Below are 288,358 nucleotides of genomic sequence, written 5' to 3'. Positions count from 1 at the left end.
AGTTACCAGTATAATGTCACAATGTGAACCCCAGTCCTGTGATACAGACGACAGTTACCAGTATAATGTCACAATGTGAACCCCAATCCTGTGATACAGACGACAGTTACCAGTATAATGTCACAATGTGAACCCCAGTCCTGTGATACAGACGACAGTTACCAGTATAATGTCACAATGTGAACCCCAGTCCTGTGATACAGACGTCAGTTACCAGTATAATGTCACAATGTGAACCCTAGTCCTGTGATACAGACGACAGTTACCAGTATAATGTCACAATGTGACCCCCAGTCCTGTGATACAGACGACAGTTACCAGTATAATGTCACAATGTGAAACCAAGTCCTGTGATACAGACGACAGTTACCAGTATAATGTCACAATGTGAACCCTAGTCCTGTGATACAGACGACAGTTACCAGTATAATGTCACAATGTGAACCCCAGTCCTGTGATACAGACGACAGTTACCAGTATAATGTCACAATGTGACCCCCAGTCCTGTGATACAGACGACAGTTTCCAGTATAATGTCACAATGTGAACCCCAGTCCTGTGATACAGACGACAGTTACCAGTATAATGTCACAATGTGAACCCCAGTCCTGTGATACAGACGACAGTTACCAGTATAATGTCACAATGTGAACCCCAGTCCTGTGATACAGACGACAGTTACCAGTATAATGTCACAATGTGAACCCCAGTCCTGTGATACAGACGACAGTTACCAGTATAATGTCACAATGTGAACCCCAGTCCTGTGATACAGACGACAGTTACCAGTATAATGTCACAATGTGAACCCTAGTCCTGTGATACAGACGACAGTTACCAGTATAATGTCACAATGTGAACCCCAGTCCTGTGATACAGACGACAGTTACCAGTATAATGTCACAATGTGAACCCCAGTCCTGTGATACAGATGACAGTTACCAGTATAATGTCACAATGTGAACCCCAGTCCTGTGATACAGACGACAGTTACCAATATAATGTCACAATGTGACCCCAGTCCTGTGATACAGACGACAGTTACCAGTATAATGTCACAATGTGAACCCCAGTCCTGTGATACAGATGACAGTTACCAGTATAATGTCACAATGTGAACCCCAGTCCTGTGATACAGACGACAGTTACCAGTATAATGTCACAATGTGAACCCCAGTCCTGTGATACAGACGACAGTTACCAGTATAATGTCACAATGTGAACCCCAGTCCTGTGATACAGACGACAGTTACCAGTATAATGTCACAATGTGAACCCCAGTCCTGTGATACAGACGTCAGTTACCAGTATAATGTCACAATGTGAACCCCAGTCCTGTGATACAGACGACAGTTACCAGTATAATGTCACAATGTGAACCCCAGTCCTGTGATACAGACGACAGTTACCAGTATAATGTCACAATGTGAACCCCAGTCCTGTGATACAGACGACAGTTACCAGTATAATGTCACAATGTGAACCCCAGTCCTGTGATACAGACGACAGTTACCAGTATAATGTCACAATGTGAACCCCAGTCCTGTGATACAGACGACAGTTACCAGTATAATGTCACAATGTGAACCCCAGTCCTGTGATACAGATGACAGTTACCAGTATAATGTCACAATGTGAACCCCAGTCCTGTGATACAGACGACAGTTACCAGTATAATGTCACAATGTGAACCCCAGTCCTGTGATACAGACGACAGTTACCAGTATAATGTCACAATGTGAACCCCAGTCCTGTGATACAGACGACAGTTACCAGTATAATGTCACAATGTGAACCCCAGTCCTGTGATACAGACGACAGTTACCAGTAATGTCACAATGTGACCCCCAGTCCTGTGATACAGACGACAGTTACCAGTATAATGTCACAATGTGAACCCCAGTCCTGTGATACAGACGACAGTTACCAGTATAATGTCACAATGTGAACCCCAGTCCTGTGATACAGACGACAGTTACCAGTATAATGTCACAATGTGAACCCCAGTCCTGTGATACAGACGACAGTTACCAGTATAATGTCACAATGTGACCCCCAGTCCTGTGATACAGACGACAGTTACCAGTATAATGTCACAATGTGAACCCCAGTCCTGTGATACAGACGACAGTTACCAGTATAATGTCACAATGTGACCCCCAGTCCTGTGATACAGACGTCAGTTACCAGTATAATGTCACAATGTGAACCCCAGTCCTGTGATACAGACGACAGTTACCAGTATAATGTCACAATGTGAACCCCAGTCCTGTGATACAGACGACAGTTACCAGTATAATGTCACAATGTGAACCCCAGTCCTGTGATACAGACGACAGTTACCAGTATAATGTCACAATGTGAACCCCAGTCCTGTGATACAGACGACAGTTACCAGTATAATGTCACAATGTGAACCCTAGTCCTGTGATACAGACGACAGTTACCAGTATAATGTCACAATGTGAACCCCAGTCCTGTGATACAGACGACAGTTACCAGTATAATGTCACAATGTGAACCCCAGTCCTGTGATACAGATGACAGTTACCGGTATAATGTCACAATGTGAACCCCAGTCCTGTGATACAGACGACAGTTACCAGTATAATGTCACAATGTGAACCCCAGTCCTGTGATACAGACGACAGTTACCAGTATAATGTCACAATGTGACCCCCAGTCCTGTGATACAGACGACAGTTACCAGTATAATGTCACAATGTGAACCCCAGTCCTGTGATACAGACGACAGTTACCAGTATAATGTCACAATGTGAACCCCAGTCCTGTGATACAGACGACAGTTACCAGTATAATGTCACAATGTGAACCCCAGTCCTGTGATACAGACGTCAGTTACCAGTATAATGTCACAATGTGACCCCCAGTCCTGTGATACAGACGACAGTTACCAGTATAATGTCACAATGTGAACCCTAGTCCTGTGATACAGACGACAGTTACCAGTATAATGTCACAATGTGAACCCCAGTCCTGTGATACAGACGACAGTTACCAGTATAATGTCACAATGTGAACCCCAGTCCTGTGATACAGACGACAGTTACCAGTATAATGTCACAATGTGAACCCCAGTCCTGTGATACAGACGACAGTTACCAGTATAATGTCACAATGTGAACCCCAGTCCTGTGATACAGATGACAGTTACCAGTATAATGTCACAATGTGAACCCCAGTCCTGTGATACAGATGACAGTTACCAGTATAATGTCACAATGTGAACCCCAGTCCTGTGATACAGACGACAGTTACCAGTATAATGTCACAATGTGAACCCCAGTCCTGTGATACAGACGACAGTTACCAGTATAATGTCACAATGTGACCCCAGTCCTGTGATACAGACGACAGTTACCAGTATAATGTCACAATGTGAACCCCAGTCCTGTGATACAGACGACAGTTACCAGTATAATGTCACAATGTGAACCCCAGTCCTGTGATACAGACGACAGTTACCAGTATAATGTCACAATGTGAACCCCAGTCCTGTGATACAGACGACAGTTACCAGTATAATGTCACAATGTGAACCCCAGTCCTGTGATACAGATGTCAGTTACCAGTATAATGTCACAATGTGAACCCCAGTCCTGTGATACAGACGACAGTTACCAGTATAATGTCACAATGTGAAACCCAGTCCTGTGATACAGACGACAGTTACCAGTATAATGTCACAATGTGAACCCCAGTCCTGTGATACAGACGACAGTTACCAGTATAATGTCACAATGTGAAACCCAGTCCTGTGATACAGACGACAGTTACCAGTATAATGTCACAATGTGAACCCCAGTCCTGTGATACAGACGACAGTTACCAGTATAATGTCACAATGTGAAACCCAGTCCTGTGATACAGACGACAGTTACCAGTATAATGTCACAATGTGAACCCCAGTCCTGTGATACAGACGACAGTTACCAGTATAATGTCACAATGTGAACCCCAGTCCTGTGATACAGATGTCAGTTACCAGTATAATGTCACAATGTGACCCCAGTCCTGTGATACAGACGACAGTTACCAGTATAATGTCACAATGTGAAACCCAGTCCTGTGATACAGACGACAGTTACCAGTATAATGTCACAATGTGAACCCCAGTCCTGTGATACAGACGACAGTTACCAGTATAATGTCACAATGTGACCCCCAGTCCTGTGATACAGACGACAGTTACCAGTATAATGTCACAATGTGAACCCCAGTCCTGTGATACAGACGACAGTTACCAGTATAATGTCACAATGTGAAACCAAGTCCTGTGATACAGACGACAGTTACCAGTATAATGTCACAATGTGAACCCTAGTCCTGTGATACAGACGACAGTTACCAGTATAATGTCACAATGTGAACCCCAGTCCTGTGATACAGACGACAGTTACCAGTATAATGTCACAATGTGAACCCCAGTCCTGTGATACAGACGACAGTTACCAGTATAATGTCACAATGTGAACCCCAGTCCTGTGATACAGACGACAGTTACCAGTATAATGTCACAATGTGAAACCCAGTCCTGTGATACAGACGACAGTTACCAGTATAATGTCACAATGTGAACCCCAGTCCTGTGATACAGATGTCAGTTACCAGTATAATGTCACAATGTGAACCCCAGTCCTGTGATACAGACGACAGTTACCAGTATAATGTCACAATGTGAAACCCAGTCCTGTGATACAGACGACAGTTACCAGTATAATGTCACAATGTGAAACCCAGTCCTGTGATACAGACGACAGTTACCAGTATAATGTCACAATGTGAACCCCAGTCCTGTGATACAGATGTCAGTTACCAGTATAATGTCACAATGTGAACCCCAGTCCTGTGATACAGACGACAGTTACCAGTATAATGTCACAATGTGAAACCCAGTCCTGTGATACAGACGACAGTTACCAGTATAATGTCACAATGTGAACCCCAGTCCTGTGATACAGACGACAGTTACCAGTATAATGTCACAATGTGAACCCCAGTCCTGTGATACAGACGACAGTTACCAGTATAATGTCACAATGTGAACCCCAGTCCTGTGATACAGACGACAGTTACCAGTATAATGTCACAATGTGAAACCCAGTCCTGTGATACAGACGACAGTTACCAGTATAATGTCACAATGTGAAACCCAGTCCTGTGATACAGACGACAGTTACCAGTATAATGTCACAATGTGAACCCCAGTCCTGTGATACAGACGACAGTTACCAGTATAATGTCACAATGTGAACCCCAGTCCTGTGATACAGACGACAGTTACCAGTATAATGTCACAATGTGAAACCCAGTCCTGTGATACAGACGACAGTTACCAGTATAATGTCACAATGTGAACCCCAGTCCTGTGATACAGACGACAGTTACCAGTATAATGTCACAATGTGAACCCCAGTCCTGTGATACAGACGACAGTTACCAGTATAATGTCACAATGTGAACCCCAGTCCTGTGATACAGACGACAGTTACCAGTATAATGTCACAATGTGAACCCCAGTTCTGTGATACAGACGTCAGTTACCAGTATAATGTCACAATGTGAACCCCAGTCCTGTGATACAGATGACAGTTACCAGTATAATGTCACAATGTGAACCCCAGTCCTGTGATACAGACGACAGTTACCAGTATAATGTCACAATGTGAACCCCAGTCCTGTGATACAGACGACAGTTACCAGTATAATGTCACAATGTGAACCCTAGTCCTGTGATACAGACGACAGTTACCAGTATAATGTCACAATGTGAACCCCAGTCCTGTGATACAGACGACAGTTACCAGTATAATGTCACAATGTGAACCCCAGTCCTGTGATACAGACGACAGTTACCAGTATAATGTCACAATGTGACCCCAGTCCTGTGATACAGACGACAGTTACCAGTATAATGTCACAATGTGAACCCCAGTCCTGTGATACAGACGACAGTTACCAGTATAATGTCACAATGTGAACCCTAGTCCTGTGATACAGACGACAGTTACCAGTATAATGTCACAATGTGAACCCCAGTCCTGTGATACAGACGACAGTTACCAGTATAATGTCACAATGTGAACCCCAATCCTGTGATACAGACGACAGTTACCAGTATAATGTCACAATGTGAACCCCAGTCCTGTGATACAGACGACAGTTACCAGTATAATGTCACAATGTGAACCCCAGTCCTGTGATACAGACGTCAGTTACCAGTATAATGTCACAATGTGAACCCTAGTCCTGTGATACAGACGACAGTTACCAGTATAATGTCACAATGTGAAACCAAGTCCTGTGATACAGACGACAGTTACCAGTATAATGTCACAATGTGAACCCCAGTCCTGTGATACGGACGACAGTTACCAGTATAATGTCACAATGTGAACCCTAGTCCTGTGATACAGACGACAGTTACCAGTATAATGTCACAATGTGAACCCCAGTCCTGTGATACAGACGACAGTTACCAGTATAATGTCACAATGTGACCCCCAGTCCTGTGATACAGACGACAGTTACCAGTATAATGTCACAATGTGAAACCAAGTCCTGTGATACAGACGACAGTTACCAGTATAATGTCACAATGTGAACCCTAGTCCTGTGATACAGACGACAGTTACCAGTATAATGTCACAATGTGAACCCCAGTCCTGTGATACAGACGACAGTTTCCAGTATAATGTCACAATGTGAACCCCAGTCCTGTGATACAGACGACAGTTACCAGTATAATGTCACAATGTGAACCCCAGTCCTGTGATACAGACGACAGTTACCAGTATAATGTCACAATGTGAACCCCAGTCCTGTGATACAGACGACAGTTACCAGTATAATGTCACAATGTGAACCCCAGTCCTGTGATACAGACGACAGTTACCAGTATAATGTCACAATGTGAACCCCAGTCCTGTGATACAGACGACAGTTACCAGTATAATGTCACAATGTGAACCCCAGTCCTGTGATACAGACGACAGTTACCAGTATAATGTCACAATGTGAACCCTAGTCCTGTGATACAGACGACAGTTACCAGTATAATGTCACAATGTGAACCCCAGTCCTGTGATACAGACGACAGTTACCAGTATAATGTCACAATGTGAACCCCAGTCCTGTGATACAGATGACAGTTACCAGTATAATGTCACAATGTGAACCCCAGTCCTGTGATACAGACGACAGTTACCAGTATAATGTCACAATGTGAACCCCAGTCCTGTGATACAGACGACAGTTACCAGTATAATGTCACAATGTGACCCCAGTCCTGTGATACAGACGACAGTTACCAGTATAATGTCACAATGTGAACCCCAGTCCTGTGATACAGATGACAGTTACCAGTATAATGTCACAATGTGAACCCCAGTCCTGTGATACAGACGACAGTTACCAGTATAATGTCACAATGTGAACCCCAGTCCTGTGATACAGACGACAGTTACCAGTATAATGTCACAATGTGAACCCCAGTCCTGTGATACAGACGACAGTTACCAGTATAATGTCACAATGTGAACCCCAGTCCTGTGATACAGACGACAGTTACCAGTATAATGTCACAATGTGAACCCCAGTCCTGTGATACAGATGACAGTTACCAGTATAATGTCACAATGTGAACCCCAGTCCTGTGATACAGACGACAGTTACCAGTATAATGTCACAATGTGAACCCCAGTCCTGTGATACAGACGACAGTTACCAGTATAATGTCACAATGTGAACCCCAGTCCTGTGATACAGACGACAGTTACCAGTATAATGTCACAATGTGAACCCCAGTCCTGTGATACAGACGACAGTTACCAGTATAATGTCACAATGTGAACCCCAGTCCTGTGATACAGACGACAGTTACCAGTATAATGTCACAATGTGAACCCCAGTCCTGTGATACAGACGACAGTTACCAGTATAATGTCACAATGTGACCCCCAGTCCTGTGATACAGACGACAGTTACCAGTATAATGTCACAATGTGAACCCCAGTCCTGTGATACAGATGACAGTTACCAGTATAATGTCACAATGTGAACCCCAGTCCTGTGATACAGACGACAGTTACCAGTATAATGTCACAATGTGAACCCCAGTCCTGTGATACAGACGACAGTTACCAGTATAATGTCACAATGTGAACCCCAGTCCTGTGATACAGACGACAGTTACCAGTATAATGTCACAATGTGAACCCCAGTCCTGTGATACAGACGACAGTTACCAGTATAATGTCACAATGTGACCCCCAGTCCTGTGATACAGACGACAGTTACCAGTATAATGTCACAATGTGAACCCCAGTCCTGTGATACAGACGACAGTTACCAGTATAATGTCACAATGTGAACCCCAGTCCTGTGATACAGACGACAGTTACCAGTATAATGTCACAATGTGAACCCCAGTCCTGTGATACAGACGTCAGTTACCAGTATAATGTCACAATGTGACCCCCAGTCCTGTGATACAGACGACAGTTACCAGTATAATGTCACAATGTGAACCCCAGTCCTGTGATACAGACGACAGTTACCAGTATAATGTCACAATGTGAACCCCAGTCCTGTGATACAGATGACAGTTACCAGTATAATGTCACAATGTGAACCCCAGTCCTGTGATACAGATGACAGTTACCAGTATAATGTCACAATGTGAACCCCAGTCCTGTGATACAGATGACAGTTACCAGTATAATGTCACAATGTGAACCCCAGTCCTGTGATACAGACGACAGTTACCAGTATAATGTCACAATGTGAACCCCAGTCCTGTGATACAGACGACAGTTACCAGTATAATGTCACAATGTGACCCCAGTCCTGTGATACAGACGACAGTTACCAGTATAATGTCACAATGTGAACCCCAGTCCTGTGATACAGACGACAGTTACCAGTATAATGTCACAATGTGAACCCCAGTCCTGTGATACAGACGACAGTTACCAGTATAATGTCACAATGTGAACCCCAGTCCTGTGATACAGACGACAGTTACCAGTATAATGTCACAATGTGAACCCCAGTCCTGTGATACAGACGACAGTTACCAGTATAATGTCACAATGTGAAACCCAGTCCTGTGATACAGACGACAGTTACCAGTATAATGTCACAATGTGAACCCCAGTCCTGTGATACAGACGACAGTTACCAGTATAATGTCACAATGTGAACCCCAGTCCTGTGATACAGACGACAGTTACCAGTATAATGTCACAATGTGAACCCCAGTCCTGTGATACAGACGACAGTTACCAGTATAATGTCACAATGTGAACCCCAGTCCTGTGATACAGACGACAGTTACCAGTATAATGTCACAATGTGAAACCCAGTCCTGTGATACAGACGACAGTTACCAGTATAATGTCACAATGTGACCCCCAGTCCTGTGATACAGACGACAGTTACCAGTATAATGTCACAATGTGAACCCCAGTCCTGTGATACAGACGACAGTTACCAGTATAATGTCACAATGTGAAACCCAGTCCTGTGATACAGACGACAGTTACCAGTATAATGTCACAATGTGAACCCCAGTCCTGTGATACAGATGTCAGTTACCAGTATAATGTCACAATGTGAACCCCAGTCCTGTGATACAGACGACAGTTACCAGTATAATGTCACAATGTGAACCCCAGTCCTGTGATACAGATGTCAGTTACCAGTATAATGTCACAATGTGAACCCCAGTCCTGTGATACAGACGACAGTTACCAGTATAATGTCACAATGTGAAACCCAGTCCTGTGATACAGACGACAGTTACCAGTATAATGTCACAATGTGAACCCCAGTCCTGTGATACAGACGACAGTTACCAGTATAATGTCACAATGTGAACCCCAGTCCTGTGATACAGACGACAGTTACCAGTATAATGTCACAATGTGAAACCCAGTCCTGTGATACAGACGACAGTTACCAGTATAATGTCACAATGTGAACCCCAGTCCTGTGATACAGATGTCAGTTACCAGTATAATGTCACAATGTGAACCCCAGTCCTGTGATACAGATGACAGTTACCAGTATAATGTCACAATGTGAACCCCAGTCCTGTGATACAGACGACAGTTACCAGTATAATGTCACAATGTGAAACCCAGTCCTGTGATACAGACGACAGTTACCAGTATAATGTCACAATGTGAACCCCAGTCCTGTGATACAGACGACAGTTACCAGTATAATGTCACAATGTGAAACCCAGTCCTGTGATACAGACGACAGTTACCAGTATAATGTCACAATGTGAACCCCAGTCCTGTGATACAGATGTCAGTTACCAGTATAATGTCACAATGTGAACCCCAGTCCTGTGATACAGACGACAGTTACCAGTATAATGTCACAATGTGAAACCCAGTCCTGTGATACAGACGACAGTTACCAGTATAATGTCACAATGTGAACCCCAGTCCTGTGATACAGACGACAGTTACCAGTATAATGTCACAATGTGAACCCCAGTCCTGTGATACAGACGACAGTTACCAGTATAATGTCACAATGTGAACCCCAGTCCTGTGATACAGACGACAGTTACCAGTATAATGTCACAATGTGAACCCCAGTCCTGTGATACAGACGACAGTTACCAGTATAATGTCACAATGTGAACCCCAGTCCTGTGATACAGACGACAGTTACCAGTATAATGTCACAATGTGACCCCCAGTCCTGTGATACAGACGACAGTTACCAGTATAATGTCACAATGTGAACCCCAGTCCTGTGATACAGACGACAGTTACCAGTATAATGTCACAATGTGAACCCCAGTCCTGTGATACAGACGACAGTTACCAGTATAATGTCACAATGTGAACCCCAGTCCTATGATACAGACGACAGTTACCAGTATAATGTCACAATGTGAACCCCAGTCCTGTGATACAGACGTCAGTTACCAGTATAATGTCACAATGTGAACCCCAGTCCTGTGATACAGACGACAGTTACCAGTATAATGTCACAATGTGAACCCCAGTCCTGTGATACAGACGACAGTTACCAGTATAATGTCACAATGTGAACCCCAGTCCTGTGATACAGACGTCAGTTACCAGTATAATGTCACAATGTGAACCCCAGTCCTGTGATACAGACGACAGTTACCAGTATAATGTCACAATGTGAACCCCAGTCCTGTGATACAGACGACAGTTACCAGTGTAATGTCACAATGTGAACCCCAATCCTGTGATACAGACGACAGTTACCAGTGTAATGTCACAATGTGAACCCCAGTCCTGTGATACAGACGACAGTTACCAGTATAATGTCACAATGTGATCCCCAGTCCTGTGATACAGACGACAGTTACCAGTATAATGTCACAATGTGACCCCCAGTCCTGTGATACAGACGACAGTTACCAGTATAATGTCACAATGTGATCCCCAGTCCTGTGATACAGACGACAGTTACCAGTATAATGTCACAATGTGAACCCTAGTCCTGTGATACAGACGACAGTTACCAGTATAATGTCACAATGTGAACCCCAGTCCTGTGATACAGACGACAGTTACCAGTATAATGTCACAATGTGAATATCCTCTGTGCCTTATAGAACAGGATCTGTATCCTCTGTGCCTTATAGAACAGGATCTGTATCCTCTGTGCCTTATAGAACAGGATCTATATCCTCTGTGCCTTATAGAACAGGATCAATATCCTCTGTGCCTTATAGAACAGGATCAATATCCTCTGTGCCTTATAGAACAGGATCAATATCCTCTGTGCCTTATAGAACAGGATCAATATCCTCTGTGCCTTATAGAACAGGATCAATATCCTCTGTGCCTTATAGAACAGGATCTATATCCTCTGTGCCTTATAGAACAGGATCTATATCCTCTGTGCCTTATAGAACAGGATCTATATCCTCTGTGCCTTATAGAACAGAATCTATATCCTCTGTGCCTTATAGAACAGGATCAATATCCTCTGTGCCTTATAGAACAGGATCTGTATCCTCTGTGCCTTATAGAACAGGATCAATATCCTCTGTGCCTTATAGAACAGGATCAATATCCTCTGTGCCTTATAGAACAGGATCTATATCCTCTGTGCCTTATAGAACAGGATCAATATCCTCTGTGCCTTATAGAACAGGATCTATATCCTCTGTGCCTTATAGAACAGGATCAGTATCCTCTGTGCCTTATAGAACAGGATCTGTATCCTCTGTGCCTTATAGAACAGAATCTATATCCTCTGTGCCTTATAGAACAGGATCAGTATCCTCTGTGCCTTATAGAACAGGATCAGTATCCTCTGTGCCTTATAGAACAGGATTTCTGATAAATGTCCTCTGTGCCTTTAATGAACTGGACTTGTGCATTGTTGTATTTTTGTGCACTGCAATAATTGCAATTGGCGCTGTGTGAGAACAGGACTTACAAACCCTGCCGGCCGATCGCTTCTTAAAGGGCCATACACCTGCAACGGTTGCCCATAGCAGCCCCATCTAAAAAAGTGCGCCAAGTCAATTTTCGCCTGCAGCATTTAAATAAACTGTCATTGCCATGTCTGTTCAGGATGAAGCCGTGTAGCCTGACCTCAGAATATCCCCTGCAGCACTCGCAGCTGGCCCCAGTACACCACCAGCCACTGCAGCAGCCAGCATGATGCCACTGACCATGCCCTACTTCTTTGGGGCCCCTTGGTTCCCATGATACTCTGGGGAAACTCACACCCTAAGAGACTTTAAAGAGAAAATGTGTGCCTTGTTCAGATTGTACCCTGTTTCCACAGAGCAAGAAAATGGAAATTCTTCTAGCCCAATTAGAAGGAGCCGCACTCCGGGAGGTGAAGTCCTGGCCTAGCTCTGAAATAAGAACCCTGGGACAGATCTTCGAGAGACTCTACACTACACCATCTTTGAACCCAAGACTGTGTCAGAAGTCAAAATGAGGTTCTTCAGCACAAAACAACAAACCGGTGAGTCACTCAGAGACTTTGCATTGTCATTACAAGAAGCCACTAGAGCTGTGGTTCAGGTAGACCCCCGTGAGGCAGAGAACCAAGACAAAACTTTAAAGGAACAATTCATTGAAGATGTTAACACTGACAATTTAAAAAGCCAGTTGAGAATGTTAGCTGCACAACACCCAAGTGTCACCTTCCTAGACTTCAAAGAGCTAGCCATTAGCATTCTGGGAAAGAGTCCGCAGCCAGAGCCTACTAAAATTGCTGAAACTCTTGTCCATACGCCTGCTACCCCTTCCAAATGTTGTCCGGTAACCAGTCAGGCAGCTCAAACTCCAGTCCCTGATGCCGTAGCAGCCTTGACAGAACAGGTTAACTTTTTGACAAAAAGCCTGGAGAAGGTGTGTAAGAAATTAGAACAGTGGGAGAAGCCTTTATTGGAGGATGAGAGACCTGTACGAGAATAACTTTTCCCTCCTGACTACAAAGATATATATCCCAGAAGTCCTGGCGGGCGCCCAAATGACCGCTCCAGCGCCCGCAGGCGACCTATTTGTACCTACTGTCATAAGATAGGGCATACAGAAACAATGTGCTGGCAGTAAAAAGAGAAACCCTCGAGGCTGAGGACCCTCGAGAGGTAAACAAATAGGTCCACAAGATCCCAACTGGATGCCCAGATACGTAGGATCCCGTCCAGAAGTAGCAATCCGAATTAATGGAATTCCCTTTGTAGCCCTACTGGACCCCGGATCTCAGGTCCCTACCATCCTACGGCCTGCATTTGACAAATACTGGGACCAGAGCCAACTTACACAACCACCAGAATCCTGGTTGGATCTTACAGCTAGAAACGGGAAACCCGTGCCAATACATGGTTATTGGGAACCAACTCTGCAAGTAGGAGAAACCCCCCTACCTAGACAAGGTGTTATTGTTGTACAAGACGGAGACAAAGGTGGCTCTGCAGTGACCTTAGGAATGAATGTCCTTAGGAATTGTTACAACGAAATTCTTGAGGCATTACATCAATCTATGCCTAATGCTTCACCTGCCTCCAAAAGGGGCATACAACAAACCATCCGTGTGCTAAGCGAACAACAGCAATTCGCCAATGAGAGGAGAAATATGCTGTGTCTCCATCCGAGGTAACCAGCCTGTCATCCTTAAACCAAATACAGAGACACTCTTATGGTGCAGTGCCGCCCTGGGAATTCAAGGTCAAGACTACCAAGCCATGGTAGAGCCCTTAGTGCTAGATGACCATCCTCTAGTCAGAGCCGCCAGGAGCTTAGTGACTGTTTCCCAAGGAAAAGTGTCTGTTCGTCTCATAAATTTGAATGATCACCATGTTGCCCTCTATAAACATTATCCTGTTGCTCAGTTATTACAAGTCTCTTTCCAGGATATTATCAGCGTGCCTACAACTAAAATAGGACAATCTGCGCAGAGCTCCAGTACTCCCGAACATGCTCCGCCTGCATCATGGTGGGAAGAACTCAATGTGGGAGACGACTCTACGCCCAAAAACCAAATTGAAGGAGTTTTGAACATCGTGAAGGAACATCATCAAGCGTTCAGTAAGCACTCTACGGATTATGGGGAAGTCCGTGGGATCAAACACACTATCCCTACCGGTTCTCACTCCCCAATAAAAGAAAGGTACCGGCCTATACCACCAACAATGTACCAATCTGTGAAACAAATGATCCGAGAGATGAAGGATTCCAATATTATCCAAGACAGCCATAGTCCATGGGCTGCACCTTTAGTTCTTGTCTGGAAAAGGGATGGCAACATCAGATTCTGTGTGGATTACAGAAAACTTAACCAAATCACCCACAAGGATGCCTAACCCTTACCCAGGATTGAAGAATCCCTGACAGCACTGGGATCATCAGCCTATTTCTCTACTCTTGATCTGACCAGTGGATACTGGCAAGTACCCATGGCTCCTGAAGACCGAGAGAAAGCAGCTTTTACCACCCCCATGGGCCTATTCGAATTCAATTCCATGCCCTTTGGACTTTGTAATGCACCAGGAACGTTTCAACGACTAATGGAACGCTGTTTAGGTAAGCAAGCATCATTCTCATGATGTACCATGACAAATCAGAACACTTTGGCGTGCAGAAGACAGAAGCTACCTTCCGTAGATGATTCTATTGGATTGGAATGTGAGAAGACATTGAGAAGTGGTGTCGAGAGTGTTCCGCCTGTGCTATTGGACAAGGTGAAAAGCATGACCAAAAAGCACCTTTACATTCTATTGTAAGCCAAAAACCATTGGAGATCGTTGCAATTGACCATGTGAAGCTGGAACCAAGTCGTTCAGGCTACACATACGCTATTACCATCATTGATCACTACACCAAATTCGTTGTAGCCGTACCTGTTAAGGATTTATCCGCTAAAACAACTGCAGATGCCTTCTGGAAACATTTCCTGTTACCATACGGATGTCCAGAGAAAATCCTTACAGATCAAGGATCTGCCTTTGAGTCACAACTCTTCAAAGAACTGTGTTCACTTCACCATTGCCAGAAAATCAGAACAACAGCTTACCATCCTCAAGGTAATGGACTTTGTCGAAAAATGAACCAGACCTTAATAGAAATGCTTAGAGCTGTGCCACCTGCTGCCAGAAATGATTGGCCTACTCTTCTACCTCAATTGATGTATACCTATAATAATACCATTCACTGTTCCACAGGGTATACACCTTACTATCTCATGTTTGGCCGACAAGGTAAACTTCCTGCTGACCATACTTTGGACGTACAAGTGCCTGATTCCCTCACTCCATTGCCAAAAACTGATTGGGTGAGCGAACACCAAAGACGTCTAGCTGATGCACAAGAAATTGTTCACCACCGCATGGAACATGCTCACAAAAAGCAGCAAAAAGATTATGACCAATCTGCCAAAGCAGAGCCTCTTGAAATTGGTGATTATGTATGGTTTAAGAACAATCATCCAAGTTGGACAGTAAGTGGGAAAGAGTTCCCTACATCATTTCAGCTATCCCAAATCGAGCAACTGACACCTATGAGATCACCAGAGAAAACTAATTACCTCAAATAGTTCATCGCAATCGCTTGAAACTGTGTTACAAGGAGAAAGATACTCCAGGAGGAATCCTTCCAGATGAGTGTTACAGAGGAACATCAACCTCCAATTCAAGTGTCTGAACTACCAGCTAAGTCTGTAGAGCCTATGCAAACTGTTGAAAGACTAATGAACGACAACTTCCTGTTGAGACTAGAGTTGCAGTTGAGCACAGCCTAGCAGTGTATGCAGTCTGTTATCTTCATCCCTCAGCTATATATCTCAGCCCAGAGCTGAAGTGCTTTATCTACTCAGAAAACACTAAAGAAAGGAGACCCCCAAAGGGTTATGGACACATCTTATTAGTGCCTTAGGACCTTTGGACTCCACCGTGAAGGATTTACCAGCCTTTGGCAACTTCACAAGCCTGAACCAGGATCACCAGGACCATTCCTGAAGTCTTTTATCAGTAAGGCTACAATTTCCTTATATTTAATATCTAGAGAGGGACATTTGCACCTGTCAGCAGAGGACCTGCAGCAGTGCTATCTCTGTACTGAGACTGTTTAAATACTTTGGATGTACTGTTATCAGAAGTCATCTTCAGTAAAGTTCCACTTTGAGTTTCATCCTGCTTGCCTCAGTCTCAAGTTCCTCTATTAACACTACAGTAAATGGTTGTACCTCCATACAAAAGGTACTGGCGTCACGACTACAAGGGACCTTGCCACTGGCACATTAATACAGACCACCAAGGGCACCTCGAACCACCATCTGGCCTGTGTCCCTTACACCAGAGTGTGCCCCAGAGAATTCCTGTGCCGCTCTCATCACTTGCGCGAGCCTGCCCAGGGATGACGTAACCGTGAGTAACCAGAACTGTACTTACCTCGGCCCACCTACTGCTCACACCGTGACCTCAAACATAATTCCCCTGCAAGGTTTGGCATACCGCAGAGGTGATGTTGGTCTTTTTTATGGGTGGAAGGCAGGAGATATAGGTGCTGTAGCCGGCGGATGGTGCTGGAGTCAGTAACCAGAGGAGATGTATAAAATAGATGAGTCTCTCTTTACTGAAGTATAGAATTGGAGTTGTAGTACATTCAATGGTATCAAACACAGTTCCAAACAATTCTCAGTGCACATCTCCCCAAATAGTAATGTATGGATTTAAGTAATGATAGGAGTTGTAGTACTCCTTCCATCTTTCTTTCCAAAGTCTTTCTCTGCAGAATCTAAGGCTAGCAATAAGGTTACTACAAGCGTGTCTGTAGTCCCCAGGCTGAAGGGTGCAGGATTGGGAAGCAGTGGGCCAAATCGTGTCCAAGAGTGAAAGATGTTCCGGCAATGTCCCTCTCACTGCAGTAAAGTCTCCATCTGCCTTAGGCTCCATTCAGACGTCCGTAGTGCATTGCGGATCCGCAATACACCCGGCCGACACCCCCATAGAAATGCCTATTCTAGCGGACAAGAATAGGACATGCTCTATTTTTTTCCGAAGCTGCGGATCGGAAGATAGGGGCCGCGTTCCTGAAATGCGGATGCCGACAGCGCACTGTGTGCTATCCGCATCTCTTCCGGCCCCATAGAGAATGAATGGGTCCACACCCGTTCCACATAATTGCGGAACGGATGCGGACCCATTCTACGGACGTCTGAATGGACCCTTAAACAGCGAATACTAGTGATGAGCGAGCACCAAAGTATTCGGGTGTTCGGCCCGAACACTTCGCGATATTCGTGCGCTCGGCCGAGCAACTAAGTAGAATCGAAGTCAATGGGAGACAACCAGGCACCCCCTGCTCTGAAGAGGGGAGGGTGCCTGGTCCATTGGAAAATGTCAGAAAGTGACAGAAACACCACTGAAATAGATCGGGAACACCATGGGGACGATGTCTGGATGCATCTTGGACTCCCAGGTCGCTGCGGGGAACCATTTTGTCCGCGTTGTACGCCACTTTTACAGACTCATCAAAATACGAACAATACCCCCCTAAAAAAATATTTTACAGTAAAAATTGTTAGGAAATATTCCTTCCTGTATATTAAATTGTATATAAAGTGCAAGTTCTGCCAAAAATTACACGGAAGAGGCACTCCGATACAACCTGTATATCACATAAACGAGGGCCTCATTCACATTGTGGTACAATTGTTCAGGTAGTGGGACTCCTACACTCATAAAGCCTATGCTCTAAGTGAAAGGGCTGCCAAAAATTACAAGGAACCGGCACTCCAATACACCCTTTATTACACATAAAGGAGGGCATCATACACAGCCTTGAATAATTATCATTATTGGCCTGCTGGTGACCCTCAAAAACATTAAGAAAAAAAGGGGGAATGCAGCAGCACCCTGCAAACCAGATAAAGTACAATATTGCCATAGTCACAAAAAACATTATGGTGCTAATGCTGCGCTTATTTATAAAGTGAGATGCTTGGCAAATGCATTTTGTACAAAATCATCTGAGCCCGTCTGCCAAACGTCAAGGCGATCTCTTTAAGACGGGTCCTAACACTAAATACTACCTGTTATTGGCCATAATTGCCGCCATAAAGTTCAGGAAGTTCAAAAACATTAGGCGCAAGGGCATGCTTATCTGACCATCTAAAATATCAGGGGTGAGGGCCTGCAGATGAGCAGATGCTCTCAAACATTATATGCAGACATCCCAACCTGCAGAAACCCATTTCAGGGAGGTTTTCTTTTTTTTTTCTTTCACAAACCTTTTATGACATTTTCCAGACATCTGCAGCATCTGCACCCTGTGCTCTATGGTGCGGAGGACGGGGCTCATTACCCTGCCCCAAATTATCCTATTTATGTGATTAAAGGGATTCTGTCCCCACCTATAAGCCCTGTGAGCTAAACATCTGCTCATGTCCAGGGCGGCAGCATTCTGATTTCTAAGGTGGCCTTATAACAGCTATTTGTGGCTTTATTCTGCGGAAAAACAGCTTTTACTAACCTGTCAATCACTGAATTAAGGTGCCCAAGCAGGGGAGGTCTGTGGATGCCCGGTGCCCGGCCGCACGCATCGCCGTTCGTGCCCAGCGCCGCCTTCTACTCCTCAGTGCCGCCTCTCCCTCCCCTCCTCCCGCTTTGAGATCCCGCGCGTGCGCACAGGCTCAGCCTGATGCGCCGTTGCGGACTGCTGGCATCAGCTTCTTCTTGCACTGTGCGCACGCGCCGAGAAGGGGACACTGCTACAGGTCGCCGGAAAGGTTTACTGCGAGTAAACTAGAGATGGGAAGTTCGGATCTTTCACATGAATCGGTTCATTCGCTGAGCTGACAAGAAGCAAGTGAACCGAAGCTTAGGTTGCGCAATGCGCATGCGCGGATGCTTCCATTCACTTGCTGACTCGCTGAGTCGGCTCTTGGTCCGAGTCAGGAAGTTTATTCTTTAAAACCCTGTGTGTAATTATCTACCCCACTGAAGGGAAAAAAATCAAGCAGCAGGGGGGGGGGGGGGAATTTAACACTGGGGTAAATAATATAATTAAAATGGAGGGTTAAATGTGTAAATGTATTTTAAAAAATACATCTCTCTCAATAGTTCTATAGCTACTGAATGAGACAGAAGGGATGCCTTTAACATATAGATCTCCTTGAGAAGCCAATTTGACCCTAAAGGGTTAATTCAACCTGTAATCTAAACTCTGTCCTGTCACTTCTCTTATCTCTCTGCTCTGCTATCAGTAAACCTTTCCAGGATTTTTTGTTTCACATGTGGGTGTCAGGGAGCCACTATCTAATACCTGGAAACTCCCTGAACCTCCGGGAGACTTGAGATCCCTGTTATATGCGAGGGCCTGCAGATGAGCAGACGCTCTAAAAAAATTAGAGTGGAGGAAATATACACAATCTGGATGAGGAGGAGGAAACAAGATTCAACCATATTCTCTTTTTTGTGTTGGAAAAGGCGCATGGGAATACACTACAGTAGATTGAGTTCATTATTTATGATAGATTGAAATTGCCTTTATGTTCATCATCAGCTCAGCTCTCCTCTGGTGGAGTTGAGAAGTCAGGGGCAATCCAGGCCTTGTTCATTTTGATAAGAGTCAACCTGTCAGCATTGCCAGTGGACAAGCGGATACGCTTATCTGTTATGATGCCACCAGCAGCACTGAATACCCGCTCAGACAAAACGCTGTCGGCGGGGCAGGCCAGCACCTCCAAGGCGTAGAGCGCAAGTTCGTGCCACGTGTCCAGCTTGGACACCCAGTAGTTGTAAGGCACAGAGAGATCATTGAGGACGCTGACACGGTCTGCTATGCACTCCTTCACCATCTTCCAAAAGTTTTCCCTCCTTGTACCACTAGGCCACGCTTCAGGGTGAGGTTGCTGGCGGGGTGTCATGAAAGTGTCCCATGCCTTGGAGAGTGTTGCCCTGCCTTTGTTGGAACTGCTGTGTGTTCCCATTGTCTCCCTTCCTCGGTTGCCTAAGGAAGTACGGACTCTGCCGCCAGCGTTGTCACATGGAAAATACCGGAGCAATCTCTCAACAAGTACCTTCTGGTATAGCACCATTTTACTCATCCTCTCCACCACAGGAATAAGAGATGAGAAGCTCTCTTAGTAGCGGGGGTCGAGAAGGGTCATCTAAATCTAAATCGTGTTATCTAAAATGCCTAACATGAATGCAGCCATGTGTGCCAGAGTACCAACAGGCAAGACGTCGATGTCGACATCAGGATGACTCTTCATCTCCTCCTCCTCCTCCTCTTTGGCCCATCCATGCTGAACAGATGGAATTAAAGTTCCATGGGTACTACCCTCTCTAGCAGAGGCAACTGTCTCCTCCTCCTCCTCCTCATGGTCCAATTCGTGCTGAGAAGACAAACTGTGGGTGGTCTAGGTATCACCCTGTGTGATGTCCTCCCCCATTTCCTCGTCTGCCACATTCAGAGCATCCTCCTTAATTGTGAGCAGCGATCGTTTGAGTAGACACAGCAGTGGGATGGTTACGCTGATAATAGCGTTATCGCCACTAACCATCTGAGTGGATTCTTCAAAGTTTCTTAACACCTCACAGAGGTCTGACAACAATGCCCACCCCTCGCTTGTGAATAGTGGCAGTTGACTCAAAAGGCGATGACCATGTTTCAGCTGGTATTCCACAACTGTCCTCTGCTGCTCACAAAGCCTGGCCAACATGTAGAACGTAGAGTTCCAGCGCGTGCTCACGTCGCACAACAGTCGGTGAGCTGGAAGCTGCAAGCGCTGCTGCAGCGTTGACAGACCGGCTGAAGCTGTGGACGACTTGCGGAAATGGGCACACACGAGGCGCGCCTTCACTAGTAGCTCTGGCAAGTTGGGGTAGGTTTTGATAAACTGCGGAACCACAAAGTTTAAGAAAAGGGCTAGGCATGGGATGTGTGTCAGGTTGCCGAGCTCCAAAGCCGCCACCAAGTTACGGCCATTGTCAGACACAACCATGCCTGGTCCTAGATTGAATGACGAGAGCCACAGCTTGGTCTGGTCCCTTATACCCTGCCAAAGCTCTGCGGCGGTGTGCTGTTTGTCCCCTAAGCAGATCAGCTTCAGCACGGCCTGTTGACGCTTACCCACAGCAGTGCTACACTGCTTCCAGCTACTGACTGATGGCTGACTGCTGCTGGAGGTGGAAGAGGAGGAGGATGAGATGGAGGAGGAGAAGTGGGGGTTGGAGCCAGTAACATAGCTGCTGGCGGAGACCCTGATGTACGTAGGGCCTGCAATCCTGGACATGGGTAGCACCTGTGCCATCCCATGCTACGACTCACTCCCGGCCTCCACCACATTCACCCAGTGTGCGGTCAGGGAAATGTAGCGTCCCTGGCCACCAGCACTTGTCCATGTGTCTGCGGTTAAGTGGACCTTCCCAGTAACTGCGTTGGTCAGGGCACGGGTGATGTTCTGGGACACATGCTGGTGTAAGGCAAGCATGGCACACCGTGAAAAATAGTGGCGGCTAGGGACTGCGTACCGAGGGTCGGTCGCCGACATCAGGCTGCGGAAGGCCTCAGTGTCCACAAGCCTATATGGCAACATTTCAAGGGCCAGTTATTTTGAAAGTTGCGCATTTAGTGCTATGGCCTGTGGGTGGATGGGTGGTTGGGTATTTGCGCTTGCGTTCAAATGACTGTGTTATGGACATTTGGACGCTGCGCTGGGACAGGGAAGTGGATGTTGTTGCTGATGGTTCATGTGAAGTTCCAGGTGCAGGGTGAGAGGCATCCAGGCCTGCATCTTGGACAGGGGATTGTACAGCACGTAACACAGGGGAAGAAGAGGCAGTGGTGTGACCTGCAGACCCAGATAGTGGAGCTAGGCGTTCGGCCCACTTATTAGGGTGCTTGGATGCCATGTGGCGGATCATGCTGGTGGTGGTGAGGTTGCTAGTGTTCACGCCCCGGCTCATTTTGGTACGGCAGAGGTTGAAAACTACCACTCTTTTGTTGTCTGCACTTTCCTCAAAAAAGCGCCATACTGCAGAACACCTACCCCTTGGCAAGGTAGATTTACGCATGGGGGTGCTCGGTGTAACGGTTGCTGGCCTGTTTGGTGTGGGCCGACTTCTCTCTTTTGCAACCCCACTGCCTCTTCCAGCCTGATGTGGTGCTGCGGATCCCTCCCCCTCTCTACTGCTGTCCTCGCTCGGCTTTTCACCTTCCCATGTTGGGTCAGTGACCTCATTGTCAACCACCTCCTCTTCCACTTCCTGACTCTGCTGTTCCTCCTGACTTGACCTAACCACAACCTCAGTGATTGGTAACTGTGTCTCATCATCATCCACCTCGTGAACGAATGATTGCCATTCACCACCGTCATCTTCTTGAGACTGTGAAGGCTCAAGAGGTTGAGAATCAGGGCACAATATCTCAGGTCCCTCTTCAAGCGTGCTGGCCGCGAGGTCCAAATGTAATAGTGGTGCTGGAAAGAGCTCCTCGGAATATCCGAGTGTGGGATCACTCCTTTGACAAGCCTCTCCATGGTGGGTGGAAGGATGATCAGAGAGTATTCGGTTGACCAGACTCTTGGCTACAGAGACTGGACTTGGTGAAAGAGAGGGTGGTGCTTAACCGACTGGAAGCATTATCTTCAGCAATCCAACCGACCAACTGTTCGCACTGGTCCGACTTGGACAGTGTTGTCCTGCGCCGCCCAGCTAAGTTGGACATGAAGCTAGGTACGGTTTTCTTAAAAAAAAATTGTGGTGCACTGGCAGCAGGCCCAGTTTCATTGCGCCCACTTCTCCGTCCCTTAGTGCTGGCCTTCTTCATATTTATGGATTTGTTACTGGTTGTGACGCTGTTTTTTTTTTACTGTCCACAAAAGACACCGTTTTCAGATGCAGTACAATATATGACACAGAACAGCACAGATTTTGGACACTATTTTAGCCACAGATTGGAATCTGCAGTACAGACACTGTTTTATGATGTTGTTTATATTTCTAACTATATTATTCCCAATATATGGCCCTAACAACCACAGACGGTGTTCAAATGCAGAGCACTGAGATTAACGGATTAATCCGCAGACAGCAAAAATGTGGTCAGATTCTGGGAAATATATGTAAATTATAAAAAAAAAAATATATAAAAAAAAAAGAACTTTGCACTTTCAAATTGCTGCCAACACACATAATAGTCCATAAAAGGACTTTTGGGTCTTTGAAACGTCTTTAAAATGAGTAATTTGCGATCAAATTCTCCCTACAGTCTCTGTCCCTTCCTAACAGCAGCTCTCCCTGATTTGCAATGAGCCGAACCCGCGTGACCGGGTGCTATATAGCACCCGATGACGCGTTCCGGCCAGTCAATCACTGTAATGCCAGTAGAAAACATGGCTACTGGCATTACAGTGATGGCAATACTTACCTGCACGTTTATTGACTGCTTAGCAGGCGCCAAATGTGCGGGGAGGAGACTTGAGCATGGCGCTAGAGCACATGTGGAACTCGACCGAGTACCGCCATGTCCCGAGCGTAGCGATGCTCGAGCCAAACAGGTATTCGGCCGAATATGCACGCTCATCACTAGCAAACACAGGAGGATCAAGTGCGGTGCTCACAGTCACGATGAGTGACAGACTGTCCCCTACAGGCACTGAGACAGAGCCACTGAGCAAAGGTAGCCCTAGTAGTACTTACTGAGACAAAGGTTACTGATTGTGAGTACAGCATGTTACCATCACTCTTGTGCCAGTAAGAGAAACCACGGGTCCAGGAGCACACCATGCCAGATGGTGCAACAGGAGGTCAGATGTTACAGAGGGAGAGACTGCAGAGACAGTAGAGTGTTGCCACGTACAGAGAGTGCCCCCAAAAAATGAGAATCAACCAAGTCAGCTGGTGTAAATCAAAGTACCAATTATATTGTTTATGGCCAGGTGAAATGGTAACCTTAAAGAGACTGCACGTGGTGGCGAGTTGCTATCACATCTGAGACTGAAATAGGCCAGGACCCACCTGGGAGACAAGCAAAGGTTGTGCCCATTCACAAGAAAGGTAGTAGGGAGGAATCGGGCAACTATAGGCCAGTAAGCCTGACATCAATAGTGGGGAAATTAATGGAAACCATACTTAAGGAGAGGATTGTGGAACATCTAAAATCCCATGAATTGAAAGATGAAAAACAGCATGGGTTTACTTCAGGGAGATCATGTCAAACTAATCTTATTGATTTTTTTGATTGGGTGACTAAAATATTAGATGGCGGAGGTGCAGTAGACATCGCTTATCTAGACTTTAGTAAGGCTTTTGATACTGTCCCACATAGAAGGCTTATCAATAAATTGCTTTGGGCTTGGACTCCCCATATTGTTTAATGGATTAGGCAGTGGCTGAGGGACAGACAGCAGAGGGTTGTAGTCAATGGAGTATATTCAGACCAAGGTCTTGTTACCAGTGGGGTACCTCAGGGATCTGTTCTGGGACCCATATTGTTTAATAGCTTTATCAGCGAAATTGCAGAAGGCCTCGATGGTAAGGTGGGTCTTTTTGCTGATGACACAAAGATTTGTAACAGGGTTGATGTTCCTGGAGGGATACACCAAATGGAAAAGGATTTAGGAAAACTAGAGGAATGGTCAAAAATCTGGCAACTAAAATGTAATGTTGTTAAGTGCAAGATAATGCACCTGGGGCGTAAAAACCCAAGAGCAGAATATAAAATCAGTGATACAGTCCTAACCTCAGTATCTGAGGAAAGGGATTTAGGGGTCATTATCTCAGAAGACTTAAAGGTAGGCAGACAATGTCATAGAGCAGCAGGAGATGCGAGCAGAATGCTGGGGTGTGTAGGGAGAGGCATTACCAGTAGACAGAGGGGGGCGCTCATGCCGTTCTACAGAGCACTAGTGAGACCTCATCTGGAGTATTGTGCTCAGTACTGGAGACCATATCTCCAGAAGGATAGTGATACTTTGGAGAGAGTTCAGAGAAGAGCTACTAAACTGGTACATGGATTGCGGGATAAAACTTACCAGGAAAGATTAAAGGACCTTAACATGTATAGCTTGGAAGAAAAACGAGACAGAGGGGAGATGAGAGAAACTGCTAAATACATAAAGGGAATCAACAAGGTAAAAGAGGAGAGAATATTTAAAAGAAGAAAAACTACCACAAGAGGACACAGTTTTAAATTAGAGGGGCAAAGGTTTAAAAGTAATATCAGGAAGTATTACTTTACTGAGAGAGTAGTGGATGCATGGAATAGCCTTCCTGCAGAAGTGGTAGCTGCAAATACAGTGGAGGAGTTTAAGCATGCATGGGATAGGCATAAGGCCATCCTTCATATAAGATAGGGCCGGGGGCTATTCATAGTATTCAGTATATTGGGCAGACTAGATGGGCCAAATGGTTCTTATCTGCCGACACATTCTAGGTTTCTATGTAAGCAGCATGAAGAAGTCCATCTGAGAAAGATGGACGAAATGTAGGAATGGAAAGATGACAAGGATGAGAGACAGACAGGGGGGAGAAGAGACAGCTAGGAACAATACAAAACAAGAGGAAGAACAGATAGGAAGGATGAGAGACAGACAAGAGGGAAAAGAGACAGAAGGGAAGGATGAGAGTCAAACAAAAGGAAGAAGAGACAGAACGGAAGGATAAGAGACAGACAAGTGGTAGAAGAGACAGAAGAAATGGATAAGAGACAGACAAGTGGGAGAAGAGACAGAAGGGAAGGATGAGAGACAGACAAGTGGTAGAAGAGACAGAAGAAATGGATAAGAGACAGACAAGTGGTAGAAGAGACAGAAGAAATGGAAAAGAGACAGACAAGAGGGAAAAGAGACAGAAGGGAAGGATAAGAGACAGACAAGAGGGAAAAGAGACAGAAGGAAAGGATAAGAGACAGACAAGTGGGAGAAGAGACAGAAGGGAAGGATGAGAGACGGACAAGAGGGAAAAGAGACACAGGGGAAGGATAAGAGACAGACAAGAGGGAGAAGAGACAGTAAGAAAAAGAGTCAGGGCTGCAGAAAGCAATAGACACAGGACTGAGGGTCCGCAGAGAGTGGAGCTTCTACTGGTGGTTCCCCACTTTCTCCTGGACCTTGTGCCCGGTGTCTCCTAAGCTGCTGGTTCTCTGGTTGACCTGGTAATAAAGACTGGTATGATGTAATCAGTGTTACAGCTGGGACACATTAGTCCTATACTGAGGACAGAAAAGACCAAGCAGCGGCCAGAGAAGATGAAAGACATCCACTACACAATGTGACACCACAGTCCTACACAAGACGGTGGTGGGGGCACCACACTGCAGGATCACCCATATGGCATCACCTCTTCACCCTGGCTTGGGGTCTACAGGTGTATACGTCCATAGTATACTGTGACTGTATGGAAGCCTACGTTTACAGGAAAAAGTAAGTGAACCCTTTGGTGTGACCTGGATTCCTGCATTCATTACTGATAAACCGTGAATGATTGTTATGTGATTCACACGATGTAAGTAATACCACACGGTTATACCACTAAACCTTCACAATCCAGGGAGAGAAAGTAAGTGAACCCTTTGGTGTGACCTGGATTCCTGCATTCATTACTGATAAACCGTGATGTGATTGTTATGTGATTCACACGATGTAAGTAATACCACACGGTTATACCACTAAACCTTCACAATCCAGGGAGAGAAAGTAAGTGAACCCTCAACATTAATAACATTTAGATCCGGTTTTAGCGGCAGGCACCGCTACCAAATATCCTGGAACTGTAGATGGGATTTTCACTATGTTGAGGAGGAATTTTGGACCATTATCCCCACATGTACACTCCAGTCATAGTGTGCCAGTTATGATGCCCCTTGGTGCCCTACACAGTAATAGTACCCCCATTTGGGCCCCACACACTATACTGCCCGCTTTGGTCTGACAATGCCTCCCTTTGTACCCCTCACAATACTAATGCCATCCTTTGGGCCCCCATACAATACTAACACCCCCTGTGGGCCCCCAAGCAGTAGCTATGTCCCCTTATACAATAGTAATGTCCCTTCTGGACTTGGTCGTGGTTGCACTTCATGTGACTGCAGTCATTGCTGTGGGCGCTAGACATCAGACATTAATTAAAATAGATCATCTGACAAATTATAAATTGCGTGACTGAAAATTTACTTGAAGAACACAGTACCCTGCGAAAAAATGTGATGTGTGAATACGCCCCTAAGGGCATGAATACATTTCCGCGTCTCCATACATTCAGTTGATCACATTGGAAACAAGCGGGGATATTGGTTGACATGTTCCTCAGATATCGATCAGCCTCTATAATCAAGTGTCCTTCAGATTAAAGTCCGTCATCATCCCCACGTGACCACTACTGACCACCACTCGTGATCTCACATCTTCCTACTGATGGTCAAGGTATCCCAACTGTGGCTTCATCTTGTAACTGAAAAGATTGCAGTACACATAGCAACCAGCAGGGGCCCAGTCACTGCTTCATAGAACTTCACCGTACTTGGAGCTGGAGGGTAAAGGAAGAAAAACATAAACCAAAAAGTTTCAGAATATAATTTTGGTCAGACAATCTGTCTACTGATATTTTTTTTGTAGTTTAGGGTATGAGTGAATTGAGTTCTTACAGCCCTTAGAGGGCATGTCCACTTCTGAACACAATTTGATTTAGTTTTTTAATATATTTCAGTCTAAAGTTTGTAATTATTGAAGGAGCTCTCTGTTTTGGACCACCCCTACCTGTTAGAAGGATCCCTTGATGATCAGATGACCACTAAGTTTTCCCTAGTGATCAGCTGTAGTCTGGGAGTAAGTATTAATTTTGCCTGCAGCACCCCCACAGGGGAGATGGAGTATTGCACAGTGTCCATTCCAATCAATGAGTTGACTGGGTAGTATAGGACAGGGCCAGTCCTCCAGAAAGATGCATCTCTGGTCAGGAGTTGATCCTGATGATCAGACCCTTCAATTAGCTCAGAATTCACTAATAGGGCGTATGGATGCGTTTTCTAGACTCTACGGCCACCATAACGTCATAATGCGTCTTTAGGGTCTGGAGCTCCGTTTTTCTGCTACAGAGCTCAATCCTCACCTGAGTTATAGACGCAGCTGCGCCTTTTGCTCCCTGAAAATACAAAAGAAACAAATGACATTCGTTCCTATTATTACAATATAAATGCAATAAAATACTTTAGTTTGTTTTATGTACATTCCATTTTCCTCTCTGGTAGCGCCCCCTGCTGTCTATTCTTCCGCCTTCTCCTGCATTCAGTGGTGGACAGACATGCTCAGTAGCTTCCCTGCTCCCCTCAGTGATGGCATAGTGATATCAAAGTGAAGCGATCCAGAGACCTTTCATTCATTCATCCCTACTTCTAAAATGTATAGAAATATATATGGCTACAACTACATCTCTCTCTAGACAGGGGAGAAGAGAGGTGTGGGGGCGTTATATACCATAGGTATCACTGGAGTCGTAGCTGAGGGACTATTTTCTAGGTGGGGCAGGAAGGGTTTGTAATGAATCTTGTGAGATGCAGTTGCTTGTCTGAATCTTATGAGTTGCTGCCCATCCACAGCAAGGGAAGAAAGTTCTGCAATAATCCACTACTAATTAATATCCTTTTTCTATTGGAAAGGAAACAATACGAAAAGTGAAGCACTGTCTATGACACATCAGGTCATATGTGGACCTTGGACAATGGTGGTAGTAGTTATGGTTTTCAAGGCTGAAGATTTACCCTTCTTATTTTTCCATCCATATAGACTCATAATTCTGTGCTGTTTATTCCACATCTTTACGGCAACTAGCTGTTTTTCTGATAAGGACCTCCAAATGCCCTGCATAGACATAAAACTGCCCCTTGCTGCCACCACTAGAGGGAGTTGTGGACCCCAATGCATACAGATATATACATCAAAAGGGTATTCGCATCCGGGACATTGATGCCATATCACTAAAATATTCCATCAATGTCAGATGGCTGCGGGTCTCAGATCTGGGACCCAGTCCTATCTACAGAACATGTTCCCAAAGTGGCTGTATTTATCTGTATGCAGTAAGCTTCTCAGCTCCCTCTAGTGGTGGCTGTATATATCTGTATGTAGTAATCTCCTGAGCTCCCCCTAGTGGTGTCTGTATATATCTGTATGTAGTAATCTCCTGAACTCCCTCTAGTGGTGTGTGTATATATCTGTATGTAGTAATCTCCTGAGCTCCCTCTAGTGGTGGCTGTATATATCTGTATGTAGTAATCTCCTGAGCTCCCTCTAGTGGTGTGTGTATATATCTGTATGTAGTAATCTCCTGCTCTCCCTCTAGTGGTGGCTGTATATATCTGTATGTAGTAATCTCCTGAGCTCCCTCTAGTGGTGGCTGTATATATTTGTATGTAGTAATCTCCTGAGCTCCCTCTAGTGGTGGCTGTATATATCTGTATGTAGTAATCTCCTGAGCTCCCTCTAGTGGTGTCTGTATATATCTGTATGTAGTAATCTCCTGAGCTCCCTCTAGTGGTGGCTGTGTATGTCTGTATGTAGTAATCTCCTTAGCTCCCTCTAGTGGTGGCTGTGTATATCTGTATGTAGTAATCTCCTGAGCTCCCTCTAGTGGTGGCTGTATATATCTGTATGTAGTAATCTCCTGAGCTCCCTCTAGTGGTGGCTGTACATATCTGTATGTAGTAATCTCCTGAGCTCCTTCTAGTGGTGGCTGTATATATCTGTATGTAGTAATCTCCTGAGCTCCTTCTAGTGGTGGCTGTATATATCTGTATGCAGTAATCTTCCTCTAGTGGTGGCTGTATATATCTGTATGTAGTAATCTCCGGAACTCCTTCTAGTAGTGGTTGTATATATCTGTATGCAGTAATCTTCCTCTAGTGTTGGCTGTATATATCTGTATGCAGTAGGCTTCTGACCTCCCCCTAGTGTTGGCTGTATATATCTGGATGTAGTAATCTCCTGATCTCCCTCTAGTGGTGACTGTAAATATCTGTATGCAGTAGGCTTCTGACCTCCCCCTAGTGTTGGCTGTATATATCTGTATGTAGTAATCTCCTGAGCTCCCTCTAGTGGTGGCTGTGTATATCTGTATGTAGTAATCTCATGAGCTCCCTCTAGTGGTGGCTGTATATATCTGTATGTAGTAATCTCCTGAGCTCCCTCTAGTGGTGACTGTAAATATCTGTATGCAGTAGGCTCCTGATCTCCTCCTAGTGTTGGCTGTATATATCTGTATCTAGTAATCTCCTGATCTCCCTCTAGTGGTGGCTGTATATATCTGTATGTAGTAGGCTGCTGAGCTCCCTCTAGTGGTGACTGTATATATCTGTATGCAGTAGGCTGCTGAGCTCCCTCTAGTGGTGACTGTATATATCTGTATGCAGTAGGCCCCTGATCTCCCCCTAGTGGTGGCTGTATATATCTGTATGCAGTAGGCTCCTGAGCTCCCTCTAGTGGTGACTGTATATATCTGTATGCGGTAGGCTCCTGATCTCCCCCTAGTGGTGACTGTATATATCTGTTTGCGGTAGGCTCCTGATCTCCCCCTAGTGGTGACTGTATATATCTGTATGCGGTAGGCTGGCTGCTGGTACCTATAATTTTATCATGTAACATACTGTATATTCAGGGAATTTGGTGCTCTGTATCAGAAAAAACAAACCTTAGACTGCTATCATTCATCAGCAAAGAGCTTTGGTCCTAAAGTGACAAGATGATTTAAGATGGAGATTTGCTTCAAAGCTAAACACTGTATATTGAAACCTCACTAATGGGCATAACTACAGTTATAGCAGCTTCTGTGTGATCCAGACGCTAATATGAACCAGGTGCCGAAATCTTGCCAGAACAGATATAGTAAACTGACTTATTTCTCAAGAGATCTCAGTATCGCATGAACATTATACTTCTTGCATCCTGCCTCCTCACCATAATCTGTCATGTTATCCTTACCCATGTTACAAGGCCTGTGTAATGGGTTGGGCATTGATTATAGGCTAGCTACCTCTACTTGGTAGCATTACCGTCAGCTTTCTTGGAAGAGAGCAAATCTGCATATCCCTTTTCCCAAGGAGCATTGAATGGCCTATAAGACCCCCAACACCTGTTCTGACACTCTCCACATGAAGAAATACCCTGAGACTTACCCCCCAAGTAGGCACAGTTGTAAAAACTGCACCTCCTATTAGTGGTCTGGAGGATGAGCCTGTTCCCCTCCTTAATGTACTTGGTGACATGAAACACTTCATCGACGGGTATGAGCACCTCCTTCTGGGATGGGTAGTGTGAGAATTTTTCTATATCTGCCCCAAAACACGTGGTAATATTGAAGAATGATGCTTGGCCAAATTGCTGGGCCTGCTTGATATCAGCAGAGCTGGAAGAAAACTGGCTAAGTCTTATAGTGGCTTGAGGGTCAGATGGCGGCTCAAACTGGACCGTACTGGTTCCTCTGTATGTAGACCATGGATTCCCATCACAGCCAGCTCGAAGCAAACTGAGAGCTCTGGTAAGATAGAAATGCCATGAGTGGAACATGAAGGAGTTGGGATGTTGTCCATATTCCCGGACAGCTCTGTTTAATTCCTTGTACAACTGTAAATCCATATAGGTATATAATAATAATGCTACCCCATATTCATCCTTAAAACCATCGGGAAGGTGTCCCACAGAAGATTTCTTTTCATTCCATGCTGCAGACGAGGTATTCCAAGCCACGTCCAGGTCTGGTCTCAACTCTCGTTCCTTCTTCATTAATTCTGGAGCTATGGACTCCATTTTGTCCAGACATCCAATGTATTGATCGTCCAATGAATCCTCATACATTTCCAGCTGCGCTCGCAGGCAGAAGACCTGAGAAGGCAGGAAAAGACATAAAGTGGGTCCATCAACAGCACATCATAAAGACCTTATCACAGAGTCATCCCCCCAGTGCTAGCCTGGTGTATAGCTATAGGGGGTACAGCAGTCACATTGGGGTCCTGGTAATTGATGGGGCTCAAAGACTCCTCTGCTGCATAAAAAGATAGACATTTGTGGCTGTTATAGATTTTGTACTAGGACCAAGTAGCTATCTCCATCTGTAGCCATGTAGTGCCAAACAGTGTCTCAGTAGTCCCATATAGTGCCATACCTGTTGTGCCTTAGCCCTTTGCTACCCTTTGTCTGGATGCTTTGACCATAATGCTCTTGAGGCCTGTGGCTTGTGCAGCCTGCATCAGACCATGTAGACCTCTTTAGGTCCATGTTCTGCCTACAGAAGACCTGCAGCTGGGATGGCAAATACTGGAGAGTGGAGCAAAGTGCTCCTTAGAACCCAGCAATGCAAACCAAATCACAAGCCCATGGCATGCATTTTTAGATCGAATCACAGGAAATCCAAGACCTTTTTTAATTTAAGATGATAGATTTAACTCCCCCTTCCCCCCCCCCGCCCCCCCAGTTTTTTTCCGTCTGCCACCTTGTAGGAATCTTTCAGAGAACACAGGCGATAATTTTTGTCTGATTCAAGGGGCGGTAATTACCGTTTTCTGGTCTGCTATTGCAAACAACAATGGGGGTTGGCTCCTGCTACAGCCAAGTGCCTAACAGTCAGACAGAGCTTTGTGGGAATGAGAAGAGAGGGGGCTGATCTCCTGGGACACAGCAGCTTCGACTGTAATCAGAGACTCTCATGACAATCAGATTTTCAGACGTTTTGCAGTAAACAATACAGAAATGTCACCAAACCCTGATACTGGCAAAGACAAAGGGATCTTTGAGATGGAGTCAGGCTGCCCCGATGGATATAAAGGCTCTTGTTGTCTGTAAGCCGATGCATGCAGATCATTCATATAAAGGGCATAGCTATGGACTGGGCACCAGACTCAGATGTCTGATGGGACCAAAGTCCACCAGAAACCAGTCTAGATGTAGTGAAAGGGCACATGTGTACCTGAGTATATGTGTTACATATGTTTGTGTGTGTAGTAAGTGTGTTTAACCATGACCAGACAATTTTGGGCCTTAAAGGGGTTTCTGAGATTTTCTTACTGATGACCTATCGTACTGATGACCTACAGTACAGACCAAAAGTTTGGACACACCTTCTCATTCAAAGAGTTTTCTTTATTTTCATGACTATGACAATTGTAGATTCACACTGAAGGCATCAAAACTATGAATTAACACGTGGAATTATATACATAACCAACAAGTGTGAAACAACTGAAAATATGTCATATTCTAGGTTCTTCAAAGTAGCCACCTTTTGCTTTGATTACTGCTTTGCACACTCTTGGCATTCTCTTGATGAGCTTCAAGAGGTAGTCCCCTGAAATGGTTTTCACTTCACAGGTGTGCCCTGTCAGGTTTAATAAGTGGGATTTCATGCCTTATAAATGGGGTTGGGACCATCAGTGGCGTTGAGGAGAAGTCAGGTGGATACACAGCTGATAGTCCTACTGAATAGACTGTTAGAATTTGTATTATGGCAAGAAAAAAGCAGCTAAGTAAAGAAAAACAAGTGGCCATCATTACTTTAAGAAATAAAGGTCAGTCAGTCAGCCAAAAAATTGGGAAAACTTTGAAAGTAAGGGCTATTTGACCATGAAAGAGAGTGATGGGGTGCTGCGCCAGATGACCTGGCCTCCACAGTCACCGGACCTGAACCCAATCAAGATGGTTTGGGGTGAGCTGGACCGCAGAGTGAAGGCAAAAGGGCCAACAAGTGCTAAGCATCTCTGGGAACTCCTTCAAGACTGTTGGAAGACCATTTCAGGGGACTACCTCTTGAAGCTCATCAAGAGAATGCCAAGAGTGTGCAAAGCAGTAATCAAAGCAAAAGGTGGCTACTTTGAAGAACCTAGAATATAACATATTTCAGTTGTTTCACATTTGTTTGTTATGTATATAATTCCACATGTGTTAATTCATAGATTTGATGCCTTCATAGTCATGAAAATAAAGAAAACTCTTTCAATGAGAAGGTGTGTCCAAACTTTTCGTCTGTACTGTATCTACCCATTTCCCCCACTGATCAGCTGCTTGAGAAGGCAGCAGCGCTCCTGTGAGTGTCGCAGCCTTCTCTCTCCTTTTTCTAGGGCGAGTGACGATACGTTCATCAGTCACATGGCCTGGGAGCAGCTGAGCCCCATTGAAGTGAACAATACCAAGCACGGCCGCTATACTATGTACTTGGTAAGCTGCAAGAAAGCAGCGGTGCTCACAGGAGCCTTCTGAAACAGCTGATTGGCGGGGATCCCGGGTGTCAGACCCCCACCGATCAGATACTGATGACCTATCAAGAGGATAGGTCATTTGTAAAAAAAAAAAAAAATGGAAAACCCTTTTAACCCTTTTCCAATATCTTCCGTATATGCATGGTGGATGTCGGGTCTTTAAAGACAGTGCCCACTCTGGAGCTGCAAGGGTGCTACAGCCAACGGGTGCCTGCTGATCTACATAGCAAACATCCACCATGCAACCATGGAATGTGGTCATTTACAATAACTGTGGTGGCGCATGCACAGTCACTCTCCAGTAGAAGAGGCTTTGCGCTTGCGCCTCTACCCAGAGCATCTGCACTGGTCAGGGATGGCCGATATATATTTGGCCCTGTCAATCAAGCAGCGGGGACAGCCCTTCATAGGTGTAGAACTCCGGTTGATGAGACGAATCGACTTGTATGAATCGATTTGCTCATTTCTAGAGGCAAAGAAGGCTTCAAAATAGGAAGAATATGAAGAAGATGGACACAAGGTAAAACAAAATCTCACTGTCGTGTAGCAAAGGTCTGTGTGAATCCACCACCTAATGCAACAAAGGAGTCCTGCCCAATATTACACAGAACAATAGGCTCCTTTCATGAAGACGACTCCATCATACTCATTAGTGATGAAAGAAGTCTGACAAATCCTATTACTATTATCATACCTGATCAGTTATGAGGAAAGCCAGCCAGAAGCAGAAGAGCAGCGGACGACAAGTCATGGCTGGATGAGAACCTACAAGAAACGCATGGAGTCACCAAAATCTAATCAAGAGAATGTACAGATATATGTATAATATACATGAGACAGAGAGACATGGGGACTATAGGTCTCATGAAATGTCACTACTACATTGTTCCTAATGACAGTAAATGTGACAACCTGCAAGTAGCAACATTTACTATGTTCATCTTGCAGGGCTACTTGTCACTGTGTAGTCCTAGACACTGGTTGTAGCTGGCCAGCTAAGACCTGTCCTAGGTTGCTAATATAGCTTATATGTTTATACACCTAGACCTGCCAATAACCATAATACAATTCCTATGTTTGTGTGTTAAAGACTAGCAGAGTTATTTACAGTGACTTCATGTTTGGATGTCATATAACTGTTATATATTGTGTTCACAGAAGCAGAAAAGATAAAATGCCTTTAAGATTCATTAAATAATGTAAGGTAAGCTCAGTGACACAGCAGAAACAACATAAAGCATACAGTTAAACTGTTGTTGCTGGGCAGGAGACCAATCACAGCCAGCCTCACACACAGCCTGGGTGGGAAATTCCCTAGCAGGAGCTGCTAGAAATTATTATTCACCAAAGAGAGAAGCTGAACAGACATTCACTCCACTAAGAGCTGTATTTTATGGAACAGAGAGGCCAAAATAGGTATTTAAAACAGTTATATAATGTTCCTACTGTTAATATAGTGATTAGAACTGTATACTGAACCAGTTATATGTGTGTTTACTTACAGTTCCACCAATTGCAAATTCAATTGCAAACTACAAAGTTCACAATCCAAATTCAAATTCCATATTGCAATCCAAATTGCATACAACCATACCAGATCATACTCAACCAATCTGCAAATAGTTACTGTTAACTGCATATTGCAAATTGCGACGAAATTCAGCAAGTGAACTATTAGTTAGACCTCAGATATACCTCTCAGAGAGATCATAAAGTGCTTAAATAACTTAAAGTGATAGTACAGATACTCAAGAGAGAAATATATCCACCATTTTATGTTGAATGACAAGATTGTACAGTTGAACCACCATCTTATGCGTACCGCCATTTTGTGATATCTTTTCAACACGTGTTTTGTACATGGACTATCTGCTGCGGAGGTGGCAGTGTTATATGAGGAAAAGTTGAAGTTAATAAAGAAGTTATTTCAAGCATTTGGTGCGCTCTTTAAGCCTACTGTTTCCATAGAACAGCACTAGAGGAATTACAGAGTAATAGACAGTCTGGTTAGACTAAAAGTCAAAGATATCAAAATTCTTCTACCTTCTGCCACAGCGCAAAAGGCTCTTCATAGTGCTGTGCCTTCCACAGTGGTGATATATATGACAGAGAAGTCTGAGAGACAGACTGATTCCAGGAAAATAAGAGACAGACAGGAGGAAGAAATGACAGACAAGAGCCAGGGCTGCAGACAGGACTGAGGCTCTGCTGGTGGTTTCACCACTTACCCCTAGATCTGGGGATGGGATCTCCTCAGCTTACTCTCCGTTGATCTTTGATTCTCTGTACGAGCTGGTAATAACAATGACTGGACTTTCCTCCTCGTCGCTGAGACGCTATAATTAGCCTCCATATAACAGCTGGCGTCAGAAAAACACGACATGTCAGAGTAAAGTTACATTGTGAAATCCAGGGTTTTTTCTACACATCAGAATGACCAAAAGAAAAGGAACTGACCATCAAAGAAGCAAAAAGTTACCAAATGTCAATCAACTATAATAAAAATACATTTCCATGTCATGCAGACGACAGCGACTGTGGGTTCGGGTGTAAGCAGCTGTCCAGCAGAAAGGGGACGTTACAGCTATAAATAGGGCTTTGTATGCCTCCCCTAGAAGAAATGTCACCTCCAGACTCCTGCGTTTTTTGTCTTTTTTTTCTGGGGATCGGGCAATGCCTGATCTTCTGATTTCATAAAAAATAAGTCATGAAAAGTTTTGTATTTAGTGTTAGCAGGAAGACGAGCCCAAGATCATGTATAGAAAGATGAAGGTCTGATTCATCCACTTCTACCCAAGTGACCCAATTTCTCAATCTGTCTCTGTTATGGTCCTCACCAGACAAGTAGATACTAGAGCTGGACTTGGTCTGTCTCTGGCTACACTGACGTCTAACTTGCTGTATTTTATATATATATAAAACAGGGAGGAACATGAAACAGATAATGTAGTGGAAAGAGAACAATTTGATATCAATTTCAGCTGCTCATATCTGAAGAGATCTGAGCAATGTGGTGTCTCAGTTGCAACTTTCAGAATCTGTGAGAATGGAGCCTCCATCAGGAATTAACACATAAGATTAGCAGCAAGATGGGAAGTTCAGGATCTTCTTGAGACAAATGAAAATGTTAAGATCAAGAGGTTCTGTTCCCTCAACAAAATGGATTGTCCTCTGGCAATAGCTGATCTTTCATAAACTTGGGAGAAAATCCTCCACTTCATCTTGTTCCTTTAGTCCTAAGGAAAAATGCAGACAAGGAAATAGAGGCCATCTTTGCAATGCAGCAGGTTTGGACCCTCTGTGCCGTTGAACAGCTTTGCCCTCAGGCTACGCTTGAGGAACCTAAAGGTACCATATATACCAAAGGAAGGCTGTCATAGGCTGAGGACAGACTAGCCTATTCACATGATGGCCCTTTAAAAGCCAGGGAAAGTGCACACACCCTATGGAGCCCAGCAGAAGAAGGAGGCAGGAGGGGTGTGTAATGCAGCAGGAGGGGTGAGTAATCAGGTGCTCACGTCTGCTGAAAGAGGAGAGATGAGTCCTCTTCTTAAGTCCACACTATAGATGGAATCTTTAGAGAAGATCTGGCATGTTGATGTTCTCAGCAGGCTTAGAAGAGCTTTCCTCCAGGCAAAATACCTTCCAATGCACCAAGCAAAACAATTTTCTTCCAACCTTCTTGACAAAGACTGGAAACCCGAAGTAGAAGTTGAGAAACAGTGGTTTGAGATATGAAATATGGAAGGAAATGAGTATACAAAGAGACAATGTAAGTAAGGCATAACTTACTGAAATAAAGGATTGATCTGCTTCAAAAGGACCCAAAAACTGAGGAGAAAACTTGTAGGTGTATTCTCAAATGGATGTTCTCTTTATACGAGAAGTCACTTGAATCAGGCAAAATTTAGTGTCCAGCCAGATCTGGAGGAAGTCCTTGAGAGTAGAATCAGCAGCTGGCACCTCAAAGGAAACAGAAAGAAGGAGTGGAATCTGCAGTTGTCTATATAAGATGTACAATAGAATGGAGAATTGCCAGTAGACTTGCCTATAAGAGATGGTGGTTAGAAGACAATTCAGGCCAGGGAAGCAAAAGCACCCATCCCAATCATTAAGAGGAAAACAGATGAAATGGCGCAGATATTTCTCCAGAACTTGATCAATAAATTCTACCAGTCCGTTGGACTGAGGATGATATGATTGATCTCCTTGATCAAAATTTGCTTAAAAAACAAGTTGGCAGTAAGAAGACAGTTTAGAGGGACAAAAGGAGTCATCTTGCAGACATGGTCTACAACCACCCAGATCATACTACAAATGGAGTATGGAGGCAAATCAGTGATGAAATCCATTGCAGTATGTTGACACAGAGAATCTGACAAGGACAAAGGAAAGAGAAACGCACAGGTTTTTGCTGCGAAGACTTGTTTTGTGTGCAATTGGTACAGGTGGCAAAGTGTAGGCCACCAAAACTGTTCAGAAATTGTATTTAATGTCATGCGATTGTCAGCCATTTATGGCCATAAGAGAGTTTCCTTTTCTCAGCAGATTTTCCTCCAATAGAATAATTTCTCTTGGCAGGGTAGAATGCCTTCGAGAAGACACCAGAACATGTCTGAGTGTTACCACAAGAGCTCTTCTTGGTCACCAGCTCCAGCTCCTATGGAAGATGCATCTACCACCAGAAAGAACTGTCAGGTGAAGTCAGGAAGATGCAAGATGGAAGCAGAGGAGAAAGATTTGTTTTAGGGCTGGAAAGCAGCCTCAGCTGGAGGAAACATCCACATGAAACGGGTCCATTGGTGACTTTCTGTGGAAAATCAGCAGCATATTTGTTGAATTCTGCAGCAGAAAAATGTGAAGCATAAAGTAAGGCCCCTGGTCTACTCCATCTACTGATGGCTTTTTTTTATTTACCCTAATGGAAAACTTATACATTTTGCTTAGCAATGAACATAAATCAAAAAGAGGTATTTAAATCACAAAAATAAATATATTTTTACAAAAATAGAAAAATAAATATGTATAAATGTCCCACCTTCCCAACTACCCCCGTTCCACTACTCCTAAACTCCACAACTTGCTCATTTTAGAAATATTGATAAAAAGTATTTACATCCCAAAATTACTCTTCCTCTGACCAAACTAAAAACTCATTAAAAAAAATTGCAAATGGGAGGAGGCGATAGATGAGTCAGGAGGCTGGCGTGATTGACTTGGGCCACTGCTGGTTTAGGGACTGTGCGAATCAGGAAAAAAAGAACTCTAAATTTGTAAACCAGCAGTGAGCAGGAGTTGAGGGATAGTAAAACTAGCAGGTTGGTCTAGGAGCAGATGGACATAACCCTGATCTTGGGGAAGGAAGGAAAAGGAGCATCCTGCAAACCAGAGACTGAACAGAGATTGCCTCCAAGTGCAGCATCTGGGTTTGGGGTGGCCCCAAAGCTACTCTGGGTGCCTAAGGGTACTTTCACATTAGCGACAGGTGACTCCGGCAGGCCGCTAGTTCACGTGTGCCCCCGGACTGCCGCTCCATCCCCATTTACCATAATGGGGGAGGGGGCAGAGTTCCGGCGGCAGCACGGCAGTGCACGGCGAGAGGCAGCAGCCACCAGTAGCATAGCAACAGTGCTACTATAATAGCCCAAATATACAGTTGCAAGAAAAAGTATGTGAACCCTTTGGAATGATATGGATTTCTGCACAAATTGGTCATAAAATGTGATCTGATCTTCATCTAAGTCACAACAATGTTGTGTTCAATAAAAACATGGTAACATGTAATTCTTTGTGTGTTATTAGTTTAAGCAGACTGTGATTGTCTATTGTTGTGACTTAGATGAAGATCAGATCACATGTTATGGCCAATTTGTGCAGAAATCCATATCATTCCAAAGGGTTCACATACTTTTTCTTGCAACTTTATATATAAGAAAATAAAGTGTTGGGGGGCCAAGGACTAGGATAATGTATATCAAATCTGTAAACAATCACACCACTAATATCTTAAGCCTTTACAGTGATACATAATATAATCACCCATTATGTTAGGGATATCCACCTCAGGAGAGCCACGTACCCCGACGTGCGTTTCGGCGATGCCTTCCCCAGAGGAAGGCATCGCCGAAAATAATACAGGCAAGGCACTGAGGTGGCTTCTCCAGTCTCCTCCTTGACAGAAGAAGGCTCTGTCCCAAGGAAAGGCCTTAGCTATCTGACCTTCTCTCTCTCAGAAGGCTGGCCCTCTGGTCAAAGGGCTGGTGACCCAGGGCCTGTGGCAGAGGATCTTGTCACAGCATCTACTTATGGTCACTCATGAAGTCTGGCATAGTCTCTTCTACTAAACACTGGTACCTATCTGCCAACAACTAGGGTCTCTGACTGCTCTCCTTATATACAGTTTCTAACAGAACTAGAACCTTCTACACTGCTCAAAAAAATAAAGGGAACACAAAAATAACACATCCTAGATCTGAATTGATTAAATATTCTTCTGAAATACTTTGTTCTTTACATAGTTGAATGTGCTGACAACAAAATCACACAAAAAAAAAAATGGAAATCAAATTTTTTAACCCATGGAGGTCTGGATTTGGAGTCACACTCAAAATTAAAGTGGAAAAACACACTACAGGCTGATCCAACTTTGATGTAAACAAGTCAAAATGAGGCTCAGTAGTGTGTGTGGCCTCCACGTGCCTGTATGACCTCCCTACAACGCCTGTGCATGCTCCTGATGAGGTGGCGGACGGTCTCCTGAGGGATCTCCTCCCAGACCTGGACTAAAGCTTCTGCCAACTCCTGGACATCTGGGACGTCACGTTGGTGGTTAGAGCGAGACATGACGTCCCAGATGTGCTCAATTGGATTCAGGTCTGGGGAACGGGCGGGCCAGTCCATAGCATCAATGCCTTCGTCTTGCAGGAACTGCTGACACACTCCAGCCACATGAGGTCTAGCATTGTCTTGCATTAGGAGGAACCCAGGGCCAACCGCACCAGCATATGGTCTCACAAGGGGTCTAAGGATCTCATCTCGGTACCTAATGGCAGTCAGGCTACCTCTGGCGAGCACATGGAGGGCTGTGCGGCCCTCCAAACAAATGCCACAACACACCATTACTGACCCAATGCCAAACCGGTCATGCTGGAGGATGTTGCAGGCAGCAGAACGTTCTCCACGGCGTCTCCAGACTCTGTCACGTCTGTCACATGTGCTCAGTGTGAACCTGCTTTCATCTGTGAAGAGCACAGGGCGCCAGTGGCGAATTTGCCAATCTTGGTGTTCTTTGGCAAATGCCAAACGTCCTGCACGGTGTTGGGCTGTAAGCACAACCCCCACCTGTGGACGTCGGGCCCTCATATCACCCTCATGGAGTCTGTTTCTGACCATTTGAGCAGACACATGCACATTTGTGGCCTGCTGGAGGTCATTTTGCAGGGCTCTGGCAGTGCTCCTCCTGTTCCTCCTTGCACAAAGGTGGAGGTAGCGGTCCTGCTGCTGGGTTGTTGCCCTCCTACGGCCTCCTCCACGTCTCCTGATGTACTGGCCTGTCTCCTGGTAGCGCCTCCATGCTCTGGACACTACGCTGACAGACACAGCAAACCTTCTTGCCACAGCTCGCATTGATGTGCCATCCTGGATAAGCTGCACTACTTGAGCCACTTGTGTGGGTTGTAGACTCCGTCTCATGCTACCACTAGAGTGAAAGCACCGCCAGCATTCAAAAGTGACCAAAACATCAGCCAGGAAGCATAGGAACTGAGAAGTGGTCTGTGGTTACCACCTGCAGAACCACTCCTTTATTGGGGGTGTCTTGCTAATTGCCTATAATTTCCACCTGTTGTCTATCCCATTTGCACAACAGCCTGTGAAATTGATTGTCACTCAGTGCTGCTTCCTAAGTGGACGGTTTGATTTCACAGAAGTGTGATTGACTTGGAGTTACATTGTGTTGTTTAAGTGTTCCCTTTATTCTTTTGAGCAGTGTAATAGGAGGGCTGGAGTGGAGACCTACAGCCTAAACAGAAACATTGTTACAATTTCAGTCTGTCATAGACTTGTACACAGTTTCAATGCAGGTTTGTGGGAATGACTAAGCAGTTTTTTTTAGAGCTAAACCAGACAGTCAAAAGGTCAGTGTGTCGTTTTTTTCCACCTCCAAAACATTGCATATTCCCATATAGTAACTGTGGAAGATTTCTAACTTCTCAGTGCATAGGCATAAAGTCCTAAAGTCTCTTGGTATTATATGTCTGTGCATTAACCCTTTCCACAGTCCACTGCTGATATAGTGCAAAAACAGTGCAAATGAACAGGATATATTACAATTAACATTTAAAATGTAGTTCAACAATATAAAACAGTTTATGTGCACACAACAGAGTACATCGAAGTGCAAGTAAAACCTTCCAAATGCAGTAAAGTAGTACCTTTATGGCTTTACACAGTAACAATAGGGGCAAATGTCTACAAAAGTCCATGGTCCAGAGTACCAATGTACAGGGCGCCCCACAAGTCCAGGCAGAGGGTTTGTAGAGAAGAAGACTGCCACCACAAGGGCTTTACTAGGGTGAGGGACATGCTGCTGGTGCTGTTATTTCTGTTTCTCATGCTGGTAATGTGGCCACTTTTGGCGGTCCTTCTAGTCTTGAGGGCCCTCCTCTGTATCCTTGCTAGGGATAAGAGTGGACTCCTCCTCTGCTGCTCTTCTTGTGCATCAGGGAACCCAGCCAGACTTTTTTTTTCACAATAATTTCCTTAAGATCTATAAAAAATCATTATTTGCAGAAAACAAAACAGTGAAAATAAAAATCTGTGCATGTAAAAACCTTTGGATGGAGAATAAAGCGCGGCTCATTGTGATGACGGGATTGGAGAGAAAGGACCCAATTGGTTTAGGAAACAATCTCTCATAGACTCTCCACCTCTCCTTAGGTCTTGTTCTAGAATGAAAACCAGAAACTTGTCAAAACTGTATTCGTCATTTTTATCATTGGGGTAAGTTATGCCAATGAAATGCAATTGCTACTAGAGAACAACCACCTGTCCCATAGACAGAGAACCCGTTAAGTGCAGACCTGTGCACATATGGAACGTTTGCATTGTCCTTTTCAGCCGTGCAAAACAGCAATGCCATCTGAACAAGGCGGTGTACCCATGCCACATTGATCCCTGTAGGTGAAGAGAATTATAGCTGAAAACAACATCTTGAACAGCAGGAGACTCACAGATAACCCCTTGCTCTGACTTTGAGAGCCTGCCTTGGTCCAGGTACAGTGCCTTGCTTTGCTACCGGTCCGTCATTGTACACAGCTCAACATCCATATAATTAAAAAGTCTCTAGATCTTTGCTGACCTCAAATGTTCATATCGATACTATGTGCATGGAGCCCGGGGCAGGGGCGGGGGAGTGCAGAGAAGATGGGAGTGGTGGTAGTGGCGAGGATGAGAGTAGTAGTACCAAAGGCGGTGGTCCTCACTCTGGCAGTCCCTGGGCCATGCAGAGATGGGAGGGGCACAGTCTTTCTTTCCCTCAGGCATACTCTGGTTTTGGGGCTCCTGTCTGGTGTCAGGTGGGGTGCCCTTGATGTCAGTGGAGTCTTATAGGGTGCGAGGAAGGGTTACCTTACAGTGGGATACAATACAGTGTTGTAGTAAGCAGATGTCGATGTGATGATGAAGCTGGTTTGTAGGTAACAGTTTAACAAGCAACAGATTACAAATACACGTGCTAGCAGAGGTGGGCACAATTCTTATCACACACAGTTAGCTTTCCCAAGGCGGAGTATAGGGGGTGCAAACAGTATAAAGTTCTCCTCTGAGGTCTCTCTCTCTAGATATCCTGCACAATTTTCACAAATTTGGCCAGGGGTGCAGTTCTCCAACAGATGGCCAGTCTGTTTCTTTGATATGGTAAGGGACCTGAGTTTTATCACCTTAACAACATGCAGGGAAATCTATAGCCACATGCATGTGTTACTGTTATGGATCATCGTAGTGTGGACCCACGGTGCCAAATAACTGGTTTAGCTTTGGTCTAAACCCTAAGGGTATTATTTTGGCTCTTCTCTGGTATTCACCCTTTAAACCCCTGTAGAAGGATCTGGACTTTTTTGAAGGGGAGCAACCAGACCAGCGCTGGCTCGGCTATTTCCGTCTGCCCCATAGAAATTAATAGGAACAGGGGCCGCGCATGCACGGTGCGCCCCCCTTCACTTCTATAGGACCAGTGCCACAGCTCTCCTCGCTCCTGTTCTCGTGGTAGGTGCGGATCCCAGAGATGGGACCCGCACCAATCAGACAATGGGGGCATATCCTAGCGATATCCCCCATTGTATGTGATGGGAATACCCCTTTAAAGAGAGACTTAAATTGAAAGCTGAACTGTGAGGTCAGGAGAACACAGGCAGGAAGGGGACATGGCAGGAATACAGATGCTAACAACAGTGCAAGGGAATCGCTGAAGCACAAGTCTTTTAAACACTTTGCTGGTCACAAAGAACCTTAAAGAGGTTATCCAACTCCTATAATGACCCCCCTAATGCCTGGGGCCCCTCATATAGGTTATTCTTACCCCATTCCCAGGCACCTGCGTCGCTCCTGCTCCCGGCAAGGCCGCCGCTGCATCTAGCGGGTGACGCTAGGGAGGCTCGTCCCCGTTGCGGCCTGCTATTGGCCGCGACAGGGAGATGCAGTGGCGGTCGTGCGAGGAGCAGGATAGTTCATCAAAATCAGATCGGTGAGGGTCCGACTGCTGGCACCCCCTCCAATCAGCTGTTTGAAGAGAAAGCAGGGCTCGTACGAGCACTGCCATCTCTGCTCTATTTTCCTACTCGCCACAGCAATTGCAGTGGTGAGCAGGTGTAATTACAAGTATGGCGCCCCCATTTGCAGTGGCCGGGTTTGGGGTGGCCCCAATGCTATGCTGGGTTCCCCCGGACACCGTCGAGGTTGGCTCTATGCACCCATGTCGAAAACATGGCGGAGGATAAGGGTCAGTTCACACGGCTGATTTCTAAAATACGTGTAAAAAATCTGTGCTGAATCCAAGCAGATTTCTCTGCCTTAAGATTAGGCGCGTTTTTTTCATGTGTATTTTTCTGCTTCCCATTAATTACAATGGGATAATCAGCGCTGATTCTGCCCCAAGATAGGGCATGCTGCTTTTTCACACGTGTAAGAAGGAAGCAACTGCTGGCTCCCACTGCAATAAATGAGAGGCAGTGTGAACTGACCCTTATAGGAAACGCAAACATCACAAACATAATTAATACAAAAACACCTACAGTATCTACACGTTCCTCTTCCCACTAGATGAAGGGAGAAGAGGCTTAGGGAGAAATGACTGCACTATTGTTTGATGCAAACAGTAGATAACCAGTCAACAATAGAGATGAGGATTACACGAGAGCGAGTCAAAAATTATCCGCACTCTGGCAGTAGAATTTACTTTAATCAGCTTTCAGAAAAGACAAATACCGTATTTTTCGCTTTATAAGACGCACCTGATGATAAGACGCACCTCGATTTTTGAGGAGGAAAATAAGAAAAAAAATATTTTGAACCAAAAGGTGTGCTTTTGGTGGGTTTTGAACTACTGGTGGTCTATGGATGACATTATTATGGGGGATCTGTGGATGACACTGTTAAGGAGTGGATCTGTGGATGACATACTGTTATGGGGATCTGTGGATGACACACTGTTATGGGGGCATCTGTGGATGACGCACTGTTATGGGGGCATCTGTGGATGACACTGTTTTGGGGGCATCTGTGGATGACACTGTTATGGGGATATCTGTGGATGACACTGTTATGGGGGCATCTGTGGATGACACTGTTATGGGGGCATCTGTGGATGACACTGTTATGGGGGGATCTGTGGATGACACTGTTATGGGGGATCTGTGGATGACACTGTTATGGGGGATCTGTGGATGACACTGTTATGGGGGTTCTGTGGATGACACTGTTATGGGGGGATCTGTGGATGACACTGTTATGGGGGGATCTGTGGAAGACACTGCTATGGGGGTATCTGTGGCTGACACTGTTATGGGGGGATATAGCATCTTATGCTATATATGTCTCATCCACAGATCCCCCCATAACAGTGTCGGTTCTGTCTTCATACACGTTCACACATTGTGCAGTCTGATATTCAGCATAAACCATTCCTGTCTTCCAAATAAGAGGACTGTTTTCTGTAGTCTAACTTGTTTATTGGTCAACAGGATTGTGAATTGATTGGTAAAACTACAAGAATACAAAAACTTGTATAAGTATAACGTAGTGTACGGGGACTGTAATACCCGTCACTACCAAAGTGTCATTTGGTGTGCTGTCGTCCCTCCTTAATTATGGGAAGTTGCTATATGTCAGTTTTATAGAATGTAATGTAATGTGTGTATTTCCCTGTTACTGAAACTTGCATGTACAGGCCTGCTAGGGGTGTCATTCCTACTTCTAGTCCATAGAGGGAGCTAGGGAGCCCTAGTTTATATAAGGCCCAGTCAGAGAAGTGCAAGGCAGACGGAGTCTAGTGTCTGTAATCTACAGTTGGAGATTAGACAATGTCTGAGACAAGTCCAGGCCTGAAGCCTGCTGTTCAGGAGAAGATTCCCTCCTGAATTCCCATGTGCAGAAGCAGGAATATGTTAGACCAAGAGCCTGAGGAACCTTCCAGAAGCTAAGAGAGACAGAGGCAAAGATCAGGAAAGCCAGAGGTACTGAGAGAGACAGAGGAGGTACTTATAAAAGCTATAGCCAAGGATATAAAGCCAGAAATGGGTTAATGGGCCTTGGTGAAGAATTGCTACATTCCAGGATCAGACAGAATTAGAGTGCAAGCTCCTGTGCTGCAAGTCCTGTGTTTAACACTCTGTAATTACCCTGCTGTACTGAATTGCCTGCATCGACCGAATTGCAAAATCGACTGTATGCTGAGGAACTGCATTTCCTTCATTGTCTCTGCTTGGAAAACCTACTAAAGTTTGAGTTCTGTTTTAAGACTACGTTTCCTCAATTTATTCCTGCATCCGCAAACGGCGTGCCACCGTTTCCTTGGCACTGGCGTCACGAACTATTTCTACCTATACCTGCCCTTGCAGAGAGTCAGCTGTACCAGGTTAGTGTATATTGCACTACATCACCCAGAAACACCTACTACACACAACTTGAGTACGCTGCACCTCTCTTTTGGCGTCACGAACAGGATACGCACGCTTTCTAGTGCAAGAAGCGTGAACTTTGTGCCTTATACCGTTGCCCTGTGACCAAAGTGACAATTTTCCTGTTTTATTCAAGTGGACTTTGTGGACTGAAAATCATACCCAAAGTGTACCAAAAACCTCCAAAAAGCGCTGTGCAGTGTTGCGCTATACAGAGGAAGAAAATCGCCGCATTGGAGTGTGGTTTTGTGGACTTTAAACATTCCTGCTTGCTGTCAGTGAATAGACAGCGTTTGTACCTAAAGATGGCCGCTGAGCTTGCTGAATTTACTGCTGCGTCACCTTCATCCCGAAAAGGCGGGAAAAATTGGCGCCTTTCTGAGGAAAAAGCGGGAAGAAGGTCAAGGGCAGGCGCCACGGCTTATCTGGACATTTGCATGTCTGCCAGCATGGACACCGCCCTCCATATACTGGAATACCTGGGGGGCGGCTCCCCAGTGCAATGGGAGGAGCTGGCTACTCTAATTGACGCGACCCTATCGCTCTCCTCAGAAGGATCGAGCATGTTGGATTGTGAGCAGAGTGTTGCTGCAGCGTCCGCACCTGAAATTGAAAAGATGACTGACATCGGTGTAGAGCCAGAGGAGGCTCCACCGGCCTACGCTCCGGGACCGGAGCAACCCGCCTGCCGCACAAGGGAGAAAGAACCCGAGTCCTACTATGGCTCGTGGAGGGACTTTTTCCAGCCATCTTTTAAATGGTCCTCCCTGATGGCGGAGATCCGAGAGGCCGCTATAAAGCGGAATACAAAGACTAAAATCGTCTATGAGGAACTAACCAAGACCATACATGAGAAACATACGCACACCCAACCCCGCCTGGAAAAGAGAAAGGGAGTGGTGCTTTCATTTGACAAGTCCCGTGGCTACGGGTTTATTCAGGACTATCTAACTGGCAGAGACCTCTATGTTAATCGAAGGTCTGTCAAAAGAGACTACCTCCCTTCGTACCAACACAGCCTCCGCGAGGGAGAGGAAGTGGAGTACACCCCTGCCGAGAGCCTACGAGGCCCTTATGCAACTGCCGTGACCCGTCCCAAGCGAGCGCCTGAGGATTGGGAGGCAGAAGAAGGAGAAGACTACTCTGGCTGCGAGCGAGAACCGGAACGCTCTCCAGAGCCGGCCCATCACGCCTTTCAGGAGCGGAGCTCCTTCATTGGGCCAAATGTCTTCTGGCAGCCAACCGTGTTGGAGAAATGGGTGAGCCCCTATCCTTCCCCCGAGCTGCCTCGTCGGGAGAAGACAATATCAGAGCTGGAGCAGTTAAAAGGACTTAGTGCTACCTTTCAGCACATCCGGATGGGACGGAGACCAGATGCATCGCCAGAACCTGCAGAGGCCGAGTCCGCGCCATCGGTGACTGTACCTGCGCCGGCGGCGTCAGCAGAGGACAGCGACTCCGACACAGACAGCATCGGTGAGCAGATCGTCCGGCTGGAGGAGAAGTTGCGGGAGTTGCGCAAGACATACACCGCCAGGATCCAGACACCGCCGAGGAAGGATGAGGTAAGGGTGCCTGTCACCACCCGTAAACCGCCTTCTGTTGCCACCGCTCCGTCAGTGCCCCAGACCGGACCCGCGATTGCCGTAAACTGCTGCACCCAGAGCACCGGACCGCTTGCTGCGGCGGTGCCAAGCACGTCACACCCTGCAGTGATCATGCCAGGACCGGCACGGTCCACCAGAGGGTTCACCCCTAGGCCTATGAGGCCAATACCTATTAGGGGCCCCTTTACCCTACAGCTGCCCCCTGATACTGTTATGTGGGCACATCCTCCTGTAGAGGAATACTACAGACGATACCTGCCAGCGGAGCCAAGTGGTTATGATATGCCACTGTGAATCAGCCTGCTAGGCCTTTGATTGATTTCATCAGAAGTTTGATGTTAACCCTTCCAGGACAGGAGTCCTATGTTTCTGGTCCTTTGTTGCGGCTGCCAGTTTGTCCACGGCTCAGTGGTAGGTGTTGACCACTGAAATAACAAAGCTATCAAGGCCACGTTTGTTTTCCAGGACCTCCTGCCTGCTTTTGCTATCCCACGCCAAGTTGTGCCTGTTCCTTTGTTGCACCTTTTACCCTTAACCCCCTTTTCAGGTTGATCAGGGGTATTACAGCACTTTTCTTGCTGTCCTTTTATTGTGCAACTTCATACTAAGGAACCGTGCCCGGAGACAGACTCAAAAGTACCTGAGCCTCTGAGATTCTTACTCTTTTAAAAGTAATGTGCCCAGAGATGGACTCCACCGCATGAGAGCCTCTGTGATTAATAAGAAATAACCTGGGTACGGACTCATGTTTGTTATTTGAGCCTCCAAGAACTTTTATACCGTTTTCTACTGTTTTATCATGGACTTATTCATTGTCATGGACTATCCTGGTTCTAATGTTACGCTGTGCCAGGTCAGCGCCCCCGTTCCATTCACTATCCTGAGAGAAGAGAACGACGCCCCTTGTCACTACCCTGCACCTTTATCAATTGGACCTGATGTAAATGTAAATGCAGATGAATTACATGTATGTATGCCTGCATGTCTCTATTTTCTATTTCAGGTAGAGATTCCAGTTGGGAGACCCATGATGGAGTACGAGGTCGTACTCAGCTTAAAGCAGTGGGGTATGTAGTGTACGGGGACTGTAATACCCGTCACTACCAAAGTGTCATTTGGTGTGCTGTCGTCCCTCCTTAATTATGGGAAGTTGCTATATGTCAGTTTTATAGAATGTAATGTAATGTGTGTATTTCCCTGTTACTGAAACTTGCATGTACAGGCCTGCTAGGGGTGTCATTCCTACTTCTAGTCCATAGAGGGAGCTAGGGAGCCCTAGTTTATATAAGGCCAGTCAGGGAAGTGCAAGGCAGACGGAGTCTAGTGTCTGTAAGCTACAGTTGGAGATTAGACAATGTCTGAGACAAGTCCAGGCCTGAAGCCTGTTGTTCAGGAGAAGATTCCCTCCTGAATTCCCATGTGCAGAAGCAGGAATATGTTAGACCAAGAGCCTGAGGAACCTTCCAGAAGCTAAGAGAGACAGAGGCAAAGATCAGGAAAGCCAGAGGTACTGAGAGAGACAGAGGAGGTACTTATTTAAGCTATAGCCAAGGATATAAAGCCAGAAATGGGTTAATGGGCCTTGGTGAAGAATTGCTGTATTCCAGGATCAGACAGAATTAGAGTGCAAGCTCCTGTGCTGCAAGTCCTGTGTTTAACACTCTGTAATTACCCTGCTGTACTGAATTGCCTGCATCGACCGAATTGCAAAATCGACTGTATGCTAAGGAACTGCATTTCCTTCATTGTCTCTGCTTGGAAAACCTACTAAAGTTTGAGTTCTGTTTTAATACTACGTTTCCTCAATTTATTCCTGCATCCGCAAACGGCGTGCCACCGTTTCCTTGGCACTGGCGTCACGAACTATTTCTACCTATACCTGCCCTTGCAGAGAGTCAGCTGTACCAGGTTAGTGTATATTGCACTACATCACCCAGAAACACCTACTACACACAACTTGAGTACGCTGCATAAGGCATAACATGTATCAGCAGAAAGCATAGAACAGCATATACCATCTGCATAATACTGGGCACATGTCCAAAAATGGCTGCCGTTACATAGATTGCATGGCTAGCTAACAGAAATAACTCCCTGAGTAACACTACAACTACTTGAACAGCTCTGCATAACATACTGTCCCTGAAACAAAGGTAGATGTCACTCACCAGATATACATGCACAAAGATGGTGGAGTTTAAGACGGAGGACTGCATGGAACAGCTCTGCTGATGTCCTGTAGTCTGTATGTAGACTGGACTTCTCATTCCCAGAATGCCTTGCACTACCCACAATGCCTAGCACCTCCCAAAAAACAGTAATCTTTAACGAGAAAACAAGGTGCAATACATTTTTACCACTGCTAGATTGTGCTGTTACCTAACTAATAACTACAGGAATACAGAAATTGCAGCAGAATGAATTAGAAATGAAATAGACGTGAACTGAAATGCATCCCCCTCTGCTGGAGGCAGAACAGTGTCCCTGTGTAAATAGTGCCCCACAACACAGGGGGTGGAGGCCGGCAACTGGTGTTGGAATCGCGGTGGGGCCCGATGCAGTCACTGTACTCTATGACACCGGACCCCGCTCACAGCAGTCTTTATATGTAAAGTGTAGTCATAGGAGCTTTATTAAAGTATCACAATCCTCTGCCGCAATCCTCTGTAGTACTCACTATCAAACTACCGTAGCAGGCAGGCCGGCCGGCAGAGTAACGTCACTCACCCCGTCACGCGCCTGCTCTGCCTGCTTCATTAATAAAATTGGAGGAGCTGGCGCGTGATGGGGTGAGTGACGTTACGCTGCCGGCCGGCCTGCCTGCCTGCTACGGGAGTTTGATAGTGAGTACTACAGAGGATTGCAGCAGAGGATTGCGATACTTTAATAAAGCTCCTATGACTACACTTTATATATAAAGACTGCTGTGAGCAGGGCCCGGTGTAACAGAGTACAGTGACTGCACCGGGTCCCGCCGCGATTCCAACACCAGTTGCCGGCCTCCAGCCCCTACTCCCTCCCCGCTGATACATCGCAGGCCACGCTGTGCAGCATAGCGGCCGGCGATGTATCAGCGTCATCAGAGTAAAAATGGCAGCTTTCGCTTTATAAGACGCACTGCAATTTCCCCCCAACTTTTGGTGGGAAAAAATGCGTCTTATAAAGTGAAAAATACTGTACATCTTGACATAATCCCTCTGCTTTTCACTGCACTTTATCCATCTGTCAACAAGCTTTCATTTTATCACAAACTTACCTGTCCGGGCTCCAGCGGCAAGATCTCCAGCTTCAGCGCGACCGCACCAGGAGAGACACACTGCTAAGCCACGCCCCCCTGGTGACGTAACAGCATCCTTTAGCAACAGGATGCAATGCTCTGTTTCTCCCCACAGCGGTCGTGTGCTGGAGGAGATAAGTAGTGGACTGATTGCTCAGCTGCTCTATTACTGTTTGCTAGTGCTTCGGACTAATGGAGGGCAGAGTCATGGACCTATCAGGTTCTGATCCTGGAACTCAGTGCTCTATTTAAACCCCTTCCTGTCCATACACCAGTACCAAGGATAGTCTTGTTTGTGCTCACTAGCTAGGTTTCTGGTACCTGGATTAATTTGGAATTGTTTGCTTTTGAATGTGGCTTGTGTTTTGACCACCCTCTGTCTCACGTGATTTGTACTGTTCATCCTGTCTGGTATTTGACCTCGGCTCGTCTTTTGACTACTGGTTCTGACCCATTTTTCACAACTTTCCCTTTGTGTTGTTTTTGTCTTCAAGATGTTTGTCTGTCTCTGCACCCTGTCGACCAATTGCGCTCTTGCTACGTATAGCTTGAACTGCAAGTAGGCAGAAAGTGGGCTGGGTTCTAGGTTAGGGCTCACTGCCCATGTCTGTCCCTGTCTACAAGAATTACATTATCACTGGCCATAAAATATTTTTCTGGTTGATCTGCTCAGTTATGGATGCCATGGCAGCATTGGCCAATCAGATGGAGGGTATTGCCCAACTAGTTCAGGATTTAGCAGCAAGAGTCCAGCCAGACCAGTCCGCCCGTTGTTACAGCTCAGTCACCGGTAGAACCTAAGGCTAAGCTCCCTGACCACTTCTTTGGTGACGGTAAAAAGTTAGTAACCTTCCGTGAGAGCTGTAAACTTTTTCGTCATCATTATGTCGCTGCATCAGGGGGACCCTCAGGAGTAGGTCTTTTCATTATCGCCCAACTCTCCTGAATTATCTTTTGCTGACCTGAGCCAGACATGGACAGTGATAATGTAATTCTTGTAGATAGGGACATGGACATGGACAGTGAGCCCTGACCTAGAACCCAGCCTACTTTCTACCTACTTGCAGTTCAAGCTATAGGTAGCAAGACCGCAACTGGTCGAAAGGGTGCAGAGACAGACAAACATCTTAAAGACAAAAGCAACACAAAGGGATAGTTGTGAAAAATGGGTCAGAACTTATTTCTTTACATCAGGGCAGACAACCTGTGGAAAATTACTGCTCTGAAATCCGTAAGTGGTGTACTGCCTTTGGCTGGAATGACCCGGCTCTCAGTCACAGTTCAGACTGGGTCTTTCTGATACTCTGAAATACCTTCTAGAGAGTCATCCCACTCCAGGTTCCCTAGGTATTCGACTAGGCAGACGTCTTAGGGAACGTAAGCGGGAAAGATCTGTCCTTGTCCGTACTTCTCTCTACTCGTCTGGCTTTCTACAAAAAATTTGCGTCTCAGATTATCATCTGGTAAACTTGCTCTTAAATTTATTGGAGCATATAAGGTCATGTCTGTTATAAACCCGGTATCTTTTCGCCTTCAGTTACCAACTTCATTCAAGATACATAACGTTATTCATAAATTATTGCTTAAGAAGTACATTCCTCCTGTGATTCCACCTAAATCTCCTAATCAGATTGTAATTCTAGACAAGGTTGAGTAAAATTAGCAGGTTGGACTAGGAGTAGATGGGCATAACACTGAGCTTGGGGATGTAAGGAAAAGGAGCATCCTGCAAACCAGAGACTGAACAGATATTGTTTGTATTACCAGACAGTACTCTGAGATGCAAATCTTTTGTAGAAAGCCAGACAAGTTCTCCCAAGAAAAAGTTCGGACCCAAAGAATGCTTTTTATTAGATTGTTTAAATTGGATGCTTTGAGTTTTTTGTGAGCCTGGGCCCAAACTGTGCTCAGATCATTCACTATAACATCCACTGCAGGATTCAAAGAGTTTGACCCAGAGACTGGATTAAAGCCATAATTACAAAAAAAGGTGAAATGCCACTAAAGGAGCTGACGTGGTTGTTAATAGCAAACTCTGCAAGGGCAAAAACCTCTTCCACTCATTGTGACAGTCAGAAATAAAGCATCTTAAAAAGTTGACCCTTTCAGTTTGTCCATTTGTATCAGGATGGAACACAAATAAGAAGGAGAGTTTGATCCCTAACCTGTCGCTAAAATCTCTCCAGAATCTTGAGACAAATTGGACACTCTATCGGAGACAATGGACTTGGGTATCCCATGTAATTTAAGAATATTGTCGACAAACAAAGCAGTCAATTCTTTGGCGTCAGGAAGTTTCTTCAATGGAATTAGATGACATATCTTAGAGAACCTATCAATGACCACCTAGACAACCATCTTTCCTCAGGAGGGTGGAAGGTATGTAATGAAATCCATTGAAATGTGGGTTCAAGGTCTCTCTGGAATGGGCGAGGGGCAAAGTAAACCCGCATGACATCTCCTGGGTACCTTGGCCCTAGCACACACATCACATGATGAGACAAAGGCAACTATATCCTGTGACCAAGTAGGCCACCAGTAGGCTCTGGAGACCAGATGTTTAGTCCCAGCAATATATGGATGACCTGCCAATACAGAGCAATCAGATTTCATGCTCATTAAGTTCTCATCAGCAAGTTATTTTGCCTGTTTTAATTTATTCTCACTGGGAAGGTCAGGTGGAGAAAATTCTTGATTGTTGGATAGCTCTGCAGTACCTAATTCATTTGAAGGGGTATGGTGCTGAGGAGAGAACATGGGTTCCGGCTTGAGATGTTCATGCTCCTCATTTAATAAGAAAGTTTCATCTCAAATTTCCATCGAAGCCTGCTCTCTATGTTGAGGGTCCAGTGGCCCCTCTTAAAATGATGGGGGGGGGGGGATGTCACGAACGTACCTATCTGGGCTCCAGCGGCGAGATCTCCAGGACAGATGCAATGCTAAGTCACACACCCTGGTGACGCGACAGCATCCTTACCAACAAGATGCGATGCTCGGTTTCTCCCCACAGCCTCTAGCCTGAATACAAGATGACATCCAGCCTCTAGCCTGGGTACAAGATGACATCCAGCCTCTAGCTTGGATACAAGATGAGATACAGCCTCTTGTTGAAGCCAGTGTCTCAGCCTGTCCCATAAATGCTCAATTGGTGATAAACCTGGTGACCAGGCAGCCCAGGAAATGTAATCTGGAGGACAGATTTCTGGGAAACCCTTACTGTTTACGGACAAGCATTATGCTGCTGAAAAATGCCAATTGGAAGCCCAGCCATGAGAGGAGCACATGTGGCTTCAGGATGTCCTGCACATATCACTGAGATGTTAGTGTCCCTCGTATCACTATTAGGGTTGACCGACTGACGTATGAGATGGCTTCCCAGATCATTACAACAGTAGTGGTGGCAGTGTGTCGCTCCACAGCAAAGATGGGATTAAAGAGCTCATCCCGAGGCCTCTGTACTCCAACACATCCGTCATTGGATCCTAAGCAGAACCTGGATTCAGAACCTGGATCACCTGGTACCTTCCTACATGCAATCTCTGTTCCTCACAAGACCACCTTCTCTACTCTGCTCTCATCTGCTCTTCCCACAGTCGCTTCCAAGATTTCTCTTGGGCATCCCCCATATTGTGGAACCTTCTACTCAACCTTCTACCTAGAGACACCTTGGTGCCATTTTGCCACCATATGACCAGCTTTAACCTCACCCACTGTATCCTTCCCCCATCCTTTTTAGATTGTAAGTACTCATGGCCAGGGTCCTCTATCGTTCCCCTTTTCATATGTACAGTGCCATGGAATTAATGACCCTTTAATAATAATTAATATATAGATAGATAAAGACAATGCAGTTCCAGTCTGTAGCAGTCCAATTTTATTGTTTGACACCAATGCAAGCAAAGGAGATGGCGACTGGCGGTCAATGGCAGGACACTTAAAAAGGTTTTCCAGGATTTATTTTAACTGATGACCTATCCCCAGGTTCCCCACCGATCAGTCGTTTTGAGAGGGCCGCACCCTTCTCAAAGCTTACCAAGCACAGCACCATACATTGTATAGCGGCTGTGCTTGGTATTGTACTCAGCCCTGTTCACTTGAATGGGGTTGAACTGCGTAATGTCAATGGCCTAGGAAAAGCTGCGAGAAGGTCGTCGTGCTCACAGGAGCACTGGTGCTTTTTCAAATATCTGATCAGTAGGGGTCCCAGGTGTCGGACCCCTACTGATCAGATACTGATGACCTATCCGCAGGAAATATTTGGGGCAGAGCCACGGGTGTGTAATGAAGGTGCCTCCTTATATGGATGGTGGACAACGAAACTGTAGGAGCTGCTTGTCGCGAATCAATTGATTTTCTCTACTGGTGGTCTGACTGGGCTGTATGTAACCTTTTCACCTTGTGTGCATTCCATCACATAATCAAGGCTCCCAACACCTCGACTGACTGGCCTAGATGTGGCCTAAATGCCTGTCAACTGGGCAATATCTCTTTGAGTGTGTTGTAGAGTTATATCTAGTAGTCAACAATCTCTCACTAAGAGGCACACTACCCAAAAGTAGCTTCTGAGAGCAGTGGGGTAAGCACTTCTATGCCCTCTTGTGGTAACACCCAGTGTCTAATCAGACCTCACCTGTAATCATTTAGATGTCTGCCCGAAACATAACATTTCTATCTGGGTGTATTATTTTTTTTGTCAACGAAGGTATATATCGCGATAATAGCCACAACTAGCTTTTTCAAAATGGTTTCCAAGCTGTACAATCGAAGTCTGAAGACTTGCAAGACTTTGGACTTAACGAATGTCACCTCCGTGCAGCCCATACATTTGAATGCTGTACGGAGACAGGTCTCCGTACAGCATTCAATGGAAGTCTTGCTCGACCTTAGCCACAAGACTAGATCGACTCTTTGGAAACCTCCAAATGGAGAAGGCCCGTCTGTATCTGATCGGACATGTATTTTATTGATTCATTTAGCACTGCAGCTATTATTGTGCTATTTGTATCTATGTATTGTTATGAGAGCTATTGTCTCTCGCCTCCCTAGTTGACATGTTCCTTGTCCGAGTCAGATTAATGTGCATATTAATACAATTCTCACATATGATGCTAGGATGAAGAAATCAAATCTGGAACTTCTGTAGCAATTTCCCTGCCAGGACTAAGAGCGGTGGTTTTCTGGTAGGACATTGTGTAAGTACATTGCATCTTCTGACATAAGAGAAATAGATATTGTTGGTTTTAACTTCCCTTTCTGGTTGCGTCTCGGACATATTTCGTCTGAGCAGTCGATTCACCTGCTGCCGATACCTGTCTTTCCTTTTCGTCGCCCAAGATTTGACCAGACATACTTTCCAAGGGTGTATCGAAATTCATCCATATTCCGACTCCGAAATATGCACAGATTCCAGATGATATACCTTCCGCATTGTCATCAGGTTTGCTTCAGTAATTCATCCGGAATCACATGCGTATTACTTCCCTCCTCCGTTTTTGATGCTCTCCTATAGACTATAGTGTCCGTATTTGGAAGCAAGACCAGGACATGCTGCAGATATCACTGTTACGACCACAGGATGTGGATCCTCTGTGTCAGCTGATAGAGGACTGGGAATTAGTCCAATATTGCTGACTCTCAGAGTCAGGACCCTGGTGTCTGCACCAGTTACCCAGAATGCAGCTACCTGCAGTAGTGTGAACAGAGTCCAACAAAGGCGGAGTAATACTGGCAGACAGTATTCACAAGTCACTTGACAGATACAGGCAACACAAAGTTCAGAGCAATATAGTGTCTCGTTGTCAGGCAGTGCAGGGTATGGATCCGGACTTACAGGAGGCGATGGGCAGACGCGTAGTCAGGCAGTGCAAAGGTCTATAATCCAGGTGATCCAATAAACAGACGGCAGGCAGATGCGTAGTCAAACGAAGCAGAGGTCAGAATCCAGGAAATCCAATAAACAGACACAGAGGAATGCTTCAGCGGGAGTCAAGAGGTACAACAACCACGCTTGGGCACTTCATGATGAGTGAAGCTGCCTTAAATACAAATAGTCCGGCCTCCGGATGGGGATGGGAATCAGGAACCAGCTGCCTACTCCTATAAGAAAGGGAGAGGTGCGCGTGCTATAGCGCATCAGATGGCACCTGGCAGTGAGGACGGATGCGGCGGTATGCTGGCGGGCGCCTGCGTCTCCTACAAGGTAAGCCAGTACTGGGACCCATGGTGCTGCGATGTGCAGACAGCGATCTGCCACCCCGCGGTGGGGACACAGACCCCATACTGACAATCTGAAACGCCCATGTGAACAGCCCTATTCGCGGAATCCAGTGCAGAAAATACGCTCCATATACTGACAGCAAGTACTGTGGTGTGAAAGATCCTTAAGGGTAAGAGGAAGATTTTTTTTTCTCTTTTTAAAGAGGACCTTTCACCGATTATTACACTATGAACTAACTATACAGACATGTAGAGAGGCGCCCGGGGATCTCACTGCACTTACTATTATCCCCGGGCGCCGCTCCGTTCTCCCGCTATGTCCTCCGGTATCTCCGCTCACTAAGTTATGGTAGGCGGAGTCTGCCCTTGTTCTGCTGTAGCGCTGGCCAATCGCATTGCAGAGCTCACAGCCTGGGAGAAAACAACCTCCCAGGCTGTGAGCTCTGCGCTGCGATTGGCCAGCGCTAGAGCAGAACAAGGGCAGACTCCGCCTACCATAACTTAGTGACTGGAATCTCCGCCTACTATAACTTAGTGACTGGAATCTCCGCCTACTATAACTTAGTGAGCGGAGATACCGGAGGGCATTTTGGGAGAGAACGGAGCGGCGCCCGGGGATAATAGTAAGGGCAGTGAGATCCCCGGGCGCCGCTCTCCATGGCTGTATACTTAGTTCACATTGTCATAATAGGTGAAAGGTCCTCTTTAAGTTTGTCATTTTTACCCTTTTTTGACCGGGCTCAAAAAAGGCCTAAATGTCCAGGCAAGTTTTTGTGATTTTGTGCACGTGGTGGTTTTGTGACCATAGCTTTTTTATTTGTTTGACTTTAATTTTAGTGGGTTTTTTTTGTTTGTTTTTTACTTGACTTTAGATGTTTTTACTTTTTTTAGATGTTTTTTTCCTTTATTTAGGTATAATTTGGAGGAAAAACGGCTAATTATTATTAAAAAGTATTTATTTTTTAATTATGGCTTTTTATTTCTTAAATATTAAAACCGACACAAAAATGTATTACTGCAATGGGTTTCCTATTTTGTGACGATCGTACATCATATGTAACATGTATAGGTTTGAGCAAACGGGGTGACTAAGGTGACCAGGGGCAGACTGGGAACTTAAAAAGGCCCTGGAAAAAAACCTAAAAGTGGCCCCATGTTGTAGGTGGGTCCAAAGGCGGGATAACAGAAGTAGGCAGGGCCAGCAATACCATGAGGCAGCACAAAATACTGCCACCCAAGCCACAGTATGAAACTGTATCATTGTCCTGAGGATGGCAATACATTAATTAATGCTGAGAACATCAGGTCTTTACGTACCTGGCTGGTGGCCAAAAGGACTTGGGTGGCCATCTGGGCATCGGCCCACCAGGAAATTTCCCTCTAGGGTCTATGGCCAATCCACCCATGATGGTGACGGTTTCTGTTAGCGACTGCATTTTTTATTTTTTTCATTTTTTTTTATTTGTATTTTATTTTATTTTTTTTACTTATATTTTAATTTATTTTTGGCACATAATATGTCCAACAGGAGGTCATTAAAAGACCTCTGGAGGACACTGACTTTTTTTTTAAACTTTTTTTTTTCACTGTTTCCACTGTAACTGGGGCATCCACAAGAGACCCAGTTACAGGCATTACACACAGTCAGAGCTGAGCAAGGTCTCCTTAGACCCTGCAGCTCTGCCCCTGACATCCCCGGTGGTCATGTGACCGCCGATACTAACAGAGACGGTGGCTCTACCGCTTCCTGCTGTCACGGAACAGCGGGTGTGGACCCACTGTGCCACTGACTGGCTATACTCTGGAGGGGGGTGTCTAAGCAACTACCTGGTTTTTACTAGAGCCTCTGATGGTGAGGATAGACTTGAGCCGTTAGAGTGGTTGCCAGGAGCTACTCCAGAGCAATCCCCGAGTCAGTGGCAGCTGGTCCAGGCAAACCAGGAGGTACCTGACTAGGTACCCGAAGTATAAACGTAGTCAGGCGAGCAGAGACGTTACCAGGAGCGATGGTGCAGGACCGAAGGATGAGGCAGAGACGTAGTCAGTGTCACACTGCCTGATGACCGTATTTAAGAGAAAATAATAAAGTGTTTATTAATATCTACTTAAAACGGGAAATAACTGTACATCACTTTCATGACTTTCAGGCTCCAGACTAAAGTAATGTAGTTCAGGAAATAAATACACCCACTACATAACATAAAGTCTGGACTAAATCCTTATCCTGCTGGCACGTTGGTGCCAATATATGCTGGAGAAGGAATCAGGACACGGGTCTTATATTTGAACCCGGCACAGGTGCGTTCAGTAGCAGTCCTATCTAGCGTGAATTGCAGAGCAGCTGATAGTGAATCAGAAGCTGGAGGCCCTGTTACGAGAGGAATCAGTAATATCTTCCAGTCTCATAATCTAATAGTCTGTGAAACACGTCACACACCGTATCAGGGCTTTCCAGCATAAAGCATCCACACAGTATTAATTAATTCTATGGACGCTCACTCAGCTGCCGACATCTGCCTACCCATTCATGCAGGACAGCACTGGGTCTCGGTATCGGACCGCGTTCACACTACCAGGCCAGCTGTAGCGCTGTCTGACACTTGGTCTGCACCCTGCCTATAGAGCCGTGTCCTAAGTGGAGATCACCGGCTCAACGCGTTTCAACATGACATGGTCTGCCACGTATCATCAGGAGCAAAAGTCTCTCAGTAGAGGTAAGCCTGTCGAGGAAAGAATGCCTCACACTTTTGCGTGTCAAGGCTCCGGCGCTATGATGGCCGTACGCGGCCGCACGGATATCAGACAAGCCCCGCCTGTAGAGGAGGTGTGTGCTAGTGCTCCGCGAATCATGGAAAGGCGCGTCATCTGATGTTCGCCCCCGGATCCACACGCCTCCTCATAATTGTGCAACATGCGCTACTGTATTGGGGGAACCGAAAGTTGCGGCTTAACATATATCATATAAACTCCTCGTTCCGATGTGGGTATAATAGAGGACCTTTACAGGTGACAGATCAGTATCCATCCACATCAATTCTAGAACCATTACATAACGGATACACAAACCAGACCTACAGCACTGTGTCACCTATCCTCCCTGCGGGTCAATCTCCATCCCTGTTCTCTGCAACTACATGCCAATCACAGTGACGAGGGTAAGGCTTCAAGGGAGACTATCAGGAGAGGACATCAACACTCTTCTGTATATGTCCGTACTTAGTAAACAGCAGTGGAGGAAACCACAGTTGTGTCATACAGTTGGATTAGATGAAGCAAGCATATGAAATAGCTTCATTCAGACCTCTCGGATGGATACTTTGTAGCTTGAAGATCCACATTGCTTCTTTCCGGAGTAGCAATGTGCAATGAGTAGCAACTGTATGACACAACTATGGTTTCCTCCACTGCTGTTTACTAAGTGCGGACATATACAGAAGTGTGTTGACATATTCAAATAACAAAAATATATGACATAAGGCACATGAATAGAGGAGGGAGGGAGACCTCAGGTAATGGGGTCATGTACAACCTCCCTCACAAAAACCCAACTAACAGGGAAAAGGGGTCGCAGCCCTGGGTATAAAGCAGCATAGATGTATGAGAATTGTAGGTTCCCTAGAATAACATATAATGATATGTATGCTGCATGCATATACAAGGTGAGTGTGATCACACGTAGCAGACTTGCCCGCCCCGGGTAACAGGAATGGCCGCATAGAAATGCAATAACCAGATAGCTATAGTGCAGGCAGGGCAAGTGTGCTAAGTGCAAGCAGTAACAACAAAGTAACGAAGTAACAGCAAAGTAACGAGCTAGCCGTGCATGACAACAAGACATCAATTACCCATGATATGCTGGACCCAGAGCCTGCGACCAGAGCTGCACCTCGACGCACGTTTCGCCTGGACAGGCTTCGTCAGGAGGTAAAATAACAGACTTCGTCCTTAAATGGTGTGGTCCACAGCCGGCACATAATTAGCGCATAAGCCCAGTGTTGCAGGGCGTGACATCATAGAGGCGCGCCACCCAGCCTCCAAGGCACGCCCACCGCGTCACATGACCAGACCGGGATCGTGCAGCCACACCCCCCACCAGTCCGATCACATGACACGCGGGCGCGCGTCAGCCGGCCCACAGAAAGCCCGGTATAGGAGCGCCTGCATGATGCCGCCCGAACAGCGCACCAGTGTGATGTGCATGTGCCAGGTGGAGATATTGCATGTAAAACATAAGGAACGCAAGGTAATAATAGTGTATGGTGTCTATTCAGGGGTACAGCATATCGGGGTAGTATTTGACGAGCAGTATAATGCCACTTCCGTCACTCTCCATTGAGAATACATACAGATCCCTACATATATGTGACCCTATATTAATATAGCCTAAGAAGTGGTATAGTGAAATATTATATAACTACATATACTACAGTATAGGGGCATATTAACAAAGAAGTAGACCCGTGCGGTCGTCCCTTAATAGATGTAAATCATAGTAATTACGCTGACCCATACCGTGCGTGGGGTAATGGCGTTAAGCTCAAACAACATAAACAAACTACAGTGACTGTATAATATAGTGCTAATGCGAAAATATTTGATAACATAAGTGAATAAGTCAATAATTATAGCTAAATAAAATAGGAGTATGGATGCATAGGCATCAAAAGAGAGAAATATACTCTCCCATACCCCTATTAGATGAATTCATGTGATCAATACAACAGTCATAGTAATATTACCATATTTCATAAACTGACATGTGCACAAAATTAATAATAAATAGATAAAAATGTAATAATAATCCATATAAGTGAAAAATTTATACTGGGCATAAAAATTATTATTATGAGACCATTTAGAGTGCATAGTGCAATTAGGCCCTGAGCGAAATAGCCACAGAGCCAAAAGGAAATAAACACGTACATAATAGAGCCATAAAGCCTCCCTCTAATATGACCACACGGATAAACCTATTAAAAGAGCAGAACATAAGAAACAACAGTTATTTCCCAAAGTATGGGATAGATATTATAATGTTGGTAAACAGTCGAGGTCCATTGCTCCATAAAGAATGTTCTGCTCTGGGTCAAAACGCAAAGATCTCCAAAAAGGACCACACCATCGCAGCAATCAGATATACTATGAAAATACAAATAACAACAATGAATACAAGGTAAAAACGAACACATAATAGGATAAAAAGCACGATTTATAGAAAAGACTTGAAGCTAACAGTCTCATTGAGACCTTTAGGGATCTCACTCTTAAGCAGAACAATCTATTTGGTCTCCATTTGCAGGAAGCACTTCTTGACATCCCCTCCACGGCAGCCCAAGGAGACCCTGTCAGTACCCATACATTGTAACCCACGAGGGTCCCCCCTGTGGTGGTCCCTAAAATGCAGGGCTATGGGTTGAAATTGGGTCAACTCATCCTGTGCAGTAGTCGCTGCCTGGCGAATTTTACTTGCGTGTTCGAGTATCCTAACACGCAGCTCCCTGGTGGTCATCCCAACATACAGGAGCTTGCAAGGGCAGGTGATCAGATATATCACAGATGCAGTCCAGCATGTGATGTGTTGCACAATGTGGTACTCACATCTGCCCTCGGAATCCCCAAATGTAGAGGACCGAACCATATGTCTACATGCAGTTATTGCACGGATAAGAGCCCCATTTTGGCCCCTTGCTGCCAAAGATGTACGATGGCGAGGGGGATATATAGTGACTACTGGCAAGCAAGTCACCAAGATTTTTTTGACCGTCGCCAAGTCACCTGAGGATAGTCACGAAGTGTCGCCCGCAAGTCACTGTCCGAAAGCAGTATAGGCCAATATTTAGTGAGTATTTTGCATATTTTTCGCCACAGCATGTTGAAAGGAGTAATAAATCGGCAGCTGGCATTGTCAATCTTAGGTCTATTGCTAGTCAAGAGAGAGTCCCTATTCACAGACTTGGCACATTTATAGCCCCTCCTGATATCAACCTGATTGTAGGCCCTCTTACAGAACCTCCTAGACAACTCCCCAGACTGCATCTCAAATTTCTGGTCGCTGGAGCAGACCCGTCGAAGGCGCAAAAATTTCCCCACCGGAATGGCCCTCACTGTTTGTGGATAGTGTGCAGATTTGGCGTGTAGCAAAGTGTTAGTGGAAGTGGGCTTTCTATAGAGATCCGTGGAGACCCGGCCGTCCCTCTCCCTGCAGATAAGTATATCCAGGAATTCCATCCTATCCTGGCTGTAGTGCCATGTAAGCCTGATGTTAAGGGTGTTGTTATTGAGTTGCTGGAGGAAGGACAGAAGCTGGCACTCCGTGCCCTGCCAGATGAAAAGAACATCGTCGATATACCGCGACCACGAGACCACAGAGCCATATTCCGGAAGATTCTGGACAATCTCTCTTTCCCACATTCCGAGGAACAGGCTGGCATAGGAGGGCGCACAAGTCGCCCCCATCGCTGTTCCCCGGAGCTGTAGGAAGAGGCTGTCCTTGAATGTAAAATAATTGTGTTTCAAGATAAAGTCCTGAAGCTCAATCACAAACACAATGATGTCCGGATCAAGATTAGCCATGCTTAAAAAGTATTGGCAGGCCCTGATCCCGTGGTCGTGGCATATCGACGTGTATAGGGCCTCTACATCACATGTAACCAGCCACATGTCCCCCTCCAGCGACACCCCATTGAGTTTCCTCAATACATCAGAGGTGTCCCTGACATAGGACGGCAGGGTCTCCACGCATCCCCTCAGATAGAAATCCACAAATCTGCTGACACGTTCACAGAGACTTCCCACCCTGGACACAATAGGGCACCCGGGGGGGTTTGTAACTGTTTGTGGATTTTGGGCAGCAGATACAGGGTGGGAGTCACTGGATGATCCACCAACAAGCCCTCCTTAAGTCGTACTGGCAGAATGTTATTTTCTACCCCGGAGTCTAGAATACAATCTAATTCTGCTTTAAACCTGGTGGTGGGGTTGGTATCTAAACGTTTATAACAGTCCTTGTCTCCCAACTGTCTAAAAGCTTCCTTTTCATACATCTGTGCAGGCCAGATCACAACATTTCCCCCTTTATCCGCAGGTTTGATCACAATATCCTTCGGATCGCGGAGTTCTTTTATGGCCCGATGTTGGTCATAGGTTAGATTCTTATGGCCATAATAGCCCGCCAGCTGTTCAAAATCATGCTTGACCAGCTTGACAAAAATATCAACATTTGGGCACAAATATTGTTGGGGGAAATGTGATCGGTGGCACAGATGCAGAGGCATTTTGCTGGCAGATGGAGGTGCCTCCTGTTCATCTAGTAAGGCCTGTAGATCACGGAGTGCCTGTTTCTCAGCCTCAGTGGTAAATTGAGCAGTACTGTCACCTCTGCTAAATTCCTGCCAAACAGCTCAAGGTCCTTCACAGCCATAAAATAATCAAACTTGCCCGACGGGGCAAAAGTGAGTCCCTTCTGGAGGACCTGGACCTGTGTGTCAGTGAGCCTATATGTAGAGAGATTGATTACCTTTAGTCAGGGGCGTAGCTAAAGGCTCATGGGCCGTGGTGCAAGAGTTTAGCTTGGGCCCCCCCATCCCTCATTAATTTGTGGCCAGGGGCAGGAAAGCACATTGCCTTTCTGCTGCCTGAGGCAAAAATTTAAACTGCACCCCCCACCATGCCAAATTCTTGACCTAACACCTTCCCTCCAGCCAGAGGTGTAACTTGACCAGCATGCACCTTCTATAAAACAGGTGTCTTCTCATGTGGTACAAGGGTTTTTGGGCCCCTCAGTCTCCTGGGCCCGGTAGCAACTGCTACCTCTTCACCCCCTATAGCTACGCCCCTGCCTATAGTTCCTCCTGTATCGTTTGCCTGTCGTCTCCATATTTCTGGCTCTCCTTTTTGGTCTGGGGGTGCTTGGTATATGTTGGTTTCCAACTCGATCTGTGCCGCCCTCCAGCACCCCCAGTGTTCCTAAAAAAGGCTCTCCACATGTTTCGTCAGAAGTTAGTGAGATTCCTGATAGGGATGCTGTCACCGACCCACTCCTATCTCGCCTCTGTTGCCACCTGTACTCTCTGTTAGACTGAAAGTCTGTGAGGTCACGCTGGAATTTTTGGGATTTCTGTTCCTGAATATTCCTTTCCCAGGTATCCAAATCTGGTCCCAGTGAGGTGTCAAAGTTATCAAAGTCCTCTTTATTGAGAATCTCTTGTAACTTCGTCTTAACTGTGTCAATTTCTTTTTCTGTCTGCTCAAGCGACCCACGGTCAAGCCCAATCAGGAGCTCTATCAACGTCCTAGAGCATTTATTAAGGGAATCTTCCCACCTCTCTGTGAATACCACGTGCCAGCAGGATAAGGATTTAGTCCAGACTATATGTTATGTAGTGGGTATATTTATTTCCTGAACTACACAGTGCTGTAGGTCTGGTGTGTGTATCCGTTATGTAATGGTTCTAGAATTGATGTAGATGGATACTGATCTGTCACCTGTAAAGGTCCTCTATTATACCCACATTGGAACGAGGCGTTTATATGATATATGTTAAGCCGCAACTTTCGGTTCCCCCAATACAGTAGCGCATGTTGCGCAATTATGAGGAGGCGTGTGTAGTGACCAGAGTGCTGGGCGGATCCGGGGGCGAACATCAGATGACGCGCCTTTCCATGATTCGCGGAGCACTAGCACACACCTCCTCTACAGGCGGGGCTTGTCTGATATCCTTTCGGGGTCCGTGCGGCCGCGTACGGCCATCATAGCGCCGGAGCCTTGACAAGCAGAAGTGTGAGGCATTCTTTCCTCTACAGGCTTACCTTTACTGAGAGACTTTTGCTCCTGATGATACGTGGCAGACCATGTCATGTTGAAACGCGTTGAGCCGGTGATCTCCACTTAGGACACGGCTCTATAGGCAGGGTGCAGACCAAGTGTCAGGCAGCGCAACAGCTGACCTGGTAGTGTGAACGCGGTCCGATACCGAGACCCAGTGCTGTCCTGCATGAATGGGTAGGCAGATGTAGGCAGCTGAGTGCGCGTCCATAGAATTAATTAATACTGTGTGGATGCTTTATGCTGGAAAGCCCTGATACGGTGTGTGACGTGTTTCACAGACTATTAGATTATGAGACTGGAAGATATTACTGATTCCTCTCGTAACAGGGCCTCCAGCTTTTGATTCACTATCAGCTGCTCTGCAATTTACGCTAGATAGGACTGCTACTGAACGCACCTGTGCCGGGTTCAAATATAAGAACCGTGTCCTGATTCCTTCTCCAGCACATTGTCGGGTGGTAATAATTCAATTAAGAATTATTAATTATGGTCATAAAAATTATTAATCATAAAAAAATAAAAAAATAAAATTTGTCATAAATTCTTAAAATCATGACCTGGTCAATTGTAGACAACCTAATTGATACAATTCACATCTGAGTCCGACTATTTCCTCAGATAAATAAGTTCTTTTTGACGTGAGATGATGTTAATGATAAAATGTAGTTCTGCATTCTACAATAATACACAGGTATTATAAAAATATGCGGATTTATTGGTTACAAGATTATAAACACAGTAAATAAACACAAAGATACATGCAAATGAATATACATAGCGTTAATATAAAGCATTACAAGCTTAACAATACATGTGAGTGGAAATAACTTGTCACAATATAACCGAGCTATTATTAGGTTAGGATATCAAAGTAGGAACATCATTTATATACATCACTTCTGTTCAGAGAAAACCTCATGATATCAGGATGGGCCTGTCTAATCCTAGACATCATTATAGAATGCTGAATACATTCCACCCCCCCCCCCCCCCCTCTAACCAACTACACATCACATGACCTCAAGATGGGCAAATCCATCCAAGGATATAACTTAGAAGAGATAACTGTATCCTTCCGCCCCATCCTGGACTATTTTCACACATATAACTTTGGTAAGAAGGATATAGATACTCTAGAGAGAGTTCAGAGAAGAGCTACTAAACTAGTCCATGGATTGCAGGATAAAACTTACCAGGAAAGATTAAAGGACCTTAACATGTATAGCTTGGAAGAAAGACGAGACAGAGGGGAGATGAGAGAAACTGCTAAATACATAAAGGGAAGCAACAAGGTAAAAGAGGAGAGAAGATTTAAAAGAAGAAAAACTGCTACAAGAGGACATAGTTTTAAATTAGAGGGGCAAAGGTTTAAAAGTAATATCAGGAAGTATTACTTTACTGAGAGAGTAGTGGATGCATGGAATAGCCTTCCTGCAGAAGTGGTAGCTGCAAATACAGTGAAGGAGTTTAAGCATGCATGGGATAGGCATAAGGCCATCCTTCATATAAGATAGGGCCGGGGGCTATCCATAGTATTCAGTATATTGGGCAGACTAGATGGGCCAAATGGTTCTTATCTGCCGACACATTCTATGTTTCTATGTTTCTATGTTAGACACACCTTCCTAGTTTGGAGCATTCTAATCATTGTCAGATGGGCGTGACCATTGATAAAAAATGTGACATCATAACCTTACCCAGGATGCACTTTTGCTACTGTTGTAATGTCACCTACTCATACCTAGGTGGCACTGCTGTATAAGCTATCTGCGTCATAGTATAAAGGGTTAACTTATATAAGTCTGAATATACATTTTGACCTTAGAAGCTTTAATTCAAAGCCATAGGGATTAATTCTGACACTTGTAGCAATTAGAGACAGACCTCTAGGCGTCTCTTTAAACGTTTCTCACACTGCAAATTTATGGATCGTAAATAGCCTTGTTTTCTCACAGAGATATCAGTACCTCCTCTGTCATACAAAAGATGTGATTAACGGTTACAAAACACACAGCTTCACAGACACTCTTCTAATGAGAAATATATACAATATACTGGATACATGTTGTCTTCGTAACATATAACAATATAATATAAACAAACATATATATGTCCTACTGATTGTCTTATGCTAAGGACTAACTAAGGCTCATTAAATGAATACATACATATTATATATTTTGCTTCATTAATAAATGTCTAATTGTATAGGTAATTATCACCAGCTGCATAGAGCTTATCTTTTTCTCCTGTCATAAATTTAAAAGTAGACAAGGAGGCCTCTTCTCAGACTGGTACATTCACCAGAAGAATAACACTGAAGAGTATAAACCTTTGTGTGACCTTAATTTCACCTACTCAAGACATACAAAATTGTAACTAAAGTCGAGCATGGCTCTTGAAGGCAATGAATATCCATCTTGACAATAATGAATTGGATATCAATGCATTTACCTATGAAAAGGCACAACAACATATTGGCACCAATGTGCCAGCAGGATAAGGATTTAGTCCAGACTATATGTTATGTAGTGGGTGTATTTATTTCCTGAACTACATTACTTTAGTCTGGAGCCTGAAAGTCACGAAAGTGATGTACAGTTATTTCCCGTTTTAACTAGATATTAATAAGCACTTTATTATTTTCTCTTAAATACGTTCTTCAGGCAGTGTGACACAAATATAGATAGTGAACGTACTAAGTAGAATCCTTATCGTGTGAGATAGAGACGTAGTCAGACAGGCAAAAGGTCAGGGCAGGAGGCACAGGTACAGGTCAGGCAATCCGGTTCAGCAACAGTAGAGTCAAAGCAAGCAGGCAGGGAGGGATCAGACGATAAGCAGAGTCCAGGGAGGAAGTATAGGTCAGGAACACAAGTGGTTATCAGACTCTTTAGCAAAAGACAAGGACCTTGACACTGAGGCGTCTGGGAATAGGGCAGAGCCACTTAAGTGCCTGCAGGAGAGCCAGGGTTGGTCAGCGAGGTCACCTGACCTAACCCACACAGCCCAGCGAGTGATGCGCTCCGCCCTTAGAGCAGTGTAACATGAACCCAGCCGAACTCAGGCTGTAGACAGGGCTGAGTGGAAGCTGTGGAGCTGCTCACTGAGATGGTCGCACATGCTCAGTTTCATCCGTCACCTGACTCTTGAGTCGTGATAGGGAGAGCATGGACACGCCCCCTGAGCTGCAGCAGAAAAGACACTCCCCTAAATCTAGGGAGCTCTCTGGATCCATGTCAGGTACAGGGCTGGTTCTGGCTTTGTTAGAGATTGTCATGTCCTATATGATTGAGTAAATAAATGGGACCAGTTGCTCTACTCACCCAGAACAGTGGACCAGGTGCTCACTCCAAAAAAGGCGCACCTAATGTAGTGCCCCACTAGGCAAATGTGGGCACTACACAAGGGTCAATTGGGCCACGTCGTACTCCACCTCCTGTGGAACAGGGCTATTGTGTTTTATATGCAAAATGTCACTTTATTCATGTTATTTATGTGCATTTCCCTGCTTTAAATGTGTATTAGGCCTGTTAGGGTGTAATTCCTCCTCCAAGACAGTAGAGGGAGCTAGGGAACCCCTAATATATATAGTCAGGTCCTGTTCAGGGAGAGTGTGTGTAGAGTCAGAGGCCAGAAGACACTTTAGCCAGAGTGGGGCTGAGGTGCAGGCTCTGACATGAAACTAGACAGCCCAGGTTTCTAGTTGACACCAGGAGGCCAGGGAGAGTGGACCAGCCAGCCTGAGGATATTGAGCCAGAGTTAGCTCAGAAGATTTGTCACCAGGGGAAGAGTTGCCTCCTGAGAAACCAAGTTCCCATAACCAAGCAGAGCAGAGCCAGTATTCCAGCTAGACAAGAGTGCTGAAGGGCAGAAGGATTTTGCCTAAAGCAAAGATATATACCTGAGCAAGTTTTCTACCAAGGATAAAGCCAGCATTAGGGCATACAGGCCTTGGGATAAAGACAGCCAGGAGTTCTGAGGAATAGTGCAGCCTGGTCTGTAAGTGTTTTTACCCTCTGTGTATCTTGCAAGAACATTGTGCCTGCCATATATATAAAGCCTGCTTATTACTGCTGCTGTACCTGGAACTTTACCAAAGACTGTATAAAGTTAACTGTTTCCAGTAAAGGAAGTTTTGGTCCACCACAACAACGTGTTCCTCACTTATTACCACTATCATCAACCGGTGTGCCACCGTTACAGGCACTGGCATCACGAACCTTAAAGGGACTTTTTGGGTTTATAGTGGCTCACCCTTCTGATTACCAGGGTTGGTGCTCTAACTATGATGTGGTTCACCCTAACCACATAACAATGGACAATAGAAAGATAAATAAATTATAGTGAGCACTCAATATCTGTGGTCATATATCAGGCCAAATATATATTTTAAATAATTTATTAGGTCATAAAATTATGCATACAATAAATGGGATAGATATAGGCAGTATATAGGATATAGTATAAAATAATATATATATGGTAGCTTGCTCTATTACAAATATACAGTATATTATATAAACGAAAAAATCACAATGTTATTATACCTGCTTTGCCCAAACCCAGCTGCCAGAATGGGTTTGGGCAAAGCAGGTATAATAACATTGTGATTTTTTCGTTTATATAATATACTGTATATTTGTAATAGAGCAAGCTACCATATATATATTATTTTATACTATATCCTATATACTGCCTATATCTATCCCATTTATTGTATGCATAATTTTATGACCTAATAAATTATTTAAAATATATATTTGGCCTGATATATGACCACAGATATTGAGTGCTCACTATAATTTATTTATCTTAAAGGGACTTTGCCCCCGGCACATTAACCCCTTAAGGACATAGGGCGTACAGGTACGCCCTTGTGCCCTGGTACTTAAGGACACAGGGCGTACATGTATGCCCTGTGTATTTTCGATCACTGCCGTGCGGCTGGCAGTGATCGGAACCCGGTGCCTGCTCAAATCATTGAGCAGGCACCTAGGCTAAATGCGCGGGGGGGTCCCGTGACCCCACCATGTCGGCGATCGCAGCAAACCGCAGGTCAATTCAGACCTGCGGTTTGCTGCGATTTCTGCAGTTTCTGATCAGAAACTTTAGTATTCCTAAAATATATCTGTAACCCCCCCCCCCCCCTGCACCCCTGAGTGATTTTAGCCCGGTGGAAGGTGCAGGGGGAGGGTTGCGGGCGGTGCGGGAGGTGGGCGGTGCGGCAGGCGGGATCGCGATCCCCCGCCCGCCTCCCCTTGAATAATCGTTGGCGTCTAGTGGGTATACCAGGGTATAAACAGCTGACATCTGTGCTGCGATGTCAGCCGTTTAACCCTTTCCATACCACGGTCCGTACGGACCGCTGTATGGAAAAGGTTAAAAGCGCAGGGAGCTCCCTCCCTCTCCCATCGGGGGGCTGCTGTGCCTTTGCAGCCCCCCGATGGGGAGGGAGAGAGCCCCCAGACAGCCCCCCGACAGCCCCGTCCTTACCCTTCCCCGTCTGCGAAGTTCTGAACACTACTGAGCAGACGGGGAAGGTTCCCATGGCAACAGGACGCCTTCTCAGGCGTCCTGCTGCCCATGGTGCTGAACAGATCTGTGCTAAAAGGCATAGATCTGTTCAGACAAAGTGTAAAATACAGTACAGTACAATATATATTGTACTGTACTGTATTATACAGACATCAGACCCACTGGATCTTCAAGAACCAAGTGGGTCTGGGGCAAAAAGAAAGTGAAAAAAAGTGAAAATAAAGTAAAAATCAAAAAACACATTTATCACTGATTAAAAATGAAAAAAATAAAATTCCCTACACATGTTTGGTATCGCCGCATCCGTAACGACCTGATCTATAAAACGCTCATGTTACTTTACCCGAACGGTGAACGCCATAAAAATAAAAAATAAAAAACTATGATGAAATTTAAATTTTGCCCACCTTACTTCCCAAAAAAGGTAATAAAAGTGATCAAAAAAGTCGTATGTACGCCATAATTGTAACAATCAAACCGTCATCTCATCCCGAAAAAATCATACCCTACCCAAGATAATCGCCCCAAAACTGAAAAAACTATGGCTCTTAGACTATGGAAACACTAAAACATGATTTTTTTTGTTTCAAAAATGGAATCATTGTGTAAAACTTACATAAATAAATAAAAAGTATACATATTAGGTATCGCCGCGTCCGTATCGACTGGCTCTATAAAAATATCACATGACCTAACCCCTCAGGTGACCATGGTAAAAATAAAATAAAAAAAACGTTGTAAAAAAAGCAATTTTTTGTTATCTTACGTCACAAAAAGTGTAATAGCAAGTGATCAAAAAGTCATATGCACCCCAAAATAGTGCCAATAAAACCGTCATCTCATCCCGCAAAAATTAGAGCCTACTTAAGATAATCGCCCAAAAACTGAAAAAACTATGGCTCTTAGACTATGGAGACACTAAAACTTTTTTTTGTTTTAAAAATTAATCCATTGTGTAAAACTTACATAAATAAAAAAAATTGTATACATATTAGGTATCGCAGCGTCCGTGACAACCTGCTCTATAAAATTTCCACATGATCTAACCTGTCAGATGAATGTTGTAAATAACAAAAAAAAAAAACAGTGCCAAAAAAGCTATTTCTTGTTACCTTGCCGCACAAAAAGTGTAATATAGAGCAACCAAAAATCATATGTACCAACAAAACTGCCACCCTATCCCGTAGTTTCTAAAATGGGGTCACTTTTTTGGAGTTTATACTCTAGGGGTGCATCAGGGGGGCTTCAAATGGGACATGGTGTCAAAAAACCAGTCCAGCAAAACCTGCCTTCCAAAAACCATACGGCGCACCTTTCACTCTACGCCCGCTGTGTGGCCGTACAGCAGTTTACGGCCACATATGGGGTGTTTCTGTAAACGGCAGAGTCAGGGCAATAAAGATACAGTCTTGTTTGACTGTTAACCCTTGCTTTGTTAGTGGAAAAAATGGGTTAAAATGGAAAATTAGGCAAAAAAATGAAATTCTCAAATTTCATCCCCATTTGCCAATAACTCTTGTGCAACACCTAAAGGGTTAACGAAGTTTATAAAATCAGTTTTGAATACCTTGAGGGGTGCAGTTTCTTAGATGCAGTCACTTTTATGGAGTTTCTACTCTAGGGTTGCATCAGGGGGGCTTCAAATGGGACATGGTGTCAAAAAACCAGTCCAGCAAAACCTGCCTTCCAAAAACCATATGGCGCACCTTTCCCTCTACGCCCCGCTGTGTGGCTGTACACTAGTTTACGGCCACATATGGGGTGTTTCTGTAAACGGCAGAGTCAGGGCAATAAAGATACAGTCTTGTTTGGCTGTTAACCCTTGCTTTGTTATTGGAGAAAATGGGTTAAAATGGAAAATTAGGCAATAAAATGAAATTCTCAAATTTCATCCACATTTGCCAATAACTCTTGTGCAACACCTAAAGGGTTAACGAATTTTGTAAAATCAGTTTCGAATACCTTGAGGGGTGTAGTGTGGGGTCATTTTTGGGTGGTTTCTATTATGTAAACCTCGCAAAGTGACTTCAGAGCTGTAGTGGTCCCTAAAAATTGGGTTTTTGTAAATTGCTGAAACATTTCAAGATTTGCTTCTAAACTTCTAAGCCTTGTAACATCCCCAAAAAATAAAATATCATTAACAAAATAACTTAAACATGAAGTAGACATATGGGGAATGTAAAGTCATCACAATTTTTAGGGGTATTACTATGTATTACAGAAGTAGAGAAACTGAAACTTTGAAATTTGCTAATTTTTCAAAATTTTTGTTAAATTAGGTATTTTTTGATGCAAAAAATAATAATTTTTTTTTACTTCATTTTACCAGTGTCATGAAGTACAATATGTGATGAAAAAACAATCTCAGAACGGCCTGGATAAGTCAAAGCATTTTAAAGTTATCAGCACTTAAAGTGACACTGGTCAGATTTGCAAAAAATGGCCTGGTCCTAAGGTGTAATAAGGCTGTGTCCTTAAGGGGTTAAACACCTACAACACCCAGGGCACCTCATCTACCATCAGGCTGGGTCCCTATATACAGAGAATGCCCCAGAGGACTACTGTGCCAGCCTCTCCATCACTGCTGTACGCCTGCCCAGGGTCTACCTACAAACTGTGAGTAACCCATAGCAACCCTCGTTTGCCCAAGTAACCGTGACCTCACATCGCATTATCCTGCAGGGCTGCGTACTGCACTAACATCAGGAATTAAAAATAGTAAACAGATTGGAGGGCGCTCAATATCTAATGCTGCATGAAACACTCAAATGCAAGTGAGTCAAAGCAAATGTTTGCATTCACATACACCATAAGCGGAGCGGTCCTGTAGACTCAAAATAGGTTGGAGATCTCACTGTATACATCATGAGGTTCCATTCACTCCATTTGAGTGTTCCATGCAGCATTAGATATTGAGTGCCCTCCAATCTATTTACTATGTCCTATGTGATGTCTGATTTTCTTTTTTTAGATTAGTCATGGGATAACCCCTTTAAGGCAGAAAAGTGCATGTGTTTCATTAGAAATCTCTTTGCACACTTAAGCCGCCCAGCGTATGTTTCTTGGCAGTGAGGATCCTGTTTCCTGGGACTTAGTGAGCTGTCAGGGGATCTGGGTGTCGAGGCTCTTCCGTGTTTCCCTGCACTTGTTTATCCAGAGCTGGCAGCATTGTATCTAAGCAGTGAGTCACATACTGGAAGGACTGGTTCAGTTCCAGGAATGTGGGCGTGATACGGAAGAGGAGTCCTCATACAACTAGCTTATTTTCACTTTTACACAGCTCGCTAAGAACCAAGGTCGATGTAAGTAATGGTTACTATTGCGATATGCATCGTACAGGGTACAGAGGATCTTGAAGGGTTTCACTTCATACAACCTTACTTCAAGAGCAAACCCTTTAGAAATGTATCTGAAGATAAACTTATAGTAGAGGATCCCATTCCTGGGATCCATGAGGATGAAGTCATAGTAGAGAATCCTGTTCCTGGGATCACTGAGGGTAAACTAATAGTAGAGGATTCTGTTCCTGGGATCCGTGAGGATAAACTAATAGTAGAGGTTCCCATTCCTGGGATCCCTAAGGATGAAGTAATAGTAGAGAATCTTGTTCCGGGGATCCCTGAGGATGACGTGATAATAGAGAATCCTGTTCCGGGGATCCCTGAGGATGAAGTGATAGTAGAGATCTCATTCCTGGGATCCCTGAGCGTAATCTAATAGTAGAGGATCCTGTTCCTGGGATCCCTGAGGATATGCTAATAGTAGAGGTAACCATTCCTGGGATACGTGAGGATAAACTAATAGTAGAGGATCCTGTTCCTGGGATCCATGAGGATGACCTGATAGTAGAGGATCCTGCTCCTGGGATCCCTGAGGATAAGATAGTAGTAGAGTATCCCAATCATTGGATCCCTGAGGATAAGCTAATAGTAGAGGATCCTATTCCTGGGATTCCTGGGGATAAGCTGACACTAGAGGATCTCATTCCTGAGATTCCCAAGGATGAAGTGATAGTAGAGAATCCTGTTTCTTGGATCTCTGTGGTTGAGCTAATAGTAGACGGTCCCATTCCTGGGATCCCAGATAATAGGCTGTTAGTAGATAATCCCAATCCTGGGATCCCAGATCATAGGGGGTATTGTTCCTGGATCCTTGAGATCTGCTATAACAATATGAAATTGTCCATATCCATGTACAGAAGGGAAATGAAAAATTACATGACACATTTTAAGTAACAAAGGGTCCATTGAGAAGGAGAAGCCACATAATCTCATCTGAACAGAGAGCGGTCTCCCACCCTACTAGCCATTGCTCCCAGCACTAATAGACAAGAGGGTCACAAGGATATTATATGGATATTATATCAATTATATATATATATCATAATAGGTATTATATGTCCGTTCACTACACGGGGTCACTAGTTGTGCTTTTTAAACATTACAGGGGTGTCCAGGACTTAAATACTGATGACCTATCCTCAGGATAAGTCATCAATATCTAATTGGTGGGCCCAACTCCCCCACCAAACCTGTTGGAAGGGGCTGGGGTATTCAGGCGATCACTGATTCCTCTTCCTCGGCCAGTAATGTCCATCAGTCACATTTAAGTGTTTGGGATTAAGCTATCAAATATACCAAATACCAAACCCGGGCACTATACGGTGTACAGCCGTGTGCTTAGTATACTATGACCAGGCAGCAGCATTAGTCCGAACGCTGCAGCCCCTTCAAATAGCTGATCAGCAGAGGTAATGGGTGTTGGACTTCCACCAATCTCATATCGATTACCTATTATGAGGGTAGATCATCAATACTTAATTTCTGGAAAACCCCTTTAAACTTTTTCTGCCGTCCGGGATGGGAACTAAACTTACAACTCTAATTGTAGATTTTTTAGAAGTTGACTTCATGTGTATTTGAAGTTTCAGTTCAGTATTTTTGTCCACACAATTTACCTACAGAATTTTTTAAATAATGTAAATAAAAAGTGTGTGGGTGAAACCAGTCTTAAAAATACTACAATTAAATGTTAGGGGGACTTGGATGCATTCTCAGAACTTCCAAAAAATGTTTTGTTAAGTCCAACTTCCCATAAAAGAAGTTCTTTATTAATTAGGAATAAAATCCAGTCACCAATTAGTCATGAGGAAGAATCCAAATGTTTTGGGGTCCGAAACGCGTAGACTGCTCACACTGGTGAGCGCTGCAGTTTTTACACTTATTCTCAGAACTTGTACAAACACATGTCCTAAAAACCATCCAAACCACAAGGGATCTAAATCTAATTTCCGGCTAAAAACAGAATTCTATACACAGCAGACGTTTGGCCAGTCCCTCCGGTATTGGTAGGCTTTGCCAGTGCTCATCTCTTGTGCGACACCAACTCAAAACCACCTTTGTGCAACCTTGTGATATCATGCTTCACCCTGATAATGCAAAACAATTTCACCCTTTTCCGGGTGCTATGCGTCACTGAAAATGTTGCGGCAAAAGAATATTCGGTGCAACACAAGAATATTCATTTTTCTTATGCAGAGGCACAGCAAGCTTGATGGTTGCAATCACTTTAGGTGGTACACAGGCATTCTGGTTACACACATGGAGTGCGGATCTAACAGCAGTTTTGAGCTTAGGCCTGAAGGACAGAGGGAACTGCATATTCCTCTGTCCTCACTGGGAACGCATGACACGGACGCATGTGCCTGCAGTAGTCGAAAGGAATGGTCACTTACTCAGGTTCCCCAGCTTCTCAGGATCTCATGTTAGAATGCAACATTTCTACATTTTAAGGCAGTTTGTTACCAATTACAATGTAGTATTTTTTTCATTCTTTTTAGGTGTGAGAATTGCTGGTTCCATGTAGATCTCATCATCTAATAACAATGCACATTCCAAATTTCACCCAGCGACCAAATGTTGGTTCTTCTTCTCAATATCTACTCCTAGCATGCAGACATCTCATGAAGATCTAAACTAGAATTTTTGAGCATTGCAGAAGAATGATGGAGGCTGAAAAGCCTGAACTTTTTGGTTACTACTTTCAGATACCTATAAAGGCAGAAGTGAAAAAAGTCCAGATCTCCATGTTGTCTTCTTCAGTTCAGGAGAAAATAAGACAACTGGGAGGTCGCACCAAAGCCTCTTTTGTCGTAGTTGTGTCACCGATTACTATTCAGAAGTTACCAAAGAGCCACAAATCAAGAACAACAGCAGCAGAACATTCTCCTGTGACAATGAGTGACACAAGTCAGTCATCCAATGTAAGATCTATGGGAAAAGCAGACAAACAGACGAAGAAAGACCTTGGGACTTACTTAGTTCCTGTGAAATGTTCTAAAGACATTGCACTGGCCATATTACAGCTGGCCCAAACAAGCAAGGAGGATAAGTCCAGTTCTGAAAGTGAATCGTCAAACTTCAGCAAATCTCTTGTTCTCAACCACAACCTACAGATGATAGAGATGAAAGCCAAGACTCTGTACATCTACAAAAACATTATGTATTTACTGCCTAAAAGCCAGGAAGCAAACACAAGCGATAAAAAAAGCGAAGCCGAGAAGTCAGAGGCCACCGAATCCCAGGCAAGGGCCAAACTGAGAAATAGAAAATACAAGCACAAGAGCCTGGGCTGCGTGATACTGCGCAGTTTCTCATTTCGGCAGCAGCAAGATCGCAGAATAGTGGGCAGTGTGACTGAGAAATCTGCAACGATTGTGAAATCATACAATAAAGAAAGATGTGATCTGCCAGACGAAATGAAACCCATCGATGTTGGTCCATCTTCAGGATCTTCTACCGTGAAGAGTCTACAGGTAAATTGCCAAGTTAAAGGGGTTGTCCCATCTCAACATTTATTGCATATGGAAGGTATATGCCACCAACGTCCGATAGATGCAGGGCCCTCCTATCTTAATATAGAGTACACTGTGTAAGCGTGGCTTTCTCCATTCACTGCAATGGGACTTCTGAAAATAGTCAAGTACTCGCTGGCTATTTTTGAAAGTCCCATAACAGTGAATGGAGAAGACACCACGCATGCACAGCGTCCTTTTTAGGGGGCCCCGCACTATCAGACATTTAAGGCACAGCCTAATAATATGTCATAAATGTCCAGCTGAGACAACTCCTTTAACCCCTTCATGCTCCATGACATATATACATCACTGTGATCTTGTGGGTACTGTCACTGTACCCATGAGGACAGCAGCAGGAGCACGACTGATACACATTGCTGGGCTCCTGCTGCAACTGCCAGGAGAGTAGATTACTCCGCTCCCAAAAGTTTAATTCCATAGATGCCATAGTCAATAGATACCATGGCATCTAAGTAGTTAGTTAGAGTAGTCCCTGACAATGGCATCAGTGTCTGCCATCTACAAAAGCCTAATAGACCCAGCATGTCATTTACACCACACAGTGAACATCATAAAAATACAAAATGCCCCCCCCCCCCCCCCCCCCAAAAAAAAATAATATATAAAACTAACTAACTTTGAAGCTAGGATACTATTTACCGGGTTATCCGGGTCCTATAGACAAACAAGGGCTGTCTTTATGATTATTTTTTCTTATGCCTTTGTTATAGGTTTCTTGACCACCTTGCATTGATTTTTGTATGGTTGATTGTTCCAACTGGTTCCTACAAAGTGTGCCCAGCTTTGTAGGTTTTAGAAAGAGATGTTCTACAAATACGTATGGCTGTGATGTACCATTGGCCATGTAGCGAATATACACCAATGATACACAAACAGAATGTCATTGTGTGATTTTTATATTTGTGGCTCCATCTGATGTCTCTTTCTTCTTCATCTCCAGGTGTCTTTTTGGGAACAATCAGAAAGACAAGTTAAAAGAAAATTGCCTTATCTCAGTAACGAGCAACCTTTTATAAAAAGAAATCATCAAAGTGATTCTGATGCAAAGCAAGACTCATTTGTAGCAAAGAATGTCCTGATCCGTTCTCCTCTCCAGCCCCACCCATTATCTTCAGATGCTCCTTCTCCTCTAAGTCCTCAAGAGTCACCTGTATCATTTGCTCATGAGAAATCATCTCCATGTGGATATCTAAGTGATTCTGGTTCCAAACAAGGCTCAACTGTAGCAAAAAATGTCCTCACCCATTATCCTCTCCAGCCCCATTCACCATCTTCAGATGTTCCTTCTTCTATAAGTCCTCAAGAGTCACCTGCATCATTTTTTCATGAGGAAACATCTCCATGTGGATATCTAAGTGATTCTGGTGCTAAACAAGACTCAACTGTAGAAAAGAATGTCCTTTACCATTCTCCTCTCCAGACCCACCCATCATCTTCAGATGCTCCTTCTCCTCTAAGCCCTCAAGAGTCACCGGTATCATTTTCTCATGAGAAAACATCTCCATGTGGATATCTAAGTGATTCTGGTGCCAAACAAAACTCAACTGTAGCAATGAATGTCCTCGACCTTTATCCTCTCCAGCCCCATTCACCATCTTCAGATGTTCCTTCTTCTCTAAGTCCTCAAGAGTCGCCTGCATCATTTTTTCATGAGGAAACATCTCCATGTGGATATCTAAGTGATTCTGGTCCCAAACAAGACTCAACTGTAGCAAAGAATGTCCTTGACCATTCTCCTCTCCAGACCAACCCATCATCTTCAGATGTTCCTTCTCCTCCAAGTCCTGAAGAGGCACCTGCATCATTTTCTCATGAGGAAACACCTCCAAGACGAAAAACTACAGATCTTGAAAGAATCTCTTCCTCTTCCAGTCTATTGTGCAATACCCCTCAACATGCAGCTCCCACACCATTGAGATACCACCCAACTTGTGCAGATAATATGAGTCCTCCTCATCTCAAAGCCAAGTCCAGTCTATGCTGGTCGGATTTTACCACAGGTTCTCAAAAAAGTTATGATACAGATAAAACATCATCTGCTAGTGACATAGATGATACGACCAGAGACGAGAAAAGACAGAGACTTCTTGATCGTGTGATAGAGTTAAAGAAAGAAGTTGAGAAAATGCAGCAAAAGTCAAATTAGAATGTATTTGTGATAACTTGAAAAAAAATATGGTATTCCATAATTGTCTGATTAGTTGGGGATCGGACTACTATAGAAATAGCTCTAGTCCCCAGGTGTGGGACTGTCACCAAAATAAATGAGAGTCACAATGTTCATTGTAGCCAATCAATTAGACATTGAAGGCATCTAATAGATATACTATTAATCTCTACTGTAGAAAAAACCTCTTATTAACACCTTGGCCTGGTGGAAGCCTGTGTCTAGGGTCAACATCATACAATTAGGGTCCTGTGATCACATGGGTACAGCGGTTGTTCCTGCACAATCACCCATGTGGAGGCATCTGGGTTTGACCACCTTGTGTCAATGGATGGCAATAACCCTGTTTAATGCCATGATCATTAGTGGTTCTGGCATTACATGAATGGGGAGGTCTCTTTGCCCCCTGAGTGTCACTCATGTATCTACCAAAGGGGCCCTTAAAAGGGTTTTCAGGACTGTAATATTGATACATAGCTCTGCACACCGGTTAGTGCCTGTGAATGGTACTGCAGCACTTCTCCCATTTACTTAAGTGGGAACTATCCGCTGTATGGAGCTGTGCTGCTCCAATGTGTGTCCCAGAGAGCCGCAGTCCGTTCAAACAGCTGGCTGGTGGAGGTCTCCGGAGTTGGACCCTACTGATCTGATGTTGATGATAAATCTTAAGAATAGGTCATCAATACTACAGTTCCAGTTTAGAAAACCCCTTTAAGGGCATAATCTGCTGTGTTTAAAGGGAGTCTGTCAGCACAACGTCTGGTGAGCCAATGCCACTATCCCAAGTAAAACTGCTTTTGATTGATACGCAAATAATCAGTTAAGTGCATCAAGGGGAGGATTGAGAAACTCGGTGCACCCTACCTTTTTCATCATCTCCCTCTCCTCTTTAAGTGACAGACTTCTGCATCGTGATCTCATCTGGCCCTGACATCACATGCATGCACCGTTCGGTAAATCTGCATGGAGTTTAAATGTTCTCCTTGTGTTCTCATGGGTTTCATCCCACCCTGATAGGAAAATAGACTTATATTGTGAGCCTCAATGGGGACAGTGACTGTAGATGATGATAATCTGGAACAGAGCTCGTCAAATGCTCGTATATCCGGTGGAATTATCTGAGGGGTGAACACCTCAATCATCATTCCCAGGCAGCAGATGGTGGGGTATAAACCGCCTCTGCCGACCAGGAACAATGATTTTTTTATGAGTGATAGCTGCAGCCGTCTCTCATCATCAGACTGTGGAGGTGAACGCCACATGTAAATCCAACCCTCGACTGTCACTAAGCAAGACATGATGCCCCAGAGAAGCAGCAGCTATTAGACCATGTCTATTGTTATGTGTACTGTCACCACCGCCCCGTCGTGACCGCTACTGCTCGTGCCCCAGCAGTAAGGTGCTCTGACTACTCTGTTACTGACCCGGCTTATTATAGGACTATGGAGCACATTTATTAAGATCAGCATTTTAGATGCTGGTCTTAAAGGGGTATTCCCATCAGTGTTTTTGATACTTACCTGCAGCGAGCGCGACGTCCACTTCCTGGATTCGGCTGGGCTTGAGTGACTTCTTCTCCCGGCCGGGCCGCGCTTGCGCAGAAGACTGAAGATTTTCTCCCAGCCGGGCCGCTCAATGTCCTGAACGCACATGCCGCCACACATGCGCCATGGTGACTTATTCCTGGCCTGTATAGTACAGAGGGTGCGTGCGAGTTCGCGGCTCTGTACTATACTGGCCAGCAAGAAGTCATCATGGCGCAAGCGCGGCGGCGTGCGCGTTCAGGACATTGCGCGGCCAGGCCGGGAGAAAATCTTCAGTCTTCTGCGCGAGCGCGGCCACAGGATTCGAGAGACGACAGGTGGCCATAACCAGGGGAGACGAAAGACAACAATCAGGTAAGAGGGGACTTATTTTTTCAAAAAGGGTGGGAATTGGGTAATAAAATGTATTTACAAAAATGATCACTGTCAAATCATTAACAGATTTAACAGTGATCATTGTGATGGGAATACCCCTTTAATTATCCCCTGCGCTTGCGGTGGATCTGTCGCAGTTATGAAGAGGCGCCGGCCTCTCCATAAATTCAGCAGATCCTCCACCAGTTCTAAATGGAAGAAGCTTCCTTGCTGTCTTACATTTAGACCTTTTCTACACCGGAAACAGGCGTAGAAAATGATAAATGAGACGAGTCTGACGGCCCCAACCCTGACACTTTTTTAGACCTGGTGTGAGCACGGTGAAGTCACCGATTGCGGCGCAACAAACCGTTGCGCCGCAATCTGCGCCTGAAATATGCCTAATATAGGCATATTTAAGCTTCATAAATGACCCCCTATATCTTCTTGTTTGCTGCGTGCCCTGACCTTCTGCTAGTCTTTCATTTTGCCTGTTCTCCTCCTGCCTGTTTTCCATTGTGCATGTTTTCTGGCTGCCCTCCATTTGCCTGACTACGACTACTCCACCTTTGCGCCATGTCCTGGTGTCTGTTGCTTCTCTCACGTTGCTGACAGAGACCACCCAGTAGTTTTGACCTGAGATTTTCTTGCATGAAGTTCAGATATCTTTATAGGTGATAAAGGGGTTCTCCAGTTTTTTCATATTGATGACCTATCCTCAAGGTAGGTCATCTATATCAGATCATAAGAACCGCCCTTTCACGAGAATGCTGTTGTAAGCGCTGCGTTCTCTTCACTGCTCACCTACTTGCTGTTGACAGCAGCAGTGGCGTGTAATCACAGCTCCTTCACTTGATTGGCAGAGAGCAGTTTTAGTTACGCTGTAAATGGGACGGAGGGGCTGTAATTACCCTGCACCACCGCGAGTAGGTAAACGCAGTGATTGCAGGAGTACCACAGTATCTTCAAACACCTGATCGGTGGGGGTGTCAGGAGTCAGACCGCCACCAATCTGATGAGGATAGATCATCAATATGAAGAAACGGGACAACCCCTTTAAAGGGAAAAGGCCAAGTCACTGTGTTGGACGCTCAGCAGACACAGTTTATAGGGTCACTGTTATGATGTTGTCAATGGAGGCGCTTTGGGTTTCGTCATTGGGGTCTGACCTCTATGTATGGACCAAGTTTACACAGAAAGGAAACTTCCAAAGCTCCCAAATCCTGCAGCATCTCAATGAAGTCCATTCCTAAAACGAGGGGGAGACGCCCAAGACTAGATTTCAATGGAAACTTGCAGGAGCCTCGTTCATCCTCTCACGGTGTAGCTCTACACGATTTCCATAAAGGAGTTGTTTTATCCAAATGCACCATCGGGGGCGCTCTGCTGATCACTCTGGGACCCATTCCTGGCAAATAGCTGATTTTGGCAGAGGAAGCTGCAGACTGGCAGGCATTTCCCCGGCAGAGTATATGTCGTATTTCATGGAGGCCTTCCAGATAAATGGCTGCCGCTCTTGGAATGCAAAGACGTTTTAAAGTCCTGGCTCATGAAAGGAGGGGGCCCTGAACTGGGGGCCCCTACTCTACAATGTCCATAGGCCTTATTAACAAGGTTTGCCCTCATGAGACCTGATTTTAATGCCAGCAGTCCAGTGTTTCCTGATTCTGGTGAGACTGGCCACTGGGATACTCATTCTGATGTTGCTCTAGTGGTCCGTGCCAGCCGGCCTCCTCTAGCTTCTTGCTTGCAGGGATGACCACCGGAGCACCGATACTGCGGGCTCTGAGGAAGCACACCCTGTCTCCCCGGGTCTTAAAGGACCAACACACGAGCACCCGACTCCTCCCCGGCCTATGGGTATGTAAGGCACCTGTCCCTGTGGGAAGGCACTTGATCATTAGGTTATCCGGCCGGCTAGCTCATGCTGTTGCATGCTATTGTTTTCTTTGCTTGCCTGTGCCCGATCTCTGCCCGTTTACCGGATTTGACCCTTTGCTGCCTGCCCAACCATTGTTCTGTTTATTGGATTGTATGTACTCTGCCCTGTCCACGGCAAGTCCCTGACTACGGTTTTGCCTGATCACAGATGCCTCTTGTCCCACTGCCAATCACACAGAGACCACTCCAGGAGGTAGCGGCCTGGTGGATCCCCTGCAGCAGAGTCCAGATCTTTGTACAGGGGTTATAAGATGATTACCAGAAGGTGCCGGGCGGCTTCACAACACGCCGAACAATTGCTGAGTCTTGCAGGAGTCAAGGAGGAGGTGTCTGCCAACGTTTAGGGTTGCCAAGTACTTTATACAGTTGGTTTACACCATGCACCCGCCTTAGGGACACTTGTTCGGACCACACTGGGTCTGTAGAGCCCTATGGATACTGCCAGGCAGTTATCAGCTGCTATCATCTACTGTACAATGACGACAGAGTGTAAACCTAACTGAATGAGGTAAAATAATAACTACATGTTATAAAACTGCAGAACAGATCCCTTCCACAGATTATTTCCCTTCTGCAGCTATAAAAAACTACAAACCGGAAGCTGCGTTTGGCCACGCCTCCCTCCATCTTAACCGGAAATCATCCCTCCGGAAGTCGCTCCCTTCTGATGAAGACGTCATACGTCACGGGCCGTTCTTCCAATCAGATGCCAGCAGCCGGGGCCACGCCCACCAGGAGTTTCCGGTCAGTGTCGCGACGTTTGGTTTCTGTCAGGATCGTGCGCGCCGCCGTTTTCTGTCAGGCGGGAGCCAGTGGTGAGACAGCCCCGGACGGAGGAGGGCGCAGTCTACCGGACAGGGGGGCAGCGGCTCTATAGGCGGAAGGGATAGCACGAGAGAGCGGCTCCATGTCTCACCCCCAGGGGCAGAAGCCGGCGCAGCCCTCCAATCAGAGGTGAGTACCTACGCGGCTCACAGCAGCACAGAGGATGTTTATTTACTCGGCTCCTTCCTGTGTTATCTAGTAGCATTGGTATAGATGCCCCTTTTTCTGCATACAAAGAAAGCAGCCCCCCCCCATGTCACATGACTTCAGCTTGTTTGTCCAATGCTCCCTTGATTTTTGTAGGCCCCCGTCACACGAGCGCCGCGGGTGAGGGCCGGTGCATTGCAGGAAACCCGCTCGAGTAGGAACGCAGTTTCTGTCAGTTTTGTCTGCGATTCTGTTCCGATTTTTCCGCACGCGTGCAAAACGCATTGCACTCACGCGAGAAAAAAACTGAATGTGGTACCCGGAGCCGAGCGCGGACCTCGTCACTGATCGGCGTTCTGTAGGTTTTATTATTTTTCATTATGACACGGTTCTATTGGTCTGTTCTGGTGACTGCAGGCACGCACAGTACTGGACCGCCTCCTCCTCGGGTCTCCACTACTGAGCATGTGCAGCGAAGGGCCGCCGCGCAGCATAAAGGACTTAGACCCGCCACGCTGCAGTTCAATCCTTGCCCCTCCGATCACCATCAGGTGGTAAATCCCAGAACAGGCGGGTGTGAAGACGTCAACGCGCCCATCTCTGCCGGGGCACAGAGCAGTGATGTGTCCCATCATCCCAGGCAGTAGACCAGAAGAGGTTTACGGCCTGCATCGTGAGCGCCAGTGGGGCGCTGAGGGACACGTTACTACTGGAGGGGCACTGTGGGAGGAGTTGCAACTGGGGGGGGCACTGTGGGAGGAGTTGCCATTGGGGAGGCACTGTGGGATGTTACCGTGGGGGACGTTGCCATTGGGGGAGCACTGTGGGGGACGTTGCCATTGGGGGGGCACTGTGTGGGATGTTGCCATTGAATTTTTAATACAAGGGGGTATTACCGGACACTTTTTTTCTATCAGGGCAACATATGGGGCATTACTGGAGGTGCTGGGGACCTTTTAATACTGCAGCATTATAGCAGGATTTTTTGTACATGGGCATTATTACTGGGGGCACTGTAGGGGGCATTATTAATACTGGGGGTACTGTAATGGAACTTTTACTGGGGTTAAAATAGGGGATATTAATGCTGGGGAATATTAGGGGACTTTATTTTTGGGGACACTATAGAAGCATTATTACTGGGGGGCACAATGTAGGGTTTGATTATTACTGGGAGCGCAGTGTAGGGTTTGATTATTACTGGGAGCGCAGTGTAGGGTTTGATTATTACTGGGAGCGCAGTGTAGGGTTTGATTACTACTGGGGGGCACAGTGTAGGGTTTGATTATTACTGGGGGCACAGTGTAGGGTTTGATTATTACTGGGGGGCACAGTGTAGGGTTTGATTATTACTGGGGGGCAGAGTGTAGGGTTTGATTATTACTGGGGGGCACAGTGTAGGGTTTGATTATTACTGGGGGGCACAGTGTAGGGTTTGATTATTACTGGGGGCACAGTGTAGGGTTTGATTATTACTGGGGGGCACAGTGTAGGGTTTGATTATTACTGGGGGCACAGTGTAGGGTTTGATTATTACTGGGGGGCACAGTGTAGGGTTTGATTATTACTGGGGGGCACAGTGTAGGGTTTGATTATTACTGGGGGGCACAGTGTAGGGTTTGATTATTACTGGGGGGCACAGTGTAGGGTTTGATTACTACTGGGGGGCACTCTAGGGGGCGTTATAATTGCTGGAAGCTTTATAGGGACATTATTTCTACTGGGGTCACTGTTTTTTCAGCAGTATGATATTTGGGGGCATTGGGGAGGACAGTGTGCCCCGTATTGGGAGTGGCACCGGGATGACAATGTTGGGATAGCAGGATTGGGGGTTGGAGGTTGTTGCCTTTCATTTTTCATTGCTCCAATTGAAATGATTGGAGACGGCAGAGTTGTAATTACACTGCAATGTCAGCCGCGAGCAGATAAACCACACAGCTGATCGGGGGGGGGGGGGCGGCATTCGGCCCCTGTAAATTAGTTTCCTCTGACAAGCAGGCAGTTATCAGGAAGTAATGGTTTCTTCCTGATAATTGCCTGCTTGGTCAGCGTGTCTAAATGCACCTTAAGTGTGTATATATAGATAGCTGTCAGTGACTGATAAATGTACACGGGGGGGGGGGGGGGGGGGGGGGTATCAGTAGTGTTGAGCGAACTTGTGTTTTAAGTTCGGCGTCTAAAGTTCGGGTTATCGAAGAATCGCGTTATGGATTCCGTTACCACGGACCATAATGGAATTTAGAATCCATAACGTGATTCTTCGATAACACTACCTTTAGACGCCGAACTTAAAACGCAAGTTCGCTCAACACTAGTGATCAGTGATTGGTAGCATTCTCTGTGTAAGTGTGTATACATAGCTGTGACTGATAGCTGTACACGGGGAGGTGTTATCAGTGATTGGTAGCATTCTCTGTGTAGGTGTGTATACATAGATATCTGTCAGTCACTGATAGCTGTACACAGGGGGGTCTTTTTAGTGATTGATAGCATTCTCTGTGTAAGTGTGTCTACATAGCTGTCATTGATAATTGTACACGGGGAGGTGTTATAAGTGGTGGCATTCTCTGTGTTATACACCCGGCCAGCACCCCCATAGAAATGCCGTGGACCGGAAGATTGTCGGCGGGCTCCGGAAATGCGGATGCAGACAGCACACTGTGTGCTGCCCGCATCCATTCCAACCCCATAGAGAATGAATGGGTCCGCACCTGTTTCGCAATTTGCGGAACGGATGCGGACCCATTATTACGGATGTGTGAATGGAGCCTTAGTGTGTATACAGAGATATCTGTCAGTCACAGCTGTACACGGGGAGGTGTTATCAGTGATAGTATTCTCTGTGTAAGTGTGTATACAGAGATAGCTGTCAGTCACTGATAGCTGTACACGGGGAGGTGTGTGATAGTATTCTCTGTGTAAGTGTGTATACAGAGATAGCTGTCAGTCACTGATAGCTGTACACAGGGAGGTGTTATCAGTGATAGTATTCTCTGTGTAAGTGTGTATACAGAGATAGCTGTCAGTCACTGATAGCTGTTTACGGGGAGGTGTGTGATAGTATTCTCTGTGTAAGTGTGTATACAGAGATAGCTGTCAGTCACTGATAGCTGTACACGGGGAGGTGTGTGATAGTATTCTCTGTGTAAGTGTGTATACAGAGATAGCTGTCAGTCACTGATAGCTGTACACGGGGAGGTGTTATCAGTGATAGTATTCTCTGTGTAAGTGTGTATACAGAGATAGCTGTCAGTCACTGATATCTGTACACAGGGAGGTGTTATCAGTGATAGTATTCTCTGTGTAAGTGTGTATACAGACATATGTCAATCGCTGATAACTGTACACAGGGAGGTGTTATCAGTGATAGCATTTTCTGTGTAAGTGTGTATACATACATAGCTGTCAGTCACTGATAGTTGTGCCAGTGACTGATTTTATTACTATTTATTTGAAAGCACCATTAATTAATTACAAGGTGATGTTCCTCTAAAGGGGGATATACGTACATAATATAAAACAAGTATAATAAGCATGGCATCAGTTACAGGATACTACAGACTGGCGGAGAACCCTGCCTGCGAGGGCTTACCATCTACAGGGGAAGGAGATGAGTGAGGCTGAGATCTGCCCATCTGGCTGTGTGGTGGCAGCATGCTTATTATAGGGGGTAGGCTTTCTCCTTTTTGTTGAAGAGGTGGGTTTTAGGGTTGCTTTTGAAGGTTTGGATTTTGGAGAAGAGTCTGATGTGCAGGGGAAGAGAGTTCCACAGAATGGGTTCTTGTGAGAATTGGAGTTTACGTGTGAGGATATATTGGGGAAGCGGGTCCGAGATATCCGGAGGAGACGGATTGTGGACGGCTTTATGTGTAGTTCTTACTATTTTAAACCGAATTCCCTGTGCAACGGGGAGCAAGGAGGGGAGAGGTGGATTAACCAGGCAGCAGAGTTAAAGGGTTTCTATCACTTGGTATGACATAATTAGCTGTCAGACACTAGCGATCCGCTAGTGTCTGCTCTGGCCAACCATCCTACTATAATCACTTGTGGGGCAGCGGTTTTGCTAAAAAACTAACTTTTATAAATATGCTAATGAGCCTCTAGGTGCTATGTGGGCGTCATTAGCACCTAGAGGCTCCGTCTACCTTCATACACAGCCGCCGCCCAGCGCGTCCCTCCAGCCCGCCCATGTCCTCCTCCGTGTGACGCAGCGGACGAGTTCTCGCGCATGCGCCGTGCGCGGCTGTATTCGGCGCATTTGAGATCTCAGCTCGGAGCGGTCAGACATTCAATGCGCATGCGCCGAATACAGCCGCGCATGCGCATTGAATGTCTGACCGCTCCGAGCTGAGATCTCAAATGCGCCGAATACAGCCGCGCACGGCGCATGCGCGAGAACTCGTCCGCTGCGTCACACGGAGGAGGACATGGGCGGGCTGGAGGGACGCGCTGGGCGGTGGCTGTGTATGAAGGTAGACGGAGCCTCTAGGTGCTAATGACACCCACATAGCACCTAGAGGCTCATTAGCATATTTATAAAAGTTAGTTTTTTAGCAAAACCGCTGCCCCACAAGTGATTATAGTAGGATGGTTGGCCAGAGCAGACACTAGCGGATCGCTAGTGTCTGACAGCTAATTATGTCATACCAAGTGATAGAAACCCTTTAAGGATAGATTGGAGGGATGCAAGAGTGTTGGATCAGAAGCCACAGAGGAGGATGTTGCAGTAGTCCAGGCGGGAGATGATGAGGGCACGCAGTTCAGTTCACTCAGGGTTAGATCAGAAGCCAGAGAGATGTTCTTGAGTTGAAAGCGGCAGGTGGAGGTGAAGGATAGCAGTCCCTGTATAAATGTGTTTGCATAGATAGTGGTCAGCTGCTGATAGTTGTCTGGAGGGGGGGGGGGGGTCATCTTAAGGTCAGAAATAGCAGAGATTATAATGTAATGTATAGAATTTTACTGAATCTTTAACCACAAAGTATATATCAGTCCGCTCAGCTTCTCCTGCTCTATAACGTGCTGCCCGCAGGTTACACTGCATTTCATGGGGACAACTTCTCTTTAGTTGGGGGGCTGCTGTCACGGGGGTAACTATAGATGACAGACTTTATAACTTATATGTTGGTGCCATAGAAAATAATGTTTGTCTCAGAGCTCCTTCTGCACACCCTATAATTCATCATCGTTATTGTCTTTCAGCCTCACTGGCTGCCTCTATCAAGTCGTTCAAGTGGGACTGCCCGGGTCAAACGTTCTGAAGCTTCTCCCGATATTAAAACCTAAGGATAATCCACTTCCTGCAGTGCCCTCTCCAGTAACACCCAGCGCGTCTGCACTAAATCTACCTCAAACACTTCTATCCTCACCACCACCAACAGTCCCCATCATATCGAGGCCTAGTCCTGTCAGCGTGCCGCATGTGCAGGCACCCGCCTTTGGGAATTACATTTTTGCAGCGCAGAATAATCTCACCAACACTCTTGATGTTGGAAGACCATTTTCGCTTTCTCAGGAAACAGCTTTTTTCCTTGATAATTCCCAGTTGAGTTTTCCAACCAATTCTGTGCCAGGAAATCCAACGATCTTCATGATGAACAAGAAACTGGCCAGTCCTGTAAAACCCGCACCCATGTTACCGTCTGGACATTCCCTTCAAATACCTGCCCATGCTGAAGTGAGATCCGTTCCAGCGTCTTCCCTGCCCTTCGCCATCCAGAAGAAAATTCTGCCCCAGAGTAGCGCCTCAGATATCGGCAGGATCCCCTCAGTCATCTACGTCTCACCGGTAAATACGGTCAAAGCCACTAACAACCTGAGCGCCTCGCTTTATCCCAGCCCCGTTTACTCAAGTATAACCCCAGGAACTCAGTCCTTTCTTGTGCAGAAGCCACCATCCAGCGGGAGTGAAGCTTCTAACGGGCCTATGAAATGGGTCGTCCAAGAAAACAAGGAAGCCGCCGCTTGCCTTGTTCCTGTGAAGTCCTCCAATGAGACAGCTTCAAAAATTCTACAGATGCTGTCGAAGACCAAGATGGAAGACGTGAACCTGACCAATTCGGATCAGTCGAAGGTCATGCAGGTAAATGACAACGCTCTGGTGATGTGCAACAATAAAATATTTTTATTAACCAAAAAAGGGACGGAGCTAATCGATCCAGAAAGGAAAAATCCAGAACCGCCGCAGTACTCCTTGCCGGACAAATCGGCGCCAAAGATCGAACCAATGAAAGACTTCTCTAATAGAGTGGTGCAAGTGGTACTTTCCAAAAATAAGTCTCCCCCTCCAAGCACAGAACAGCCGGTTCAGTCCAGTGTTATCAGTACTGCAAAACCTAAAAGGAAGAGTTCTACCCCCCAAGCTCATAGAGGGGACCCTAATGTCGTTCATATTCCTGGTGATGAGGTCAGCCGCCGCGAAGTCTCCGTGAAGCCCCAGGAAACCTTGCGCAGTCTATTTAATCCAGCAGGATCCTCCACTTTAAACACTGCTAATAAAGGGGACTCTGGGAAGAAAACTGATCAGGTGAGTGCAAAGTTCTGGACTCTGGGGTGACCTACCTGACGAAGGGTTAGGGATCCTGCGTAGTCTTCTGCACCAATAAAAGTCTCTAATACTGTACGTGAACCCACTTGTCCTCGGAGCGCTGCCAGGAGTTCCCGTTCTCGTCCTCAGAGCGCACAGTCGGGTGTGGCCCCTTATTCCAGCCGACTGTAGTATTATCATCCAATCTATACATAATCCAGGGCTGTACACCTGCCGCCACAGAGACGAGAACGGCCCTGGCGCTGGGTTAGCTTCCCGTCCCTTCATTCATTCATTTGGCTGAACGCGGACTCTGTGGTTAGTCAAAAATATAATGATAAATCCCCCATTTATATCCGTCATTCCTTATAGATATTATGTGGAAGCGGGTCCTGGAGTTCACTATAACGCTGACACTTAACGCACTGATAATTCTCAATGGTAATCTTAATTTCCTTGCTTTTTTTTTTATACACGAGGGAATTGCACGCACAGTAGTTCCTTTATTGTAGACTGATTATCAGATTTGTCCAGTCGGTGTCGCCCTCACTTGTAAGGCGGAGATGACACCGTGACCGCTGCAGTCCACAGCATTGCAGGCAGTTCAGTGTATTCCTTCCGACCGCTGCCGGCTGTAACTGAAGAGTTAAAACGAAGCAGCAGCACTAAAAATGTATTTAGTGTAGCCCTATACTTGTACATTGGCACAAAGCAGCTGCTGTGTGACCACTATACTGACTCCTCTCTACCCATATACCCCGCACTACAACTACTACTCCCTGCTGACTCCCCTCTACCCATATACCGGGCACTACAGCTACTACTCCCTACTGACTCCCCTCTACCCATATACCCCGCACTACAACTACTACTCCCTACTGACTCCCCTCTACCCATATACCCGGCACTACAGCTACTACTCCCTACTGACTCCTCTCTACCCATATACCCGGCACTACAGCTATTACTCCCTACTGACTCCCCTCTACCCATATACCGGGCACTACAGCTACTACTCCCTACTGACTCCCCTCTACCCATATATCCCGCACTACAGCTTCTACTCCCTACTGACTCCTCTCTACCCATATATCCCGCACTACAGCTACTACTCCCTACTGACTCCTCTCTACCTATATGCCAGGCACTACAACTACTACTCCCTACTGACTCCTCTCTACCCATATACCGGGCACTACAGTTACTACTCCCTACTGACTCCTCTCTACCTATATACCCCGCACTACAGCTACTACTCCCTACTGACTCCTCTCTGCCCATATACCGGGCACTACAGCTACTATTCCCTACTGACTCCTCTCTACCCATATACCCGGCACTACAGCTACTACTCCCTACTGACTCCTCTCTACCCATATACCCTGCACTACAGCTACTACTCCCTACTGACTCCCCTCTACCCATATACCGGGCACTACAGCTACTACTCCCTACTGACTCCCCTCTACCCATATATCCCGCACTACAGCTACTACTCCCTACTGACTCCTCTCTACCCATATATCCCGCACTACAGCTACTACTCCCTACTGACTCCTCTCTACCTATATGCCAGGCACTACAACTACTACTCCCTACTGACTCCTCTCTACCCATATACCGGGCACTACAGTTACTACTCCCTACTGACTCCTCTCTACCCATATACCGGGCACTACAGTTACTACTCCCTACTGACTCCTCTCTACCTATATACCCCGCACTACAGCTTCTACTCCCTACTGACTCCTCTCTACCCATATACCGGGCACTACAGCTACTACTCCCTACTGACTCCTCTCTACCTATATTCCCCGCACTACAGCTACTACTCCCTACTGACTCCTCTCTACCTATATACCCCGCACTACAGCTACTACTCCCTACTGACTCCTCTCTACCCATATACCGGGCACTACAGCTACTACTCCCTACTGACTCCTCTCTACCCATATACCCTGCACTACAGCTACTACTCCCTACTGACTCCTCTCTACCCATATACCGGGCACTACAGCAACTACTCCCTACTGACTCCCCTCTACCCATATACCGGGCACTACAGCTACTACTCCCTACTGATTCCTCTCTACCCATATACCGGGCACTACTCCCTACTGACTCCTCTCTACCCATATACCGGGCACTACAGCTACTACTCCCTACTGACTCCTCTTTACCAATTTGCCTATGACTGTCCCCGAGTATTTTTGCTTTTACACCTACCTGCTCCCAGATAATGTGCACTGTAGCCCAGTTGCTTCCACCATATTGAGCACAGTGTCCACCCTTTCCCCCCTATATGTATGATACATACTGTGAGGTACACACTTCTCATGTCCATGCAGAACTGAGGTCGCAGCTGAATCCAGGTAACTGTAGTATCCAGCTTCCCGGGCCTCTTTCATATCTTGCAGCCTATCCTGCACCTCCCCTCGTCCCCAGAGAGCGGCGCTGCAAGACTCATGTAGTGAGGCAGACTGTCCTCTGTGAAGAGTCCGTTCCTGCACGGATGGAGCGAATACTGATGTCATCATTCTGACCAAATTAACTGAACAGGCCAAATAATTAAATTAATCGCCCAGCCCTCCCCTATACACATAGGTGAGGCTCTGTGGTGGGTGCTGTACTCCATCACCTCCTGGAGACCAGTGATATTTCTCTGTCAGTCCTCCTTCTCTGCAGCTGCCATACAGTGCACACCCCATAGGAGCCTGCTGTCGGTCTACTTAGGGAATACAGGAAGGGTGTGTCTCCAATATGGCCGCCCCCAGGGATTTAGAAATAAACATTAGTTCTTTTCTGCCGCCTTCCACCGCATGAGCGCATGTAATGAACAACGCCTGATGTAATGAAGTGCTTTATTCTTCGGGTGTTATGTTGTAGTATTGCCATGGCCCTGCAGACGTTTCATCTTTGTTCTGTGGTCTTGCAGCTTCTGCCCAAATCTAAGGATGCAGGAATCGTTCCGAGCGCAGAGGCTTCTGAAGTGAACGGGATGGATGATAGAAGCTGGAGGCTGAGGTTTGGCTTAGTGAAGAAAGAAAAGATAATCCTGAAGCGGATGCCTCTGATTGGGGCTCAGAGCACGACGCAGCCTGACTCGCGTCCTCGGCTAGCTGTCGGGAAGGACGCGGAGGTGAGTGGCCGCACTTTACCGCTCCTTTTCCGCCTCTTACGGGATAGACATATCCACACTGTACATGCATAACCTTTACATTTGTACGTCCTAGCAGGCGTTAACACCTGAGCGGTACGCTTTACTTGCAGTTGAGGCTGGTAAACTTTCTAATATACTTTGCTTTTCAGTTTGTCTCTGTTCTTAATATTTCTGCTTGCTGTCAGTGAAAGTATAGATTTGTCATCCAGAGCATGAAGACCAGCTGTGACCTAACCCTGCTCAACCAGCTCCAAATGTCCACAAACCTGTCCCTTTTTTTCCCCCCCATAGGATCCTGTGAAAATGCAATTGAAACGAAAGTCTTCCAGCGAACAGACTGTACCCGCTTCAAAGAAGCAGAAGAGGGCAGAAGGCGGTGATCTGCGCCCTGTAAACGTGCCTCCTGACTCTCCATCGTCTTCTCCTGTATTCAGCTGCTCTGCTGTAACAGGAGGAAGAAATCCTTTTCCTGTAGCAAGAGACTTTGAAACTACCGAGACCTCAAGGTCCATCTGGTCGCCATCGTACTATGGGGAAGAAGCTGCTTATCCACCAGACAGCAAGGATTTCCAGGTCCATCAGGACTCTACCGAACACTTCAGTCCTGCTTCACTGCCGAGATTTCACATCGACTCTTTGTCCTCTATGTATCCTGATGAGACCACTAAGGATGAAAAAATCCAGAGACTAAAGGAAGTGTTGGAGGAGCGCGAAAAGGCGCTGGAAGCTCTGCGCCACCAGAAGAACACCTAAATGCATTGGTTAATATTAAATGTTTGTTTTCTACCATTAATTCAAAGACTGGTGAAGCCCAGACCCCATACATGGGAGCTGCACTATTTGATTTTGTAATTTTAAGGCGGCCATAGACTTGCTGTTATTTTGTCCAGGCTGACCATGAATAAGCAGCTAGACCGCTAATCTGTAGCAGCGATACGTTTATTTATTTTCAGCAAGTGGAAACTTGACCCATTATTCAGACACCGCACAATATTTTGGTATGTAGACCATCTGACATCGCAGGCAGGGACCATGGTACAGTCAAAAGTGGCCAAAAGTTTTGAGACTGGCACAGATTTGGTCTTACACAAAGTTTGCCGCTCCAGTTTTTTGGATCTTTTTGTCAGTTGTTTCTATGGCATACTGAAGTACAGTTGGGGCCCATTCACATGGCTTTTTTTCTGGGTGGAATTTTGTCATGGACACTGCACCAAAATTTGGATGGCGACCAGTCTGCCTCCCATTAGTTTCAGTGGGATTCGGCGTTGCAATTCACAGCCCAGTAGTTAAAAGCTGCGGCCACACCAAGAAGGGTCGTGCCCCTTGTCTGCACGTTGTGCGGGCAGCTGCAGATTGAAGCCACGGAAGCTGTCTATTCACTTCTTAGCTCCATTCAGTGGAACTAAGCCACAAGCAGGTCCGTGGCATCTGAAGTGAACAACAGTGTCTGAAACCACCAGGGTTTCTGCCGCGGTATACACAGCAGATTTTGTGTCAAAATCCTCCTTATGAAATGCTTATAAGAGGTTGTTCACAAGTTTTTATTTTAAAGAGGTGGTCCGGGCTTTTAATATTGATGACCTATCCTCAGGATCGGCAGGGGTCAGCACCCCCGCCAATCAGCTGTTTGAACAGATGGCACCCGCAGTGTTCGCATGCGGTATGTCTATGGGACAGCAACAGTGGACAGGAAAAGCGAGGTGGGACAGCACGTGCTTACTGCGTGCGCTCTCTCAAACAGCTGATCTGTGGGGGTGTCGGGTGTCAGACACCCGCCATTCTGATAATGATGACCTGTCCTGAGGATAGGTGATCAATAGAAAAAGCCTGGAGAACCCCTTTAACTTCTCTTGACAAATACATGGTTTATGCAAAGACTCAGTATTTCCAGTGTTGACCCTTCTTTTCCAAGACTTCTGCAATTCGTCCTGGATGCTGAATATCAGCTTCTGGGCCAAATCCTGACTGCTAACAACCCGTTCTTGCCTAATTAGTGCTTGGAGTTCATCACAATCTCTTTTTGTTTTGTTCATTCTCTTTTTGAGGATTGGGATCTGGGGAGTTTACTGGCCAAGGACCCAAAAGAGATAACAGAGTGCCTCTGTGAACAGAACATTGACATTTTGGGTCCATGTTCAGGAAACCTCCAGATCTCAATCCCATAAAGAAACTGTCATCAATCCTCAAAAAACGGATGGGCAAACAAAAACACACGTGATGGGTCGTCATCAGTCAGTGTTTGGCCCAGAAGCTGATATCCAGCATGCCAGGGCGAACTGCAGAAGTCTGGAAAAAGGGCTAATACTGGAAATATTCAGGCTTTGCATAGATTTGATGGATTTGTCAAGAGAAGTTAAAAGAAAAGTATGAAATGCTTATAAATTAACTTCAGTATACCAAAAAAATCAGACAAAAAGTCAGTCAGTCCCAAAAAATATCTGTCAGTCTTAACTTTTGGCTACGGCTGTACAGCCATTTACGAGTGAGGATCACAGCCCTTTCATTTCAAGGGTCCCCAGCTTCAAGGCCCCACCAGTGTAAGCCCCTAGGTCCTCTAACCTCCCTATAAATATAGCTGGGTCGAACTCTCGTTCGTTGGGTTAAATGATGGCTGCGCCAGCACATAAATTATAGTTTCTGGGCAGCAGATCGCTGTCTAAAAAGCGATCTGCCCAAAAATAATGCAGATGCATGAGAGCGAGCTATTGCAATAGTGGAGGGGATCGCTGCATGTAAATGGAGAACTTCAGCCGCACTGAACGAGCAGCCGACTGTCGGCAAGGAACGCTTCCTTCCTGACGATCTGCTGCCTGTCTGCCCTTAGGCCCCTATGAGACTGCTCCATTATCGGGAGCAAGCGTTCATAGGAATGCTTCTGATAACTGGACTATGTAATCAGCCGACGAATGAGCAAACCCTTGCTTGTTGTGTAATGGGCAGCGTTCATCAGGATGGCCAGTTATCGGAAACACATCTCCTTGTGTATGAGAGTCACATTTGAGGGGGGTTTATCACTGTTGTCACCTCCCATTGACCCTTCTGGATCAGTCACAATAGCGTAATCACATGTAGGCGCTCTACCACCCCATAGATCTTTACGATGCGAGTAAGGCTTTGAGGTGACAGGAGCCTGGTTGATGTTGGCTACGTTTTGACCTCTTATGCTCTCGATGTCATGTTACCCGGCATATTGACTATCACATTTTAAGTTTCTGACTTTTAAAAGTAGCTGTGAAGCCTGGATTTTTATGTTCTCCCGTATATTGCTCACCTGTAAATAATTGGGGGTTGTTTCTAAAAAAAGAAAAAAAAGGAATTTTAAAAGCTTCATCGTCGTCGAGGCGAATCGAAGTGAAAGTAGATTGTTCATTTTTAGTGTTGACTGTTCTGAGGTGGTTGTTCCGTCTGTGTCAGTGGACGTTTGGGGTCATTGTAGGTTAGAAGAGAGGACCACCTTCAGAAACATTTCATGATTACACATAGAAGGCCCATGTGCCTGGAGGGGATGTTTGCTCAGTGTTGCCACCGTACAGTGCAGTCCCTGCGGTACAGAAGCGGCTGCGTCGGATCCTACAAGTATTCGAGAACCTCTTCATCCCCTGGATGCAGTTACGTTGTAAGATTTCCCTCTAGGATCTGGGTGGTCAGTATTTGATCAGTATCTTGTTACTATCCCAGTGCTGTGATCCTTCATGTGACAGTATTGTCACTTAGGCCGGGTTCACCTCAACATTTAGTTTTCTATTCTTCTGAGGGGTCACACAGGACTTTTTTTTTCCCCTAAAAATAAGCACAACAGATGCTCAAAATTTTTTTCTGTTGCTCTAACAGATCAGAAAAACGGAAAACTAAACGGTGATGTGAACGCGGCCTTAATGTTATTTTCTTCTCTTTTGTGCGCCTTCCCCGTATTATGTGATTTGTCATCTCTCCTTCTCACGGTTTGTTTCACATGACTGAAGTCCACACGATCCATTAAAGCAATCTGCTTATCCCTTCGTTAAATTTCTTTCTTCACAATGCTCTTGTTATCGGCCTCGTGCACAAACCCCGAATTTGGCATTGCTACATTACAGGAGAGCCATGTAAGGCGGGGAACGGGCAAGTACGCTTCCCACCTCTGGTCCAGCGGGGAGTGGGGCTGACGCAAATTGTTTTAAAGCTGGACGACCCACTTTTCCGTGTCCTACCAGTAACTACACCAGGATGGATGCAGCAGATTTACTGATACTCACATAGCAGTAATACAAAGCATAGGAGGGAAACTACAGCTGCTGTCGTGTTGGACTCCTGAAAACTAACTACCAGTAGGGCTAAATCCTACGTTCCTGGACGTCCTCCATGACAGCAGGGGGGACAACAGCCCGAGGTTCTCTCAAATCACGACTCTAAAGTCCATAATGTGTGAAGAAAGTATGAACGCTTGATTGTGTGGCTGCTTTTCATATTTGGACTGTGGAGGTAGATGTTCAGATGGCTTAAAAGAAATGTCACCAAAAATGTTATCTGCCAGTTAAAAACCAGATAGTAGCACATCTGTTTTTATTTTCTGATTGCAGATTTGTTTCTTTTTATTTTCTGAACATGATTATGGGGGCGGCCATCTTGCCTGAGCTGTTCTTAACAGCGTTTACAAAGCATTAAGAAAATTATTTTACAGCAGCTACATGGTCGATGGACACAGTGGTCAGGAGCGGACCTCATTGACTTCTATGGGAGAGGTTTCCAGGTTCTGTGACCTGTGCAGAGGTCATTGTACAGGGAGGGAATAGATAAGCTCTGAGAATCACCTATTGCTAATGATCGATCCTGTCTTATCAGTACATTGAGGTGATATCATTACAGGCACGATTAGAATGACAGCATTAAAGTGATCTGTACTGCAGGAGTTTATGGTTTTTGTTTATATATTAACATTGACATGGAAAATTAAAAAGAACATCAAAAATTCTTTAAAAGTATGGTAAACATAATTTAAACAATCCGCCTTTTTTTGTGAATGGCCCTTCATTTCTATAGGACAAGTTGCTCCTTGGAAACTCTAGTATTAGTGAATGGAAGTTTTCTGACACATTTCTAGGGTGCCCGTTGAGACCACCTTCCCTTTGTTCTCCACTGCATACTGGTTTAAAAGATTTGAATCTCTTCTCCAAGATTTTGTTATACCTCGATACATGAGTACCCCACGTCTGACGTCCAGAGTATGGGAATGTCATTCCTGGGATTCGCACAAAAGTTAGGTAAAATGATCTATTGATTTCGGTAAAAAGATGATCGTACTTTTTGGAAGGAAGACGGATTTCAATCTGAAGATTATGTTCTAAACTTTTTAGGTATGGCACACGGATGAATAGAGCCAGAATCTTCTCCACTCTCCTTGTGGAGGTAATGGCTACAAGGAAGGATGTCTTGCGAGATAATCTTGGTTCTACTGAATCCATTAGTTCAAATGGTACTTTACAAAGTCCTGTGAGGGTGAAGTTCAAATCCCAGGGAGGAATAGACTTTTTGGGTGCAGGTCTTATTCCTGAGATGACTTTAGTAAATCTTCTAATACATTTGTGATCTGCTGGTGGAAAACCTAAGAAACTACTATGGTCGAGATCTGTACTTTTAATGTACTTGGCTGAGTCAGTTATCAAAGCCTCCTTGAAGGAAGTCTACAATGTTTGGAATATTTTTTAGGAAAATTACCTGGATGTTCACATTGTACCCACTGAGGCAACACCGATATGAGTCCGAGTGAATCGTATGGGAAGGAATAATCCATGAACCCCTCCACGTTTTAAGTTGTATATTTGACCAATAATTGTGTGGACATCATCGCTGTATAATTGAATAGCATGGAGCGCTAGCAGCTGGTGGTAAACTGTGCACAAGATACGGGATAAAAGTTATCAGAAGCACATGGTCGCTCAGCTCTGCATGAGACAAAAAAATCAGGAATACAGGAACCACAAGTTATACAGAGTACAGACGGAGAGTAAGGCGCTACAGCTTAATGGAGAAGGATATGCCCACACATTCTTCTATATATATGTGATGAACAGACTGTATCATCTCATAAAATATAGGGTAGGTTATGCAAGACTTCAACGCTCTCCCGGATGGACATGGTCATCTTCTTCGTTATCTTTTATGGGAAGCTTGTCGCTTAAAGGGAACCGGTCACCTCAAAATCGCATATAAAACCGCCAACATTACCTTATAGTAGCCCCCAGTCTGTTATTAATGATCTGTTTGATCCGGTAATCTGATGCTCCATACATGACAAAAACGATGTTTTAATCGCCATCGGCGCTATCTGGCTGGTCAGTCTGAAGTCAAGGGGGCAGCGGCCTCCTTGCTTCAAGTCAAGATAAGCACGCCCCCTAACCGTCCCCTCTTCTGTGTAATTGACATCCTGCAGTTCGGCCTGGGATCGCGTTAGTCTCACGCATGTGCGGTGCGCTGATGAAACCCGGCTAACTGCGGGAGCCAGGATCGCGCAGTGACAAGGAGCGCATGCGTGAACTAACACGATCCCAGGCCGCACTGCAGGATGTCAATCACACAGAAGAGGGGACGGTTAGGGGGCGTGCTTATCTTGACCTGAAGCAAGGAGGCCGCTGCCCCCTTGACTTCAGACTGACCGGCCAGATAGCGCCGATGGCGATTAAAACATCGTTTTTGTCATGTATGGAGCATCAGATTACCGGATCAAACACATCATTAATAACAGACTGGGGGCTACTATAAGGTAATGTTGGCGGTTTTATATGCGATTTTGAGGTGACCGGTTCCCTTTAATTTATTGAACTGTATTACAGCCCTTATTGGTGGTAATCAGGAGATATGGAGTTAAATTCAAGGGATTTTTGGTATGAGCCCGCTATTCTAGTGATTACTTTATCTCTAGCGAAAAAGTATTTGTGAGTTTAAAAATCGATTATTTTGATGCCAGGAAGACAGAATTGAGTGTTGGAGAGGACACACATGAAATTTGCTCCAAAAGATATGGGAATGCAAAAGGTCATGAGATCTAGGATGGACACATAGCTGCCCTTAGGAAGCAAGAGCTTTTTTTCTTGAACAATTAGATTTTCTCTGTTTGCATTCTGGTATGTATGATTGCTGCCACCTTTAAAGAGGACCTTTCACTAGAATAAAACATCTAAACTAACTATACAGACATGGAGAGCGGCGCCCAGGGATCTCCCTGCACTTACTGTTCTCTCCGTTCTCTCGGTATAGCCTCCGGTATCTTCATAGTTAGGCTCCACCCAGGGGAACCTGCCGGTGTCTCATTCTCCCATGCTGTAGCGCTGGCCAATCGCAGCGCTCAGCTCATAGCCTGAGAGAGAGAAAAAAACTCTCAGGCTATGAGCTGAGCGCTGCGATTGGCCAGCGCTGCAGCAAGGGACACGCCTCATACAAAAAATCAGTCAAGTACAACAGAGGGAGCGCAGACATCGGAGCCTATACCGGGCGAACGGAGCGGCGCCCAGACATACTAGTAAGTGCAGGGGGACCCCTGGGCTCCGCTCTGCCCACTGATATAGTTCGCTTTTAGTTTCTACACTAGTGAAAGGTCCTCTTTAATAGCCAGCCAGTGGTTTCCCCGTTAGAGGGGTGCATGCCTGGGAGATTGCCACATTGCACTGCTCCATCGATCACTCCAATAGGCCATATGCCACTAAGATACACTATGACTGTGCAATACTGTATTAGCATTGCGCTGCTTGCATCAAGTCCACCGCACAAGACTCTCCACTTGATGTAGGAACAGGGTTAGGTGACTTACTGTAAGTATTTATGGATGCACACAGGTAGGCACAGTTATTGTGAGGGATAAGAGAGTAGGGAAATTTGTTATGTAGGGGAATTATTAACGTGGAGAACACAAAAGGAGTATTACTTTTGGGGACATGGAGAAGAATTACTAGTTTGAGAGGCATGCACAGTGGACAGTATTATCGTATGGGACACAAAGAGGGCATAATTAGTGTGTTTGGCTTATAAGAAGGTGTTAGTGCTGGGTGGGGGCCTGTGCTTCTGATCGTTGTGTAGGCTCCTTTGCCTACACAATTTATTGTTCTGGTGGCCAGCCCATAAGATTGTCACTCTGACAACTCCACCTAATTCAGTTCCCATCTTGGAGGTGTAAATGAGAAAGAAGGCCACCAGCCTGGGCTGTGTTATAAATGAGCCTGCTGGCAATATTGTAGGGCCGGTCTGAGAGGAGGGGGAATTACTAAGGCTGGTGCTGAAGATAAAAATCGAAGTAGATATATATATAATTTCCATTTTGATGACATTGATACCCTTCTCAAGCCCAAGTTCAGCGCCTGCAAGCCCTATGTCCTCATACAGCCACCAAAACAAATCTAGAGTGTCAGCATCAGCCAACCACCAGGAAGGGAGACATCAGGCTAGGGTACCCTAGAGGCAAAACTCCAGAGGAGAGAGGCTCTACCCACCCCCAACCTCTCATACTCCAGAGAGCGCACCTTCACCATGTCTCCAAGAATGTTCCTAACCACCTTATCCATGGGGGGGGATTTGCGATGTGTCGAGAATAAACATCGTGCATGCCACATGTAGTACCTGACCATTGAGCTGACTAGGAATAAAGTGCAGCGGGCCTACCACCCAGGTGTCTGAATGCTGCATAGGCCCATTCTGCATAGGAAAGAGTGACCAGCCGATGGAGGTCCCCACCCTGGTGTAAACATCTGTGTTAAAGGAACAATGAAGCAGGAAGTGGTCCATGCTCTCCAGCACACCACCTGTCACGACGGGGAGTGGGGGAATCCCCCCCCCCCCCCCCCATCGCGCAATGTCCTTTGCTACCAGGCTGCAATGCAGGGAAAAGGGAGCTGGTCACCTCCTAAAACATCCCTCAACAGGCCCTAGTCTCCTAGTTGTATGAGCCCCCTTCAAAGGTAAGGGGACTCATACCCACGTGCCTAGAAGTCTAAGTATCCCTGCATTGCCCTACAGCTGGTGACAGGGCAGAGAACACCTGTTCATCCAGGACACGGATGACAGGCGTCTCCAGAGACCCAATAGCTGGCAGGGTGCAAGACTATAAACAGTACGGCAGGTAAATAGCACAGCAACACCACAAATGCTATGAACTCTTACCTGCCGCAGCCGAGATGGAAGGACGGCACCAACGACAACCCGGACCTCCCTGCGGCTACAAGAAGCATGGAGGTTCCAGGCTGGGAAGAACACAGTCTTGCATATTGCTTAAACCCCTCCAGTGCAACATACACACACCAAAAGTGACACGTCAAGCAGCCATGCTGGTAACAACACCACAAAATACCAGACATGGCACACCACACTAGACGTACAACAAAACCAGAGAGGAAGGGTACAGGAAACAGACACAAATAATAACAATGACAACTAAGGGTGGCTCACACAGCATGACACATTCAGCCAGGGAGCAGAGCTCCAACACAGACTGACAACAAGCAAACTCAAACTGACCTCAAGCTCCACCACACCAACATATAAGGAGGCTTGAGGTCACACCCACCACACTCCAAGTTTAACCCCATGCACACCAAAGCAGGGAAAACACCATTAAACGTTGCCGTAGGCAACTAAATGAAGCCACGACCTTAACACAAGGTCGTGACACCACCGCACTCCTCTCGGGGACCGCCCCTGTCCTCAGAGCTCCTACACTTCAGATTGTCCCTCACTCACAGTTTCCCATGGAAGCAGCGTGAAGTCAAAAAACTTCAAAGGGATCCTAATGGAATTCAAAAGCCGTAACCCGACCCCCAGATCCCAACTTGGGCAGTCCCTAAGGGCCAGAGGTTTCTGGAAATGGGTCAACAGAACCCTCTGGTCAAGGAGTTTCCTTGACTGAGTCCTGATTTCCCACATCCCCAGACCTTACCGACGTAATACTTTCAGAATCAGGGCAGCACAAGACGGGAGATGTCCATGTGGTGTGCGGAGATCCTTCGCTTGTCCCCCTGTCTCCCATTCCTGGAAGAAAGGCCGAAACTATCCCCGACAGGAGACTACCCACAGAGGAGCCCAACCACAGGGTTGACCATACTCAACCCTCCTTGTGCTGTAAGTAACCTCCCTCCTGACAAGGTTCAGTCTATTTCCCCATAACATCTGGAAGAGCAGACTGTAGACCCGGTTCCAGAAAGGTTCTGGCAAGACGCACACACTGCCCAGATATGACAGCAAAGGGATCAGGTAGGTTTTGATAATGTTCACCCTTTCCCTGAGGGTCAAAGACCAAACCTTCCACTGGTCCACCCTTTGAGCCGCAATCTTAAGCCTGCTTTCCCAATTTTGATGGCGTTAATCTGCTGAGGACTTTTGTAGACTCCTGGGGCTCTGGAAGGGTGTCCGGGAGATCAAAACCAGGATCTCCACCTCCCAGCCAGAGACTCTCACACTTACCCCGGTTGATCTTGGATCCAGATGACTTTGAATAGCGTTCTACCTTCCGACAGCACCCACTCTGCCTCCCCTCTCGAAGACACAAAGATAGTTACGTCATCAGCATACGCCAGCACCCTCAGTGTGGTTTCTGGAGCCGTCTGGTCCATCCCGACACCAGCCAACAGCCCACGATCAACCCTACTAAGGAAGGGATCAATCGCAAACATGTACAATAGAGGGCTCAAAGAACAACCCTGGCGAACCCCAGATCCCACATCAAAAGGGCGGCCAATCCAACTGTTCACAAGTGGGAAACTTTCTCCTCCTTCATACAAGGTCTTAAGCCAATCAACAAACCCCCCCGGCAGGCCATATCTCAGAAGGACAGACCAGAGGTACTCGTGGTCAACGCGATCAAACGCTCCAGTGACCTGCCCTGCCTCACGGACACTGAGCACAGCACTAAAAGTACTTCGGCCTGGAACAGAGCAATGCTGGGCCCCAGAAAGATGCTGGGGCGCAAACTTCACCAACCGATTAAATAGCACCTTTGCCAGAATCTTTCTGTCCACACCTAGGAGCGCTACGGGATGCCATTTTTTTATGTGGAATGGATCTTTACCCTTTGACAGAATGTTCAGGGTCGACCTCCTCATTGACTTTGGTAGAGTGCCCGAGGAGAGACACTCATTGAATACCTCAGTCAATAGGGGAACTAAGGTGTCCTTAAAGGTCTTATAAAATTCAGACGTTAAGCAATCCGGACCTGCCAATTTTTTGGAAGGAAGCCCCTCAATCACCAGACTAAACTTCCTCTTTCTGGATCATTTCAGTCAAAACTTCAAGAGAGGGGTCTGCCCCTGGTTCAGTAACAGTTTCAGCCAGGAAAGCCGATATCTTATCAAGATCCCTCTTTGCCATGTGATATGAGTAAAAGGATCTGACGACCTCCAAGATCCCTGATCTGGACCTTCTCAAGGAACCCGTACTATCAACAAAGAATTAGAAGACGGTCCGGACATTATCCGCATATTATCAGGTGTCGATATACCGCATACTATAATATTATCTGGAGGAGACCGTCAGCCATAAGTGCCGGAAGTACTGCCGACCTCGGCACCTATACCCGAATATGGAGTGGAACGCAGAGACGTAAGTCATGTGGAACGCACGAACCGGAAGTAAGGAATCAGGCAAGGAAGGGAGACCTCTAGTTGCGGAAATACAATAAACAGGAAGATGATGCTGCCCTGAGTAAGTGGTGACATGTCTGTAACGTACGATCTGCCTTGCAGGATGGCAGTGTACAGTATACATGGCGTTTAAATGCCCATCATCATAGATGCAGCTGTGGATAGGTGGCACTGTAATAGTTACTAGTGGTATAGATGTATTTTAAACATGTAGCCTGCCTGTTCACCTGTGCTCCCACCTCCTGTCCCCCCTAGTGACCCTGCTCCCCCTCCTCCTGGCCCCCCCCCCACTAGTGACCCTGCTTCCCCTCCTCCTGTCACCCCACTTGTAACCCTGCTCCCCCCCACTAGTGACCCTGCTTCCCCTCCTCCTGTCACCCCACTAGTGACCCTGCTCCCCCTCCTCCTGTCACCCCACTAGTAACCCTACGCGCCCTCCTCCTGTCACCCCACTAGTAACCCTTCCCCCCTACTAGTAACCCTGCTCCCCCCACTAGTGACCCTGCTCCCCCCTCTTCCTGTCACCCCACTAGTAACCCTTCTCCCCCACTAGTAACCTTGCTCCCCCTCCTCTTGTCCCCCCACTAGTGACCCTGCTCCCCCTCCTCCTGTCCCCCCACTAGTGACCCTGCTCCCCCTCCTCCTGTCCCCCCACTAGTGACCCTGCTCCCCCCTCCTCCTGTCACCCCACTAGTAACCCTGCTCCACCCCACTAGTGACCCTGTGTGTTCCTGTACAGAGAGGAGCCTGGCTGGAGTGTGGTGAGGCCTAGCTGTGTGTCTGTCCCTGTGTGTGTGTGTGTGTGTGTGTGTGTCTGTCCCTGTGTGTGGGTGTGTGTCTGTCCCTGTGTGTGGGTGTGTGTCTGTCCCTGTGTGTGGGTGTGTGTCTGTCCCTGTGTGTGGGTGTGTGTCTGTCCCTGTGTGTGGGTGTGTGTCTGTCCCTGTGTGTGGGTGTGTGTCTGTCCCTGTGTGTGGGTGTGTGTCTGTCCCTGTGTGTGGGTGTGTGTCTGTCCCTGTGTGTGGGTGTGTGTCTGTCCCTGTGTGTGTCACCATCACCATGCCCACAGTGTTCCTATGTCTTGACGCAGCTGCATCAGGACGTTCTATGCGGGGCAGAAGAAAGATGGAAGTCGAGGCAGCGCCGCCAGCATGGAGTCTGTGGGAGGGACACAGGGAGGCACACTAAGGACGCAGGTAACACTACCACATGATCTACACTAGTGTTATCTGTGGTTTTACATAGGACTGCAGGTAACACTACCACATTATCAGGACTAGTGTTATCTGTGGTTTTACATAGGACTGCAGGTAACACTACCACATTAGCAGGACTAGTGTTATCTGTGGTTTTACATAGGACTGCAGGTAACACTACCACATTAGCAGGACTAGTGTTATCTGTGGTTTTACATAGGACCGCAGGTAACACTACCACATTATTAGGACTAGTGTTATCTGTGGTTTTACATAGGACTGCAGGTAACACTACTGCATTTTCTGTACTCAGATAGCCTTCACTGTGTTGTTACAGAGGACTGCAGGGGACATCTACTATGTTATCACTGTGTAAGGGGGCCCACTGAGACTTTATCGCCCAAGGGCCCACATGAGCCGGCGCGGCGCGATATGTGGGTGGGGCTGTGTGTGGGTGTGACTTGAGGGTGGGCGGGGACACAGGAGCCCCATAATCTCCTAATGCCTGGGGGCCCCATGAGTTGTCAGTCCTCCCCTGCTCCCTACCCTCTACATTGATTGTTCTCTCCCCTCTCTTTAGAGCCTCCAGAAGACACCGCTGCAAAACGCCGTCCTCAGAGCCAGAGGACAAGGAGGGCCCCCTATTTCCCCCGGGGAAGCATCCAGACCAGGTCCCACACCCTCCCCACTTACCAAAGACCCTCCACCAACCACTTACATATCCTCCATCACCAAACCAGCCTCACCTGTAACTAGGGTGGCCACTGGCTTCACCCTAGAAAGCCGGACTGACCCAAACCACACCCACATCGCCACAAACCACTCCCACAATGATCAAAACCACGCCTCCAAACCACATGAAGCCACGGCCCTGTATCAGTGAAGCCACGCCCCCACCATCGGATGGAAAAACACGGGGGAGGAGAGGGAAGAACTTTGTGATTGGAAGGTGAGCAGGGGCAGCCGGGGTGCTTCTCTCCCCCTCAGTCATCCACAGGGAGTCATATCTGCGGCTCTAGTGACTGACGGGGGGGTGAGAGAAGCCTCGGTCAGTTGCTGCAGCTCACGCTCAGACAGCACAATGCTGCTGTCTGAGCGTGAGCCACTGAAAAGGAGGACATCCCTGTGTCCGTCCAGGCACTGCGCCGGACGGAGGACAGGGAGCCTGAAAACCGGACTGTCCGGCCTAAAACCGGACGTCTGGCCACCCTACCTGTAACGGATGCTGAGCTCACCCTTCCTTCCCTCCTACCATCACTCATCCACCATCCATTAGAAGCTACTGATTAGAAGCTACCTTGACGACCGGTAGATGGGCCCGAAATATTTTTGATCAATTATATTCGCACAGAGCTTCTAGCTGCATTTGCAGTAAGTATGACCACCAAGCATTTATTCTTTCAGTGTTTGCTTATATCTTTGTGCAATTGACTGGCAGAGTGCTGTTACCTGTAGTTCTACTAATCCAGGTGGATCTTGCTGGTCACCATCATCATCCTCGACTGCTTGGTCCTTCTCCACCTGGCTATTAGTGTTGGGCGCGAATATTCGAATTGCGAATATTAATCGCGAATATTGGCACTTCGAGAATTCGCAAATATTTAGAATATAGTGATATATATTCATTTCAAATATTCTATTTTTTTTTTTTTCATCAGTAACCTCCCTTTTTGCTTGTGGCCAATGAGAAGGCTGCAATGTCTCTGTCCGAGCTTAGCAACATCCTTAGCAACCAATAGGAAAGCTGCCTGCCCCTTATATATAAGAACCTCCCCAGCAGCAGTGTGTGCAGATCTGAGAGAGAGCAGTGACATCGCTGAGCTCTCCGCTCTCCTGTCAGTACATTAGACAGTTATATATATATACAGACAGTCAGTGCAGATCTGAGAGAGAGCAGTGACATCGCTGAGCTCTCTGCTCTCCTGTCAGTACATTAGACAGTTATATATATATACAGACAGTCAGTGCAGATCTGAGAGAGAGCAGTGACATCGCTGAGCTCTCCGCTCTCCTGTCAGTACATTAGACAGTTATATATATACAGACAGTCAGTGCAGATCTGAGAGAGAGCAGTGACATCGCTGAGCTCTCCGCTCTCCTGTCAGTACATTAGACAGTTATATATATACAGACAGTCAGTGCAGATCTGAGAGAGAGCAGTGACATCGCTGAGGTCTCTGCTCTCCTGTCAGTACATTAGACAGTTATATATATATACAGACAGTCAGTGCAGATCTGAGAGAGAGCAGTGACATCGCTGAGCTCTCCGCTCTCCTGTCAGTACATTAGACAGTTATATATATATACAGACAGTCAGTGCAGATCTGAGAGAGAGCAGTGACATCGCTGAGCTCTCTGCTCTCCTGTCAGTACATTAGACAGTTATATATATATACAGACAGTCAGTGCAGATCTGAGAGAGAGCAGTGACATCGCTGAGCTCTCCGCTCTCCTGTCAGTACATTAGACAGTTATATATATACAGACAGTCAGTGCAGATCTGAGAGAGAGCAGTGACATCGCTGAGCTCTCCGCTCTCCTGTCAGTACATTAGACAGTTATATATATACAGACAGACAGTGCAGATCTGAGAGAGAGCAGTGACATCGCTGAGCTCTCCGCTCTCCTGTCAGTACATTAGACAGTTATATATATACAGACAGACAGTGCAGATCTGAGAGAGAGCAGTGACATCGCTGAGCTCTCCGCTCTCCTGTCAGTACATTAGACAGTTATATATATACAGACAGACAGTGCAGATCTGAGAGAGAGCAGTGACATCGCTGAGCTCTCTGCTCTCCTGTCAGTACATTAGACAGTTATATATATATACAGACAGTCAGTGCAGATCTGAGAGAGAGCAGTGACATCGCTGAGCTCTCCGCTCTCCTGTCAGTACATTAGACAGTTATATATATATACAGTCAGTGCAGATCTGAGAGAGAGCAGTGACATCGCTGAGCTCTCTGCTCTCCTGTCAGTACATTAGACAGTTATATATATATACAGACAGTCAGTGCAGATCTGAGAGAGAGCAGTGACATCGCTGAGCTCTCCGCTCTCCTGTCAGTACATTAGACAGTTATATATATATACAGTCAGTGCAGATCTGAGAGAGAGCAGTGACATCGCTGAGCTCTCTGCTCTCCTGTCAGTACATTAGACAGTTATATATATACAGACAGTCAGTGCAGATCTGAGAGAGAGCAGTGACATCGCTGAGCTCTCCGCTCTCCTGTCAGTACATTAGACAGTTATATATATACAGACAGTCAGTGCAGATCTGAGAGAGAGCAGTGACATCGCTGAGCTCTCCGCTCTCCTGTCAGGACATTAGACAGTTATATATATATATATACAGACAGTCAGTGCAGATCTGAGAGAGAGCAGTGACATCGCTGAGCTCTCCGCTCTCCTGTCAGTACATTAGACAGTTATATATATATACAGACAGTCAGTGCAGATCTGAGAGAGAGCAGTGACATCGCTGAGCTCTCCGCTCTCCTGTCAGTACATTAGACAGTTATATATATATACAGACAGTCAGTGCAGATCTGAGAGAGAGCAGTGACATCGCTGAGCTCTCCGCTCTCCTGTCAGTACATTAGACAGTTATATATATACAGACAGACAGTGCAGATCTGAGAGAGAGCAGTGACATCGCTGAGCTCTCCGCTCTCCTGTCAGTACATTAGACAGTTATATATATATACAGACAGTCAGTGCAGATCTGAGAGAGAGCAGTGACATCGCTGAGCTCTCCGCTCTCCTGTCAGTACATTAGACAGTTATATATATATACAGACAGTCAGTGCAGATCTGAGAGAGAGCAGTGACATCGCTGAGCTCTCCGCTCTCCTGTCAGTACATTAGACAGTTATATATATACAGACAGTCAGTGCAGATCTGAGAGAGAGCAGTGACATCGCTGAGCTCTCCGCTCTCCTGTCAGTACATTAGACAGTTATATATATACAGACAGACAGTGCAGATCTGAGAGAGAGCAGTGACATCGCTGAGCTCTCCGCTCTCCTGTCAGGACATTAGACAGTTATATATATATACAGACAGTCAGTGCAGATCTGAGAGACAGCAGTGACATCGCTGAGCTCTCCTGTCAGTACATTAGACAGTTATATATATACAGACAGTCAGTGCAGATCTGAGAGAGAGCAGTGACATCGCTGAGCTCTCCGCTCTCCTGTCAGTACATTAGACAGTTATATATATATATACAGACAGTCAGTGCAGATCTGAGAGAGAGCAGTGACATCGCTGAGCTCTCCGCTCTCCTGTCAGTACATTAGACAGTTATATATATATACAGACAGTCAGTGCAGATCTGAGAGAGAGCAGTGACATCGCTGAGCTCTCCGCTCTCCTGTCAGTACATTAGACAGTTATATATATATACAGACAGTCAGTGCAGATCTGAGAGACAGCAGTGACATCGCTGAGCTCTCTGCTCTCCTGTCAGTACATTAGACAGTTATATATATATATACAGACAGTCAGTGCAGATCTGAGAGAGAGCAGTGACATCGCTGAGCTCTCCGCTCTCCTGTCAGTACATTAGACAGTTAGTTATATATACAGACAGTCAGTGCAGATCTGAGAGAGAGCAGTGACATCGCTGAGCTCTCCGCTCTCCTGTCAGTACATTAGACAGTTATATATATACAGACAGTCAGTGCAGATCTGAGAGAGAGCAGTGACATCGCTGAGCTCTCCGCTCTCCTGTCAGTACATTAGACAGTTATATATATATACAGACAGTCAGTGCAGATCTGAGAGAGAGCAGTGACATCGCTGAGCTCTCCGCTCTCCTGTCAGTACATTAGACAGTTATATATATATACAGACAGTCAGTGCAGATCTGAGAGACAGCAGTGACATCGCTGAGCTCTCCGCTCTCCTGTCAGTACATTAGACAGTTATATATATACAGACAGTCAGTGCAGATCTGAGAGAGAGCAGTGACATCGCTGAGCTCTCCGCTCTCCTGTCAGTACATTAGACAGTTATATATATATATATACAGACAGTCAGTGCAGATCTGAGAGAGAGCAGTGACATCGCTGAGCTCTCCGCTCTCCTGTCAGTACATTAGACAGTTATATATATACAGACAGACAGTGCAGATCTGAGAGAGAGCAGTGACATCGCTGAGCTCTCCGCTCTCCTGTCAGTACATTAGACAGTTATATATATACAGACAGTCAGTGCAGATCTGAGAGAGAGCAGTGACATCGCTGAGCTCTCTGCTCTCCTGTCAGTACATTAGACAGTTATATATATATACAGACAGTCAGTGCAGATCTGAGAGAGAGCAGTGACATCGCTGAGCTCTCCTGTCAGTACATTAGACAGTTATATATATATACAGACAGTCAGTGCAGATCTGAGAGAGAGCAGTGACATCGCTGAGCTCTCCGCTCTCCTGTCAGTACATTAGACAGTTATATATATATATACAGACAGTCAGTGCAGATCTGAGAGAGAGCAGTGACATCGCTGAGCTCTCCGCTCTCCTGTCAGTACATTAGACAGTTATATATATATACAGACAGTCAGTGCAGATCTGAGAGAGAGCAGTGACATCGCTGAGCTCTCTGCTCTCCTGTCAGTACATTAGACAGTTATATATATATACAGACAGTCAGTGCAGATCTGAGAGAGAGCAGTGACATCGCTGAGCTCTCCGCTCTCCTGTCAGTACATTAGACAGTTATATATATACAGACAGTCAGTGCAGATCTGAGAGAGAGCAGTGACATCGCTGAGCTCTCCGCTCTCCTGTCAGTACATTAGACAGTTATATATATACAGACAGTCAGTGCAGATCTGAGAGAGAGCAGTGACATCGCTGAGCTCTCCGCTCTCCTGTCAGTACATTAGACAGTTATATATATACAGACAGTCAGTGCAGATCTGAGAGAGAGCAGTGACATCGCTGAGCTCTCTGCTCTCCTGTCAGTACATTAGACAGTTATATATATATACAGACAGACAGTGCAGATCTGAGAGAGAGCAGTGACATCGCTGAGGTCTCTGCTCTCCTGTCAGTACATTAGACAGTTATATATATACAGACAGTCAGTGCAGATCTGAGAGAGAGCAGTGACATCGCTGAGCTCTCCGCTCTCCTGTCAGTACATTAGACAGTTATATATATACAGACAGTCAGTGCAGATCTGAGAGAGAGTAGTGACATCGCTGAGCTCTCCGCTCTCCTGTCAGTACATTAGACAGTTATATATATATACAGACAGTCAGTGCAGATCTGAGAGAGAGCAGTGACATCGCTGAGCTCTCCTGTCAGTACATTAGACAGTTATATATATATATAGACAGTCAGTGCAGATCTGAGAGAGAGCAGTGACATCGCTGAGCTCTCCGCTCTCCTGTCAGTACATTAGACAGTTATATATATATACAGACAGTCAGTGCAGATCTGAGAGAGAGCAGTGACATCGCTGAGCTCTCTGCTCTCCTGTCAGTACATTAGACAGTTATATATATATATACAGTCAGTGCAGATCTGAGAGAGAGCAGTGACATCGCTGAGCTCTCCGCTCTCCTGTCAGTACATTAGACAGTTATATATATATACAGACAGTCAGTGCAGATCTGAGAGAGAGCAGTGACATCGCTGAGCTCTCTGCTCTCCTGTCAGTACATTAGACAGTTATATATATATATACAGACAGTCAGTGCAGATCTGAGAGAGAGCAGTGACATCGCTGAGCTCTCCGCTCCCCTGTCAGTACATTAGACAGTTATATATATATACAGACAGTCAGTGCAGATCTGAGAGAGAGCAGTGACATCGCTGAGCTCTCCGCTCTCCTGTCAGTACATTAGACAGTTATATATATACAGACAGACAGTGCAGATCTGAGAGAGAGCAGTGACATCGCTGAGCTCTCCGCTCTCCTGTCAGTACATTAGACAGTTATATATATATACAGACAGTCAGTGCAGATCTGAGAGAGAGCAGTGACATCGCTGAGCTCTCTGCTCTCCTGTCAGTACATTAGACAGTTATATATATATATATACAGACAGTCAGTGCAGATCTGAGAGAGAGCAGTGACATCGCTGAGCTCTCCGCTCTCCTGTCAGTACATTAGACAGTTATATATATACAGACAGTCAGTGCAGATCTGAGAGAGAGCAGTGACATCGCTGAGCTCTCCGCTCTCCTGTCAGTACATTAGACAGTTATATATATATACAGACAGTCAGTGCAGATCTGAGAGAGAGCAGTGACATCGCTGAGCTCTCTGCTCTCCTGTCAGTACATTAGACAGTTATATATATATATATACAGACAGTCAGTGCAGATCTGAGAGAGAGCAGTGACATCGCTGAGCTCTCTGCTCTCCTGTCAGTACATTAGACAGTTATATATATATATATACAGACAGTCAGTGCAGATCTGAGAGAGAGCAGTGACATCGCTGAGCTCTCCTGTCAGTACATTAGACAGTTATATATATATATAGACAGTCAGTGCAGATCTGAGAGAGAGCAGTGACATCGCTGAGCTCTCCGCTCTCCTGTCAGTACATTAGACAGTTATATATATATACAGACAGTCAGTGCAGATCTGAGAGAGAGCAGTGACATCGCTGAGCTCTCTGCTCTCCTGTCAGTACATTAGACAGTTATATATATATACAGACAGTCAGTGCAGATCTGAGAGAGAGCAGTGACATCGCTGAGCTCTCTGCTCTCCTGTCAGTACATTAGACAGTTATATATATATATATACAGACAGTCAGTGCAGATCTGAGAGAGAGCAGTGACATCGCTGAGCTCTCCGCTCTCCTGTCAGTACATTAGACAGTTATATATATACAGACAGACAGTGCAGATCTGAGAGAGAGCAGTGACATCGCTGAGCTCTCCGCTCTCCTGTCAGTACATTAGACAGTTATATATATATACAGACAGTCAGTGCAGATCTGAGAGAGAGCAGTGACATCGCTGAGCTCTCTGCTCTCCTGTCAGTACATTAGACAGTTATATATATATATATACAGACAGTCAGTGCAGATCTGAGAGAGAGCAGTGACATCGCTGAGCTCTCCGCTCTCCTGTCAGTACATTAGACAGTTATATATATACAGACAGTCAGTGCAGATCTGAGAGAGCAGTGACATCGCTGAGCTCTCCGCTCTCCTGTCAGTACATTAGACAGTTATATATATACAGACATAGTATATACTGGAGCGCTCTATCTGTATATAAAGCTATTGTAATGTTCTGCCGTGCCGACCATTTTCTCCTATCTCAGTAAACTTCTAGCAGCTTGAAAAATGTAGCTATAGTGACCGACGCCTGTATTACGCGCATATTACATTGCTGATTTGACAAATATTCTACCAAATATTCACAAAATATCGCGAATTCGAATATTGCCCTTGCGGCTCATCACTACTGGCTATCAGGCTGCGGCCCCATCTGCCTTCCCTCCTTCTCCTCTGACTTTAGGAGTTTCTCCTTAAACAGGCCGCTTTTTGTCTCTCCGAGTCCAGTTCTTCTTTCCTCCAACTCTCCAATCTCAGCTTGAAGCTGCTTTATTTGGCTCTGCGGCCCCTGCTTCTACATCTTGGGGGCCACTTCGGCACAAGCCCTCAAGCCGCGCAGCTCCTCCCGGAGCCTCCTCAGGGTCTTCATATTCACAGCGGTGGCTCATGACCCAGGAGCCGTAGGTGGAAATGGACTCCCGGGCCCTCAGTATCCCCCAGCTTTCCAACTTAAGATCTGCTTCACCTCCGGAAGGGCCACTCTCACCTGAGCTAGCATTCAGGGCGTCCTTAGTGGATCCAGCCTTTTGGCTCTTCCTACTGTCCACAGACTCAGGGGAGACAGAAGCCACATTACTGCGACTCCTGCCAGATCTTCTTACCCCTGAGTCCTCCATACAGGCCAAACGCTGGCTCCTCCTGTTCCCTGATGGCCTGCTGCTGGGAACAGGAGCCTGGGGCTTGCTTCCCTTCCTCATGCCTGAGAACCTGGGGAGGAGAGAGCCGGCCTCAGGTGGATAGATTTTTTTTCTCCTTCAGGAGCACCAGCACACACAGCCACAGGCGACCGCACCCACAGGTAATAGCAGCTCAGGAACAGCTGGTCCAGAGCTGCACTCACTATTCTGCTGGTGCAGTCACTGTGTACATACATTACTTATCCTGTACTGATCCTGAGTTACATCCTGTATTATACTCCAGAGCTGCACTCACTATTCTGCTGGTGCAGTCACTGTGTACATACATTACTTATCCTGTACTGATCCTGAGTTACATCCTGTATTATACTCCAGAGCTGCACTCACTATTCTGCTGGTGCAGTCACTGTGTACATACATTACTTATCCTGTACTGATCCTGAGGTACATCCTGTATTATACTCCAGAGCTGCACTCACTATTCTGCTGGTGCAGTCACTGTGTACATACATTACTTATCCTGTACTGATCCTGAGTTACATCCTGTATTATACCCCAGAGCTGCACTCACTATTCTGCTGGTGCAGTCACTGTGTACATGCATTACTTATCCTGTACTGATCCTGAGGTACATCCTGTATTATACTCCAGAGCTGTACTCACTATTCTGCTGGTGCAGTCACTATGTACATACATTACTTATCCTGTACTGATCCTGAGTTACATCCTGTATTATACTCCAGAGCTGCACTCACTATTCTGCTGGTGCAGTCACTGTGTACATACATTACTTTTCTTGTACTGATCCTGAGTTACATCCTGTATTATACTCCAGAGCTGTACTCACTATTCTGCTGGTGCAGTCACTGTGTACATACATTACATTACTTATCCTGTACTGATCCTGAGTTATATCCTGTATTATACTCCAGAGCTGCACTCACTATTCTGCTGGTGCAGTCACTATGTACATACATTATTTATCCTGTACTGATCCTGAGTTACATCCTGTATTATACTCCAGAGCTGCACTCACTATTCTGCTGGTGCAGTCACTATGTACATACATTATTTATCCTGTACTGATCCTGAGTTACATCCTGTATTATACTCCAGAGCTGCACTCACTATTCTGCTGGTGCAGTCACTATGTACATACATTATTTATCCTGTACTGATCCTGAGTTACATCCTGTATTATACTCCACAGCTGCACTCACTATTCTGCTGGTGCAGTCACTGTGTACATACATTACTTATCCTGTACTGATCCTGAGTTACATCCTGTATTATACTCCAGAGCTGCATTCACTATTCTGCTGGTGCAGTCACTGTCTACATACATTACTTATCCTGTACTGATCCTGAGTTACATCCTGTATTATACTCCAGAGCTGCATTCACTATTCTGCTGGTGCAGTCACTGTCTACATACATTACTTATCCTGTACTGATCCTGAGTTACATCCTGTATTATACTCCAGAGCTGCACTCACTATTCTGCTGGTGCAGTCACTGTGTACATACATTACTTATCCTGTACTGATCCTGAGTTACATCCTGTATTATACTCCAGAGCTGCACTCACTATTCTGCTGGTGCAGTCACTGTGTACATACATTACTTATCCTGTACTGATCCTGAGTTACATCCTGTATTATACTCCAGAGCTGCACTCACTATTCTGCTGGTGCAGTCACTGTGTACATACATTACTTATCCTGTACTGATCCTGAGGTACATCCTGTATTATACTCCAGAGCTGCACTCACTATTCTGCTGGTGCAGTCACTGTGTACATGCATTACTTATCCTGTACTGATCCTGAGGTACATCCTGTATTATACTCCAGAGCTGTACTCACTATTCTGCTGGTGCAGTCACTATGTACATACATTACTTATCCTGTACTGATCCTGAGTTACATCCTGTATTATACTCCAGAGCTGCACTCACTATTCTGCTGGTGCAGTCACTGTGTACATACATTACTTTTCTTGTACTGATCCTGAGTTACATCCTGTATTATACTCCAGAGCTGTACTCACTATTCTGCTGGTGCAGTCACTGTGTACATACATTACATTACTTATCCTGTACTGATCCTGAGTTATATCCTGTATTATACTCCAGAGCTGCACTCACTATTCTGCTGGTGCAGTCACTATGTACATACATTATTTATCCTGTACTGATCCTGAGTTACATCCTGTATTATACTCCAGAGCTGCACTCACTATTCTGCTGGTGCAGTCACTATGTACATACATTATTTATCCTGTACTGATCCTGAGTTACATCCTGTATTATACTCCAGAGCTGCACTCACTATTCTGCTGGTGCAGTCACTATGTACATACATTATTTATCCTGTACTGATCCTGAGTTACATCCTGTATTATACTCCACAGCTGCACTCACTATTCTGCTGGTGCAGTCACTGTGTACATACATTACTTATCCTGTACTGATCCTGAGTTACATCCTGTATTATACTCCAGAGCTGCATTCACTATTCTGCTGGTGCAGTCACTGTCTACATACATTACTTATCCTGTACTGATCCTGAGTTACATCCTGTATTATACTCCAGAGCTGCATTCACTATTCTGCTGGTGCAGTCACTGTCTACATACATTACTTATCCTGTACTGATCCTGAGTTACATCCTGTATTATACTCCAGAGCTGCACTCACTATTCTGCTGGTGCAGTCACTGTGTACATACATTACTTATCCTGTACTGATCCTGAGTTACATCCTGTATTATACTCCAGAGCTGCACTCACTATTCTGCTGGTGCAGTCACTGTGTACATACATTACTTATCCTGTACTGATCCTGAGTTACATCCTGTATTATACTCCAGAGCTGCACTCACTATTCTGCTGGTGCAGTCACTATGTACATATATTTAGTGTTGGGCGAGCATGCTCCGTCGAACACCATTTTGACTCGAGTCTCCTCCCCGGGCCACCAGCAGACCCTCGCCCCTAATGTTTTAGATGGACAGATCAGCAGGCCCTTTCTCCTAATGTTTTTGAGGGTCACCAGCAGGCAATCAATCATAATTTTTCAAGGCTGTGTATGATGCCCTCCTTTATGTGTAACAAAGGGTGTATTGTAGTGCCGGTTCCTTGTAATTTTTAACAGCCCTATTACTTAGTGCATAGGCTTTATGAGTGTAGAAGTCCCACTACCTGAACAATTGTACCACAACTACAGGCTGTATTGGAGTGCCTCTTCCTTGTAATTTTTGGCAGCACTTGCACTTTATATACAAGTAAATATACAGGAAAGAATGTTTCCTAACAATTTTTCCTCTAAAATCGATTTTATCTTTGGTTTTGTGCTCTATTATTGTCAGTCTGTAAAAGTGGCGTACTACTCAGACAACATCGTTCCCAGCAGCGACCTGGGAGTCCAAGATGCCTCCAGACATCCTCCCCATGCTGTTCTAGAACCATTTCAGTGGTATTTCCATAAATTTCTGACCTTTTCCTGTGAACCAGACGCCCTCCCCTCTTTAGAGCAGGGGCTGCCTGGTTAAATGCTCGGGTTCTCCCATTGACTTCCATTGTGCTCGGGTGCTCTGTAGAGCACCTCAGCATCCCGATGTGTTCTACTCGAGCACCCGAGCACTTTGGTGCTCGATCAACACTACATACATTACTTATCCTGTACTGATCCTGAGTTACATCCTGTATTATACTCCAGAGCTGCACTCACTATTCTGCTGTTGTCAGGCAAGATCCGTCCCTGGTAACAGAGACTCAGAAGACGGCTGAACGGAAGTGGGGGCATGTCAGAGTAAGCTGAGATCCTGAGCCTCATAAAAGTACTGCTTCTAAACATCAAAGGAGCCTCCTGCCTTTCTGTAAGTGTTATTTATCCCTCCTTTTTTGTTCTGTGAGCCTCAGAACTGAAAAGAAACATAGCAGTAAGGAAGGCAAAGGATGTCACAGGAGTACAGTGCTGGCAGAAGGGAGACACCCCCTGCTTCTGAGTGAAAGGCATCTCACTGTGCAGCTGAAACAGGAAATAATATGGCTGAAAAATAATTAGGGAAGCCCAAACATAACTGTTCCTTCACAGTTATGATTGTACAAAGAAGCACAGCCATTATGCAAACTTTTTTAAAAACTCAGTTACACTTTGAGTACTCCTCCTAACAATGTTTCTGGACCAGATATATCCCAGGATTTAGCATGAACCTGTGTAAGCTAACATATAGAGAACAGATATCTTTTCATGTCATTTTTAGGTTTAGGTGAAAACCGCGCCATCTGGATTACGAGGACACGAGCTCGCAGCACAAAATGTCCCTTCTTGTCTCATCAACACAGACTTGCAGACTTAAAACAGGAGTATATTCACTCCGAAACGCGTTGTCACCTACAGTACAGACCAAAAGTTTGGACACACCTTCTCATTCAAAGAGTTTTCTTTATTTTCATGACTATGAAAATTGTAGATTCACACTGAAGGCATCAAAACTATGAATTAACACATGTGGAATTATATACATAACAAACAAGTGTGAAACAACTGAAAATATGTCATATTCTAGGTTCTTCAAAGTAGCCACCTTTTGCTTTGATTACTGCTTTGCACACTCTTGGCATTCTCTGGATGAGCTTCCAGAGGTAGTCCCCTGAAATGGTTTTCACTTCACAGGTGTGCCCTGTCAGGTTTAATAAGTGGGATTTCTTGCCTTATAAATGGGGTTGGGACCATCAGTGGCGTTGAGGAGAAGTCAGGTGGATACACAGCTGATAGTCCTACTGAATAGACTGTTAGAATTTGTATTATGGCAAGAAAAAAGCAGCTAAGTAAAGAAAAACGAGTGGCCATCATTACTTTAAGAAATGAAGGTCAGTCAGCCGAAAAATTGTGAAAACTTTGAAAGTAAGGGCTATTTGACCATGAAGGAGAGTGATGGGGTGCTGCGCCAGATGACCTGGCCTCCACAGTCACCGGACCTGAACCCAATCGAGATGGTTTGGGGTGAGCTGGACCGCAGAGTGAAGGCAAAAGGGCCAACAAGTGCTAAGCATCTCTGGGAACTCCTTCAAGACTGTTGGAAGACCATTTCAGGGGACTACCTCTTGAAGCTCATCAAGAGAATGCCAAGAGTGTGCAAAGCAGTAATCAAAGCAAAAGGTGGCTACTTTGAAGAACCTAGAATATGACATATTTTCAGTTGTTTCACACTTGTTTGTTATGTATATAATTCCACATGTGTTAATTCATAGTTTTGATGCCTTCATGATGAAAATAAAGAAAACTCTTTGAATGAGAAGGTGTGTCCAAACTTTTGGTCTGTACTGTACATCTCAATAAAAAGGAATTATCTTCAATACATTGAGCTCTAGTTTTTGCGCCAATAACTATCAAACCTTACGGACTTTTAGAGTCCATATCTTTCTATTGTCCATTTTTAGGTTGTGTCCCTGTAAGTGACGTCATTGTTACCCATAATTTATTGTGTTTTTTATTAGTTCAATAAATATATATCGTTGTATAGACGTTTACAAGGAGACATCACAAGTTTATGGTTATACAGAGGGAATGTACTTCACATCCTATTAACCTTCTACGCCTGGACCAGTTAAATCAGTTCATTTGCAAACCTCCTGACTTGGGGCTTTTGGCCCTACCTCGACCTGGCCACTGTGCCACCCAGGAAGAGTCAAACTTTCTGCAGGTTTATTTAACACTCTGGCTATGCTGTGACTAAGTCGATTTTTGGCTGTTACTTTCAATGATCACAGTTGATCAAGATTTTTGGGCATGATTGAGCCCTGGTGGTGTCCGGCTATGCCGGATACGGTAATTCCTGTAGTCTGCTCCTCTTGCTGGAATAGATTACTGGATTTACCAGTAATGAGAACCTAGTTTATTAGCCATTTGAGGATAACTGTAGGCCTGCTCAATAAAGTCTGTTTTGTCTCTTATTATCAGCTACTTTAGACTAGGGAGGGAGCCGCTCCTCTTTTAACGCCCCTGTACTTTAATAGGATAGAACTGATATCAGCTGCTCCTCTTATAATGCCCCTCTACTGTAATAAGTGCCAGATATCAGCTGCTCCTCTTATAACACCCCTATACTATAATAAGATGTGACTGATATCAGCAACTCCTTATATAATGCTGCTGTACTGTAATATGTATACTACGATATGATATTACTGCCTAAATCCATATTCACATTGGACTCACAGTCTTATATTACACATTAGGGGTAATTTTATAGGAAACTTATGGAGGAAACATTGGGAGAACATACAAGCTACATGCAATTGTTAGACCAACTCTGATGACCCCCATCTCATCCCCATTCATAGTCGTTAGTGGGTTCCACAATTTTGTCGTCCAGTAGTTTTTCCTGTACATTATATAAAGAATCTAGACAGTCACATGTCCTCTCCAGCCTCGGAATTGTCCCCAACTTGATCTAGGTCATCAGCGAGCGACACATCTTGGTACGGGGGGCAGTCATCATCTGGGAGAATGTTCTTAAAACTATCTTGATGAACGGTGACTTCTGAAGAATCCTTCCCGGAACTCACTGACTCTTGGTCGTAATTCTGGAAACTGTTCTTAACTTTCATTATGTAGCGGCTCAGCACATTTTCATTTTCTTTTGGAGTGATGTTCGCTCCGGTGTCCGCCAAGGAGCGTCTAAGATGCTTCACTTCTGACTGGAGACGGATGACATTCTTATTTAGCTCTGTGATACGGTTCCCTAGATCTGCAAAGAGAAAAGACATCACTATAGACAGCCTCAGGATGATACAGAGTTACGCTGCATGAGAATCTCCTTCTGCTGGATCCTGTACTCTATCCAGTAGTCCACAATAGAGACTCTACAGATAACCATTAAAGCACCACTGAGAGAACTACCCAAATGTGGAGCAAGAAAACCTCCTAGATAAAACAAGAACAGACATTGACAAGTCCAGTCATTTTTATGGGATGGGAGTCTTGATCAGGAGTCTGCAGAAACTGGGGCATAGGAAACTCTAAAGAAACCTCACCTGGACTGATGTAGTTTATCTTATGGAGAAAGCACAGAGCTGACAAAAGGTTTGTCAAGAATGCTGTTGTTAGAGTCGAAGAAGGACTCATTGGGTGCTCCAGTCTGGAAGAACGTCAGAGAGTACAGACCTTCGAGAACTCGCAAAAGGAACTGGTGATCAAGCAGTATCAGCCTACTGGTTCCAGAAGAGCAGACCCAAGACTGTTGGAGTTTGAGAGCCCAATATGCAGTGCATTCATAAAGTTTGCAGACCCTTTCACTTTTTATCACATTATGTTATGTTTCAGCCATGTGCTAAAATAGAAAAAAAATCTAGTTTTCCCCCCATCAATCTGCACTCAATCCCCCATAATGAGAAAGTGAAAAGAGAATTTTAGAAATGTAAGGAAAAAGTAAAATTTTGCATGGACATAAGTATTCACACTCATTGCTCTGACACTTGACATTTAGCTCTGGGGCCTCCTATTTCTTGATCATCTTTGAGATGTTTCTACACCTTGATTGGAGTCACCTGTGGTAAATTCAGTTGATTGGACATTCTTTGGAAAGACAAAAACATTTGTGCACTGAAAGTTCCCAAGAGCGCAGTGGCACATAATTCTTAAATGGAAGAAGTTTGGAACAACCAGGACTTTTTCCTAGTGCTGGCTGCCCCACCAAACTAAGTAATGGGGGGAGAAGGATTTTGGTAAGAGAGGTGACCAAGAACCTAAGGGTCACTCTGGCTAAGAGTCACTCCAAGCGTTATATGTGGAGGAAACAGGCACTGCTAATCACCTGCCCAATATCATCATCATTACAGTGAAGCATGGTGGTGACAGCATCATGCTGTAGGGGGCAGGGAGACTGGTCATGTTTGAGAGAAAGCTGAAAGAAGCAAAGCACAGAGATATTTTTAATAAAAACCTGATCCAGAGCACTCTCGACCTCAGACTGAGCCGAAGGTTCACCTTCCAACAAGACAACACAGGAGTGGCTTAGGGACAACTCTGTCCTTGAGTGGCCCAACCAGAGCCCTGAACCCAATGGAACATCTCCAGAGAGACCTGAAATTGGCAGTCCACGAATGACCCCCATACAACCTGACAGAGCTTAAGAGGATCAGCAGGGAAGAATGGCAGAAAATCCCCAAATCCAGGTATGCAAACCTTGTGGCATTAACCCAAGAAGACTGGAGGCTGGAATCACTGCCAAAGGGACTTCAACTAAGTCCTGGATAAAAAGGCCAAAGACTTATGTCAATGTGAGATTTTAGTTTTTCCTTTTCAATAAGTTTGCAAAGATTTCTACCATTCTGTTCTCCCTTTCTCATTATGGCGGATTGAGTGCAGAATGATGGAACTTATACCACAAGGATCAAGATATCAAAATGTGAAAGGATCTGAAGACTGTACAAATGTACTGTATTACCCAAAGGCCAATTTGCAACCCAACCTAGGACTAAATAGCAGAGACAAAGCAAAACATCCCATGCTGGCAGAGGCCAGCTGGTACTAATGATAATTTGAGTTGACTAAAAGTAAACGAGATTTGAGAGGCTACAAGGATTTCTCTTCATAACATCTTCAAGTATTCCCACTAGAAGGATGTTATGTCAGTGCTCATTCCGATTTGTGAGCTCTCATGAAAAAAAACATTCACTGGGATTGCATTTCCTTTGAGCTTCTTTGAATATTGAACTGAGGAGGAATAGTCTTCCTTATTTTTGTTTCTCATCAATAGGTATATGTAGGAAATCCATACGAGTGACTGATGTGTTGATCCAGAAGAAGCAAAGATAAAACCTTTATGAGATCAGTATCAACTCAAGCCTATCTTATTTTTACAAGACAAATACAGGAATCAGAAGAAATTTGATACAGATAATGATATAACAAAGGTCTCAGCACAATATACAACATGTATGGCTGATGGATAATACTCTGTTACCTTTACGCTTGGCTTCTTCAAATTCCCTTCTAGCTGTATCGATGTATCTCTGGATCAGAGCCTTGATCACCTGCAGACGATACGAAGTACGACTCTCGCCAAACAACTCTCCACCGACTCCCCTATTGGACTGTACCAAGATAGAAACAATGTAGGGGATGAAATGTTAAAAAGTAAATGATGTAACAATCGAGCACAGTAATGGAGGAGTTCCCGGTACTTACGATTGTAGCTATTGGAGGATATTCTTGCTTCTTCTTGGGTTTGTAGCAACATATGTATTTAAAAATAGCCCTGTAATTATAATGCAAAAAATGAGATTCTTTTAAATTCTTCTCTATTTATCGACTATAGTAGAGTGACAACTTTCCTGGAGAAAATCTTTTAAAATGTAGCAGCCAGATGTGGCACCTCAATGGGAGCTCAGGTGTCAACGACATACCTAACCATTAATTCCACACCAAGGCATGGATGAACCTGGGAGAATCTGCCTGAACAGCCAAGGCTTTGTGGAGACTCATCACAAAGTGATGTTCGAGCAGATTTTACTATTCACCAACATGGACGTTAGTTTAGAGGTGAGGAATCCATACCTGACTATGTAGAAGAGCGATTTTGGAGTAGGAATGATATTAAATGGAACAGGCAGGGTCAGTCCTTCTCGGAAATATGACAAATACAGTTTGGAGCGAGCAAATTTCCATTCAACATCAGCATCATCCTGCAAATACAACATCAAGGGATCTATTCACTCCACATTGAGAGGAGGTTATATCTATACCGAACATACAATCAATCCCGAGGTTTATTTAAAAAACGATATAACACTAATAATCACCCTGTTACTGTGCTGTCATGACAGTGATTGAGAGGTTGTCACAGCCACACCCCCGTTACTGACATGAAATGATATGACTTTATATGGTCTTGCCCTGTAACTATGTTTAATTAAAGGATAAGGCCACCCAAAATGTGTCAATGACAGCTTTTCTGTACTAGGACCTCACCTCGATCTTCTGGAATGAGTTGGTGATCATAGCAATGAGCATGTTGAGCAGGACAATGACCATGACAATAGTATAGAGACCATACAAGGCCCGACCAACAAACTCTGCCACTGCATAGTGACTCATGTCCACTGATGTCCTCTCCACCATCTGAAACATGGTCCAGAAAAGAAACTGGAAGGTCTCATTAAAACTGCAAGATACCAGAACAAACAAAGCAACATCTGAGTCTCTCTGCATACATGATGTAATAAACTATTAGTCAGGTAACTTTACATTCACCCTCATAAAATTGTGATCGCTGTCATCTTATCTCAAAGTACTTACAGTAATTTATGTTGAGAATCTTATGAAGAATGCATGAAACACACATGGTGATCACACCAGGCCTCTCTGATAACTCAATGAAGAGTACAGAGGAACATTACTAACTGGTCTTGACCATTATATGATGACAGGATGATCACACCAGGCCTCTCTGATAACTCAATAAAGAGTACAGAGGAACATTACTAACCCATCTTACCCATTATATCATGACAGGGCCATCACACCAGGCCTCTCTGATAACTCAATGAAGAGTACAGAAGAACATTACTAACCGGTCTTGACCATTATATGATGAAAGGATGATCAGATACGTACTTCCCCAGCATTTGTGCTTCACTGTAGTTAACATAGATGTTGTTGAGGCCACAGAGGAAGGCGGTAAGAATGATCATCAAGATGAACATGAACCTGGATACAGGAGACACACTCATATTAGCACTTTAGCAGTAGTAATGTTATAAGCAATTTTACCCTATGCCCATTCCATCAAGCTCCAATGGGGGTTGAATCCATCAAGGTAGTGAATGTGACAATTGATAGGGAAGATTAGACTAGACCATTGGTTTTCATGTTCTGATTCTCCAGCTGTTGCAATAATACACCCCTACCTTGCCACCTAGTTTTTCAATAGCTGGAGAGCCACCGGTTGGAGCTTGTTGGACTAGTCAAATGTAGATGCGATTGTTAACCTATAGATTCAAGAGTAATCCATGGAAAAAATGGCAAAATAGGGCTTGTAGGCAAGGACATCAAGAAGAAGGTTGTGTTCAAGATCCTAAGAGCAAAAACACCCTTTTGATTTGAATTGTTCTTTCAAGAGGAACCCTGCCTCCAGTGTTCTACAGCGATAGACATGGCAGAAGATGACACCGTTAAAGTCCACAAAATCATCATAATTCTCTGAATGAAGTTCAACGAGCCCAGTCCCCTCTATTTTGTGGAATTCCTGTTTAAAGGGAGGCTGTAAAATGATGACTTCCAGCATTTGGTAAGGCACTTAGCAACTTGTTCACACATAACATTGTGTCCTCACATAGCTTCCTTATTGTCGTATGCAAATTAGGTGGCAGGTTCTCCAAGGGCAGTTCTTAATCCCAGCAAGTGCGCTGAGTATCACTTGCTAAACCCACCCAACACTTTCCTCTTTGCCTTGATTGACTGACTGAAATCAAGCTTGAGGCTGCTCCACATGTTCTACCAGGTGTAAAGGTGATGGTTGTAGCACATGTGCAGTACAACTATAAAGCCTTTGTCTGCAGCATAGAGAATGGTGCACACGTGCTTGGGTGGGGAGCAAACTGTGCATGCACAGGATTTTAATTTAAGGATGAAAGTGATGTCCAGAATAACTGGTGCTGTCAGTCAAAGCAAATAAGGAGGTGTTGGATGGGCTCTGTAAGCAAGACCCGGACTACTTGCTGGAATTGGGACTGCCCCCATGCACATGGCACCTAATCTGCATGAAGATTAGAAGTTCTTTTTTGAAGAGGTTACAAAGGGACACAAGGTTCATAAGAACATGTTGCTAAGACAGCTAAGTGCTGCACCCAGATCTGGGAGTTGTTTGGTAGCCATATGTTTTTTGCTCTGTAAATCTGCAGAGCCAGGAGATGTCATATGACATACTTCCCTGTAGTCTCCAAAGAAAAAGAAAGAAACCTTTGTCGAAAAAGAGGTTGTAGACTCATGACTGCCCCTGAATGACTCTGTGGATAATCAATGGATCAATGCACTTGTACTCTTTTAATAAACTTTGATGGTACATCATATGGATGACCTAATCTTATGAAGACCTCTTCTAGGGATCCATTGCCTTGATGGTCCTTAGTTGGATGGCGCTCCTCACCGTATCATGTCATCAATCATTTTGCCTATAGATATCTGTAGGGTCCCGAGGGTCTCATGGGCTGGAAGGATGTAAGCCAGTCGTGTGAAGCTCAGCATACTGGTCACAGCAAATAAGACCTCAGCGACGAACTGTGGGTCCTCAGTGTTCCAGTCTGGACGCTCTGCAAAACGGTTCCAATAGTTACTTATAACCCATTCATCATGAGATGCTAAAATCTAAGGAGGATACCCACATATCACCAGCACGAAAATCCAAAAATCACATCCAGACATTCAGGCATTTAGCATGTTAAAAAAAAACAACCCCAGGGGTTCAGTTGAGAACTCATGAAATCTCTTCAACTGAGGCACCAGTGATGGGGGAGGTAGCGGAGCATTCATAATCATAGAGCAAGGACACCTTGGGTTCTAAAATTCCATGAATTTACATAAACCACTGTATAATAGTATCAGAATCTTACCTGCTTTAGTATAATAATAGCAAATATCTGAATTAGGATCATCATTACAGGTAAGGGAGCCCTTCACCGAGACAAGGATCCTCAGAGAGAAGGACGCCAGGTACATACTGATAGTGACAATGTCCAGAAAGTTCCACCAGTCAAGGAAATAACTCCTCAGCCCCTCAATCCAGACCTCCTTACACTCATGCCACAAGAAACCTGCATGCACATGATAGCAGTTATAGGTGGTATTATAGCAGTTATATTCTTGTACATAGGAGGCAGTATTATAGTAGTTATATACTTGTACATAGGAGGCAGTATTATAGTAGTTATCTTCTTGTACATAGGAGGCAGTATTATAGTAGTTATATTCTTGTACATAGGAGGCAGTATTATAGTAGTTATATTCTTGTACATAGGAGGCAGTATTATAGTAGTTATATTCTTGTACATAGGGGCAGTATTATAGTAGTTATATTCTTGTACATAGGAGGCAGTATTATAGTAGTTATATTCTTGTACATAGGAGCAGTATTATAGTAGTTATATTCTTGTACATAGGAGCAGTATTATAGTAGTTATATTCTTGTACATAGGAGGCAGTATTATAGCAGTTATATTCTTGTACATAGGAGCAGTATTATAGTAGTTATATTCTTGTACATAGGAGGCAGTATTATAGTAGTTATATTCTTGTACTCCTTGTACATAGGAGCAGTATTATAGTAGTTATATTCTTGTACATAGGAGAAGTATTATAGTAGTTATATTCTTGTACATAGGAGGCAGTATTATAGTAGTTATATTCTTGTATATAGGAGCAGTATTATAGTAGTTATATTCTTGTACATAGGAGCAGTATTATAGTAGTTATATTCTTGTACATAGGAGCAGTATTATAGTAGTTATATTCTTGTATATAGGAGCAGTATTATAGTAGTTATATTCTTGTACATAGGAGCAGTATTATAGTAGTTATAGTCTTGTACATAGCAGCAGTATTATAGTAGTTATATTCTTGTACATAGGAGCAGTATTATAGTAGTTATATTCTTGTACATAGGAGCAGTATTATAGTAGTTATATTCTTGTACATAGGAGGCAGTATTATAGTAGTTATATTCTTGTACATAGGAGGCAGTATTATAGTAGTTATATTCTTGTACTCCTTGTACATAGGAGCAGTATTATAGTAGTTATATTCTTGTACATAGGAGAAGTATTATAGTAGTTATATTCTTGTACATAGGAGGCAGTATTATAGTAGTTATATTCTTGTATATAGGAGCAGTATTATAGTAGTTATATTCTTGTACATAGGAGCAGTATTATAGTAGTTATAGTCTTGTACATAGCAGCAGTATTATAGTAGTTATATTCTTGTATATAGGAGCAGTATTATAGTAGTTATATTCTTGTACATAGGAGGCAGTATTATAGTAGTTATATTCTTGTACATATGGGCAGTATTATAGTAGTTATATTCTTGTATATAGAGTAGGGATCGACCGATTATCGGTTTTACCGATATTATCGGCCGATATTCAGGATTTTGACAGTTATCGGTATCGGCATCTATTTTGCCGATATACCGATAACATATTGGGAACACAGAAAGCTCTACTCTCAGCGCTCTCCGTGTTCCCTCAGCAGCACAGGGGAGAAGGAAGCAGTGTCTCCCTCCCCCTGTGATGCCGCTGCCGCCAATGAGAGGAGAAGACAAGAGGAGGGGAGGGGCTGTGGCCACTGCGCCACCAATGATGTTGGCTTACTCATTCATTCATATACAGGAGGCGGGAGCTGGCTGCAGAATCACATAGCCGGCTCCCGACCTCTATGAGCGGTAGCTGCGATCTGCGGTAGTTGACCCCTCAGGTGCCGCGGATCGCAGCTACCGCTCATAGAGGTTGGGAGCCGGCGATGCGATTCTGCAGCCAGCTCCCGCCTCCTGTATATGAATAAATTAGAGATTTATGTTCATTGGTGGCGCAGTGTGGCCGCCCAGTATTAATCATTGGTGGCGCAGTGCGCCCCCCACCCCCGTATTACAAACATTGGTGGCGCAGTGCGCCCCCCACCCCAGTATTAAAAATATTGGTGGCGCAGTGCGCCCCCCCACTTTTAATCATTGGTGGCAGTGGCCACAGGGTCCCCTCTCCCCTCCTCCTCTGATCGGAGCCCCAGCAGTGTAAGCCTGGGGCTCTGATCAGTTACCATGGCAGCCAGGACGCTACTGAAGCTCTGGCTGCCATGGTAAGCTCCATGCTGCTGTGTGCACAGAGCACAGAGCAGCAGGGACAGTGTGAGCTCCTATTCACCCTGATAGAGATCTATCAGGGTGAATAGGACAAGTGTTCTAGTCCCTAAGGGGGTTAAAAGTTTGTAAAAAATAAACACCAAAATATTAAGTATAAATAAAAAAGAAAGATTTACAAAAAAAATACACATTAACAATAAAAATATTCATTTTCAGCAGATGTGTGTAGGATTTTTTTTTTCTTCAAAAATGACATTTCACAGAATATCGGTATAAATTATCAGCTATCGGCTTGAAAGTTCACAAATTATCGGTATCGGCCCTAAAAAATCTATATCGGTCGATCCCTAATATAGAGGCAGTATTATAGTATTTATATTCTTATATATAGAAAATATACGTGTAGTGCTTTGCAGTAATAGCTGTTCCAGGGCATATTAATTGGAGCAGGCCACTTGTACACCCACCTGCCACCCAGATCATGTGTAGAGAATTCTGCCATATGGTTTGGTTTCTGCCTTCATATATATCGTGTCTTCTCTCCATGATCAAAGATTCTACCAGAAGAAATATCAGGAACCACAAGTAGGAGGCCGAGTGCAGAAGGAACTTTATGACGGGAATCTTAAGGATTTTTCCAACCTTAATATTAATAAATAGAAAAAAAAACAATGACTAACTTCACTTTCATGAATAACTTTAAAGGGTCTCTGTCATGTGAAGCGAGTCCCCCTTTCATCATGTTGTTTTCTCTCATTATATGACTTCTTCAAGCCTCATTCCGGGATCATTTATGATTGTAATAAAAGCTTGTGTCCTGTGTAGAAGTGGAGTCCTTTGGCTGACTTTGTGCAGTCCTACAGACATTACATATTACATATTTTGTGCTTGCCTTAGACTTTGGAGCCAACCAGTAGATGAAGCACAGGAGCGGCATGGTGAGGAAGATGGCGCAGGAGATGAAAATCTTCCAGATGGTGTTGCTGCCCCTCCAACCTGATAACTTCCCGCTCCAGATAGAGGACAGGACTTGCTGGCAAATGGGATGAGCCACAAACTCGGAGAAGATAAGGGAGACAATTTTAAATCTTCCTCAAATACCCAACGTGCCTTGGATCATTTTTCAGGTCAAATCTTCATTGACTATGGAGCCAGTGTAGTACTCCATTCACATCCAAAACCGCAGCCAAAATTCTATTGCCAGCATTTGGATGTGAATGGAGTATAGTAAATAAGACAAGTAGCAATGTAAGTTATGGGCAGATATAATAAGGGTTATATAAAAGGTATATATACACTCACCTAAAGAATTATTAGTGCCACCATACTAATACGGTGTTGGACCCCCTTTTGCCTTCAGAACTGCCTTAATTCTACGTGGCGTTGATTCCACAAGGTGCTGATAGCATTCTTTAGAAATGTTGGCCCATATTGATAGGATAGCATCTTGCAGTTGATGGAGATTTGAGGGACGCACATCCAGGGCACGAAGCTCCCGTTCCACCACATCCCAAAGATGCTCTATTGGGTTGAGATCTGGTGACTGTGGGGCCATTTTAGTGCAGTGAACTCATTGTCATGTTCAAGAAACCAATTTGAAATGATTCGAGCTTTGTGACATGGTGCATTATCCTGCTGGAAGTAGCCATCAGAGGATGGATACATGTTCTCATTCTGTTTACGCCAAATTCTGACTCTACCATTTGAATGTCTCAACAGAAACCGAGACTCATCAGACCAGGCAACATTTTTCCAGTCTTCAACAGTCCAATTTTGGTGAGCTCGTGCAAATTGTAGCCTCTTTTTCCTATTTGTAGTGGAGATGAGTGGTACCCGGTGGGGTCTTCTGCTGTTGTAGCCCATCCGCCTCAAGGTTGTGCGTGTTGTGGCTTCACAAATGCTTTGCTGCATACCTCGGTTGTAACGAGTGGTTATTTCAGCCAACGTTGCTCTTCTATCAGCTTGAATCAGTCGGCCCATTCTCCTCTGACCTCTAGCATCCACAAGACATTTTCGCCCACAGGACGGCCGCATACTGGATGTTTTTCCCTTTTCACACCATTCTTTGTAAACCCTAGAAATGGTTGTGCGTGAAAATCCCAGTAACTGAGCAGATTGTGAAATACTCAGACCGGCCCGTCTGGCACCAACAACCATGCCACGCTCAAAATGGCTTAAATCACCTTTCTTTCCCATTCTGACATTCAGTTTGGAGTTCAGGAGATTGTCTTGACCAGGACCACCCCCCTAAATGCATCGAAGCAACTGCCATGTGATTGGTTGACTAGATAATTGCATTAATGAGAAATAGAACCGGTGTTCCTAATAATTCTTTAGGTGAGTGTATATATTTATATATATATATATTGCTAATGGGTAAAACACAGTTCTAAGTCATGATCCGGGGGTGGAGGGGAGCCAGTATATAGAGCAGGTTACCCGTTTCTGGTTGTGGTTCACAGCGAGCCTCAGCCGGGCTAGGTTGGGGATTCCTTCCTCGAATGCCTGATTGTCCAACTCTTCTTCGTCACTGTCATCTCCACAGTCGTTGAGAACGGCGGTGACTTCACTCTGATTACGACACATTCCCAGCAGCTCCACCGCAAACTCCTGACACAGGTCCTCCAGGCTCAGGTACTCGGGCTGCAGAGATCACAGGACACAGTGCAGCATATGGCGGGACATATATCTGGTTATTAAATACTCTTAATATTGTGCATGTTTTTATAGCCAGATGGTGCCATTTTGGGGGTAAATTTGGTGCCACTCCTGATTTGATGCCGACTAGGCCCCTATTACAGTAGTGCTCATTCCTGGACCCCATACATTAACTATATAAAGCATCAACTATATAAAAACCACCATCTGTTACATGCAAGTGCCCAACATACAGAGCACCGTACTGCCGTTCAATGACAGCCGCTCCTATAGGTCCTGGGAACCAAACCACTGAGCATTAAGGCCTGGGACACTAAATAACAAAGACCGGGACACTAAACTACTCAGCACCAGGGACCCCAAAACCAAACCGCAGAGACTGGAAAACTAAACCGCTGGACATCAGGAGCTGCAAAACCAGTCAGTGGTTATCATCTGTAGACAAATTCCATAATGGCTAAACATATAAAAAAGGAGGCCGTCAGCAGTTTTGCCCATGCTAAGATTGTGACAACACCAGGGAGAGCAGGACAAATATACTTTTGGAGAGTTTGAATATGAAGATTTATTCCACCACATTCTCTTCCTACAAGTGTCCAGGAGGTGGAGCTTTCTTAAAAAGTGCTCTCCGAACTGCTTTACAGCCCTTCTCTTCTGCTGGAAGTGGTCTGATTGGATGCTACAGCTGTCACTCAGAGCAGAGGGGCAGGCTGTGAAGTAGGTCAATGCAGAGAGCATTTCACCATGAATCTCCACCTCCTGGGCACTTGCAAGAGAAGAACCTGGCAGAATTAAACTTTATATTCTCCTGGTGATAAAATCTCCACAAAGGGAATGTTTGTCCTGCTCTTCCCAGGCTTACCTAGAGCTGTCAGCAGATTAGCATGCTCAAAACTTCGATAGATTCCATTTGTCAGTTTTATTTTTTTTTCAATCCCCACCCCTATGTGATGTGTGAACGGAAGTATACTTACTAGCTGCCCGCCACTCACTTCCAGCCACCTATCTCACCTGCGGTCTTCTCTCCACTTCCAGTCCCTCCATGTAACATCCTGCAGGGGCCGGGACACATGCTGGTGCAGTCCCCAAGCGGCACATTGCTGCCAGGTTCTGCCACTTGGGGACATAAATCAGGCCAGTTAGGCATCAGAAAAAAAAACGTAATTAACCAACCTTAAACTCCGGCTCTTTCCTTGAAAGCCTCTTAATTTCACGACTCAGCTTAAAGGCTCTCAACATGGCATCTTCGCTGGCAATGGACAGATAGGCCCTGCTGGCGATTCCTTTGTACGTGTTGATTCGAGACAGTGAGAACTTCAGGAGATCATACTTGCGTCCATTGCTGCACTCCAGACACGCGCAGGAGATCTTGTGCGGTGTGGTGATCACATGACCTTTCTTCATCAGCATCTCCACAATTTCATAGAGGTCCTTCTCACAGGCCAAGGTGAGCGGAGTGACTCCAGGAGCAAAGCGGGAGTTGTCGATGGAGTTGTCAAAGAATGCCATTGAGAATGACTTGATGTCCATCTTGAGCCCCTTCTCTTGGTCCAGTCGATCCAGTAACATCTTAACCACGTGAGGTTGGTTGGTGTCAACAGCCACAAGAAGAGCTTCATGGATCTGTCTGAAGTCAAACTTCACACAATGCAACAAGGTCTTCATAATCTCCTCATTTCCTGTGCGGATGGCGAGATTGAGAGCCTCCCGCCATGATCGGTCTTCACTATCGTCCAACTGACGCAAGATCCCGTCACTGACCTGTAGAAGCTGCTGCACCTGAGGGAGGTTCCCATCATGTATAGCATTGATGAGAGTCACAGGAAACTTCAGCTTTTTATTCACGATTTCTCTCCAGTGAGCTTGCTAAAAACATAAAGGAAAATGTATTTGATCTAATTACTGTCTATAGCACCAACAGATTCCACAGTGGTGTACAAACCAGTCTAATTTCCAAATTACCCTTGTAGAACGGGAAACTTTTGGCGCATGGTCCATTGCAAGATGATGTTGACGTTGGCCGGATTGGACCCAGAACCTCAATACTGCAGGGCAACAATGCAAAACACCGAGGCAACGTGCTGCCCACAAGGGTAAAACTCCTGTAGTATTCAGTATCTACAGTGGTGCTTGAATGTTTGGGAACCCTTTGGAACTTTCTATATTTCTACATATATTTGACCTCAAACTATATCAGATATTCACACAAGTCCTAAAAGTGGATAAAAATAACCAAATCAAACAAATGGGTCGAAAATACCTTGGAACCAAACCCAAGTTCGGGAAATGGCTTTTTATAGTAGAAATCAATTTATGAATTTATTACGTAAAGTCTCGCGAGACTTCGGGAAGTAATAACTTCGGCTAATAGGTAGGGTTAAGCGAACCCGAACTGTAAAGTTCGGGTTCGTATCGAACTTTAGGATTTTTCGTACCCGGACCCGAACATTTTCATAAAAGTTCAGGTTCGGTGTTCGGCAATTTAATGGCGCTTTTTGAAAGGCTGCAGAGCAGCCAATCAACAAGCGTTTAACTCATGTGCCCTTAGAAGCCATCACAGCCTTGCCTACTAATGGCATGGCTGTGATTGGCCAGTGCAGCATGTGATCCAGCCTCTATATAAGCTGGAGCCACGTAGCGCTGCACGTCACTCTGTTGTGCTTAGTGTAAGGAGAGGATGCTGCTGCTGTGAGGGAGAGAATAGGACAGAATCTGTTATCAGAACTTGTTAACTCTGCGATCTACAGCGATTTTGTTTTGTGGGTGCAATGCAACATTTTTGTACCCTGCCCTGAGCCCAGTGACACAGAAAAATACGTTTTATCCGTCTGTTAGTTAGGTGGGCGGCAATTTTGTGCAAGTGCAGTGCACCTGCACTGCATATGGGCCAGGAGAAGGAAAAATAATATAGGTAATCCGTCTGTGAGTTCAGGGACCCAGGGGGTGACATATTAAAAAAAAAATCTGTAAAGTACCCCTGTGCTGCATATGTGAGTGTAATCAATTCAGTGAATCCATCTGCACTGCATTTGTGATAGTGAAAGAAAATCAGTTAAATCCATCTGTTTCCTATGTGGGTGAAAAAATCATAGTTTTTTTTCCATAAAGTACCTTTGCGGCCTGCACTGCAAATCTGATAGTGAAATATAATAGGTGAATACAATTGGGATATTGTGGGTAAAAAAAAAACACTTTTTTTTGGCCATAAAGTGCATTTCTGACAGTCCAATAAAACCTTCAAATACTGCTGTTTTTGCACTGTTGCATTATTGGTTGACAAATTCCTCAGGTTGGAGTAGGCGACAGAACCTGTAGCGGTATTTGGTCGGACCTAATGCGGCTCTACGAATGGTGAGGCCTGAACCAGTACAGGCGCCATGGGCGTCCACAGAAATTTTTCCAGGGGGGGACATAATTTTATTGACATCCATGCTCTGCTTGTTTCTGAGACTGTAATGAAGGGGAGGGGCACATTCATTATCACAAAGTATAATAACGCATGAGCTGTGCAGTGGCGGATCCAGAGCCTGGTCTCGGGAGGGGCACTTCCAGATTATTTACTGTCTGCCGCCACAAAACAATGGTGTTTATAGAACAGACTCCACAGTGTAGCGGTATACTGTATATTGTGGGGCACAGTGTAGAGGTATACTGTATATTGTGTGGCACAGTGTAGAGGTATACTGTATATTGTGGGGCACAGTGTAGCGGTATACTGTATATTGTGGGGCACAGTGTAGCGGTCTACTGTATATTGTGGGGCACAGTGTAGAGGTATACTGTATATTGTGTGGCACAGTGTAGAGGTATACTGTATATTGTGTGGCACAGTGTAGCGGTATACTGTATATTGTGGGGCACAGTGTAGGCTATGTGTGTATAACATAAACATATTCCACATGAAAACTTACAGTTACTTGGCCCTTGGGGATCTCGGACGCCACTTCCACACTTTGGCCGGGGGCTCGGCGGAGCTGATGTTGTGCTTTATCCTAATGAGAAAGATTTCATAATAAGGATTTGGAGAAGGGGCAGAGGGATAGCAGAGCAGGGAGAGGCTGGTGCTGCTACTAGGGGGTCATACCATGGGGGAGTAATAAAGCCCACCATAATGCCCACCCCTCCCCCAGTAGAAATAATTCTCCTTATAATGTGACAGTGCAAAAAATACCCCCTGGTAATGCCCCCAGTTGAGCTAATGTCCCTATAGTGCCCCCATAATGTGCCAGTATAAAATACCCCTATATAGTGCCCCCAGCAAATGCCTCCATAGTGCTCCTCTCCCCCCTTCCTCCTAGTGCCCCCCATAATGTACCAGTATAAAATGCCCTCAGTGTCCCCCATAATTTACAAGTATAAAATACCCCTTCTTAGTGCCCCCCGTAGATGACCCCATAGTACTCCTCTCCCCCTTCCTCATAGTACCCACCATAGTGTGTCCCAGTATAAAATTCTACTGTACAGAGCCCCCCATATAAAAGACCCCTTCTTTGTGGCCTCAGTAGATGCCCCTATAGTGCCCCCAATAATGTGCCAGTAATAACAGCCCCCCATCATGTGCCAGTAATGACAGCGCCCCCCCTTGTGCCAGTAATGACAGCCCCCATTATGTGCCAGTAGCCAGAGCCCCCCATTATGTGCCAGTAGCCAGAGCCCCCCATTATGTGCCAGTAGCCAGAGCCCCCCATTATGTGCCAGTAGCCAGAGACCCCCATTATGTGCCAGTAGCTAGAGACCCCCATTATGTGCCAGTAGCCAGAGCCCCCCATTATGTGCCAGTAGCCAGAGACCCCCATTATGTGCCAGTGGCCACCAGTATTGTACACAAAAAAATAAACACTTATACTTACCTCCTTGGCAGCGATGCAGGCCTCTTCCGGCCTGTGTCCCGCGCTGTATGGCTCAGGCGGCCTCTGATAGGCTGCAGGCACTAGGCCGGCAGCCTATCAGAGGAAGGGAAAAGGACACGCCTCTCCCTCCTCTGCCTCAGCACAGTCATCTGTATCGCTGTCCTAAGGACGGCGATACAGATGACTATGGAGATGTACACTTCCACAATGGAAGCGTTTATCTCCCTGTGCCACGATTTCCAGGGGGGAGCACTTGCCACCCCTTGCCCCCCCATGCAGGTGCCCATGACAGGCGATAGTAGATTGGGTTGCTGACAGTGGATCCAGTTCCTTCACATTGTCTCCCACCCAGTCTCCTGCTGAAAGACCACAGTTGGCACCTGCAGCCGATGTCCATCAGTCTTTCACCTCACCCCCTTGCAAATCAGCCAAGCAGTCTGAGCCCCAAGTCATGCAGCAGTCTCTTCTGCTTTTTGATGACTCTGCTGGCAGGGTTTCCCAGGGCCATCCACCTAGCCCTGCCCCAGAAGTGGAAGAGATTGAGTGCACCGATGCCCAACCAGTTATCTTTCAAGATGAGTACATGGGAGGACCATAGGAGCACGTCTCGGATGATGACGAAACACAGGTGCCAACTGATGGGGCTTTCTGCAGTGTGCAGACCGACAAGGAGGGCAGGGGTGAAGACTGGGTGGAAGATAATGTGGAGGACGATGAGGTCCTCGACCCCACATGGAATCAAGGTCATGCGAGTGACCTATGTAGTTCGGAGGAAGAGGCGGTGGTCGCACAGAGCCACCAGCACAGCAGAAGAGGGAGAAGGGTGCAAAAGCGGAGCGGCCGTCCTCTAGATAGTACGCCTCCTACTGCCCACCGCAGCAAGGGACCGAGCACACCAAAGCCAGCTCCAAGGAGTTCCCTGGCGTGGCAGTTCTTCAGACAATGTGCTGAGGACAAGACACGAGTGGTTTGCATGCTGTCCAATCAGAGCCTGAAGCGAGGCATAAACGTTCTAAACCTGAGCACAACCTGCATGACCAGGCATCTAAGTGCAAAGCACGAGCTGCAGTGGAATAGACTCCTCAAAAACCAAGAAAGGTCTCTGGCTCCTCCTGCTTCCTCTTCTGCTGCAGTCTCGGCCTCTTCATCCACCTATGGAGTGACAGTGCCACCTGCCACCCCGCAAACAGAGGATCTGGCAGCAACACCACCACCTGGGTCACCAAGCATCTCCACAATGTCCCACGGAAGCGTTCAGCTCTCCATATCCCAAACGCTGGAGAGGAAGAGGAAGTACCCCCCTACCCACCCGCGATCCCTGGCCCTGAATGCCAGCATTTCTAAATTCCTGGCCTTTGAAATGCTGTCATTCCGTCTGGTGGAGACGGATAGTTTTAAGAATCTGATGGCAGTGGCTTTCCCACAGTACGTCGTGCCCAGCCGCCACTACTTTTCCAGGCATGCCATCTCTTCCCTGCACAACTAAGTGGGGGAGAAAATCAGGTGTGCACTGTGCAACGGCATCTGTGGCAAGGTGCACCTGACTACGGATACGTGGACCAGTAAGCACGGTCAGGGCCGTTATATCTCCATAACAGCACACTGGTTAAATGCAGTGGCAGCTGGGCCTGAGGCGGATAGCAGTTTGGCGCATGTCCTTCCACCACCGAGGATTGCAGGGCGCTTCAGTTTGCCTCCTGTTGCTTCCTCCTCCTACTCCGCTTCCTCATCCTCTACCAGCTCCTCATCCGGTCAGCGTAACACCTTCACCACCAACTTCAGCACAGCCAGGGGTAAACGACAGCAGGCAGTGTTATAACTTATCTGTTTGGGGGACAAACCCCACACCGCGCAGGAGCTGTGGACGGGCCTTGAACAACAGACCGATGGTGGTTGGTGCCAGTGAGCCTCAAGCCCGGCCTGGTGGTGTGCGATAATGGGCGAAATCTCGTAGCAGCTCTGGGACTAGCCGGTTTGACGCACATCCCTTGCCTGGTGCATGTGCTGAATTTGGTGGTGCAGAGATTCCTTAAAAATTACCCCGACATGTCAGAGCTGCTGCATAAAGTGCAGGCCGTCTGTGCGCGCTTTCGGCGTTCTCACCCTGCTGCTGCTCGCCTGTCAGCGCTACAGCGTAACTTCGGCCTTCCCACTCACCCCCTCATATGCGACGTGCCCACAAGATGGAACTCCACCTTGCACATGCTGGACAGACTGTGCGAGCAGCAGCAGGCCATAGTGGAGTTTCAGCTGCAGCACGCACGGGTCAGTCGCTCGGCGGAACAGCACCACTTCACCACCAATGACTGGGCCTCCATGCGGGACGTGTGTTCCTCGTTGCGCTGTTTCGAGTACTCCACCAACATGGCCAGTGCCGATAACGCCGTTCTCAGCGTTACTATCCCGCTTCTATGCCTCCTTGAAAAAACGCTCCTGGCGATGATGGAAGAGGATGTGGCACAGGAGGAGGAGGAAGAGGGATCATTTCGTAGGGTTTCCGGCCAGTCATTCCCAAGTGGCTCCGAGGGTGGGTTCCTGCACCCACAAACCCAAGGTACACAATTGTCCAGCCAGGACAGAGTTCTGGAGGATGAGGAGGTGGAGGATGAGGAGGAGGAGATGGAGGAGGAGGGACCATGTTCACAGCAGGGTGGCACCCAGACCAGCTCATGGCCATCACTGGTGCGTGAATGGGGGGATACAGAGGACACAGACGATACACCTCCCACAGAGGACAGCTTTTCGTTGCCTCTGGGCAGCCTGGCACACATGAGCAATTACATGCTGCAGTGTCTCCGCAATGACCGCCGAGTTGCCCACATTCTAACTTGTGCTGATTACTGGGTGGCCACGCTGCTGGATCCCCGTTACAAGGACAACGTACTGTCCTTAATTCCGTCACTGGAGCGTGATCGTAAGATGCGCGAGTACAAGCGCACGCTGGTGGCATTCCCACCTGACAGCGGGGGCACAGTGGAAGCACAAGGCGAAGGCAGAGGAGGAGGAAGAGGTCGCCAACGCAGCTGGGGCACCTCCAGCACCTCAGAAGGCAGGGTTAGCATGGCCGACATGTGGAAAAGCTTTGTCAGCACGCCACAACAAGGCAGCATTTCACCAACATGGTGGAGCAGTATGTGTGCACACGCCTACACGTACTGAATGACGGGTCTGCCCCATTTAACTTCTGGGTCTCCAAATTGGGCACATGGCCTGAGCTTGCCCTTAACGCCTTGGAGGTGCTGGCCTGCCCTGCAGCCAGTGTATTGTCTGAACGTGTATTTAGCACGGCAGGGGGCGTCATCACAGACAAGCGCAGCCGCCTGTCCACAGCCAATGTGGACAAGCTCACGTCCATTAAAATGAACCAGGCCTGGATCCCTCAGAACTTGTCCGTACATTGTGCAGAATAGACATGTATACCGGCCTTACCCAGCCATTGTTATACTGCAGTGCACTTTCTCATTGTTTTATTTTTTTATATTTCCCAATGTTTTGGGGTCTACCCAAATTTAAACAAAAAAATAAAATAAAATAGCAGTGTAGGCTACCTCCTCCTCCTCCTCCACCGCCGCTTCCACCTACACTGCCACGTCCACCTACACTGCCACGTCCACCTACACCGCCACGTTCACCACCTCCTCAACCTCCTACTCCATATGGACCTCGTCCTCCTAGATCAAGATTATGATTTTTTATTTTTATGTATTTTATGTTATTTAAAGTCATTTCCCTATCCACATTTGTTTGCAGAGCACTTGCCATGCTCTGAACCACATTTTTCTGCCATTTGCAGCCCTCTAGCCCTTTCCATGACTTTTTTAGAGCCATTTTAGTGCTCCAAAGTTCGGGTCCTGATTGACTTTCCGAAGTTCGGCCAAACCTGGCGAACCCGAACATCCAGGTGTCCGCTCATCTCTACTCATAGGAGCCAATACATTCTAATACTGTGCAGAGCGCTCGCTCTGTACAATATTCTAACAAAGTTTTATGCGAATCGACTTTGGATGTTTCATCCGAAGTTGATTTGCTCGTCCCTAGTAATAACGGTTGGGAATTTTCCCACAATTGTACAAAATCTTTCTGACTGTCAGATGTTTTCTAACATTCAAGCCTGATCAGCACCAACAACTCATATAATGAGGTCCAGAGAAACTTCATTGTATCCTGCAATATCTGCTGATCCTAAAGATTCTCCATTCACAGAAATGTGATGTTGCAACATTTTATTAAATAAAAAAATTAACAAGTCTAATATTTTCTACTCATTTGTTTCAATAAGTTACCATAATCTAATGTTAGAACTTGTGTGAAAATCTGATGTAGTTTCAGATCACATTTATGCAGAAATAAATTAAGAAGGGTTCACAAACTTCAAGCACTACTGTACAAGAATATAACTACTATAATACTGCTCCTATGTACAAGAATATAACTACTATAATACTGCCTCCTATGTACAAGAATATAACTACTATAAAACTGCCTCCTATGTACAAGAATATAACTACTATAATACTACTCCTATGTACAAGAATATAACTACTATAATACTACTCCTATGTACAAGAATATAACTACTATAATACTGCTCCTATGTATAAGAATATAACTACTATAATACTGCTCCTATGTACAAGAATATAACTACTATAATACTACTCCTATGTACAAGAATATAACTACTATAATACTGCTCCTATGTACAAGAATATAACTACTATAATACTGCCTCCTATGTACAAGAATATAACTACTATAATACTGACCCTATGTAGAAGAATATAACTACTATAATACTGCCTCCTATGTACAAGAATATAACTACTATAATACTGACCCTATGTAGAAGAATAGAACTACTATAATACTGCCTCCTGTGTACAAGAATATAACTACTATAATACTGCTCCTATGTACAAGAATATAACTACTATAATACTGCTCCTATATACAAGAATATAACTACTATAATACTGCTCCTATATACAAGAATATAACTACTATAATACTGCTCCTATGTACAAGAATATAACTACTATAATACTGCTCCTATGTACAAGAATATAACTACTATAATACTGCTCCTATGTACAAGAATATAACTACTATAATACTGCTCCTATGTACAAGAATATAACTACTATAATACTGCTCCTATGTACAAGAATATAACTACTATAATACTGCCTCCTATGTACAAGAATATAACTACTATAATACTGCCTCCTATGTACAAGAATATAACTACTATAATACTGCTCCTATGTACAAGAATATAACTACTATAATACTGCTCCTATGTACAAGAATATAACTACTATAATACTGCTCCTATATACAAGAATATAACTACTATAATACTGCTCCTATATACAAGAATATAACTACTATAATACTGCTCCTATGTACAAGAATATAACTACTATAATACTGCTCCTATGTACAAGAATATAACTACTATAATACTGCTCCTATGTACAAGAATATAACTACTATAATACTGCTCCTATGTACAAGAATATAACTACTATAATACTGCTCCTATGTACAAGAATATAACTACTATAATACTGCTCCTATGTACAAGAATATAACTACTATAATACTGCCTCCTATGTACAAGAATATAACTACTATAATACTGCTCCTATGTACAAGAATATAACTACTATAATACTGCTCCTATGTACAAGAATATAACTACTATAATACTGCCTTCTATGTACAAGAATATAACTACTATAATACTGCCTCCTATGTACAAGAATATAACTACTATAATACTGATCCTATGTACAAGAATATAACTACTATAATACTGCTCCTATGTACAAGAATATAACTACTATAATACTGCTCCTATGTACAAGAATATAACTACTATAATACTGCTCCTATGTACAAGAATATAACTACTATAATACTGCTCCTATGTACAAGAATATAACTACTATAATACTGCTCCTATGTACAAGAATATAACTACTATAATACTGCTCCTATGTACAAGAATATAACTACTATAATACTGCTCCTATGTACAAGAATATAACTATGTACAAGAATATAACTACTATAATACTGCTCCTATGTACAAGAATATAACTACTATAATACTGCTCCTATATACAAGAATATAACTACTATAATACTGCTCCTATGTACAAGAATATAACTACTATAATACTGCTCCTATGTACAGGAATATAACTACTATAATACTGCTCCTATGTAAAAGAATATAACTACTATAATACTGCCTCCTATGTACAAGAATATAACTACTATAATACTGCTCATATGTACAAGAATATAACTACTATATTACTGCTCATATGTACAAGAATATAACTACTATATTACTGCTCCTATGTACAAGAATATAACTACTATAATACTGCTCCTATGTACAAGAATATAACTACTATAATACTGCTCCTATGTACAAGAATATAACTACTATAATACTGCTCCTATGTACAAGAATATAACTACTATAATACTGACTCCTATGTACAAGAATATAACTACTATAATACTGCTCCTATGTACAAGAATATAACTACTATAATACTGCCTCCTATGTACAAGAATATAACTACTATAATACTGCCTCCTATGTACAAGAATATAACTACTATAATACTGCTCCTATGTACAAGAATATAACTACTATAATACTGCTCCTATGTACAAGAATATAACTACTATAATACTGCTCCTATGTACAAGAATATAACTACTATAATACTGCCTCCTATGTACAAGAATATAACTACTATAATACTGCTCCTATGTACAGGAATATAACTACTATAATACTGCCTCCTATGTACAGGAATATAACTACTCTAATACTGCCTCCTATGTACAGGAATATAACTACTATAATACTGCTCTTATGTACAAGAATATAACTACTATAATACTGCCTCCTATGTACAAGAATATAACTACTATAATACTGCCTCCTATGTACAAGAATATAACTACTATAATACTGCTCCTGTGTACAAGAATATAACTACTATAATACTGCCTCTTATGTACAAGAATATAACTACTATAATACTGCTCCTATGTACAAGAATATAACTACTATAATACTGCTCCTATGTACAAGAATATAACTACTATAATACTGCCTCCTATGTACAAGAATATAACTACTATAATACTGCCCCTATGTACAAGAATATAACTACTATAATACTGCTTCCTATGTACAAGAATATAACTACTATAATACTGCTCCTATGTACAAGAATATAACTACTATAATACTGCTCCTATGTACAAGAATATAACTACTATAATACTGCTCCTATGTACAAGAATATAACTACTATAATACTGCTCCTATATAAAAGAATATAACTACTATAATACTGCCTCCTATGTACAAGAATATAACTACTATAATATTGCTCCTATGTACAAGAATATAACTACTATAATACTGCCTCCTATGTACAAGAATATAACTACTATAATACTGCTCCTATGTACAAGAATATAACTATTATAATACTGCCTCCTATATACAAGAATATAACTACTATAATACTGCTACTATGTACAAGAATATAACTACTATAATACTGCCTCCTATGTACAAGAATATAACTACTATAATACTGCTCCTATGTACAAGAATATAACTACTATAATACTGCTCATATGTACAAGAATATAACTACTATAATACTGCCTCCTATGTACAGGAATATAACTACTATAATACTGCTCCTATGTACAAGAATATAACTACTATAATACTGCTTCCTATGTACAAGAATATAACTACTATAATACTGCTCCTATGTACAAGAATATAACTACTATAATACTGCTCCTATGTACAAGAATATAACTACTATAATACTGCTCCTATGTACAAGAATATAACTACTATAATACTGCTCCTATATAAAAGAATATAACTACTATAATACTGCCTCCTATGTACAAGAATATAACTACTATAATATTGCTCCTATGTACAAGAATATAACTACTATAATACTGCCTCCTATGTACAAGAATATAACTACTATAATACTGCTCCTATGTACAAGAATATAACTATTATAATACTGCCTCCTATATACAAGAATATAACTACTATAATACTGCTACTATGTACAAGAATATAACTACTATAATACTGCTCCTATGTACAAGAATATAACTACTATAATACTGCTCATATGTACAAGAATATGACTACTATAATACTGCCTCCTATGTACAGGAATATAACTACTATAATACTGCTCCTATGTACAAGAATATAACTACTATGGGGTGGAGCCTGGCTGCAGACCGAGCCGGACGTATGTACACTGCGTGCAGAATTATTAGGCAAATGAGTATTTTGACCACATCATCCTCTTTATGCATGTTGTCTTACTCCAAGCTGTATAGGCTCGAAAGCCTACTACCAATTAAGCATATTAGGTGATGTGCATCTCTGTAATGAGAAGGGGTGTGGTCTAATGACATCAACACCCTATATCAGGTGTGCATAATTATTAGGAAACTTCCTTTCCTTTGGCAAAATGGGTCAAAAGAAGGACTTGACAGGCTCAGAAAAGTCAAAAATAGTGAGATATCTTGCAGAGGGATGCAGCACTCTTAAAATTGCAAAGCTTCTGAAGCGTGATCATCGAACAATCAAGCGTTTCATTCAAAATAGTCAACAGGGTCGAAAGAAGCGTGTGGAAAAACCAAGGCGCAAAATAACTGCCCATGAACTGAGAAAAGTCAAGCGTGCAGCTGCCAAGATGCCACTTGCCACCAGTTTGGCCATATTTCAGAGCTGCAACATCACTGGAGTGCCCAAAAGCACAAGGTGTGCAATACTCAGAGACATGGCCAAGGTAAGAAAGGCTGAAAGACGACCACCACTGAACAAGACACACAAGCTGAAACGTCAAGACTGGGCCAAGAAATATCTCAAGACTGATTTTTCTAAGGTTTTATGGACTGATGAAATGAGAGTGAGTCTTGATGGGCCAGATGGATGGGCCCGTGGCTGGATTGGTAAAGGGCAGAGAGCTCCAGTCCGACTCAGACGCCAGCAAGGTGGAGGTGGAGTACTGGTTTGGGCTGGTATCATCAAAGATGAGCTTGTGGGGCCTTTTCGGGTTGAGGATGGAGTCAAGCTCAACTCCCAGTCCTACTGCCAGTTTCTGGAAGACACCTTCTTCAAGCAGTGGTACAGGAAGAAGTCTGCATCCTACAAGAAAAACATGATTTTCATGCAGGACAATGCTCCATCACACGCGTCCAAGTACTCCACAGCGTGGCTGGCAAGAAAGGGTATAAAAGAAGAAAATCTAATGACATGGCCTCCTTGTTCACCTGATCTGAACCCCATTGAGAACCTGTGGTCCATCATCAAATGTGAGATTTACAAGGAGGGAAAACAGTACACCTCTCTGAACAGTGTCTGGGAGGCTGTGGTTGCTGCTGCACGCAATGTTGATGGTGAACAGATCAAAACACTGAAAGAATCCATGGATGGCAGGCTTTTGAGTGTCCTTGCAAAGAAAGGTGGCTATATTGGTCACTGATTTGTTTTTGTTTTGTTTTTGAATGTCAGAAATGTATATTTGTGAATGTTGAGATGTTATATTGGTTTCACTGGTAAAAATAAATAATTGAAATGGGTATATATTTGTTTTTTGTTAAGCTGCCTAATAATTATGCACAGTAATAGTCACCTGCACACACAGATATCCCCCTAAAATAGCTAAAACTAAAAACAAACTAAAAACTACTTCCAAAAATATTCAGCTTTGATATTAATGAGTTTTTTGGGTTCATTGAGAACATGGTTGTTGTTCAATAATAAAATTAATCCTCAAAAATACAACTTGCCTAATAATTCTGCACTCCCTGTAGGAGAGCTCTCCTACTCACCAACCTGCAATCTGGCTAAAATAGCGGTCTAAAAGCATAAAGAATGGGCAAAATTGGCAGGAGCCTACCTAAAGAGAAGTCTGACGCTGGCAAACCTGAGCACAGTGTCTCTGATATGGAGAAATTCCTGAACAAGAAACCATCTGCAGCCGTGCCGGCGGCTCCCAAGATGGCGCCGCCGGAACAAGAAGAATGGGGTAGAGAGTCGGAGGGGGAAGAGGAGGCCACTGCAGACCAAGCAGCGGGACCCACACCGCAGAGCGCTGCCCCGATCTCCAGACAGTTCCTGCAGCAAGCCCTGTCATCAGCTCTCACCCCAGTCATACAAGACCTTCAGGAAATAAAAGCTGAAGTGAAGCATATCGTCATGAGGGTGGAAATGCTGGAGTGCAATCAGGTGGCCATTACGGACTATGTCAAAGCCGCGAGTGATAACACTATGGCCATTGCGGCCTCCCTCGATACGGCATATGCACTTATTGAGGATCAAGAGAACCGGAACAGGAGGAAAAACCTCCGTATTCGCGGCCTCCCTGAAAACATCTTACATGAGAGCTTACCAGAAGCTGCTGGCGCCATTTTCTCTTAACTCCTGGGGGCTCCCAGAGCGGCCGAGATACATATAGAGCGCATCCACAGGGCGCTGAGGCCGAAGCCGAAAGAAATAGAAAACCCCAGAGATGTTGTGTGCGGTCTCCTGAGATACGTGGACACTGCAGCCCTGATGCAGGCTGCTAGAAGTAAGAAGGAAATAATATATGAAGGAGCCAAAATCTCCATCTACCAGGACCTTGCAACTTCCACTCTGAATAAAAGGAGGGCACTGCGGCCCCTCACAGATCACCTGCGCCATCACAAGGTCCAGTACAAATGGCTGTTCCCCTTCGGCCTCACATTTGCTGTAGGAGGAAAACGCTGCATCATCCGTTTACCTGCGGACTTACAGTACAGACCAAAAGTTTGGACACACCTTCTCATTCAAAGAGTTTTCTTTATTTTCATGACTATGAAGGCATCAAAACTATGAATTAACACATGTGGAATTATATACATAACAAACAAGTGTGAAACAACTGAAAATATGTCATATTCTAGGTTCTTCAAAGTAGCCACCTTTTGCTTTGATTACTGCTTTGCACACTCTTGGCATTCTCTTGATGAGCTTCAAGAGGTAGTCCCCTGAAATGGTCTTCCAACAGTCTTGAAGGAGTTCCCAGAGATGCTTAGCACTTGTTGGCCCTTTTGCCTTCACTCTGCAGTCCAGCTCACCCCAAACCATCTCGATTGGGTTCAGGTCCGGTGACTGTGGAGGCCAGGTCATCTGGCGCAGCACCCCATCACTCTCCTTCATGGTCAAATAGCCCTTACTTTCAAAGTTTTCCCAATTTTTCGGCTGACTGACTGACCTTCATTTCTTAAAGTAATGATGGCCACTCGGTTTTCTTTACTTAGCTGCTTTTTTCTTGCCATAATACAAATTCTAACAGTCTATTCAGTAGGACTATCAGCTGTGTATCCACCTGACTTCTCCTCAACACCACTGATGGTCCCAACCCCATTTATAAGGCAAGAAATCCCACTTATTAAACCTGACAGGGCACACCTGTGAAGTGAAGACCATTTCAGGGGACAACCTCTTGAAGCTCATCAAGAGAATGCCAAGAGTGTGCAAAGCAGTAATCAAAGCAAAAGGTGGCTACTTTGAAGAACCTAGAATATGACCTATTTTCAGTTGTTTCACACTTGTTTGTTATGTATATAATTCCACATGTGTTAATTCATAGTTTTGATGCCTTCATAGTCATGAAAATAAAGAAAACTCTTTGAATGAGAAGGTGTGTCCAAACTTTTGGTCTGTACTGTACCTCACGAAAATGCGAAGACTTTTCACAACATATTTGTGGGGTGGGAAAAAGGCTAGAATAACTCACCAGAGGCTGATCCTGGGTCGGAACCACGGAGGCCTAGCATTACCAGACGTGCAATTCTACTACAGAGCTGTGCACCTGAGAAGGTGGCTACAGCTTCATGCTCCCTGCTACCACACATTGGGCACAGAACTTGAACTCCTGCAGCTCACACAGCTGCAAAAAGCGGCTTTATGGGGGCTAACGAACTCATCGCTCCACTCACATGTCTTATTAAAAGGCACTGGCCTAGTCATCAAGCATCTTAATGGGGATAATGGGCTCCTTCTGAACCCCTCAAGAGAAATGACAGCGGACCTCGTCCCGTACTCACTCAGACCCCAGGGAACACAGGTCTCCCAGATATGGAACTGTCTGAGAAACTATTCAGCAGCAGAATTTATACAAAAAGTTAAAGGTGAATTACCAGAGAAACACCCTCTTAACCAGACCTGGGACACGTTTAACTTCTTAGATTTGATATCACTAAGAGGGAAGGCACTAGTCACTCAAAATAAACTTAACTCAGCCCCGACTTGGTTTGAAAAGATGATGTCTCCCCCCAAACCCCAACGCAGGCTAATATCCACGATTTACTTAGCATTGAATACACCACAAACCCGCACAACCCCGCAATATGTCCGAACTTGGGCAGCTGACCTCAATGTCACCTTCTCGGAGACGGACATGCTTCGTATGCATGCACATTCTCATGGCTTCTCCCGCTGTGTGAAAATACAGGAACATTCATATAAAGTGCTCACGCATTGGTATCGCACACCTAAACAGCTATTCCTCAGTGGGCTAAGTGACAACGATAGGTGTTGGAGATGTAAGGAGGAAAGAGGCACATTACTCCACATTTTTTGGACATGTCCTAAAATAAGACCGTATTGGGAAAGTGTCTCATTGACTATTAACAAAATACTGAACAGTAATTTGACTCTGTCACCCGAGATGGTTCTCCTGTGGCTACCCCAAAAAAAAACTGTCGCCATCGAAGAACAATCTAGTGACTCATTTGTTGCAGACTGCCCGCTTACGCATCCCTCAGAAGTGGCTGAGCACGGAACCACCTACGCCATCTCAATGGTTAGCCAAACTTGATTGTGTTCATCGTATGGAGGAATTGGTTAGCTGGGAACTTAGGGCGCATGAAAAACACCGGAAATTATGGGCCCCATGGATCGCTTATAGACACTCGACCATTACCCGACTACCTCAGTAGAGACCCAGCAGACGGACCGACCTATGCTCTTCCCCTCAAAGAGACTGATATAAGAAATTGTGATAAGACATACTAACACCCTACCCCTGGGAACTCCTCAGGGCTGCACTTAACCAGCTTATTGACCGAAATTGTCCAGTTTTAGGAACATAAACCCCCCCCTTTTTCTACCTATTCTTAATTGTCAATTAATAGGAGATAAGACGAAATTGGTACTAATAGTTGTGAGCATTACACGCGTGGGCGTAACATACTAAACCAGAAGTTTAGCACAGCTCTAGACTTAACACGCCTATCCCACCTTATCATGTTAGATGCCTAGGTAATCAGACCAAAATGATTGCCGCCACCAAAGGTGATCTCACGAGAAAGTGACTATTCACATCAGATAAGCAGCGTACGCCTTTGGGAGGGAGATGAAGTGTAATTTGAAACAACAAGCCACAAGTTCCTTCAACCTAGAACTTCACACGTTGATTGTATAGTAGAGTATCACAACATTATGTACTGATTGTGCATTTACTTGAATTGCATTTTGTATAAGCATTCGCTGCAATTTTTTGTAAAAGTTAGACTAACATGCAATGTACAGTTTTGTATCTCTTTTATACTGGATGTCAATGCCCTTGTATGTTTGTCTACCATGCTGAACAATAAAAAGAGAATTGACAAAGAATAGAACTACTATAATACTGCCTCCTATGTACAAGAATATAACTGCTATAATACTGCCTCCTATGTACAAGAATATAACTACTATAATACTGCCTCCTATGTACAAGAATATAACTACTATAATACTGCTCCTATGTACAAGAATATACCTACTATAATACTGCTCCTATGTACAAGAGTATAACTACTATAATACTGCTCCTATGTACAAGACTATAACTACTATAATACTGCCTCCTATGTACAAGAATATAACTACTATAATACTGCTCCTATGTACAAGAATATAACTACTATAATACTGCCTCCTATGTACAAGAATATAACTACTATAAAACTGCCTCCTATGTACAAGAATATAACTACTATAATACTGCTCCTATGTACAAGAACATAACTACTATAATACTGCTCCTATGTACAAGAATATAACTACTATAATACTGCCCCTATGTACATGAATATAACTACTATAATACTGCCTCCTATGTACAAGAATATAACTGCTATAATACTGCCTCCTATGTACAAGAATATAACTACTATAATACTGCCTCCTATGTACAAGAATATAACTACTATAATACTGCTCCTATGTACAAGAATATAACTACTATAATACTGCTCCTATGTACAAGAATATAACTACTATAATACTGCCTCTATGTACAAGAATATAACTACTATAATACTGCTCCTATGTACAAGAATATAACTACTATAATACTGCTCCTATGTACAAGACTATAACTACTATAATACTGCCTCCTATGTACAAGAATATAACTACTATAATACTGCCTCCTATGTACAAGAATATAACTACTATAATACTGCCTGCTATGCACAAGAATATAACTACTATAATACTGCCTCCTATGTACAAGAATATAACTACTATAATACTGCTCCTATGTACAAGAATATAACTACTATAATACTGCTCCTATGTACAAGAATATAACTACTATAATACTGCCTCTATGTACAAGAATATAACTACTATAATACTGCTCCTATGTACAAGAATATAACTACTATAATACTGCTCCTATGTACAAGACTATAACTACTATAATACTGCCTCCTATGTACAAGAATATAACTACTATAATACTGCTCCTATGTACAAGAATATAACTACTATAATACTGCTCCTATGTACAAGAATATAACTACTATAATACTGCTCCTATGTACAAGAATATAACTACTATAATACTGTCCCTATGTACAAGAATATAACTACTATAATACTGTCCCTACGTACAAGAATATAACTACTATAATACTGCCTCCTACGTACAAGAATATAACTACTATAATACTGCCTCCTACGTACAAGAATATAACTACTAGAATACTGCTCCTATGTACAAGAATATAACTACTATAATACTGCTCCTATGTACAAGAATATAACTACTATAATACTGCTCCTATGTACAAGACTATAACTACTATAATACTGCCTCCTATGTACAAGAATATAACTACTATAATACTGCCTCCTATGTACAAGAATATAACTACTATAATACTGCCTCCTATGTACAAGGATATAACTACTATAATACTGTCCCTATGTACAAGAATATAACTACTATAATACTGCCTCCTACGTACAAGAATATAACTACTATAATACTGTCCCTATGTACAAGAATATAACTACTATAATACTGCCTCCTACGTACAAGAATATAACTACTAGAATACTGCTCCTATGTACAAGAATATAACTACTATAATACTGCTCCTATGTACAAGAATATAACTACTATAATACTGCCTCCTATGTACAAGGATATAACTACTATAATACTGTCCCTATGTACAAGAATATAACTACTATAATACTGCCTCCTACGTACAAGAATATAAGTACTATAATACTGCTCCTATGTACAAGAATATAACTACTATAATACTGCCTCCTATGTAAAAGAATATAACTACTATAATACTGCTCCTATGTACAAGAATATAACTACTATAATACTGCCTCCTATGTACAAGAATATAACTACTATAATACTGCTCCTATGTACAAGAATATAACTACTATAATACTGCCTCCTATGTACAAGAATATAACTACTATAATACTGCTCCTATGTACAGGAATATAACTACTATAATACTGCTCCTATGTACAAGAATATAACTACTATAATACTGCTCCTATGTACAGGAATATAACTACTATAATACTGCTCCTATGTACAAGAATATAACTACTATAATACTGCTCCTATGTACAAGAATATAACTACTATAATACTGCTCCTATGTACAAGAATATAACTACTATAATACTGCTCCTATGTGCAGGAATATAACTACTATAATACTGCTCCTATGTACAAGAATATAACTACTATAATACTGCTCCTATGTACAGGAATATAACTACTATAATACTGCCTCCTATGTACAAGAATATAACTACTATAATACTGCTCCTATGTACAGGAATATAACTACTATAATACTGCTCCTATGTACAAGAATATAACTACTATAATACTGCCTCCTATGTACAAGAATATAACTACTATAATACTGCTCCTATGTACAAGAATATAACTACTATAATACTGCTCCTATGTACAAGAATATAACTACTATAATACTGCTCCTATGTACAAGAATATAACTACTATAATACTGCTCCTATGTACAAGAATATAACTACTATAATACTGCTCCTATGTACAAGAATATAACTACTATAATACTGCCTCCTATGTACAAGAATATAACTACTATAATACTGCTCCTATGTACAAGAATATAACTACTATAATACTGCTCCTATGTACAAGAATATAACTACTATAATACTGCCTCCTATGTACAAGAATATAACTACTATAATACTGCCTCCTATGTACAGGAATATAACTACTATAATACTGCCTCCTATGTACAAGAATATAACTACTATAATACTGCCTCCTTGCTGAGAGGTTGTGTGTCAGGAGCTCTCCTGAGGCTTTTGATGTCTGGAGAAAGTCCAGGGAGTGGCCACCCCCGGGGGGGAAGCTCCCCAAGCAAGGCCCAGGCTTCTAGGCCAAATCTGGGAAGCACCCAGACAACTCCGTCAGGGGATGTAAATCCCAAAGTTTCTATGGACAGAAAGTATGTCAGCAGTACCAGTTCCAGCGTAAGAGAAGAAGAAGGAAAAAGTAAGTGTCCGGTGAAACCACCTGCCAGTGTGAATGAAGGGTCACCTGTGTGCAAGACCAAATTGTTGGAGAGTCCAGAAGTAAGAACCGTGCAGAGTGTGCAGGAGCTGAGACAATCTCCATTGCCGGCCTCAGGTGGACAATCCACCTCCACCCCGGGGAGGCAGAGGAGGACATCTCTGGAAAAGCAAACCATCCAGGAGAATCTGCAGCAGCGTGTGGTGATAGGTTCTGAGCGCAGAAAGTCTGGGGGCATGCAAGCTGTGAAGGAGATCAAAGGCAGTAATGGAGGAAGACCTCAAGGTGCTACCAGTACCGTCTCTGCTACACAGCCGGGATCCAGTCGCCCACCAGGAGATTGTGACCCAAGAGCAGTGACAGCAGCCGCAAAACTCCAGGGACTGCGAGTCTCTGCACCAAAAATGCAGATTCTTGTTCCAGGACAGACAGAAACCTGTACTGCAAACAAACAGCCTGCAAAACTACCTAGCAGCAATCAGAGGCCTCCAGAGCAGCCACCTGAGCTCCACCTGGCTGAGCAGATCCCAGCACTGGTGAGGAGAATGGAGACGCTGAAGAAACATAAGCTGTACCTGCAGAAACAGATAAACTGCACATACAAACTAAAGGCTGCAAACCCAGGGAAGCAGGCCTTACTGGACAAGAAGCTGGACTCACTGGCCAAGGAACTCGCTGACAATGCGCAGGAGATCGACTCTGTCTTGGAGAAAATGGGACCAGTGGGAGAGACATACCAGAACCAGCAGAGGTTTGAGAAGGACAAAAACTCTGGGACCAAATCAACATCTAGGTCTGAAACCCTGCAGTCCCACGTAAGACCCATATTACAGCCAGCAACTCTTCCCTTTGAGGAGAGAGAGTTGTACAAGAAAAGTACATCTAAGAAACAAGAGCCAAGTCCTGCATCAGCCCCCGGTGAGGTACTACAAGTCCCAGCAGTAAGTACTGCACAAGATGAAAACTGTGGACTCTTACCTGATGACAGCAATGAAGTGGCAGTGCAGACACCACAAGTCCCAGGAGGCAGTGCACTGCAGGAGGACTGTGGACTGACACCTACAGGTAACACTGTAGCAGCACCTCAGGGTGTGTCTGAGCAGGACGCTCAGGACTGTGGGGTGCAGGGGGTTAATACTGAGGACTGTAATGCTGCTGAGATGTCTGATGTCTCTGTGGATGATAATGTCCCAGCTGAGGAGTCCTCTATGGCTGCTGAGATGTCTGATGTCGCTGATATTTCTGTGTGTGATAATGTCCCAGTGGAGGAGTCCTCTATGGCTGCCATGTCTGATGTTGCTGATGTCTCTGTGGGTGATAATGTTCCAGCGGAGGAGTCATCTATGGCTGCTGGGAACATAGAGAACCCTGGTATTGATAGTGGGGAGAGGGCAGTGCAGTCTCAGGCTGAGGAGTTCCTCCCTTTAGTTACACCACAGGCAGCAGAGTCCCACAGTACGGGCGGTCAGCAGCCCACACGTCGCCCCCCGCAGGATACTGGTACTGGTCAGACATCTGGGAATGCTTGGAGTCGGGGTTCTCCATCATTTCCCTCTAACGCCAGATACACAGGCCAGGCCTTCAAGAGAAGGAACGTTGTCAGGTTTAGACATAAAGGGGCAAAAGAAGATCTCCCTGACAGAAGGTGTGTGGTCAGAGACATGTTGTGCACCCAGATGGGCTTCCTGCCAGCCAACATCCTGGCAGTAATAAACCTCCCAGACAGACAGGGCTATGATATTAGCTTCAAGCTCATGTCTGATCTGGACCGGTTCTGGGTTCTCTACACCCGGGTCAGAGATACTGAGGGGTGGAACAAGTTCAGCTTCATTCCCATCTCTAAGCCTGACACTGTAAATGTCACCATCATTTTCTGGAACGAGTCTGTCCCCCCTCAGGATATTATTATCTGGCTCAGGAGGCATTGCGACCTCAAGTCAAACCTGACCAAGACCAGGGATGAGGATGGAATCTGGACTGGGGGATGGAGGGTCCTGGTTACATTACACCAGCACCAGAACATCACCCATCACCTTCCCAATTCCTTCTTCATTGGCCGGGAGAAAGGGGTTTGTTTCTGTGCTGGTCAGCCCAGGCTATGCTTCAAGTGTGGGAAATCAGGTCACGTGGCGAGTGTCTGCACCATGATGAAGTGCAGCCTGTGCGGGGACATCGGCCATGTGAGCGCCACCTGCCAGAACATAAGGTGTAACCTGTGCGGTAACATCGGTCACCCCCATAGAGACTGTCCTGAAGCGTGGCATAACATCTGTAGAAATCTCCCTGATGAGGACTTGGTGGAAGGGGCAGATGTCCCAGATGAGGAGCAGGAGGAGGAGGCGCTATTGTCAGGGTCATTATACACAGTGCCAGAGACCCCACACATGAATGATACTGTGCCGGACCACCCGCAGGCAGGTAACACCGAGGGGGACATGGAGGTTGTGGAGCAGCCTGTAGAGCATCCAGTGTCTGTCTCCTCCCCTGCCCCAGCACCCACTACTGGGGAAAATAAAATCCTTAAACGGAAAAAAGATAAGTCCAGCCGCAGGCCTGAGGGTGAATGGACCACCGTCCAAAAACCCACTAAAATGAGAGTGGACAGGCAGGCTGATGGAACTGTAACAACCAACAGATACGGTGTGCTCTCCGAGTCAGATGGAGAGGCAGAAATAGAGAGAGAGCTGAAGCGTATGATGGCGGAATGTGATGATGACCCAGGAGGGGATCCTCCCACAAAAAGGAGACCTCTTCATGCCAAGTCACAGTCTGTATGGGATATGGAAACTGGTAGTCAGCAAGAAAACTCTGACCCTGATTTATGATGATGGGGGTTATCTTTCTTCTTCTTCTCCTGATGGCAGACTTCCATCTTAAAGTGGTCACCAGCAATGTGAATAGTATTAGAGCTAGAAAGACCAGACATGCCGTCTACGAACACCTGAGATACCTCAAGGCCGATGTGTTTTTCTTGCAAGAGACACGCTTAAACACCTCAGGTCTCATACGAGAGGCAGAGCGAGAGTGGCAGTCTGGTCCGTCCTTTTGGTCGATGTCTGTGGAGCCTTATGCCGGGGTCTCTATCTTGTTTAACACCCATGATGTAATTGTACATAGACTAACGGAGATCTCGATGGGAAGGTGCCTTCTGCTAGAGATTACCATCCGAGGTAGAAGACTCCGGCTTATTAACGTCTATGGGCCACAGACAGTGAGCGAAAGGACTCAGCTTTTTAATGATGTTAAGCCATACTTATTCACATCTATTCCTATTATCATGGCTGGAGACTTTAATGCCACCACTACAACCAGTGACAGGCCTAGTGGTAGACCCCTTACTAGGGACTGTAAGGTCCTAAACAACATTATTCTGCATGCCGGCCTGTCTGATGTTTTTGTACAGGGTGGTAGGCGTCCAAAGTTCACTTACACCTGTGCAGGACGCAGTAGTAGGATAGATCTGGCTCTGGTGAGTCCTACTGAAGCCATCAGTGAAAGAAGGGAAAAGACAGTCCCTTATTCTGACCATTTGGCCTTGTACTTTTGTTTGGGCGCCACTAAGCATCCAGATCTTGGTAGAGGGCTATGGAAACTGAACGCTAGTCTTTTAGATGATAGCTCTGTCCAGGAATACATTTACTCTTTCTTTCAGAACCAACTTGACAGAGTGGATTTCTATGAGAACATGGCTGACTGGTGGGAGGATGTCAAGGAGGAGATCAGGTCCCTCTTACAGAGACTGTCAGTTAAGAAGGGGAAGAGTAAGTATGGCCAGTATCTGAGACTGCGCAATGAATTGGAGTCACTCTATTCGATGGGTGGGGATGACCAACAAAGGATTGACCGGCTGAAATCTGAGATAAGGCAGTATCAGTACAGCAGGTACACCTCCCTGGTAGCTGAACGGGATTATGGGTCCTTAGGGGCTCCTGATCCCTTTGAGAACTGCCGGGAGCGCGTAGCTAAAAAACTGATCACAGGTCTCACTGACTCCCAGGGTGTTTTACAAGAATCTCGGGAGGGTATCCTGGGGGTGGTGAGATGCTACTATGCTGACTTGTTTAAGAGGAAGGCTTTGGATAAGGAAAAAGTGACCCAATTTTTGGAGGCAACTCCAGGGCCTGATACTAGAGATTTGGACTTTTCTCCTTCAACAGCAGAAATAACGGTGGAGGAGGTTAAAGTGGCCATTGATAAATTACATCTGAAGAAGGCACCAGGTCCAGACGGTATTACTGCAGAATTTTATAAGAAGTTCAGAGACCACTTAGCTCCAATCGTCGTGGATGTGTACAAAAATTGTCTAGAAAATCACCTGATGCCTCCGTCCATGAGGGTGTCCTCGTTAATTCTGCTGTCTAAAGGGAAAGAGCCTAGTGACATCAAGAACTGGAGGCCAATTGCCCTCTTGAATGTCGACAGGAAGATTTTGGCAAAAATTCTGTTCTCTAGGTTAGTTTGTTTGTCCCGGGCACTGTTGGCAGGCTGTCAGTTCGGCACAGTAAAATGGCGGAACATCTCTGGAGCAGTCATCTCGATAAGGGAGATGTTTGAGAGATGTAAAGCTCTGAGGTGTGGGAGATATGTTGTAGGTCTGGACCAGGCTAAAGCCTTTGACAGAGTAGACCACGAGTATCTATGGGCCACTTTATCAAAGTACGGCATTCCGGGACAATTTGTAGATTGGCTGAGAACTTTGTACAGAGAGGCTGAGAGCTTTCCTCTAATCAATGGTTGGCAGGGTGACACGTTCAGGGTTGAGGCTGGGGTGAGACAGGGTTGCCCGCTGAGTCCACTGCTGTATGTGTTTGCCTTGGACCCGTTCCTGAGGTCACTGCAGGAGTGTGATTTTCAGGGGGTGCCAGTCCCCCACTGCTTGCCTCTGAGTGTTGTTGCCTACGCAGATGATGTGACTGTGGTGATATCTGAGCCTCGTGAGGTGGAGATGTTGTCGGCAGCCATCAGAAGCTACTCGGAGGCCTCAGGGTCTCTGGTCAACCTTGAGAAGAGTCAAGCTTTCTGGACATCGGATACTGACCCTGATTTTGATCTGCCACAGTTTGCGAAGGCCTCCACCCATATTAAAATCCTTGGGGTTAAATTTGGTAGGGAAGATAATGCCAAACTAAATTGGGAGGAAAAGTTGGATGCCGGAAATATAAAGGTTCAGCGATGGAAGAACTGGAGGCTGACCTATAGAGAAAGGGTTACTATGCTGAAGACTTATCTGGTCCCTGTCTTCTTGTACATCTCTGTCGTCTTTCCTTTGCCAGAATCTTTCTCGGCTAGGCTCTTTAGCCTGTTCTTCCAGCTGTTATGGGGGAACAGGTTGAACCCAGTAAAAAGAGGGATCACCTACCTACAGAGGAGAGAGGGTGGGCTGGATATGTTAAATCCAAGGGTTTTCTTTGACTCCATGTTTCTTAAAGTTAATTTTGGTGACCTGGACTCAAACAACAGCTCCCTGTGGGTGAATAGTATCAGGGATTGGATATTGCCTTTTGCAGAACCTTGGATGCGAGGCGGCAGTCTCAAGAGGGGCCGATTGACTCGTGACTTCCTCCCCCAGTACCTGGACTATGGTGTAAGATGTCTGAAGAAATGGGGTATAGACAAGTCTTTCATTGAGAGTAAAACCAGGAAAGATCTATACTCCAGAGTATGTAGGACCTTCTACTGTTTACAGCTAGCACTTCCAGACTGTCCAACCTCAACCTTACAGGATAGTCTGAGGCTTCTGAATGGACCAAGGCTGCCCCCTAAGTTCTGTGATATTGGCTGGCTCTCATTGCAGGGAAAACTCTTTGTCAGGGGGAATCTAAAATTCCTCAGTGTGTCAGATCGCATGTGTCCCTTAGGTTGTCAGCAGGAGGAGACTATGCTCCATTTTATATCAGAGTGCTGGGGTGGGCGGACAATCTGGCATGACATATCCGCCAAGCTAAAAATCCCATCATTACAGTCCCTAAAATACCCAGAAATTATTTATGGTGTCACATCTCATGTGAATAACATCGACCGGGGGACCATGTATCTGATAATCACCGTCATCAAATATTACCACTGGCAAACCAGAACCCGAGTGTCCATCCATAACGAACCATTCCATCATACCACAGCTATAACCCTCATCATGTCAGAACTCAGGTGGATCCGGTCATTAGAGGTCAGGAAAAAAGGGGAAAATATAAAACTATGGAGGAACGTCCATCTAGACTGACGGTTCAAGTGTACGATGTAACTGTGTTTGTTTCTTATTTTATTTTACTTTTCTTCTTTTTCTGCTTTAGCTAAAATGTGCTTTTAAGTTACAGTTAATATGCATTTTATTTCCTGATGAACATGTATAATTTATACTGAATGATGAAAAAGTCTGATTTATTATGATGAAAAAGTATTTCTGTATTTATGTTTGTTTTATACCAATAAAAATTGCCTCCTATGTACAAGAATATAACTACTATAATACTGCTCCTATGTACAAGAGTATAACTACTATAATACTGCTCCTATGTACAAGAGTATAACTACTATAATACTGCTCCTATGTACAAGAATATAACTACTATAATACTGCTCCTATGTACAAGAATATAACTACTATAATACTGCTCCTATGTACAAGAATATAACTACTATAATACTGCTCCTATGTACAAGAATATAACTACTATAATACTGCTCCTATGTACAGGAATATAACTACTATAATACTGCTCCTATGTACAGGAATATAACTACTATAATACTGCTCCTATGTACAAGAATATAACTACTATAATACTGCTCCTATGTACAAGAATATAACTACTATAATACTGCTCCTATGTACAAGAATATAACTACTATAATACTGCCTCCTATGTACAAGAATATAACTGCTATAATACTGCTCCTATGTACAAGAATATAACTACTATAATACTGCCTCCTATGTACAAGAATATAACTACTATAATACTGCTCCTATGTACAAAAATATAACTACTATAATACTGCTCTTATGTACAAGAATATAACTACTATAATACTGCTCCTATGTACAAGAATATAACTACTATAATACTGCTCTTATATACAAGAATATAACTACTATAATACTGCCTCCTATGTACAAGAATATAACTACTATAATACTGCCTCCTATGTACAAGAATATAACTACTATAATACTGCCTCCTATGTACAAGAATATTACTACTATAATACTGCTCCTATGTACAAGAATATAACTACTATAATACTGCTCCTATGTACAAGAATATAACTACTATAATACTGCTCCTATGTACAAGAATATAACTACTATAATACTGCCTCCTATGTACAAGAATATAACTACTATAATACTGCTCCTATGTACAAGAATATAACTACTATAATACTGCTCCTATGTACAAGAATATAACTACTATAATACTGCTCCTATGTACAAGAATATAACTACTATAATACTGCTCCTATGTACAAGAATATATCTACTATAATACTGCTCCTATGTACAAGAATATAACTACTATAATACAGCCTCCTATCTACATGAATATAACTACTCTAATACTGCTCCTATGTACAAGAATATAACTACTATAATACTGCTCCTATGTACAAGAATATAACTACTATAATACCGCCTCCTATATACAAGAATATATCTACTATAATACTGCTCCTATGTACAAGAGTATAACTACTATAATACTGCTCCTATGTACAAGAGTATAACTACTATAATACTGCTCCTATGTACAAGAATATAACTACTATAATACTGCTCCTATGTACAAGAATATAACTACTATAATACTGCTCCTATGTACAAGAATATAACTACTATAATTCTGCTCCTATGTACAAGAATATAACTACTATAATACTGCCTCCTATGTACAAGAATATAACTACTATAATACTGCTCCTATGTACAAGAATATAACTACTATAATACTGCTCCTATGTACAGGAATATAACTACTATAATACTGCTCCTATGTACAGGAATATAACTACTATAATACTGCTCCTATGTACAAGAATATAACTACTATAATACTGCTCCTATGTACAAGAATATAACTACTATAATACTGCTCCTATGTACAAGAATATAACTACTATAATACTGCCTCCTATGTACAAGAATATAACTACTATAATACTGCTCCTATGTACAAGAATATAACTACTATAATACTGCCTCCTATGTACAAGAATATAACTGCTATAATACTGCTCCTATGTACAAGAATATAACTACTATAATACTGGCTCCTATGTACAAGAATATAACTACTATAATACTGCCTCCTATGTACAAGAATATAACTACTATAATACTGCTCCTATGTACAAAAATATAACTACTATAATACTGCTCTTATGTACAAGAATATAACTACTATAATACTGCTCCTATGTACAAGAATATAACTACTATAATACTGCTCTTATGTACAAGAATATAACTACTATAATACTGCCTCCTATGTACAAGAATATAACTACTATAATACTGCCTCCTATGTACAAGAATATAACTACTATAATACTGCCTCCTATGTACAAGAATATTACTACTATAATACTGCCTCCTATGTACAAGAATATAACTACTATAATACTGCTCCTATGTACAAGAATATAACTACTATAATACTGCTCCTATGTACAAGAATATAACTACTATAATACTGCTCCTATGTACAAGAATATAACTACTATAATACTGCTCCTATGTACAAGAATATAACTACTATAATACTGTCTCCTATGTACAAGAATATAACTACTATAATACTGCCTCCTATGTACAAGAATATAACTACTATAATACTGCTCCTATGTACAAGAATATAACTACTATAATACTGCTCCTATGAACAAGAATATAACTACTATAATACTGCTCCTATGTACAAGAATATAACTACTATAATACTGCCTCCTATGTACAAGAATATAACTACTATAATACTGCCTCCTATGTACAAGAATATAACTACTATAATACTGCCTCCTATGTACAAGAATATAACTACTATCATACTGCCCTCTATGTACAAGAATATAACTACTATAATACTGCCTCCTATGTACAAGAATATAACTACTATCATACTGCCTCCTATGTACAAGAATATAACTACTATAATACTGCTCCTATGTACAAGAATATAACTACTATAATACTGCTCTTATGTACAAGAATATAACTACTATAATACTGCCTCCTATGTACAAGAATATAACTACTATAATACTGCCTCCTATGTACAAGAATATAACTACTATAATACTGCCTCCTATGTACAAGAATATTACTACTATAATACTGCCTCCTATGTACAAGAATATAACTACTATAATACTGCTCCTATGTACAAGAATATAACTACTATAATACTGCTCCTATGTACAAGAATATAACTACTATAATACTGCTCCTATGTACAAGAATATAACTACTATAATACTGCTCCTATGTACAAGAATATAACTACTATAATACTGTCTCCTATGTACAAGAATATAACTACTATAATACTGCCTCCTATGTACAAGAATATAACTACTATAATACTGCTCCTATGTACAAGAATATAACTACTATAATACTGCTCCTATGAACAAGAATATAACTACTATAATACTGCTCCTATGTACAAGAATATAACTACTATAATACTGCCTCCTATGTACAAGAATATAACTACTATAATACTGCCTCCTATGTACAAGAATATAACTACTATAATACTGCCTCCTATGTACAAGAATATAACTACTATCATACTGCCCTCTATGTACAAGAATATAACTACTATAATACTGCCTCCTATGTACAAGAATATAACTACTATCATACTGCCCTCTATGTACAAGAATACAACCTGCACGGAATGTTGTGGTAATTGGCTAGTAGGGGTGGGCGATATGGCCTAAAATCTATATTGCGATATAATTTTAAGCATGTGCGATATGCGATATATATTGCGATATATTGTTTTCTATATTTGGGGGGGCGTTAAACTTTTTTTAACTTTTTATTTAATAACTATTAGTCTCCTTAAGGGCTAGAACGTAGAACCCTTGTCATATTCACCCTAATAGAGCTCTATTAGGGTGAATAGGACTTTACACTCTCCCTGCTGCCCTGTGCTTTGTGCACACAGCAGCAGGGAGCTGATCCCCCTCCCCTAAATGGTGCCATCCACAGATCCCCCCCTCCCCTAAACGGTGCCATCCCCAGATCCCCCCCCTCCCCTAAACAGTGCCATCCCCAGATCCCCCCCCTCCCCTAAACGGTGCCATCCACAGATCCCCCCCTCCCCTAAACGGTGCCATCCACAGATCCCCCCCCCCTCCCCTAAACGGTGCCATCCACAGATCCCCCCCCTCCCCTAAACGGTGCCATCCACAGATCCCCCCCTCCCCTAAACGGTGCCATCCACAGATCCCCCCCTCCCCTAAACGGTGCCATCCACAGATCTCCCCCCCCCCCTAAACGGTGCCATCCACAGATCCCCCCCCCCTCCCCTAAACGGTGCCATCCACAGATCCCCCCTCCCCTAAACGGTGCCATCCACAGATCCCCCCCCTCCCCTAAACTGTGCCATCCCCAGATCCCCCCCTCCCCTCCCCTAAACGGTGCCATCCACAGATCTCTTCCCCCTAAACGGTGCCATCCACAGATCTCCCCCCCCCCTAAACGGTGCCATCCACAGATCCCCCCCCCCCTCCCCTAAACGGTGCCATCCACAGATCCCCCCTCCCCTAAACGGTGCCATCCACAGATCTCCCCCCCCTAAATGGTGCCATCCACAGATCCCCCCCCCCCTCCCCTAAACGGTGCCATCCACAGATCTCTTCCCCCTAAACGGTGCCATCCACAGATCTCCCCCCCCTAAACGGTGCCATCCACAGATCCCCCCCCCCTCCCCTAAACGGTGTCATCCACAGATCTCTCCCCCCCCCCCCCCCCCGACGCTCACAGGAATACATTTAAAAACTAATCAGTAACTTTAACTTTATTCATTGGTGATCTCTTTACTGTATACCTTACTAGGTCTTAGCTCCGATAACAGCAGGCAGTGCGGGCGGGCGGTGCTCACTCACTGACGTCACGCGCCTGCGCCGCCTAGTGGGAGGAGCAGGCGCGTGACGTCAGTGAGTGAGCGCCGCCCGCCCGCACTGCCTGCTGTTACCGGAGCTAAGACCTAGTAAGGTATACAGTAAAGAGATCACCAATGAATAAAGTTAAAGTTACAGTTACTGATTAGTTTTTAAATGTTCTACTGTCAGCGGCGTGGCCCTGTATATTCTAACCCCCAGGCAAGCGTCCCTGTCACCATGGGAACGCCTGGGGGTTAGAATATACCATCGGATTTGAGTTTTCACGCGCTCACTGAGATCGTGAAAACTCAATGATTTACTGTCAGTCCCTCCCCTCCTCCTCTTTTGTCATTGGTGGTCAGCGGCAGCCGCGCACAGTGGGGAGGGAGGGACTCCCTCCTTCTCCACTGTGCCCAGTGTGCCGGCTCAGGAGAAGATGGTGCGCGCAGAGAGCGCGATCATATCGCGGTCCGGCGATATAGGCGATATGCTCAAAATCCATATCGTGGCACAAATTTATATTGCATATCGCCTATATCGTCTATATCGCCCACCCCTATTGGCTAGAGTACTGTCGTTTTCATTATACATCACAGTGCGGTATATATTATGTGTAGCAGTTTTCAGGATATGCAGCCACGCTGTTGTTTAGGGATGCTTGCCCCGGGGGAGCAGAGATGATAACGGCACAGGGGAGGATTTGGTTTTTCTGCAGCTAATTAATTTCTCTTTCCGTTTCTCTCTGTACTGGGGACATTCTCATCCTTTCTCGTGGTTTTTTGGGGGTTCATTATAGAATACAGAGATTTCAGTAATGTCACACTATCGCAGTATGATCCATGTACAGCTTATGTGGGTACAATCGTCTCTGTTCTAGGCATATCAGCTAAACACATCACACTAGAGGCTGCACAAATCTCTGCTACAATGTGTCAGTATGTACTCTGAACTGTTTGTCTCACAGAGCATTGGCTAGTACTGACACAATTCTAACAAACCCTCAGCAGAGAAGAACACTACACTGCGTGCAGAATTATTAGGCAAATGAGTATTTTGACCACATCATCCTCTTTATGCATGTTGTCTTACTCCAAGCTGTATAGGCTCGAAAGCCTACTACCAATTAAGCATATTAGGTGATGTGCATCTCTGTAATGAGAAGGGGTGTGGTCTAATGACATCAACACCCTATATCAGGTGTGCATAATTATTAGGCAACTTCCTTTCCTTTGGCAAAAGGGGTCAAAAGAAGGACTTGACAGGCTCAGAAAAGTCAAAAATAGTGAGATATCTTGCAGAGGGATGCAGCACTCTTAAAATTGCAAAGCTTCTGAAGCGTGATCATCGAACAATCAAGCGTTTCATTCAAAATAGTCAACAGGGTCGCAAGAAGCGTGTGGAAAAACCAAGGCGCAAAATAACTGCCCATGAACTGAGAAAAGTCAAGCGTGCAGCTGCCAAGATGCCACTTGCCACCAGTTTGGCCATATTTCAGAGCTGCAACATCACTGGAGTGCCCAAAAGCACAAGGTGTGCAATACTCAGAGACATGGCCAAGGTAAGAAAGGCTGAAAGACGACCACCACTGAACAAGACACACAAGCTGAAACGTCAAGACTGGGCCAAGAAATATCTCAAGACTGATTTTTCTAAGGTTTTATGGACTGATGAAATGAGAGTGAGTCTTGATGGGCCAGATGGATGGGCCCGTGGCTGGATTGGTAAAGGGCAGAGAGCTCCAGTCCGACTCAGACGCCAGCAAGGTGGAGGTGGAGTACTGGTTTGGGCTGGTATCATCAAAGATGAGCTTGTGGGGCCTTTTCGGGTTGAGGATGGAGTCAAGCTCAACTCCCAGTCCTACTGCCAGTTTCTGGAAGACACCTTCTTCAAGCAGTGGTACAGGAAGAAGTCTGCATCCTTCAAGAAAAACATGATTTTCATGCAGGACAATGCTCCATCACACGCGTCCAAGTACTCCACAGCGTGGCTATCACGGTCGGCGTGACTATCACATACGTGACACAGAGGGAGGGAACGAGGAAGGCCCTGCCCAAGTGAGAGGGAAGGTGGTGACCCCTGACTCACCTTGCGACTGGCAACTAGAGAAGTGTGAGGGGAGAATATAAGGAGGTTGGGAGTGGCAGACAAGAAACAGCTGAGGAGGAGAAGCTACGGATCCCTGAGTGAGACAAAAAGGATAGCAAGGCAAACACAGAAAACAATCACTAAGAAACAACGTGATCTTTAGATATAGAGCGCGCAGCCACCCGCTGCGACTTCCTGACCCCGGGTATAACGGAGTCAGACGTGGCTCTTGATACCCTCGTGACAGTGGCTGGCAAAAAAGGGTATAAAAGAAGAAAATCTAATGACATGGCCTCCTTGTTCACCTGATCTGAACCCCATTGAGAACCTGTGGTCCATCATCAAATGTGAGATTTACAAGGAGGGAAAACAGTACACCTCTCTGAACAGTGTCTGGGAGGCTGTGGTTGCTGCTGCACGCAATGTTGATGGTGAACAGACCAAAACACTGACAGAATCCATGGATGGCAGGCTTTTGAGTGTCCTTGCAAAGAAAGGTGGCTATATTGGTCACTGATTTGTTTTTGTTTTGTTTTTGAATGTCAGAAATGTATATTTGTGAATGTTGAGATGTTATATTGGTTTCACTGGTAAAAATAAATAATTGAAATGGTTATATATTTGTTTTTTGTTAAGTTGCCTAATAATTATGCACAGTAATAGTCACCTGAACACACAGATATCCCCCTAAAATAGCTAAAACTAAAAACAAACTAAAAACTACTTCCAAAAATATTCAGCTTTGATATTAATGAGTTTTTTGGGTTCATTGAGAACATGGTTGTTGTTCAATAATAAAATTAATCCTCAAAAATACAACTTGCCTAATAATTCTGCACTCCCTGTATATGAGACTGCTGAAAAGAGTTTTCATTCAGAAAGGGAGGCATGTTATGGGTTATCTGTGTATGACACTGTTATGGGTGATCTGTGGATGACACTGTTATGGGGGATCTGTCTATGACACTTTTATGGGTGATCTGTGGATGACACTGTTATGGGTGATCTGTGGATGACACTGTTATGGGTGATCTGTGGATGACACTGTTATGGGTGATCTGTGGATGACACTGTTATGGGTGATCTGTGGATGACACTGCTATGGGTGATCTGTGGATGACACTGTTATGGGTGATCTGTGGATGACACTGCTATGGGTGATCTGTGGAGGACACTGTTATGGGGGATCTCTGTATGACACTGTTATGGGTGATCTGTGGATGACACTGTTATGGGTGATCTGTGGATGACACTGTTATGGGGGATCTGTGTATGACACTGTTATGGGCAGGGGTGTAGCTAGATGTGACTGGGACCGACAGAAAATTTTTGTACAGACCCCCCCCCAACCCCCACCGCACTTCGCAACTCCATCCTCCCATGCAAACCCCACTCCTTTGGCTAGTGAAGATCGCAGACAGGGGCCAGGCCCAGGGGGGCGCAGGCAAAGGCCAGGGGGGTGCAGACAAGGGCCAGGGGCACAAACAAGGGCCAGGTGGGGCACATACAATGGCCAGGGAGGGCACATACAAGGGCCAGGGAGGTGCAGACAGGGGCCGTGGGGCACAGGCCAGGACCAGGGTGGCGCAGACAAGGGAAAGGGGCACAGACAAGGGCCAGGGGTGGACAGACAAGGGCCAGGGGTGGACAGACAAGGGACCAGGGGGGGCACAGACAAAAGACCAGGGGGGGCACAGACAAGGGCCAGGGTGGGCACAGACAAGTGCCAGGGAGGTGCAGACAGGGGCCAGGAGGGCAAAGGCCAGGGCCATGGGGGGCACAGGCCAGGGGGGCACAGACAAGGGCCTGGGGGGGCACAGGCCAAGGGGGTGCAGATAGGGGCCAGGGGCTGCACGGAAAGCACCAGAGGGGCATAGGCAGCGCTCACATACCTTAAAAGCCGAGGAGTGAGTGATGTGCGCTCTCTCTCCTGCCACACTCTCCAGTCAGGACAAGAACTTAGTAGGCGGGCTTAATTAGCATAGCACGCTAGTGGATAGTGACGCGCGCTATGCTGGCAGAGACAGGCAGTAAGGACAATCAGTGGGGATTGGCTGTCGGCGGTCAGGGACTGATGGTGATGTGACCGCACTGTAAGTGAAGGGCCTGGCCTGAGATGATCCTCATGTTGTCTGACACTGAGACACTGCTCCCGGGCGGACGGGCCCGTTGTCAGCCCGGGCCCCGAAGCAGCCGCTTCCCCTGCTTCCCCGGTAGTTACGCCACTGATTTTGGGTGATCTGTGTATGACACTGTTATGGGGGATCTGTGAATGACACACTGTTATGGGGGATCTGTGAATGGCACTGTTATGGGGGGATCTGTGAATGGCACTGGTATGGGTGATCTGTGGCTGACACACTGTTATGGGGGATCTGTGGCTGACACACTGTTATGGGGGAACTGTGGATGACACTGTTATGGGGGATCTGTGGATGACACTGTTATGGGGGATCTGTGGATGACACTGTTATGGGGGATCTGTGGATGACACTGTTATGGGGATCTGTGAGTGACACTGTTATGGGGAATCTGTGGATGACACTGTTATGGGGGATCTGTGGATGACACTGTATGGGGGAATCTGTGGATGACACTGTTATGGGGGATCTGTGGATGACACTGTTATGGGGGATCTGTGGATGACACTGTTATGGGTGATCTGTGGATGACACTGTTATGGGGTATCTGTGGGTGACACTGTTATAGGGGATCTTTGGATGACACACTGCTATGGGGGATCTGTGGGTGACACTGTTATAGGGGATCTGTGGATGACACTGTTAAGGGGGATCTGTGGATGACACACTGTTAAGGGGGATCTGTGGATGACACACTGTTATGGGGGATCTGTGGATGACACACTGTTATGGGGGATCTGTGGATGACACACTGTTATGGGGTATCTGTGGGTGACACTGTTATAGGGGATCTTTGGATGACACACTGCTATGGGGGATCTGTGGGTGACACTGTTATAGGGGATCTGTGGATGACACTGTTAAGGGGGATCTGTGGATGACACACTGTTAAGGGGGATCTGTGGATGACACACTGTTATGGGGGATCTGTGGATGACACACTGTTATGGGGGATCTGTGGATGACACACCGTTATGGAGGATCTGTGGATGACACAATTTTATGGGGGATCTGTGGATGACACTGTTATGGGGGATCTGTAGGTGACACTGTTATAGTAGATCTGTGGATGACACACTGTTATGGGGGATCTGTGGGTGACACAATTTTATGGGGGATCTGTGGGTGACACACTGTTATGGGGGATCTGTGGGTGACACAATTTTATGGGGGATCTGTGGGTGACACTGTTATAGGGGATCTGTGTATGACACACTGTTATGGGGGGTCTGTGGATGACACTGTTATGGGGGATCTGTGGAGGTTACTGTTAAAGGGCCGGACACTGTTGAGGTCACTGTTAAGGGGGCAGTGGCCACTATTAAAGGGGCAACTGCTGTGGAGGTCACTGTTAAGGCAGTAGGGTACTGTCACGTCACTGTTAAGGGAGAGGAATACTATGGAGGTCACTGTTAAGGGAGAGGGGTACTATGGAGGTCACTGTTAAGGAGGTGGACCCCTGTGAAGGTCACTGTCAAGGGAGTGGGGTGCTGTGAAACTCACTGTTAAAGGGGTGGGCTGCTGTGAAGGTCAAAGTAAAGGGGATGGGCTGCTGTGGAGGACCCATTTTAAAGTGGCGGGACACTGTGGGGGGGTGGGGGACTGTGGAGTTCACTGTTAAACGGTCAGGGTGCTGTAGAGGTCACTGTTATAGGGGATTCTGTTGATATCTTTTAACGACACACACAAACATTCTCAGCTTTCTAGGACGTACCGTTCCTGAGATATTCCCAAAAAATGCATTAGCCAATAGAAGCCTGGTCACATGACCCTTATCATCCAATAGAAGCTTGCAGGCCCTTAGTCTCCACATACACACAGTTTTACATCAGGATTCCATAACAACCGAGCTTTAAAGGGGCAGGGCGCTGTGGATGACAATGTTAAGTGCGCGGAGTGCTGTGAAGGTCACAGTTCAGGGGCAGGTAGGGTGGACATGCAGGCCACCATCAAAAAACGGACTTAAAAACCCCTCCCCTGGTCCCATTAAGCCTCTCCCCTGGTTAGGCCACGCCCCCTCCCACTCCGCAGCCGACGAGGATTGAAAAACAGGGGGGGAAAAATCAACTTCTGTCAGCTGCACGGGGGGGGGGGGGAGGACGACTTTCTCCCTGCAGCTCACACTCAGACTGCACAGTGCTGCTGTCTGAGAGCGAGCTGTTCATAAGGACATCCCTGTGTCCGTCCAGGCCCTGCGCCGGACAAAGGACAGGGAGTCTGAACGCCGGACAGTCTGTCCTGAAACCGGACCTCTGGCCACCCTAGGGGCAGGCTGCTGTGGAGGTCACAGTTAAAAGGACGATCCGCTATGGAGGTCAGTGTTAAGGGGCAGATTGCTGTAGAGGCCAGTGTTAAGGGGGCGGGGTGTTGTGGAAATCACTGTTAAGGAGACAGGGTACTGTGGAGGTCACTAATAAAGGGGTGACTGCTGGGGAGGTCACTGTTAAAGGGACAGGTGCTGTGGAGTTCTCTGTTAAGGGGGCAGGGAATGGTGGAGGTCACAGTTAAGGGGACGGTCCGCTATGGAGGCCTGTGTTAAGGGACGGGGTGCTGTAGAGGTTACTGTTAAGGGGGTGGGTGTTTTGGAGGTCACATTTTAAGGGAACATAGCTCTGTGGAGGTCACTGTTAAGAGGGCGGGATATGGTGGAAATCACTGTTAAGGAGACGGGGTACTGTGGAGGTCACTAATAAAGGGGCGGCCGCTGTGGAGGTCACTGTTAAATGGGCGGGCACTGTGGAGGTCATTGTTAAGGGAGGAGGGGACTGTGGAGGCCACTATTAAAGGGACAGCGGGGTACTGTGAGGTTACTTTTAAGGCAACTGGGTACTGTGAGGTCACTGATAAGGGAGCGGGGTACTGTGGCAGTCTCTGTTAACGGGGCAGTCGCTGTGGAGGTCTCTGTTAAGGGGGTTGGGAATGGTGGAGGTCACAGTTAAGGGGACTATAACCTATGGTCAGTGTTAAAGGGCGGGTGCTGTAGAGGTCACTGTTAAGGGGACGGGCCCCTGTGAAGGTCACTGTCAAGGGGGTGGGGTGCTGTGGAACTCACCCTCAGATCAGACCCCCTTCCATCTGACTCAGAACAGACCCCTCTATCAGTCTCAGATCACACCCCATCAGCCTCAGGTCAGACCCATCCATCAGACTCAGATCAGAACTCCATCCATCAGACGTCAGTTCAGAACCCTAACCATCAAACCTCAGATCAGAACCCCCTCAGATCAGAACTTCATCAGACCTCAGGTCAGAAACCCACTCATCAGGTCAGAAACCCATCCATCAGACCTCAGGTCATAAACCCATCCATCAGACCTCAGATCAGAACCCCATCCATCAGACCTCAGGTCAGAAACCCATCCATCAGACCTCATATTAGAATCCTATCCATCAGACCTCAGATCAGAAACCCATCAGACCTCAGATCAGAACCCCCTCAGACCTTAGATCAGAACCCCATCAGACCTCAGATCAGAACCCCATCAGGACTCACCGATCCCTGGTCTTCCGGCCCGCTCTTGCCTGTGACATGACATCGTACAGCATCAGGTCATAGAGCACACGTACGTGCACAACATCCTGATGGTGTACACAGTCCGGACAGTGCAGAGCAGGGCCCGGAGGAAGATCAGGGAGGGTGAGTAGAGCAAGCACAACGGTGCATTCATCTCTCCTCATGGAAAGACCGATTCCATAATGGAAGTGTAACATCCTGAAGTATGTCACTAAACTTCTGTATCCCTGCTACAATAATGTCAGGTGCATATGTGTATGTCCATCCTGTGTAATCCCACTGTGCATTGCCATGATATGCCTGTTTCATAATATTTGCTGTAATCTCAATGTACACCAGCAGGTGGCAGCAGTATGTAGCAGGTCATAGTTAGTATCTCCAGCCTGGAATAGTCCATTCCAGTCTGGTCTCCCCTATGTGTGCAGAAGTGGGATGTCCCCATGTCCTGTCTCATGAGGAGGAGAAGGAAGTTTAGTCTGTTGTGCCTTTTCATAGGTAAATGCATTGATATCCAATTCATTATTGTCAAGATAGATGTTCATTTCCTTTAAGAGCCATGCTCGACTATAGTTGCAATTTTGTATGTCTTGAGTAGGCCAAATTAAGGTCACACAAAGGTTTATACTCTTCAGTGTTATCCTTCTCATGAATGTACCAGTCTGAGAAGATGCCTCCTTGTTTACTTTTAAATTTATGACGGGAGATAAAGATAAGCTCTGTGCAGCTGGTGATAATTACCTATACAATTAGGCATTTATTAATGAAGCAAAATATATAATATGTATGTATTCATTTAATGAGCCTTAGTTAGTCCTTAGCATAAGACAATCAGTAGGACATATATATATATTTGTTTATATTATATTGTTATATGTACGAAGGCAACATGTATCCAGTATATTGTATATATTTCTCATTAGAAGAGTGTCTGTGAAGATGTGTGTTTTGTAACAATTAATCACATCTTTGGTATGACAGAGGAGGTACTGATATCTCTGTGAGAAAACAATGCCATTTACGATCCATAAATTAAGTGTGAGAAACGTTCAGAGAGACGCCTAGAGGTCTGTCTCTAATTGCTACAAGTGTCAGAATTAATCCCTATGGCTTTGAATTAAAGCTTCTAAGGTCAAAATGTATATTCAGACTTATATAAGTTAACCCTTTATGCTATGATGCAGATAGCTTATACAGCAGTGCCACCTAGGTATCAGTAGGTGACATTACAACAGTAGCAAAAGAGCATTCTGGGTAAGGTTATGATGTCACAATTTTTATTAATGGTCACGCCCATCTGACAATGATTGGAAAGTTCCAAACCAGGAAGGTGTGTCTAACTGATAAGTTTGTGATCATAAGCCATACACAGGAGGTGAAAGGGAAAGAAAGAAGGAAGGAGAGGAGAAGTTGAGGTCTATCAAGATGAAAGCCATCATGAGATGTGCTATGATGGACCACCCAGCTTTCCTAGGAGCAGAAGTGAGATTCCTACTAGGACTTGGTAAGAGACACAGAAAATGATATTTCATTTTATTAAGACTAATTTGACAGTGTGGGTGAAATTATAGATTGGCGAATAAATAAATTATTGAGATGTAGTCTTAGGATATTGTGAGGCTTCATTCTACCTGCAGAAGAATCTAGACTCATAATCTAGCAAAGCATTAAATGATTGCTTTTATATATGCATATATATATATATATATATATATATATATATATATATTATATTATATTGATAGAACATTCTTCGCCAAGCTAAGTGATGGATTCCCACAGGAAGGACTTATTTCAAGTCCTTCCATTTAAGATATGGTCTAGCAAAATCCTAGATCCCTGTTATTTGTCTTAATAGTCTTACCAAAGTTATATATGTGAAAATAGTCCAGGATGGGGCGGAAGGATACAGTTGTCTCTTCTAAGTTATATCCTTGGATGGATTTGCCTAGCCTTAAGTCATGTGATGTGTAGTTGGTTAGAGGGGGGGGTGGAATGTATTTAGCATTCTATAATGATGTCTAGGATTAGACATGCCCATCCTGATATCATGAGGTTTTCTCTGAACAGAAGTGATGTATATATATAACTTATGTTCCTACTTTGATATCCTAACCTAATAGCTTGGTTATAATGTGACAAGTTATTTCCACTCACATGTATTGTTAAGCTTGTAATGCTTTATATTAACGCTATATATATTCATTTGCATGTATCACTATGTTTATTTACTTATATATGTTTATAAACTTGTAACCAATAAATCTGCATATTTTTATACCTGTGTATTATTGTATAATGCAAAACTACATTTTATCATTAACGTCATCTCACGTCAAAAAGAACTTATTTATCTGAGGAAATAGTCGGACTCAGATGTGAATTGTATCAATTAGGTTGTCTACAATTCACCAGGTCATGATTTTAAGAATTTATGACAAATTTTATAAAAAAAATTTTTTTTATGGTTAATAATTTTTATGACCATAATTAATAATTCTTAATTGAATTATTACCCACCGACAGTCAGTGTGAGCCAGCCCCCCTACTGGGGAAGGCTGTGTTAGTAGGAGCTACCAACTTCAGGGATCCCAACCTAGGATCCAGCCTCGGCTGAAGTTTAAGGATCACTCTTCCCAGCCTGGGTCATCTAACCCAGCTGGTTGACAAGAAAGCAGCCATCTACAGAACTATAGATCTCCAGGAAGAAGACATCATACCCTGCGAGCAGTCCTGTGAGTACAGATCCAAAGACAAAGAGAAACCAAGTACCTCCTCAGCTAGTCAGGCCCATACTAAGCAGACTACAGACAGAGCAGAAGATAGATACCTGCCAGATCTACTAGGCATATGTATAAGAAGCAGAATAGATATAAATTCCTGCCACATATTGCCAATACCTGCTGGGACCTAAGACTATTGCTGTAACTTGTATGGATCAAAGCTGCCAACAACTAAGTAAAGACGAGTTGGATCGTATTACCTGTTTGGATTTCAATTATTCCTCCATTACTCCTACTGACCACACTCAATTTTATTGCAAGTGAGCCAGGATTCAGGAGTCCAGCCGTACCAAGGTAGGAGACACTGTTGACACTACCATATCTGCTATACATAGACATTATCCCCCTCTGGCATTCCTCACCTGGTACGTGAGCTATAACATCTTAAAGGGCCCTGCTACAGTACCTGCGCAAGCTGGAATTGGTGTCACGAACTATTACACATATAAACTGACCCACTGCATAGCATCCCCACTGACCCAGTGTCCTGCTCATTGCATTAAAGTGGTGTCACGAACAGGATCGGATTGAATTGTGTGTCCATCCCTGCTAACAGAACCGGATCCAAGTGTGTGTGAACGGATCTCATCGCATGTTTTACAGTACTGCAAGCGCAGCCGCTTGTGTAAAGACCCTGTAAAGTGACTGTATTGCTGTGCCAGAAAGCGCTAGACGTGCGCTCCAGCATTCAAAGAGTTAATTCGACATTGTGAAATTCGCCATATTCGTTAAAATGGCCCTTCATCTTCATGCCCAGAAACAAAGGAACAAAGAAACGCCCCCTCAAGAATGCTGTTTACGACCCCCCCAGAAGCGGGAAAATCTAGTAATACCCCCTCAAAGGCGCGAAGATAACGAATACACCCCTTTTGAAGCGGGAAAAATAGAGACTGCCCTCCATGAACTTACTATTGGGACCCGAGGTGATAAAGACTCCACCCTCTGCACCCCTCCCTTAGTTCTGGCAGTCTGTGTGTTCAGGAGAACAGCAAAGATGGCCTACCCGCGTCCCAGGTGGAACAACCACTGGAGATCCAGGTCTCCCAGCTGCTGCAAAGACGCGGTCCATCAACCTTTGGTGCCGGCCCGGAGGCAGTGGATCCCTCCGTGCCCAAAGACCCTGCATCACCTACCCTGGCCAGCATCCAAGAGGAGTCAAGGAAGGCCGCCGCTGATGCCCCGATCCTTGATGTGAAGAGCCAGGACCTAATCAAGTTCCCGGAGGCCGTGGATCCCTCCGCTGAGTCAAGTACCCGCGCGGAAGAAGACGTGCCTGCGAGAGTGGAGGCCGACGTCGAACCAGTACCCGCGGAGGACGTCGCTGACGTCGCTACTCCAGCCAGTAACCAGTCTGCGGCGCAGATGAAGATGGCGTCCCCAGATCGAAACCAGGAGGCACCGGAACCGGCCGCCCGGCCGCGACAACAGGTAGGAGCTGCCGCGCTCCCTGAGGCCCCGGCCCGGTCCGTGTCCGCCCCTCCACCACGTCCAGGAACCCCAGCACCTGTCATCAGCCTTAGGCCTGCAACGCCACAACCACCTACTGGTGCGGCGGAGGCGGCTGGTGATTCCACTCCGCCGCCCAGCTACGAGAAACTGCGGAGCCTGAATCCTGACGTCCCACACGAGATCACTGCTTTTGCCCAAAGTGCTTGGGAATACAATTCCGCGGTTGAGGAGTGGGTTAAACAGGTCATTGATAACCCCCAGCCAGGAGACCCCAAGCTGACAAGGAGAACCGGAACCATATTATGGTTCTCAGTAGAAAGAGGGGTGGGTTTTGTGCAGGACAGTCACTCCGGTACTGAATTGTTCGTAGGCCGGCGTTCAGTCAAGAGACATTATTTTCCCTAGGCACGGCACAATCTTTATTCAGGAGATCAGATCGAGTACACCCCAATGAGATCCATGCAAGGACTCTTTGCGGCGGGTTTCACCCTCCTGGACAAGCCGCTTACCCCTGCCATTACCCCAGAGACCTGGCAGGAGGATCCAGGCTCTGCGGGCAGGACCCGTTGTCTACAGGAAATCCCAGATGGCCGTATGCAGTTCAGGGAGAAGTCCCAACCTGAACCTGCACCACTCATTCCAGACCTGTCACCACCGCCAACCTTGAGGGTAGGGCAGATAAATAACTCTGTCCTGACCTTTAACCCCAAGGTCCAGCCTTGCTTCATGCCACCATATGTTTTACCCTGGAAGCAGCCCCAACAATCTGCTCCAGGCCTTCCTGAACCCCTGCAGCCAGAAGTGCTCTCACGTCCTGTGTCGGCTGTGGATTCCGGTTTACGCCGAGTCACCGCAGCATTCTCAAAGCTGTCAGCACAGCCAGTTCCTGCAGCCACCGGTAGAGGGCAGTGGCGTACCACTACTAACGCCACCCTAAGCTACCAACAGAGGCTGGAACACCCTCTGATGCGTTTCAGCAGCTCCAGCAGTGATGAGGAGCTGGACACCTACCTGTAAGGTGTCCCCACTACAAGAAAACTGTCAACAGTGACATTGTTTGGGAGCCACGCCATGGACTGATCTCCTGACGGGTGAGGACCTGTTTGGCTTTTGTGTGCTTTTAACCGTTTGTTCCAGGTTGCCATTGTTTGTCCTCATCCAGATGGTCATGTCAGTTAGGACTCCCCCCATCAGCACTTAACCCCCTCAACTCCAAGTTAACTGTTTTATCCCCTTTCTCAGGTTACTTGATAGCCTGTTGCTGCTATTCTTATATGACCCTTTGGATTACAATTGACTTTTGCCCTGTGGATTGCAATGAACTTTTTATCAGTTTCCAGAAGATTCTACTACAAGCAATTCCAGGAATAAGGACTCAAGTTATTGTTGAGCCTATCCTTGCACTAATAAATTGCACTATTTTATAAAATGTTTTATTGCAACATAAAAGCTTGCACTCAATCCTCATGCTATTTAATATTTTTGCACTAGTTTAACCAGTTTACTGTTATGTAACGTTCAAGATCACCTGCCCATTGTGTGTATTAACCTTCTAGGTGCCGCAATGTGAATTTATGCACTGTTTATAATGATTGCACTTAACCATTGCACTTAACAAAAATGTAGCAATTTACTTAAAGTGTGCCTTTTTACAGCTCTTGTTCTCTCCCCCTTATACGGACTGTCATCATAGGGACATTGAATACTAATGGCCTACACCCGGTGATATATACCCATAGGTACCCAGGGTAGAACCAAGTGGAGGTCCAGGCAGATCCAATTATTTCACAGGTACCCCTACTGCATCGGGAATCTTTAGAAGCCCTAGGCTGCTCCTTCCCGCTTGTTAAATGTTCCGGATTGTTCCCATCCGGAGGTGTCTCACTTCCAGGAGATCCATGGGAACGTACTGCCCTCCTCCTGTGACTAGCCAGAAGACACGGAGACGATAAATACCTCCCCTTCTGACCCTTTTGCCTAAGGTATGGTACCTCAAGCCTTAGAGCCTTATATTTAGCTTCCTCATAGACATCATAGTGATCGTGCTACAAGCCAAATTTCTTCAGGCTATGGTGCAGGGAAGGGAATACAGGATAAAGCCACCCTTCTATTTGCGGGCTTTGCATTACACAATGGTGGGATTACGAAGTAAAGACACCCCCATGCTTTCTTTGGTATTGGTGGACAATATCTCAAAAGTCAGTCAGTAATGTTTGCTTTGTGCAGTATTAGGTTACCTGGTTATAGCAAGAGAAGGAAACTGTGTGTTGGACACCTTACTCTAGCGGGCAGGAACCTCGAGGAAACCGTTATATGTTTTGTCTATGTATGTCTTTATATGTAATTCATGCAGCACTTTGTATTGTATTGGGTACCCAGAGCTTATTCCTCACCGCCTACCATACGCCGAGGACGGCTTATCTTAAAGTAAGCGGGTATGTAACATCCTGAAGTATGTCACTAAACTTCTGTATCCCTGCTACAATAATGTCAGGTGCATATGTGTATGTCCATCCTGTGTAATCCCACTGTGCATTGCCATGATATGCCTGTTTCATAATATTTGCTGTAATCTCAATGTACACCCTCAGGTGGCAGCAGTATGTAGCAGGTCATAGTTAGTATCTCCAGCCTGGAATAGTCCATTCCAGTCTGGTCTCCCCTATGTGTGCAGAAATGGGATGTTCCCATGTCCTGTCTCATGAGGAGGAGAAGGAAGTTTAGTCAGTGTGAGCCAGCCCCCCTGATGGGGAAGGCTGTGTTAGTAGGAGCTCCCAACTTCAGGGATCCCAACCTAGGATCCAGCCTCGGCTGAGGTTTAAGGATCACTCTTCCCAGCCTGGGTCATCTAAGGCTACTTTCACACTTGCGTTCGGATCAGATCCGTCTGGTGTCTGTACAGACGGATCCGCTCCTATAATGCAAACGCTTGCATCCGTTCAGAATGGATCCGTCTGCATAACAGTTTTTTTCAGATCTGATTTTTCACTTAGTGAAACTCAGATCCGACAGTATATTCTAACACAGAGGCGTTCCCATGGTGATGGGGACGCTTCAAGTTAGAATATACTAAAAGAACTGTGTACATGACTGACTGCTGCCTCCCTCCCCTGTATTTAACTCATTGGTGGCCAGTGCGGCCGCCCCCCCTCCCCCCCTGTTTTTAACTCATTGGTGGCCAGTGCGGCCGGCCCCCCCTCCCCCATTTGTTTTTAACTCATTGGTGGCCAGTGCGGCCGCCCCCCCCCCCTGTTTTTAACTCATTGGTGGCCAGTGCGGCCGGCCTCCTCCCCCCCCCTGTTTTTAACTCATTGGTGGCCAGTGCGGCCGGCCCCCCCTCCCCCCTGTTTTTAACTCATTGGTGGCCAGTGCGGCCGGCCCCCCCCTCCCCCCCCTGTTTTTAGTTAAAATGACTGACCCCCCCATCATTGGTGGCAGCTGAGAGTTCCGATCGGAGTCCCAGTTTAATCGCTGGGACTCCATTCAGTAACCATGGCAACCAGGACGCTACTGCATTCCTGGCTGCCATGGTTACTTAGCAATAGAAGCATTATACTTACCTGCGATGTCTGTGACCAGCCGGGCGCTCCTCCTACTGGTAAGTGAAAGGTCTGTGCTATAAGCAATGCGTCGCACAGACCTTTCACTTACCAGTAGGAGGAGCGCCGGGCCGGTCACAGACATCGCAGGTAAGTATAATGCTTCTAAAATTGCTAAGTAACCATGGCAGCCAGGAATGCAGTAGCGTCCTGGTTGCCATGGTTACCGATCTGAGTCCCAGCTATTAAACTGGGACTCCGATCGGAACTCTCCGCTGCCACCAATGATGGGGGGGTCAGTCATTTTAATTAGGAGGGGGGGAGAGGGGAGGTCACACTGGCCACCAATGAGTTAAAAACAGGGGGGGGCAGGGGGGGGGCGGCCGCACTGGCCACCAATGAGTTAAAAACAGGGGGGGATCCGCACTGGCCGCCAATGAGTTAAAAACAGGGGGGGAGGGGGGGCCGGCCGCACGGGCCACCAATTAGTTAAATATAGGGGAGGGAGGGGGGGCCGGCCGCACTGGCCACCAATGAGTTAAATACAGGGGGGGAGGGGGGCCACCGCACTGGCCACCAATGAGTTAAATACAGGAGAGGGAGGGGGGGTCTGCCCCCTGCTGCCTGGCAGCACCTGCCAGGCAGCAGGGGGCAGTCATGTACACAGTTATTTTAGTATGTTCTAACTTGAAGCGTCCCCATCACCATGGGAATGCCTCTGTGTTAGAATATACTGTCGGATCTGAGTTTCACGATCTAACTCAAATCCGATGGTATATTCTAACATAGAGGCGTTCCCATGGCGATGGGGACGCTTCAAGTTAAAATATACCATCGGATTGGAGAAAACTCCGATCTGATGGTATATTAATAGGGACTCCTGACTTTACATTGAAAGTCAATGGGGGACGGATCCGTTTGCAATTGCACCATATTGTGTCAACGTCAAACGGATCCGTCCCCATTGACTTGCATTGTAAGGCTGGACGGATCCGTTTGGCTCCGCACGGCCAGGCGGACACGAAAACGCTGCAAGCTGCGTTCGGGTGTCCGCCTGCTGAGCGGAACGGAGGCCAAACGGTGCCAAACTGATGCATTCTGAGCGGATCCGCATCCACTCAGAATGCATTGGGGCTGGACAGATGCGTTCGGGGCCTCTTGTCAGAGCCTTCAAACGGAACTCACAAGCGGAACCCTGAACGCAAGTGTGAAAGTAGCCTAACCCAGCTGGTTGACAAGAAAGCAGCCATCTACAGAACTATAGATCTCCAGGAAGAAGACATCATACCCTGCGAGCAGTCCTGTGAGTACAGATCCAAAGACAAAGAGAAACCAAATGCCTCCTCAGCTAGTCAGGCCCATACTAAGCAGACTACAGACTACAGAAGATAGATATCTGCCAGATCTACTAGGCATATGTATAAGAAGCAGAATAGATATAAATTCCTGCCACATATTGCCAATACCTGCTGGGACCTAAGACTATTGCTGTAACTTGTATGGATCAAAGCTGCCAACAACTAAGTAAAGACGAGTTGGATCGTATTACCTGTTTGGATTTCAATTATTCCTCCATTACTCCTACTGACCACACTCAATTTTATTGCAAGTGAGCCAGGATCCAGGCGTCCAGCCGTACCAAGGTAGGAGACACCGTTGACACTACCATATCTGCTATACATAGACATTATCCCCCTCTGGCATTCCTCACCTGGTACGTGAGCTATAACATCTTAAAGGGCCCTGCTACAGTACCTGCGCAAGCTGCAATTGGTGTCACGAACTATTACACATATAAACTGACCCACTGCATAGCATCCCCACTGACCCAGTGTCCTGCTCATTGCAGAAGCAGTAATTAGCATTCAGACTATAAGACTTATGGCCACTTTTCCCTCGTTTTTGGGGGAAGAAAAATGCGTCTTATGGTCCGAAAAATATGGTAATAGTCCAGCATTATCTCAATTCTGACAATTTGTCATTTGTACTGTTATTATATACTGAGGTAGTCATATATATCGTTCACCCATACGATGTATACTAGCTACATACTGGGCAGCACCGTGGTCGGCGGTGGCTTAGTGGTTAGCACTGATGTTCTGGGTTTGAATCCAACGAAGGAGAACATCTGCATGGAGTTTGTATGTTCTCCCCGTGTTTGCCTGGGTTTCCTCCGGGTTCTCCGGTTTCGTCCCACACTCCACAGACAATACTGATAGAGAACCTAGAATGTGAGCCCCATTGGGGACAGAGTGATGATAATGTCTGTAAGGCGCTGCGGAATATGTCAGCGCGATAGAAGTGCGTGTAATAAATACGGAATCATTGCTTGGAACTGCTGAATATTTCTCTTTGATGAAATTAATTTTTTCATGTTTTATTTTAATTACTTAAAAAATAATAAAACATTTATGAGGTCACTTATCAAATTGGTGGGAAGTAAAACTGCCGTAGGGCACTTTCACACTAGCGTCGCCGCAATCTGCATGCAAACGGATCCGGATGCGGTCCGTTTACAAATGCATTGCAATACCAGATTGGTCTCTCCGGTTGTCACCCTCAAAAACGGATCCGGTATTTATCTTTTTCCCATTTTTTAAAGGTCTGCGTATGCGCAGACCGCAAAACCAGATCCGTTTTTTAATGCATTTCCGGCAAGTGTTCTGGAATTTTCGCATGATGCCGTATTTTCTCCGTACAAAAACACGGTACAGTGATGAACTGATGCATCCTGAACGGATCGCTCTCCATTCAGAATGCAGGGGGATGAAACCGATCAGTTATTTTCTGGTATTGAGCCCCTAGGACGGAACTCAGTGCCGGAAAAGAAAACCGCTAGTGTGAAAGTGCCCTTAGATGCCCATAGCAACCAATCAGATTCGACCATTCATTTTACAGAGCTCCTTTGGAAGATAAAAGCTGGAATCTGATTGGTTGTTGTGGGCAATAAGCCGGTTCTACTTCCCACCAGTGATAAATGACCCCATCAGTGTCCGCGCAGTGTCTTTGACGAGTCTTTTATTTTGTGTCTGTGCAGTAGTTGGGTCAACACGTTATGTGAGGAAATAAACGGGGGGGGGGGGGGGGGTATTACTAGTTATTGTTCCCACATTTGTTCATTATACTGATATGGGAGGCAGTATCTGGCACCATTATGGGGGCAGTATCTGGCACTATTATGGGGGCAGTATCTGGTACTATTATGGGGGCAGTATCTGGTACTATTATGGGGGCAGTATCTGGTACTATTATGGGGGCAGTATCTGGTACTATTATGGGGGCAGTATCTGGTACTATTATGGGGGCAGTATCTGGTACTATTATGGGGCAGTATCTGGTATACTGTTATGGGGGCCGTATCTAGCACTCTTATGGGGACAATCTCTGGTACTATTATGGGGCAGTATCTGGCACTTTTATAGGGACAGTCTCTGGCACACTATTATGGGGGGCATTCTCTGGCACTATTATGGGGGGCATTCTCTGGCACTATTAGGGGGGTAGTCTCTGGCACACTGTTCTGGGGTGCAGTTTCTGGCACTTGGTTCTGTGGGGCAGTCTCTGGCACTATGTTATGGGAGCAGTCTGGCACTATTGTGGGGGGCAGTCTCTGGCACACTGTTCTGGGGTGCAGTTTCTGGCACTTGGTTCTGTGGGGCAGTCTCTGGCACTCTGTTCTGGGGGCAGTCTCTGGCACTATTCTGGGGGGCAGTCTCTGGCACTATTATGGGGCAGTCTTTGGCACTCTGTTATGGGGGGCAGTCTCTGGAAAACTGATATGGGGAGCAGTCTCTGGCACTATTATGGTGAAGTTTCTGGCACTACTATGGGGGCAGTCTCTGGCACTGTTATGGGGCAGTCTCTGGCACACTATTATGGGGCAGTATTTGGCACACTATTATGGGGGCAGTATCTGGTATACTGTTATGGGGATCAGTCTCTGGCACATTATTGTGGGGCAGTATCTGGTATACTGTTATGGGGAGCAGTCTCTGGCACATTATTATGGGGCAGTATCTGGCACATTATTATGGGGCAGTATCTAACACATTATTATGGGGCAGTATCTGGCACTCTATTATGGGTGCAGTCTCTGGCACTCTGTTCTGGGAGCAGTATCTAGCACTATTATAAGGGCAGTCTCTGGCACACTGTTATGGGGTGCAGTCTCTAGCACTATTCTGGGGGGCAGTCTCTGGCACTCTGTTCTTGGGGCAGTATCTAACACTATTACGGGGCAGTCTCTGAAACTATTATAGGGGGAAGTCTCTTGTACTATTATGGGGGGCAGTCTTTGGCACTCTGTTCTGGGAAGCAGTCTCTGAAACTATTATGGGGCAGTTTTTTGCACACTGTTATGGGGGGCAGTCCCTGGTACTATTATGGGGGGCAGTCACTAGTACTCTGTTTTTGGGGGCAGTCTCTGGAACTATTACAGGGGTCATTCTCTGGCATTATTACAGGGGGCATTCTCTGGCATTATTATGGGGGGCAGTCTCTGGCACTATTACGTGTACATTCTCTGGCACTTTTACTGTTATGAGGAGCAATCTCTGGCACTATTATGGGGTGCATTCTAAGGCACTATTATGGGGTGCATTCTCTGGCACTATTATGGGGACAGTCTCTGGCACACTGTTATGAGGGGCAATCTCTGGCACTATTATGGGGTGCATTCTCTGGCACTATTATGGGGTGCAGTTTCTGGCACTTGGTTCTGTGGGGCAGTCTCTGGCACACTGTTAATGGGGGCAGTCTCTGGCACACTGTTAATGGGGGCAGTCTCTGGCACTCTGTTCTATGGGGCAGTCTCTGGCACATTGTTATGGGGGCAGACTATGGCACTGTTACGGGAGGCAGTCCCTGCACTCTGTTCTGGGGGGCAGTCTCTGGCACTATTCTGGGGTGCAGTCTCTGGCACTATTATGGGGGGCAGTCTTTGGCACTCTGTTATGGGGGCAGTCTCTGGAAAACTGATATGGGGCAGTCTCTGGCACTATTATGGGGAAGTTTCTGGCACTTTGTTCTGGGGGGCAATCTCTGGCACTATTATGGGGGGCAGTCTCTGGCACTCTGTTCTGGGAGGCAGTCTCTGGCACACTGTTATGGGGGGCAGTCCCTGGCACTCTGTTCTGGGGGTCAGTCTCTGGCACTATTATGGGAGGCAGTCTCTCGCACTTTATTATGGGGGCCATCTATAGCACTATTATAGGATGTACTCTCTGGCTCTATTAGGGGGGCAGTCTCTGTCACTCTGTTATGAGGGACAGTCTCTGTCACTCTGTTATGGGGGGCAGTCTCTGGCACTATTATGGGGCACAGTCTCTGTCACTCTGTTACTGGGGGCAGTCTCTGGCACTATTATGGGGGCACTCTCTAGCACTATTATGGGGGGCATTCTCTGTTACTCTGTTATGGGGGGCACTCTCTGGCACTATTATGGGGGGCAGTCTCTGTCACTCTGTTATGGGGGCACTCTCTGGCACTATTATGGGGGGCAGTTTCTGGCACTCTGTTATGGGGGCACTCTCGGGCACTATTATGGGAGCCACTCTCTGGCTCTATTAGGGGGGCAGTGTCTGGCACTCTGTTATGGGGGACAGTTTCTGGCACTCTGTAATGGGGGCACTCTCTGGCACTATTATGGGGGGCAGTCTCTGTCACTCTGTTATGGGGGCACTCTCTGGCACTATTATGGGGGGCAGTCTCTGTCACTCTGTTATGGGGGCACTCTCTGGCACTATTATGGGGGGCAGTCTTTGGCACTCTGTTATGGGGGCAGTCTCTGGCACTATTATGGGGAAGTTTCTGGCACTTTGTTCTGGGTGGCAATCTCTGGCACTATTATGGGGGGCAGTCTCTGGCACTCTGTTCTGGGAGGCAGTCTCTGGCACACTGTTATGGGGGGCAGTCCCTGGCACTCTGTTCTGGTGGCAGTCTCTGGCACTATTATGGGAGACAGTCTCTCGCACTCTATTATGGGGGGCAGTCTATAGCACTATTATGGGAGGTACTCTCTGGCTCTATTAGGGGGCAGTCTCTGTCACTCTGTTATGGGGGCACTCTCTGGCACTATTATGGGGGGCAGTCTTTGGCACTCTGTTATGGGGGCAGTCTCTGGAAAACTGATATGGGGGCAGTCTCTGGCACTATTATGGGGAAGTTTCTGGCACTTTGTTCTGGGTGGCAATCTCTGGCACTATTATGGAGGGCAGTCCCTGCACTCTGTTCTGGGAGGCAGTCTCTGGCACACTGTTATGGGGGGCAGTCCCTGGCACTCTGTTCTGGTGGCAGTCTCTGGCACTATTATGGGAGGCAGTCTCTCGCACTCTATTATGGGGGGCAGTCTATAGCACTATTATGGGAGGTACTCTCTGGCTCTATTAGGGGGCAGTCTCTGTCACTCTGTTATGGGGGCACTCTCTGGCACTATTATGGGGGCAGTCTTTGCCCCCATAACAGAGTGCCAAAGACTGCCCCCATAATAGTGCCAGAGAGTGCCCCCATAACAGAGTGACAGAGACTGCCCCCTAATAGAGCCAGAGAGTACCTCCCATAATAGTGCTATAGACTGCCCCCCATAATAGAGTGCGAGAGACTGCCTCCCATAATAGTGCCAGAGACTGCCACCAGAACAGAGTGCCAGGGACTGCCCCCCATAACAGAGTGCCAGTCTCTGGAAAACTGATATGGGGGCAGTGTCTGGCACTATTATGGGGAAGTTTCTGGCACTTTGTTCTGGGTGGCAATCTCTGGCACTATTATGGGGGGCAGTCTCTGGCACACTGTTATGGGGGGCAGTCCCTGGCACTCTGTTCTGGTGGCAGTCTCTGGCACTATTATGGGAGGCAGTCTCTCGCACTCTATTATGGGGGGCAGTCTATAGCACTATTATGGGAGGTACTCTCTGGCTCTATTAGGGGGCAGTCTCTGTCACTCTGTTATGAGGGACAGTCTCTGTCACTCTGTTATGGGAGGCAGTCTCTGGCACTATTATAGGGCACAGTCTCTGTCACTCTGTTACTGGGGGCAGTCTCTGGCACTATTATGGGAGCCACTCTCTGGCTCTATTAGGGGGGCAGTGTCTGGCACTCTTTTATGGGGGACAGTTTCTGGCACTCTGTTATGGGGGGCACTCTCTGGCACAATCATGGGAGGCACTCTCTGGGTCTATTAGGGGGCAGTCTCTGGCACTATTATGGGGGTCAGTCTCTGGCACTATTATGGGGGGCAGTCTCTGGCACTCTGTTATGGGGGACAGTCTCTGGCACTCTGTTATGGGGGGCAGTCTCTGGCACTCTGTTATGGGGGGCAGTCTCTGGCACTCTGTTATGGGGGGCAGTCTCTGGCACTCTGTTATGGGGGGCAGTCTCTGGCACTCTGTTATGGGGGGCAGTCTCTGGCACTCTGTTATGGGGGGCAGTCTCTGGCACTCTGTTATGGGGGGCAGTCTCTGGCACTCTGTTATGGGGGGCAGTCTCTGGCACTCTGTTATGGGGGCACTCTCTGGCACTATTATGGGGGGCAGTCTCTGTCACTCTGTTATGGGGGCAGTCTCTGGCACTCTGTTATGGGGGACAGTTTCTTGCACTCTGTTATGGGGGGCACTCTCTGGCACAATCATGGGAGGCACTCTCTGGGTCTATTAGGGGGCAGTCTCTGGCACTATTATGGGGGGCAGTCTCTGGCACTCTGTTATGGGGGGCAGTCTCTGGCACTCTGTAATGGGGGCACTCTCTGGCACAATCATGGGAGGCACTCTCTGGGTCCATTAGGGGGCAGTCTCTGGCACTATTATGGGGGGCAGTCTCTGGCACTATTATGGGGGCAGTCTCTGGCACACTGTTATGGGGGACAGTCTCTGGCACTCTGTTATGGGGGGCACTCTCTGGCACAATCATGGGAGGCACTCTCTGGGTCTATTAGGGGGCAGTCTCTGGCACTATTATGGGGGGCAGTCTCTGGCACTCTGTTATGGGGGGCAGTCTCTGGCACTCTGTTATGGGGGGCAGTCTCTGGCACTCTGTTATGGGGGGCAGTCTCTGGCACTCTGTTATGTGGGGCAGTCTCTGTCACTCTGTTATGGGGGCACTCTCTGGCACTATTATGGGGGGCAGTCTCTGTCACTCTGTTATGGGGGCACTCTCTGGCACTCTGTTATGGGGGACAGTCTCTGTCACTCTGTTATGGGGAGCACTTTCTGGCACTATTATGGGGGACATCTTATGTGCTTTATTTCCACACTCATTTGCTTTTTTCAACATTTTTGGACACATTTTTCACTGAAATAGAAATAATGAGATAAATATAAAGATTTGGGAAGGAGAAGGAAAAAGAAAGGGGAAAGAGACCCTTTTTTTCAGTAAAAGCTGCACTTAGCACTATTTATTGTTTTTTAGTCAATAGTACACGTATTTTACTTAATTGTGTGCGCACTAGTGGTTACTGGACTATTACATTCTTATTTTTCATTTTTTATTTTTATTTTTGCTCAATTTTACTGCATACTTTTTCACATATTGTTTCACTTTTTTTATTATTTTATATATATTTTTATTTTATTTCATACTTATTTTTCATATATATATATTTTTTTCATCACTCATAATTTTTAACATTTTATTATTTTCATAGATTTATTGCACTTTTATATGTGGGGTCAATCACTTATCAGTATTATATAGATATATATGGGCATGCCAATATTCAGATATAATACATTATTTTCGTTGCATATGTGATATATGCTGGCGTGATGACACTGCCGCCTAATTCACTGCCCTTTTTCTCCCCTTCCTACTTCTGGCACAATATGTGTCATCCGAGATGATTTCCAGCCTTTCTACCCTCATCCAATATGGCGCTCGTGGTGCGCATGGAATCCAAGCGCATGCGTCATGGGTGCGGCGTCGCTCTGGGCTCCGTGAGAATGGGCGTTGGGCGAGATCTCGCGTGACTCCCCTCCTCCGGACTTCGGTGATGCTGTGCGCTCCCGGACTGCATGGCGTGAAGTCCATGCGCCATATTGCTAACTGCGCCAGCTGAATATTTTATTCTACAGGTGAGGCCCCTGGTCTGCAAATTATATTCTATCCTATCGGTGCTCTTCGGACATAGGTGCCAGACTTGCGATTGGCCAGACGCACTGTTGTAACGGCCCTCTTTGCCCTACTTATATCCAGCGCTACCATCAGTCTCACTACCCCTTGAGGAAGCAGCACGCGAAACGCGCGTTGGGGAGTGGACTGGTGGTGCTTGTGGTGGAATATCTTTTCCTGGTCAGTACAATGTTTATTATGACCTACTATGTGTGGGTCAGGTATTCTCATTTAATGTTGTGACTCATGAAAACATTAGCCATGTAGTCAGCCTGGTGGACCTCTGCTTGTAGGACTTTACTATATGGTATTGATGTATCTACCTTGTATATTGGAGTCATAATCTTTTTATCACATTGGGTGTATATAGTGTGGGAAGCAATTGGGTATTTTACCTGGCTGCAGCCATCATACTTTATAGTATCACTTTAGTTCGATGCTTTCCATGGAATATTGTACCGACTAACCATGATGTATTTGCACTAGCCCTTTATATATACAATTCTATCCACAATCATGGACCCCCAGTCATCTGTGTTATAACATTTTAATTGTTGTGTATTGTCCATCATGTGTAGCGAGTAATCAAAATGATGTACTAATAAATATGGATTTTGATATGAACATGGTGTTGATTTAGTCATTTATATGGAGACCCCTATATTTTCTGTAAGTTTTGTAGTTAAGTGATTTACGTGTCGGTGTTATAGAACTCCTTTGGGGAATAATTTTTTGGTTTTTATTATGGGGGGGCAATCTCTGTCACTCTGTTATAAGGGGGCATTCTCTGTCACTATTATGGGGGGCATTCTCTGTCACTCTGGTATGGGGGGCAGTCTCTGGCACTATTTTGGAAGGCAGTCTCTGTCACTCTGGTATGGGGGGGCACTCTCTGGCACTATTTTGGAAGGCAGTCTCTGTCACTCTGGTATGGGGGGCACTCTCTGGCACTATGTTATGGGGCAGTCTCTGGCACTATTATGGGGGGCAGTCTCTGTCACTCTGGTATGGGGGGGCACTCTCTGGCACTATTTTGGAAGGCAGTCTCTGTCACTCTGGTATGGGGGGGCACTCTCTGGCACTATTTTGGAAGGCAGTCTCTGTCACTCTGGTATGGGGGGGCACTCTCTGGCACTATTTTGGAAGGCAGTCTCTGTCACTCTGGTATGGGGGGGGCACTCTCTGGCACTATTTTGGAAGGCAGTCTCTGTCACTCTGGTATGGGGGGGCACTCTCTGGCACTATTTTGGAAGGCAGTCTCTGTCACTCTGGTATGGGGGGCACTCTCTGGCACTATGTTATGGGGCAGTCTCTGGCACTATTATGGGGGGCAGTCTCTGTCACTCTGGTATGGGGGGCACTCTCTGGCACTATTTTGGAAGGCAGTCTCTGTCACTCTGGTATGGGGGGCACTCTCTGGCACTATTTTGGAAGGCAGTCTCTGTCACTCTGGTATGGGGGGCACTCTCTGGCACTATTTTGGAAGGCAGTCTCTGTCACTCTGGTATGGGGGGGCACTCTCTGGCACTATTTTGGAAGGCAGTCTCTGTCACTCTGGTATGGGGGGCACTCTCTGGCACTATGTTGGGGGCAGTCTCTGTCACTCTGGTATGGGGGCAGTTTATGTCACACTGTTATGAGGGGCAGTCTCTGGCACTCTGGTATGGGGGGCAGTCTCTGTCACACTATTATTGGGGGCATTCTCTGTCACTCTGTTATGGGGTGCAGTCTCTGGCACTATTATGGGGGGCAGTCTCTGGCACTATTATTGGGGGCATTCTCTGGCACTATTATGGGGGGCAGTCTCTGGTACTATTATGAGGGGCAGTCTCTGGCACTCTGGTATGGGGGCAGTCTCTGTCACACTATTATTGGGGGCATTCTCTGTCACTCTGTTATGGGGGGCAGTCTCTGGCACTATTATTGGGGGCATTCTCTGGCACTATTATGGGGGGCAGTCTCTGGTACTATTATGAGGGGCAGTCTCTGGCACTCTGGTATGGGGGCAGTCTCTGTCACTATTATGGGGTGCACTCTCTGTCACTATTATGGGGGGCAGTCTCTGTCACTCTGGTATGGGGGCACTCTGGCACTATTTTGGAGGGCAGTCTCGGTCACACTGGTATGGGATGCACTCTGTCACTATTATGGGGGGCAGTCTCTGTCACACTATTATGGGGGGCAGTCTCTGTCACTCTGGTATGGGGGCAGTCTCTGTCACACTGGTATGGGGGGCAGTCTCTGGCGCTATTATGGGGGGCAGTCTCTGGCACTCTGGTATGGGGGGCAGTCTCTGGCACTATTATGGGGGGCAGTCTCTGGCACTATTATGGGGGGCAGTCTTTGGCACTATTATGGGGGGCAGTCTCTGGCACTCTGGTATGGGGGCACTCTCTGGCACTATTATGGGGGCACTCTCTGGCACTCTGTTATGGGGCAGTCTCTGGCACTATTATGGGGGCAGTCTCTGGCACTCTGGTATGGGGGGTAGTCTCTGTCACTATTATGGGGGCAGTCTCTGGCACTATTATGGGGGCAGTCTCTGGCACTATTATGGGGGGTAGTCTCTGGCACTATTATGGGGGGCAGTCTCTGGCACTCTGGTATGGGGGCAGTCTCTGGCACTATTATGGGGGCAGTCTCTGGCACTATTATGGGGGGCAGTCTCTGGCACTCTGGTATGGGGCAGTCTCTGGCACTATTATGGGGGGCAGTCTCTGGCACTCTGGTATGGGGGGCAGTCTCTGGCACTATTATGGGGGGCAGTCTCTGGCACTCTGGTATGGGGGGCAGTCTCTGGCACTATTTTGGGGGCAGTCTCTGGCACTATTATGGGGGCAGTCTCTGTCACTCTGTTATGGGGCAGTCTCTGGCACTATTATGGGGGGCAGTCTCTGGCACTCTGGTATGGGGGGCAGTCTCTGGCACTATTTTGGGGGCAGTCTCTGAGTCACTCACCTTCTTGGACTTCTTCTTCTGCTGTTTTCTTCACACACTGAACATCTAACATTAAAAATGCATTAAGATGAAAAACCGCAGCAGAAAACTGACGCCTCCTGATTGGTGGATTATTAGATCACTGAGGGTCTGTGCTGGGTGACCCCCGAGCTCTCAGTATATGGGGGTCTCAGCACACTGGGTGTAGGTGTCCGTCCACCGCCCTGTCTAGTGGAGGAGAAGGGGTTAACACTCACCGTTAGGTTCTCCATTGCTCCGTCTCTCGCCCTCTCCAGCGCTGCCGCTCTCTTCTCTCACCTGCTCCTCTCAGCTCTGTCTCTCCAGAGTCATTATGGAAAGAATTAGCTCTGTGGCCCCTGGGGACCCGACCAGCACATTACATGTGTTATCTTGTTGCTATTTTTTTTTTGCTTTTCACTTTGCTTTTAACCCCTGCAGTGCCACAGAGTTGTCAGCACCTGTCACCCTCTGTGTGCCAGGCAGTGGAAGGACACTGAGGGCGGCAAAGGGTTAACCCCAAAGGGGGGGGGGGGTCAGTCACACGAGTCTTTAGGCCCCTGAGGCAGATTGTGAACCTGAGAGCGCAAGACGGCAGCAGATGGGACTCCGCTCACACTACTGCCGTTCATTACCACTCCTCAGAGCGCCCCCTGCTGCTCGGTGTGCCCCATTACACCACAAGACATCAAGGTAAGTCATGCCACCACTGTAATCCTGTAATAACATTACAACTGGAGATGTTTCAAAAATTCGATCTGGACGCTTTCTCCAAGAAATTTGCTTTGTTCTGAATTAATTTGTCACAAATCGTTAAATTTTTATAAAGGTAACTATGCCCCCGCCGCACCAAACACCCGCTCTGATGCCACACTACTGGCCGGGAAGGAAAGCTTGTCCAGGGCAAACTCGGCCAGTTGTGGCTACAATTCTAGTTTGGCTGCCCAGTAGTCCAGGGGATCTTGGATCTGGGGTGACAGAATGATGGTTCAGGTCCTGCTCCATGTGCCGCTGCTGGTGGGTGGCTTCTTCAGAAGGTGGCTAAAGAAAAGTGCTCAAGTCTCTGCTGGTGGAGCTGGTGCTGGACCTGCCCCCCCGCAGTCATGGCAGTGCAGAGGGCCCCCCCACCTCCCACCTCCCACCTTTGTGAGGATGGGCGACGGAGCACATTGGCAGCAGCCAACTGACTACATAGGATGTCCATTTTGGGCCAGTATCGAGGGTCTAACATGGTGGAGAGCCAGTAGTCATCCCTCTGTCGAATGGTGACAATTCGGCTGTCACTACGCAAGCAACTCAGTATGCTTCTGGCCATTTGCACAAGGGACTCGGAGAGACTGCCTGCCTCCATCTCCACTGCATACCGCCACGGAGTGTCCGGGTCATCTGCAGACATCCCAACCTGCAGAAACTCATTTCAGGGAGGTTTTCTTTTTTTTTTTCTTTCACAAACTTTTTATGACATTTTCCAGACATCTGCAGTATCTGCACACTGTGCTCTATGGTGCGGAGGACGGGGCTCATTACCCTGCCCCAAATTATCCTATTTATGTGTATGATTAAAGGGGTTCTGTCCCCACCTATAAGCCCTGTGAGCTAAACATCTGCTCATGTCCAGGGCGGCAGCTTTCTGATTTCTAAGGTGGCCTTATAAAAGCTATTTGTGGCTTTATTCTGCGGAAAAACCGGTTTTACTAACCTGTCAATCATTGAATTAAGGTGCCCAAGCACGGGAGGTCTGTGGATGCACGGTGCCCGGCTGCACGCATCGCCGTTCGTGCCCAGCGCCGCCTTCTACTCCTCAGTGCCGCCTCTCCCTCCCTCCCCCTCCTCCCGCTTTGAGATCCCGCGCGTGCGCACAGACTCAGCCTGATGCGCCGTTGCGGACTGCTGGCATCGGCTTCTTCTTGCACTGTGCGCACGCGCCGAGAAGGGGACACTGCTACAGGTTGCTGGAAAGGTTTACTGCGAGTAAACTAGAGATGGGAAGTTCGGATCTTTCACATGAATCGGTTCATGAATCAAATCTTCGGTTCACTCGCTGAGTCGGCTCTTGGTCTGAGTCAGGAAGTTTATTCTTTAAAACCCTGTGTGTAATTATCTACCCCACTGTAGGAAAAATAATCAAGCATCCAGGGGGTGTGAATTTAAAGGGCTTCTGTCACCCCCAAAACACATTTTTCATTTTTGGGCATATTAAAATCCTTATTGGACGACTATTCCCTATATAGGGCTCTTACCTTGGTCTGTTGGTTCGTTTCATTAAAAATCTATCTTTTAAAATATGCAAATGACTTCACTACCAGCAAGTAGGGCGTCTACTTGCTGGTAGCCGCCGCATCCTCCTTTTAAAAAAACGCCCCCTCCTCCTGTTGATTGACAGGGCCAGCGAGCGCTCTCCTCCTCCGGCTGGCCCTGTCTGCAATTTAAATCCCGTGCCTGTCTTCATTCGGCGCAGGCGCTCTGAGAGAAGGACGCTCGCCTCCCCAGCACTCCCTCAGTGCGCCTGCGCCGATGACGTCTTCTCTTTCGGTGACGTGGGTAGCACATTGTACTGATACAGCCCCTCAGGCGTGATGAAGGCAGTTTTCTCTTTGGCAGCCTCCGTTAAGGGCACCTGCCAGTACCCTTTCTTGAGGTCCAAAACTGAAAAATACCGGGCTTGACCTAACCTCTCAATGAGCTCATCCACCCGGGGCATGGGATACGCATCGAATTTGGAAATCTCATTCAGTTTACGAAAATCATTACAGAACCGGAGTGTCCCGCCGGGCTTGGTTATTAGCACTATAGGACTAGCCCCCTCACTTTTAGACTCCTCAATGACGTCTAGCCTCAGCATCATCTGCACTTCCTCTGAGATGGCTTGTCGCCGAGCCTCAGGTACCCGGTATGGTTTTAGCCGGACTTTCGCCTGAGGCTCAGTGACAATGTCATGCTGAATTGTGGAAGTGCGTCCAGGGAGGTCCGAAAACACATCCGTGTTCCGGCTAATAAACTCCCTGGCCTCCTGAGCCTGCTTAGAGGAGTCATCCCGATGTCTCCTGCCAATTATTTTTAGAAGTGGACGCCTCCTCCATAGAAGCCAGTGCTGTTTTACTACAGAAAGGTTCCAAGGGCAAGATGTTTACATGTGGATTTTCCTCCAAGCTCTTCTCACCGCTGAGAGGAATTACTGTATAGGAGACAGAGAGCTTCTGGCCATAAAATTTGCCTTGGAGGAGTGGCAGTATCTATTGGAGCAGGCCCAGCATCCAGTGATAATCTTCACCGACCACAAGAACCTTACATATCTGCAGACGGCCCAGCGTCTGAACCCTCACCAAGCCAAATGGGCAATCTTCTTCTCCCGTTTTGATTTTAAGCTTCACTTTCGCCCGGCCGAGAAGAACATCAAGGCGGATGCTCTGTCTCGGTCATTTGACTACTCCGACCAGCAGGAGGAGCCCCAGTACATTGTAGATCCTGCTCGCTTGATCACAGTGGCTCCTGTTCTGGTAAAAGACATCCCTCCCGGGAAGACATTCGTGCCATCTGCCAAGAGAAAACGTATTCTAGCTTGGGGGCACAACTCCAAACTGGCTGGTCACCCAGGGATCCGCAAGACCACATAACTTTTGTCTCGCCTCTACTGGTGGCCCACACTGTCTAAGGATGTGTGTGATTATGTGTCTGTGCTCAGAATAAAGTCTTCAGGACCAAACCACCCGGGCTGTTGTTACCTCTTCCTGTTCCTAATGCCCCATGGCAACACATTGCCATGGACTTTGTTACAGATCTGCCCTCTTCTGCTGGATGTAATCCCCAGACCAATGGGCAAGTAGAGTGGATCAATCAAATATTAGAGAACTATCTCCGGCATTTTGTTTCAGCCCAACAGGACAACTGGGTACAATTGATACCATGGGCTGAATTCTCGTATAACAATCACTTTAGTGAGTCTGCTGGATCCCCTCCATTCTTTGTCGTTTATGGACAACACCCTCATACTCCTCTCCCTGTTCCTACATCTTCTGGGATACCAGCTGCAGATTCCTCTTTTAGGGATTTTTTTAAGATTTGGCGTGACACCAAGGTCTGCATCAACAAAGCAGTGACTCGCATGAAAACGAATGCAGACAAGAGAAGAAGAAAAGCGCCTCAGTTCTCGTCTAGAGATAAGGTAGGTCTCTCCTCTAAAAACATCTGCTTAAGGATTCCCAGTTTCAAGTTTGCTCCTAGATTCCTTGGACCCTTTGAAGTATTGAGGAGGATCAACGAAGTGACATATAAGTTATGTCTGCCTCTCTCTCTCTGCGTATTCCTAATGCCTTGCACGTGTCCTTACTAAAACCAGTAGTCCTTAATCGCTTCTCGACGGCTTCTTCTACTCCAACTCCGGTATCTGAAGATTCTGACGAGATATTTGAGGTCAAAGACGTCCTGGACATCAAGAAGCGTGACAAGAAAACTTACTATCTTGTGGACTGGAAGGGCTTTGGTCCCGAGGAGAGGTCTTGGGAACCAGAAGAGAACATTTATGCTCCGAACTTGATGAAAAGGTTTCTGTCTCGTCGTGGACTCAAGAAGAGGGGGCGTAAGGGGGGGTACTGTAACAGCGGCTGCTGTGCGCCGATGTTCCCCTGCTTACCGCTGCAAGCCCAGCAGTGGTCTGCTGCCAGTGCTTCCCATTCACCACTGCAGTCCTGGGCTCTGTCTGTGTAAGTACTGTTGTTCTGGGATCCGCTCCACAGTTTCCTCTCAGCCCTGGCCACAGCATGCTTGCTGCTTGTTCCCTGCAGCACTTCCTTAAGGGCCAGCGTGCGTCACTTCCTGTGCTTTAAGGGTTAGGTCATGTGACCTCGCTGACCAATCATAGCCCTCCTGCACATATATAAGTGGCTCAGCCCCCTTCCTAGATGCCTTAGTGTCAAGGTCCTTGTGTCCTGCTAAGGTTCCTGATATCTGCTTGTGTTCCTGTGTCCCTGACTCGTACCTGTATTCCTGGACTCTGCTATCTGCTTGATCCCTGCCTGCTTGCCTTGACTCTCCTGTTGCCGACCGCATTACCTGACCTGTACCTGTGCCACCTGCCCTGACCTATTGCCTGTCTAACTTCTCCTCTGCCTCATCCTTCAGTCCTGCACTGTTGCTCCTGGTCACGACTGTCTGCTGACAACGTCTGTACCTCTGGTACCTTGCTCCGGTACCTCGTGTGCGAATCCTTCTCAAGATAAGTAACGAAGTCGGCCGGCACTCGCTCGTTGTGCACGTTGCCACAGGAAGGAGCGAACCCCACACATGCGATATGAAGAATTCCAGCAGCCGTGTCTTCTTATGAAAATATCAGCTTTATTCCATCAACATAGTATGTCCCAACAACCAGGACGCGTTTCGGCTAAATGACTTTCTCAACAGGTACCTGTTGGGAAAGGCATTTAGCCAAAACGCGTCCTGGTTGTTGGGACATACTATGTTGATGAAATAAAGCTGATATTTTCATAAGAAGACACAGCTGCTGGAATTCTTCATATCCTCCTCAAGAGGTAGCGACCTCATCCTCATCCTCATCAAAAATACTTTCCTCTTTGACAGAAAGATCTACCACCAGCTCAGGGGGGTGGCCATGGGAATTCCATGTGCCCCCAGTTTTGCTTATGTCTACCTGGGCTGGTGGGAACGGAATGAAGTATTTGGGGACATCACCTCGGACTGGTCCCAACACATTGTACTATGGCTTCGATTCATAGATGATGTGTTCATCTTGTGGAAGGGGACGGAACGTCAATTTCATTTGTTTGTCGACACATTGAACATCAACAAACTCGGCCTATTCTTTACGGCCGACCTCCACACAGATGAAATCACATTCATTGATCTCAAGATTGGCAGGGGACAAAATGGGAGTATTGTCAGCAACATCTTTCGCAAACCAACTGCCACAAATACATTGCTGCACTGGGACAGCTGGCATCCTTACCCACTGAAAAGAGGCATACCCAGAGGTCAATACCTTTAGAATATAACGTAACTGCAGCTCACTTGACAAATATCATGTGGCCACAAAGGATCTTCAAAACAGCATCACAAGAAGAAGATATCCACCGAAAGTGCTCCACGAGGCCCACCAACATTCCTCATCCAGAAACAGGGATACTTTATTGAATCCGAGACCTAAACCCGAGGGTGACAACTTAGCCCGTATTATTTTTGCGACTTTTGATACTGCGCATGTTGTTCTTAATACCTACTGGGGCATCCTCGGGTCGGATCCCGATATAGGCTCACAGATGGGCAATGCTCTGGCCATTACATATCGTCGTGGATGTAACTTAAATGATCGCCTGGTTCACAGTTTCTTTCAAACACCTAGAACTGTGACCTGGCTCAGCAATATCACCACGGGAACATTTAGGCGTGGCATGTAGATTCATTCTACCAGGCAAACAATTCACATGCATGCACACAGGCAAAGTGTTTGATATCCGATCTTTCATTAATTGTAAGACCTCTGGACTCATACTTAATCACGTGTACATGCGGAATTCAATATGTGGCAAAAACCACTCGAGAATTCAGAAGGCGCATTGGCGAACATGTGGGCGATGTCAGAAACGACAATGGGTACCCCTGTCGCCAAACACGTCAGTGTCACAACCAGACAGTTGAGAAGCTCTGACAGGAGCCGTCCAGATCCTCCTCCTTGAGTTTCTTTGTTTTGGTTTCTGTTTCTCACCTCGTTAGGCTATCTCAGCTGTCATGCAGTCAGACTGATTACCTCCCTTTATATTCCTCCCCATAAGGCAGTAGGGTGCGGCTGATACAACTTCCTGGAGTGTGTGTGCATGCTGTTCCCAGCTCCCAGTTCCCAGTTCCCTGTCTACAGTCGTTTGCAAGATAAGTTCTGTTTATGTATTTATGATTTTCTGTTTTGTGGATCCAGGTGACCCTGACTCCCTCCGTGTCTGTGTAGGGAGCCGGTGGTCGTGTCCCCTCACTATTGTAGGGCCTTCAGGTCTAAAGATAGCCGAGGCACGTGGATATGCGCCCATCCACCTTTGGGGTGGTCGCATAGGCTGAGCAATAAGGGAGAGCGGCAGGTCGATTGCAGGGGTCTCCCTTTTGTTCCTTAGTTGTGGATCCAGTGTGTCATTGTTTGTATTGTTTTATCTTGTTTCCTGTACACCATCCGTGACATTATCAGCCGCCAAAACCGTCTCAAGCATGGATCCGGTTACACTTTTGGCTGAACGCTTTCAGGGTCTTGCTTTGGAGGTAGCTGACCTCCGTAAGACTTTTTCTCAGTTTCAAGTGACCGGTTCAGCTTGCGTTCATGGAGTTTGTGCTGAGCCTAAGATTTCGCTCCCGGATACGTTTTCCGGGGGTAGTGAGAATTTTGTACGTTTTAGAGAGGCTTGCAAACTCCATTTTCGCCTTCTTCCCCATTCTTCTGGTGATGAAGAACGAAGAGTGGGTATCATTATATCGCTGCTCAGGGGTAACGCTCAGTCCTGGGCCTTTTCGCTGCCGGAGGGGGCACGGCCCCTCCGTTCAGTGGATGAATTCTTTTTAGCCCTGGGTCAGATATATGATGATCCGGATCGTATTGCTCTGGCTGAGTCTAGACTACGTCTGTTATGCCAGGGTAAACAATCCGCAGAGATTTACTGCTCAGAATTTCGGAGATGGGCAGCAGATACGGGTTGGAATGATGCTGCACTCCGAAGTCAATTTTGCTATGGTCTTTCAGAGGGATTGAGAGATGCATTTGCTTTTCATGAAAGACCTACCTCCTTGAATTCTGCTATGTCTCAGGCTGTTCGTATTGACAGGCGTCTTAGAGAGAGAGGAGAGATCTCTCCTTCTTGTCATGCTCAGTCCCGGGACAGTGCAGCGGTGTCATTCTGTGCACAGGGGTCTCAGTCGCTGTCAGCCCCTTCTGAGAAGGAGCCCATGCAGCTCGGGTTGATTGCCTCTGACAATAGAAGATTCAGCCCGCAGGGGAGGGTTTGCTTTTGTTGTGGAGGTATAAATCATCTGGCAAATGTTTGTCCCTCTAGGAGATTCAGGCAGTTTTCTGGGAGTAATAAAGAGACAAAAAGGAAGAAATCTTTTAAGAATGTTCCGTCTGTTACTATTGGCAGGGTTGAGGCGGAAATTGAAGGTTTTCCTTTTGCTTGTAGTTCCCGTTTTGTCCTGCCTGCTAGGGTGGTGCTAGAGAGCAAGAGCATTTTTTGTGAGATTTTTGTGGATAGTGGAGCAGCTGTCAACCTCATTGATAATCAATTTGCAATAACTCATGGTTTCCAGGTATGCACTTTGGGAAGAGATATTCCTGTTTTTGCTATTGATTCAGCTCCACTTTCTCAGAGATCATTAAAGGGCATAGTTCACAATATCCGTTTAATTGTGAGTGATGCTCATGTTGAGGATGTGTCATGTTTCGTCCTTAGCGGTTTGCCTACTCCTCTAGTGTTGGGGCTACCCTGGCTCACTAAACATAACCCCACCATTGATTGGCAAGCGAGGCAAATAAATGGTTGGAGTAACTTTTGCAGAGAGAATTGCCTCATAACATCTGTTTCTGAGGTTTCTACTAAAACTGTACCACCTTTCCTCTCTGAATTTTTGGATGTTTTCTCTGAGAGTGGAGTTCAGGGTTTACCTCCGCACAGGGAGTATGATTGCCCTATTGATCTCATCCCAGGCGCCAAGCTGCCTAAATCTCGTTTATACAATCTTTCCCAACCTGAGAGGGTCGCTATGCGGGCTTATATCTCTGAGAGTCTGAGAAAAGGACACATACGACCCCCTGTTGCCGCTGGTTTTTTCTTTGTTAAGAAAAAAGATGGTTCTTTAAGACCTTGTCTGGATTTCAGGGAGCTGAACAGTATCACTATTCGTGATCCTTATCCGCTTCCTCTGATCCCGGACTTGTTTAACCAGGTTGTTGGGGCGAAAGTCTTTTCCAAATTAGACCTAAGAGGGGCATACAACCTGGTTAGGGTCAGAGAAGGAGATGAATGGAAGACGGCTTTCAATACCCCTGAGGGCCATTTTGAGAATTTAGTTATGCCTTTTGGTTTGATGAATGCCCCAGCCGTTTTTCAGCATTTCGTAAACAGCATTTTTTATCATTTGATGGGAAAATTTGTATTAGTGTATTTGGATGACATTTTGATTTTTTCTCCTGATTTCAAGACTCATAAGGAACACTTATGTCAGGTCTTACTCATCCTGCGGGAGAATAAATTATACGCGAAACTGGAAAAATGTGTGTTTGCGGTTCCAGAGATCCAATTTCTGGGGTTTCTTGTCTCCGCTTCTGGTTTTCGCATGGACCCCGAGAAGGTTCGCGCTGTGCTTGAGTGGGAGCTTCCTGAGAATCAGAAGGCGCTGATGCGTTTTTTGGGCTTTGCTAATTATTACAGGAAATTTATTTTGAATTATTCCTCTGTTGTTAAACCACTCACTGATATGACCAGAAAGGGGGTAGATTTTTCTTCCTGGTCGGTAGAGGCGCGTAAGGCCTTTTCTAATATTAAGGAGAGTTTTGCTTCCGCTCCCATCCTAGTACAACCTGATGTTTCGTTACCCTTCATAGTTGAGGTTGATGCTTCTGAGGTTGGGGTGGGTGCGGTCTTGTCTCAGGGTTCCTCTCCTGCCAAATGGCAACCGTGTGCCTTTTTCTCAAAGAAGCTCTCCTCCGCAGAGAGAAATTATGATGTGGGAGATAGGGAATTGTTGGCCATCAAGTTGGCTTTTGAGGAATGGCGCCATTGGCTAGAGGGAGCCAGACACCCTATTACCGTGTTTACTGACCATAAAAATCTGGCCTACTTGGAGTCAGCCAAGCGTCTGAACCCGAGACAGGCCAGATGGTCTTTGTTCTTTTCAAGGTTTAATTTTGTTGTTACGTTCCGCCCTGGGGTTAAGAATGTGAAGGCAGATGCCCTATCACGTTGTTTCCCGGGAGGTGGGAATTTTGAAGACCCGGGTCCCATTTTGGCTGAAGGTGTGGTGGTCTCTGCTCTTTTTCCTGAATTGGAGGCAGAGGTGCAGGCAGCCCAGTCAGAAGCTCCTGATCTTTGTCCTCCTGGGAGGTTGTTTGTGCCTCTCGCTTTGAGACACAAGATTTTTAAAGAACACCACGATACGGTCCTTGCTGGGCACCCGGGGACAAGAGCCACACTGGATCTCATTGCTCGGAGATTCTGGTGGCCTGCGCTTCGTAAGTCGGTTGAGGGTTTTGTGGCAGCTTGCGAGACTTGCGCTCGTGCCAAGGTCCCTCATTCACGGCCATCAGGTCCTCTCCTTCCTTTGCCCATTCCTTCCCGTCCTTGGACACATCTGTCCATGGACTTCATAACGGACTTGCCTCGTTCCTCGGGGAAGTCTGTGATTCTGGTGGTGGTGGACCGTTTTAGCAAAATGGTGCATTTTATCCCTTTTCCTGGTTTGCCCAATGCTAAGACGCTGGCGCAGGCATTTGTTGACCACATTGTCAAATTGCATGGGATTCCTTCAGACATAGTCTCTGATAGGGGCACGCAGTTTGTTTCCAGATTCTGGAAGGCCTTCTGTTCTCGCTTGGGGGTTCGCTTGTCATTCTCTTCTGCTTTCCATCCGCAGTCGAATGGCCAGACAGAGCGTGTCAATCAGAATCTGGAGACATATCTGCGCTGTTTTGTGGCGGAGAATCAGGAGGATTGGTGTTCTTTTTTGTCCCTTGCTGAGTTTGCTTTAAATAACCGTCGTCAGGAGTCCTCTGATAAGTCACCATTTTTTGGTGCATATGGGTTTCATCCGCAGTTTGGGACTTTCTCTGGAGAGGGCTCTTCTGGTTTGCCTGATGAGGACAGATTCTCCTCGTCTTTGTCATCTATTTGGCAAAAGATTCAGGATAATCTAAAGAACATGAGTGAGAGATATAAGCGTGTGGCGGATAAGAGACGTGTGCCTGGTCCGGACCTGAATGTTGGTGATTTGGTGTGGCTGTCTACCAAGAATATCAAATTGAAGGTTCCCTCCTGGAAGTTGGGTCCTAGGTTTATTGGGCCTTACAAGATCCTGTCTGTCATCAATCCTGTTGCCTACCGTCTTGATCTTCCTCAGACTTGGAAGATCCATAATGTTTTCCATAAGTCCTTATTGAAGCCTTATGTTCAACCTATTGTACCCTCGCCTTTGCCTCCTCCTCCGATTATTGTTGATGGAAATCTTGAATTTCAGGTCTCTAGGATTGTGGATTCTCGTCTTGTCCGCGGTTCCCTCCAGTACCTCGTTCATTGGGAGGGTTATGGTCCTGAGGAGAGGATGTGGGTCCCAGTGACGGACATTAAGGCCTCTCGTCTCATCAGGGCTTTCCATAGGTCCCATCCTGAGAAGGTGGGCCCTGAGTGTCCGGAGTCCACTCCTAGAGGGAGGGGTACTGTCACAACCAGACAGTTGAGAAGCTCTGACAGGAGCCGTCCAGATCCTCCTCCTTGAGTTTCTTTGTTTTGGTTTCTGTTTCTCACCTCGTTAGGCTATCTCAGCTGTCATGCAGTCAGACTGATTACCTCCCTTTATATTCCTCCCCATAAGGCAGTAGGGTGCGGCTGATACAACTTCCTGGAGTGTGTGTGCATGCTGTTCCCAGCTCCCAGTTCCCTGTCTACAGTCGTTTGCAAGATAAGTTCTGTTTATGTATTTATGATTTTCTGTTTTGTGGATCCAGGTGACCCTGACTCCCTCCGTGTCTGTGTAGGGAGCCGGTGGTCGTGTCCCCTCACTATTGTAGGGCCTTCAGGTCTAAAGATAGCCGAGGCACGTGGATATGCGCCCATCCACCTTTGGGGTGGTCGCATAGGCTGAGCAATAAGGGAGAGCGGCAGGTCGATTGCAGGGGTCTCCCTTTTGTTCCTTAGTTGTGGATCCAGTGTGTCATTGTTTGTATTGTTTTATCTTGTTTCCTGTACACCATCCGTGACAGTCAGACAATTCCACAATGCCAATCCACATGCCCTGCAATTTCAGGGGATTGAAGTGGTTAAACGCTCACCCCAAAGTGGCGATTTTGACAGATTTGTCCTGAAGCTTTATGCCCGACGCGCAGCCCCTCATCATTATCAGTAGGGGTGCGCTGTTGTTGTATGGTTTAATCCTGACTTATCAGGGTGTAAGCTCGATCCCCCAACACCAGGGAATATTGCGCTCTCTTCACCCATGTGCGCCATATCCATCACTCTGATACTTTGCGTATTGCCATCTTACACTTTGTATCAGTCCTTTTACCATATTAGTGTTTGGTGTCGGCTTTTCACGTCTGAGGCTCCTGATGACCTGGTGCTAACTAGAGAAACGCGTTGAGCACCGTAGAGCTCAACAGAAGATGGGTGTTGCAACAGGACAACGACCCAAAGCATAGAAGTAAATCAACAACAGAATGGCTTAAGCAGAAGAAAATACACCTTCTAGAGTGGCCCAGTCAGAGTCCTGACCTCAATCTGATTGAGATGCTGTGGCATGACCACAAGAAAGCAATTCACACCAGACATCCCAAGAATATTGCTGAACTGAAACAGTTCTGTAAAGAGGAATGGTCGAGAATTACTCCTGACCGTTGTGCACGTCTGATCTGCAACTACAGGAAATGTTTAGTTGAAGTTATTGCTGCCAACGGAGGTTCAACCAGTTATTAAATCCAAGGGTTCACATACTTTTTCCACCTGCACTGTGAATGTTTGCATGGTGTGTTCAATAAAAACATGGTAACATTTAATTCTTTGTGTGTTATTAGTTTAAGCAGACTGTGATTGTCTATTGTTGTGACTTAGATGAAGATCAGATCACATTTTATGACCAATTTGTGCAGAAATCCATATTATTCCAAAGGGTTCAGATACTTTTTCTTGCAACTGTACATATAAGACCTCTGTGTGGCGGGTAATCACAATCATTTTATGGGCTAGTGATTACAAACATCACTGGGGATCCAGATGTAGACGTTCTCAGCCCTGGCATCTATCTGTCTATACCTCCATATATGATGTACATTGTTGTAAACACCTTGCAATCAGTTTGGAGGTTAGAGCCTGTGATACGAGGGCACCCGCCCATCACAAGTTTTAATATTAGTATTTTTCAATAAACATTCTTTACTTTTGAATTTTAGTATCTATAGAGGCAGTGATTTTTTCATTTATATTTAGACTTGCCTCTAGTTACATTGTCTCGAATACTCAGTGATAATTCAGGATATAGGAACTGAAACTGGGACGGACATTACAGTCGGAGCTATGGTTCTGGCTCCATTCAGAATGGTAGTTCTGGTGCCGACGGCCGATTACTGTGGGGGCGGCAAATATTGATGACCTACCATGAGAATAGGTTGTCAATACTGGAACCTTTAAGAGTTGTTAAAATAATGGGGAACTCCCAAGATAACAAAATTTTGCAAATTTTGCATGGTCCATCACCATGGTGATGAACGCAGTGACATCACCAAAGGTCCTTTTGCCAGGTCCTGAAGAAAGAAGAGGAGATCCGCTCAGCGACCAAGTGGATGGGGTGAGTTAACTTTGTTTATTATTGTTAACCCCTCCATTCCTATTTTACTAAGCATTCTGTATTAAGAATGCTATTATTTTCCCTTATAACCATGTATGGCTGCCAATGGAACTGCTCATGATCCTAAGCATACCACCTCATCAGTGAAGCATGGTGGTGGTAGTGTCATGGCGTGGGCATGTATGGCTGCCAATGGAACGGGTTCTCTTGTATTTATTGATGATGTGACTGCTGACAAAAGCAGCAGGATGAATTCTGAAGGGTTTCGGGCAATATTATCTGCTCATATTCAGCCCAATGCTTCAGAACTCATTGGACGGCGCTTCACAGTGCAGATGGACAATGACCCAAAGCATACTGCAAAAGCAACCAAAGAGTTTTTTAAGGGAAAGAAGTGGAATGTTCTGCAATGGCCAAGTCAATCACCGGACCTGAATCCGATTGAGCATTTCACCTGCTGAAGACAAAACTGAAGGGAAAATGCCCCAAGAACAAGCAGGAACTGAAGACAGTTGCAGTAGAGGCCTGGCAGAGCATCACCAGGGATGAGACCAGCGTCTGGGGATGTCTATGCGTTCCAGACTTCAGGCTGTAATTGACTGCAAAGGATTTGCAACCAAGTATTAAAAAGTGAAAGTTTGATTTATGATTATTATTCTGTCCCATTACTTTTGGTTCCTTAACAAGTGGGAGGCACATATGCAAACTGCTGTAATTCCTGCACCGTTCTCCTGATTTGGATGTAAATGCCCTCAAATTAAAGCTGACAGTCTGCAGGTAAAGCACATCTTGTTTGTTTCATTTCAAACCCATTGTGGTGGTGTATAGAGCCAAAAATTTTAGAATTGTGTCCATGTCCCAATATTTATGGACCTGACTGTACAAACGTGTGAATGGACCCTAACTATACTATATTCCAGATATTCGCAAATTCTCAAAGTGCCAATATTCACGATAAAAATTTGCATTTAGAATATTCGCAATCAACACTAACCTTCACCAGTAGAGCACCCAGGGAGGGTTACCCCTATTATCTCGGAACCAGCCTCCACTGTCTGAACTGGTCTCTTACTACTGGGTAATGTCTTTTTCAGTTCCTTGGTAGAATCTCTGGGGTCTTTGGTACACGACACTACACAGCCCGCTGCAGGAAGCCGTTCTGTGATAAATCTGCCTGACTGGTTGACGGCTTGGTCTCCAGCCCCTCTCTCACCTCTACTGAATGATCTTCTAAGCTCATTTGATCTGGGCATAAATCAGATAAAAGATCATTCAGAAGTTACAGAGGGGCCGGAGATCATGCAGTGTTCCAGGGGCCCTCAGAGACTTGGGTTGCGAGCAAAGTGGTTGTCAGCCTTCCCCTGTCCTACATCACCCCCTCCTGGTCTCTGCAATGACAGGGCCATCTAGTGGTAACAGCCAACATTACCGTACAACCTCCGGCACAGTCTCACATTTCTTAGGCTGCCTTCACACGTGGCGTCATTTTGCGTAACAAAATCCGCAGCTTAAAGACATGTTGTCTTCTGGGGATGAAGAGAGTCAATGTCTGCCTTCTGTTCTGCTGCAGAATTAACACTCTACACCGGAACAGAGCACAGGTGCAGTTTGGTTGCGGATTTCCCGTGGCTGCAGGGCCGGTGCAAGGATTTTTGTCAACACAAGCGAATCTACATTTTGGCGCCCCCCCCTTCCATCATTTCACATTTCTGCCCCTCATGATTCATGTCCATTTCTTGCCCCCTCCCATCATTTCACATTCCTGCCCCTCGTGATTCATGTCCATTTCTTGCCCCCCCCATCATTTCACATTTCTGCCCCTCATGATTCATGTCCATTTCTTGCCCCCCCATGTGCCAATATCATAGTGCCATCCTCTCCCCCTGCCCCCTAATGTGCCAGTATCAAGTGCATCTCTCCTCCCCCCTCCATGTGCCAGTATCATGGCGCCAATAGCCCCCCTCCCCGTGGCAGTAAAGTAACAGTCCGTTATTTAAAAAAAACAAAAAACTTTTATACTTACCTCCATGTCAGCAATGCGATGCAGGCCTCTTCCGGCCTGTGTTCCCACCAGCCTCTAGTGTTGAAGATTTGGTGCTCGTGTTCTTATTTAGCCTGTCTTTCAGAAAAGTTTATGCTGGGATTCGAACCCATGACCTTCTGTATCAGAGGCAAGGCATTTACCCACACCGCTATGAGAGCTGTATAGCCAGTTAAATAAAATAAAAAATAAGACTTCTACTGTAGATAACTTTGATACCTAGTGTACAACCATACACATGACAGTTGCCCCAACACACCCAGCTCTGCTACATCCATACACAGTGTGCTTTCTGAAAGACATGCTAAATGAGATTTAAAAGAGAGAGAGAGAGAGTCAGTATAAAACGGAGTCTGCTTATATAAAACCTATCAGTAGCCATTTGGCTCCAGGAGAAGTATATGGTGGGCTCAGCGTGCATGTTGGTACTTGCATCCCTGGATCCGATGAAAGTTGTAATGGCACCGGACGGGGTTAAAGGCAGAGTGTGCTTGGCGTGCATGCTGACCTGCATTCCCTGGACTTTGTGTGGCTGTCATGGCCCATAAACAGGTAGGAACTAGTGTTAGGGACCACTCAATAGAGGCGACCTTGACGTGGTGAGTGGCTTATTACACTTTGGCCAAAATGTACACCAATGCCTCATCCAGCATGGAGGCAGGGCAGAATGCTGGATGCAGAGTGCTATCACATTTATATTTTCCGTTTGTATATGTATTTCGCCATAGTGATGTGCACCACATACAGGTTGTGCTGACTCAATCCCCCACATTTTTTCTTTGTGTGCGTTTTGTGTTGCTGCGGCTGCTGCCTCAGTCTGTCAGCTGCGTGCCGCTCGCTCTGTGACTGAGACAATGAGGCCAGGCTGCGTGGCACACAGGCTCAGCGGGGTAAATGTAAGTTAGCAAGTTAATTTTTGCCGCCCCCTTTTCTTTGCGCCCTCAAGCAGCCGCTTGGGCTGCCTTATGATAGAGCCGGCCCTGCGTGGCTGGATGTTTCCATTCATTTCAATGGAGATGTAATCTGCACAGAAATCCGCAGCATTGTTCACACACAAAATCCGCAACAAGAACTGCAGCTTTGAAAAATCTGCACCTGCGGATTTTGTTGCGGAAAATTACGCAACGTGTGAAGGAACCAATATGGTATTTTTTCGAGGGGCTGGAGCGCCAGAATATTGAAAATACCTCCCACAGAAAATTCACCTTCAAAAGTGAACACCAAAGGGTTAGTGTCTTTTTATACAGACAGTTCCTTTCATTTTCCAAAGGAGCTCTGAAAAATGTAAGGTGGAATCTGATTAGTTGCTATGGGCAACTACACCAGTTTTAATAAATTCCCCCAAAAAGTCTACGGAATCCTGTCCCCCCTAGTGGTGGCTGCAGGCAGTTTTATAGAGGGAAGCAGCAGGCACAGTATGGGGAGATTCATCAATGTATTTGTAACGGTCGCGTACACACACACACAGGGGGGAGGGAAGTGACCACTGCGCTCCACCCTTACCCCTGGCCCTGCCTACTTGCCTCGCGAGTCCTAATGACAGGGGACAACTGGACGGCAATCCCTAACTTGGAGTAAGTGCAGGGATGACAGACAGACAAACAACAGAACGTGAACGGACCGAGTCAATACCAGGAAAGCTGCAAAGTACAAATGGAGCAAGCAGAGAATTGTCAGGAGAAGCCGGGGTCATAAATACCAGGAGAGCAGAGAAGTACAAGAGGAGTCCTAAGAGAGTAGTCAGGTGGGAGCCGAGGTCACAATACCAGGACGGAAGCGCAGTACAGGAGGATCAGGCAAAAGGATGGTCAAGGAACAGGATCAGGTAAGTATTCAGCAATCCAACAAATACCAGGAACCTAGAAATTAACAGGCAACCTGTAGCCAGCAGGCTGCCTGTATTTATAGTGGGGAGTGAGGGTCATGTGACGTGGCCAGCGTCACATGACCGACAGACCAACCAGTCGAGCACCGAGTGATCAGCTCGGCGCTCAAGGCAGACTAGGAGCAGGGAGCCACCCAGCTAGTAAAGCCGCCCTGGGAATGAGGTCAAACACAGAACCTCATTCCAAAAGCTAAGCAACAAGTCTGCGGGCAATGGGGGACCGAGTGCACCTTCGGAACCCCGGGACAGTATTTTTACCTGGTGTGAATATATTAAGAAATACGGTGTTCAGAATCTGCGCCATATTTATTAAGCACCTGTTCCACTTTTGCCGACATAGAAGTCAATTAAGGTGAGGTGGAGGGCGACTTTTTTTATTCGATTTTTTAATTACCGTGGGGGGAAAATGCCCCTGCGTCTTATGGGATGAATACTAATGAGCCGCTTCCATCATGAGTACCAGAGGACCGGTGAAGGCTCTGTTACTCACCGCTTCCTGGTCCTCGGCTGTCAGCTGTGCAGTGGCTGCGCACAGCGTGCAGGCGCTCTGTGACCTCACGCTGTGTGCAACGGTTCACAGCACAGCCGGCGGCTGGAAGAGCAGGAGGAAAGCTGGAGGAGAGAAGCGGCGTCCGGAGCAGGAGAGGTAAGTGTTTTTTTTATTTGATGTACTCTGTGCCATGGGGGCTGATATAAGGCAATGGGGGCTGATGAGAGGCATGGGGCTCTTATCTAAGGTCTGATCGGGGGTCATTCACATTGGGGTCTTATTAACATTGGGGTCTGATCTGAGGTCTGATTAACATTGGGGTCTGATCTGAGGTCTGATTAACATTGGGGTTTGATCTGAGGTCTGATTAACATTGGGGTTTGATCTGAGGTCTGATTAACATTGGAGTCTGATCTGAGGTCTGATTAACATTGGTTGTCTGATCTGAGGTCTGATTAACATTGGGGTCTGATCTGAGGTCTGATTAACATTGGTGATCTGATCTGAGGTCTGATTAACATTGGTGGGCTGATCTGAGGTCTGATTAACATTGGTGGGCTGATCTGAGGTCTGATTAACATTGGTGGTCTGATCTGAGGTCTGATTAACATTGGGGTCTAATCTGAGGTATGATTAATATTGGGGTCTGATCTAAGGTCTGATTGAAATTGGTGGTCTGATCTGAGGTCTGATTAACCTTGGTGGTCTGATCTGAGGTCTGATTAACATTGGTGATCTGATCTGAGGTCTGATTAACATAGGTGGTCTGATCTGAGGTCTGATTAATCTTGGTGGTCTGATCTGAGGTCTGATTAACCTTGGTGGTCTGATCTGAGGTCTGATTAACTTGGTGATCTGATCTGAGGTCTGATTAACATTGGTGGTCTGATCTGAGGTCTGATTAACATTGGTGGTCTGATCTGAGGTCTGATTAACATTGGTGATCTGATCTGAGATCTGATTAACATTGGTGATCTAATTAACATTGGTGGTCTGATCTGAGGTCTGATTAACATTGGTGGTCTGATCTGAGGTCTGATTAACATTGGTGATCTGATGTCTGATTAACCTTGGTGATCTGATGTCTGATTAACATTGGTGGTCTGATGTCTGATTAACATTGGTGGTCGGATCTGAGGTCTGATTAACATTGGTGGTCTGATCTGAGGTCTGATTAACATTGGGGTCTGATCTGAGGTCTAATGAAAAATATTTTTTCTTATTCTCCGCCTCTAAAACCCAGGTGCGTCATATAGGGCGAAAAATATGGTAAATTTTTTTCTTCTTAATAAAAAAATAAATTTTGTCAGAAATCTAGGTAGTCACACTTTGCATTCCACATTGCCTAGGGGTTTGACGCACATGTACCTGAAAACTTAATAGGGAGTGGGGGCCCATACTAATGAGCCCTGGTGAGATTTGGCATGCCCCTGACATACACGGTACAGGCCATCAGTAAAACTGTCCCCATTGCACATCCTGCTAGTCCTCCCAAAGTCATGGGTAATTGACCTCATTTCACATTCGGTTATTTCCCCATGCTTTCACACAGAAATCAAGGTCATTCCAAAGGGTTCATTTACTTTTTCTTGAAACCTTACTTTGGATTGAACCGTTTCATTGAGAAGGTTTCACAAAGTTAAATAGTCTATTTCTGCAAAACTTGCATCGTCAACTGAAATAACGCAAGCGGTGGAAATACTGAGATTTCTAGCCGCAAACGAAGGGGTAGAATCCCATAGGAGTCTGTGGAGGATTTAAATAAATTAAGTGGTCACCTGAGGTCCAAGGCCACCCAAAGATTTTATGCACAATGGTGGCTTTGCAGCAAATCATAGCAAAAAAACATGACGGCATTCTCAATGATTTGTGGTTGTAATATATCTGCCCACATGTGGAATAGGCAGGAACACTACGGCTCCGTGTCTTCACAAATGCTTCAATTCACCAAGACACGTGCAACGTTTCGACTTCCATCAGTCTTTATCAGGCAGTGATGGAAATCGAAACATCGCACTTCTTGGTAAAATAAATTGAAGCATCATTGAAGAAAGACACGGAGTGCTGTAGTATTCCTTTTTTATTCTGTATATCAGGGGCCCAAAGGCTAGGGCCCAACACTGCTGGCACCGCATGAACTGTGGTAATAAAAAGTCTGATGAAGTCCGATGTTTAATGTGCCCCTATGTATGCAGGATCTGTTACTGTGAAGGACCTGCATAGATAATTTCACATAGGTACATATGTGCAGGGCGTAAAGCCAGAACAGCAAGAACTCTCCACAGAGGAGGCGGCGCAAGCGTAGGGAGCCTGTATTCATCAAGGTATTTCAGTATAGGTTCTGGTCTGTATTAGTTTGGGGGTTCTGGTCTTGAGTTCATATTAGTTTAGGGATTTTGGTCTGGAGTCTGGATATGTTTAGGGGTTCTGGTCTGGAGTCTGGATATGTTTAGGGTTTCTGTTCTGCACTCTGGATTAGTATAGGGCAGAGATGTCCAACCTGCGCCCCTCCAGCTGTTGCAAAACTACAACTCCCAGCATGCCTGGACAGACTACAGCTATTAGGGAATGCTGGGAGTTGTAGTTTTGCAACAGCTGGAGGGCCGCAGGTTGAACATCCCTGGTATAGGGGTTATGGTTTGTAGTCTGAATAAGTTTGGGGGTTCTGGTCTTGAGTCCATATTAGTTTAGGGGTTCTGGTCTGGAGTCTGCATTAGTTTAGGGGTTCTGGTTTGGAGTCTGGATTAGTTTAGGGGTTCTGTTCTGCACTCTGGATTAGTATAGGGCAGAGATGCCCAACCTGCGCCCCTCCAGCTGTTGCAAAACTACAACTCCCAGCATGCCTGGACAGACTACAGCTATTAGGGAATGCTGGGAGTTGTAGTTTTGCAACAGCTGGAGGGCCGCAGGTTGAACATCCCTGGTATAGGGGTTATGGTTTGTAGTCTGAATAAGTTTAGGGGTTCTGGTCTTGAGTCCATATTAGTTTAGGGGTTCTGGTCTGTACTCTGGATTAGTGTAGGGGTTCTGGTTTGGAGTCTGGATTAGTTTAGGGGTTCTGGTCTGTACTCTGGATTAGTATAGGGCAGGGATGCCCAACCTGTGGCCCTCCAGCTGTTGCAAAACTACAACTCCCAGCATGCCTGGACAGACTACAGCTATTAGGGAATGCTGGGCTGGGAGTTGTAGTTTTGCAACAGCTGGAGGGCCACAAGTCGAGCATCCCTGGTATAGGGATTATAGTTTGCAGTCTGGATTAGTGAAGGGGTTCTGGTCTGTACTCTGGATTAGTGTAGGGGTTCTGGTTTGGAGTCTGAATATGTTTAGGGGTTCTGGTCTGGATATGTTTAGGGGTTCTGGTCTGGAGTCTGGATTAGTTTAGGGTTTCTGTTCGGCACTCTGGATTAGTATAGGGCAGAGATGCCCAACCTGCGCCCCTCCAGCTGTTGCAAAACTACAACTTCCAGCATGCCTGAACAGACTACAGCTATTAGGGAATGCTGGGAGTTGTAGTTTTGCAACAGCTGGAGGGTCGCAGGTTGAGCATCCCTGGTATAGGGGTTATGGTTTGCAGTCTGAATCAGTTTGGGGGTTCTGGTCTTGAGTCCATATTAGTTTAGGGGTTCTGGTCTGGAGTCTGCATTAGTTTAGGGGTTCTGGTCTGTACTCTGGATTAGTATAGGGCAGAGATGCCCAACCTGTGGCCCTCCAGCTGTTGCAAAACTACAACTCCCAGCATGCCTGGACAGACTACAGCTATTAAGGAATGCTAGGAGTTGTAGTTTTGCAACAGCTGGAGGGCCGCAGGTCGAGCATCCCTGGTATAGGGGTTATAGTTTGCAGTCTGGATTAGTTTGGGAGCTCTGGTCTGTACTCTGGATTAGTGAAGGGGTTCTGGTCTGTACTCTGGATTAGTGTAGGGGTTCTGGTTTGGAGTCTGGATTACTTTAGGGGTTCTGGTCTGTACTCTGGATTAGTGTAGGGGTTCTGGTTTGGAGTCTGGATTACTTTAGGGGTTCTGTTCTGTACTCTGGATTAGTGTAGGGGTTCTGGTTTGGAGTCTGGAATTGTTTAGGGGTTCTGGTCTGTACTCTGGATTAGTGAAGGGGGTTCTGGTCTGTACTCTGGATTAGTGAAGGGGTTATGGTCTGTACTCTGGATTAGTGTAGGGGTTCTGGTCTGTACTCTGGATTAGTGTAGGGGTTCTGGTTTGGAGTCTGGATTAGTGTAGGGGTTCTGGTTTGGAGTCTGGATTAGTGTAGGGGTTCTGGTTTGGAGTCTGGAATTGTTTAGGGGTTCTGGTTTGGAGTCTGGAATTGTTTAGGGGTTCTGGTCTGTACTCTGGATTAGTGAAGGGGTTCTGGTCTGTACTCTGGATTAGTGAAGGGGTTATGGTTTGGAGTCTGGATTAGTGTAGGGGTTCTGGTTTGGAGTCTGGATTAGTGTAGGGGTTCTGGTTTGGAGTCTGGAATTGTTTTAGGGTTCTGGTCTGTACTCTGGATTAGTGAAGGGGTTCTGGTCTGTACTCTGGATTAGTGAAGGGGTTCTGGTCTGTACTCTGGATTACTGTAGGGGTTCTGGTCTGTACTCTGGATTAGTGAAGGGGTTCTGGTCTGTACTCTGGATTAGTGAAGGGGTTCTGGTCTGTACTCTGGATTAGTGAAGGGGTTCTGGCCTGTACTCTGGATTAGTGAAGGGGGTCTGGTCTGTACTCTGGATTAGTGAAGGGGTTCTGGTTTGGAGTCTGGATTAGTGTAGGGGTTCTGGTTTGGAGTCTGGAATTGTTTAGGGTTCTGGTCTGTACTCTGGATTAGTGAAGGGGTTCGGGTCTGTACTCTGGATTAGTGAAGGGGTTCGGGTCTGTACTCTGGATTAGTGTAGGGGTTCTGGTCTGTACTCTGGATTAGTGAAGGGGTTATGGTCTGTACTCTGGATTAGTGAAGGGGTTCGGGTCTGTACTCTGGATTAGTGTAGGGGTTCTGGTCTGTACTCTGGATTAGTGTAGGGGTTCTGGTCTGTACTCTGGATTAGTGAAGGGGTTCTGGTCTGTACTCAGGATTAGTGAAGGGGTTCTGGTCTGTACTCTGGATTAGTGAAGGGGTTCTGGTCTGTACTCTGGATTAGTGAAGGGGTTCTGGTCTGTACTCTGGATTAGTGAAGGGGTTCTGGTCTGTACTCTGGATTAGTGAAGGGGTTCTGGTCTGTACTCTGGATTAGTGAAGGGGTTCTGGTCTGTACTCTGGATTAGTGAAGGGGTTCTGGTCTGTACTCTGGATTAGTGAAGGGGTTCTGGTCTGTACTCTGGATTAGTGAAGGGGTTCTGGTCTGTACTCTGGATTAGTGTAGGGGTTCTGGTCTGTACTCTGGATTAGTGAAGGGGTTCTGGTTTGGAGTCTGGATTAGTGTAGGGGTTCTGGTTTGGAGTCTGGAATTGTTTAGGGTTCTGGTCTGTACTCTGGATTTGTTTAGGGGGTCTGCTTTGGAGTGTGGATTTGTTTAGGGGTTCAAAGCTTTAGTCCCCACCAGACCGGGAAGGGATGCCATTCCGTTCCTTTTCTTTCTTGTGGCCTCAGTGGTCATGTGTAAGAATGGCCCATGATCACAAAGCTGTGGCGCTGGAATAGTGGGATTTTCAAAGGGTGAGTCACAGGATTTTTTTTTTTACACATGCTCCTGTCTGTAATTATTTTTTTTCATTTTTATCACACAACCAATTTAAACAGTAATGGTTTTCTGTATTGTAGCCAGGTGGAGATGAGGGAATTAATTGTAAAATTCTGGAATATGACACAAATAAAAAAAAATTATAATAATTAAGAGTTTAAAGAAATCATTTTTTTTTAAAGAAGGAGAGAGAGAGAGTTGTGTAACGGATCTCCTTTGCAATTTGGGTGGAGTCGGACAGCCAGTTTCAAACCCAAATTGAATTGTAAGAAATTCGCTCCCAACTATAATCAGGCATTTAGGATTTATAGCAGAAGACATCCTGAGGCAGCAGGTCCTACAATGGACCTCCACACCTGTGACATGCCTCAATCTGAACATTAAATTGGCTTCTCCCCGGTGTGAGTTCTCAGATGTTACATAAGACCTGAGTTATGGGTCAATCATTCTGAGAATAAATATAGCTCCCCCTCCCCCCATGTGAATTGGTAGATGTTCCCCAAGATCTGATTTCTCGGTAAATTATTTCAAACATCTGTGACATGAAAATGGCTTCTCCCCTGTGTAAATTCTCAGAAATTTCTTAAGAGAATCTACAGCACTTCCCACAGTCTCAGAGCGAGAATGGCTTCTCCTTTGTGTGAGTTCGTAGATGCTCAACCACAGCTGATTTCTGACTGAAACATTTTCCGCATTCAGGACATGGAAATGGCTTCTCCCCCGTGTGAGTTCTCTTATGATTATCAAGACCCGATTTCTTGCTAAAACATTTCCCGCATTCCAAACATGAAAATGGCTTCTCTCCTGTGTGAGTTCTTAGATGTTCCATAAGATTTGACTTCTGACTAAAAGACTTCCCGCATTCAGGACATAAAAACGGCCTCTCCTTAGTGTGCGTCCTCAGATGATTAACAAAGGTTGATTTATGGGTAAAAGAGCGTTCACATTCTGAGCATGAATACGGCCTCTCTCCTGTGTGCGTCTTTAGATGTTCCATAAGACTTGATTTGCGAATAAAACTTTTCCTACATTCCGAACATGAAAACGGCCTTTCATCTCTATGAATTCTCTCATGCATGGAAAGATTAGATTTCTTTTTAAAATGTTTCCCACATTCAGAACACACAAAAATCTTAGCTGGTCTACGGCAGGTTCTTTTCCTCTCAATTAATGATCGATTATCTTCTACTTGATAAAATGGAGTAAAAAAGACATGTCCGTAGGAGCCTCTCATCCAGTCTTCACCTGGAAAAAAGAGAACAGAATTTACCATTTCTATGTTATACATATCTGGTGGCCCCTTTTGAGTTACTGTAAATATATACGAACTGATTCTAGGTTTCCTCTGCTTTCATCTAGAATGGCCACCATATCCTTGCACAGTGTGCCATGGTAGTCTGGAACACACTCCCAATTTTTTCAGATGAACCAGAGAATCAGTCTCATTTTCATGTCTGCTATTTTATATTAACATATTAATATCAACGGATCCAACTCACTGGACGAGGAACTCGGAAAAATTAGCCGGGATCTACTCCATATACATCTCCTCCATCGGAGGAGGGAGAAGGTTTCCTGTATACTCAGTCTGTAATGTAAAAGGGCAGAAGAAAACCCAGGATTTATGAAAGGCTCTTACCAGTCATCGACATTGATGTGGGGTTCTCCAGGCCACTCGTCCTTCCACTTCCATCACTTTCCTACAATGATCACACATGAAGGACATGAGGAACAAGAAAAGGAACCCTAGTTTATCTTATATCCAAGAGAAGGTCAAAACCCCCAGAAAAGATGACCGACCACAGCCACTACCAAGATCATCACATAGAGCAGGGTTCCCAAACTCCAGCCCTCGGGGCCCACTTGCCGGTCAGGATTTAGGAGTATCCAACAGAATGAATACCTGTGGTAAATCCTGATGGATGGACACTAATTATATCAGCTGCTCAATACTAAGGAAATCCTGAAAACATGACTGGTAGGTGGGCCCTGAGGACTGGAGCTGAGGACCACTGACATAGAGCATCCACCCCACTGCTGCTGGAGAAGATGAGGATAAAGCTTCATTACATCAATCTATAGAGGATCTACAGGAATCTCAGCTTCACCTACTTGATGATCCAGTGGGACATTCTGCTCTTCCTCTGGACAGTCCTGGAAATATAGAGGACCAGGACATCTCTCTGGTGGACTTCTCTGACTGGATCCATCTATAGGAAATATATAGTGACTGAATACATTGTCTATATGTGATGATCAGAGGAGGGGTGAGTCTAGGTGACCCTAAACCAGGACTCTCCTCTATTATCAGGAAGGTCTCCTCTTACGCAGTGATGTGAGGGGCTGGTGATTCTCCATCATGACGTCCTTGTAAAGATACTTGTGTTCTTCTAAATACTCCCACTCCTCCATGGAGAAATAGACAACGACATCCTGACACCTTATAGGAACCTGACAACACAATGATACAGTCATTACCAGACTCCTCTCTTGGCGTTATTGTATAATGTCTCAGCATTCCCAGCAGCGCTCACCTCTCCGGTAAGCAGGTCAGTAATCTTGTTGGTAAGTTCTAGGATCTTCTGCTCATGTATCAGTGAATGAGGTGGAGGCTCGGTGATGAGGCTCTGGGTCCTGCTCCATCCTCCTGACACACGGGGTGTCACACACTCATCAGACGACTTCTTCACTACTGTGCAATCCTGTGTATGGGGAGACGCCGATCACTACAGAGATTCTGAGAAGCCTCCACCTTTCCAGACATTTACCTGGTTTATTACTAGAGATAAGAGTGATGTCATGTGAGACTCTCACCTCTCCAGTTAACAAGGAGATGATCTCTAGGGCGAGGTCTAATATCACGGCAGCGATGTGGTTTCTGTCCTTCACCATCCCTGGTCGGTCGTTGATGGAAAGGACCATCGTCTTACGAAGAAGACTTTATCTGTGACGGAAAACCAGAAGGATGAGGGTGAAATCACTTTAGAGGTAAACATCTCACAAGACGTGTCACGGCTCTCTTCCATAGGCCGTGTACCTGATCGCCCTTCACATGTGAGGTGTACCTGATCGCCCTTCATGTGTGAGGTGTACCTGATCGCCCTTCACGTGTGAGGTGTACCTGATCGCCCTTCACGTGTGAGGTGTTCCTGATCGCCCTTCACGTGTGAGGTGTACCTGATCGCCCTTCACGTGTGAGGTGTACTTGATCGCCCTTCACGTGTGAGGTGTTCCTGATCGCCCTTCACGTGTGAGGTGTTCCTGATCGCCCTTCACGTGTGAGGTGTTCCTGATCGCCCTTCACGTGTGAGGTGTTCCTGATCGCCCTTCACGTGTGAGGTGTTCCTGATCGCCCTTCACGTGTGAGGTGTTCCTGATCGCCCTTCACGTGTGAGGTGTACCTGATCGCCCTTCACGTGTGAGGTGTACCTGATCGCCCTTCACGTGTCAGGTGTTCCTGATCGCCCTTCACGTGTCAGGTGTTCCTGATCGCCCTTCACGTGTGAGGTGCACCTGATCGCCCTTCACGTGTCAGGTGTTCCTGATCGCCCTTCACGTGTCAGGTGTTCCTGATCGCCCTTCACGTGTCAGGTGTTCCTGATCGCCCTTCACGTGTCAGGTGTTCCTGATCGCCCTTCACGTGTGAGGTGTACCTGATCGCCCTTCACGTGTGAGGTGTTCCTGATCGCCCTTCACGTGTCAAGTGTTCCTGATCGCCCTTCACGTGTGAGGTGTACCTGATCGCCCTTCACGTGTGAGGTGTACCTGATCGCCCTTCACGTGTTCCTGATCGCCCTTCACGTGTGAGGTGCACCTGATCGCTCTTCACGTGTGAGGTGTACCTGATCGCCCTTCACGTCTGAGGTGTTCCTGATCGCCCTTCACGTCTGAGGTGTTCCTGATCGCCCTTCACGTCTGAGGTGTTCCTGATCGCCCTTCACGTCTGAGGTGTACCTGATCGCCCTTCACGTCTGAGGTGTACCTGATCGGCCTTCACGTGTGAGGTGCACCTGATCGGCCTTCACGTGTGAGGTGCACCTGATCGCCCTTCACGTGTGAGGTGCACCTGATCGCCCTTCACGTGTGAGGTGCACCTGATCGCTCTTCACGTGTGAGGTGTACCTGATCGCCCTTCACGTGTGAGGTGTACCTGATCGCCCTTCACGTGTGAGGTGTTCCTGATCGCCCTTCACGTGTCAAGTGTTCCTGATCGCCCTTCACGTGTGAGGTGTACCTGATCGCCCTTCACGTGTGAGGTGTACCTGATCGCCCTTCACGTGTTCCTGATCGCCCTTCACGTGTGAGGTGCACCTGATCGCTCTTCACGTGTGAGGTGTACCTGATCGCCCTTCACGTCTGAGGTGTTCCTGATCGCCCTTCACGTCTGAGGTGTTCCTGATCGCCCTTCACGTCTGAGGTGTTCCTGATCGCCCTTCACGTCTGAGGTGTACCTGATCGCCCTTCACGTCTGAGGTGTACCTGATCGGCCTTCACGTGTGAGGTGCACCTGATCGCCCTTCACGTGTGAGGTGCACCTGATCGCCCTTCACGTGTGAGGTGCACCTGATCGCCCTTCACGTGTGAGGTGCACCTGATCGCCCTTCACGTGTGAGGTGCACCTGATCGCTCTTCACGTGTGAGGTGTACCTGATCGCCCTTCACGTGTGAGGTGCACCTGATCGCCCTTCACGTGTGAGGTGTTCCTGATCGCCCTTTACGTGTGAGGTGTACCTGATCGCCCTTCACATCTGAGGTGTTCCTGATCGCCCTTCACGTGTGAGGTGTTCCTGATCGCCCTTCACGTGTGAGGTGTTCCTGATCGCCCTTCACGTGTGAGGTGTTCCTGATCGCCCTTCACGTGTGAGGTGTTCCTGATCGCCCTTCACGTGTGAGGTGTACCTGATCGCCCTTCACGTGTGAGGTGTACCTGATCGCCCTTCACGTGTGAGGTGTACCTGATCGCCCTTCACGTGTGAGGTGTACCTGATCGCCCTTCACGTGTGAGGTGTACCTGATCGCCCTTCACGTGTGAGGTGTACCTGATCGCCCTTCACGTGTGAGGTGTTCCTGATCGCCCTTCACGTCTGAGGTGTTCCTGATCGCCCTTCACGTCTGAGGTGTTCCTGATCGCCCTTCACGTCTAAGGTGTACCTGATCGCCCTTCACGTGTGAGGTGCACCTGATCGCCCTTCACGTGTGAGGTGTACCTGATCGCCCTTCCATCAGTCCAGTGATCACATCTACACCCAGTATGGACAATTCAGGGGGTGCTCACGTGGACCTAAAAGTCAGAGGGGGGAGGGGATCTGTACTGACAGATCGGAGCCATACAAACCCCTGGACCCAGGAAGGGTCTAAAGCAGAAAAGGCCAACCTGCGGCTCTCCAGCTGTTGTAAAACTACAACTCACACCATGCCCTGCTGTAGGATAATAGATGTAGGCAGTCTGGGCATGCTGGGAGTTGTAGTTTGGCAACAGCTGGAGAGCCTCAGGTTGGCCATCCCTGGTCTAAAGCACCTCCAAACTGGGGGGAGAGGTACAGAGAAGGCAGGCATAAAAAACTACAAACAAAACATACAGTCCCATGTAAATAACATCACCCCCTCCCCCCAGTCTTCTCTCACAGACAGTCCCATGTAAATAACATCACCCCTCCCCCCAGTCTTCTCTCACAGACAGTCCCATGTAAATAACATCACCCCCTCCCCCCAGTCTTCTCTCACAGACAGTCCCATGTAAATAACATCACCCCCTCCCCATCTTCTCTCACACAGTCCCATGTAAATAACATCACCCCCTCCCCCAGTCTTCTCTCACAGACAGTCCCATGTAAATAACATCACCCCCTCCCCCAGTCTTCTCTCACAGACAGTCCCATGTAAATAACATCACCCCCTCCCTCCAGTCTTCTCTCAAAGACAGTCCCATGTAAATAACATCACCCCTCCCCCCAGTCTTCTCTCACAGACAGTCCCATGTAAATAACATCACCCCCTCCCCCAGTCTTCTCTCACAGACAGTCCCATGTAAATAACATCACCCCCTCCCTCCAGTCTTCTCTAACATACAGTCCCATGTAAATAACATCACCCCTCCCCCATTCTTCTCTCACAAACAGTCCCATGTAAATAACATCACCCCTCCCCCAGTCTTCTCTCACAGACAGTCCCATGTAAATAACATCACCCCCTCCCCGTCTTCTCTCACACAGTCCCATGTAAATAACATCACCCCCTCCCCCCAGTCTTCTCTCCCAGACAGTCCCATGTAAATAACATCACCCCCTCCCGCCAGTCTTCTCTCACAGACAGTCCCATGTAAATAATATCACCCCTCCCCCCAGTCTTCTCTCACAGACAGTCCCATGTAAATAACATCACCCCCTCCATCCAGTCTTCTCTAACATACAGTCCCATGTAAATAACATCACCCCCTCCCCCGTCTTCTCTCACACAGTCCCATGTAAATAACATCACCCACTCCCCCCAGTCTTCTCTTACAGACAGTCCCATGTAAATAACATCACCCCCTCCCCCCAGTCTTCTCTCCCAGACAGTCCCATGTAAATAACATCACCCCTCCCCCAGTCTTCTCTCACAGACAGTCCCATGTAAATAACATCACCCCCTCCCCCAGTCTTCTCTCACATACAGTCCCATGTAAATAACACCTCCCCCAGTCTTCTCTCACATACAGTCCCATGTAAATAACATCACCCCTCCCCCGTCTTCTCTCACAGACAGTCCCATGTAAATAACATCACCCCCTCCCCCAGTCTTCTCTCACATACAGTCCCATGTCAATAACACCTCCCCCCAGTCTTCTCTCACAGACAGTCCCATGTAAATAACATCACCCCCTCCCCCCAGTCTTCTCTCCCAGACAGTCCCATGTAAATAACATCACCCCTCCCCCCGTATTCTCTCACAGACAGTCCCATGTAAATAACATCACCCCCTCCCCCAGTCTTCTCTCACATACAGTCCCATGTAAATAACACCTCCCCCAGTCTTCTCTCACAGACAGTCCCATGTAAATAGCATCACCCCCTCCCGCCAGTCTTCTCTCACAGACAGTCCCATGTAAATAATATCACCCCTCCCCCCCAGTCTTCTCTCACAGAAGGGTCCCATGTAAATAACATCACTCCCTCCAGTCTTCTCTAACATACAGTCCCATGTAAATAACATCACCCCCTCCCCCGTCTTCTCTCACACAGTCCCATGTAAATAACATCACCCCTTCCCCCCAGTCTTCTCTCACAGACAGTCCCATGTAAATAACATCACCCCCTCCCCCCAGTCTTCTCTCCCAGACAGTCCCATGTAAATAAAATCACCCCCTCCCCCCAGTCTTCTCTCACAGACAGTCCCATGTAAATAACATCACCCCTCCCCAGTCTTCTCTCACAGACAGTCCCATGTAAATAACATCACCCCCTCCCCCAGTCTTCTCTCACATACAGTCCCATGTAAATAACACCTCCCCCAGTCTTCTATCACATACAGTCCCATGTAAATAACATCACCCCTCCCCCGTCTTCTCTTACAGACAGTCCCATGTAAATAACATCACCCCCTCCCCCCAGTCTTCTCTCACATACAGTCCCATGTCAATAACACCTCCCCCAGTCTTCTCTCACAGACAGTCCCATGTAAATAACATCACCCCTCCCCCCAGTCTTCTCTCCCAGACAGTCCCATGTAAATAACATCACCCCTCCCTCAGTCTTCTCTCACAGACAGTCCCATGTAAATAACATCACCCCCTCCCCCAGTCTTCTCTCACATACAGTCCCATGTAAATAACACCTCCCCTAGTCTTCTCTCACAGACAGTCCCATGTAAATAACATCACCCCCTCCCCCAGTCTTCTCTCACATACAGTCCCATGTAAATAACATCACCCCCTCCCCCAGTCTTCTCTCACATACAGTCCCATGTAAATAACACCTCCCCTAGTCTTCTCTCACAGACAGTCCCATGTAAATAACATCACCCCCTCCCCCAGTCTTCTCTCACATACAGTCCCATGTAAATAACACCTCCCCCAGTCTTCTCTCACATACAGTCCCATGTAAATAACACCTCCCCCAGTCTTCTCTCACAGACAGTCCCATGTAAATCCTCCCTCACCAGTGCACATGTAGAGAATTCACCGCTGCTCTCCGTCCTCATCCGATCACATGACTAGTGGAGCGGGAGGCTCCGCCCCTTCCAGTGACATCACACACCCCAGGGTCACATGACCAGTGTGTGTAGTAGAGCGGATCCTGCGGGGTGAGTGACCGGAGACGTGCAGTGGACACGGTGTGACTACAACCCCCATCATAGCTCTGACTGCAGCTCCTAGCTATGGAAGCTGCGAGTACCGGAGGAGAGGGGATCTGTGAGCGAGGGGCGGCTCACCCGGTGCTGGGGCAGGAGGACATGGTGAGGCAGGTGACTAGAGGGGCCCGTAGCTGGCGATGCCCTAGAGGAGCCCGTAGCTGGCGATGCCCTAGAGGGGCCCGTAGCTGGCGATGCCCTAGAGGGGCCCGTAGCTGGCGATGCCCTAGAGGGGCCCGTAGCTGGCGATGCCCTAGAGGGGCCCGTAGCTGGCGATGCCCCTAGAGGGGCCCGTAGCTGGCGATGCCCCTAGAGGGGCCCGTAGCTGGCGATGCCCCTAGAGGGGCCCGTAGCTGGCGATGCCCCTAGAGGGGCCCGTAGCTGGCGATGCCCCTAGAGGGGCCCGTAGCTGGCGATGCCCCTAGAGGGGCCCGTAGCTGGCGATGCCCCTAGAGGGGCCCGTAGCTGGCGATGCCCCTAGAGGGGCCCGTAGCTGGCGATGCCCCTAGAGGGGCCCGTAGCTGGCGATGCCCCTAGAGGGGCCCGTAGCTGGCGATGCCCCTAGAGGGGCCCGTAGCTGGCGATGCCCTTAGAGGGGCCCGTAGCTGGTGATGCCCTTAGAGGGGCCCGTAGCTGGCGATGCCCTAGAGGGGCCCGTAGCTGGCCAACAGAAACAAACAGTAGCCGCCGTATAGAAGGTATTACTGTCCTGAGGAAGGAAGGACCTGCGGTCGGTGTATAAGGACCTGGTGCTCCCGGGATTAGTGCTTAGAACCTCACATCGTTATGTACCCGGCCAGCGGCAGTGAGGAGGCTCGGGCAGCGCTCTGGGCATTGGCCCACCAGGAAATGTTGTACCCCAATCACGAGATCGGGGGCCCCATACCCCCTCCTTACACATGGCCATTCCATTTATTTCTGTGGGATAGGGTAGCGCACTACTTGGCTATGTCCGGAACTCCCACCGAAATTAATAGAGCGACCACGTGCAAGCCCGACCGGATGCCCCACTCATTTCAGGGTGGCTGCAGGGGGTACGGGACCCCCGTTCTCACTAGGACTGCCACTGGTCTAATAGTTAGCGCCTATCCTGTGGATGGGGATAACGTGAAACAACCAGAAAACCCCTTTAAGCTGCCAACGAACGTTAGATAAATGTCAATCAAACCCCTCAATTATCTAATGCTCTCATTAGCAGAAGACGGAGGCCGTATCTGCTTGGCTAAGAAGACCAGATATGATGTCTCCGAGTGGATCATTGCTTTGAACTCTCTATCACTGATGATCTCTGCTAGTCGGGGGCTAAAAAGCTCAGAGAAGATGTAGGATGTGGCCGGCAGGGTATCCTGGGCGTGTGTGTCACCAGGTTTGAAAATGAGAGCCTGGTTGGACTGCACTCTTCCACCAACATGGCAGACAGCACGTTGACATAGACAGCACAGCTACAGCTCCATGACGTGTTTTATTTTTTTCTGAAACTCTCATCAGATAAGAGAATGGGGGCCGTGGTCTCGATCTGAGGTGCTCTTGTCATCCAAGTCTGCAGCAAGCTCCTCTTCTGCCTGGGCGTCCGGCATCATCTTGGCTACTTGGAGACAGGTTTCTTGAGAAACCTCTCCATTTTATGATGTGAGCACTCTCACAATGTGAGGTACATCCTGGCTGTAGAAGAAGGGTCTCACCGCTCACAGAGGTTGTCCGGTTTCAGGAGAAAACAGGACAACATGTGTGATCCACCTTATAGATCGCTACCTACCGAACAGATCCCATGCTATTCCGTTTATGCCAGCCGGGTTCTGTTTACCCAGCTGCAGCAGTGATATCATATCGACAGCGCATGACTACTGAAGCCGGTCACTGGCCTCGGCGGTACCTAATGATTGGCTGCAGTGGTCACGTGTTGTCGGCATTACGTCACTGCTGAGACCAGGTAAACAGATCCCAGGCAGCAGAACCAGAGCAGCGGCACATGGCCTGTCAGGTAAGTGATGATCTGGTCTTTACTGCGGCACATGGCCTGTCAGGTAAGTGATGATCTGGTCTTTACTGCGGCACATGGCCTGTCAGGTAAGTGATGATCTGGTCTTTACTGCAGCACATGACCTGTCGGGTAAGTGATGATCTGGTCTTTACTGCGGGCAGATCATGTGTTCAGTTTTCTCGTGAAACCAGACAACCCCTTTGAAAGGATTTTCCCACAAAAGAATAAGGGATACTTTCGTTTTGTTGGAAATCCTTTTAATAATCAAATCCCTTTCCCTCATCTCCTCACCGTACAGACTCTGGAAACCTGAGGACATCAGACATGTGGGGCTCAGATCCAATCTGAGGTATCCATTGTTCTTCCTACCCTCAGAGGCGGAAAAGAGGTCTTCATTTCTGCCCTTTATTTTATAGCAGTTTTCCTTGTTTTATATCCTCAAATTTCTTCTTTTTGTGAACTCTGTACCTTTTTCTATTAAGACGTTAATGTAAGTTCTTGTATACTGTAACGAAACCATAGCCTTTCTTACTGTGACTAAGCCTTTGAATGGTGGAGAACACTGTGGGTGTTAGGAACGTGTCAGCCGTAACTCGATAGGTGTTGGCATAGCGTTGTGTATCTATAGTGTGTGGACTGTGGTGGTCCATGGTTTTTGGTTCAGTTTCTTGGAAGGTGAGACTGACTTAGTGAAAATAGATTAAACCCTTATAACTTTACCAATATCAAATGCTGGAAAGGTGTCCATCACAGTGATTAGGAGATATGTCACCTCCATTGTGTGCTAGGAGTGATCCTCTCCAATTCCTGATTAGTAAAACTATAATTAATACAAGATGTTCTTGCTAGTCTGATTTTACTCTCAATCCTCCATGCTTTTCCCGGGTTCCTTAGGTACAGGACTGTCACCTCTCAAGTCTTCTTTGCAAGACATGACCTTTTCCATCAATGATCCACCAAGAATGGACCAGGACAGATACTTCATGGCTTCAAGGATATTAGACCTAGTCCTAGAGATCATCTCCTTGATAACTGGAGAGGTGAGAGTCTCACATGACGTCACTCTTATCTCTAGTAATAAACCAGGTAAATGTCTGGAAAGGTGGAGGCTTCTTAGAATCTCTGTAGTGATCGGCGTCTCCTCATACACAGGATTACACAGTAGTGAAGAAGTCGTCTGATGAGTGTGTGACACCTCGTGTGTCAGGAGGACGGAGCAGGACCCAGAGCCCCATCACCGAGCCTCCACCTCATTCACTGATAAATGAGCAGAAGATCCTAGAACTTACCAACAGGATCACTGACCTGCTGAGCGGAGAGGTGAGCGCTGCTGGGACATTATACAATAACGCCAAGGGAGATGTCTGGTAATGACTGTATCATTGTGTTGTCAGGTTCCTATAAGGTGTCAGGATGTTGCTGTCTATTTCTCCATGGAGGAGTGGGAGTATTTAGAAGAACACAAGGATCTGTACACGGACGTCATGATGGAGAAATCAGGTTTGGGGGTCACCTAGACTCACCCCTCATCTGATCTTCACATATAGACAATGTATTCAGTCTCTGTGTATATTTCTATAGATGGATCCAGTCAGAGAAATCCATCAGAGAGATGTCCTAGTCCTCTATGTCCCCAGGAATGTCCAGAGGAGAAGCCAAATGTCCCACTTGATCATCAGGTAGATGAAGTTGAGATTACTGGGAGGTTGGACCTTCTCCCGGATAGAAGATAAACTAGGGTTCCTTTTCTTATTTCTCATGTCCTTCATGTGTGATCCTTGCAGGAAAGTGATGGAAGTGGAAGGACGAGTGGCCTGGAGAACCCCACATCAGTGTCAGTGACTGGTAAGAGCCTTTCATAAATCCTGGGTTTTCTTCTGCCCTTATACATTGCAGGCTGAGTTTACAGGAAACCTTCTCCCTCCTCCAATAGAGGAGATGTTTTCCCTGACATTCTCAACTATAGCACTTATGCTGAGATCGCCCTCCTCTTACCAGGTAGCAATAGGAAAAATAAATTAGATCTTCCTCCAGCTCCTTCTCCGTGTCTTCATGTACCTTCCAGGTGGAGAGGGGACCATCACAGCATTTCCATAACCCATTTTTTAAAGGACCAATTCACTTTTGAAGTCACTATGTGGGGTTTACATAATAGAAACCACCCATAAATTAACCCATTATAGAAACTATACTCCTCAAAATTTTTTTAAACTGTGCTAACCCATTTCAAAATGTCACGTTTCTTTGCAATTTTTCCATTCTAAACCAATTTTCCTGTAAAACGGCAAGGTTTTACACCCAAACAGACCTCAATATTTATTACTCTGATTCTGCAGTTTACAGAAACTCCTCATGTGTGGTCATAAACTGCTGTGTGGCCACACCACAGGTCTCAGAAGGGAAGGAGCACCATATGGCTTTTGGAGGGCAGATTTTTCTAGAATAATATGTGGTATGGTAAACTGCGGTATGGGCACACCGCAGGGCTCCATATGAAAGGAGCGCAATATTGTTTTTGGAGAGCAGATTTTGCTGGAATGGTTTTCGGATGCTTTGTCACATTTGAAGACACAGTGAGGTACTCCTAGAAAGGAAACCCCCCAAAAAAGTGAAACTACACCCCTCAAGGAATTGATCGAGGGTTATAGTGAGCGCTGTGACCCAACAAGCGTTTCATGGAATTTAAAAACAGTTGGCTGTGAAAATGAAAAATAAAATTTTATTTAAAATAAAATGTTGCTTTAGCCCCGTATTTTTCATTTTCACAAAGGGGTAACAGGAGAACATGCACTTCACAATTTTACCCCATAATAGGTCGTAAACTGCTGTTTGGGGCATGGCAGCGTTCAGAAGGGAAGGAGTGGCATCAGGAATTAGCTGAAATTGTTTTTAGGGACCATACTTTTTTTTTCTCTTTCGCCTATGATAGCACCCCTGAAGAGACGGCCTCCACCTCCTCAGGACAGGAAACAAGAACCAGAACCGCCTCTATCCCCAGTTCTGTTTCCTGTCCTAAGGCCTCTTACACACGAATGTTTTTTCTTTCCATGTCCGTTCCGTTTTTTTTTTTGTTTTTTTGTTACTCCGTGTGCATTCCGTTTCGGTATGTCCATATTTCCGTTCCACCAAAAAATAGAACATGTCCTATTATTGTCCGCATTACGGACAAGGATAGTACTGTTCTATGAAGGTCCAGCTGTTCCGTTCCGCAAAATGCGGAATGCACACGGATGTCATCCATTTTTTTTTTGCGGACCGCAAAATATATACGGTCGTGAGCAAGAGGCCTAAGGGACAGGTGGGAATCGGATCCGCTGGATAAAGTTAACATGGAGCTGCGGGAGCCCAGGCTATGTATAGTGTGAGGAGGGTTATCCCATGTGGCATAAGACTCCTCTAGGAGCCGCTGCAGAAGACTGGGTTCCCTTCTCTCTCCTACCCCATTCCGTTCTCCTTCCTGGGGCCTGGGAGGGGTTTCAGCCTTCCTAGGCTTCTACGGACCTCTGTGGCCGTGTTCGCATGTTCGGCCGCTTTACTTCCGGGTTACGGTGTTGGGAGCAAGCAGACGCTGCAGACCGGAAGGGGGGCAGCCAGCATGCGTGCGCCAATGAGAAAAGCCCAGCCAGCTCACTGCCATGCCGAGGGGGAGAAGCTGGAAGTTCCTCCATTCTGGCTGGTTTGGCTTTCTGAACATGGAGCAGGCTCAGCACGCTGAAACCACCAATGATACACCAGTACCAGGGTGGGGTAAGAGGTGTTGTACCCTGATATGCTTTTATAATGTAAGCTCATGGGGTCATGTTTTGGTCTTCCAGGAAGATCTCCAGATCAAAAAAAAGGTGGATGTGCGGTGTGTAAAAAGAAGCTACCTTCGGCCTGGGCAAAACCCCTATGCCAAGTGTGTACAAGCAAGTTAATGGAGGGGGAGGCTCCGTCCCTGATGGGCAGCATTAAACAGATGATCCGTGAAGAAGTCAGACAGTCGGTTAGCGGTTTAATTAGATGCCGCCCCTGTACTTCTGTGGCTGCAGCTAAGGATTCCCCCTCCAGCAACAGAGATGTACTTTCTGGTTTGGAAGAAGAGGGAGAATGGGTGTCATCTAATGAGTCCTCTGAGGACGAGGCCGCAGGGAAACCACTGTTTCATGTTGAAAACACTAACTCCCTAGTTAAGGCGGTTAGAGCTACCATGGGGTTGGATGATCAGAAGCCACCGCAGTCAGTCCAGGACCATATGTTTGAGGGTCTTGGTCCCAGAAGAAAGAAGGTGTTTGACGTGCATAAAAACAGTTAAGCGGTCATTGCCAAGGAGTGGAAAAAAACTGACAGCAAGTTTTTGGTTCCTTCTTTAGTGAAGTGGAAATCTCCGCTTCTTGGGATAGGGCCCCAAAGCTTGATGCTCCGGTAGCCAAAATGTCCTGGAAAAGCAGTACTTCCTTTTCAGAATATGGGTTCGCTTAAGGACCCGATGGACAAGAGAGCAGAGGTTTATTTAAAAACGAATTGGGAAGCCTCTGAGGCAACTTTTAAACCCGCTATTACCGCCGCTTCTGTTGCTAGATCCCTGAAAGTGTGGATGGGGGAGTTAGAGGCTCACATTAAGGGGGTACCCTTAGGGAGCAGTTACATTCCCTACTATAAATAATGCTTTAGATTTTTTAGCCAGTGCTTCTGCGGACTCTTTAAGATTTTCTGCTAGGGCTTCCGCCTTAGCTAACTCTGCCCGTAGAGCAATTTGGTTAAAGGGCTGGAATGGGGATGCTAGTTCCAAGGCTAAACTTTGTGCTATTCCTTGTCAAGGAAAATTTTTATTTGGGCCGGTCCTTGACAATTTACTAGAAAAAGCCTCAGACAAAAAAAAAAGACTTTCTCTCCGTTAGTCAGCCCCCTAGGAGGTCTTTCCGTCCCTGTTTTAATAGAGAGAGCTTTAAGTGGAAAGAGAAAGCAAAGCAGTTTTTAGGAGCTGCTAGGAAGTCTATGGGTTTCTTTTTTCCGGGTCTGATGCCTCAAATAAGCAGTCCCATTGATGCCAGGCCCCCAGTCGGAGGTCGTCTGTCTCTCTTTTCTCATCAGTGGCAGAGGATCTCCAACAGCCCTTGGATAAATTATGTGATAAGGGAGGGTTTAAAACTAAGGTTTCAAAGTATTCCAGGAGGGAGATTTGTGATAAGATTACCGTTCAGATCCCACAAAGCAGTCGGCCATCATTTCAGAAGTTTTCTCTCTTTTAGAGATGAAGGTTTTGGTAAAGGTTCCAGAGCAGGAAGTGACAAGGGTTTTACTCGACCCTTTTTCTTGTCAAAAAAACCAAATAGACCTGTGGATGTGCTGGATGTTCCTGACATTCCGCTTGTATTAGATTTCTTACAAGAGGGGTGGAAGAAGAAGCTCAGGCCTAGCACTTTGAAGGTTAAGATTTCAGCATTAAGCGCTTTTTTTTAAATTTAAGTTAGCCAAACATCCTAGGGTTAAGAGGTTTGTGACAGCAGTATCCAAGTTGTCCCCAGTTTGTAAAAGTACGGTTCCTCCCTGGGATTTAAATTTGGTCCTTTCAGTTTTCTCTTCAGATCCCTTTGAGCCTATTGATGACATCTCCCCAAAAATGCTCTCCCTTGAGCTTGCCTTCCTTTTGGCCATTACTTCTGCTAGGAGGGTGAGTGAGATCGCTGCTCTCTCCGTTGACCCTCCCTACTCAGTAATCTTGGAGGATCAGGTGGTGATTTCTCCTGATCATTCTTTTTTACCAAAGGTTTCTTCCCATTTTCACCGTTCTCAGGAGATAGTGTTACCATCCTTCTGTGCCTCTCCTAAAAATAAGAAGGAATCAGAATTCCATTGTTTGGACATTAGGAGGTGTATTATTCAATATCTACAGGTCACTCAGTCTTGGAGGTCCTCCTCACGTCTAGGTGGATTAGACAGGCTATCTCCTTAGCATACTCTTCTAGTGGAGTTGTTCCGCCTTTGGGGCTCTGGGGATAGAGGGGATGATCCCTCTTTTAAAAGGCGGTTCTGCTTCCTGATTCCTGTCCTGAGGAGGTGGAGGAGGTCTCTCCAGGGGTGCTGTCATAGGCTCAAAGAAAACCAATTACCGGTAAGTGTAATCCAATATATTTGTTGACTGAGCTGTGTGAGGGTTTGTTTGTAGCTACACAAGCTGTAGTTTATTCTTTTTGTACCATTTTGATCGCTTTTTATACCAATTTTTAGGAGGTGAGGTAGGCAAAAATTGCAATTCTGTCACATGCGGTATATTTGATATAATTATATTCTATTGGTTGATATGGTTATGACAATACCAAATTTATATAGTTTTTTTGTTTTACTACTTTTACAGCATAAAATCACTTTTGTATTAAAAATAAATTATGTTTTGCACCGCCATATACGAACATCCATAACGTTTTCATTGTAACCCATTTTTTTGTGACTGGCTGTAGTTTTTATTGGTATCATTTTGGAATACATATAACTTTTTGATCACTTTTTATAATTTCTTTTGGTGGGTGGTCAGGTGACAAAAACGGCAAAATTGTCATTGTTTTTTTATTTTATTTTTTACGGCGTTCACCACACTGGATTAGTAACACGCTCCTTTTATTAATGAGGTCATTATGGAGGCAGCGATACCAATTATGTCTAGTTTATGTTTTCATTTTTTTAATCAATTATAAATGAGACAATATGGGGCCATATGTCACGAGTTGGAGGTCCCAAGAGAGACCACCGTGTCGTCAAGCAATAAACTAACGGAAATCAGGTACAGACACATAAGAGTTTATTGCACAAACAAAAACATGGAAGGCAGCGCAGACAAAACATGAGCTCTATGTACCGTCAGCACAGTGGGAGAAAACCCCCACTGCGCCACTGTCTAGTAATACTCCAGAGGGGCGTGACTAAGCAACTCCTGGTTTTCACTAGGGCCCCAGAAGGTAAGGTTAGGCTTTGCCACAGGAAGTTGCCAGGGTCCACTCTGGAGCGTGAACTAGACAGTGACAGCAGGAACAAATGGACAACAGGTACCAGAAGGTACCGACGGCACATAGGCAAACATAACAGAGAGGCAAATACAAAACAGAGCAACTAATAACACAAGCAGGAGTTCATGCAAGGGAGCAGGAGTGGCAATGAGCAGAGAAGGACTTGCTCCACCAGTAGTAAACTGCATGGCCTTGTCATGCCACTCTGCTGCAAAGGCTTGCTGAACACAAACATATGAATAAACACAAAGTAACTAAAACATGGGTCAGCAGCATGGGAGAGAGAGTACAAACCAGGAGCAGGACAAGACAACACACACCAGGAGCTGACCCAGAACTGAGGAAACCTCAGCCTTAAATACAGGTTCCATGGGTGCAGCAGAGAGGCCACACCCATAGAGCAGACAGAGGATTAACTCCTAATAGGAACACAGGGGAGTTAACCCATACAGAACCACAAATACACACAGTAACAACACTTCAGCGAGGAGCACGAGCAAGGACGGAAGGTCACAGTCAAAGGTAACGACTGTGACACCATATAAGGCAAATTATTTTATTTAAATTATTATTATTATTTTTTTTATCAAGTCTCACTTGGATCTTGAAGATCCAGTGGATCTGATGGCTATACAGGGCATTGCAATAGTCATGTACACTGACACTACGCCTCTTCAGATCCTGCAGGGTCTGTCAGGCTTAGATACATGGCAAGCCTGGTCCTGTTGGCAAGGTAACCATCGGGCTGCTGCCATCACAGCGTAGTGGCCCAATGGGGGGAGAGAGGGAGCCAGCCATATCGAGAACGCAGCTGGGAAAGTGGTGGCTGGAGGACCCTGGCTATCCCCAGGCCTGGCCACCACCAAGTGGGAGCTTCCACCGCCCTCCATTCATTTCTATAGGGCCGACGAAAATAGCTGAGCCAGCACTTGGCTATTTTCGGCGGCCCCATAGAAATGAACGGAGGGCGGCTGTGCACCCTCCACTACTTTCAGGGCTCCATTCTCGGTGCCAGAGGTGGGACCCGCACCTATCAGAAAATGGGGGCATATCCTAGCGATATGCCCCCATTGTCTGAGATGCGAATACCCCTTTAAAGAAGGAATGAAGGATGTAATTAAAAGTTTTTTTTAACACTTTAATATTGATGACCTATCCTCGAGAGATGGGGATATCTCAGGTAGATCTTTTTGCTTCTGTCAAAAATTCAAAACTGCTCGAATTCTTATCTCTGAATCCAGGTGACGGGGGTATAGGGTTGGACACCCTGGCTCATGCATGGAATTTTCAGCTGGACTATGCATTTCCTGCGCTGTCACTTCTACCCAGGGTTCTGAAGAAGATTTAATAAGAAAATGTTTGATACACTTTCTTCACGCCTGTGTGGCCCAAAAGGTCTTGGTTCCTTTTTATGAAGTTGCTGTATCTGGAGGGTCCCTGAATTCTCACAATTAGAAGCATCTGTGCAAATGCACACAGAGCAAGGAGAGGAGGAGAGTGGTGGTGGTCATGGCAAAAATAGGAGTAGTAGTTTAATCGAGCACAGTGCCGTACATTGTATAGTGGTAATGCAGCTCAGCCCCATTCACTTGAATGGGACTAAGCTGCCCCTAAGCCACGTGACCAATAAACATGATGTCACTGGTCTAGGGTCAGCTGTAAGAGGGTAGCAGCGCTCAAAGGAGTGACGGAGCCCTCTCGAGCAGCTGATCAGCAGGTGTCCCAGGTGTCAGACCCCCTCTGACCAGATACTGATGACTAGTGTTGAGCGAACCCGAACTGCAAAGTGTCCATACTGAACTTTGCGAGTTCGGGTACCTGGACCCAAACCCGAACTTTTCAGCAAAAGTGCGGGTTCGGTGTTCGAGCATTTAATAAAGCTAGACAATGTATGTGGCAGTGTCTGGAGACTACCAGACCATTCAGAAAGTCAATTTCTTTGTCCAATTCCAGGGTCTTAGGAAAGGGTTCAGAGCTTCCAAATGTTAGTTAGCTCACTGGAGTGCATTGGCTATTTGTGAGGCCTACAAAGCTGTTGATAAGGAACGTCCAGTTAATTTGTAGGCTCATTCTACCAGGCAGGGCCACGTCTTGGTATGAACATGCCGATGTTTACGTAGAGCAGATTTGTAGGGCAGCGACTTGGTGTAACCCTCACGTTTGTCAAACATTATAGAATAGACGTGAATTTGAAGCAAGGATTTATTATTCATTTGGAAGGTCCTGCAGGTTGTGTTTAATTGTTTAAATCTGGTTGATCTCAGTGTAAGTGTCATTGTTGAGGACAGCAGGGAAAAACTGGATGACACTTAGATCCCAACCAAAAAAATGCATACCAGTAAATGTTGGAGTGTTGGTGCTGCAGATTCTCCTAGGCTGTCTGGATCCAATTAAGACACTGAGGAGGAGCTGGAGGAGAATATAATTCTTCCTCTCCCTACCTGGTGGGAAGAAGGTCATCTCAGCATCCATCGTGGAGAACGTGTGAAAAGGTAATTACTGGTAATTGTAATCCAGTTTTGTAGCCTAGATCCCAGCTGTCCTATCCTGAATTCCACATCCATTGGGTTGGATTCCGTTACATAATAGGAGTTTCTCTCTTGGCACTCTATCAGCTAGCACTGAAATTATCCCACCAAAGTCAGTCCACTACTCCATTCACAGCTATGGCACCTACAGAGCTCTCTGTGTATTTACATAAAAAGAGGACCTCTTATTTTGATTGTATGCCTTGCTCATTTTATAGATTGTCATATGGCAATTCTAAAATATCAATTATTTTTTGGTGGAAAATATTTTTCTTCTTTCAGGTGCAGACAGTACGAGAGGCTCCCGTGGACATCTTACTTTATCTCCCTGTTATGAAGTAGGAGATAATCAGCCAAAGATTGGCAAAAAAATAGTGTGTGACATTTTTTCTTGTTCTGAATGTGGAAATTTTTTTAAAGATAAATATTTTCTTTCCGTGCACGAGAGAATTCACAGAGATGAAAGACCATTTTCCTGTTCCGAATGTGGAAAATCTTTTAACTATAAATCCGTTCTTGTTAAACATCAGAAAAGTCACACAGGAGAGAAGCCATTTTCATGTTCTGAATGTGGAAAATGTTTTACCCAGAAGTCAAATCTTGTGAAACATCTAAGAACTCACACTGGAGAAAAGCCATTTTCATGTTCAGAATGTGGAAGATGTTTTTCACTTAAAGGTCCTCTCGATAGACATCAGAAAATTCACACAGGTGAGAAGCCATTTTCATGTTCAGAATGTGGTAAATGTTTTTTACTTAAAGGTCCCCTTGAGAGACATCAGAAAATTCACACAGGAGAGAAGCCGTTTTCATGTGTGGAATGTGGAAGATGCTTTAGACGTAAATGTAATCTTGAGAGGCATCAGAGAGTTCACACAGGTGAGAAGCCATATTCGTGTATGGAATGCGGAAGATGCTTTGTGCTCAAAGATTCTCTTACGAAACATCAGAAAACTCACATAGGGGAGAAGCCGTATTCATGTCCGGAATGTAGGAAATCATTTACCCATAGAACAATTCTTGTTGAACATCTAAGGACTCACACAGGAGAGAAGCCATTTTCATGTCCTGAATGTGGAAAACGTTTTGCCCATAAATCAAATCTTGTGCATCATCTAAGAACTCACACAGGAGAGAAGCCATTTTCATGTTCAGAGTGTGGTAAATGTTTCACCTACAGGTCAACTCTTGTGGATCATTTGAGAGTTCACACAGGGGAGAAGCCATTTTCATGCATGGATTGTGGGAAGTGCTTTATGCATAAAGATTCTCTTCAGAAACATCGGAGAATTCACACAGGGGAGAAGACATTTTCATGTGGTGAATGTGGAAAAAGTTTTATGTATGCAGCTGCTCTTGAGAAACATCTGAGAACTCACACGGGGGAAAAGCCATTTTCATGTTCTAAATGTGAGAAATGCTTTAGCCAAAAAGTTGACCTTGTGAATCATCTAAGAAGTCACACAGGAGAGAAGCCATTTTCATGTGTAAAATGTGGGAAATGCTTTACTCGTAAATCAGGTTTTCTTAAACATCAGAGACGTCATACAGAAGAGAAGCCATTTTAATGTTTAATTTGTAGGGATGTGACCAGTGTGGAGCTCCATTGGGTCACCAACAACAATATATAAATGGCCGTGCTAAATGCTATCTGTTATCCTGGCGAGAAAATCCCCCGTCTCCACTCTACTGAACTAATAATTGTGCTTAAATTAAAACCTCTATCAGTATACATCATTGAAAAAGACTTTAAAGTCTGGCTCAATACTGTTCCTCTGTGTGGTGTATCTCTGCAGTAGATCAGGGACGCGGCTCCCCATTATTGGGACCTTATAAATCAGAGAGTTTTAAGGCAATGTCCTTGAAGATGCCAATAGCACAGTTAAACACATTAACATGTTCTGTTTCTGCTCCAGCCTTATGAACTGAAAGGACAAGCAGCCCGTTAGGTCCATAAGAAGAAAGATCCAGAGAGGTACAATAGCTGTGTGGGTTTTGCCTTACCTCAGCTGTCCCTGCTATGTTACCAAGTAGGAAGTAAAGGTGAGGCAAGGGAATATTATTTTCAAGTCTACACGACCAGTGTGACCTGGTACCAGATAAGGTGTCATGGTCTGATCATGCTTTCAAAAGGCTCCCCTTTACCACTTCTCTATCACAGATGGCTCACAATACCCTCGTCTCCTACAGTCTTCTACACGTGTCTCTGTGTCCCTTGCAACAATTTTTAGCTCAATTTAGCTAAGGGTTTTCTGTGATCTTTATACTGAAGACCTGTCCTCTGGAAAACCTCTTTAAATTAAATGTAGGTCAAGCAACTAGATGTCACATCTCTCTTAGCTAGGTTCAGCCTATTTCCCCATAACAACTGGAAGAACAGACTGTAGAACCAGGTCCAAAGAGGTTCTGGAAAACTGCATCCACTGCCCAGGTAGATGAAGAAATGGAGCAGGTACGTTTTAATTGTTAACTCATTCCTTGAGGATCAAATACCAACCCTTCCATTGGTTGATCTCCTTAGTGGCGATCTTTAGCCTGCCATCCTAATTTTGCATGGGTTAGTCCTGTGGCCAAATTCAATTTCTGTCAAAGTCTGTTGTCCAGGAGATCAAAAGATGGATCATCCTCTCCCAGCCAGAAACTTTCAAAGTTATCCCGATTGATTATGGACCTGGAAGCCTCCAAGTAGTGTTCTACCTCCTATATCACATATTCTGCCTCCCCTCCTGAGGACACAAAGACTGTGATGCCATCATAATAACACAACTCTGAGTGGCTTCTGGTTCTCCCAGATCCATCTCGACTGTCACCAACAGTCTGCGATCAAACCTTCTAAGGAAGGGATCTATATTAAACACGTATAACAGCAAGCTCAGAGGATAACCCTGGCGAACACCAGACCCAACCTCGAAGGAGGGTCCAGACAAACGTTCTTAAGCAGGAAACTGTGTACCTGCATACAAGGTCTTTAGCCAATCAACAAAGCCCCGGGCAGGCCATACCTCAGAAGGACAGACCAGAGGTTAAAGAGGACCTTTCATCAGTATAATTTTAATAAACTAATAACCCTACCTAATAGTGCGGCTTCCACTGATGTTCCCCCTTTTTTTTTTTTTTTTTAAATCGACCACCGAATGTTGAAATAATAGCCCCGTTTGTTCTGGTGCAGCGCCTGTCACTCAAGCGCTTTTTTGTATGGGGCGTTGCTAAACTTTTTTCTTTGCTATGGGCCTTGGCTGAGAGCTCCTCTCTCAGCCAGGCAGAAGGAGCTAAAGTTCTCGCGAGAACTTTAGCTTCATAACATCCTGTTGCAGCGATGTCTAGGGGATGATTATGATACTTACCCTGCCGCTCGTACCGCTGCTTCCACACCCGTCGCGTCCCTCGGCCGGTCTATCTGATCTTTCGCTGATCTTTCTATCTGATCTGCCTGGCTGAGAGAGGAGCGCTCTGATTGGCTGCGCTCTCAGCCAAGGCCCATAGCAAAGAAAAAAGTTTAGCAACGCCCCATACAAAAAAGCGCTTGAGTGACAGGCGCTGCACCAGAACAAACGGGGCTATTATTTCAACATTCGGTGGTCGATTTGAAAAAAAAAAAAAAAGGGGGAACATCAGTGGAAGCCGCACTATTAGGTAGGGTTATTAGTTTATTAAAATTATACTGATGAAAGGTCATCTTTAATTCGACCAAGCACTTCTGCCTGATCCAAGGACAGCTTGTGCCCCTTCCAGTTACTGCCTTGCTCTGCTCCACGGTCTCTTTGACAACGGGAACAGCACTAAACATGCTATGACCTAGAAACGAGCAGTGCCCCTGAAAGGAGCCAGCGTTCAGACTTGACCAGCCAACTCAGTTTTTCAATTAGTCTTAAATGTTCAGCCATTTCTGAGATATGAGTTGAAAATCTGTCTGTTTACAAGCTGTGACTTTGTTTTCTTTGAATCCTGGCTCATGTAGAGCTCTTGTCTTTGATCTCCTGACCTCATAAACATATATAAGACTACTTTTACACCTGCACTTTCCCTTTCTGCTATTGAGGTCCGTCATAGGGTCTCAACAGAGGAGGAAAACGCTTCAGTTTTGTCCCCATTCATTGTCAATGGGGACAAAACTGAACTGAAGGGAACTGAGTCACCAGAATGCATTCCGTCCCATTTGGTTGCGTCCCTATCGTGGACAGAATAACTCTTCAAGCAGAGTTTTTCTGTCCGCGATGTAATGCGGAGCAAGACGGATCCGTCATGACTCGCAATGTAAGTCAATGGGGACAGATCAGTTTTCTCTGACACAAAAGAAAACGGATCCATCCCCCGTTGACTTACAATGGTTTTACAGATGGATCCGTCATTGCTATGTTAAAGATAATACAACCGGATCCGTTCATAACAAATGCTGATGGTTGTATTATCAGTAACAGAAGCGTTTTTACTGATCCATGACGGATCCAGTAAAAACGCAGATGTGAAAGTAGCCATAGTCATATTCTTTTCTGGTTGAAAACAATTGATCTACTGTATGAGTTTTTATGTGGTCAGGAGATGGGATAAGAGACCTACATGAGCCATCAACTGACGAGATTAAAAGAAAACTTTTGTATCAAACTTTTGAAAAATATATATATATATTTTATCCCAAAATGATTAAAATGCATTCCTAAAAAAATGCCCCCAGAGGTTTACAAAGCCATTAAGTTTTACCATAAGCATACAGACTCCTGACCAGATCCTGGACAAGTGCTGCACAAAATGGCTCTGGAGAAAGGGGAGTACAAGATCATTATTTTTTATTTTGTGAAAATGGAGGACTTGTCCAAAATTTTTAATTTTTTGGGACATCGGAAGGGGTTATCCTGTTCAAGAGGAAACTAGAGAATCTAGGTGTAATTATAAAAAAAATTGGTGGTCTGTGAGGGGGGGGGACACATACAGAGAAGTCCGAGGGACAAGGAATAATGGGGAGGGGGCTGATAGAAGGGATCAGGTGGGTGGTCTGTGAGGGGGAGGCATACAGAGAAGGCTGAGGGACAGGGAATATGCGTCTTCGCCCCCCCCTCACAGACCACCCACATGCTCCCTTCTATCAGACCGCTCCCCATTATTCCTTGTCCCTCAGCCTTCTCTGTATGCCTCCCCCTCACAGACCACCCACATGCTCCCGTCTTTCAGACCGCTCCCCATTATTCCTTGTCCCTCGGACTTCTCTGTATGCCTCCCCCTCACAGACCACCCACATGCTCCCTTCTATCAGACCGCTTCCCATTATTCCCTGTCCCTCAGCCTTCTCTGTATGCCTCCCCCTCACAGACCACCCACATGTTCCCTTCTATCAGACCGCTCCCCATTATTCCCTGTCCCTCAGCCTTCTCTGTATGCCTCCCCCTTACAGACCACCCACATGCTCCCTTCTATCAGACCGCTCCCCATTATTCCCTGTCCCTCAGCCTTCTCTGTATGTCTCCCCCTCACAGACCACCCACATGCTCCCTTCTATCAGACCGCTTCCCATTATTCCCTGTCCCTCAGCCTTCTCTGTATGCCTCCCCCTCACAGACCACCCACATGTTCCCTTCTATCAGACCGCTCCCCATTATTCCCTGTCCCTCAGCCTTCTCTGTATGCCTCCCCCTTACAGACCACCCACATGCTCCCTTCTATCAGACCGCTTCCCATTATTCCCTGTCCCTCAGCCTTCTCTGTATGCCTCCCCCTTACAGACCACCCACATGTTCCCTTCTATCAGACCGCTCCCCATTATTCCCTGTCCCTCAGCCTTCTCTGTATGCCTCCCCCTCACAGACCACCCACATGCTCCCTTCTATCAGACCGCTCCCCATTATTCCCTGTCCCTCAGCCTTCTCTGTATGCCTCCCCCTCACAGACCACCCACATGCTCCCTTCTATCAGACCGCTTCCCATTATTCCCTGTCCCTCAGCCTTCTCTGTATGCCTCCCCCTCACAGACCACCCACATGTTCCCTTCTATCAGACCGCTCCCCATTATTCCTTGTCCCTCGGACTTCTCTGTATGCCTCCCCCTTACAGACCACCCACATGCTCCCGTCTTTCAGACCGCTCCCCATTATTCCTTGTCCCTCGGACTTCTCTGTATGCCTCCCCCTCACAGACCACCCACATGTTCCCTTCTATCAGACCGCTTCCCATTATTCCCTGTCCCTCAGCCTTCTCTGTATGCCTCCCCCTCACAGACCACCCACATGCTCCCTTCTATCAGACCGCTCCCCATTATTCCTTGTCGCTCAGCCTTCTCTGTATGCCTCCCCCTCACAGACCACCCACATGCTCCCGTCTTTCAGACCGCTCCCTATTATTCCTTGTCCCTCGGACTTCTCTGTATGCCTCCCCCTTACAGACCACCCACATGCTCCCTTCTATCAGACCGCTCCCCATTATTCCTTGTCCCTCAGCCTTCTCTGTATGCCTCCCCCTCACAGACCACCCACATGCTCCCGTCTTTCAGACCGCTCCCCATTATTCCCTGTCCCTCAGCCTTCTCTGTATGCCTCCCCCTCACAGACCACCCACATGCTCCCGTCTTTCAGACCGCTCCCCATTATTCCCTGTCCCTCAGCCTTCTCTGTATGCCTCCCCCTCACAGACCACCCACATGCTCCCGTCTTTCAGACCGCTCCCCATTATTCCCTGTCCCTCGGACTTCTCTGTATGCCTCCCCCTTACAGACCACCCACATGCTCCCTTCTATCAGACCGCTCCCCATTATTCCCTGTCCCTCAGCCTTCTCTGTATGCCTCCCCCTTACAGACCACCCACATGTTCCCTTCTATCAGACCGCTCCCCATTATTCCCTGTCCCTCAGCCTTCTCTGTATGCGCCCCCCTCACAGACCACCCACATGTTCCCTTCTATCAGACCGCTCCCCATTATTCCCTGTCCCTCAGCCTTCTCTGTATGCTGCCCCCTCACAGACCACCCACATGCTCCCTTCTATCACATTACCCCTCTCTGACTACTCCCAATGGCCTTCTCCTCTCTTAAAGACTGCTCTACATTTCTCCCCTTCTCCTTCACACTCTGTTCTCCTTGGCCTCTTCTCCCTGGTTGACTGTTCCTCCTGTCCCACTCCTACTAACTATACCTTCTTCCTTCAGACAGCTTCTCATTCCTTACTTATTACCCACAGACTGCTCGCCATTCCTCCTTTTTCTCTCATGGTGCAATTCCAACTTTGCTTAACTTATGTCTTCCTCCTTCAGGCCTTCCTCATCCTGACCGCTCTCCCTTGGCCATCTCCCTGCTCTCCTGCTAGGGCCTATTCTCAGGCACTAACACCTCATTTCTCTGTTGCGCCGGTATGGCCCCCGTTCAGTTTTAGCGTCTAATTTGTTAATCACTAGCATCGGTACAGAGAGGAGGAGACATCTGCTCTTCTCATTGGCATCTCCTTCTCCCTGGCTGTGATGCCCTCAAATCGCAGCGGACCGCTACACAGCCAGGGAGAAGACGAGCTGTTCTCGTGAGATTTGGTGAATCTCAGGCTATGTCAGCGACCGGCGGTAGTGATTAACATATTAGGCACCAAAACTGAACAGGGAAAATAACAGCGCAACAGAGCGGGTCCGATCTGAAAAGTGAAATGGCATCTGCGGGAGGACTACATATGAAGGTCCTCATATGTAGGTGTCACCAGGATCAACCCTATACAACCAGCATATAGCCTGGTAGGGTTGACGAAGCTGATTAAAACGATACCTTTACTTTCGGTGTAGGCGCCTGTGTTCAGACTTTTATTTCTATGCAGATGAGCTATTTGAGCACCAGGAGGCGGGCATATGTAGAACGAGCACCGCTCCAGTGACGCCCCCTGGTGCTCAACACTAACCCCTCTTCCCTTAAAAACATGCCCTCTCCTCTTAGATTGACAGCACTAGACTTCACGTCTAGCGCTGAGATCTGGCACCTGCACACCCACTTGGTAGAACGGCGCATGCACGCAACCTTTTCGGCTGCTTCCAGAGCAGTGAAGATGAAGCTGCCATTTTCAGGTTTAGAGACCTGAACGGCGCGGGAGCGCGCCGACCACATTGTAGGTCTCAATGTCAATCTAAGGGGAGGGACGTGTTTTTAAGGGAAGAGGTGTTAGTATTAAGCACTAGGGGTGGTGCTCATTTCACATAAGCCCGCCTCCTGGTGCTCGAATAGTACTTTTCCATTGAAATAAAAAGTCCAAATTTTTTTGGAACGCAGGCGCCTACACTGAAAGTAAAGGTGTGATTTTAATCAGCTTTGTCAACCCTACCAGGCTGTATGCTAGTTGTATAGGGTTGATGCTGGTGACAGGGTCTCTTTAAGGGTACGGCTACGTGGCGACAGCAAGTTGAAAAAATGTGTGTGACTCATCTGCAACTTGCTGATGGAAGACCATTTCAGAGCTGGGATTTGGCTGTTGAGTCGGGGGAATCACGTGACTTACATTGAAGTCAATGGAGTAAAAGTCACATCATTATATCATATGTAGCCTAAGTGATGGAATAGCTATCCACATAGAGGTAAGTCCTATACTAGCATTCTGCCCTGCCTCCATGCTGGATGAGGCATTGGTGTACATTTTGGCCAAAGTGTAATAAGCCACTCACCACGTCAAGGTCGCCTCTATGAAGTGGTCCCTAACACTAGTTCCTACCTGTTTATGGGCCATGACAGCCACACAAAGTCCAGGGAATGCAGGTCAGCATGCAAGCCAAGCACACTCTGCTTTTAACCCCATCCGGTGCCATTACAACTTTCATCGGATCCAGGTAGGAACTAGTGTTAGGGACCACTCAAATGAGGCGACCTTGACGTGGTGAGTGGCTTATTACACTTTGGCCAAAATGTACACCAATGTCTCATCCAGCATGGAGGCAGGGCAGAATGCTGGATGCAGAGTGCGATCACATTTGCATTTTCCGTTTATATATGTATTTCGCCATAGTGATGTGCACCTACATACAGGTTGTGCTGACTCAATCCCCCACATTTTTTCTAAGTCCTATACTACTTTCCCAACTCCTAGGACAGAGGCTGGGTGTCATTCTGTGGGTTTAATCCCGTGTCCTTCTCTTTGTAAACCCGGAACCTATGGTTGTGCGCAGAGTTACGCTTGCACAGCTTATACATTTTCATTCCACACCGGCCTCTTGCGGGGCAGGTACTGGTAGAATTTTACCCTAAGGGACTTGTCTACACAAATACATTTTACAGGGGTGTACACCTGAGCAAAACTGGTGCTAAAGTGGTCAAGGGCTGGACTTTTAAGTACATGGTCAGATCTCGGGTAATTTTGGGGAAGGCATTGTGCTTTATGATTGGTATGCAGAAATTTTAGAATAAATTCAAACTGTATCTGGGTCATAGAAGATAAGACTGTGGCAAAAAAACATCCAATTTTTGGCTTTTATAGAGCCTCGGACCCCAAAACATCTTTATTTCTGCTGCATTTACTGGGGTCCACCGCAGAACCACCTTGTGCAATGCATTTCTGGGATTATAAATTAGTTTGGGCCACCATGAAATTTACAATGTTCTCAGAGGAAAGGGTTTTTTAAAAAAAAGGTTTCTTTGAGGCCGGCAGTATGGATCTAGATTCCTAACCTGCTCACAGACTGATAATCCTCATGGGGTAGAGGCCATATGGGATTTCTTCAGGGGTCTGCCTCAGCTGTTGTCCTGGGGTGCCTTCATGGGGGAAGAGACGGAGGACAAGAGGAATGACAGATCTTCCTCTTACGAGACATAGAAAAGAAAAACAGTAGATAGAAATTAAAGCTGAAACAAAATAATATAAAAATTTTGTAAGAAAGAAAAAAAATTGTAGTATCAATAATTTACGATAGAAAAAAAAACACCAAAATTTGAGCACAGAGGCCTGTGACTCTGATCAGCGGCCACCGGACTCGCACAAGCAGGTGGCTATTGCACTTTGAAAAATCTGCTGTATAAAAAATCACTAAAGCAAAAAAAAAAAAAAAAATGCACAGCTTTCTGAAATGTAAAATTCTGCCCCAAAAATTTTGCAAGACACAGAGACCACATAGGAGCAAAAAAGACATAAAGAAAGAAAAAAACAACAATAAAATGATCAGCAATGTGTGTCGAGGGGCAGCAGCACAGGCAGGAGGGGGGGGGGGTAAAAACTGTCCCCTCAAAAAAGTGGCTAATTAGTGAAAAAACAATGACCAGAACAAGGGTCAGGAGGGAGAAGGCCACAAGAAGAAGAGGTTTGGCAGTTTTGGATCATCACCATTAACCCCCCTTGGACCACCAATGATACCCAGATCAAGTAAGCTACACGGACAAGGCTCTGCTCACTGTTCCTGACCAGGATGGTGGGAGCAACTGTGTCTTATGTTCAATATAAAACTATGTCAGTTGTGGCAACCAACCAGTCGTGGCCATCATGGAGGCTATGCTGTTTTTTTGTAAACATGGAAGTGATCAGTGTTGCTTGGTCACCTCCATTTTTGGTCACCTGAAGCACCCAGATTGAATTTTGCATTATAAATGCTGCTACTGGTTAGTGATTGACCGGACAATCACAGCTATTGCTGATACTGGAGGGAGTGCAAACCTAGTCCTGGTGACCACCTCCAGCTGCACCGTACATGGACGTCACTTTGCAGAAATTCCTCACCTTCAGAGCAATACATGTATGGAGTGCACCTCAGCCAAGATCTATTGAGGACCTAGGGCCAGCCTAGGTTCGTGTACTGAGCTGTGTTCTTCTGTTCTGGATATTCTCCTACTGACCCAGCTTCTTTCGGCTTCCTGCCCTGTCCTTCAGACTGTATGACGGTTTTCTGCCTGCCCAGACCACAGTTGTCTCCTGCTGGCTCTGTACCACAAATCTGTCTCTTTTTAGTTTTCCTACACATCGGCCTTAGTGGTGACTACTTCAGAGGTAATGACCTGGGTACCCCATGAGAAAGTCTAAACCTCCTCTTGGGGCACAGCTGGCACCAGAGACCATCATGTGGCAGAACGTGAGCAGACTTTATGGGGGCTTCATTCCCCTCCTCACACGGCCCCTCACTGATTGGCTGTAGATTCACTGAGAAACCTCCACCGAGGGCTGCCCTTGGGGTAAAGACCATGCAGCCATTGCGCAGTGACAAAACCATACCCCCCCCCCCGATGAGTGATTATTATTATTATAGCGCCATTCATTCCATAGCGCTGTACATATGAGAAGAGGCTTACATACATAATACAGACAATTGCACTAATTCTGTGACTCCCGTAGGAGAGGTGACGATTTGTGCAGCGACATTCGAGGGGCAGACCTTCTTCATGTGATGCTCCCTTCTGGGCCCCCCGCCATCCACCGCTGTAAGGGTGCAGTAATAGGAGCAGATACTTACAGGTGAAACTCGAAAAATTAGAATATTGTGCAAAAGTCCATTTATTTCAGTAATGCAGCTTAAAATTAGAATTTTGTGAAAAGGTTCAATATTCTCGGCTCAAAGTGTCGCCCTCTAGTCGGCTGATTAATCCATATCCCCTGAGCAAAGGGGACCTCAAAATTGTGACTTTGGGGTTTCATAAGCTGTAAGCCATAATCATCCAAATTAAAACAAATAAAGGCTTGAAATATCTCGCTTTGCCTGTAATGAGTCTCATATGTTAGTTTCACCTTTTTAAGTTGCATTACTGAAATAAATGAACTTTCCACGATATTCTAATTTTTCGAGTTTCACCTGTATATTCAGTGCAGACTGATAACGTAGGAATGACCCGACCGCGCGCCATCAGTCCTTCATCTGATAGAAGGTAACGTTTTAAAGATTAATTGTTCCCTATCATAAGGAACCAGCCCATTTAGAACGTAGTTACACCACAGACTGGTGACCAGAAACTGGTGATGAACCAACGTACAGTCCCATGTAAATAACATCACTCCCTGCAGTCTTCTCTAACACAGTCCCCTCCCTCCAGTTTTCTCTCACATACAGTCCCATGTAAATAACATCACTCCCCTCCAGTCTGCTCTAACACACAGTCCCATGTAAATAACATCACTCCCCTCCAGTCTGCTCTAACAAACAGTCCCATGTAAATAACATCACTCCCCTCCCTCCAATCTGCTCTAACAGTCCCATGTAAATGACATCACTCCTTCCAGTCTTCTCTAACATACAGTCCCATGTAAATAACATCACTCCCCTCCAGTCTGCTCTAACAAATAGTCCCATGTAAATAACATCACTCCCCTCCCTCCAATCTGCTCTAACAGTCCCATGTAAATGACATCACTCCTTCCAGTCTTCTCTAACATACAGTCCCATGTAAATAACATCACTCCCCTCCAGTCTGCTCTAACAAACAGTCCCATGTAAATAACATCACTCCCCTCCCTCCAATCTGCTCTAACAAACAGTTCCATGTAAATGACATCACTCCCTCCAGTCTTCTCTAACATACAGCCCCATGTAAATAACATCACTCCCTCCAGTCTTCTCTAACAAACAGTCCCATGTAAATAACATCACTCCCCTCCCTCCAATCTGCTATAACAGTCCCATGTAAATGACATCACTCCCTCCAGTCTTCTCTAACATACAGTCCCATGTAAATAACATCACTCCCCTCCAGTCTGCTCTAACAAACAGTCCCATGTAAATAACATCACGCCCCTCCCTCCAATCTGCTATAACAGTCCCATGTAAATGACATCACTCCCTCCAGGCTTCTCTAACATACAGTCCCATGTAAATAACATCACTCCCCTCCAATCTGCTCTAACAAACAGTCCCATGTAAATAACATCACTCCCCTTCCCTCCAATCTGCTCTAACAAACAGTTCCATGTAAATGACATCACTCCCTCCAGTCTTCTCTAACAAACAGTCCCATGTAAATAACATCACTCCCCTCCCTCCAGTCTGCTCTAACAAACAGTCCCATGTAAATGACATCACTCCTTCCAGTCTTCTCTAACACACAGTCCCATGTAAATAACATCCCTCCCTCCAGTCTTCTCTCACATACAGTCCCATGTAAATAACATCCCTCCCTCCTGCCTTCTCTCATATACAGTCCCATGTAAATAACATCACTCCCCTCCCTCCAGTCTTTTCTAACATACAGTCCCATGTAAATAACATCACTCCCCTCCCTCCAGTCTTCTCTCACATACAGTCCCATGTAAATAACATCCCTCCCTCCTGCCTTCTCTCACATACAGTCCCATGTAAATAACATCACTCCCCTCCCTCCAGTCTTCTCTCACATACAGTCCCATGTAAATAACATCCCTCCCTCCTGCCTTCTCTCACATACAGTCCCATGTAAATAACATCACTCCCCTCCCTCCAGTCTTCTCTAACACACAGTCCCAATCTAGATTCTTGAGCTGCTCACAGGCTGATAATCCTCATGGGGTAGAGGTCATATGGGATTTCTTCGGGGGTCTGCCTCAGCTGTTGGGTGCCTTCATGGGGGAAGAGAAAGAGGAATGACAGATCCTCCTCTCCCTCACTGGACATTAACCCCTTAAGGGCCTCCGCCCTACATGTACGGCACTGGTGGATATGAGTTAAGGACCAGCGCCGTACACCTGCCCGATCAGCGGCACGGACCCGGCAGTCACTGACAGCCAGTCCCCTGCTGCATATGCCGGCATCGGTGAAGACACTGATGCCAGCGTATTAAACCCTTGTATGCAGCATGCGGAGGGTACGCGCTGCAGTGACGGGGACCCGATGGCAGAGAAGGCAGCCCGATGCCTTCTACGGAAGCCTGTGAGATCCATCCCTTAGGCTGACAGACAATGCATTACAAAAAAAAAAGTGTTTTTCACAATAAAAAAAAAATTGTTTAAATTATAAAAATAAATCTCAAAATAAAACATTAAATTGTAAAAAAAAATACATATTGGGTATTGCCGCGTCCGTAACGACCGACTCTATAAAAATATCACATGACCCACTCCCTTACCTGAACGCTGTAGAAAAAATTAAATAAAAACTGTGTTAAAACAACCTTTTTTTTGTCACCTTACATCACAAAAAGTGTAATACCAAGCGATCAAAAAGTCATACGCATCCCAAAGTAGTACCAGTCAAAGCGTCATCTCATCCCACAAAAACTGAGACCATACCTAAGACAATCGCCCAAAAAATTAAAAAAAACTATGGCTCTCCGAAAATAGAGACACTAAAACATGATTTTTTTTGTTTCAAAAATGCTGCTGTTGTGTAAAATGTAAAAAAAAGTATACATATTAGGTATCGCCGCATCCGTAAACCTGCTGTATAAAAATATCACATGATCTAACCCCTCAGGTGAAAAAATAAATAAAAACCGTGTCAAAAAAGCAAAAATCACAAAAAGTGTAATACCAAGCGATAAAAAAAGTCATGTGTACCCCAAAATAGTACCAATCAAACCGTCATCTCATACCGAAAAAAATGAGCTCCTAAAAAATAAAAATAAATAGAATATGGAGACACTAAAAAAATCTTTTAAAAAAAAAATGATTTATGTAAAACTGAATCAAACAACAAAAAAAGTAGTCATACTTTGTATTGCTGCATCTGTAACCACTTGCTCTATAAAAATAGCACATGATCTAACCTGTCAGATAAATATTGTAAAAAATACAAATGGTACTATTTTTTTTTACCTTACCTCACAAAAAGTGTAATATAGAGCAACCAAAAATCATATGTACCCTAAACTAGTACCAACAATACTGCCACCCTATCCCGTAGTTTCCAAAATGGGGTCACTTTTTTGGAGTTTCTACATCAGGGGGGCTCTAAATGTGACACGGCAGCTTGAAATTATCCCAGTGAAATCTGCCCTCCAAAAACCGTATGGCGTTCCTTTCCTTCTGCGCCCTGCCGTGTGCCCGTACAGCAGTTTACGACCACATATGGGGTGTTTCTGTAAACTATAGAATCAGGGCAATAAATATTGAGTTTTGTTTGGCTGTTAACCCTTACCTTGTTATTGGGAAAAAAAAATATTAAAATTGAAAAACTGCCAAAAAAATCGAAATTTTCCTTTAATTCCTGTGGAACACCTAACGCAGTAACAAAATTTGTAAAATCAGTCTTGAATACCTTGAGGGCTGTAGTTTCTAAAATGGGGTCATTTATGGGTGGTTTCTATTATGTAAGCCTCACAAAGTGACTTCAGACCTGAACTGGTCCTGAAAAAGTGGGTTTTAGAAAGATTTGCTTCTAAACTTCTAAGCCTTCGGACTTGCGTTGTCCGGATCCGTCGTGTACTCCATTTGCCGGAGGTGCCCGCCGGATCCGGAAAAACGCAAGTGAACTGAAAGCATTTGAAGACGGATCCGTCTTCAAAATGCGTTCAGTGTTACTATGGCAGCAAGGACGCTATTAAAGTCCTGGTTGCCATAGTAGTAGTGGGGAGCGGGGGAGCGGTATACTTACAGTCCGTGCGGCTCCCGGGGCGCTCCAGAATGACGTCAGAGCGCCCCATGCGCATGGATGACGTGCCATGTGATCACATCATCCATGCGCGTGGGGCGCCCTGACGTCACTCTGGAGCGCCCGGGGAGCCGCACGGAGGGTAAGTATACTGCTCCCCCGCTCCCTGCTACACTTTACCATGGCTGCCAGGACTTTAGCGTCCTGGCAGCCATGGTAACCATTCAGAAAAAGCTAAACGTCGGATCCGGTAATGCGCCGAAATGACGTTTAGCTTAAGGCCGGATCCGGATCAATGCCTTTCAATGGGCATTAATTCCGGATCCGGCCTTGCGGCAAGTGTTCCGGATTTTTGGCCGGAGCAAAAAGCGCAGCATGCTGCGGTATTTTCTCCGGCCTAAAAACGTTCCGGTCCGGAACTGAAGGCATCCTGATGCATCCTGAACGGATTTCTCTCCATTCAGAATGCATTAGGATAAAACTGATCAGGATTCTTCCGGCATAGAGCCCCGACGACGGAACTCTATGCCGGAACACAACAACGCAGGTGTGAAAGAGCCCTTAACATCCAAAAAAAAAAGAAAATGTAATTTACAATATGATCCAAACATGAAGTAGACATATGGGGAATGTGAAGTAATAACTATTTTAGGCTTCGTTCACATCACCGTTCTGGCTTTCCGTTCTCCTTCTCCGTCTAGGAGCAGGAGAACGGAAAGGACGGAAAAGGCACATAACTGACGCCAAACGGAGCCCTTAGGACCCTATAGATTATAATGGGGTCCGTTATGTTTCCGCTCAGAAGATGATTTTTAAGCGGAGACAAAAGTTGTGCATGCAGGACTTTTGTCTCCGCTTAAAAATCATCTTCTGAGCGGAAACATAACGGACCCCATTATAATCTATAGGGTCCTAAGGGCTCCGTTTGGCGTCAGTTATGTGCCTTTTCCGTCCTTTCCGTTCTCCTGCTCCTAGACGGAGAAGGAGAACGGAAAGCCAGAACGGTGATGTGAACGAAGCCTTAGGAGGTATCACTATCTGTTTTAAAAGCAGAGAAATTGAAATTTTGAAAATTGCTATTTTTAAAAAACTTTTTGTAAATTTGGTATTTTTTTATAAATAAAAATTAAATATTTTGACTCAAATTTACCTCTGTCATGAAGTACAATATGTGACGAGAAAACAGTCTCAGAATGGCCTGGATAAGTAAAAGTGTTTTAAAGTTACCACCGCAATCCGCCCGTTCCGCAAAAAGATAGAACATGTCCTATCTTTTTGCTGAACGGAAGTACGGGACGAAACCCCACAGAAGCACTCCGTAGTGCTTCCGTAGGGTTTCGTTCCGTGCTTCTATTCCGCATCTCCGGATTTGCAGACCCATTCAAGTGAATGGGTCCGCATCCGTGATGCGGAATGCCCACGGAACGGCGCCCGTGTATTGCAGATCCGCAAATGCGGTCCGCAATATGGCAACGGGCAGTACCACGTTCGTGTGCAGGAGGCCTGAAATGTAAAATTCTGCTCCAAAAATTTAGCAAAACACAGAGACCACATAAGAGCAAAAAAGACATAAAGAAAAAACAACAACAATACAGTCCCATGTAAATAACATCACTCCCTCCCTTCAGCCTTATTTAACATACAGTCCCATGTAAATAACATCACTCTCCTCCCTTCAGCCTTATCTAACATACAGTCCCATGTAAATAACATCCTCGCTAGTACACACGTGTATTGACAAGCTCCCCATAGCCTCGTCCCTCCCTGTGACATCACCCCTCCTAGTATCAAATGACCAGTGTGTAGAGAGCAGGAGGCCCTTCCCCTACCTGTGACATCACACCTCCCAGGGTCACATGACCAGTGTATAGAGAGCAGGAGGAGGGATGGGAAGTAGAGAGGATCCTGGGCTGGAGGAGTGCAGGGTGAGTGACCGGAGGATGTGACTGGGAGATTCTGTCAGAGCAGAGATTATAAGGAAGGGACACTGTGTAGTGGACGAGTGACTACAACCCTCATCATGCTGCAGGATGAGCACTGACTGGAGCTCCTAGCTGTGTGGATGTGGGACCTGGCAGTAGTAGAGGAGAAGACCAGGAGCAGACAGAAGGTGAGAGGGGGATCTGTGAGCGAGGGGTGGCTCAGGTGCTGGAGGACATGGTGAGGGGCCCATAGCTGGTGATGTATAGAGGGGCCCAGTGACAGCTCCAGTAGAGGTGCTGCGGGGTTGGAAGCAGGAGAAGAGAGGGAAAGTTCTGTAAGCGGCCAAAATATTGAGGGCTCTGAAGTCTCTGGGGAGAGGAGGTGACTAAGAATGACCGAGTGCTGGAGAATCTGCAGAGATGTGACATAGAATGTGGAAAACCATTGCCCAATACAGCGTTTCCTAACCCGGTTCTGCTCCGATCTCTGGTTCTGGACCAGCGCTGGCATCAGGACAATGTGTTCTGTCACATACAGCATCCTTCTGCTGGCTGACATCAGGAGCTGTGTGCAGACCCGGGCCCTGAGAGGTTCTGTGTGCCCTGGGGCCCGTACAATTAATTGTAGAACTAATGAGTGGTGGAGGACCCCGGCTGCAGGCTTTCTGTAGCACGAAGCTATACACTCCCCAGTATGCCCAGTATGCCCAGTACAGTCCTGACAGCAGTGCACATGGACTCACGACAACTCTGACTGACATCTCATGGACGTCTGTATCTGTCACTGGGCGACGGTTATCGGTCTGTGGACATCTCATATGAGCCGGCGTCCATTCTACAATTTACATAATCACAGACGTGAGGATAATGACCGTCATCTCTGGATAGATGTGACTGGACACAACGTGTGAAGAGAATAAGCTCCTGAGATCAGGAATGTTTATTGTAGTTCTGGACCATGGATTCTAGCAGTGACCAGAGCTTATGGGTGGTCATCTGGAGAAGACCTTAAGAGGGAATCTGTCAGGTCATTATATCCCCATAACCTGCTTCCATCTAGTAGTAGATGACCTGACAAAGTTTCTGAACATGCCCCTTTATGTTCTGCAGCCTGGAAGATGAGACCTGGCTGTTGTATGTGGTACATTGAAGAGTGGAAATGTTCTACTTTATAGGAGAGGTGGAAGACTAAGGCTTATAGTACACGAGCAGATGAAGCAGGCCATTGTCGGGAGGGAAGCCTTCCTTCCCGGCAATGGCCTGCTTTTTAGTCAAGGAGACCGCTGCTATTACAATCAGTAATCTCCTCCACAGTATAGGGAGCAGAAATCACCAATGCCACCACTCATCCTCATACTGAATCCCTGTTTGCCAGCAGCAGATCTTGATTAGAGGGCATGAGCTGCTGCTGGCAAGCGATGATTTTTAAACCTGCTGAAAGATTGAGACTGCGAAAGATTGTAATCGGCGGCAGAATTACACTGCCAGGTGATCGCCAGAGAGGGTTACTACAAACAGTCGTTAGCGATGATCTGCATGATTATCTGCTAGTGTAGTATAACCCTAATATATCACATTATCATCGGTGATCTGGTGTATCAGTCCCCTTCATTGTGTGCTCGGAGTAGTAGTCCTTTATAATAGGTGACTATACTTCATGTACGATCTTCTTTCTAATGCGATTTTACCGTCAATCCTCCTTGTTTTCCCTCAGGTTCCTTAGGTGCAGGACTCTCACAGATAAAGTCTTCTTTGTAAGATGATGGCTCTTTTCATAAATGACCCACCGGGGATGGAGAAAGAGAGAAGCCACATAGCTGCAAGGATATTAGACCTCACCCTGGAGATCATCTCCTTGATAACTGGAGAGGTGAGAGTCTCACATGACATCACTCTTATCTCTAGTAATAAACCAGGTAAATGTCTGGAAAGGTGGAGGCTTCTTAGAATCTCTGTAGTGATCGGCGTCTCCTCATACACAGGATTACACAGTAGTGAAGAAGTCGTCTGATGAGTGTGTGACAGCCCGTGTGTCAGGAGGATGGAGCAGAACCCAGAGCCCCACCACCGAGCCTCCACCTCATTCACTGATACATGAGCAGAAGATCCTAGAACTTACCAACAGGATCACTGACCTGCTGAGCGGAGAGGTGAGCGCTGCTGGGAATGGAGGGACATAATATAATAACGCCAAGGGAGATGTCTGGTAATGACTGTATCATTGTGTTGTCAGGTTCCTATAAGGTGTCAGGATGTCGCTGTCTATCTCTCCATCGAGGAGTGGGAGTATTTAGAAGGACACAAGGATCTGTACAAGGATGTCATGATGGAGAATCATCAGCCCCTCACATCACCAGGTAAGAGAAGACCTTCCTGATAGAGGAGAGTCCAGGTTTGAGGATGACTTAGACTTACCCCTCATCTGATCTTCACATGTAGACAATGTATTGAATTGGTGTGTTAGAGATGAGAGAACCTTTTGAGATTCAGTTCGTTTCAGGTTTCCTGAATTTTTCAAAAAGTTCGGTTCGGACCCGAATCAATTGTACCCAAACTAAAGTTGCTGCCATTGCCCTAGAAATCATTATATAACACCCTCTAGTCTTCTAGGACTCTGAGTTTTTAGAAAAATATTTTTTTGTAAAGGCTAGTTTCACATTTGCGGCAGAGAACAGCCTGCTGGAGCTCTCTGGATCTGGCTTTGCTGGACTGTACCGGAATGCCCGCTGGCCCCATTAACTGTGATGGGGTCCAGCGGAGATCTTTCCGCTACCCTGCAAATATGCTCGGATTTGGATAGGAGTGGAACTCTTGTTTGCCCGGCCTAGAGTCAGTCCCACCACACCACAGGGGCCAGGGCCCAGAAACATTAAGTTTAGTTGAAGGTGCGAAAGTGCATCAAATTTGCGGAACGAGTCAAAATTTATTTTCCATATGAGTGGTACTCTTGCTTGACTGGCCAAAAGTGATTCTCAGCACACCACCTGGGCCAGAGCCCAGAAAAATAAAATTTACACATGAAAATACATTTTGGTGTGAAAGTGCCCCATATTTACCACAACTAAGTGGTATGGCAGCAACTGAACTGCCAGTAACTTGGCCATAAGGGGGAGTTAAGATTGCACATAAGCTGATTGCTAGTCGAGAATAGTTTTCTCAGGGCCACTCGTGGACTCAGCAGGAGAAGAAGCAGCTAATGAAGATGACAAGGGCACTGTACTGCTTGGGGATGCAGGCTGGCCGCCAATAAGAAAACCAGGAGAAGGAGGACAGACTTGTTCTGATTGAAAATGCTAGTCAATTCTATTTTCCTACAGGATCCAGTGATGCCAATGCTCTACATTTTCTCTGCTATTTATTGCTACCACGGCCACCATCTTTCTATGAAGTCTACTCCTCATCGATCTGATCTAGCTCTTAGGTCCTGTCCAACACAAAATCCTCATAGTCCTCATCCTTCCACCACTTTTATCAGAATGTGATATCTCATGGTGGGCTCCTTGGCCCCCTCCTGATTCCCTGCTTTGTATTTGTCCAGAGTGGTACTGTCGCTACCACTGCCCTTACCCTCACCACCATGGCTACAAGTGCCTTCAGCACTACCACCAGCTATGCATGAGGTCCCCCACCTCCTCCTCATGGCAGTCCAAGCACTGACTGCTCTCACACGTCATCAACAGGGAGACTCTCTTCACTATCTTCAGGATGAATGCTGTGACCCGTGGCCCCAAGGCACGGTGTCAGCCTCATAATGACCTCCACTTCATCCTGCTGTGACTGAGAGGAGGAGTGAGCCATCCAACCCACAATCTGATCCTCTTTATCCTCATTAATGTTGTGCCTTTCCAAAGCCAGGGAGAACTGTGGCCTACTGCTACAACTACTTCTGGGTGGATAGCTAGTTCTGCGATTTCCCATATTCTGGCTCTGGGAGGACAAGGCTTTGGTCTTTCATTTTGAACCCTTCTGTATGCCATACATTTTGACGCCTAATGTAAAAACCTACAATTTTCACAATTATGGAACGGTTATAGCAAAAGTGTGTTTTCTGTAACTTAAAGACAGAGGCAAAATTAAATCTTCACCTTTTACAAACACACTGAATACTGCTATTGACAATTTACTTTAGGAATGATTTAGTATTGGCACAGGTACAATATCAGCCTATTGTGTTATTTGTGTTTAAACATGCACGTTGCAAACTTTTTTTATTTTTTATTCAAGAAACATTTTATTGAAAAATCAAAATACACAAGTGTACATATACTGTATATGTGTATTGCTCAACCAGACCGATCCAAATAAAATAGGTAGTACATAAAATACATGGAGCGAAGTGTGATAGGTTGGGCCTAACTGAATAACATGGTCAGTGCAAAGCATACTTTGCATTGTTAAATACCCTAGAGCAGGCATCCTCAAACTGCGGCCCTCCAGCTGTTGCAAAACTACAACTCCCAGCATGCCCGAACAGCCTACAGGTATCAGCCTACAGCAGGGCATTGTGGGAGTTGTAGTTTTACAACAGCTGGAGGGCCGCAGTTTGAGGATGCCTGCCCTAGAGTCCAACTAAAGAAAACAAAAACACATTGTGACAACTCGGGGTCACTTAGCTCTCCAGGATCGCCGTCTTCTCTGCTTAGACGGTTGGCTCCAGCACTGCAAACACGAAGAAAGAGAAGTTCCAGCATTCAGGATAAAACCTAGATGTTTTCTTTATTGATAATGGTCACAATTCACGTACATGGACAGCTTCTCCCCCCACCGTTAGGTAGACATGTTTCGGACTTGTAAGTCCTTACTCGTAACCTCATGTGTGAACCAGCCACACAGTGGAAATGATCCCAGGATCTCAAACCGAGGCTGCGATTAACCCCTATGTGACCAGTGCACACATATTACATTTATTTTACCCCTTGTGCAAAAAATAGATATCAAAAATCGTTAAAACCACAAATTCATAGAAATATATAGGAGCACTTGAATGGCTGCGATCCAATATAGCACTGGTTCAAACTTGCAGATACGTGTATATATACATAATAAAACGCACTGCGTGAAACGGTCCCTATACACCCCGATCCCGCATATGATGTTACCGTGGATATATATCCGAACCCACGAGGGAACAGAAACCACACTGCTGGATCTGCCTGTTCAGAGCTTCTTCTTTATAGCAAATACCGCAAAGAAGTAAAACCGTCTACGTTACATATTCCACAACAAACTTTATTTTGGGTCATAATTAATGTTGTTTATATTTTCTATTTTATTTTTATTTTTAGTCCCCAACTGCATGAACAGAGAAAAAAGGGGGGGGGGGGGAATAACCCTAATTCTATCGTCCCACTGGTGTGCACATTATTGCTATTAAATTATATTTAAAATTAATTACTTTTATATAGCAATTGCACCTTTTTACGGGCTAATCTCACCTTCCTAAAAGTTACTCACTAATATAAATACATCAATTCCTTTTTTAAATGTAATCCTATAGGATAGCGGGTGTTCAGTCTCCGAATCCAGAAGGCTTCACGTAGTAGAACCTTCTGTTTGATGTTACTACTGTACTTCTATTATGTACATTAATAAAAGGATTAGCTACACTTGATGTACCTGAGGATTAGTAATGTAGTTCAAATGTTCTCTACATCTATTTTTGAACTTCCTAATTGTGCTGCCAATGTACATGATGGTGTAAATGACCCCCTCAGTATCACTATGATGTAATGTTTTATTACAAATGTTTCTTTATGTGACGAATCTTCAAAGTTTTTAGTACATTGTGCAAACCCACAGGTTTTACATGGGGACGTGCCACATTTAGTAAAGCCCTGGTATCTCAGCCATGTGCTATATCTAGGGCTACGTACAAAGACCGATGGTGATGAGATGTTGCGATCTTCTTGGGAAGACCCTACACCCATCTTTGAGAATGTCACGTAAGATATTATCCTGATACAATATAGGTAGACCTCTTTTGACCGCACATTGTATTTCTGAAAATTGCTTACTGTCCGTCAGTACAAGTGTAGGTTCATCCTGTTTAGATCCTTGTTTGTCCCGTTTCGCAGGGAGATCTGTTTTGAACAGAAGATCACGTCTCTTTTTATGGTTAAAGGGGTTATCCGAGTTAATAAAAAAAAAAACACTTAAAATCCATCAGGATAAACATATAATTTGGTTAAGCTAGATTTCATCAAGTTAAAACCCATATTTACACCTTTTCATGGTTCTGTCATTGCTTTGTTTACATGCTGAGGGGGCGTGTACCAACAAAGCCTGAGCTCTGCCTCATGAATATTTCTGGGCGTGAACAACCTGACCTTCCCCGCCCCCTGCTCTGCACTTTGCATAAAAATAAATAAATACACACACAGGGCAGAAGACCTTCCTGTCACATTGCAGCTGTACACTAGAGATGGGAAGTTCGGATCTTTTTCATGAATCGGATCTTCGGTTCACTTCCTGAGCCGGCAGAAGCAAGTGAACTGAAGATCAATGCGCATGCTCAGCTCATCGGATCTTCGGTTCACTTGCTGAGTCGGCTCTCAAGTGAACCGAAGGTCAGGAGGGACTCGCTCCTGGCAAACACAGCTCTGCTGCAGTGGAGCAGACTGTGATGTAGTGGCTATAGTTATTGCAGGGACCCAGAGAATTGTCTGAGAGTTTATTAGTCAAAAGAATCGTGTCACCGAGTCCCTACCAGACTTCCTGCTATGCTACACTGCTGCATGCACCCTGTACACACACAGCTCTGCTACATGCTATACTACACACCCTGTACACACACAGCTCTGCTACATGCTATGCTACACACCCTGTACACACACAGCTCTGCTTCATGCTATACTACACACCCTGTACACACACAGCTCTGCTACATGCTATACTACACACCCTGTACACACACAGCTCTGCTACATGCTATACTACACACCCTGTACACACACAGCTCTGCTACATGCTATGCTACACACCCTGTACACACACAGCTCTGCTACATGCTATACTACACACCCTGTACACACACAGCTCTGCTACAAGCTATACTACACACCCTGTACACACAGGTCTGCTACATGCTATACTACACACCCTGTACACACAGCTCTGCTACATGCTATACTACACACCCTGTACACACAGCTCTGCTACATGCTATACTACACACCCTGTACACACACAGCTCTGCTACATGCTATACTACACACCCTGTACACACAGCTCTGCTACATGCTATACTACACACCTTGTATAAACACAGCTCTGCTACATGCTATACTACACACCCTGTACACACTGCTCTGCTATATGCTATACTACACACCCTGTACACACAGCTCTGCTACATGCTATACTACACACCCTGTACACACACAGCTCTGCTACATGCTATACTACACACCCTGTACACACACAGCTCTGCTACATGCTATACTACACACCCTGTACACACACAGCTCTGCTACATGCTATGCTACACACCCTGTACACACACAGCTCTGCTACATGCTATACTACACACCCTGTACACACAGCTCTGCTACATGCTATACTACACACCCTGTACACACACAGCTCTGCTACATGCTATGCTACACACCCTGTACACACACAGCTCTGCTACATGCTATACTACACACCCTGTACACACACAGCTCTGCTACATGCTATACTACACACCCTGTACACACACAGCTCTGCTACATGCTATACTACACACCCTGTACACACACAGCTCTGCTACATGCTATGCTACACACCCTGTACAAACACAGCTCTGCTACATGCTATACTACACACCCTGTACACACACAGCTCTGCTACAAGCTATACTACACACCCTGTACACACAGCTCTGCTACATGCTATACTACACACCCTGTACACACAGCTCTGCTACATGCTATACTACACACCCTGTACACACAGCTCTGCTACATGCTATACTACACACCCTGTACACACACAGCTCTGCTACATGCTATACTACACACCCTGTACACACAGCTCTGCTACATGCTATACTACACACCTTGTATAAACACAGCTCTGCTACATGCTATACTACACACCCTGTACACACAGCTCTGCTATATGCTATGCTACACACCCTGTACACACACAGCTCTGCTACATGCTATACTACACACCCTGTACACACACAGCTCTGCTACATGCTATACTACACACCCTGTACACACAGCTCTGCTACATGCTATACTACACACCCTGTACACACAGCTCTGCTACATGCTATACTACACACCCTGTACACACAGCTCTGCTACATGCTATACTACACACCCTGTACACACACAGCTCTGCTACATGCTATACTACACACCCTGTACACACACAGCTCTGCTACATGCTATACTACACACCCTGTACACACAGCTCTGCTACATGCTATACTACACACCTTGTACAAACACAGCTCTGCTACATGCTATACTACACACCCTGTACACACACAGCTCTGCTACATGCTATACTACACACCCTGTACACACACAGCTCTGCTACATGCTATGCTACACACCCTGTACACACACAGCTCTGCTACATGCTATGCTACACACCCTGTACACACACAGCTCTGCTACATGCTATACTACACACCCTGTACACACAGCTCTGCTACATGCTATACTACACACCCTGTACACACACAGCTCTGCTACATGCTATACTACACACCCTGTACACACTCAGCTCTGCTACATGCTATACTACACACCCTGTACACACACAGCTCTGCTACATGCTATACTACACACCTTGTACAAACACAGCCCTGCTACATGCTATACTACACACCCTGTACACACACAGCTCTGCTACATGCTATACTACACACCCTGTACACACAGCTATGCTACATGCTATACTACACATCCTGTACACACACAGCTCTGCTACATGCTATACTACACACCCTGTACACACACAGCTCTGCTACATGCTATACTACACACCCTGTACACACACAGCTCTGCTACATGCTATACTACACACACAGCTCTGCTACATGCTATACTACACACCCTGTACACACAGCTCTGCTACATGCTATACTACACACCCTGTACACACAGCTCTGCTACATGCTATACTACACACCCTGTACACACAGCTCTGCTACATGCTATACTACACACCCTGTACACACAGCTCTGCTACATGCTATACTACACACCCTGTACACACACAGCTCTGCTACATGCTATACTACACACCCTGTACACACAGCTCTGCTACATGCTATACTACACACCTTGTATAAACACAGCTCTGCTACATGCTATACTACACACCCTGTACACACAGCTCTGCTATATGCTATGCTACACACCCTGTACACACACAGCTCTGCTACATGCTATACTACACACCCTGTACACACACAGCTCTGCTACATGCTATACTACACACCCTGTACACACAGCTCTGCTACATGCTATACTACACACCCTGTACACACAGCTCTGCTACATGCTATACTACACACCCTGTACACACAGCTCTGCTACATGCTATACTACACACCCTGTACACACACAGCTCTGCTACATGCTATACTACACACCCTGTACACACACAGCTCTGCTACATGCTATACTACACACCCTGTACACACAGCTCTGCTACATGCTATACTACACACCTTGTACAAACACAGCTCTGCTACATGCTATACTACACACCCTGTACACACACAGCTCTGCTACATGCTATACTACACACCCTGTACACACACAGCTCTGCTACATGCTATGCTACACACCCTGTACACACACAGCTCTGCTACATGCTATGCTACACACCCTGTACACACACAGCTCTGCTACATGCTATACTACACACCCTGTACACACAGCTCTGCTACATGCTATACTACACACCCTGTACACACACAGCTCTGCTACATGCTATACTACACACCCTGTACACACTCAGCTCTGCTACATGCTATACTACACACCCTGTACACACACAGCTCTGCTACATGCTATACTACACACCTTGTACAAACACAGCCCTGCTACATGCTATACTACACACCCTGTACACACACAGCTCTGCTACATGCTATACTACACACCCTGTACACACAGCTATGCTACATGCTATACTACACACCCTGTACACACACAGCTCTGCTACATGCTATACTACACACCCTGTACACACACAGCTCTGCTACATGCTATACTACACACCCTGTACACACACAGCTCTGCTACATGCTATACTACACACACAGCTCTGCTACATGCTATACTACACACCCTGTACACACAGCTCTGCTACATGCTATACTACACACCCTGTACACACAGCTCTGCTACATGCTATACTACACACCCTGTACACACAGCTCTGCTACATGCTATACTACACACCCTGTACACACAGCTCTGCTACATGCTATACTACACACCCTGTACACACACAGCTCTGCTACATGCTATACTACACACCCTGTACACACACAGCTCTGCTACATGCTATACTACACACCCTGTACACACACAGCTCTGCTACATGCTATACTACACACCCTGTACACACAGCTCTGCTACATGCTATACTACACACCCTGTACACACACAGCTCTGCTACATGCTATACTACACACCCTGTACACACACAGCTCTGCTACATGCTATACTACACACCCTGTACACACAGCTCTGCTACATGCTATACTACACACCTTGTACAAACACAGCTCTGCTACATGCTATACTACACACCCTGTACACACACAGCTCTGCTACATGCTATACTACACACCCTGTACACACACAGCTCTGCTACATGCTATGCTACACACCCTGTACACACACAGCTCTGCTACATGCTATACTACACACCCTGTACACACACAGCTCTGCTACATGCTATACTACACACCCTGTACACACAGCTCTGCTACATGCTATACTACACACCCTGTACACACACAGCTCTGCTACATGCTATACTACACACCCTGTACACACTCAGCTCTGCTACATGCTATACTACACACCCTGTACACACACAGCTCTGCTACATGCTATACTACACACCTTGTACAAACACAGCTCTGCTACATGCTATACTACACACCCTGTACACACACAGCTCTGCTACATGCTATACTACACACCCTGTACACACAGCTATGCTACATGCTATACTACACATCCTGTACACACACAGCTCTGCTACATGCTATACTACACACCCTGTACACACACAGCTCTGCTACATGCTATACTACACACCCTGTACACACACAGCTCTGCTACATGCTATACTACACACCCTGTACACACACAGCTCTGCTACATGCTATACTACACACCCTGTACACACAGCTCTGCTACATGCTATACTACACACCCTGTACACACAGCGCTGCTACATGCTATACTACACACCCTGTACACACAGCTCTGCTACATGCTATACTACACACCCTGTACACACAGCTCTGCTACATGCTATACTACACACCCTGTACACACAGCTCTGCTACATGCTATACTACACACCCTGTACACACAGCTCTGCTACATGCTATACTACACACCCTGTACACACAGCTCTGCTACATGCTATACTACACACCCTGTACACACACAGCTCTGCTACATGCTGTACTAATGACCCCAGCGCTTCCATGAATTTTTGATAATCAAGTGGATGTGCGCTTGCAAAATGCAGCACAAACCCTCATCCAGCTGATTTCTGTGTGGCCGCATCACTTCCGGTATAGAGCTCTGGCAAGGTATAGAAATTTTTCAGAACACCAGCAGTGTAAAATAACTAAAGGACGGATTCGTCCTTCCGGTCTGCGCATGCGCAGACCGGGAAAACTGAGAAAAAGACTGCCAGAGGGATTCGTCCATCCACATGGCAAGTGGATCGACGGATCCATCCTTTCGGTGCATTCGTAGACGGATCCGTTCTTGCAATGCATTTCTAGACGGATGCGCACACGGATTAGTCTACAAAAGTTGTCAGTTGACAAACTGATCGGCACATCCGGCAGGCAACTCCGACTACGGAACTGCCTGCCGGATCACACTAAGGCTCCATTCACACGTACGTTGTGTGTTGCGGACCCGCAAATTGCGGATCCGCAACACACCCGCCCGCCACCCCTATAGAAATGCCTATTCTTGTCCGCAAGCTGCGGACAAGAATAGGACATGTTCTATCTTTTGCGGAGCTGCGGACCTGAAGATCGGGGCTGCGCTCCGCAAATGCGGCTGCAGACAGCACACTGTGTGCTTGTAGAAAAGAAGATAGCTTCGGCAGCATTCCGCAATATCAAAACAGAGATTCTTTATTCGTACCTCGAGACACAATCGGCAACGTTTCGACTGTTCACCAGTCTTTATCAATTAGAGGCATAAAGACTGGTGAACAGTCGAAACGTTGCCGATTGTGTCTCGAGGTACGAATAAAGAATCTCTGTTTTGATATTGCGGAATGCTGCCGAAGCTATCTTCTTTTCTACATGTATACCTCATGGCCTGATGGATCAAGGGTCTATGGCTAGGCTGTTGCATTGATATCGCATTATCCTGAGACCGCACAGTGCTGCCTCTACACTACTTCTTGCAGCACACTGTGTGCTGTCCGCATCCATTCCGTCACCATAGAAAATGAATGGGTCCGCACCCGTTCCGCAAAATTGCGGAACGAATGTGGACCTATTTGCGGATGTGTGAATGGAGCCTAAGGCTACTTTCACACTAGAGGCAGGATCGATCCAACAGGCTGTTCACCCTGTCAGATCCGCCCTGCCGCTATTTGGCCGTGCCGCTGGACTGCCGCTCTGTCCCCATTGACTATAAAGGGGACGGTGGTGGAGCTATGGCGCAGCACGGCAGTGCACAGCGAGCTGCCGCTTGACTAAAAGTACTGGATTTCCGACTTTTTAGGGTACTTTCACACAGCATTAGTGTGATCCGGCAGGCAGTTCCATCGTCAGAGCTGCGTGCCTGCTGGATCCGCCGATCAGTGTGACAACTGACAGCATTTGTAGACGGATCCGGGTGCGGATCCGTCTAGAAATGTATTGCAATAACGGATCCGTCTATCTGCTTGTCATGTGAATGGACGGATCCCTCTGGCAGTCTTTTTCACAGTTTTCGTGTTCTGCGCATGTGCAGACTGGAAGGACGGATCCGTCCTTCAGTTGGTTTGCAATGCCGGATCCGCAAGGCAGCTCTGTCGTCAGAGCTGCGTGCCTGCTGGATGCGCCGATCAGTGTGACAAATGACAGCATTTGTAGACGGATCCAGGTGCGGATCCGTCTAGAAATGCATTGCAATAACGGATCCGTCCAGCGGCACGGGCAAATAGCGGCAGGGCGGATCCGACAGTGTGAAAATATCATTAGCATTATCTGTATCTAAGCAATATCTATATTATTCAAATATATATTCAATATTGATATTGCTTAGATAAATCCATATATTGGTGGCAGATAAGGATTTTATATAGCTGAATAATGATGGCCAATAATTTATTTATATTTCCCAGGGGGTGTTCAATGTGTACTAGTGTGTGTGTGTGTGGGGGGGGGGGGGGGGGGGGCTGTAATAACGATCCCCAGATGCAGAGGGGAACGTTTACAAACTGCCACCTCTAGCCCCAGTGAATGCAGGAGGGACAAACATACCCTGCTGCTGGAGAAGGGATCACCTCGGCTCTGGTATGTACTGCACATGAGCGATCGCATAGCAGAGCCGAGGCAGTGAGAAGAGCTGGAGGGGGGAGGGCACCAGAGGCTCTGATGTCTCGTTTACAGAGCCTGGCCACTCCCCCAAGCAGGGAGACGGCTGTAAACGAGACGTCATCAGCAGAGCAGGGTTACTGACGTCGGGGGTCACATGACCCAGAACTGAACTGGCCAAATAGTGATAGATGAAAGCGATTTTAATAAACTTTCACTGGTCTACAATAAAAGCAATTAGAATAGATTTATTTAAGTCGGATAACCCCTTTAATGCAATTATTTTGGCTCTACATAACATCCGGTGGGAATATCCCCTCATCCTGTTTTTCTTGAAAACAGAGCGGACGGAGTGTTTTCCACACATGATCCTCACATCATGGATCAGTTGGAGATGAAGTCCAAACTGCATGAACTTGGCAATACAGGAGACGAAGTTGTGGTGGGATCGTGCAGCCTTAAAGGGTTTCTACCACCAGAAATACCGTTATAGCGATGCGCTGATGTCAGCTCTACATAACAGTATGTTTCTAACGTTAGTCCCTGCAGCCGTTTTGGTAAAATAAGCACTTGTATTATATGCTAATGAGCCTCTAGGTGCTATGTGGGCGTAGAATCAGCACCTAGAGGCTCCGCCCACTCACCCATTATCCCGCCCAGGTCCCCTGTTTTGCCCGCCCCGCTCCTCTTGATTGATGTGACGGTTCGCAGCATCGCTGACGAAATCCCGCGCCTGCTGCGGTATTATCTCCGTCCTGAACAGTCAAAAAGACTGAACTGAAGACATCCTGATGCATCCTGTACGGATCGCTCTCCATTCAGAATGCATTAGGATAAAACCGATTATTTTTCGGTATTCAGCCTCGAGGATGGAACTCAGTGCCGGAAAAGAAAAACGCGAGTGTGAAAGTAGCCTAAGGCCTCATGCACACGAACGTTTTTTTTCACGGTCCGCAAAAACAGGGTCCGTAGGTCCGTGATCCGTGACCGTTTTTTAGTCCGTGGGTCTTCCTTGATTTTTGGAGGATCCACGGACATGAAAAAAAAGTCGTTTTGGTGTCCGCCTGGCCGTGCGGAGCCAAACGGATCCGTCCTGAATTACAATGCAAGTCAATGGGGACGGATCCGTTTGACGTTGACACAATATGGTGCCATTTCAAACGGATCCGTCCCCATTGACTTTCAATGTAAAGTCAGGAGTTAATATACCATAGGATGGGAGTTTTCTCCAATCCGATGGTATATTTTAACTTGAAGCGTCCCCATCACCATGGGAACGCCTCTATGTTAGAATATACTGTCGGATATGAGTTAGATCGTGAAACCTCATTTCCGACAGTATATTCTAACACAGAGGCGTTCCCATGGTGATGGGGACGCTTCTAGTTAGAATATACTACAAACTGTGTACATGACTGCCCCCTGCTGCCTAGCAGCATCCGATCTCTTACAGGGTGCCGTGATCAGCACAATTAACCCCTCAAGTGCCGCACCTGAAGGGGTTAATTGTACTATCATATCCCCCTGTAAGAGATCAGGGCTGCCTGGCAGCAGGGGGCAGACCCCCCCATCCCCAGTTTGAATATCATTGGTGGCCAGTGCGGCCCCCCCCCCCCCCCTTCCTCCCTCTATTGTAATAAATCGTTGGTGGCACAGTGTGCGCCCCCCCGCCCCCCCCCCTTCCTCCCTCTATTGTAATAAATCGTTGGTGGCACAGTGTGCGCCCCCCCCCTTCCTCCCTCTATTGTAATAAATCGTTGGTGGCACAGTGTGCGCCCCCCATCGGCCCCCCCTCCCTCTATAGCATTAACAACATTGGTGGCCAGTGTGCGGCCTCCCATCTCCCCCCCCCCCCCCCCCCCCCCGATCATTGGTGGCAGCGGGTTACTAGCAATAGTACAATAGTTAAAGATTCATACTTACCTGTGAGCTCGATGTTCGTGTCCGGCCGGGAGCTCCTCCTACTGGTAAGTGACAGTTCATTTAGCAATGCGCCGCACAGACCCTGTCACTTACCAGTAGGTGGAGCTCCCGGCCGGACACGAACATCGCAGCAGCAGCCAGCAGCAGGTAAGTATGAATCTTCTACTATTGTACTATTGCTAAGTAACCATGGCAACCAGGACTGTAGTAGCGTCCCGGTTGCCATGGTTACCGATCGGAGCCCCAGCGATTAAACTGGGACTCCGATCGGAACTCCGCTGCCACCAATGATGGGGGGGGGGGGGGGGGAGATGGGAGGCCGCACACTGGCCACCAATGTTGCTAATGCTATAGAGGGAGGGGGGGCCGATGGGGGGCGCACACTGTGCCACCAACGAATTATTACAATAGAGGGAGGGGGGGGGGCCGCACTAGCCACCAACGAATTATTACAATAGAGGGGGGGGGGGGGAGGCCGCACTGGCCATCAATGATATTCAAACTGGGGAGGGGGGGAGGTCTGCCCCCTGCTGCCTGGCAGCCCTGATCTTTTACAGGGGGATATGATAGTACAATTAACCCTTTCAGGTGCCGCACCTGAAGGGGTTAATTGTGCTGATCACGGCCCCCTGTAAGAGATCGGGTGCTGCCAGGCAGCAGGGGGCAGTCTTGTATACAGTTTGTAGTGTATTCTAACCTGAAGCGTCCCCATCACCATGGGAACGCTTCTGTTTTAGAATATACTGTCGGTTCTGAGTTTTCACGAAGTGAAAACTCAGCTTTGAAAAAGCTTTTATGCAGACGGATCTTCGGATCCGTCTGTATAAAAACTAACCTACGGCCACGGATCACGGACACGGATGCCAATCTTGTGTGCATCCGTGTTCTTTCACGGACCCATTGACTTGAATGGGTCCGTGAACCGTTGGCCGTGAAAAAAATAGGACAGGTCATATTTTTTTCACGGCCAGGAAACACGGCTCACGGATGCGGCTGCCAAACGGTGCATTTTCCGATTTTTCCACGGACCCATTGAAAGTCAATGGGTCCGCGAAAAAAAACGGAAAACGGCACAACGGCCACGGGTGCACACAACGGTCGTGTGCATGAGGCCTAAGACTCATCTTTTCTCAGCCGGCCGGACGTCACAGCATGTGTCATTACAGCAGGCATACTGTATTACTCTTTTGCCTGTGTGAGGACACCCTCTGACCTGTAGCCTTTGTACCTTGTGAACAAGGGTCACACAGCACATCCTCCCAGTATTGGTCATGCTGCCCTAAACCTTCTAGGAATATCGATCAGACATGTTCTGAAAACAGGATTGAAAATGAATACCTTCATTTGTCTTTCCAAGAACAACTAGCTTTAACATGTCTCACCGACCTCCGTGGGGAATCATTTGAATATGATGAACATGTTGGTGCCCAAAAATTCAGAACTACTAATCCAGGTTTCTATCCTACCATGTCCAGAACTACAAACATGGACACTTTTCAGGATATTATAGAAAAGGAGTTGAAACAGATGCACAATCACATCCAGGACGAGGGGGGACATGCCAACCTGTCTATGAAACATAAAAAAGCAATCAAGGAATTATCTGATAATGAACGCATAGTCATAAAAATGGCTGACAAAGGGGGGCTCTGTCGTCGTCCTGGATTGTGACATGAACAAATGAATAAATTGCTCTCAGACTCTGCAGTGTATCAAAGGCTGGATACAGATCCCCAGCTTAAATACAGGGTAGAATTTCTTGACATCCTAAGAAGGGGCTTGGAGTGTAATCATATTAGTCAAAAGCAATTCAGCTATTTAAATGTCGAATTTACAGTTATGCCCATAATGCATGCTCTTCCGAAAATCCACAAGGGCCAATTCCCCCCTCCTCTACGTCCCATAGTCAGTGGGATCGGATCCCTAACAGAGAGGTTAGGTGAATGGCTAGACTGTAGTTTGCAGCCCTTGGTTAAAAGAATCCCAGGGTATGTTAAAGACACTACTTCAATTCTACAATCTTTCTATGATATGACCTGGGCTGAAGACTACAGATGGCTGTCTATCGATGTGGTGTCGCTTTACCCATCGATACCACATCATGTGGCAATGCTGGCACTGGAATTTCACCTGCACAAATACAGTAATTTTTCTGAGGATCTTATAGATTACATCCTATCCGTCACCCAATTCCTCATGTCTCACAATTACTTCTCGTTTAACTCTATATACTATGTACAGATCTCTGGCGTATCAATGGGTGCGAAGTACTCACCCTCCCTGGCCAATTTGACAATGTCGTATTGGGAGGAAGCATATGTTTATAATGTGAAAAATCCCTTCAGGGAACATGTGGTGTGGTATGGCAGGTACATCGACGATATGCTCCTCATATGGAGCGGAGATGTACCTGCCATACAGCACTTCATGCGATACCTTGAAAATAATGCATATCATTTAAAATTCACACATATGGAGCATTCACAAAGTATCAATTTCCTTCATCTTAGGCCTCATGCACACGACCGTTGTGTGCACCCGTGGCCGTTGTGCCGTTTTCCGTTTTTTTTCGCGGACCCATTGACTTTCAATGGGTCCGTGGAAAAATCGGAAAATGCACCGTTTTGCAGCCGCATCCGTGATCCGTGTTTCCTGGCCGTGAAAAAAATATGACCTGTCCTATTTTTTTCACGGCCAACGGTTCACGGACCCATTCAAGTCAATGGGTCCGTGAAAGAACACGGATGCACACAAGATTGGCATCCGTGTCCGTGATCCGTGGCCGTAGGTTAGTTTTTATACAGACGGATCCGAAGATCCGTCTGCATAAAGCTTTTTCAAAGCTGAGTTTTCACTTCGTGAAAACTCAGAACCGACAGTATATTCTAACACAGAAGCGTTCCCATGGTGATGGGGACGCTTCTAGTTAGAATACACTACAAACTGTGTACAAGACTGCCCCCTGCTGCCTGGCAGCACCCGATCTCTTACAGGGGGCCGTGATCAGCACAATTAACCCCTTCAGGTGCGGCACCTGAAAGGGTTAATTGTACTATCATATCCCCCTGTAAGAGATCAGGGCTGCCAGGCAGCAGGGGGCAGACCCCCCCCCCCTCCCCAGTTTGAATATCATTGGTGGCCAGTGCGGCACCCCCCCCCCTCCCTCTATTGTAATAATTCGTTGGTGGCACAGTGTGCGCCCCCCCCCCCTTCCTCCCTCTATTGTAATAAATCGTTGGTGGCACAGTGTGCGCCCCCCATTGCCCCCCCCCCCCCCCTCTATAGCATTAACAACGTTGGTGGCCAGTGTGCAGCCTCCCATCTCCCCCCCCCCTCCCCCCCATCATCATTGGTGGCAGCGGAGTTCTGATCGGAGTCCCAGTTTAATCGCTGGGGCTCCGATCGGTAACCATGGCAACCAGGACGCTACTACAGTCCTCGTTGCCATGGTTACTTAGCAATAGTACAATAGTAGAAGATTAATACTTACCTGCTGCTGCGATGTTCGTGTCCGGCCGGGAGCTCCACCTACTGGTAAGTGACAGTGACAGGTCTGTGCGGCGCATTGCTAAATGAACCGTCACTTACCAGTAGGAGGAGCTCCCGGCCGGACACGAACATCACAGCTCCCAGGTAAGTATGAATCTTGTACTATTGCTAGTAACCCGCTGCCACCAATGATCGGGGGGGGGGGGGGGGGGCGCAAGATGGGAGGCCGCACACTGGCCACCAATGTTGTTAATGCTATAGAGGGAGGGGGGCCAATGATTGCCACCAACGATTTATTACAATAGAGGGAGGAAGGGGGGGGGGGGAGGCGGGGGGGGGGGCCACACTGTGCCACCAACGAATTATTACAATAGAGGGAGGAAGGGGGGGGGGCGCACACTGTGCCACCAACGATTTATTACAATGGAGGAAGGGGGGGGGGCCGCACTGGCCACCAATGATATTCAAACTGGGGAGGGGGGGGGGGGGGTCTGCCCCCTGCTGCCTGGCAGCCCTGATCTCTTACAGGGGGATATGATAGTACAATTAACCCCTTCAGGTGCGGCACCTGAGGGGTTAATTGTGCTGATCACGGCCCCCTGTAAGAGATCGGATGCTGCTAGGCAGCAGGGGGCAGTCATGTACACAGTTTGTAGTATATTCTAACTAGAAGCGTCCCCATCACCATGGGAACGCCTCTGTGTTAGAATATACTGTCGGAAATGAGGTTTCACGATCTAACTCATATCCGACAGTATATTCTAACATAGAGGCGTTCCCATGGTGATGGGGACGCTTCAAGTTAAAATATACCATCGGATTGGAGAAAACTCCGATCTGATGGTATAAAAGGGACTCCGGACTTTACATTGAAAGTCAATGGGGACGGATCCGTTTGAAATGGCACCATATTGTGTCAACGTCAAACGGATCCGTCCCCATTGACTTGCATTGTAATTCAGGACGGATCCGTTTGGCTCCGCACGGCCAGGCGGACACCAAAATGACTTTTTTTTCATGACCGTGGATCCGCCAAAAATCAAGGAAGACCCACGGACGAAAAAACGGTCACGGATCACGGACCTACGGACCCTGTTTTTGCGGACCGTGAAAAAAAACGTTCGTGTGCATGAGGCCTTACACTTACAGGAAAACCTGGCCAGATCATCCAAACTAAAACCTATGGCAAGGCAATAACAGGGAATACTCTGTTACGGGCAAACAGCCACCACCCGACTCACACAATAAAACCAATCCCTGTGGGAGAGTTCACACGCGCCTACAGAAACTGCAGCACCGCAGCGGCTTTTGAAATAGAAGCCCAAATTATTGCAGATAGATTAAAACAGAGAGCATACCCCAAATGGATGATATCCAGAGGTCTAGCTATAACAAAAAGTAAAAATAGGAAAGAATTACTCTTCCCAATCCGTGAGAAAAATAATAATTTTAAACAGAAACCTGGAGTTGTAGGATCAGATAAAAATGACAATGAAAATCTACCTACACTTGTTTTAAAATACAGCAAACAATTCGAAAAAATACAACAAATTATTAAGAGATATTTACCAATCCTCTATGATGACGAAGTATTGCACTGTATGCTAAAACAAGGTTGCAGAATTGTGTCAAGACGGCCAAGAACTATAGGAAACGATTTGTCTCCATCTGTGTATACACAACGGGTTAAACATAATCTATAAAGGTTTCACCAGAAGCGGAGGCTCGCGCTGCCGCACCTGCACATATGCAGTGAATACAAAAACCTTCCACGATGCCAATAATTCCCATACCTACCCAATTAAATCATATATTAATTGTAATTCAATAGGGGTGATATACATTATAAAATGTGCAGCCTGTGACATGATGTATGTGGGCTGCACCACCAGAAAGCTCAAAACTCGAATTTTGGAGCATCTCAACTACATAAAAAATCTGCACAGTGCGAACACATCCAATGCGGCCAGACACTTTATTTGCAAACATGAAAGCCAAGTGCGCAATTTCAAAGCTTTTGCAATAGAACAAGTGAGACTACCCAGCAGAGGAGGAGATCCTAAACGTCTGGTGAGACTAAGAGAAGCCTTCTGGATTTTCAAATTGAATACCAGGCATCCTAACGGCCTGAATATGAAAAAAGAGCTCCTGTATTTCTATTGACCAATGGTCTTTTTGCATCATATTACCTTTTACACTGCAATTGAGAGTACTAGCGGGAGCGGGGAGAGGGAAAGAGCCTATGTCAGATATAGCAGTGGAGCACTGTCACATATGGATCCATGCATGGATGCGTTTGTATATAGCTGGTGTGGTGTTCTACTGCTATCATGACATTTGATACTCTACCTTAATTTTATTATGTATACTGTTTTTATTGATGTTATATTTCACGTTTGATTGAATTGACAAACTAATGACTATATGTGGATGCATAAATTATCAATGCATATTGTAAAACACATGAGCACTGCTTCATCTGGAAAATAAGAGGTTAAAGTGTGCTTTGCCTCCTCTGCTCCCCCGCCCTGCAGGTGGGGGGCAGTGAGTAATTACTCTACAAACCAACATAAAACCACCAGAGATAACACAGCTCATTGTTACGACTAAGAACTATTGTTCGAAACGCGTCAAAGTTGCTACACTTGTGGGTGGATGTCCTGTCTAAACTGTCTATTGCCTGAATAAAAGACGAAGATTTTAGCTACCAAAATCGTGAGTGCTGGAATTTTGTTGTGCTTCATACTAAAGATATACAGGCTCACCAGCCTTTTCCGTGCACGCAGGTGTTTGGATAATTGGGTTGAGCTGGACTTTTCTTTGTGCATATTCAAACCTTCTAGTTGGTCTAGCTCAACATTGGCAGCACAATCATCCTTTACTATCTCTGCAATTGTCTCACCTTTCTCTTGTACACCTTCCTGGGACATTACCCCCAATTAATCTCCATGCTGGGTGCATGCTATAACCTGCAGGCTACTGGGCAGATCAGAAGAATAGGGCTCTATCGTCATGCATGTTATCTTCTATGAGCATCTCCTCTACATGAGGTTGTTGACCTTTCTCTACGGAAGGTCCATCATCTGTTCTCTCTCCATCATTATCACACAGCTCATCACCTTGGGCTTGTGGAAGTGCTATTTCAGCAACTGTAAACAGACATTCAGTAGTTAACTCTTTGACCACTGACAGTGCTGAGCCTCTATCCTCACTTGGCTCTTTACACTCAGTGTGACTCGCCCTGAGCTCCGATACCTGAGGGTCCTCACATACAAGCTCATATGTTGGGGCCTCCATCACAACCTGTTCCACATCACTCTTCATAATCTCATCTTCATTGTTACCACAGGTGACCTGGTCTACATCGCCTCTAACATTAGTGACCGTGACACACATCACAACTGCACCCTTGGGACCTTCGGTGGCTTCCCTCTCAACCTGGCAATGAGTGAGCTATGCGGGGGTCTCAGCTTCCACATTCCACTCACGACCTACAGGGGGCAGCATTTCTACTAAACACACTTCTCTACCATAGACGTCCTCCTTGGTGGTGTTATACTCCAGGTTACTACCGACAACTGACACCTGTAAGGAATATTCCACAAACATCTCTGGCTCATTACAAGCGAACACCACATCCATCAGCGTGCAGACCTTACTGATGTTATCATCCATCTTGAGCCACATTCACCCCAGTATGATCCTCCATATCCTGCAGCATATCACTGCCTGACTCAACTGGCTCTGAGGTGTCAGTAATTAGGACACCAGCCGACATATAGGGTTCAGCATCACACACCTCCCCATCATTATCCAAGAGAGAACCCAGGCCCTTCTCAGCACCGGCACCTACTACACACACAGTCACTTTATCAGCGGCCTCCATGGTCCACCACTGGTTCTGTACACCCTTCCAGCATACAGTCACTACCAGATATTTTCTCTTCCCACATCAAGCTCACCGACCTGACCCTCATCTCGTCAGGTACAACTGACTCCTGGTTGCCACTAGCAACCACCTTAGTTTCACAGGAAACTGACATGGCGGCCTCACTCTCTGAGCTGCTATCAGTCACCGCACATATATCACATGTACCACTCTATTATCAGCCCTGACCTCTAGGGGCGCACATGAGCTCATCCCCACATTGGACATTTCCTCAGTAACCACATCTGCTTCAGATTTGTGCCCTCAGGTCTCACTATCCTGCTTCCTCTTACACGGGTTAGCACAGGATCCCTGAGGTTAGCCATCCCACAGTTACCTCTTATAACTGACCATTCAGCACGGTGGCTCAGTGATTAGTGGTGGCTCAGTGGTTAGCACTGTTGCCTTGCAGCGCTGGGGTCCTAGGTTCGAATACGACCAAGGACAACATCTGCATGGAGTTTGCGTGGGTTTCCTCCGGGTTCTCCAGTTTCCTCCCACACTCCAAAGACAGACTGATCGGGACCTTAGATTGTGAGCCCCATTGAGCACAGTTGGATGCTAATGTCTGTAAAGCGCTGCGGAATTCAGTAGCGCTATAGAAGTGCATAAAATAAATAAATTCAGGAAAAGCAGAGACTTTCTCTCCTGCAGACTCCTGTGATGGAGACCTCTCAGCCGGCTTACCTGGAGGTTCACTCACTGCTTTTACCTGATCAGGTTTTGTACCCATTTCCTGAAACAAAGACCGGTTAGACATGGTATGTAACATCACATTACTGTTTCCACATAACAGTGGTGTCTCATGGTGACATCTTTTAATTTAACCCGTTGTTGTCCATGAGCCCATAAGACTTTTTAAGTCTCAACAGAAACCTGCATGGACTCCCCACGCTCAGGACTCTTTCCTAGAAACTTCTCTGGTTGCACTTTTGTCTGGTCACAATTCAGACTGTCCGATAGTGAGACTCCACCCACCATTACCTCACGGGCTTTTGGCTGAGTCTCCTCTGGCTTTTCCCCTTTAGATACGTAGCTGAGCAGCACGCTCTGCAGCCGGATCTGAGACCTGGATCTGCCTCCCACAACTGCCAGAGATATGGGAAGTCTCTGCCCAGTCTGAACTCTGCTCTAAGCTCAGCACACTTGAATAGTTCATGTTGTACAGTTCCGTAATCAGTCACAAAAGTAAGAAATGCAGTCTGACCAGTCTCTGGACCCGTCTTATGGAACATCAGTACCTCTGGCGACAATCCAGCTCCACCCATAGTGGGAGTCCACTCACCAACAATTTGCATGTCTTCCTCTGCAACTCTTCTGGCCTCCTGACCAAAGGACAATCCGGTGCACACTTTCCCACTTGACGGCCTCTCCAGCAGCGCTCTCTCTGTTGCCGGGCAGCTGCACGCTGTCGTGGTTGGTTGCTCCCAGCAACAGCATCATGGCACCTCCGCACATCCTCTCTAGGACTCTGTACACATTTGCAGGGAACATATGAACTCCTGAGAGCCGAACCTCTCTCCATCTCACTTTGCTCCCGTCGGTTGCCCTTAGCAATGGCACACATCGCCTTTTCCTCTGGAAATCCCGGTACATCACCGACACCATGGATCTTTACAAAGTGTCCACTCAGCCTTGAAGACTTTCTCTTCAGGGCCCACTGCAGTTGCTCCTTTAAAGCCTCCCGCTCTGCATCAATGCCCACCATTTCAGCTTGGGTACATCCTATCTGTGTGGCCAGCTTTTCCTGCCGTTTTATCTGCCACAACCGTCTGACATATTCCTCCATGAGACCCATGGCAAACAAGTCCCCTTTAATCAGAGACCACAGCCTCCAGGTGTCTCTCTCTCTCTTTCTAGAGACCATTTCAGCATTCACGTTTCTTTTGCACCACAGACTTCACAGTCTTATCGGCAGAGGTCACAGTCTCTTTAAATTGGGCTTCTGGCAGCAATTCCTTGCAAACACAGCTTTTCCACAATAGGCTTCTGGCCCTTTAAGCTCTGCAGCACCCAGCTTCGTGTGCCATTTTCATGCAATAGCATACCTCCACCATATGCGACACTCAGGGTCACTTATCTCTCCAGGATCGCCGTCTTCTCATCTTAGATGGTTGGCACACCTGAAGAAGCCACTCCAGCACTGCAGATTTGGGTGCAAACTGGCCACGACCAGCTTTATTGTCACTTTTACAGCAGACCAAACATAAATCATAAACACAAATCCTCGGCCGTCTGGCCACTGACTACACAGTATTTCTTGCTATCGGGATCTGGGACTACCACACAGTGCTTACCCTACACAGGTTCAGAGGGTCCCGGGTCCCACAGGCCTCGGCGCAGCCTGCTCCTTCCCCAGATTGGAGCCCAGCCCACATTTACCTGAGCTCCTCAGCTGGCTGCTAATTATCTTAATTACCATCCTAGCTGCTGCCGACAGTGGGAAAACCCTATTTTCCCAGCCTCTCTTGTTCTCACCCAGCTTCCTCTACCATTTTAATGGCCCTCTGGCAGCTCCACTGCCTCAACATATACAACTAAGAAAGTGACCTGGACACCAACCCATCACCCAGGAACATGGGGTGGGAAAAATACAAGAGAACCGACCACACGTTCAATTACCAAATATATATATATATATATATATATATATATATATATCCAGTATCCCAACAGTTCAAGTCTCACCAGGTATTCGACATTCAGAATGTATAGCAAAGTAGAGAAGGGATTCAGTATCCATCCATCAGATTAGAATTAGAAGTAATCCAGACAGACCAGATCATGTGAAATTTGTCTAGGTTCCCACGGTGCAGATAAATCAATTGTTTAGATGGGAGATGGCTGATCACAGCACAAATCCATAGAGCACAAGATGGGATAGTATCATTCATCCAGTTCCTAGCAATTAGCTTCCAGGCTTGAAAAAGTACTTCATGTAGTAGTTGAGCATGTGGAGAAGAGGTTGTGTGTCTAGAAGTCCAAGTAAGCAGTCAAGCGGTCAGAGGGACTGGAACTCCCATGAGGTCATCTAGGAATTTGATAGCAAACTTGTAATCCGATTATAACACCCCCTTCTCAAATCGCCAATATAACAGTGCCAGAAAGGCTGGTGTAAGATTTGACTACTGTGTTATTTGCGTTTAAAAATGCAGTTTTTCAAAAAAGACCTTTCTCTACTGTAAAACACACGTCGCAAACTTGTAATGCAATTCTTTTTCCCCACCACCACCACACACAGACACATACCAACAATATAAGGATGAAGAACAGGTTATTATAATATTTCTGTCTATGGTGTAATTTACATTTCATTTTACTGGTATAAAAATGCCATTATTGCCGTAATTTTTTTTTTGCTGTATTACAAAGCGTTTAATAGCACTGGACAGATATAATGTACTTTATAAAAAAAAAATTTAATTGCTCAGCAGCAGAATGCTATTGGGGTGCTCTGCTGGCAATAATAATATGTAGAAACTTGAGGTTTTGGGGAAAAAACTGCGGTTTCTGTTCAAATGAGGGGAAAAAAGGATCTTTTTTTTTCTTGCAGTTGGATGGTTTTGTAGCACAGAACAGAAAGAATGAGGTTCTACAGCAGCTGTATTTGCACTGTGCCCCAGCCTCTCACTCCCTCAAACTGCTTTCCCTAATCAAAGTCCCTAGTAATCTACACATTTATTTATTTTCTACACTGTTCCCGTTACTTTAGAATAGAGGATTTATTGTGACTCTGTATAGTCTGATTGTTTTCTGTTAGACACTTCATAGAACCATCCACCCTCATTAGCTGCTCGACACAGAATGACGTCTGCTCGTTCTGCACAGACTTTCCCCTGCCTGCTGCCACCCCTGATTGGCTGATCCAGGCTGTTTGTCAGCCTGTGAGAAAATTAGGGCAAGTCCTCTCCTGCTTCCTTCCAGGGTCATGCGAGCATTCTTCTTCTTTTTCTTCTTCCTCCCTTATGGTTTCGCCAGCCAACATGTGCAGTAAAATGGCGCTGTACACCACCTGGGCCAGAGCCCAGAAATATTACATTTAGACAAAGGTGCGAAAGTGCGCCATATTTACCACAACTAAGTGGTATGGCGGCAACTGAACCGCCAGTAACTTGGCCATAAAGGGGAGTTAAGATTGCACATAAACTAATTCCTAGTCTAGAATAGTTTTCTCAGGGCCACTCGGGGATGTCTCAGCAGGAGAAGAAGCAGCTAATGATGATGACAAGGGCACTGTACTGCTCGGGGATGGGTGGTGGCTGCCACAAAGAAGACCAAGAAAAGGGGGACAGACTTGTTCTGATTAGAACTGACCAGCATTTTCATTTACCCACAGGATCCGGTGATGCCACTTCATGTTCTGCAATAGAGCCCTGGTACCTATGTTTGTCTTTGAACACCCACAGCTTATTTTAATCCTGCAGATCTTGCACACCGCTGTGACTTTGTGTCCTAGCCCTGTGGAGAAAAGCTGCCACATGAGAGTTGCTCACATAGATCTAGAGGCAGTCAAGCTTGGATTAGGTCTGGCATGTTTTGTGCCTGCGCCCACAGTATCAGCTGCATCACCAGTTCCTGAGCTGACCACAACAGAAGCAAATCTAGAACTACCAGTTCTTTTGGAGATTTTGGCCCTACGTTGTCTCTATTTATTGCTACCGCAGCCACCATCCTTCTCTGTAGTCTCCTCCTCATCACCCTGATCCATCTCCTAGGTCTTGTCCAACACAAAATCCTCATAGTCCTCATCCTCCCCACCACTTTTATCAGACTGTGATATCTCATGGTGGGCTCCTTGCCCCCTCCCGATTCCCTGCTTTGTATTTGTCCAGAGTGGTGCTGTCTCTACCACTGCCCCTCCCTCGCCACCATGGCTAAAACAGCCATCAGCACTACCACCAGCTATGCATGAGGTCCCCCACTTCCCCCAGAACCTCCTCCTCATGGCAGTCCTCCTTCAGGACGAATGCTGTGACCCATGGCTCCAAGGAATAGTGTCAGCCTGAGAATGACCTCCACGTCATCCTGCTGTGACTGAAAGGAGGAGTGAGCCATCCAACCCACAATCTGATCCTCTTTATGCTCAGTAATGTTGCGCCTTTCCTACTGCTACTACTACTACTACTACTTCTGGGTGGATAGCTAGTTGTGCTATTTCCCATATTCTGGCTCTGGGAGGACAAGGCCTTGGTCTTTCATTTTGAACCCTTCTGTATTCCAGACATTTTGAGGCCTAATGTAAACTCACAATTTTCACAATTATGGAACGGTTATAGCAAAATTGCAAATGTGTTTTCTGTAACGTAAAGACAGAGGCAACATTAAATCTCCTGTGAATATTGCTATTCACTTGTGGCTTTTGCAGCCAACATGTGCAGTGAAATGGCACTGTACACCGTTTTACTGGATTAATCTGAAGCGAACATGAAAAGCTATGAGGTTAATTTGGCAGGCAAATTTTTGTGAAATTCATAACAAACTCGGTTCCTTACAAATTGATTTGCTCATCCTTACTGCGTATATGTCTTATAGAGGGATCCAGTCTGAGAAATCTACCCGAGAGATGTCCTGGTCCTATATATTCCGAGGACTGTCCAGAGGAGGGGCTGAATGTCCCACTGGATCATCAGGTAGGTGAAGCTGATATTTCTGTGGATCCTCTATAGACTGATGTAATGAAACTTTCTACTCATCTTCTCCCACAGCGGTGGAATGGACGCTCTATGTGTAAAGGCATCTTTATTGTAAAAGCGGTGATGTTGCTGAGTGATCTAGGAACTGGCGGTGATGAACACAGTGTCCACTCCAACATCGGCTTCAATCATTTCCTGCAGCAAAATAACAGAAACATTTACAGTCAGGTCCATAAATATTGGGACATGGACACAATTCTAACATTTTTGGCTCTATACTCCACCACAATGGATTTAAAATGAAACGAACAAGATGTGCTTTACCTGCAGACTGTCAGCTGTAATTTGAGGGTATTTACATCCAAATCAGGTGAACGGTGCAGGAATTACAGCAGTTTGCATATGTGCCTCCCACTTGTTAAGGGACCAAAAGTAATGGGACAGAATAATAATCATAAATCAAACTTTCACTTTTTAATACTTGGTTGCAAATCCTTTGCAGTCAATTACAGCCTGAAGTCTGGAACGCATAGACATCACCAGACGCTGGGTCTCATCCCTGGTGATGCTCTGCCAGGCCTCTACTGCAACTGTCTTCAGTTCCTGCTTGTTCTTGGGGCATTTTCCCTTCAGTTTTGTCTTCAGCAAGTGAAATGCTCAATTGGATTCAGGTCCGGTGATTGACTTGGCCATTGCAGAACATTCCACTTCTTTCCCTTAAACTCTTTGGTTGCTTTTGCAGTATGCTTTGGGTCATTGTCCATCTGCACTGTGAAGAGCCGTCCAATGAGTTCTGAAGCATTTGGCTGAATATGAGCAGATAATATTGCCCGAAACACTTCAGAATTCATCCTGCTGCTTTTGTCAGCAGTCACATCATCAATAAATACAAGAGAACCAGTTCCATTGGCAGCCATACATGCCCACACCATGACACTAGTAGGCAAAAAGAAAAAGGCAGGCGTGCTCAAACCCTGTTGCACCGAGCACGGACCATGCTGGGAACCACAGCGTAACTTAAGTAAAGGAGAAAAAAAGAAGTCCAGCTCGATTAAAATGTTACCTTTTATTTTTCAGTGCAGATTAAAAGCCAGTTACACTCCAGCCTTGACTTTTTTTCTCCCACACCATGACACTACTACCACCATGCTTCACTGATGAGGTGGTATGCTTAGGATCATGAGCAGTTCCTTTCCTTCTCCATACTCTTCTCTTCCCATCACTCTGGTACAAGTTGATCTTGGTCTCATCTGTCCATAGGATGTTGTTCCAGAACTGTGAAGGCTTTTTTAGATGTCGTTTGGCAAACTCTAATCTGGCCTTCCTGTTTTTGAGGCTCACCAATAGTTTACATCTTGTGGTGAACCCTCTGTATTCACTCTGGTGAAGTCTTCTCTTGATTGTTGACTTTGACACACATACACCCACCTCCTGGAGAGTGTCCTCGATCTGGCCAACTGTTGTGAAGGGTGTTTTCTTCACCAGGGAAAGAATTCTTCGGTGTCATGGTCTTACCTTCTTGCTGTTCTCCCTCGTTTGACATGTGCTGGCGGCCATCTTGGTTTCTGGGTTTCTTGTAGCCTTCCACCCCGCGGCTCCTCCTTCCCACTGGGAGGAGCTGGATGCCTAGCTCATATATATAGGAGGTCTGTGGCGTCAGTTCCTTGCTTGGTCCTCCTGTGTTCACATGCTTCTAAGACTGCTGCTGCTTCTGGTTCCTAATCCTGGCTTCGTCTGACTTCCCTGCTGGTTCCTGATCCTGGCTTCGTCTGACTACCCTGCTGGTCCCTGATCCTGGCTTCGTCTGACTACCCTTCCGGTTTCCTGACCTCTGGCTACGCAAAGACTCTGCTTCGGTTTCACCATCCGTTTGGACTTTTGCTTTATAGCTTGATTTGCAATAAAGCCTTCTTATTTTCACTTATCTCTTGATGTACGTCTGGTTCATGGTTCCGTGACATTAGGACCAAGCCATGAATTCTGACGTTACAGGGCCATCCTCGCTACCCACGCTGGTTGCCAGACTTGATCAGCAGGATCACCTGTTGGGTCGGTTCGCTGTGGCGTTGCAAACCCTGCTTGAACGCACGGCTCATTTCGCTCCTACTGCCGCTCCGGTTGTTGCGCCAGAGTCTACCGACACCTGTTGTTGCGCCTGCGGTGTTTCGGGGTATGTCCGGTTCTGCCCCTCTTCCACAGCGCTTTGGGGGAGAGCCAACTCAGTGCCGAGGTTTCCTTAAC

At 45.8% G+C, this 288,358-nt stretch overlaps 7 protein-coding genes and 1 long non-coding RNA gene across 16 annotated transcripts in view; 3 read left to right on the top strand and 5 right to left on the bottom strand.

Moving 5' to 3' along the window:
* Positions 1 to 27,078: 27,078 nt before the first annotated feature.
* On the bottom strand, positions 27,079 to 38,615 carry LOC120994223 (ecto-ADP-ribosyltransferase 5-like). 5 transcript variants are annotated; one of them, XM_040422668.1, is made up of 6 exons: positions 38,520 to 38,595; positions 36,956 to 37,087; positions 35,422 to 35,492; positions 31,656 to 32,361; positions 28,598 to 28,630; positions 27,079 to 28,015 (listed from the first exon to the last, which is right to left on the bottom strand). In XM_040422668.1, exons 3-6 carry the CDS (start codon positions 35,476 to 35,478, stop codon positions 27,930 to 27,932), a joined length of 882 nt encoding a protein of 293 aa, XP_040278602.1. In that variant the 5' UTR covers positions 35,479 to 35,492; positions 36,956 to 37,087; positions 38,520 to 38,595; the 3' UTR covers positions 27,079 to 27,929. The 5 variants fall into 5 exon arrangements, with proteins under 5 accessions (XP_040278602.1, XP_040278599.1, XP_040278603.1 ...); XM_040422665.1 differs by lacking the exon at positions 38,520 to 38,595 and adding an exon at positions 37,185 to 37,300; XM_040422669.1 differs by lacking the exon at positions 36,956 to 37,087 and having other exon boundaries at positions 38,520 to 38,615.
* Positions 38,616 to 59,042: 20,427 nt separating this feature from the next.
* LOC120996604 (proteoglycan 4-like) lies at positions 59,043 to 82,512 on the top strand. Of its 2 annotated transcripts, none has more exons than XM_040426631.1 (3): positions 59,043 to 59,169; positions 79,205 to 80,179; positions 81,183 to 82,512. In XM_040426631.1, the coding sequence occupies exons 2-3, from the start codon at positions 79,367 to 79,369 to the stop codon at positions 82,386 to 82,388; spliced, it is 2,019 nt and encodes a 672-aa protein (XP_040282565.1). In that variant the 5' UTR covers positions 59,043 to 59,169; positions 79,205 to 79,366; the 3' UTR covers positions 82,389 to 82,512. The 2 variants fall into 2 exon arrangements, with proteins under 2 accessions (XP_040282565.1, XP_040282564.1); XM_040426630.1 differs by lacking the exon at positions 59,043 to 59,169 and adding an exon at positions 76,606 to 76,667.
* Positions 82,513 to 86,986: 4,474 nt separating this feature from the next.
* Positions 86,987 to 98,458, top strand: LRIF1 (ligand dependent nuclear receptor interacting factor 1). The gene is made up of 4 exons (XM_040426629.1): positions 86,987 to 87,202; positions 92,420 to 93,743; positions 96,679 to 96,882; positions 97,195 to 98,458. Exons 1-4 carry the CDS (start codon positions 87,156 to 87,158, stop codon positions 97,654 to 97,656), a joined length of 2,037 nt encoding a protein of 678 aa, XP_040282563.1. The 5' UTR covers positions 86,987 to 87,155; the 3' UTR covers positions 97,657 to 98,458.
* Positions 94,330 to 95,824, bottom strand: LOC120996605 (loricrin-like). Of its 2 annotated transcripts, none has more exons than XM_040426632.1 (2): positions 94,925 to 95,824; positions 94,330 to 94,876 (listed from the first exon to the last, which is right to left on the bottom strand). In XM_040426632.1, the coding sequence occupies exons 1-2, from the start codon at positions 95,790 to 95,792 to the stop codon at positions 94,473 to 94,475; spliced, it is 1,272 nt and encodes a 423-aa protein (XP_040282566.1). In that variant the 5' UTR covers positions 95,793 to 95,824; the 3' UTR covers positions 94,330 to 94,472. The 2 variants fall into 2 exon arrangements, with proteins under 2 accessions (XP_040282566.1, XP_040282567.1); XM_040426633.1 differs by having other exon boundaries at positions 95,069 to 95,824.
* A 25,966-nt stretch (positions 98,459 to 124,424) lies between the features above and the next one.
* On the bottom strand, positions 124,425 to 197,031 carry LOC120996602 (short transient receptor potential channel 2-like). Its single transcript, XM_040426628.1, has 13 exons — positions 196,872 to 197,031; positions 137,337 to 138,029; positions 135,945 to 136,148; positions 134,398 to 134,562; positions 133,973 to 134,147; positions 131,264 to 131,464; positions 130,801 to 130,963; positions 129,270 to 129,362; positions 128,625 to 128,817; positions 128,211 to 128,338; positions 127,842 to 127,911; positions 127,618 to 127,747; positions 124,425 to 125,400 (listed from the first exon to the last, which is right to left on the bottom strand). The coding sequence occupies exons 1-13, from the start codon at positions 196,884 to 196,886 to the stop codon at positions 125,063 to 125,065; spliced, it is 2,568 nt and encodes an 855-aa protein (XP_040282562.1). The 5' UTR covers positions 196,887 to 197,031; the 3' UTR covers positions 124,425 to 125,062.
* Positions 197,032 to 220,089: 23,058 nt separating this feature from the next.
* LOC120996580 (zinc finger protein interacting with ribonucleoprotein K-like) overlaps positions 220,090 to 288,358 on the bottom strand; it is a 655,167-nt gene continuing 586,898 nt past the window's right edge. The window contains exons 11-13 of the mRNA XM_040426593.1: positions 222,355 to 222,452; positions 221,882 to 221,942; positions 220,090 to 221,487 (exon numbers count right to left, since the gene is read on the bottom strand). Coding sequence (XP_040282527.1) covers positions 220,856 to 221,487; positions 221,882 to 221,942; positions 222,355 to 222,452 — 791 coding nt within the window. The 3' untranslated portion in view covers positions 220,090 to 220,855. The remainder of the gene's footprint in view (positions 221,488 to 221,881; positions 221,943 to 222,354; positions 222,453 to 288,358) is intronic.
* On the bottom strand, positions 222,889 to 228,444 carry LOC120996597. The gene is made up of 3 exons (XR_005777808.1): positions 228,379 to 228,444; positions 223,057 to 223,186; positions 222,889 to 222,944 (listed from the first exon to the last, which is right to left on the bottom strand). It is a non-coding gene; the product is annotated as an uncharacterized LOC120996597 (long non-coding RNA).
* LOC120996582 (gastrula zinc finger protein XlCGF26.1-like) lies at positions 228,473 to 241,798 on the top strand. 3 transcript variants are annotated; one of them, XM_040426603.1, is made up of 8 exons: positions 228,501 to 228,675; positions 231,446 to 231,591; positions 231,704 to 231,871; positions 231,946 to 232,051; positions 232,133 to 232,230; positions 232,336 to 232,396; positions 238,776 to 238,929; positions 240,345 to 240,382. In XM_040426603.1, exons 2-7 carry the CDS (start codon positions 231,484 to 231,486, stop codon positions 238,880 to 238,882), a joined length of 648 nt encoding a protein of 215 aa, XP_040282537.1. In that variant the 5' UTR covers positions 228,501 to 228,675; positions 231,446 to 231,483; the 3' UTR covers positions 238,883 to 238,929; positions 240,345 to 240,382. The 3 variants fall into 3 exon arrangements, with proteins under 3 accessions (XP_040282536.1, XP_040282537.1, XP_040282535.1); XM_040426602.1 differs by lacking the exon at positions 238,776 to 238,929 and having other exon boundaries at positions 228,473 to 228,522; positions 240,345 to 241,798; XM_040426601.1 differs by lacking the exon at positions 238,776 to 238,929 and having other exon boundaries at positions 240,345 to 241,798.

The sequence above is a fragment of the Bufo bufo genome, chromosome 3 (assembly GCF_905171765.1).
Source record: "Bufo bufo chromosome 3, aBufBuf1.1, whole genome shotgun sequence".
NCBI lineage: Eukaryota > Metazoa > Chordata > Amphibia > Anura > Bufonidae > Bufo > Bufo bufo.
The sequence above is the reverse complement of the archived record's forward strand: the minus strand, read 5'-3'. Positions and strand labels throughout refer to the sequence as shown.

Bases quoted from the DNA above. Each gene is read 5' to 3' on its own strand.
- LOC120994223 (XM_040422669.1), bottom strand. From the start codon at position 35,478: ATGACTTGTCGTCCGCTGCTCTTCTGCTTCTGGCTGGCTTTCCTCATA. The intron at 32,362-35,421 runs GTATGATAATAG...CTGCCTTCTCAG, and splicing joins CTTTCCTCATAACTGATCAG to GTCTTCTGCCTGCGAGCGCA. The intron at 28,016-28,597 runs GTGAGGATTGAG...TTTACCCTCCAG, and splicing joins CAGCTGCGTCTATAACTCAG to CTCCAAGTACGGTGAAGTTC.
- LOC120996604 (XM_040426631.1), top strand. From the start codon at position 79,367: ATGATGGAGGCTGAAAAGCCTGAACTTTTTGGTTACTACTTTCAGATA. The intron at 80,180-81,182 runs GTAAATTGCCAA...CTTCATCTCCAG, and splicing joins CTACCGTGAAGAGTCTACAG to GTGTCTTTTTGGGAACAATC.
- LRIF1 (XM_040426629.1), top strand. From the start codon at position 87,156: ATGTCTCACCCCCAGGGGCAGAAGCCGGCGCAGCCCTCCAATCAGAG. The intron at 87,203-92,419 runs GTGAGTACCTAC...ATTGTCTTTCAG, and splicing joins GCGCAGCCCTCCAATCAGAG to CCTCACTGGCTGCCTCTATC. The intron at 96,883-97,194 runs GTGAGTGGCCGC...TCCCCCCCATAG, and splicing joins CTGTCGGGAAGGACGCGGAG to GATCCTGTGAAAATGCAATT.
- LOC120996605 (XM_040426632.1), bottom strand. From the start codon at position 95,792: ATGGGTAGAGGGGAGTCAGTAGGGAGTAGTTGCTGTAGTGCCCGGTAT. The intron at 94,877-94,924 runs GTAGAGAGGAGT...CCTGGCATATAG, and splicing joins CTGTAGTGCCCGGTATATGG to GTAGAGAGGAGTCAGTAGGG.
- LOC120996602 (XM_040426628.1), bottom strand. The intron at 127,912-128,210 runs GTATGGATTCCT...TTATAATTACAG, and splicing joins TCGCTCTTCTACATAGTCAG to GGCTATTTTTAAATACATAT. The intron at 125,401-127,617 runs GTAACAGAGTAT...TTCTCTTTGCAG, and splicing joins TGAAGAAGCCAAGCGTAAAG to ATCTAGGGAACCGTATCACA.
- LOC120996582 (XM_040426602.1), top strand. From the start codon at position 231,484: ATGACCTTTTCCATCAATGATCCACCAAGAATGGACCAGGACAGATAC. The intron at 231,592-231,703 runs GTGAGAGTCTCA...CCTCATACACAG, and splicing joins TCTCCTTGATAACTGGAGAG to GATTACACAGTAGTGAAGAA. The intron at 232,052-232,132 runs GTTTGGGGGTCA...ATATTTCTATAG, and splicing joins CGTCATGATGGAGAAATCAG to ATGGATCCAGTCAGAGAAAT.